Source organism: Rhinolophus sinicus, chromosome 12 (assembly GCF_057876585.1).
Source record: "Rhinolophus sinicus isolate RSI-liver-muscle chromosome 12, RSI-T2T, whole genome shotgun sequence".
Taxonomy (NCBI): Eukaryota; Metazoa; Chordata; class Mammalia; order Chiroptera; family Rhinolophidae; genus Rhinolophus; species Rhinolophus sinicus.
In genome coordinates, this window is record NC_142512.1 from 29033568 (window position 1) to 29321489 (window position 287922).

Genomic DNA, 287922 nt, shown 5'->3' on the forward strand with positions numbered 1-287922 from the left:
TTGGGAGAATTAATGAAATTTGAGTATGGACTATAGATTCAGGTTGTGTGCTTAATAAATATTTACTGAAATAAAAGAGCTTTCATTCCAAGAATCCACATCTAAGGAAATGCAAAGATACATATACCTGAGAAGAGAAACTGATAGGACTAATGTGCTGAAACAGTGTCTGGAGCACTGAAGATTAAAATGAACAAATTAACAATTCTGGGAATGTTCACAGAAACCATCACCACTCACCTTACTTCAAGAACAAACACATGGTCCACATGTGATTTTTCAATAAAGGCTTCAAGTTTCTAATATTGAACAGAAAACTGTTTAGCTGCCAAAGGAAATAACTGCAAAAGTGTTAGTCACCTATAAAAACATTAGATTCTTAGTTTTTACCAAAAAAAAAATAAATAAATCTAGAAACACACATTATACTGCCTTTTGAATTTTAATGACACTAATAGCTTTATTTAACAAACATTGAATGACTACTAAGTGCAAAGCACTGTGCTAGGTGCCATGAAAGATACAAAGATGAAAAAGACATCGTCCCTGCCCACAAGGAGCGTATAATCTAGTGGGGGAGACAAGTACACAAATAACTAGAATACAAGGCAGTAAACAACAGAGTGGGCAAGTGTTGAATGTGGCCTGAGTGTGATGCTAATTAGCCTCAAGGTTCCAGTTTGAGACACTGGTGATGTAGTGTTGGCTGCTTTGAAAATCCCATCTCAAGATTGGCATAATAGATGTTTAAGTGGTCCTACCCAAGCAGCTGGAGGCAAGAGAGTATGCCAGGTGGAGGGGCTGTTTGAAACACTGTCGTACCTACATACATGGTGCTGACACAAGTATGCAGGGACAGCTAAAAAAAGAACATATATATATATCATCTGTCCTTTGGTTAATGGCTATAGCTACTGTTTTAAACAATATACTTTTATATAAAAAGGAATTTGTATAATCCCAGAAAAATCAATTTAAGGATTAATATTAATTCAACAAAGAATCTTGCCATAGGCAATTTTCTTATTTACTAATTGATTAACTCTTTTCTCTAAATATCTATAAAGCTCTTTAGCAATTAAACAGTTAGACATCTAAGTATTGCTGAGTAACAACCTCTTATGTTCAGCCTTCTGAAGGAAATGGTCACATACCTGATAACCTGATATAATACTATTCTAATAGCAACAAGAAGGCCTTAAAGAGATTTAAGGAAAATAACTTTTAATGCGTCAATGCAAATGGAATACACATTGATTACATACAATTCAATGTCCTTTGAAAATATCTCAATGACAGCATTTGAAACCAGTTAAGGCCAGCAAAATTGAAGTGAGGAAAAAATGTCACATGTCCTGTCTTTCATTGGTTTCATACAATATTACCTACGACTATGGCAATCCAATCTTTCCTTTGAAAATTCCATTTATTAGTATTGACGAGCTTTGATTTACTTTTAGCTCGTATGCTAACGACAGCTGCTGACCACTTCCCTCTTGGTAGTGCTGACATAAATGGCAAAGTAGAAGCACACTTCCTGGCTGCTTTTCCTACTTCCTGAATTGGAGGGTTGACTGCTTAGCCTGTTTCCTTCAGTGTGTCACTGTGATCCTGGGACCTCTGCTGCTTTCTCTCAAGGAAACGAGCACGTGCATCTGATATGGATTTATCATCATTTCTTCTTTGCATTTTCTTTAGGACTTCTTTTGATATTCCATCTGAAAACATTACAAATTAATTCAGTAAAACTTTAGTTTTGAGATTCAGTACTAGAAATTTAAGTTAAAGAGAAAAAGATGCCCTGATTTTGTAATGTTATAGAGAAAAAAGAAAATTAAATTCTGTCCTTTCAAAAAAAAATGATGTATTCTATGGTTTAAAAACGGTCAGTTTTCTGAGTCCTAAGGAGTCAGAAAAATTGACCCTATTCAAGCATGTAGTGCAGTTACATCCTGCAACAAAACACATGTCTAATGTTTCTAAAATGACTGTTCTATGATCTTGAACAAAATTTCTCACCATTCTATTTCTCAGGGATATCAAGTAAGGATAATATATTTTGCTCCATCAATCAGCCTCCAAAAGCTTTACTGAGAAATAAGTTTTCTTATTTCTCAAATAAGAAATATGTGTGAACTGAGAAATAAGTTTTGTGTCCTAAATCTGTAGCACAACTGTTTCAGCCTCCCAACTAGGGACCTAACATTTTATGGAAAATAAAAGATCTTCTGAAGTAACGATTCACAAAATTTTATAAACCAAATAAAAATAGTAAAGTATACTGGGAAGCAGTATGGCATAATAGTTAAGAAAGAGTACAGGACAAAGAATCAGGTTTCTTGGATTCAGAATCCAGATGCACCAATTATTAGCTATGGGATTTTCAGCAAATTATTACACACTGCTAAATACTTCCTCTGTAAGTGGAGATACGTACTTATGTCATAGGGCTATTGTGAAAATTCAATGGGGGTAATACAAGCTTTTAGCACATGATAAAACCTCAGTACATACTGTTGTTAATAATGTTTTTGGATAGAGGGGTTAAGAAAAACAAGATTAACTGAAAGGAAAGAAGGAAGTCAAAATAACTAAGTCTGAGACTCATGACAACTCTTTCCTTTCTGAGTAGGTAGAGCCAGAATCTAAGCCGTGTAACAATATTTCTGTAATTATATGAGAATTTGGACATTTGTGTTCCCTGGACTAATATCACTAGAACAAGTGATACACTCACCCTTTAGATGTTTTACATTTTCCTTATTTGTCCATCTCCTTCTTGCATCTTCTCTTGCTTCACGTCGGGCCACACTGCTCAAATCATGTGCATTAAATTCATGCAACTTGGGTAACAAATCTCTCACCCACTCATAACGGATTGGACACACAATTCTTGCGTAGACTTTGGTGGTAACTAATACCTCATGAAAAATTATCCATTCAAGTTTGGTTTCCTGTTCATGAAGCTATACAAAAGAATTCATTTGAGGATGATAACTCAATAAACTGCCTTATTCCACATTAGACTAATCAAATACTAATAGCCCAAGCTCTTCTGAATTAATCCCTGTATTCTTCAAACAGTAGGTATGAGCTTACTCAACACCTTTTCAGTTTTATGTAATATAGACGTATGCTAAACTTAACCTCAAAGTGAAAAATAGAAGACATTTACATATTACTTATTCCTACACCTTTACAAAGTTCTTCTCTTTATTAAAAATAAGGTACTTACTGCTGAGGAAGGATGAATGTGAACTGGGCTTCCACGCCCATCCATTGTGCAAAACGTTCTCCCAACAGATCTAAAAACAACAAAAAAACAAAGGATAAAGACAATACTGTAAAACAAACAAGTAAAGCACTACGTCAAACAATGAACTATTATAATATGTTCTGTTACAAAAAACACTATAAACAGGTTTATTCAACTGTCACTATAATTTTTCTGCCAATTCATTTAAAATTAATGATACAACTTAAACAGTCATTTCAGTTAAGTATAAACATTTTTGGTTAATAAGTAGTGATAGTAACAATAATATTGTATTTGTGCTTTATAGTTTCCAAAATGTTTTCATAATAAAGGCTCAAAAGAACCTGTAAGTTTTGAGAGCCAGGCACTTTATGATCAAAACTGAGATTCAAAAAATTTAGCTAGCCTTCTCAATGTCACAGAGCTAATGTTTGGTGAAAGCAAGTCCCAAACATAAGTCTTCTAACTTAAACATAGTATTCTTTATATTATATTATGTTACATCTCTTTCTTAAGGTATGAGTTTCACCATTCTAAAATCTGACAATTAGAACATCTCATCTATCCTTTTTCTAATTCATGTTCTTCATATCAAATTCTTATCCTCTTCTATACTTCCCTACATAAATGTTATTCCAAAAACTTGTCAAAATAATAACCCTCATTCAATCATCACAACTGATTTCCTATAGAACTTATATATATTCCTATTATAACCCAGATCAGACTGCATTATAATTATTTGTTTATATATCTGTACAGTATATACAGAGGATGCCAAAAAATGTATACACATTTTGAGAAAGGAAAAAACTATTAAAATTGTAATACTCAATATATACCAATAACAAAAGACAAACTCAAGTCACGTGTATACATTTTTTTGGCATCCCGGTATTTGTATAGTATAAAAATCTTTATTTGAACCATTTGAGAGTTAATTCCCAACCTATGCCCCATCAGCCCCAAATACCTGAGTGTGCATTTCCTATAATCAAGGACATTTACCTACATAACCATGATACAACCAACAAAACTAGGGAATTAACACAATACATGACTAACATTTCTTCAGACCCCACTGAAATTCTACCAAATGTCTTAATATCCTGTATAGCAAAAGGATCCAATTCAGAATCATGTATTGCCTTTACTTTTCATATCCTCTTAGTCTCCTTCATTCTGGAATACTCCCCCAGTTTTTCATTGACCTTCATTATCTTGACACCTTTAAAGGTTAAGTGATATTGTAGTATGTCCCTCAATGTGAGTTTGTCTGTTTTAGGATGATTAGATTCAGGTTATGCATCTTTGGCAGGAATATCACAGAAGTGATGCTGTGTTTTCATTATATCCTATCAAGAAGAACACGATTTTGATTTGTTTCATAACTGATAATGTTCACTTTGATTGCTTGATTCAGTGGAGAAGCATCTGCCAGGCTTCACCACTGAAAAGTTACTTTTGCCCTGGTAATTAACAAGAATTTTGTGGCGAGATGCTCAACTATGTAAATAATTCCATTTGTCATTAAACTTTTAATTTACTCATTTATTAATTTATGATTACAGACCCATGATTTCACATTTTATGCAATGGATTGTATAATCCTTTACTATCATTATTTATTTTGATGCTCAAAATTTTCCATATTTGATCAATTGGGGCCTATTCAAACTGGCTCCTGTGTACATGACACGGCCTCAACCTTCACTGATCACTTCTTTGCTTGCTGGCAAAGTAAGATGTTCTGGGCTCATCTTGCTCTTTCCCAGTCCTATTTCTCCAAAGAGCCCTGTGTCCTTTATATGGCAGATGGTTTTTCCAAGTCAAGATCTGGGTACTGAGTATATTCATTGCTATAATGGTGTCATTGCTCGCAGTCCATTTCAGAGCTAGGGTATATGTGTATGTAAATATTTATAGACACACATATAGGTTATATATACACACAGTAATATCTATTTTTATCCCCATATCTATCTAACCATCCAACTATATTAAAAAAACATACGTTCACAATGATACCCTAAAATTCCATTCCAGGACCACAAAGCTCCTTCTTGTTGTCTCCCTTTCCATATTTCTAACTCCCTACGCCATTATCTTTAATATATTTAATTACGTGATCAATTCCTCTGTATCTAACGAATCTCCCATCACCCCCACTGTTACCCCTGTCCCTACAAAGATGCCTTCTCTCACTACACTCAAACTCTGACACTAAGTACTGAACAATTCCCATGTGAATGCTTTCCCCATCCTGCTCAAGCCCTGACATCCCACACCAACTTTCCCTTCCTCAGGGATGCCACCTCAACCTGTTTGGCTTTCATACTCCACAGAGCTATCCCTTTACAAGAAACCTTGTAATTTAACGTAGGCACTGATACCCCGTGCTGGACAGCTGTCCTACAGACCCCCTCATCGCCCCACTTGAACTCCAACATCCCGCTCTGAATCACTGCAGCTCCCCCTGCACAAGTTATGAAAAGGTTCACCGTAGCTGATGCCATCATAATCACAGAGCTTAAATCAAACCGTCAATCTTTAATATTAAATAGTTCAATAATACAGTCAAGCTCATATTGCTTACCTTCGGGCTACATTTTTGAAATAACCTGCACAGAGACATCTTCGTAGTACTTCATGTTTAGGGCCTTCAAAAGTCTCTCTTGGGAAATCACTTTGCTATTGAAAGAATATATATGTGGTGGTAAATCTCACAGAACAATTTAAAATAATCTTTTCTTTTGAAAAATCAGTATTTCTAAAGATTCCGTTTTTGGCCAATATGGAGTAAGAGGGACCAGATTTACCCTTCTGCTTGAAACAACCAAAAAATGGACAAAACATATGAAGTAATGATTTCCAAAATACTGTATATCATGCAATAAGGGTTAGTGATCTCTGAGAAATAAAAGGTGAGTATTGATCAGCATAGGAATGTGAGGAAACTACCCAAAGCCAGGAAAAGAATCTCCTACAAAGATAAGAGATTACAATGTTTGGTGCTCACACAGGGTTAGGAATGGTGCCTGTTCCGACAAGCCAGACTAGAATATCTCATAATTTATATGATTTTGGTACTCAGAGGGTCTTGCCAAAATGCTACTCAAGAAAAAAGCCATTATAACAATCACCTGTTTAAGCTTCCTGATTAGTTCTCGAAGTTGAGCTTCAACACGAAATGCAGAAAATAAGCACCTCCAATGAATCCAATGTTTTTGGCACCACGAAGCTGGAGCTCCACTGTAAAACAAAAGTACCGGTATCTCAAAAATATCTTCTATAAGTGAAAGTCTAACAATCTCATTTCTATTACAAAACCAGAATCCCATAAGCAACTGTCAGCCCTTTTATGAGACCTGTCCAATTACTGAAAAAAGCACTTTAAAGAATTTGAAAAAACAAATTAATGCAGGTATCTCTGAGTGAATTAAAAAATAATTTGCAAATGGGTATCTTTTTAATCACATGCTTTAACAAATATCCAATCATTTTCTCATCTGAGCTACTTATATAGAACCAAAATTCCATTAGGTCATTTTCTGGAAAGGTTTAGGGAGAGAAGAGAACTATTATATAATAAATGCCTACTGAGTTAACAGTCACCTGACATAGATAAATCTCACTAATGTTCATAAAAATACCAGTGAGGTCAATATCATCCTCACTGAACCGAATTTTCTACAGTCACCTATGATAGTAAGTACATATTGGAGCTATATTTCAAATTGACAATTTCCAGTACATAGAACTCACATACCTTGATTTGCACTGTTCAAAGATGACAGCTAAAGTTGCAAAGTCGTTAAAGCCTCCAGCTTTAGCTGCCAGTTCTCTATGTCTCTGTTCTGCCTCCTTCTGGTACTCTGGATCAACTAAAATGACAATTGGAGAGGCAATTTAGTTCTACTTTACATCAAGTGTTTACATTCACTTTGTTTATTCAAGATCATTAAAATCTGTCTAGCCCTCTGGGGTGGAATAAAGTGCAACTATATTAACTCTTCCGGGGGGGACTCTAATTCTCCCGTAATTTCTTTTTCTTCTTTTAACGACACTTCCTGAGATTTTACCAGAACAGTAACATTATTTCTCCCAATCCATTTGCCTTTAAAATAGTATTTGGAATTTTTTAAATTCATTTTTAGCATAAGAGTAACCCATGCTCACATGTTTAAAAATTGTGTCAAAGTTCAATGTTCTCCACTTTGTCACATTACCCATAAACCAATCCTCAAGGCTAACCACTGTTTAGTGTGTGTCCTTCAAGATATTTCCTATGTATATAATAAGCATATGTATATAGTGATTTATTTTTACATAAATGGGATATGTGTTCTGAAACTTCCTTTATTCACTTAATAATAGCTCATGTCAGTACATACAGAATTATTCCTTCTCAAAATAGCTATATCGTATTCCCCAGGGGTATAAAGAACATAACACAATTTAACCAAGTCCTTATTTATCCAATTCCTAATTATGGGTAATTAGGACAGCCATATAGGCAGAACTGAACTACTATGAACTTTTTAGTTTTCTTTTTTAACTTTATATTGAAGTATATAACATGCATACAGAAAACTACACAGGTCATAACTGTACAGCTCAATAAATATACCATACTAATGTACCCAACATGCAGATCAACAAATAGAGTATTATCAACATTCCAGAAGCCCTCTTTTTGCTCTCCTTCCAATAACTAACCTCCACAAGGGCAACTATTTCATGACTTCTAACCCCAAAGAAGGGTTTTGCCTGTTTCTAAACTTTGTATAAATGCACTTTATCTGTCTGGTTTCTTTTGCTCAACATTTTCTTTTTGAGATTATCTGTTATTGACTTTGACCCAATTCCACTCAGGACTGCCCAAGTTCACCACATAACACTTTACCCAGGCTAATCTTTCAGTCCCATTTTTCAAAATTTCCTAGGCCTCCTTCCTTCATTGCACCACATCATACCACAATTCCTATTCATTCAGTATACCCATCACAGCTAGATTTAGCAGAGGTATCACGTTGCCTGATTTCAGGGAGCAGTACTTATACAAACTACAATGGGAATCTGTAAAGCAACAGTTCCTGGTATTAGGAGGAAAGCAATCTGATTTTTAAAAAATACTCATAAAGATATAAAGACTTCCATCCCAGACTTTAAGTAGCTTCTACCTATGTTACCTGGGTAACACTGAAGGAAGCTGCTAGAGACAAAAGGAGAGAGACTACAGTAATGTTGAAGTTCATATCATACACAGTTCCTACAATCTCAGCAAGTTTATCCTCTGACTAAACAATAGTTTGACTATCCATCTTTAATTACTTTCCCAGTAGACTTGGCATTTTCTTTAACTTGTTATCTTTCCCCAGATAAAATTCTATTCAGTTTTACATCATGCAAATAGGTAAATGCTACTGAGGCAAAAACTATAAATAAAAGCTAAAGCAGCAAAACAAGGCTATATCAGCTAAACTCCCTTTGAGAAAATAATTCAATATTTCTCTATATAGTAATCAATCAGAAAACAAAACTTACACAGAAAGAGGTTCAATAACGGTTCTCAGAACTGAAGTGGCCGAATAAGGCTATACGTGTCTCATATCAATAAAGTACCCTTTATTTCTAAAAATATCACAGTTAAAATAATTAAAAGAAAAACTTTAAAACCAATCTAATGTTATTTTAAATTTTTTCTACTTTAAGGCAATGCTCTTCACCGCTTAAAAAATATTTATTTATCAGCCCTCACTTCACTGTCTGACTTCTAAAGCTATATCTATAATAACAGACATTCTGCACACAGTTTACTACAGCCAAAGAGGTTACTAAAAATGTTGACAAGATCATTTTGATGTTTAAAATCGAGATTCAATGTTATGTCTGAGAATACTAGCCAGTTTTACCAATAAGTATATAGTAAACTAAATTAGGTGATCTATAATGACTAAAACCCAAGCCAGAAGAGACCGCTTAACCTATAAAGACTGTAATTTAATTTTTGTTGTGTTTGAATTTTTAACTATATACATATATTGGGAATGGTGGTATGAAGAGGTAGGCAGAACCTCTCTCTGAGAGAGACATCTATTGAACTAGTCAAAAGTATCAAAGACAGTCATTCAAGGTCTCCGGAGAGTGACTGAATCTATCAAATTCCCTAAGAACAGTAGGAAGCATTGCCTTCAAATAGGAATGACACTCATCCCCCCAAAGCCTGTGTGAAGAACGATTATTCCAGAGGGCTTGGCAGCCTGAGAGTGGCACCCTTTTTTTTCACCCACAGCTCCTACTGTGTAGGGAGGAGCAAGGCTGAGCAGCTAAATGAATGGGAGAACAGTTAACGACAGTGCAAAATTTCTTTACAGCTCTACTGTAGAAGAGCTGTTTCCAGTGAGTTCAGCAGCTGAGGAGAATCTCCCACTACTACCAGTTTCCTAGAGCTATTCAGCTATTATTTTTTTGGCAGCCAGTGAATATCCACAGAGCCCATCTTGCCAAGCTTTGTGCTGAGGAAGACACATACTAGTCAGAGGTGGGAGCTCAAGTTCCCACCACCTTCTCACCTCTGCTCTATGGGGAGGACCCAGGAGGGGCAGCCAGTGAAGAGCAGGCTCCCAATCAAGCCCCAGTTAATGCTCCATAGCACAGGGATTCTTCCCAGAGCAGGGTGGGGACACACACTGTCAAAGACTGGCAATAGTTTGCCCCTGCAAAGGTGCTCAACTTCATTTGGATCAGACTATGGAGCAATTTATGCCCTAGGACATTGTCAAAAACAACAGAGCAATTAGTGGAGACTTAACAGTTTGGTATGGTACTAAACGTGGCAGAGCAGCCAAAAATTTAACAGATCAGAGAAACCTGCTAAAACTATAGTTGTCCAATGTTCTGGAAGACTGTGCAGATGCCCAAGGTTGTACTTTTGGAGGAGCAAAAGGAAAGGGAACATCTGAGCCTCTGGTTTTGGCTGAAGACAGGACAAACTCATAAATTCCCTGAACCGTGAAAACTGTCTCCAAACCACACAACACTGATCCAGTAGTAAAGGGTAAAAACATCACTGGCTTAAGGGGTCGAGGTACAACTCTAACTCTGGCTGTTAGAGTTGAAATGTACAATAAACAAAATGAAAACTTCACTCAGTGTGGTTCAACTGTAGATTTGGACAGGCAGAAGAGCGAATCATCAAAATATAGATCAAGGGAGATTGTGCAATCCAAACAACAGAAGAGGTAACAAAATGAAAAATGAGCAGTCTCAGAGAAATGTGGGGCACCATTAAGCACAGGGAGTGCCAAAGAGAGCAGAGAAAGGGGCAGAAAAATTTTTGAGGAAATAACAGCTGAAAGATTCCACAATTTAATTAAAAAAAACACACAACTACACATTCAAAGAGTTTAATGAACTCCAAGTAAGATAAAACCAAAGAGAGCCACAGATACATAATAGCCAAACTACTAAAAGCAGCAAAAGAATAATGATATTTTCACAATAGAACTCCAATAAAATTAACAACTGACTTCTCAATAGAAAGGATAACAGCCAGGAGATTAAGGGATGATATATTCATAGTGCTGAAAGAAAACGACCGTCAACTAAGAATCCTACATCCAGCAAAACTATATTTCAAAATGAAGGCAAAACAAAGACATTCCCATATAACAAAACCTGAGAGAATTTATCGCTAGCATACCTGCCTTGTAAGAAATAATAAAGGTTGGGGGGTGGGAGATGACGGTAAGGGGGATCAAATATATGGTGATGGAAGGAGAACTGACTCTGGGTGGTGAACACACAATGGGATTTATAGATGATGTAATACAGAATTGCACACCTGAAATCTATGTAATTTTACTAACAATTGTCACCCCAATAAATTAAAAAGAAATAATAAAAGGAAATTATTCAGACTGAAAGGAAGTGACACCAGATGGTAATTTGAGGGACACTAAAAAAACAGTACTGGTAAAAGTAAATATATATGAAAATAAGAAGGAGTATATGATTTTTTATTATATTCCCTTATGTGATTTAAAAAGAAACGACATGAAACATTATCTGTAAAATTGTACTGTTTGTCCTATAACATAGAAATGTAATATATTTGACAATAACAACACATATATTATCTATTTTTTTAAAAAGGGGCCTAGGTCTAAGGAAAATAAATCCAATCCTGAAACTAACATAACAATAGAAAAGGCTACTGCTTTATTTATAGTTATATTTTTGCTGTGTGGAATCTAGAAACACTGATAAATCTCTGAGCTACCTTAGTGCTTTGGGGGTAATTCATGTTTCATATTCATTAACATCACTGAGATCAAGTGCTTCACAAAGACAAGACTTAAAATTTCTCATCAAATCAAAGCACAGAATACAAAGACTGTATATATCTTGACAGGGGTTTGGGTTATGGGTGCAAGCATTTCACAAAATTAATTGAATCATATACCTAAGACTTACATTTTGCTACATGTAAATTTCTCTTTAAAAAGTGCAGTAAATATTGAACTCTAGTTATAAAGGGTTGCCTTTCACAGTGGTATAGCTTAACAATTCTGAAACTTTCGTATATTCTAGGGACAATGGACAACTTCAATACAAACTCTGGACTAGATAATAGTATTACATCAATGTTAAATTTTCCTAATTTTGATACATGTACTATGATTAAATAAGAGATTCCCCTTTTTCTTAGTAAATATTTTGTAGTAAAGGAGCACAATGTTTCCAATTTATTCTAAAATGATTCAGAGAAAAAAAATTTTTTTATAAATATATATGTATATATATACACATATAATTATACATATATACATATATATATAGAGAGAGAGAGAACAATTAAGCAAAATGTTAAAAACTGCTGAAACTAGATAAAAGGTATAAAGGAGTTCCTTTACTATCCTTTCAACAACTCTGTAAGTTTGAAATTGTATTTCAATAAAATGTGACCTCCCCCCCCCCCCAAAAAAAAGAGGCTAACACCAGACTGGTTTCATCTATTTAAATATTCCAACAAAGAAAAACATTTCCTTTTTCTGGCCTTATAACACTATTAGAATTGGATCACCTTAATCCAACTCACTGGTTTTACAAATGAAAAACAGTGGACATCCCTACCCCCCAACTAGAAGAAAGCAAAGCTGACATGTGACAAACTAAGTTGTGTCCCATACTGACACACCCAGAAAGGAAAGAAACAGAGGTTTAAAGATATGGAAACCTCAAATTCTCTAAGGGGACAAGGGCCAAACTACCATTTCCTTTGATTCTTAAAAAAAGGTTAATATATTACTAATGTACTATAACCGGGCAAGGTTCACCATACTATCTTTCCTTACCAGTGAAAGGAAATTAACTCTCAGCCAAGAACATTATATACTCCCTATTTCAAACAACTAAGTTAAAGGATAATGAAATGTAAAACCTGTTTGTCCTCAGTTTCATGTCCCACAGGACTAGGTATATAGTAATCAAAAAATGCTCAGTGAAATACTGAAGACCTAAATAAATGGAGATACTCTGTGTACATGGATAGGAAGACTCAATACTGTCAAGATGTCAGTTCTTTCCAACTTGATCTACAGATTCAACGATATTCCAAGTAAAGTCCCAGAAAGTTATTTTGCGGATATCCACAAACTGTTCTAAAGTTTATATAGAAAGGGAAAAGATCCAGAATAACCAAATCAGTGTTGAAGGGAAAGAGCAAAGTCGAAGATCTGACCCTACCCAACTTCAAAAGTTACTAAAAAGCTCCAATAATCAAGACAGTGCGGTACAGACAGAAGAATTGAAAAATAGACCAATAGAAGAGAATACAAGGCCCAGAAACAGACCCACACAAACAGAGGCAAATGATCTTTGACAAAGGAGCAAAGGCATTTCAATGGAGAAAGGATAGTCTTTTGAACAAGTGGGGCTGGAACAAATGGACATCCAACTCCTAGAAGATAACATAGGAGAAAATCTAGATGACCTTGGGTATGGTGATGACTTTTCAGATAAAACACAAAGGGCATGACCCATGAAAGAAATAATTGATAAGCTGAACTTCATTAAAATTAAAAACTTTTGGGGCCGGCCCGGTGGCTCAGGCAGTTGGAGCTCTGTGCTCCTAACTCCAAAGGCTGCTGGTTCGATTCCCACATGGGCCAGTGGGCTCTCAACCACAAGGTTGCCAGTTCAATTCCTCGACTTCTGCGAGGGATGGTGGGCAGGGCCCCCTGCAACTAAGATTGAACACGGCACCTTGAGCTGAGCTGCCGCTGAGCTCCCGGATGGCTCAGTTGGTTGGAGTGCGTCCTCTCAACCACAAGGTTGCCGGTTCGACTCCTGCAAGGGATGGTGGGCTGCGCCCCCTGCAACTAGCAACGGGTAACTGGACCTGGAGCTGAGCCGCACCCTGCACAACTAAGACTGAAAGGACAACAACTTGAAGCTGAACGGCACCCTCCACAACTAAGATTGAAAAGACAACAACTTGACTTGGAAAAATGTCCTGGAAGTACACACTGTTCCCCAATAAAGTCCTGTTCCCCTTCCCCAATAAAATCTCTAAAAAAAAAAATTTAAAAACTTTTGCTCTGCAAAAGACAATGTAAAGAGAATGGGAAGACAAGCCATAGACTGGGAGAAAATATTTGCAAAAGACATATCTGATAAAGGACTATTATCCAAAATACACAAAGAAATCTCAACAGTAAGAAAACAAATAACCCAATTTAAAAAGACCTGAACAGACACCAAAGAAGATATACAAATGGCAAATAAGCATATGAAAATAAGGTTAACATCATATATCATCAGGGAACTGAAAATTAAAACAACAAGATACCACTACATTACCTATTAGAATGGCCAAAATCCAAAACACTGACAATACCAAGTGCTAGTGAGGATGTGGAGCAACAGGAATTCTCAGACTCCTTGTTGGTAGGAATGCAAAATGGTGCAGACCTTTGGAAGGTTTGGAAGACAGTTTGGCAGTTTCTTACAAATCGAAACATATTCCTATCATACGATTCAGCAGAGCTGAAAAGCCATGTCCACACAAAAACCTGCACATAGATGTTTATAGCAGCTTTATTCATAACTGTCAAAACTTGAAAGCAACCAAGATGTCCTTCGATAGGTGAATGGATAAACAAATTCCAAACCAATGAAATATGACTGAGCAATAAAAAAAAAGCTATCATGCCACAAAAACACATGGAGGAAACTAAAATGTACATTGCTAAGTTAAAGAAGCCAATCTGAAAAGGTTACCTACTGTATGATTCCAACTATATGGAATTTTGGAAAAGGCAAAACTATGGAAACAGTAAAAAGATCAATGTCTGCTAGGGGTATAGGGAAGGGATGTAGAGATGAATAGGTGGATACCCTGTGGGGTATCTTTAGGGCAGTGCTATTCTGTATAATATTGTAATGATGGATATGTGTCATTAGAAATTTGTCAAAACCCATAGAATATACAACACAGTGATCCCTTTAATTAATAATGTGTCAATATTGGTTCATTAATTGTAAAAAATATACCATACTAATAAAAGACATTAATACTAGGGGAAATAGTGCATGTCTATACTTTCCTTCAATTTTTCTATAAACCTAAAACTGCTTTAGAAAATAAAGTCTATTAATTAAAAAATAAAGCTCATCAGTAAGCTTCTTACCAGGTCGAATGAAGACATTTTCCACAGACAACATTGCTGCTATTGGAAGTAATAGATCTTCACAGTCCAGAGAAGCAGCCTTTATTACTGCACATGTCAGATGTGGAGGGAGAGGGAATTCCACCATAGACAAACCCAGTCTGGTCACATGGCCGCTCCTTAATAGAAAGAAAAAGTTCTTAAGTCTTTCTACCTTAGGAGAGTACAAATGAAATGTTCATCATTCATAATAAATCAGACATAATTTAGATTACCTTAAATCACCTCCAGAAATTCAATTAAATACAGGAAACATGATACACTGTGGTCATTGATAAGAGAAATATAAAGATGATAAATTCCCTGCTGTTAAGGGCCAATACATCCAAAAAAAACTAAACAATGATGCAGAATAAAGTAGTATAATAAAAGACACAAAATGTTATAGAAACATAGAGTGTCCTTGAAGAAATGAAAGAATGATAATTACTAGATCTTTCCCCATTACACAATCATGAGAGACAAGGATTCTGGTTCTATCATTTTGATGCACCCAGCATAACACCTGGCACTGAAATGGTACTCAGAAATTACTTATCAAATAACACCAATATCAAACAAAAATAGTTTTATGGTATAATTTTTAAATTCAGAATCGAGGTGAAGAAAGACTGAAGACAACTTCGAATTTCAGCTAAAACAATCCTTTCAATTCAAAGAAATCATTTTCTACTTATACAGGAAAGTATTAAGAACCCATTTTAAAAAGAGATTAACATCTGCTGTGGTCAGGATTTGGGGGGTTTTGTTTGTTTTTACCTGTCAATAGCATCACACTGGTAAAGTTGCTTAAGAGCTTCCAAAATAAGTCTCTCATTAGGTGGATCCAAATAGGGAAACCTGTGTTAAATGAGATATAAAATGAGTTTCCATTCCTTGAACATGGTAAGATTTTATACTGACCTGGAAATTTCTTTAAAAGGTTTTATTTGTCCTATTTTTCTAGTTTTGTTTTTGTTTCGTTTTTTTTTTTTTTTAAGCATTCTATGATCATGATCAGCATTCAGCAAAGGAGGAAATAATTTTTTCTGAATTATACTCTTCTATTAATTCAAGAAGCAATTCTTTTGGCTCTCCCTTAGCTGGAATACTTTCATCATTCTTGTTTACTTACCTTAACCCTGCCCCATTCTTCATAGCCAGTGTCAACTCTGTTCTGTAGTCCATAATTTTTATTACAATTTTATAAAACAGTGGAGAAAAATTAATTGCAAGTGGACAAAAATTACAAATTGCTTAACAGTACTTCAAAATAGCGTCTGATAAAATGGTAAGTATATTCAATTAATTTTACCATATTTGCTTTATGTATGTATGTATATGTACTTATTTTCTCCTGAACTATCTGAAGGCAAGTTGAAAATATAATGCTAATTCACCCCCAAAATACTTCAGCATGAATCCCCTGAAAATAAGGGCATTCTCTTACATAACCACAATACCATTAATGAACATAGGACAATTAAAGCTATTCTTAAAGAGTAACGGAGCAGCATATAACCAAGCATGAATACATACACACATACACACACACACTTTTACACAAGAACAATTAATATTTTCTGCACTGTATTATTTTTTCCACCATAGGTCTTGCGATGATAAATCATCTGCTCCAATTTTGTACCTTGAAAAAGGTCCAACAAAGGACAAAAGGTCCGATATCTTATTTAAAAAAAGTCCATTCCAAGATTAACAGCTCTATTTAAAAACAAATAAACAAAAATCTCACAGACTGTTCCACAGTCAGCTTTCCTACAACTTGTACCAATAATTCCTGGTTTCTTCTAGAGCAAGAGTTGGAAAACACTTTCTGTAAAAGGCCAGATAGCAAATACTTTGGTTTTGCAGACCATATGGTCTCTGTCACAATTACTCAACTCTGCTGTTATAGCGAAAGAAGCCACATATGAATGGGCATGGCTATGTTCCAATAAAGTTTTATTTACAAAAATGGTCAGTGACCCTGAATCATAGTTTGTGACCCCTGCCCTACAGCAATACCAAACTAGTCAGCTTCCTCTTCAATGTAAGAGCCCCTTCAGGTATGTGAAAACTACAATTATTTTTCTCCCTTGGTTATACCAATTACCAATCTGCCAAGCACTCCTTGTATTATTTGGTCTCTAAGAGACCTGCCATACCTAATTATTACCTTTTAGAAAAACTCTAGTGTCAAATTGCTCATAAAACATAATAATATCCAAAATTGAACGCCAAATGTAGTGACCAACACAGAACAGGAATGCTACCATTCCCAGTCATCTGGACATTGCTGTCTATTAATATAACCAAAGTCTATGCCTATGGGATTTCTTAAATTGTTTTTCAAACAGAATAGTAATTGCAAACTCATATTAAGTTTGTGGTAAGCTGATAATTTCAGATTATTTTTCACATGAATTTCTTAATGTGCAACCAAAACACAAGATACAAAATGTATCCTTTCAGATCTTTACCTTGTTAATTTTTCCCAAGGTTCTGGCCTGTTGAGATCATTCTAGATCTTGGTTTTAATCATCTACCAATGAGATGTCCAGACATTTTTCCAGTAATCTGATAATCAGGGCTTCAATATCTTTATTTAATATTTTCATTCAAAATGCTTATTAGGAAAGAGAAAAGTTCAGCATACTACCAGTAAAACCTCCATCTCGGCTACACTAAGCAATTAATCAATACTTTCTGGATTTGGCTATTTGGCAAATATATACTATTCAGCAGTACTGTCACCTCCTTATTCACAAAGATGTCAGATGTCATCTTGTTAAATATTGTGCTGAAAACAAAAGACATTAGGGTATTATTCAACAAATTCTTGTAATGTACGCATTGTGTAGATGGTCCTGTTTTCAAACTGAAAAGGAAGTGGTTTATAATGACACATTCTTTGTGAACCATTTTGATTCACACTGATTATTATAAATCACCATGAAATTCTCTTAAACCATTTTCCAATAAACTATGCTAGAGTCTTCTAAGAATCAATGTCAAGCTTTCTGGGCAGTTGTTTCCAGAATCTGCCCTTTTCTTAAATGGAAAAATCAAGGCATTTGCATTTCTCACCATTTTCTACATAATTTCTCATGGACGACCCACAATACCTCTAACATGCAAATTCTTTTAGTACCATGAAAATAACGTTTAAAGCCTCAAGACAGACTCATTTATGGTCATTAGGTTTTCGCTTATTATTTTCTAATCCATCTTCATCATCAATTCCTCCTTATCTAGACTTGTTCTTATCTTTCCAGTTTTAAAATCATTTGTGATGGAAGAGAAAGGGGAAGCAAAATAACTGAAAAGCTCCATTTTCTTTCTGTCATCTATGAATAGAATACCATCTACTCCAAATACTGGTTCTATCTCACCTTATTCTACAAAAATCTTAAAAAGAAAGGGAGCGAAGTCTTTTTTTTCTTTCTTCTACTTTGGGGACTTTTAGTATATTCTAAGTCTTAAAACTTAAGATAGAAAAATAACTCAGTGCAGATGATATTAAGTAATTATTGTTCTTATTTTTCTAATATATTTTTTCTAATACATATTTATTCTTGGTCATATGCTGTTCCGCTATCCTTAGTGAATATTACATTTAAATCTGGGTTCATCTGAAAGCTGTTTGGCCATTTAAATTTCTTTAAATGCCTCTGCTTTCTCACTGGTATCATTTATAATTAAATTTCATGTATTACAAGCTTTCCTCTTTCTAAGGCCTATATTCTCATTTTAAAAATCTCTAGTCTCATGATAGTATCCAAAAAAAATTTTAATTGGCTTCCCAAGAGTATACAACACATATTTGGATGCATTTAGTAATTATTTCCCCTCTTATCGTGAATTTAAAGAATGTGTGGTCACCTTTTCCCAAGTTCTTGACACTTTACATTCCCAGACAACTAAGACCAAAATTAAGAACAAGACATTACTTTCTTTCATTACTTCCTCTACCATGTATAATATGAAATTTTAAGCCCCTACAGTAATATTCTATACTGTACCAATGAATTACATAGTTTAACATTTGACTAATTTAACAGTTGTTCTATTTTTTGCTTCGTGTGTCTGAATCTTATTTCCCAATATAACTTAAGCTTACTGAAAGTAAAAAACTACTACAGAGTATGACTCTGTCTCTCACAGTGTGTGGTACAATGCTGGCCAAACAAAAGATGCTATTAAAAAAAAAACTTTTGAGCTGGAATTAGGGTCACTATACATGTTTCATAATAGATAAACAGTGGTCACTAAATGATCCAAATAATAGAAGCATGAAGCACACCATTAAGCCAAAGTTAAAATATGGGCAAGAGATCAAATTCCAATAAAGCAACGCAAAGAAGCCTTTTATTAGGGTCTGACTGAACCTTGAGATGTAGGAATGTCTGGGTCAAATATTTCAAAAGAATTTCTGAGAAATAACCTGGCTCCACCGTGACAAACTTTCCTTTTTTTCTCTTTAAAGTTGTCTACATACCTTATAACATCGTGTATGGCAAGGCACTTTAAGGTCAGAACTACAGATGTCAAACTAGTTCTCTTAATCTCAGGGATCACGTGGTCAGGCATACACTGGTTCCAAAAATCTTTACTATAGATCCGAAAGCATTTTCCAGAGGAAGTCCTGCCAGCTCGGCCACTTCGCTGTAAGGCCTCACTCCTTTAGAAGAAAAAAAAAACCACAAGTTCCCAAAATGTTCTGCGGGTTTCCTAAGTAATTAACTTCCCATCCCCGAACCAACTAGAAATTATGTAATCCACTATTCTTTAAACAAAAAGGCTTGACATGAAGACTTACTTTGAAATTGGAACCACCTCCAGGATGTCCAACCCTAACCTGGGATTGTGATTTAACTGCTTCACAAAGCCACCATCTACCACATATCTAAGGAGAATGAAAACAGTTAAGTTTGTAGACAATAAGGAAAGACTTGTTAATTTTCAACTACTTTGGGTTCTCCTTTCCCACCAAACTAACAACTACATGATGATTTTTACATTAACTGTAAAACTTGAAAGTCAGGAAACTGGAGCCCTCACATTTCCTGGTGGAAATGTAAAATGGTTTAGCCAATGTGGAAAACGGTTTGGAGGTTCTTCAAAATAGTAAACATAAAATTACCATATGATCCGGAAATGCCATTCTTAAGTAAACAAACAAATGAAAAGAGTACTGAACAAATACTTGTAAACGTACGTTCATAATAGCACCACCAGCACTATGTGCACTAAGAGCCAAAAGGCAGAAACAACCTAAATGCTCATTACCCACTAAGGGATGAATGGATGAACAAATTATGGCATATGCATATAATGGAACATATACTATATTCTGAGTAACTGCTTAAAGGATACAGTAGGGTTTTATTTTGGGGTGATGAAAATATTTTAGGATACAGTAGGGTTTTATTTTGGGGTGATGAAAATATTTTAAAACTAGATAGAGGTGGTGGTTGTACAGTGTTGTAAATGTACTAAATACTACTTAGCTGTTAAATTTTCTCCTCTAAAAAAAAAAAAAAATCAAACTTGAAATTCATCTCTAGACCATTCTAACAGGTTCAGAATTTAATTCCAGCCAGTCTTTAACAATGCCATTTTAAGCCAATTAAATGGTGAACAAGTCAGGTAAAAAAACAAATTAGGAATAGCAATAAGTCTATCATTCTCTAAGGGAACATTCTGGAACACGCTATTTAATAATTTTTGATGGAAACAGAAATTTACTCAGGCAAGCTGTCCTCTAAGACTATAGTAAAACCATTATTTTTTAAAGAAAGGAGAATAGGAGCAGAAATTAAACTTCCTCTCAGATATAGGTGATCATTTTACCCAAAATACATAGGATTTGGGGGATTCAGCTCCAGCCTTCCAATGGCAGACAGATTTAGGTAAGGATATAAAATACATTGGGTAAAAGATAAATATCCAAAAAGGATGTGGTTCAAGAGTCTGAAAGAACTTCACATTAGCTATCAGTATAGATTTTAAATTTCCAAGTGTTTCTCGATTATATTCAAAAATTTTGTGGCATTGTTGATTACATTAAAAAATAAGAGACCTGCATCATTCATTTCACAAAAAGGCGAAAAGTGAAAAACAGTACTGCCCAATAAATACTTCAACATATAAGCTTACTCTACCAAGTGGAGCTACCAGGTGAGAAAAGGGCTATCAGATCATTGTAGGTATACGCTAGTAATGAGAGCACAGAAAAACAGATTTGGCTTCCTATTTAGTGAAACCCGTGAAGCATTATGTATAATCTTAAATTTGGGAAGAGAAAGCTACAAGTCACCAAGTACAAGTAGTTCAAAAGTGTGAACAAGAATATTATGTGCACATCCTACTCCATCTCCTATTCATAGCAATCAATAATTGCTAATAATTGCTATTCAAAAAACGATAGGTGATTACAAGTTAAGCAGGTGAGAAGGGAATTAGTAGAGGGCACAGAGAAGCAAACACAATATTTTATGATTCCCTAAGTGGCTTCCTTGGCTTTAAAAGAAATATTAAAAGTTGTACCTGATTCCATCTATTGTCAAAGATGTTGCAGAAATATTGGTGGATATGACACATTTTCTAATTCCAGGTGGAGGTGGCAAAAATATTCTCCTCTGTTGATCTAAAATACATGCAAAGAGAAAATACTTATAACATGCATTTGTAAAACTCATTTTGAAAAACTCATTTCTTTTCATTAAAAGTTGTATTTTCTTCACCTATTTAATTATCTTGTATTCAAAATATAATAGCAAAAACTATTTTTTCCTCACCGTTCACTGTTAAGATTTCTACATCCATGGAATGATTATTATTGCTAAAATAAACCCTACGCAGAGTCCTTTATGTAGGTCATAGCTCCTTTTGAGACTATTTTAAAACCGTGGACCTCTTCTCCATTAAAAGGCAGACATGTACCCTCAAAAAATTTTTTTTCAAACAATTTCAGGGAATTCAGGGACTCTCTGAAGCCCATCCATGGACTACAGATGAAGGACCTCTCTCTGCCTTAACGACTGATTAGCTAAGAGGTTTTTATTTTCTCTGTGTTTGCCTAATTCATGATTGATTACCTCTTTAAAGTAATCACTCATTTCCACTACCCACACGTTCTAAAGGCTGGAGCCCAACAGCAATGCTTGTAGTATGGTACCTTGCTCCTCTGGCCATAATTTATGGCACCAAAGATAAACATCTCCCCCAAACTGAGCCAATCGGATTCTCCAATGAATCTGGAATAAGGTCCAAGAGATGCTCAATTTTGATTAGGCTAGTCCCTTGCAAAGAGGAAAACTAAACCTGTGAACCATAGGGAAGTAAGTGACTAATGGACACGAAGGAGATAAAGCCAGTTTAAAGAAAGAAAAAAATGAATCGTTAATGAGAGTTGACGAGAGTATTTCTGGGTTTCTGGCACTTCTGGGTGTAAAACAAGTAGAAGGATGGACTTAACTAGACTTTCTTCTCTCCTGCCAGTTACACAGAGAACAGGACAAGGGAGTTAAGAATATTTGTAAGGAAATAATTACAGTATGGGCGCAAGGAGGTAATGAAGGCTGGTAAAGGACAAATCTCAGTGCATTTTGAAAATTGTTGAATTGGGAACAGTAGAGTGAGTTGGCAGAAACAGGAAGTAATCATTAGAAAGATGTTGAAAACTGAGACCAGAAATGATCGTAATGACAAAGTCTAAGATGTAAGCTTTTAAATGAGTGGCTGAAGTGGAATGAAGGAAAAGATCAAGTGAGCTAAAGAGGTCAAGGAACTTCCTTGGGTGAATCACCCATTTCCATGCTCTCCAAAAATTAGGAATAGTCATTCCAGAGAGTACACAAATCAATCGACTGGGGTATTAAAAGAAATTTTAGCATTTCTGTTTATATTTTTCATAACATCCTTTTCAACTATTTATTTTACATGTGTTTACTATTGTACATTACTTATTAGAACAGTAAGTACATATATATACTTTAAAAAGAAAAAATTTTAAATGTCTGGCTGCATTTGACTTCCACGAGATAGACCCATATTTGTGTAGAAAATTCACTTCTCTACTCGAGCAACCTCAAGTTGTTTTCTTTTCAGCAGCCAAGAAAATCTTAACAAAACTTGTTTTCAAATAAAGTACAAAGCATGCTTTCAAATAAAATCCTAGAAAGAGCCATGTATTCTCAATACACAAAACAGACAAAAGTTGAACCATTATGAGAGAGCAAAGGAGTGGCACAGATGAACAGCTTTAAAATCATGGAACTAGGCCAACCATCTCATTTTATAGGTGAGAAAACTAAAGCCTAGAGGTTAAATGGCTTGTCTATATAGACAGGAAAATTCCAAATCAAGTTGAAACTGTCACTGAAAAAAAAAAATTTTTTTTAAAAAGTTGAGTAATGCTGCTATTCTTCCACATCATTCCACAGTTAATTTCACAAATAAAAAAGTACTAAAAAGGCAGTTTATAAAAGATACGTGAAGAGAAGTTGTGATATAAATATAAAAACAATTCCAAAACGATCTATTTCTTTCAGGTTTGATTAATCTGGTAAAAAACATAAGTATTAAAAATTACTTAAGTAATTCTTAGGTTTAGGTAGCTCCTATCTTCTAGATGGTTCAAAGGAGTTACATACTACTTTGCAGTTCAAATTATGTTTTTATACATTTATTTATTGTCTATTTATTCTACTACAATGTAGCTCTATGAGAATAAAAACACTTTTTATATAAGACATTATTTCCAGTATCTAATGCCTGGACCATAGAAAGTGCTCAATAAACTTGAATAAACTGATAAACTGAAAATGCATTCTTAAAGATCTTTCTACTTTTAAAATCCTATATTACCCTAAAACTTTACATATGCTAGAAATGTCCTTTTTGAACATGTTTATCTGTAAATCAATTGTTTTTCAATCAACCCATTTCTAAAACTACCTAATTTGTTGTAGTCTTCGCTTTAAGCAAAATTTCTCTTTCACTTTCCATTTTGTTCACTATAATCAATTAAACAGTCCTGAAACTGCTGTTTTGACAGGACTCATGTTTGTTTCACATTTACATTTATCCATATACTTTAACAACATATTCCAAAAGTATAAGCAAATGCCAGTTATGTTTGTTTATAAAGGTTTGGAAAAAATTAAATCCATATTATCTTAAAGTACGTTCTCACTCTCTCTCTCCAAAAAGGAAAGGGGAAATTGAAAGCTTTCATTGAGATGTAGTAATTCTCCTGATGACTTCCATTCCCTTAATTTCCTACCTACGAAAGATTCTGATATACCTTACCCCATCTATCCCAGTACCTAATAAGATACTTGGATGTTATTAACAGGGGGTGGAAAATGGGCAAAGAGGCAGAAAGATGTTCCAAAATCTAGCAAGAAATCAGGACATTGAGGACAGACTACTCAACACTCTTAATGGAATAATGCTCCTAAGATATATGTATATGACATATTATATGTAAAAGCCAACTGAAACTTCTCATAGAATTTCTTGTCCCAAATTACACGCAAAAAGATCCCAAAGCAGAAATATGTCTGACAGAGAGAGAGAGAGAGAGAGAGAGAGAGAGAGAGAGAGAGAGAGAGAAATGAACATTACTTAAGGCAATAAACAGAAACTATCAATCAAAGAGGGAAAAGATGACAATTCTGGTGCAGAATAAAGAGGTAAAACGCTGCTCAGCTCAAACTCTACCCCTACCCCACAAGTCATTTTTGAGTGAGTCCAAAATATCTTAAGAATTCTCACTAACACAGCTGAAAATCAAATTCCTGACACAGAGAAAAGGTTTGAGATAATCAGTAAATGCAGTTGAAAAAAGATAAAATAACTAGAAGGAAGCTAAAAAATATGGAAGATAGGCAATCAACATAAGAATAATTGGTACCTCTGATATAGAGAAACCAATAAATAGACAAAAGTTATATTCAAAGACATAGCACAAGAAAATTTCACTGAAATAAAGAATTGAATTTGCAGATCAAAAGAGCACATCAAAAAAGTTCATCTTGTTTGTGGTTGTGTTTACACAGGCATGTACATTTGTCAAAACTCATTCAACTGTAATACTTAAAATAGGCATAGTTTATCGTATGTAAATTATACCTCAATAAAGTTGGTTGATATTTTTAAAAAGAGCACATCAAATTCCAGGAAACGTTAATGTAAAACACTCAACACCAAAAAATATCCTAATTAAAACTATTGAACTTTAAGGATAAAAATTGAAATTTTCAGGCAATCAGACAGAAAAAGCAAATCACTTACAAGGAGGGAAAAAAAATCAGGCTGGCCTCAGACTTCTCCGCAGCAACATTCAATGCCAGAAGACAACTGGACAACGTCTACCAAGTTCTAAGGAAAAGAAAGTGTGACCCAAGAACATAAAACCCAGCCAAGATGTAGTTCAAGTATAAAGGCAAAAGCCAGACATTCTCAAACATAAAAGAGCAACAAAAATAACACTCAAGAGCCCTTCTAAAAAAATAAGTTAAAATCCACCCTTATCTAAAATTAACCAAAAGTAACATAGGAATGGACAAACCATGGTTTAAAAACAAAAATGATGGTAAACACTGAATACATCTGAATAAAGATAACTAACAAAAATCAGGAGAGGATATATATAGAAGAGGAAAAGTACTTAAGTCCTCATCTTTCATTTCAGAGAGTCAACAGATAAGATCTCCAATCAAATATGGTCTAAAAAGAAGATATTCTTTTTAAACTTTAAAGCAATCTTTTATAAAATATTATCTCATGTGGTAAAGATTTACTTGAAGTTTAACAATTCCTTCAAGTAAAATTAAATACCTTTTAAAAAAGCAATAGTATAATCTCATTTTTAAAAAGCATTTCTATCAACCTACCTATTTACTTATCCTTCTATATGTACACATACACACACACACACACACACACACACACACACACACACACATACACACACACACCTCTGAATAATGGTTTCCTAACATTAATGATGGTATGTCTAGATGGAGGAATTTGAGGTGATTTCTTTACTTTTACCTTTGTAATTTGGTACACTGCCTGAATTCTTTAAAATGAAACTATCGTTCTTCCTCAATTGAGTAGTATTTCCTTGAAGAAAACTTGAGCAAAAACTAACAAGTGTGTTAATTCTGCACAGTGGGAAACTGACTGTTTTTTGGACTTTTCTGCACTTTTAAAATTCCCACAAAGGGCAAAAAAGCAAAACATAAAAGAGCATATATAACATAATCCCATTTTTATTTTAAAAAACTAAACAATACAAATATATTTAAATGTATGAAGTTCAGAATGATATACTTCAAAACATTAATAGTGATTATCACTTCACCATGTTGATGGGATCTGGGTTTATTTTCCTTACTTTGTTGATTTTATTTTTTTTTAAGTATGTATTTCTGTATAAGACAAAAAAAATTTTTTCCTGTTTTGGGGGACTCCACATAAAGCAAAAATTGTGATGTGAAGCTCACTAGCCTTATTTCCCCCACACCTTTAATCTTAACATTTAAAGAAACTATTGTAGACAAAGTCAAACTGTAGGTACTTGCCATATGTAATGTCTTTGCTTTGCAGGAAGAAGAAAGCAAACTATTTGGGAATTTATGCAATAATCTAAATGAGCAGTTTTTCCTCTTTTAAAATGTTGTACACTAATTCACGGTAAAACTCCTTTCCTTTTCTTCATGTATTCTGAAAACACATATACTGTTTTATCACCCACTACTGAATAAATAACCAATTACCAAATACAGATTTACCATGTGACCTCAGGAGCATCACTTAGCCTCTATCTGTAAAATAAAGAAGTCTGATTATGCAAAAACATATATGGGTATATGTGCTTTTCTAGAGAAAGACGACATGACGTTCATTACCTTTTTAAAAGACTCTGAGACTCTACCTTCCAAAAGAAGCTAAGAAGCACTGAACTAGATAATTGTTTTCTAAAATTGTCTAATTCCATGTGAATATTTGTCCCTTAAGTAGTAACAGGTATATTTCAGTTCATAAATTTTGTGGGGTTCAGCTTTTCCTATCTAGGAAAAACCTAAAGGACTGTAACACCTTGAGCCAAAGGAGGAAGTCCGAAAAGCAAAAAGGTTTGAGAGAAATAAGAATGAGCTTCTAGATACAGCGTTTGATGCAAGACATTAACAGAATGTCCAGCGGAAAGTAAAAAAATCTGGAACTCAGTTTAACAATTATTTCATCCGGACTTGTCAACATATTGTACTTGCCCTCAAGAAGGTCACAATTCATAGCGAGGATCAGACAACCATAACACGAGGTAGAATGTTGTAAGTGCCACAAGAAGTACAGCAAAACACAGTGAGGTTCAAATGAAGAAAAGATCAAAGCCAGTTGTGAGGAGGGAAATCGGGAAAGGTTTTTATGGAGTTGGTGAAAAAAAAATAGGATTTCAGCCAGTGAGAGGGAGAATAAAAGGGAAAGGAGGAGTCCAAGTTAAGGAAATAGCAAACACAGTTACAAAAAAAAGATGTGGGAGGAAAAGGAATAAAAAAAAATCACCAACATCTCAAGCTTGAAAGAAATGTTGATGACAAAGGGTGAGGGTTGAAGGAGTTCGGCCGGGGAGCAGGATCATATAACCTTGGCAGTAGAAAGGATACCACAGTACCTTTTCACATTTGACAGATGAGAATTTTTTGTAAATTAAGGACACATTTTAAGATGTCTCTTTAAAACAGTCACCCACCCTCATGACTAACCCCAAAATAAGAACAAATATAAAATGTCTACCTCCTAATTTTCACCTACTCACTAAGCCTAGATATGGGTCATTTGTGAACTCCCCTCACTACAGGCTACAAGCAGGAAACCCTTCTTCCCTCTCCTCATTCCCAGGTGCAAGTTTTCTGTACCTGAAGCATAACAGGAAATAAAGAAAATTACATTAAAATCGTGTCTCTACCCACCACCCAAAGTAGCAATAATAAAGTAAATGTTGTTTGTGTGAACCAGGTTTTAAAAAGAAAGCCTAAGGTCCCAGGAACCTGACACACTGCTTCACCCAATTCCACCTCACCCATGACTCAGGACCCCATCGGCTCCATCTGTATGCCTCTCTCTCTGCGCTGTTATAAACTGCTGCAATAAACATTATTATGCTCAGAATACATCACCAGTAGCTCACCCACACAGTGCCAGAAAGGAACTCAAATAAACAAAACCCTTCAGTAATGGCTCTACTCATTCCCAGTCCCACATCTTTCCTATTTACACATATGCGCCATCACAGAAAATCACATACACTGGGAGTTCAGGCTAAAAGAAGGCTGAAGTCATGCTGGAAGGATAATGAATGCCAAGTTATTAAGTTGGCATTTTAATTCAGTAGATAATAAGGAACAGCTAAAGGTACCCGACCAGGAGACTGACACAATCAGAGCTGGACTTTTGGAAGATTATGTAGAATGGTAAATGAAATCAGGGAAAACAGGTTAGCAGACTGTTAACAATTGAGGAAAGCAAACTGAGGATATCAAATCTAACAATGATAATGAAAAAAGAAAAAGAATGAATGACCTGGATAGGATGAGGGTAAAAGAAAACCTGTAAGAGTTGCCACTTGTTTGGATTGAGTTATCTAGGGTGATATGATTGATGCACACACCAGAAAGCCTTCTGAGGAGTCCCAGGAGGTCTAGATCACAAGAGTCTGAACTAAAGACGGCTTTCGGGAATCATCCACAGAGAAGTGACAGGTGAGTCCTAGGAGACAACTTCACCAAAAAAAGAGAATTCTAAGAAAACAGCAAGCTAAGAATGAAACCTTAGGAAAAAGTCACATTTAGAAGGGAACAAAGGCTGGGGAGGGTGGGAAGGCAGAAGCCTTAGAGAAAGATTGGTCAGGAGAACCAGATAATTAAATAGTATCCCAGAAGATGGCATTTCAAGAAGGAGACTTATCATTACCACAAAACCAAAATACAAACTAATGGATTAAAAAAGCCATGAGTTTTGAGAAATAGGTTACTAGTAACCTTTAATAGCATAAAAACTGGATTTCAGGATGTTAAACGAGAAGCAAAAGCACATACAACACATTCTTTTCAATGTGGCAGTAAGAAGAATGAAATTTTTACTTTATGTAGAAAAAATATATACCATGTTTCCCCAAAAATAAAACCGGATCTTATATTAATTTTTGCTCCATTAGGGCTTATTTTCAGGGGATGCCTTATTTTTTTCATGTACAACAATCTACATTTATTCAATTAGTCATGTCATCCTCTTCTGGAACATTGTCATAACATACCATAAATGTGTCCGTCTGGCTGAGATCTTAACTGGGGTTTATTTTCCAGGTAGATCTTATTTTGGGGGAAACATCATTCTTGAAAAGTAGACTGATGGGCGGTAACTACCGTGTTTCCCTGAAAATAAGACCTACCTGGAAAATAAGCCCTAGCATGATTTTTCAGGATGACATCCCCTGAATATAAGCCCTAATGCGTCTTTTGGAGCAAAAATTAATATAAGACCCAGCCTTATTTTGGGGGAAATACGGTAATTAATGGTTAATAATAAAGCAACCGTAAAGGTTTTGAATTACCTTATCAGTTACAAAGTAGATTATAAGAGTGGATCAAATCCGCCCCAAAAAATGAGAACCTTAAATAACTAAGAATTCCCTTTAAGATGTAAAAATCTAAAAATAGATTTCAATATTGAGAGCAAGGGCCTAATACGACAAAAGAGATATCCAAAATAGTATGTGGTCTATGGTTATTTAACCAACATATACATTCTTGAACTTTTTTTGTTAATATAAGGATAAGAACTCAACAAAACAAAAATATACATAAAATATAAAAACATTTAAATCTTTTTTACATTACATTAAATGTGAATCCCAGTCAAACTCTAAACAGGAAGCTACGGTTAATTTTCCCCTTAAGTTTTATAAATCCAAATCCATAATGAAATAGTTTTATAAAACAAACTCTAAACCTCATTAACAACATTTATTATGAACAAATATCAGAACAATAAGAATTTGTACATCTCTATGAATTTACAAAAGAATAGCGTCATTCTTGAAAAGTAGACTAATGGGTGGTCACTTAAAAAAAAAATCTACTGTGTTTAGTCTCAGATATACCTGAATATGTATGATTTCTAGAAATTCTGTGGTCATGGCAAATAATGTTTGACTTATGGTACTATCAAGAAATTACAGGGCCAGCCAGTTAGCTCAGTTGGTTAGAGCGCGGTGCTCATAACAACAACATTGCTGGTTCTATCCCCACATGGGCCACTGTGCGCTGCACCCTCCACAGCTAGATTGAAACACCTACTTGACTTGGAGCTGATAGGTCTTGGAAAAACACACTTTAAAAAAAAAAAAAATTACAGTCCTCATGTCAAAAAATTACCTTAATGTTCATTTTCTTAACCTTCTGTTTTGTGACCTGGGTGTCGGTTACGAAAGTGAGTTGTTTGTGAAAACCATTGACCTAAACACTTAGGATCTATGTACTTTTCTGTACATATGTGATTATTCAATAAAAGGTTTCTAAAATATCAAGTCAATTTTTCTATTCAAGTGAGGAATTACCTGTCGTCATAGATCCGTAACACGGCAATATTAACAAGCCATCTAGAGTGGTATCTTGAACATCATAATCATAATCAACAGACTCTGCCATCTGAAAAAGTAACTCACAACTTTTTTCGATTTCAAACTGACCTGAAGGGGGGTGAGGGGGGTGGAGATAACATCAGCAAAATTAATTTAAGAATGAAACAAAGCCTTCTAGATTAAAATCATTTTTGCATAACAGTTATTCTAAATCTCTCATTTGATCTAAAAGAGATGAACACGTAAGTTGTACCAAATCTCAACAACAAAAAATAGAAAAGCCAGTTTCCAAGGAATTTAAATCTCTACAGGAATAAAAACTGTTTATAATATTCAAGTCGTTCATCTTGTTCATATGGTATTTGAGGAAGACTCAGTAATCATGAACACAGCTCAGGAAATACTGTATTTAGGTGCATTTGAAAATATACTTAAGCTTTTGAAAATGCAGAGATTGTTACAATGTCTCACTTCTAACATTAGTACAAAGCAGAGTAGGAGGTGAGTGGTGAAATGACTCATTTCCATTAGTAGGATGCTGCTACTTGAAGAACCACATTAATTTAGGATTTAACTAATCTACTTTTGACCTCCAAAAAAAGGCTCGTTTATGAGACATGGATTCCACACCTTATGTACTATCATACAGTACCATCCCACCACTCAAAGAAGAAAGGAGCTGGTAGGATTTCTTTTGACATAGCGGAATTAATTACTCAGATCCAGAACTGTTTAGTGTGGTAACACATCTATGTAAGATAGACTAATAAAAATATTAACACTTTAACATTTACTATCGTTCTACTAAAAGGCCACTGTGTTTTACATGTTTACTAATGAGACCAACGTTTTTAATGGCAGTGCAGAAATATATTACATATGTTAGATTTTATATAACATATAAAAACTTTAGATTATCATAAAAAGCTAGAGCAACATAAGTAGAACCCAGATTTCCCAACAAAGACAATATTCTATCATGGTGCTACATCCCTTCTTATAAGCAGTAAATTTAAACCTGATACTGAATGCTCACCAGTCAAAAAAACCAAGATGTCTCCAGCCATTTCATTCAAATGGATATCCATGGTCACTTTCACAATCTAAAGCAAGAAACACAAGCACAATATGCTAGTAGAAATACAGTCCTCCCTCCCCACCTCCCCTTGTTCCACTGAAAAATTAAATTTGGTTCTCAAAAGTTCTAGGACCTATGAGGGCTGCCATTAAAATAATAGGGAACAAAAGAATTATCAAACTACTCAATCAATTAGAATCAGATATAAAAAAAGACAAAAATGGATGCCATATAATACCGCTTGAATATATGCAGTATTTTCTCTGTCCCGTGGCCCAATCAAATTGCAGAATTTTTCTCTGACTGGATAGAGCCTTCCAGGTATATCAAATATTGGACAATTTCCAAAGAATGCAGAGAGCTTGGCTAATTCCATAGTTGCTGACATCACCACGACCTTTAAATGTTCCTTCCTGTTAGGAGACTTCTCCTGAAATAGCTTCTTCAATAAACCAAATAAGATGTCCTGAAAGAAAAGTAAATTTCTAATAAGTCACAAGTGTACCTAAAAACAAAGTTATTTTAAATATTTTCCTTTCCTAACCAAAGATTCCTATTTCAATAGATTAAAATGTAAGAGGAGGCAATTCTCTATACAGTAACAAGTTACCCTAATATAAAGTCTAATAAATAACCAATATATTAAAATACTCACTGTAGTTAGAGTTCTCTCATGGGCTTCATCCAAAATAATGACGCTGAACTTGGTAAGATTTGGATCTCCCAGAATATGTTTCAATAAACATCCATCAGTCATATATTTGATTGCTGTTTCCTAATGTTCAAACAACAGTGTATCAACTTATATACATACATACAGTCTTACAGAAATTCACCCCTACTTCGCAAACTAAATTTTTCCCCAAAATGTACAGACATTAGGTGATCAAACTAATCTGACTCAATAAAATAGTACATAAAATAGTCTAATAACAAGGATGACATATTATGAAACATGTGATCTATACAGAGACAGGAATAAAGAACTAAGGTAGATGTTCTGAGCTAAAGCAAAAAAAGTGACCAATAAGGAAACACAATGAAGTCAGTGAAAAGTGGTAAGGTAATGCCATGGTTTCAGGTGAGTAAGTCGTGGAAAACAGCAATGAAATGGGTTCGTCGACCTATCTCAACCACTATTTTAGAGAACTCGGGAGAAAAGGTAGAGGAAATGGTTAACTACACAATTTCTTCTCATCTCTTCTTCCCTGCTCATTCTCCTATTAAAAAAATAGTGTCTGTCGACTAGCATTAAAATAAGATGAGAATAAGGTCCAAAGACTAGAAGTTAATAGTAGTGAAATCCATAAAACAACAGAAGGAAAAAAACCACAGCAGTGACCACTAGGAAGACAACGATAGTTTTTGGGGAGTCATTCTTACCAAATTGATGGCCATTGCTATTAGGGACCATATGTAAATCAGGGAACATTTTGTATCTGGTTTAAGATTAAGAAATCCTGAGATAATGTAAATTGTAACTATAAACTACTAAAAAAAAATAATTATAAACTTGTTAGTGCCACTAATATAGAAGATGCCCAATACATAATACTTTCTTATAGACTTTGTTAATTGAGTTGTCAGTTTTCCACTGACTTCAAGAATACAAACATACGACATGGATGAACCTTGAAAATATGCTAAGTGAAATAAGCCAAAGGACAAAATATTGTATGATTCCACTTATATAAGACAGGCAAATGCACAGAGACAGAAAGCAGAAGTTACCAGGGTCTCCGGAGAAGAGAGATTGGGGAGTTACTGTTTAACAGATACAGAGTTTGTTTGGGATGATGAAAACGTTTTGAAACTAGATAGTGGTAGTGGTTACACACATTGTGAGTGTACTTAATGCCACTGAATTGTACAGTTAAAATGGTAAATTTTCTGTTATGTATAGTTTACTACAATAAAAAAAGTTTAAAGAACTCAAATATAAGTTACATATAGAATCCTTACAGCTAAAAAAACATAAAATAAGAGAATCCTAAGAAAAATAAACATAACTGTCACTTATAAACCAATTGAGAAGGGAGAGAATGGGTTAAATATTAGACACGCCAGAGCTAAAGCATTAACTATGGGCAAGAAGAATTAATTCTAATCTGAGGCTTTGTGTTGTTAAAATATAAATAAAATTTCAAAGTTAAAATCTTTCATAATTTTCTCCACTCTTTCTATAAGTTTACAGTACTTAAACAAATACGAACAAAACTTTGGTACCTTAGAGCTGCAATCATCAAAACGAACTTGGTATCCTACTTTGGATCCCAAAGTGCATTTCATTTCTTCAGCAACTCTTTGAGCAACTGATATGGCAGCTACTTTTCGTGGTTGAGTCACACCGATCATACCATGCTGTGAAAACCCTACCAAAAGAGGTAAAAAATAAAATTAAAAAAAAAAAAAAAAAAAATCACAAAAATGTTAATAGCTGCTTCCTATTAGACCTAAATTGTATCTAGTTAATCAATACAAACTGTTTCATTGTTTCCAAAAGAAAATTGCAAATTACCAACATTCTGTGTTATATTTGTATCATGGATATTAAGTATTAATTAAAAAAAAGAATACATATTAATAACCATTCAAAACAATGTACATGTTTTAATTAGGTTTGGTTTTCTTTCCAAGTCCAGTCTAAAAATTTACTCTAAAGAGTATGCCAAGAATTTTTAATCATTAGGAATCCATAATATTCCACACACTTCCTAAAATACATTTAGTTTAGTCAAAGAAGTTTAAATATACTACCTTTCACAGATTCTATAGGCATTTTTTTTTTTTTTACCATTTTAAATATCTTTGAAAGGGCGATGCCTCTTACAATTGATGGCATTTTTTCTTTATTAATACTATATAAAATAGTGGTATGTCTTAATAGACGGCTTCTTAAGTTTGATGCATTAGAGTAAGTTAATATAAACCAAGAAATTTTTATTTTTAAATGAATAATATCCAATATAATTTTGTTCTATACCAACTACGATAAAAAGTTTTACTATAATGAAGCAAAGACTCTTTAAAGGTAATTTGTTAGCTGGCTAGGTGTTAGCAGAGTCAGGGAATAAATATTTACCTGATAACATTCTGGAGAAAGAACCAAGAAATAGTAATGTCAGCAACAGATATCAATATATCCCTTCCCTCTGAAAATTATTTCAATACCCAATGGTTAATAGTCTACAGCAAAACAACTTTATTTCATAGCAGAGAATCAACATCTACCTATAATTCTATTTTGAATTATTACGGTAACTAAAATGGGAAAAATGCCATCTCAACTAATTCTTGAATCTGAAATAAAACCACAAAAAAGCAGGGAAGATGTAGAGAGAGTATGACAAGAGAAGAATTAGGACTGTAAAACAAATAGTGGGCATTTGTGCAATACAGAAGTCCTACAGTCTTTAAGCGGATATTTTTTTAAATACTCCTAATATTATCCCAGAATAAAATTACCTGCTTCATATAGATATTTTGGAAGTTGAGTTGTTTTACCACTTCCTGTATTTCCAGTAACAATAAGGAATGAATTGTCCCTCACAGCTTGAATAAGCTTTTTTCTTTGTTTTTGAATAGGAAAAGTTGGAGTAGTTCCTCCTTCCTGTGATGTGCATCCTTTCTCTTCTGTAACAATAGAAAAACAATTGTGCAATTTAAAGGTCTGTAAAGACATCGCTGACTCAATTTTCCAGAACTGAAAAGAGAAATACAAAAGAATTTTAGGGCGGGAAGAGATCAATCCATGATTTCCCAATTAAATCACCTATGTCCAATTTTTAAGTGAGGGTTTACAAACCCAGAACAACTTTTTAGTGAAATCTAACAACTGGAGCATTTGCTCATGCGACTCAAATGTACTTAACAAAGTAAGCCTAGCACAAGGCAATGTATATGCAAGCATACCTATATAGCAGCACAAAACCCAATTTTATGAAACAATAGACCAGAAACTGCAACACGGCAGAAAACTCTCAGCTGAATTAAAAGCCACCTGTGTTTGCTTCTAATTCATGGTTCAAGTTAGGTCCCTGTTCAGAGTGACTGATATCCCAGAAGGCCAAGTGGTGCGTAACCATGGAAACTGGCTCCTGGAAACTGGCTCCCTCTATACCGTACCCAAAGGCAGGCTGGCGGCCCGACGAGGGAGGGAGGAGGAAGGATGGGTAGAGAACAAAGGCTTTAAGAGCCTGTTTAACAGCAGAGCGCGTCTCGACGTCGGGGTTCACTTTTCTGTCCCCCAATAGGGTTTTCCCCCAACTTGGGTCCGGGACCGCCCCCCTCTAGACCAAAGTGTTCATTGGACGCAAAGTTCGCCTCTGGCTTGGAGGACAAGGAGAACGCTCCGGCCTCTTTCGCACTCTTCTCTGCGTGCCCAAGACAGACTTTTATCCCCCCAAAACCTCCATGCCTTAACTCTCGCTGGCCTCCGTAGCGTCCCGCGGAACGCACCTCTATCAGCGATGGAAACAGCCGAAGGCCGCTCTTCCGGGGGGTCTCTTGACCGCTCACCGTCCTCCTGCCGCCTTGGCGCCCTGCCCGCGACGGCGGGAAACCGGGACATAGACCTGGCCCGGAGCGGAGGTGAGCACGTCCACCGATCCGGGGAGATGGGAGGGGAAAGGCGAAGACGCGTCCTGATGACGTAGAGGTATTTACTTCCGCGCGAGCGACTCAAAACGAGGGATGGGGGAGCTGTTTGATGACGCGTCACGTGGCGGCCGGAACGCTCCGCACCCTCGCTACGTGGCGGGACCAAGAGCCCAGGACCCACCCCCGGGGGTTTCTAGCCCTTTGCGGGTGTACGCTGAGCCTCAGTTGATGAAACCGTCCTCTGGGTCCGGAAGAACCTCCTCCTGTTTCTCCTCTTGTGCGCAAAAGAGCCATGCGACACGCCTTTTCTTAATCCACAGTGGTCACTGCACGCCTATTCTGCCTTCACACACCTAATGTAATGTGACCCTTTGCTAGGAGCTGGAACCTTCCAAGATGCGACGTTTCACAATACACTCTCACCTTGCTCATGCTGAAATAACCTGTTCAAGACACAGCTACGGAGTTGCAGAGCTTCTAGTTTTGTTCTGTCCAAAACTTAGGTCCCCTACGCTGTTCATTTCTTTCATTGGATCCTGTATTTTAATTTATTTCCATGCTTATTGTCTTCCCATTTCCCCCAACTAGTCACGAGGGTGGGAACTTTAGAAAACCATACACTCAGAGCCCAGCAAAGTCATTCAAAGTGGGCCGGCAATAGTTGTTGGATTTGCTGGATGGATGAATGAAGGATTGGGCTCCAGAGGAATTAAGATCTATTTCAATGGATGTGGATTCCTTGGAAACCACAGGAACTGAAAAGATAAATAGATACATGACAATCAGAGATGGGGCTACTTTTCAGAAAAGATATTTTGGGGAGCATATCTTTCTGTTATAGAACTTTGCGGTTTTGTAAATAGTGTCAATATAACAAAATCAGTGCAAGAAGATTGTTTCTTGGACATTTCTACTGTTAGAATTAAACAACACTGCCAAAGAAGACATCTCAAAATTGTCACTTCACCATTAACTAAAGGCCACTATTCTCCTGTCTGACCAGGCTTCAAAAGATGTCATTGGACCCCCAGATTTTTCTGTGCTCATTAAAAATGTACTTTAACCAACTCCTTTTAAAAGGGACTGATTATGTAATAACTATGTATGGTGTCAGATGGGTACTAGACTTATGAGGGGATCACTTTGTAAGTTACATAAATGTCTAACCAGTATGCTGCACATTTGAAACCAAAATAATGAATGCTAACTAGTTGATAAAAATAGTGGGTTTTTTCCTCTTCTTCCGCCTCCCCCACCACCCCCCTACTCTGGTTCAAGCCATTGTTTCTCAGTATAGTTATGTAGGACACAGCACCCTGGCCCATGCTGGTATTATGAGCCTTGCACTCCCCTCCAGCTGATGCAGTTGGTCGCTGGTCATGGGTTGGCTGCTCACGGCAGCTCTCGCCAGCTGCCGGCCGTTCACACTGGCTGCCGGCCACTCATGCTGGCTGCCAGCCACTCACGCTAGCCACCTGCCACTCCTGGCAGCACATAGTAGCCTACAGCAGCACACAGCAGCTCACACCCACTTCTGGCTGCTCATGCAGCCCAGGTCCAGGGAGCGCTGTTGTTCACAATCTTAGTTGTAGAGGGCGCAGCTCACTGGCCCATGTGGGAATCGAACCCGTGACCTTGGCATTAGGAGCATGTCACCCCAACCACCTGAGCCACTGAGCTGGCCCCCAAAATTTTTTTATTTTTATTAAAAAAATATTTATTTGCAAAAACATATATAAATGAGCTGGTGGATATTCCAACAAACGGTATTTACAAAAGTTTTTTTAAAATGTCTAATTAACATCTCCTAAAATGCAAGTTTGTCAGATTTTGAATGACACCCAGTGAAGTGCAACTTTCTAACAACATTATCTTCAAAACCTGGTGCTACAAGGATAAATCTGGTTATAGGAGAACATCCCAGATTTCTCTTATCCATTAAGGGAATCTCCCAACCTTCTGGATTCTGTTAGAAATTCAAAATATTACAAATCAGAAGAACAAACCAAAAAAAGCAAAAATACATTTGTAGTACAGGCAAAGTATTGGTGAGCGCAAAGCAAGGCATTTCAGTACAAGACAGCTATATCAGTGACATAATAAAGTCACTTTCTAAGAAAATGAGCAGAATCATTTCAGACCAATGATAGTTAACCATTTATTGAGCATTTGGTAGTCAAACATTTAATACACATTTTTTTCATTTATTCCTCACAATAACCCAGAGAGGTAGGTTGTTATCATCCCTAATTTTCACATGTGAGAATCAAGGCTCACATATTGCCCAAGACAACAAAACAAAGAGGTAATAGGACTACAATTCAAGCCCCACTAATCACCACTATACTGTAATGGGAGATGGAATTATCTTGGTGCCTGACATAGTATTTTCTTCCAATCTTTGTTTATCAGCTCTTGTGGAATGACTCCATTCTCGTTTGAGAACCACCTAATGAGAGTATCCAGAATAAAACCTGCAAATCAAGAATAAAGAAAAGTAAACATGAAAAACTTAAATGTTTTCTAACATTGTTGGTTTTAAAACCAAGGACATTTAAAGTATGTTACCATTAATAACTATGTGCTGGAGGACTATTCCAAGCCTGCAAGATCAACAATTATTTCCTGCCCAGTGGGTTTACAAATAACAAAGGCAAACAAGATACAAATATAGAGTGAAAACAGAAAATACATGAGCTGAATCTGAGAAGAAAGGTCAGTGGTTCCAACAACATTAAATCTATTTCCTGATTTTGGGTAACAACAACAACAACAAACCTGAAAGAAATTATATTGAAAGTGTGAGAAGTATGAATTGCACCCTGCTGTTATTGCTTCATACGCAGTCTTTCAAAATGTTCTTCAATCCAAATAATGTTTTTGAGCATCCAAAGCAATATTAAAGGTTTACAAAAATGGAAATGAAATTTTAAATCATCTTCAGGAAAGAAAGAAGAGCATAAAACCAGTTATAATTTAAGATAAATAACTGAAGTGACAGGAAAATTATCAAAGATTTTAATACAATAAAATCCAGAAAGTTAAAAATGTTAGACAAGTGGCGATATGTAGAAAGCTAATCATAACAGGAAGTCACGGAAAGAGAGTAATGCTATCAAAGTACATGGATTTTTTATTAATGAATTTGATCAAAACAATAGTTGTTTTGATAAAGAGAAGCAAATAGAAGCTAGATTGTAAGGGATGAGAAGAGAATTAGAAAGCAAATCAAAAATGTACTTAATGGCATTTGGAGATGTCTGGTTAGAATCAACTAAGGTAAATGAAAGGGAGAGAAAAGAATAGCCAGAAAAAGATGCTGCTGTTACAGTTTATGTATGATTTAAAAAAGACTTTGTCAAATGAAATTATTGGGGTACAATTAGAAGGTACGTTTAGGAGAGTTGAAACACAGAGGTACTGATGATGGAGAAAAAGCAAGTTAACATTTTGAGAAAGGATGCAGGACCGGAGGAGAGAGAACAAACTTTTAATCAATGTAGATATTATAAATCTACATTGGTGACAGATTTGTATTCCAAAATATGGATCTGGTTGTTTCTCTGTGTTTTCCTCCCTATTTCTGTCTTACCTGTAAACCAAGGGACTTTCTTCCACCCCTCACCAGAGCAGAAACAAAGATCCAAGAACACCGCTGATCTAAGCGCTAAGCCCAGTGTATGTTTGAAGAACTGGTTATTTCCTCTCTAAGATGGATAAGCCTGGGCTTAGAGAGGGCAGAGAGAAAGGAGAATGTAATGAGAAAGGAAGAACTGATAGAAGGAACAAAGGGCCCTCAACATAGGCAGGAGAAAGAGGATTTTTCATTAATAAGTTCTAATGGATTTCAAGACAATGAGCCATCCTCAAGTGCGGACCACTTCTTGAAAAATTAAAAAGCTAGAACCAATGACATTTGTCATGTAGGCCTGGATAGAGAGGAAAAGGAGCTTGTGCATTCTGGAGGGAATGGAAGCATGAAGAAGAACCTTATTCCCTAAACCAGGTATAACTAGAGAGAAACAACTGGGAATTTTCTCGGTGAAGTTTTGGACTCCATGCCACTGTTATATAGTCTATTATGCCTATGGGATGTTAGCAATTTGGAAATCTGGAGGAAAATAATTAAATGGTCATATAATAGAGCTTAGAGTTGTATCCACCTTTCAGTCCAAAAGTAAAAGATATCATTATCACTCTTCTTTCACTTTCTTTTTGATTTTATGTTTCAAGTGTCCAGATATTAAGATTTGAGTTAGTATTACAGGGCCAATCATCAAGCAGTCATTTAACTCATCAATGATATAATTTATTTGAGAGTTTAGTAAAGATTGCGACACTTCTAGCCATTGTCAATGAAATTGATACTTTACACATGCATATAATCAAATACATGTGTGGGATTCCTATTATTCTATTAGTAATATAGGGCCTCTTTCAAGTGAAGGCACATGATTACTCTAACTTCCTATTCATTCATTCATATATTCTCTCAGTATTAGAATGCACTACTCTTATATGCACCCTATTAAATAGCCATGCAGAGGCATAGAAATGCCTCTACATTATCACTACCTTTAAAGGCATTATATGTATTCAAGGAGATAAAATATTTAGAAGAGGAAAAACTAGCTAGAGTGGTCAGGGAAGGCTTGGAGTTAGTGGCATTGGAACTGAGCTTTGAAAGTTGGGAAGATTCCAATGAATGCCAGGGAAAGATCTTGGGTAGAGGAAATTTCACAAAGGCACTACTAGAGTGATCAAAATTTTGTTAATTATGGATTATTGAGAAATCTGCAAAATTAATGTTGTATCTCTGGTGATGGTCTCTGTAAATCTTTCACTTGCCTGAAGGTGGCAAGCTGGGTTTATGTGAGAAACTTCAGCATCAATATGATGTGAAAGAAAAATGAAACTTGTATGTCTCTGAAAAAAACAAACTTTCATTGACATTTAACTCAAAAATCAAAAAGTGAAAAAGATAAAAAAAAATTACGAACATGATCATTAAATACTGCACATATTTAGTATTATTCATTTTAAGGCACATAGATTTTACATTACAAATATTTTTCACTTTATATTTAAATTTTTATTGTCCTTACTGATTTCTCAGTTAATAACTGAGAAATCTTTCATTAGAGAAAAACAAGAAAAAAGGAGCTTATACTTTTAAGTATTATTGAAATCTGTGATAAATATTGTTTATAAGTCTTTTGGGGGGTGGTCAGGTTTATCAAGGCATAATTTCCAAATGATAAAACTCATCCGCTTTAGTGTATAGTTGTGAGTTTTATGAATTTTGACAAGTACATATGGTTTGTAACCACTACTATAATAAAGATACAAAACAGTTTTATCACGCTTAACAAATTCCCTTGTGCTACTTTATGGTCAACTCCTTACTTAACTTCTAGGCTCTGGAAACATTTGGTTTGTTTTCAGTCTATATAGTTTTTGCCTCTTCCAGAATGTCACGAATGCAATCATATAGTATGTACTCTTTTTTGGTCTGGCTTCTTTCATTCAGCATAATTACTTGAAGATTCATCTATAGTTGAATATAATTGTAGTGTGTATGAATAATTCAATTCTTTTTATTACTGAGTAGTATTCTACTGTATAAATGTACCACAATTTGTTTATCAATTCCTTAGCTAAGGGATATTTAGGTTGTTTTCAGTTTGGGGTGATTATGCATAAAGTCATATAAACATTCATGTACAGGATTTTAGATGACCATACATTTTCATTTCTCTTGGGTAAATACCTAGAAGTAGAATTGCTGGGTTGAATGATAAATGTATGTTTATAAGAAACTTGCCAAACTGTTTATCCAAGGAGGCTGGACCATTTTGTACTTCTACCAGCCATGTATGAGATTTCAGTTGCTCCACATCCTTGCTAGGGCTTGGTTGGTATTGTCTGTTTGTTTGTTTGACCCATTCTATTAGGTAGCAGTAGTATGCCATTACGGTTTTAATTTACATATTCCTATGACAATGATGTTAAATATCTTTTTAGGTATTTATTTGTAGTCCTTATATCTTTGGTGAGGTATCCGTTCAAATCTTTTGCTGACTTGTCTGTGGGAGAGAAGTGTTGCTTATTCTCTTATTATTAAGTTTGAGAGTTCCTTATAGATTCAAGTCCTTTATCAGATATGTGCTTTGCAAATATTTTGGCTAGTCTATGACTTATCTTTTCATTTTCTTAATTGTGTCTTTCAAACAGAAGAAATTCTCAATTTTGATAAAGTCCAATTTTATCAGTTTTTTCTTTCGATTTTGCTTTTGGTGCTAAGAAATTTTTGCCTAATCCAAGGTCAGAAAGATTTTCTCATATGTTTTCTTTAATAGTTTTAGGTTTTATATTTAGGTTTTAATCCATCTTGAGTAGATTATTTTGTATGAGTTAAGTGTTTTGTTTTGTTTTGTTTTTCAGGTAGATGTCCAGTTGTTCAAGCACCATTTCTTCATAGGAGAAAAATTTAGCAAAGGAAGTGACTTACACTTTTAAATTATACAGTTGAAATCTGTGATTGATCTTGTTTGAGAGTTTTTTCAACTTTTTAAAAAGATTTTTTTCACACAGCCAGATGGCTCAGTTGGTTAGAGCATGAACTCCTAACAACAGGGTTGCCTGTTCGATTCTCACATGGTCCAGTGAGCTACACCCAGTTAGAGCACAAGCTCTCAACAACAAGTTTGCTGGTTCAATTCCCACATGGGATGGTGGGCTGCACCCCTTGCAACTAAAGAATGAAAACGGCAACTGGATTTAGAGCTGAGCTGCGCCCTCTACAACTAGATTGAAGGACAACAACTTGGAGCTGATGGGCCTTGGAGAAACATACTGTCCCACAATATTCCCCAATAAAATTTATTTTAAAATAAAAAGATTGTTTTCACTTTATTTTCCAAATATTGCACCCCATTTTAAAAGAGCAATTTGTGTCTTGGTTCTCCTATCTCTCATTTTATTTCACTTCTCAGTGTTAGGATTTTGAGGCATTTTCAAAAGACACTATCTCTGCACTAACAAGAATTGTAGAAAGGTAAACTGTAGAGAGTGCCATTCCCCACTTTAGAGAGGAGAAAACTGAGACTTCAATATCTTCAGTGACTTACCCAAGTTCATATAGCTAGACAAAGGCAGAGTATATTTTTAAAATAATAACCTTAGACATTTAAAAATAAAAATATATAGTCCCTGACATTAAAAACTCAGTGGACAGTTCAAACAAATCAAGAGAAAATAATGAAGTTTCTACTTCAGACAGGCTTGAGGAAATCAACCACAATGTAGCACATAACTATGAAGAGATGGAAAATATGAAAGAGAAATTCAGAGGTATGGAAAATAGAAAGAGAAAGCCCAATCAATATATGCTTAAAAGGAGTTCCAGGGGCTGGCCTGATGGCTCAGGAGGTTGGAGCTCCGTGCTCCTAACTCCGAAGGCTGCCGGTTCGATTCCCACATGGGCCAATGGGCTCTCAACCACAAGGTTTCCAGTTCGATTCCTCGAGTCCCACAAGGGATGGCGGGTTACACCCCCTGCAACTAGCAACGGCAACTGGACCTGGAGCTGAGCTGCACCCTCCACAACTAAGACTGAAAGGACAACAACTTGAAGCTGAATGGCACCCTCCACAACTAAGATTGAAGGGACAACAACTTGACTTGGAAAAAAGTCCTGGAAGAACACACTGTTCCCCAATAAAGTCCTGTAAAAAAAAAAAAAAAAAGGAGTTCCAGAGTCATAGAATAGATAGAATAGGAAAGAAGCAATGTTTGAATAGATAATCACTGAACCCCACACAGTAAAAAAACAAAAATCATATACACTGAAACAAAAGAACACAACAGAAAGAGAAAATCTTAAAAGCAACAAGATACAAAAAGATTTCCTACAAAGGAACAATAATACATTTTTCAGCAGATTTCTCATCAACAAAGATTTAGGAAAAAGACAATAAAGATCTTGGGTCTACATTGATATCCAGAAACCCAGGGGTTTCCTCTTCCTCTGGGCTAGTGCTTACTTACCCTTTCCAACCAAATATTTACTTCTGAACTAATCGCAAGGGTTTTTTCTGACACTGTAAACTGAGAGCAGAAATAAATTATGCTATATTAGTAAAGTTGCAAAAGTATACTTACAGCATGATACATACAAATACAAATTTAAACACAAAAAATAATAATATTGCTTATGGATATATACCTATGTAGTAAAATTATAGAACATGGGATACATACCTACTAACTTCTGGATACTGGTTACCTGTAGTAAGCAGGGAAGAGAATGAGGGAGGGTTGCTTCAGCTATATTTGTACATTTTATTTCTTTTAAAAGAAACTGAAACAAATAATACAACATGTTAAGATTTGCTATTGGATACATAAATGTTTACCATGTTATATTCTATCGTTTTTGTATATTGGAATATGAACTCAACATTAAAAAACCCCAAAACATTATCTCACAGAAAAATCTCAGTGAATAAGCCTATTGTGCAAGTAAAAAATTAAATATTTATAAACAACTTCTCACTGGTTATGAAGACATTGAAGGAGACTGCAAAAATATCTTTTTGACATGAATTGTAAACACAGCTTATAGGGAAGGCAATACACCTACCATACCACATGCCTTCCCAATTATCTCTATGACTTGACTACCGCAGAGAAATTGAAAATAGAAGATCCTTGAATTCCAAGACTATATTTCTGTATATTATGATGCATCCAAAACAGTGCTTTCACCAATGTTTAGTATTCTTTAAAGGAAGGAAAGAAATGGAAGCATATAAAAGGTACACACTTCCTTTGATGTGTGTTTTGGTGCTTCAGTGGTTTTGTTTTTCTGGCTATTCATAGGTTCGAGGCAATGTAGTTCTTTTGTCATTGGGAGAATTAGATTAATCTTTTTCTGATGCCAAAGAAGACAGAAAAGAGAGGAAGGGGCCAAATTTAAAATAAATAAAAAAAATGGTATACAATCCTTCAAATAAGAATTAGAATGCACTCTTCCTTAATGTAACACATCTCAAGCTCCAAATAGGAATTTTGTGAAAGTCATTTTGAATTCTATTTTCATAAAAGGGTTAAATAATGAGCAGTTTAAAATATGAAATCATAAATTTAATTTTTCTCTCCTTGATAATCATAATTTTTTAACACTGTGGCAAATATAATTAGGGAACATTTACCAGGCTCCCTCAAAAAGAAACCAGAACAATATTTGAGGAAAATAAATAAGTATTGCGTAAACCCCCAGTTCCCAGTTGCCTTGCAAGGAAAGACTAGTAACCCTATCAGGATCCACTGCTAACAGTCTCTTTCATGGTACAGAAAAGTTGCCCTGTCTGCCGTTAAGATGGAGCCATACAGTGCGCACCTCCTTCTAGTGAAGCAAGAGGATAAAAAGAAAGCCTGTTAAGAAAGAGTGGAGGGTGAAGTGGGCCCTGAACGGGGCAGGGAAAGAGGAGTTAGACCTCTGTGTCTTGAGTGCTCTTCTCCAGGTCAACTTTCTAGAGAAGGAAGACACTCATCGTGTGTTAGAGAGCATAGCATGAAGAAAACGCTGAAAGTAAAAAAGGGCTCATGTCCTGCTTCTGTTTGACTTGGTGCAACGTCCAATACAGTGAACTGTTCAGCGGTGACAGAGAAGTGGGTGGATAGATTAGCTTGAAGCAGTGGCCCTGGTTCTTTTGTGGCCTACAGGGGGTCCTGGTGAAGGAGAACAGAAATGGGGAAGAGTCTAGTGGGAACTGTGAGGCTGTAGTGCGTAGAACAAATGGCCTAACCAACAGACTCAGTAATGATACCAGCAATCTGTCCAATAGCTAGGTAAGACCTGCCACCAATCCACAGAGATGCCATTCTGCCACAGGGACAAATTTCCATCTTGAGACCCCTACAGGGGGTCCTCTTCTCACCACCAAAAGGTCACGAATCCTTCCATACAGTTAGACATGATATAGAAGGGAAGCAAGGATAAGGGGGAGAAATGTGAAAAATTTTGCTCCTACCCAAAAGAAAATGTATTATTCAAAAGTGACTATTCATTTCAACTGAAAAAGGTTGTTAGCTTGAATTGACAAACTTAAAGTCTGTTTTGTTTCTGTTTTTGTTTTTTTCCTCCGTCTATAGAAGCTAGCAAGGAAAATTAGGTTCATCAAAGAAAATAAAGAGCAATATTTTCTTTGTATATTGGAATCATAATGTAGGTACATTTTTGACCCCACGATGCACATTTTTATAAGATTATGTTTCCAGGTTGTTTTTTTCTGCTGACGTGAATACCATTCTCAATTCACATGTATTACCCCTTTTGAAATAAAGTGTAGTCCCCGTTGTGGTGACTCCAAATGCAAATACCAGCTTTGTCTATTCTGGAATTGGCAGGTGTAAAGCATGAAGCAAGGGGCAGTAAGTTTACGAATAGACTCAGTTCAACAAAATTAATGCGATTTTACAACATGACAACAAAGAGTAGACTCTGTTCTTTGCAATCACAAGAAAATGCCCACCCAGCCGGTCTGCCCTTCTTTTTAATTTATTCCTTTCCCCAAGTCTAAATGCGCTTATAATTAGAACCATAGAAAGCCACGTGCACCACGACCATGGTTCCTCACCACTGTGACCATTCACAAGCCATTTCATAGGCCTGTCCCAGCATCTAATAACAAAAGAAAAACATATGGCAGATCATGATAATGATTTTGTGTCTTTCTGTAATGATGGAAAAAAAAAAAAAGCCTGATCCTGCATAATAATCGCTTTGTTATTCATGGAACTTAACCGACATTTCCTCATGAATTTTAATGTACCATCCATTTTCTCACGACTTATCCCCACAATTCTTTGTGCGCCTTTGCAGAATATTATTCTCTTATCTCTTTCTTTCTTTCAATGATGTAATTATTCTGTCTAAACCAAAGGCTTTAGGATGTTGCCTTTTTCCTGTATTGGTCAAAGAGCTGGCCTGGGATGACATTACATAACCTAGAAAGATCAAGTTGTGCACTTAACGATTTCTGCACTTTTTTTCCTATATGTATGTTACTTAATTTTTAAAAGTTTACTTTTAAATAATTTTCTGGAACATCAGGCAATCATAAATTTGTGCCTTTTTAAAGAAAATCATAATTAGTTGCATTCATGAATGTACGATTTTGTCCTGTATTTTAAAAGGGAATCATTTGCAATGTTTTTTTCTTCCTATTCCTCTTTTGAAGGCATAATTCATATCGAAATTCAGTCCTATATTATTTGTAGACAAGTAATCTCAAAATTCCATAAAACTAGGCTAGATTTTAAGTTATTTAAGGACACAAACTGTCTCACTGAATCTCTGTATTCTTATCTTTATATATTCAAGGACTTCCAAATAGAAGACCCTCATAAATATTTGCTTAATAAATAAAGAGTATCTTTTGCAGAAAACAAATCAGTGGTTGCCAGGTCTGGAGATGGAAGGATGAAATTGCCTGCAAAGGGGGTGTAAGGAAATTTTTACGGTGATGTTAATATTCTGTAAATTAATTATGGTGATAATTACACAACTGTATGCATTCTCAAAGGCTGTACACTGAAAAATGATTAATTTTATTGCAATATCTCAATAAACCTGAGTTTAAAAGAATCTTGTCATAATATCATGGTTTCCTTATAGGAAATAACTGATAACAAATGCTGTTAACAAATAATTAGAACATTCTTTACACAATCAAATAACCTGGTTTTAGATCAACCTTGAAATTTCCTAATTTCTTGATCAAATGATCAACAATTTATTAACTACTACCATGTGTTTTGTACTATACTAGATGATTTATGTTCTCTTTTAAATTCTTACAGCAACAAGTATTGTCAAATAAGAATTGTTATTTCTGTATGATATACACTGAGGCTCAAAGAGATTAGGTAAACTTGTCCAAGACCGGATATTTTATTTTTTTAAAATCAGTACATGCATAAACATAGTTTCAAAGAGACTAAACTGAACTCTTATTTGTGATTTAGGAATTTTAAAGTGTCAGATGATTTGATATAAAAAGTACCTATGGCAATAAAAATAAAATTTTAAATTCAGCAAATAATTATTTATTTACTTTGTGAGAGGCAGTATGCCAAATAGTTCAGAGAATGTAATGCTGAAAATATATGTACTTTGCTTTCATATTCCATATTACATGGATATGAGATGCATAAATAAATTGCAATAATACCATGCAAAGTGTGGGGCTAGAATACGATTAGAAACAATCTTGCATTGAAGAAGGAGGAAGTATCTTCTGCTTATACTGAGTAATTTAAAAAACACAACCAGCCACCAAGAGGAATTTAGAAGAGGTTCAGGTTTAGATGATTGTGAGATCAAAAAAGAAAAGCAAAAACTTTTCTCCTTCCCTTGCTCTATTTATTTATTCTCAGCTCAAAGCTCATCTAACAAACAACCTAGTAAGAGCATGCCTCGTTGGATGCTAATCTTTTTAGACTTTCACATGGATACCTCTCTTACTTCATTCAGCTTTCTGCTTTGGTTTCCTTTCCAGAGAGGCCTTTCCTGACCATGCTACCTAAAAGAGTATTTCCTCACTCTCTAGCTCTCACTTCCTCTTTATTTTTCTTCATATCATTTATTACCTTCAGACATTATATTAAACATGTCCATTTAATATAATGTATTTAAGCTCCTTGGGTAAGGACCCATTTGTCTTCTTCATTATTGTGTCTCCAGCACCTCAATTAGTGCTGTATACTCTTTGTTCAGTGAATGAATGAATGAATTTTAGACAGGTCTTTCTGACTACGAGAATTCATCTCCACATTTTTCAGTCTTCACTTGAAGTTCTTCCAATTTTTCACTTTATGGTTATTTGACATTTGCTAGATATTAATATCTTAATATTAATATTTTGAAGTGGAAATATACTTTTTTGCAGTAAAGCTATAACAGAAGAATTTGAACTGTAAGGTGTGTCTATGATTTAGTGTAAGGTTTCTGAGACTGAATTGTGCCAACTTCCGCCTCTACTCTATATCTTAGCCTGAGTTTTCTAGAAAACAAAGCCTGAGACAAAGCTCAGAGAGCTCATTTTTATTGTGCATAGGGAGGGGGGTGGGTGGTGAGGGGAGATGAATACATATCCAGGGAGGAAGGGGATGGGGCAAAGAGCCACAGCTTCTCAGAGAGACACAACTGGTTGCTTGGTCACATGCGACATCTCTGGAGAGGCTGTGAGTCTCAGAACTATCTGTTGGAGGGCAGAGAAGAAGGGCAAAAAACTCATCTCTCATGCATTTCTGAACGGAGTTATCTGGCTTCTCCAAGAAGCCCCTGGGGAAGCCAGAACCTTCATAGGTTCAGACAGGCGGAACCAGGTTCCCGAAACTGCTGTTGCAACCCAGTCCCCGCCTCACTTCATTCCCATTGTTATAAAGCCCTTGACTCTGCTATTATCTCCTGATACTTCTCTGCCAAGGAAGTAAGCCAAGTGTTTGAGCCCTGGGATGCAGGAGGAGCCAAGAAGATCAGGGATGATACACACTCCCAGAAATTATTCAGGGCAATTATTTTTAGCAACCAAGGTCCCAGATGCATGTGTGCTAGATAGCTATACCTAGCCAGCCTGTCTCCAAGTGCTCACTCCTCAGTGGTATTGCTCATCTAAATTCCATAATTCTGCACCTCATTTCTTCCATATGTCTACATTCTCTTCAAAAATAGTGGCTGCTTTTTTTTTAACTTTGAAAATTTTGTTCAGCAATTTAAAACGAAAAGAAATCACATTAATGCATCATATAGTTAATCTTGAATACTCTTTATTTTTTAGATTGGGCATCATGAATTCCATGAGCAGGTATTTGGATTTATTAAGCACCTGCTATGTGTTAAGCACTATTCTAAGCATTAGGACTACAGTAATGAATAAAATAGAAATTCCTGCTCATGGAGCATACATTTTAGGGAGGGGAAACAGACCATAAATCATGGGAACAAATAAAATATTTATTATGTTGGATGAAATTAATTGTTATGGAAAAATAAAGAAGGGAGGTTTTCTTTTTAACTCAATGATCTCTTGAATAGACAACTATGAAACCCTTCAGCGAGCCAGAAGAAGAAGATGTAAATGGGGCTAGGGAACAAAGAATTCTGTAGGATTGGAACTCTGGGTGAGGCCTGTGGCCAGGGAGTAAGGAAGCAGCCTGAGGATATAGAGCATCATGGTTTCTCTGTGCAACTCTGATAACAAGGAAGTTATAGGCAGGACACACTGCATGGAGCGTTGTATCACTGGGATAAACAATTGCTGTTAACTCAGCTTTACTCTACAAACAGATACCATGAAGTACACCCTACAGAAGCTGGCAATGTCTTCTATATATCTGAGATATAGCTGCCTGGTAACTTGAATTACAGTCTACCTTTGGGGGCTTGGTTCTAGGACCCCTAAGGATGCTCAAATCTCTTATATAAAATGGTGTAGTGTTTACATATAACCTACACACATCATCTCTAGATTACTTGTAATACCTAATGCAATGTAAATGCTATGTAAACAGTTGTCATACTGTGTTGTTCAGGTAATAATGACAAGACAAAAAAGTCTGTACATTTTTAATACAGACGCAACCGTCATAGGCCTAACTGCATAACACATGTCAATAATAATGTAATATTTTTTTCCCGAATATTTTTGATCCGTGGCTGGTTGAATCTGCAGATGTGGAACCTCAGATAGGGAGGGCTAACTGTACTCTTCATTCTTACAAGCAGTACACAAGCTACAGAACTGAATGAGATACAGAAAAGCAACCATTTATTCTCCAAGGAAATTTCAGAAAGTATATGCTGCACAGAGCTTTATGTTCCTTCTCTATGTCAGGGACAAATACTGGAAAGTGAGCCTTCATTTCCAAGTAGGATATTCGAACCGTCATTAACCAGGGGAAGAATTTGGAAAGTCTAAAGAAGGATCCTGGCCAAGAGAGCTCAGGGGGAGAATTCTCCTATGGTAAATATCGGAATGAAATTAGGTGGAGATGAAAGATCTTTCAGAGAATCAGACAGCAGATGTCAGTTATTGATGACTAGCTTGATATAGACATCTAAAAATGAAGATCTCTAAATAAGACTTCACTTAAGCTGGACAGGTATTTAATCCCAGAATCACAGAGCTAAATGGTCTCAACAAAGTTAGATGGTCAATGCTCATGACATCAAATGCAAAGTGTGGGTACCCAGAAATAGAAAAATACAAATATTAAAGTTTACGCTGTTAGACCACTGGGTAGACCACTCTTACTGAAGGGTTCATTCATTTCAATTAGTTACAAGCGCTCACAAATTATCTATGCCAGGTACTTGGCTAGATGTTAGAAATACAAACATGAGCAAAATGTGACCTGGGGCTTGCTCTCATAGAGTTTATAGTTACGACTATAACTAACATGAGCTAATAAGAAAAACTCATTTGCATAGACCTGGAGGACAGACATGGTCAGGGAAGTGAGGCTTGGGCTGAGAATTGCAGGCTAAGGGTGGAAAGATTGAGCAGGAGAGTGAGCATTCAAGGTTTTGTAGTCCCTGGAGGATTTTGATCTTCATTTGAAGATCACTTGGAAAACAATTGCAGGTTTTTAAGTTGGAGGTTTAAATATTGAAAAGACTGCTCGGGATTCTGATGGAGAACAGGTTGTAGATGGACAAGAGAAGCTTCAGAGATACCATTTAGGAGGCTATTGTAGCAAGTTCCAGGCAAGAGACAATAACTTTGATCCAGAAATTGTCCACTTACTCGCCTAAAAAGCTGCATTGCTTTTTTAAAATGAACTTTATAATAAGCCTTTTTCCTTAAGTTTCCATCTACTTTCCCCCCCACCCCCATCTCCTTTTAAAAACTTCATTTATAAGGACACCCAGCCTGTACAACTGTGAGGTCACAGCCCCCAAAACACAGATAACCAAATTTTTAAAAATGTCTTTGCCGCCCTTTTTACTGATTCCAACAGGTGATTTCTACAAGCATCCAAACATTCAATGAAGTCATCTCAGGCTAGTATGTGTCCCTTGACCATTATTTTTATTGCTTTAAATGGAATAATTGAGAAAATGTACCACAATATAAGAGATTTTCTATGAACTTAAATGGAAAGAGGTTTGTCCTTTTTTGAGCATTCTTTTTTAAAATCTCGCTTTATATTCAGTCATATACAGCACCAGCTAATAATGGATACTGTAAGAACTGGGGATGCAATGGTGAAAAATACATAGACCCTACTCTCACAGAGATTATATTCTAGAAGGGGAGGCAAGTGGAGTAAAGTGTAATAAGTACTATAACATAAGTAGCACAAAAGACTAAGAAGACATGAGAATGCAATACAGTATCTTAGACTGGATCGTGGAACAACAACAACAACAAAAGAACTTTAGAGGAAAAACTAATAAAATGCAAATGAAGTCTGTAGTTTAGTTAATAGTATGTATCACATCTAGGTTCACGTTTTAGTGTTGACAAATGTACCACAGTTATATAAAATGCTAAAATCAGAGGAAGCTGGGTGAAGCGTATACGGAAATTCTATACTATCCTTGCAGCTCTTCTGTTGATCTAAAATTATTCCAAAACAAAAAATTTGCTTAGAAGAAAGAGGACAGGAGGAGGAAGTGGAGAAGAAGGCGATCAGGGCGACACTCAACCTAATTTAGGGGTCAAGGAAGGCTTTCAGGGAAAATAATGTTTAAGCTGAGAACTGAAGGACAAACAGATGTTAACAAGATAGAGATATAGGAAGAGGTGTTCAGAAATGTTTGTAAAATGTTTAAAGGGCCAGAAGCAAGAGAAAGCATGACAAATTCTAGGATAAATAAAATTCAGTATGGCTGGAGCTTATAATAGAGTGGGGGAATGATAAGGAGAGGAGTGGTGGAAGATAAAGCTAGAATGGGAGGACACAAATGACCTTAAAAGTCACGTTGAGAAGTTTGTATTCTAGGGCAATTCCAAGAGGAAATTAAAATGAGTAATAAATATATTTTAACTTCTTTTACTAGCAGTCAAGTAAATGGAAATTAAGGTAATTGAAAAATATTTTAACTTATTTAATTACTAAATATTTTTAAATGATATTTTTTGCTGCTGAGCGTATAAACAGGGAGTTTCTTACCCTCTGCTGGTAATAGCAATCTTTCTGGAAAGATATTTGGCAATTTAAATACAAAGGTCCAGAAATGTTCATATCCCTTTATCCTTTCAGTTTTACTTCTGTGATGTTATTTTAAGCAACTAATTAGGAATACATTTAAAACACACAATACGAAAAGATGTTTCTCATCATTATTTGAAACAACACATAATTTTAAACAATCAGGTTGCATAAATAGGAACATAATTAAATAAGCAATTATGTTTCCAAGCATTATAAATAACATTTACAAAAAAATTTAGAATTTTAATGACACAGATTATAAATATAGATGTATATTATATATGTGTATGAATATAACATGTATATGTATATGTATATATAATCAGTATGTATGTGTGCATTAATATCTGTCGACAGAACCAGTTACATGATTTGCAGGGCCCCGTGCAAAATGAAAATGGAGGCCCTCTTGTTCAAAACTTATTAATAATTCCAAGACAAGAACAGTAGAGCCTTCTACCAAGCATTGGGCCCTTCTGAATATGAGTTAGTGTGACTAATCAGGTCCCATGCCCTTGAAATTGGCCCTGACTGTAGGAAAAAAACTGAAAGGATATATTCCAAAAATGCCAATTGTGACTATCTTTGAATTTTAGGATTAACGATGATTTTTATTTCATGCGTTTCATAAATTTTCACAAGAGGTATATACTACTTTTGTAATTAGTGAAAAAATTATAGTATGTCTTTTAAAAAGACCCGAATTATACTGAAAGCAGCACTACAATGAATTGCATTATATTTTGGCTTTAGGCTCTTTAAAATATCCATTTGGGGCCACTGGGAACAACAGATATTCTTTTTAAAGATTCTATACTATGTTTTAAAGTCACTGTAGAGAATATAGCAGCATATAAAAATGAAACCAGTTCTCTGCTAAGTCCAAAAAGCAAGCCAAGCTGAACCACAAAGATCACATTTCCATCTATTTTTGTCCCATATAGAATTAGCTTTGGTTGGACACTGAACACTTGCTTGAATGGTGGAATGCTGCAAATGTCTCCTCCAGTGTCCTTAGACCTACATTCATATAATTGACAGCCCACACTGGCAAGAGGATGGAAGATGTGCAGGAGGCCTATTGCATCTCGAGCACTTAATAGTTCAGTGAAGGATGTAGCAATACATTTTTTTTTTTTTAATTGGAGAAAGGTTGCATCTGGAAGACAATAGAAGACACCTGAAGTGAGAGAGCATTGAGTGAGTTAAAAATTATACAGAAGGTATCTGCAATGCATTCTTTTAGAAGTTACATAGAGAAGCCTGAACAAGTTGAGTCATTAAGTGACTTATAACGAGCCATTTTGGCACGAATGGAGTACAAAAGCCAAGGCAAATCACTTAATCCCTTTAGTTCTCTAGCAGACAATCTGTCTAGGTACAAAGAATTGTCTCTGCAGACCTCTTGGGTGCAGGCTTCATATTTTGGTGTTGTTCTCTACTGTACTGCACACTCAATTAATCCCCCCTTCCCTTGTGCAATTTCAAACAGAAGGAATATAAACAAAGAAACAGAACAATGATTAGTAATTTGCCATCCCTTTCTCTCTCCCATCTTCTGTTAATGGTGCATCCTGAGAAAAGCCTTTCTTCAGAGAACCTACTGAGGAGGTAGGGATGCAACTGAAGAAGCCAAAAAAGGGCCACTTGCTCTACTTTGGAAAGGGAAAGAGACATAAAGGGGACGATCTTGGAGAGAAAGAAGAGGAGGAGGAGAGGAATTACGAATGTCAAAGACAGGGAGGGAGGATGAAGAGATGTGAGGAAGAGAAAAGTGAAAAAAATGTGAGGCTGATGTTTGAGAAACTTTGGGGAGAGAGAAATTTTCCAGTAGGTATTTAAAAGGGGGGCTAGTGATGTGTTACATAACCACCTCTCTATTTCCCTTGAAACCTTCATTAAAAAATCACTACTCGCCAATATTGTTGCAGTGGGATTTCTGTTTGGATGTGATGACATTTGAGAGTGACCTCTGTGGGGAGTTAGAAAGGGCCAAAGAATGCCAGATATGTTCATGTTACAGGTTGGAGAGAGAAAAAGAAACTCCTTTCCTTCATGTGTATTTTTTAGAAGTGTAGGGGACGAAAAGGTTTTCCTCTTAGAGTTCCTGGCTGGGTCTGAAAATTAAACTAACAAAGACAGATTAACAGGACAAAAGCATACAAATTTATTTAAGCTTTATGTAACATGGGAGACTTCATAAGGAAATGAACAACCAAAGAAACAGTTAGACCTGAGTGAATTTATGTGAGGTTTGAGGAAGAGCGGGCAGTCGTATAGAAATATGATTAGTTAAGGAGTTTGATCTAAGTGTAGTAAATTGGTGAAACTTAGTAAGTAAGGCCTGTTTGTTTGAATTCTTCTTGGCATCCCTTCATCTTCAGATGTTATAAGAATGCTATTTTCCTCCTGGTATGAGGAGGGCACCTCTCGCCTGAGTGATGACTCGTTTCAGCCCCCAAGAGGGAGGTGAAGGTCAGAGTAAACTTATTGCTTCTGCTGTTTTCTCACACTTCATTAGCTTAAAATATTCCATATACCAAGGTGCCATCTTTTGAGGTAGCATGTCCTGAATTCCATCACAAGCAAAGAGGAGGATCACACTATTTTTTGTATCTAGTCTGTAAATGTGCACACATTTAAATTGTACTCATTCACTGATTACTTATTAATTTAACAAATATCACGGCAGCTCCTACTATTTGCCAGATACTGTGCTAATTGTTCTTGGGGATAAGCACCCAGTAATACAAACCTGCGCCCTATTCGAGCTCACAGCTTAATAGCTTATGGTCAAGTATAAGGAAAAGACCCAAAACAAGTTATGAACAAATAGAGCACGTAAAGGTACTATAAGATGGTATTTTTGTTTTTTTTTGTTTTTTGTTTTTTTTTTTAAAAAGCAAAACTTTTCAGACAATTTAATTAGAAGCACATTGTAGTTTTATTACAATCTGACTACAAGGGAAAGGCTTTTAGGAGACCAAAGATTGACTCTTGGAAGAAATATTTTATAAGAAATCATGGCGCCCACCTGCGTGGATTATATGTTGAAATAATATTATTTTGGGTATAATGGGTACATTATTAAAATTGAAAAAAAAAGAAATATTTTATAGGAAAATAGAAAAGTTAATTGTTTTTTTAGATTGCATATAAAATAATGCTTATTTAAGGTCACTCTAGTCAGTTAAATGGAGGGGGTGATTGGTTTTCCCAGGATAAATCCTAATCCAGTTAAATTTCAGAAAACTTCCCAAGCATTTTACCAGGAATGCTAATTTCTTCCCAGTCCAGGTTTGGGACAATTTTTCTCTTACAGTGTATTTTTAAAAGACATTTTCTCTGGGTGGTGAACACACAATGGGATTTATAGATGATGTAATACAGAATTGTACACCTGAAATCATGTAATTTTACTAACAATGGTCACCCCAATAAATTTTTTTAAAAAATTAAAAAAAAAAAGACATTTCAAAGTCTTTCTTTTCAACTTTTAGATGTAAATATATTCTATTTTCTTATGTAAGTCTATATTTAAAACATAGTGATCACTTCTTTTTGTTGTGAAATAAGCAGCTGAGATGGAGATCACAATGGGAGTCCTTGTTTAATAGAACTGGCAGGGAAGACATCTCTGAGGAGTTAATATTTAAGTTGAGGAAGTCAAGTTTTTGAGGTCTAAAGAAAGACAAAAATCTAGTCAAGTGAGATGAGAGGGAAAAGCATTCCATTTGGGGAAACAGCTTGTGTGAAGGCTCTGAGAAAGGAGAGTAACTCTGTAGATGGCATTACCTGAGGAAGGAAATGTAGAAGGTTTCCTTCTAATTCAATTCAGAAAGTTGAAAGATGGGCTCTGATTGGTTCTGAGCCATATGCCAACCCTGTGGGTAAGGTACTATAAATAATAAGGGAGGAACTAGGGTGAGATGCTAAGACCACAGGAAAGGAGATGGGAACCCAAGACTCAGGGTGACTCCTCTTCACGTTCCCACAGAAGAAAGACTTTTGTAGAAATTGATTCCCTAAGGGCACCATCATTTTCTGCACCATCAGGTAAGACTGACTTATATAATCAGTGACATCAGGGCAAGCCATTGGAAACAGGAGCACTGCACTGAAAAAGGGAATCCAGAGGCTTATACCATCAAATATGGTTGATATGCTCTCTGCTCTGCTGGTGACAGGGTTTATGAGGCAGGTCCTGAACCCAAGTACTGCTGACTGAGGGTGTGTCTTCCTTGCAGATCCAACTCTTAAAGATGGGTTGGAAGGATGAGATAAGAGAGGAATTAGGAGGAGCCCTAATTTAGCCTCAGGCTAAAGCAAGTTTCAATGCAATTTACACAGAACTGGTCCCTAGATCTGCTTCCCAAAGGTTTAAAAGTTGAAGAGTGAGATAGTGGAGAGGATAGCCCCCAGATCTCCAGCAGATTTTGGTTAGATATGTGATTGTCTTGAAATAGTGCTCTATTAGTCAGGACTCTTAATTATAAAGACAAAAATTCAACTCAGACTAGTTTAAGCAAAAAGCAATTTATTGCATCACATACTGGGAAGAACAGGAGTGTGTGTTAAATTAAAAGTTTCTGCCCCTCATTTCTCATCTCTTCTTGGTTTGATTTCATTCTCTGACTTCGCACCTTCATTCTTGGTGTTTTCAGCCTTACTCCACCACTTTGTGGGGAAGACAGCTCCACTATCCCCAGGCCTATAGCACAGCATAACAACCTCGCTTTTCTCTCCAAACTTGTATACATCAAATCCTAGGGAAGGTCTCTGGATGGCCATGCTTGGTCAGGTTCTAACCTCAGGACCAAACACACTACTCATAGGGAGGGGCTCAGATCCTGGTCATGGGTCCAGCCACTCAGGTCAAGGCTGTCAAGAGTTTTGTGACCCAAAGTCCTACGAAATGAGAGCAGTGCAAAAGAAGAGTAAAAATGACTACAATCTAGCCTGGCCTTCCTCTTCCAGCATTCAATTAAATTACTCTTCTTAAAGAGTAACTTTTTCATGAACTAAAATTCATAATTCTGAGAAAATGCAGCAGGACAAGAAATAATCTTGCTCTCCTCAGGCAGGTAGAGAAGGGAAAGAACTGGATGGAAGTGGGTTTCCCAGTGAGGTAAAGGAGGTATAAAGGGACAGAGAGAACTACAGATACTGGGCCTAGATTTACCTCCAGAAGGTACGGTAAGAGACAGCAGGCAACAATCCAAGAAAGCATGGGCCCAGCACAAAGTTGAAGTTCTCAGATGGTACATGTTGAATGCTTCCCTTCATAGATCTCCAAATACTGAGAGTCACCTATCTGTCAGGTAGGTATCTAGGCTGAGGTTATGGTGCATACCTTCAGTCCCTGGTATGATAAGAACAGGGACTGGTAAGAAGAAGGCAGGGCCCCCAGGTATAGAGACAGTTTCTAAGTTAGTGATTCAGGCACAGGGAACAGATGTCATTATGAGAACTGATTACCAGAAATTGTGGTCTTGGAGACAAGTCAGGAGCCCAGTTATTGGAGCAGGGGGTCAGAGCTGGTCTAGCAGTGAGTATGCTTTGTGTGCCAAGTCCCTGCATGACGAGTAAGAGAGTATCTTTTAGAGGTTAAGATTTATTTTAAGGACCAGATGGTTGGTATCTTTGGAGAGAAGGAGAATATAGAATTTGGGAGTCAGGCAGGTTCTGAAACAAACGATGAAAGATTATTAACTATGCAAGTTGAATAGAATGTGTCTTGATTAAATCAAGTCCCAGAGCTGCACTAAAGTACTTCAAGAGAGATTTTTTTTTTTTTTTTAAAGGAAGAGTCCACATCTGATTTGAAGCACCCATGGCTGTGAGAACATCATGACTAGTAAATATTAGGTACAATGTTGGACACATTTGGATAAGAATAATTTGAGATTTATATGCATGTCCAAGATGAGCCTCTCTGTGTGAAGTTGTGTGGATAAAAATGTGGCTTCAGTTTCAAAATGGAAACCTGGCACCATTTCCTTACAAACTAAAAATACAAGTGAATCATTTACACATCTAGAAACCAAGGATGTTATACCTCCAGTAATTTGGATAATGTTGTGGGTTGAATTTTGTTTTGTTTTTCCTTTTTAAAATACTAATTAAGCCATCCATCACTTCAAGGTGACAATTTTCTCAAGTATGCTCTTCTTAAAACTGTTGAATTTTGTTTAGTTTCCTATAGCAAGAAGAATTGTGACTCCCAGGGGAAACTCTCATGTAAGGGGCCATCTGTTACTATTTTAGGGGGTTGGGGGTGGAGGGAGCTGTGGAGGAGTCTTCTTCCGTCCTTTCCTTTTGAAAGCTATCACTCTCCCACTCCACAGGATTCTGACGGCCCTGTCAATTACATGGGCTTGTGAATCAGGCTGCCCAAGCAGAATATTTAATTCCCCTAGGCACACACTTGTCCGGGAAAGAGCAAGTGACATAATCTAAGTTCTTTCCAAAAAAATAATGAAAATGTTAGGGCATTTGGAATTGCTATCTGTGAAAATAATATAAGCCTGGGCTGTGGGTGGCTATCTTTGCTCCCATTGGAGAAATTCTGCCTGAAAGTGAAGCCACACAGAGGAAAACAAGAAAGAGGGAGAGATGTAAAGAGAAAAGTAGAAGGAGAGATTTAATGACATGATTTTCACTCTTAGATCCAGTTAAGTTTGAAGCAGGACCCATTCCTTGGACTTCCCATTTCCAAGAGCCCATGCATTCTCTTTGTTGCTTAAATTAGATTGAGTTAAGTTTTTATCATTTTATAATTGAAAGAGTCCGGACATTCAAAAATCAACAGTTCAGCCACATAGAGTTTGTGGCACTATCACTAGCCCTGGTCACTACATGAATACTGACCAGAGATAAGTGTTATTAGTTTTTACTTTATTGGACGGACATTTGAGAATCAATTTTTGTATTATGTCATTTTCACTGTTTGCCTCCATTTTCTATTTGTTGTTGCAATTGCACGCAGTGAGGGTACATAAAATAGACTGAATAGTTAATGGGTTCAATTTTAATTTAACACTAAGGAATTTTTATTAAGCCAATATCATTTTCTTTAAAGACTGTTCAAGAGTTTTATACCAGTCTAAGTGAAACGATCGCAAATTATGAAAGGAATTTTAGTTTTCAAGATTGTTACCTATATTAGGAGATGATGAATCATTTTCATCTTAAAGGTCAAACCCAGTGCGTCAGTTATAGCTACCAGGACTGCTGGGTTGAGCAGCATTTTGAGGTCCCATTCAGGGTCCATGGGAAGGGGACCCATGACCAAGTAGTGATTTTTGCCAAGGGGGGCAGGAAGAATTGGTGCCATCTCTCTGCCAGAAGCTGCTATCCATTTGAGAACTCACAGGCCCTACATTAGAACTTATAGATGGGAGAATAAAATAAAAGAAGGGAAAATTGTGCATGAGCTTAGAAAAGAAGCGTTTGGAGAGTAAAAAAGTAAGGAGCAATGAGAGGTAGAAAACTGACAAAAAGAAAAAGGGGTACGGTATTAATTTTGCTGTGTAAGGCTAGAAGAAAATTACAGGGGTTTTCAAAGTTTTCTAACCAGTGGAGTAGTTGGCAAAGGAGTATATTCTTAGGTACTATTATTTTAAAGGTATAATTCTTTCCTTTATCATAAAAGTGAATGAATATGTTCATTGTATATTTTCAGAAAATATAGAAAAAAATTTCTGACCTAAAACTCAGCCATTCTACAGGCAATTTGCATGAAAGTGTTTTTGAGAGGAAGTGGGCTGAAGCCAGTGAGGAAGCAGAGTAGTCAGATGGGGACAATAGCTGGTGGCTCCAGCATGCTAAAGCTTGCCAGTCAAAGGCCACCAACAATACAACTGTTGTCAAATATAGTTAGGTTTATAAGCTTGCTGCAAAGGGAAAATGCACACTCCAGGACCTGAGGGTGTCTAGGTTTAGAATCAGTTGGGAGAGTCTTATTAGGAGTTGGGCTTGTGCTGGTTGATTTGTGGGGGGAAGCAAGGGTTTGTCCTTGATTGAGTTCTGTCAAGAAGCAGGGGCAATTCAATGATTGGTTATCTTAATTTTTACCTAGCAGGCTAGAGTCACTCCTGTAGCTAGAACAGGGAAGTATTTGGTTACTTTCGTGGTGGTTTAATGTCCTTATTTCTGTCCATGTTCGGATATGATTATGGTGTGGTCCTGTTATTGTCTTGTTCTACTGTGGTCACAGAGTGACCTTGTGTAATTATTGTTACGCTGTGAAAACTATTTATCATCAATGGGGGACCAGGATGGTCAGCTATTACCTGCCAGCTATCAGCTGTCACAATGTTTGTTTGTTTTTTCTCCACTTTCTCATTCAGTTATTAATCTTGGATTCAGACTTGTACTCAAGTTTCCACATGGAACTCTATGAAACCCAGATGACAAAGTGTGACCAAGAGTGTGAAAGAGGGCTAGCCCCCTGTTTCGGTAGAGTTGCCATGCAGCACTTGGACAGTTTGCTGCTTCAGGGGCTCTCTTGTCCACTTGGGAGTATCCTCTCCAGGACTGGGGTCAGGGGTGAAAGAGAGCTGCTGCCCTCCAGTGGCTTTTCAGGTAAGTACGTCAGTGGCTGTACTCCAGCTCATGCAGCGACTTCCTGAAGATTTCCAGGGACAAACATCCCAGGCAGGGCAGGAGAAAAGGAGATTTGTTTGGGAACAAGAGACAACAAGAAGCAGTAAAATTGCATATATTACTGTTAATGTGACTGCATCAGTATTCTCAGCATGGTGAAACCTGGAAAAACAGGCTTTCAATGAGAACAATGAGATTTTATAATCAGAAGGTGTTTAAGATTGAATAAGAATTTAAACATAAAGGACCATGCAATGTATAAATGCAAAATAAAGATAAGGGGGTTAGAAAACTTTTTTATATCAAGGGTTATATAAATAAAGGTAAAATTTTACTTAAATTGAGGAGGTTGTTGAGAAAATGGAACCCTTGTGTATTGCCAGTGGGAAGGAAAAATGGTGCAGCTGCTGTGGAAGACTGTATGACAGTTCCTCAGAAAACTTAACTTAGAATTACCATATGATCCAGCAATTTCACATTTAGGTATCTACCCAAAAGAATCAAAAGCGGAGATCCAAATAGATCATTTTATACCCACATTCATAGCAGCATTATTCACAATTGCCAAAAAATAGAAACAATCCAAATGTCCATCAACAAATAAATGAATAAATACAATGTGGTATATACAAACAAAGGAATTCTTATTCAGTCTTAAAAAAGAAAGAAATACTGACACATGCTACAACATGGATGAACCTTGAGAACATTATGCTAAATGAAATAAGCCAGACGCTAAGGACAAATATTGTATGATACCATTTATAGGTAGTACCCAGAGTAGGCAAATTCATAGAGTTGGAAAGTATTAAAGAGGTGACCAGTGATGGGGGAAATGGGGAATGGGAAGTTATTGTTTAATGGGTATAGAATTTCTGTTTGGGATGATGAAAAAGTTCTGAAAATAGATAGTGGTGATGGTTATTCCACATTGTGAACATACTTAATATCTTTGAATTGTACATTTAAATACAGTTAAAATGGTAAATTTTACATCATGTATATTTTACCACAACAAAAAATTTTACCACAAAAAAATCTAGTAAAACGGACTCATTATTTTATCTAAAGAAATACGAAATATTTCTTTTGTTTGCTTTAAAATGTTTTTTTGAACCTTGTTGGCTGGTTTTTATTATGCAGTAAATACATTTAAAGGGTATTGCTTTTATATACTTTAAAATAGGGTTATAATTTAATGGCCTCAGGTATAAATTATTTGGATTTGTCCCATGGCCAGATGAAATTAAACTGAAGGCTGGAATTTTTCCACCCATCTTTTAGAGAAACAGCAATTTAAGGATTTTCTGCTTTTTTTTTATTTATTTACCAGGTAGTTTTTGGTATAGAGGGTAAACTTAAAGATACTGTAAGTCAGCTATTGCCAACTGAATTAATAGTTCATTTTGATTCCTGGTTACTATGTCCAACTTTGATTATAATTAGAGAAAATAAGATGATTCTAAATAGAAGTCTAAATAAAAGCATATTAAAAATTGGTTTCCAAAATCGCCCCAGAGTGGAAAATACTGTTTTACTGCTATTGAAGTTTGAAGTTTTTTCAAACACAAAGGGTGTGTTATAACAGGGGAAACTGATGCTTCCCAGAGTTCGAATCAGGAGCTCTGAACTCCAATTTACAGGGCTTTGTGTGAGTCTAACTGTGCCCAGTATGGTGCCTGGGACATGGTAGGTGGGCAGCAAATACGTGTGGAATGAGTGGATGATAAATTAATGTCACTTCCTCTCTCTCAACCTCAGTTTTGTCATCTGAATAAGGAGGCAGGTGGGTCTCAGTTCTGGGTGCACGTTACAATCTCCTGGGGGCCTTTTAAAACTACTGATGCTGCAGAGTGGAAAAGGAATGAATTTGGATACCTGTTACAACATGGGTGAAACTTGAAAACATTATGCTAAGTGAACTAAGCCAGACACATGGACAAATATTGTATGATACCACTTACATTCAGTCTTATAATAACTAAGTAGAAAAATCCTCTTTGGGCTTGAACAGAGACTATTTCAAGAAGGAGGCGATGGCTGCACCTGTCTTCCCCAACCTATGGCCTGTGAGACCTGCTTCTCTATCTATGTTCTCTCATTTTGATTCCCATGATCACATTTACTCCCAGCAAAGTGGCCAACAACCTTTTGCAGAATGCCAATGTCATTCATTCCTCTGTAACACACCACCAAGTCTTGTCTAAGGAAAATTTTAAATGAATTAATTTCAGTAAATAGAAATTGTGCATATACAATATTATAGCATAATAATATTATATGTAATATGCATGTATGCATATATAAATACCATGTAATTACCATATAAGTAATATATATTACATTTAATATAAATATGTAAAAACAATATAAACAATATAAAGACCAAGGCAATCTAAAACGCATCTCCTAAAATCTAAATTTCTTCACATGGCATTCCAGGATCTTCATAATCTGTCCCCCAACTTTCTCTCCAGCCTTGTCCTTTGCTATTTCCCTTTGTATCTTTTGTGCTCCAACGGTGTCTAATTGCTCTCAGCATCCTAAATAGGTCAGTGCTTGCTCAGACCTGCACACCTTGGAACATGAGTCCCCTTGCTGGGGGATGGAATGCCTCCTATCCTCATACCTCCTCTTCAGCTGTCACCTCCTTTCTGAAGCCATCCTTAACTCTTCCAGTCTGGGTAGACACCCCACCTTTGATCTCTCAAAGCATTTGGGCACATAAACTTTCCTGAATATAAGACTCAGCTGTGGTGTTTGTTAACTAATCCAGGATCTCAGCATTTCCATGGGAGAAGACTGGTAATCTGTATATTTAACAAGTCACCCACTTCCCATCTTCAGAAAAGTGTTGGAAACATCACTGTAACACTTCTCATGTTACCATTCTTTGAATTATCTGTCTTTCAATAGCCTCCGAATTGCATTTATTCATTACTGCATTCCCTGTCCCAAAATAGTGCCCAACTCATGGAAGGAAGCAAAATATGAATGGATAAAAAATCTAATGTATTTGTTTCTTATCATCAAAGTCTTAGAAACATTGGGAAAGCACTTTTCTGAGTTCTCTTATTCCACCATTACTATACTTTAGCCTTTGTTCAGTTGTTCTTAACTGGGTTTGTTCTTCCTTCCTAGCGCCTCAGCTAGTCACTTATTTCCCATTATTCTGATACTACACATCATCAAGGTCTTACTGATGCTATAATTAAGCCTCACTTTTCTCTGTATGAAGTGAGAATGTTAATAGTGCCTATCTCATAGGTTCTTGTGTGAGAAGTAAATGGAATAATATATGCAAAAAACTTAGCACAATGTCTAATATTAGGAAGTGTTAATAAATGAGGTAATAATAATGACAAAGACCAGTCAGACTCAGTAATTTTGGAGGTGTTATTGTCCTTGTGAAGCCCAAGTAAAAAAAAAAAAAAAAAGGAATTCACAATGTGATATTTTGAGCCGTTTCCTTGAAGGGTATACTTGAAGACTTAAAAAATCCTTTCTCCTATTGCCATATTTCAACATCCTTTCCAATTCAGCCTTTTCCCCCTTATCACTACAATAACCCACATTTCATGGCAAAAGATAGTATTATCAAGAGAGAGAAAAGGGTCGGCATACAAACTTTCTCCCAATTTGGGAGTTTATCCTTGGAGATTTTCTCTAAATATTTGTCTTTCAAGTTCTTAGCATCTTGTAATGTCTAATACCTGCCCATGAGCACTGATTTCTAAAGAACCAGGACGTTAGTCATCATGTTGGCACCCCCTCACTTGGAGATGTCCAGTATCAATACATCAATACCAAAATGTCATCCATTATGGGCAACTACAAAGGGTAAGATGATGGCCAAATATTCAGGATCCAAAGAAACTTGTTTATCATCTGTTGATTTTGTTTAAAAGACAAAGAAACAGAATGACAGAAGTCCATGTTGTTGTTTAATCATGAACAACAAAGGAGAAGTAATACTAACCCAAGAGATTTGGCTGCATGCCCAGGCTACTTAAGTGATAATCCAGAATAACTCTCCGACTGGTTGTCTCATCTCCCTTTAAACCTCCTCACTCAGTATATTTTTCCCCCTGCTAAAAGACCTATCTCCTTTAAAATATAATCTTTGCCTACTTTAAACCTACAAGATCCTTTAGGAGCTTCCTAGTTAACCTTTTGAGGTTAACACTTGGATCACAATGAATTTGCAGTTTTTTAAAGCCATGGCATTTGCTCTACCTAACTCTGTACCTAAAATTCAGATCAAGGCAATCTAGAGGAAGGTGCAGCTCTAGGGGGAGTGGTCTCACCAAACCTACCCATTTTAGGTCTATAGTAAAATGATACTTGAACTATAGAATCTACAATAAGAGCGAAGATACAAAAACAAAAACCAAAAAACAAAACCCCTCAAAACTATTACATTTTTATAGGAAGTAACCATACTACTAACCCTAATCTCAATGCATTATGGCCCTTATTCCATCTTGAGACACACTCGGATGCTTTTTGTTGGAAATGCAACCTACTAGCGACGTTTCTTTTTTTCTGACTCACTTCTCAAGTAAATGAAACCTCCGATGTCAAATGACTTATTTATCTGGAATAAATTTGCATGTCACTGTGTGGTCTGGTCCATGAGACATCTTCAGGTTTACAAAGTATTTATTGAATACCTACTGTGTGCTGGACATGGTTCTGGGTATATTCTCAAACATATTATTATCTATCTCTTTTTATGGATAAGGAAACAAAAACTTAGTGAGGTTAAAGCCCTTGCCAAATTTTCAACATAATTCAAAGTCTAGTGCTATACCATTACTTCCTGTACCAAATTATAAAAATGCAAGATATCATTGTACAAAGAGGAATTGAGAAATAAAAACTTTTTCTTGTTTTTTACAATTTTTCCATTCAAAAAAATATTTATTGAGGAATATTCATTGAGAACTTACCATACACTAGATACTAATGTAGGCACTAAGAATGCAGTAGTGAACAAAACAGAAATTTGCAGAGCTTACATTTAAATGGGAAGAGATAGAAAATAAATGTTAATTGATAATATGTAAGATAGCAGGTAGTGCTAAAAGGTCCACATTGCTCAATCCAATGATATATTTCCTGCCCTCATTTTTCTTGCCCCAATGATCAGCACGATTTGCATGTACCTTTTACACAGCGATCCCTTCCTCCTTAAAGCATTTTCTTCACTATATACAAAAGCAGCTACTTCAACAGCTGTTCCTTCTCCACCTTCTTTACTGGTTCCTCCTTATCTCTCTGACCTCTAAACATGGGAATGTTCCAGGACTCAGCCCTCATATCTCTTCTCTGTCTATATTCAGGTTTCATTCAGTCTCACAGCTTTAAACAACATCTATGCACCGATGACTCCCAAATTTTAGATACATGTATATCTCCTAGGCCTATATATATCTCTCCTAGGCCTCTCCCCTGAATGTCTTAGTGTCAGATCTTGGATATCTAATAGGCATCCCAGACTTAATAAAAAAGGACTGCCATTTTACCTGAAACTTTCAGTTGCTCAGGCCACTAACCTTAGAGTCATGTTTGGCTCCTCTCTTTCTCCTTCCCACATCCAATTTGTGAGGAAATTCTGTCTGCTCTACTTCTAAAATATATCCCATCTCTGTCCACTGCTTTCCATTTCCACTGCTACCACCCTGCCCTAGCCACCCTCACCTTTCACCTGGACTCCTGATTGGATTCCCTGCTTCTGCCCTTGCCCCCTGCATTCAACAACCAAATGAACTCTTTTAAAATATGTTAACCCATGTCATTTCTTTTCTTAAAACCCTCCAATGGATTCCCACCCTACATTAAATAAAACTGCCAAGTTCCAATGGCTGCCAAGGGCCTAGACGGTTTGAACCTGCTACTTTTCTGAGCTCACCTGCTACCCCCACTTCCTTGCTCAGCAGCACCCCACAGCTTTGGCCTCATTGCTCTGCAAGCAGACACCTGCCTCAGGGCATCTGACCTTGCAGTTCGCTCTTTCTGGAGCCCTCCTACTGCTTATCTCGTGGCTCACTCCCTCCTCATATCTTTGGCTTCTGCGCAAAGTCACATATCATTAAGGCCTTTCTTGAGTACCCTGTAAAACTTCCTTCCTCTTACCCAGCTTTATTTTTCCCCCCACAAAACTTATCGCTAACTGATAATGCGTCTACATATTGACTTTTTCCTTCTTCTTTTCTTCCCACAAGAATGTGAGTTCCAAATGTAAGTTGTAGGCCAACAGGGAGTTGCCTGTTTTATTCACTTCTATATACCCACTGGAACAATTGGCACACTGAAGGTACTTAACCCTGACTGAATGAATGAATGACTATCAGGAGTTATGTTCGAGTGACCCAGCACAAATGATCTAAAACCCAGCACAAATGATCTAAAAGAAGAAAGAGGGACGTATTGGCTTGCGGAACTAAAAAGTCCAGTAATATACTGGTTTCAGGCATATCTGGAGTCAAGGGCTTCAATGATGTTATCAGGACCACAGCTGTCTTGATGTCTCTGCTTTTCCTCCCTCTGTGCTGGCTTTGTTCTCAGGCATACTTTCATTTTACAGGAGGAAAATGGTGACCAGCAGTGGTGGGCTAATGTCCTTATAGTTCCAAGCAGAAAAAGAGAAGGCTTCTCATTCCCATCAATATAAAGTCCATTGGCCTGACATGCACGGTCTGGATGGGTCCCAAACCAATCACTGTGGCTGAGAATGCAACACTATGGTTACCTAGGTGCCAGTAGTCACACACAGCCCCTCCTGGAGCTGAGGGTGGAGCCAATTCCATGGAGGAAAATCATGATGCTGTTAGCTGACTAAAAGGCAGTGGATGCTGGGTCAGCAAATAATGACTATCCCTTATATTGCCCATTGCCTACATCGGGCAGTCCCTGAAATAGCCATACAGCAAACGCGTGGTGGTAGCAAGATTGTGGGAGAGACCCAGTCTAACTATAGGTGTGGCAATCCCTAAGAAAGTCGCCATCTGGCTTGGCTGACATGGATCAGCTACAATGTGTCTGCAGTGTTGGCAGTGCAGTCTAAGGGCGATGTGTCAGGATCCTCACCAGGTGACTCACAACTACATGAATACCTTCAATGTGAGGACAAAGACTGAATATCCAGGTTGTGGCTGTGGGTGGAAAAGGGGTGCTGTAATAAATCAGAAATTCCTAACTGGTCAGGTCATGGTGGATAGTCACGTCCCTAGCTTATAACTTCTTTAGTGAAAGGTTTTAAGCCAGGCCTGTCCATTATCTCAGTGAATCTAGGTTAACACACCTTTGAAATAAGCGTAACCACCCTCAAGAGAGCACATAACCTTGTTAATTACCCTGTAACCCAAACTTCGCCTTGCTTTCTCCCACCTTCATGTAATCTTCCCTAAATTCCCTCCTTAATCTCAAATGCATAAAAGAAACTGCAAAACTGTTATTCCCTGGAGCATTTTAGATCTTGCTTCCCAGCAACTGACATCAGTTTTAGCTTAAATAAAAATGTATAATCTTATAAAAATTCTCTCTACAGGTTGGGACGTTTCTTACTTCGATGGGGCTAATAAGTTATTGTTACTTTGAGCATAAAATAATTCCCAGCCTTAGTTTCCTTCTCAGTAAAATGCAAATAGTAATACCTACCTCATAGGGTTACTGTGAAGATTAAAGGAGGCATCCTAAGAAAATAGCTATTATAGTGCCTGGCAGAGAACAGTCACCTGATAAAAGTTAGTTTCCTTCCCTTGGATTTATGTATGCCACTAAACACCACTGTATTTTTATATAACATATGCCAGTCTTGTGTCTATGATATGCTAAGCAGCTAATAGTGACAGAGCACTCACTAATTACGGGACAATGGTCTAAATACTTTACATACAATAATTCATTGAAGCCTCCCCACAGCCCTTTGAGGAAGGACATACTATCCCTAGTGTAAGAGATGGAGCACAGAAAGGTCAAATAACTCACCCAAGATCCCACAGCTAGTTGTGGTAGAAGTAGGTATTGAACACAGGCATTCTGACTCCAGGGTTGATGCTCTAAACCACCATTGTGTACAGCCTCTTCCTCAGAACTTCTATTTCACCCACATGTAACTGTTTTATATCACCAACCAAAGGCTGCCACACAAATACTTCTAAATATGATGTGGTGACAGCCATGTAGCCCTTCCTATCTCCCTCCAAGAAAGAGCCTGCAGTTCAGCTACTAGGAGCATTTAGCTGAGAGCCTCCAGCTGCAGCACCTTCCTTCCGCTTTCGACCAGCTGTCTCTGGTAGCCCCCAGCCAATGTCAGCACAGCAGTGATGCTAGGGTCTGGTCATTTCTGCTCAATGCAGGTCCCCTTTCACAGGTAATCTTTGCTCTGGAGCTCTCTGTTGGCTTGGCTGAGTCTTTGTCGGGTCTGCACAGTGTTCTGACACTCTCCCTGCCCAATCTTCCTTCTTCACTTTTATCTTTCACAGATATTATCTGTTCCACCAATAGCATCACTTGCGTTCCTAACTCCTTCGCAGCATCTGCTTCCAGGAGTGGGCTGAGATAGCAGGTGGTAGGATGGGGTTTGAAGAGTGGACCGCAAACCACTTGGCTGGCAAAAGGGACCCCATCGAGGATGGTATGTGGGACATGGAGAGTTGGTGGCCCACAGTGGCAGCCCAGTTGCTAAAGCTTTCACTGGTGGTGACTTGGGAGAATGTTTCAGAGGAGGGAAATGCCCTGGCAGGTACAATAGTTCAGACTTTGAAAAGTATAGGAGGTTGGCTAGGGAGGAGAATGGGACAATACATACAAGGACAGTAAATTGCTTGGTTATTAGTAAGTTGCACTGATGTTCTATAGGATAATGAAAAACTGAGGACCATGAAGAAACAATTGAAAACTAAGTATGAAGGCTAGGGGGCCTCTTTGATAGCTTACAAAGAGGCCCTTATTCCTGAAGGGAGAGAGCAGAAAAAGCTGAAGACCAAACTCCAGATTTAATAATTAGAGTTGCAGAACTTCAAACATGATTGACTGCTTGGCTAGGTCAGTCTATTATGCCATGGTGAGGACCTGGGTATGTGAAACCTGGTCTACTGAGACTAGTAGAAATAACAGCAAAGGGCAAGTAAATTTAGAATGGATCATGGAGTAGGGAGAGAATGAGTACCAATTGTGGCCCCAAGACCAACTGCAGTGATGAGGACTGTAGTTTATCCCACTAACCTCCCCCTTCTAAGTTTCTCTGCAAGAAGAAAGGTCCACCGGAACCCTCAAGAAGCTGCTCCCCAAATGTGATGAGGATGTACAAGAGGGTGAACTGTGGCAGCCAGTAAGATGCACTGCTTGGATATCCCTTCAAGAAAGTACTTCCATCAAGCTCCAAGGAGAGCAATTAGCTGAGAGCCCCCAGCGGCAACATCTTCAGAATATCCTTCAGTTTTTCAGCTGAGGCCACACTTTTTCTGAATAACCCCTAGACCATAATTAAACATGGTTATTTAACTAGGGCCACGCTCTTTCTGCCCAACATGGATCTCCTCTCATTGGCCATCTTTGCTCTAGAGCTTCCCACTGAATTGCCAAAACTTTGTCAGATCTGCACTGTGTTCTGAGTCACTGCTTGTTCAATCCTGTTTCCTCCCCACTTTTCTTTCACAAGTGTCAGAGCCTCATCATGGTCCAAATGCTTTCCCTGTCCAACTCTGTTTCCTCCTCTTCTTTCACAGGCATTTTACAGCAATCAACTCCGTGTGCTCTTAACTCCATCTCAGTGTCTGCTTCCTGGAAGACACAGATGGTTACAAAAGATGATTTCCTCCCCGTGTGACTTTGGGCAAGTAACTTAAACTCTCTCAGCTTCAGTTTTCTCAGTATAAAATGAGGATATTATTTCCTCTCTTATGGAGTTGCTGGGAGGCTTAATATATAAAATACTTAAGATTTTTTAAATGAGAATTAAATGTGGGACTGCATATAAAATTTTAGCAGAAAACCTTGCACTTTTGGTAAACATTAGCTGTTATGCTAATGGAAGAGATAAGGTAAGCTATGAATGGAAATTCTTTTGCTTTCTTGAATCCTGGTGGGTATGTTCCTTTGTCTCGCAGTGGAGAATTATTATTTTCTCCCCATTACATTAATATCTTCATCTGCAATAAGGAAAGAAGCATTGATTATGCCAAATTAAGAAAGCAGAAAACACCCTCCACAACTAAGATTGAAAGGACAACAACTTGGGGGGAAAAAAAGGTCCTAGAAGTACACACTGTTCCCCAATAAAGTCCTGTTCCCCTTCCCCAATAAAATCTTAAAAAAAAAAAAAAAAAAGTAGAAAAAAACCCAAAGTACAAATAATAATAATGGTTTCTAGAAAGCTGATATATATATATATATATATATATATATATATATATATATATATATATATACATGTGACAATAAAAATTTGAGATGGAAATTGAACTGTGATTTTGTAACCAAATGTAAATCTACATGTTGAAACAAGAAAAACAGTAATTTTTCATGTCTAAAAACTCTATTACAAGGGTGGGTAATTAATTTATCCTCCTGCAACGAATTTCAAGGTAGCATGCACAGGTCTATTATCATGATACATTTCAGTTTTCCATAATATGTGGTTTCCTTTTTAAATCAAAATTTTTCTCATTCTCATGTATAAACATGCCCACATCTATTGGGGCTAAAATTTTCACGAATATGGAAAGAAGAATACCATCAGGAACTTTATTAAAAAGGTCAGAAGAATCTAACTCAGCAGAAACATAAAAAAATAAAATCAGCAGTCCAGTGGCTATAAACTACCTATGATGAGGTTTGTGCTGATTTTAAGTCACATCTGAACACAATTTATAGTACAAGACATTTATTAAAGTACTTATTATTTTCTCTGGTGAGTCCTTCAGCTAGTGGAATTTTAAAAGACATGTAATCACATAACATTTACTTAATTATATTCTCCTTTGGATTTTAAAGGAGAAACCAATCATTACAGTACACTAAGCCATTAGATTGAAATAACCATCCTTTAGGAGAGAAACTGACACCTTTTTATGTTTACGTTGGTAATTTTCTGACAGCCATGCCATTTTCTGCATCTGTTGCTTTTTAAATTAATTTTGAAGAAATTTCCTTACTATAAGTGGACAGTGTAAGGATGAAAAATTCCCATTCCATGAAAACATCCAGAGTACTTTATTTAACCTTTCCACCAAGAACTCACCCCCCAACTCAGATGAATTAGTTCACAAATTTCAATACACATGCTCTTTCCGGGAAAATTTTTAAAAAAATCTCTGCTGGTTTGTCAATTAGAACAAAAATGATTGCCTTTTCTGTGTCTTAGATATCATCCTAAATTTCTGTTTCAACCACAGTCTTAACAATCTCTTTGATGATTAGTTGAATATAAAATCATACAGACACACCTGGTCCAAAATAACAATTAAACACATTGCTCCCACCCTGCTCCTTTAAAAATACATTAAAGCTTCACATTATATAGTCTACACATTCCAGACCTAGTTATTAGTTGATATTTCACAAAACTAAAGCGACTGTCATGTCATGTAATGCTTCTTCCTCTTCCCCTGCTCCTTTCTGCAACCGTTTAGAAGCTCTTCCTATCCCTTTTATTTGCTTCCAACATTGCACACATTTTCTTCTCATGCTTAAAAATAAACGTCAAGTTCCTGATCTTTTGTTAAAGATTCATTGCCAAAGATGGCTTCACAGCAGGAAACTTTCTAGGGAGAGAGTTGGCTCACATTCCTGCTAAGAACGTAACTTGGGAATGATGGAAAAATAATTATAATCAATGTCAGAGAGCATATGGGTTTTTGAGATGCCTGCCAAATAGGGCCTGCATTAATCCTTTCCATCCACTATCAGTCGGTTGACTTTAGCTGACAAATTCCTCACATTTGGATAAATGAAAGCCCAAATCTTACACATATTTCTCCCACATCTGAGAGGTTTCTAAGAAAAATAGTAAATGCATTGCCTTTCTTAATCTTAGCTTCCATAAAATTAGTTATTGTGTTTTTGTATCTCTAAATGTGGTACTGCCTTATTTCTACTTTATCTGTTATCCTGACCCATTAAGGTTAGTCCACAGATAGTAAAAGAAATGAGACCATTTTAATATTATATACATTGGAGAGAAAAAAACACCCCACATTTTAAAAGTATTATGCTTTATGTTGATGTGTGTTTCAGCTTGATACACCCCAACAGTATGTGTCATTTCTAAAAGAATAATGCTGAACTGATTAAATGGAAGCAGAAACACCTGGTGCATATCGTGATGGAATAAGGTCCTGGGTGATTTAATTAAGGTCTTTCTTGTTACAAAGGGGCTTTCCAAGTATTTTTCCACTGAGCTTATATTTCACTTCACCATCCACCTGCTTTGCTTCTCTTGGAGTATGTGCCAGGTGGTATACAGTTCTTTTAATAGAGAACTTTCTGTCTGTGGAATCTCAGAATGCAGCAAAATCAGAAACAGATTTGAATTTTCTTTGAGGGCTTAGAGCAATTTGCCTTTTTTATACACAATGGAAGGATAAAAATCCAGCTTCTCTTAAACCGTCTTTCTAGTATTTTCTAAGCATAAATAAATCAATAAACGCAATAAACATATTGTATGCTTCTTATCACACAATGCAGAGAGTAGACAAAGGGGGACATTCTAATTAAATATTGGTAGTTCTTGTCTCCAATATTTAGAACATTTTAAACAAAGAGAAAAATGAATTGGAAGTGAGGTTGCTGTTTGCTACAATGGAGTTCCATTCAGAGATCTAGCACTTCATTAACAAAGATACATAAAATGGGCAGCTGCCTTTCTGTCCTAAAAACCCTGTATCCTATTGAGATACTCAATGTAGCTTGTCTGAGGATTCAAGTCATACTCTGAAATAAAGAGTTTTAGAGAGTAGTTGTATTAATAGTGTGATTCTCCCGGCCATGCAACCCAGCCCTAGCTCCTACTGTTACAGCTACAAAGATGAAATGGCTTTTTTGCTCCAAGCTGCATTATCAGCTTTTAGGAAGACTTGCATTTCACTTCTTATTTTACCCCAGCATACGTCTGTAGAACCTTACCCAAACTCCAAGATGACCAATATCCCTAAAATCAGCTGGCTGTAATTCTGTATGTGTAGAGTAAAATGAGTCAGAAATGGGCATTCGCACACAGCAACTGTTCAGAGCAGGAGGAAAACTGGAACTCAAAGACTTGAAGCCTTTTTGACTCAGGAAAAAAAAAAATCTAGCTGTATTTTCTCTTTAACTGGTTTGATAGAACTTAGAAATCTAATTTGACAAACACTGGTCTCATGTATTTTATGAGGATACTATGTATCATCAAAATGCTCCATAATTCAATTTATGAGGTGGTCAAATAAGATTATAGGAATTTTCTTTTCCTTAAGTAGGCCGTGCTGTGCTCATTAATAATAAAAACACCTCACCCACTCGTTCACTCCAACGCGCTAGTGAATTGTGTTCTCGGGTTTATTAGTAAGTTGTTTAGAAATCCAAATGGTTTTACTTTAGGCACAAGGGTATAAATGGTAGGTAAGTTCGAAACATAAATCCCAAATCTGATGGACCTCTGAGTCCTAGGAGCAAGTTCCATAGGAGCCTGAGTTTCAGCCGTTAGGAGTCACCATGTGTCCTGCTTACTCTCCTTTTATCAACTCCTCTGCGCTCTGGAAGGCGGGCTTCTTACAAAGAGATTTCATTCACCTGCAGTTGGCTTTAGCCAAGGAGGGGCATTGATCTAAGATAGGAGAGAGGATGAGGTATTTTGCTTCTGGCAGTGGCTGTGTCCTTCCAAGGCTACATCTCTAGCTGGGCAGCCCCTCCCCGACAGTGCCAGCTCTTACAGGGCTCAAGAGACACCACTCACTGCTCCTGGCCCTTAGTCTTAGGGGTATAACTGGCTCACTGCTCTTGCTGGTGTTTGGTATCTCAACATCCTGTGTTGGTTCTGTTAATCCTGCCCCTACATCCATTAATAAGCCCTTCATTAAATTTTGTCATTCGTACTGTGGGGACAGAACCCCAAAAAGCAGTTTCCAGGCTCTCGGCCTCACATAGACAGGTGCCTGGCTCAGGTAGTAAATGGCCATCAACTGTGATTGCATGGCCATCAGCTGTGGCTAGTTGGCTGTCAGCTGTAACCAGTGAGCCATTGGCCACTAATATAACTGCTGTGGCTACGCTAGCAGAGAAGAGAAGAGGAAAGAGAGAAAGAATGGGGGCTAGCAAGAAGATGGCGGCTGGGCTGGCAAGCGTGGATGGCGGTTTGCGGACAGTGTGGATCCAGCCTCCAGTGAGAGTATAGTGCTGCCAGAGAGAATATAGTGGTATGACTCCCCTACCTATGGCTCTGTGGGTGTTCCTTTTTGGCCTCACCATGTCCTGCATTCTTATGTGGGGAACGGGAGCAGAGACTCTGCATGACACCCTGCACGACAGTACCATCTAAGTGGAATTCCATCCATCCAGATCCTGAGAGAGTGAAGGAAGAAGAGGAAAAGAATTTCTTATTCCTTTCCAGCATGCAGAAGTCACTGGCAGAATTTCAGGCAGGATCATTCATGTATCTAACTATTAATTATGTTTCTCCTATATGCCACTCATTGTAAATAAACAGAGTTAATCCCTACCTTCAAGAAGTTTACTTTCCTAGTTGGGAAGACAAACTTAGTAAATACACAGATGCACAAACATAATTGTTATATGTTCTGGGAAGTATTAATGGGAAATAAACAGGGTGTACTGATAAAGTGTCATTGGTGCTGGAGAGCAATTTTGGGTAGGGTGGTCAGGGAAGGCCTCTAAGAAGGTGACATTTAACTAAGACCTCAAGGTTGAGAATGAAACAGTCACCATGCGAAGAGCTGGCAAAGGGCAAGTGTCATGCGAGGCGGCCTGCGGGGTCTCAGCTCCCTCTCCCCACATAAGAATTCAGGACATGGTGAGGCCAAAAAGGAACACCCATGGAGCCATAGATGGGGGAGTCATACCATTATGTTCTCGCTGGTGGCATCCGCCTCTTGCAATCTGCGCTTGCTAGCTCAGCCACCATCTTCTTGCTAGCCCCCATTTTTTGCTAGCATAGCCACAGCAGTTATATTAGTGGCCAATGGCTCACTGGTTACAGCTGATGGCCAACTAGCCACAGCTGATGACCATCCAATCACAGTTGATGGCCATTTACTACCTGAGCCAGCACCTTTCCATGTGAGGCTGAGAGCCTGGAAACGGCACTCCTGGCTCTGTCCCCACAACGAGGGTAATGTGTTTCAGGCAGAAGGAGCTGAAAGTGAAAAAGGTTTAGAGTTGGGAAAAGAGATTGGTGGGAAAACCAAGACCTATGGCAGCTGTTTGACTTGGAGGAAACGAAAGACAGATATTTGCAAGATGTACAGAGAGGTGAAAGAAGAAAAGTGTAACTGGAGTAGGGGCCAGGTGGAGAGTCGTGCGAGATGAGGCTGGGTAGGGCCCTCCAGGCCAGGGTGATGAGCATGGGTTTTATTCCGAGAATAACGGGAAGCCATGAAGAGTTTTAAAGAGCAAAGGGATATGAATTGATCTATCTTTTTCAAAGATCACTCTAGTTGATCTATGGAGAAGGGCTTCAGGGAAAAACAAGTGGAATCAGGGGAAAGAGTTAGAATGCTGTTAAAATAATCCAGGCACAAAATGGCTACATTTTCTTCTAAAGTGACAGGAGTGGAAATGAAGAGAAGCAGACCACTTGGAGTTTTTTGCCGAAGGGAGAGCTGACAGGATTAAACATGGGGGAGGAATGGGAAAGGGAAGAATCAAGGGTGACTCCCAGGTTTCCAGCTTGGGCCACTGATTAGGTGGTGGAGCTATTTATGGGACGAGGAAGACTCGATGGAAAGAGTGACAAGATGAAGATGTCTACGAATCATCCACAGGAAAAGGTCAAGCAGGCCGATGGCTATTAGCGCCGGAGGTTCAGGGGACAGATTTGAGCTGAAGGCTCTTTCTTCTAGTCTCTTAGTGGTCAAGCTGGTTTCTCAGGCCAACCTGGCTTAGGCTGAAAGGGATCTCCACGAGGCCTGCGTGTACTCACGAGAACTCTACCTAGGGTTCAGCTGTGAAGCTCCAGTTAGTGAAAAATATTTCTATACGTCACTTTGTCATTAGTGCACATATTTTCTTTGAAGACCTCAAAGAAAAAAATGGCTAGTTGAAAGCAGGATTTGCAAATTCCTAGGTCCCTGACTAAATACCATCATAATCTTGCTTCTAGAGTCCCAATTTCCACATGACTTAATGGTATATTTAAAGCACAGCCGCCAGGCGAGTCCAGTTTGGCTGGCATACAATAATGTCCTTATGGGGAGACTTATACCCATAGGAAGAGATAAGGTTCCAAGGCTTTTCATCTCAGTTGTCATGGCAACAGCAGCAGAGCTCTGGAGGTAGTAGGAAGGAGGCAGAGGGGGTAGAGAGGAGAAATCTGAAGCTGTGGTGGCTGTTAGTTTTTGGAAGATAATTAAAGACAGATATTTGCAAGCTGCATGAAGAACACACCCTGTCAATCCAGGGAAGTTATAAATACACAGTTTGTAAATGGACAATTTGTTCATTTTAAGACCAGAGATACACATGACAGCTTTATCAGACTTGGGCACTAGGTGCACGCCATGCATTTGTTCTATTCATTGTGCCCGTTGCACTATCTGGGGCTCCAGGTACTTGAATGAATGAACTAAGAAGGTCTCAAAAGAAGAATCACTACTCTACTTCTTTGATATGGGTTCCGAAGTTGCTAGGTAAACACATCCTTTTGGGGGAAAATTCTACTTTACATCCAAATCACATTCATATTGTGGTCAGGGATTACAGATGACAAACCTGAAAGGAAGACTCACCTCAAACCAAAAGACTTAAGTCAGGAAATCTCACTCTCTGAGGTTGATACTGACAATTACTCATGAACCATGGATGGGATGTTATACAACTATATACTTCCCATGAGGATACATTGTAATAATAGGCTTTGGGTTAGATACTTGAGGTGATTAAATATCCTCTACAAACTGAGGATACTTGATGTATTGAAAGTTGTGCAAGTGAGGAAAGGTGTATTAATAAATAGAAACCAACGGTCAGGGACTCTGTCAACCCCAAAACACGAGGAGACCTGGGAAATGGAAATTTGTTCAAGGGAGTGTAGTATATCTGGTTCTCATAAATATTCAGACATCCCAAAGGGAAAATCCCCAGTGATGTGGACCCTTCAGTAGCCTATGTAAAATATCCCTCCAGACCTTTTCATTTATCTTGGCTCTAATTCTATGCTCACCAAGCAGCCAATATATTAGTCACTAATTCTGTTTCCTTTCCATGCTGAAGAGAGTACCCTGGATAAGAAACATGTAAGTCTGATAACTGGAAAAGTATATTCCCCTTCCAAATTGCACCGGAAATCAAATTCAAACTCCTTACCAAAAATCCCTCAGCCCTCATGGTCTGGCCCCTGGTGATCTCTCTGACCTCAGGTCCTGTCACTCTCTGCCCTTGCTCTAGGCTGTAGTCAAACTGGCCTTCTTTTCATTCCAGGAACACCCCAAACTTTTTCCCATGTTACAATCTCCACAGTTCCAGTTTTACCTGCCAGCAATGCTCTTCCCCCAGACCTCTCCAGGGCTTGTTACTTGTTACCAGTCAGGTCTCAGCTGAAATGTCACCTCCCCACACAAGCCTTGCCCAATTTCTGTGCCTATTGTAGCAAGCCTTCTTTTTGTATGGAAACATTCTCCCCAGTCACTATATACCCCTTAGCCTGTTTTATCACTATCTAATAACTTATTTACTTGCTTATTATCTGCTCCCTAAATGGGAATAAAAATCTAGCACAGCTACAGCGCCAGCACTTATCACAGAGTCAATACTCAATATTTGTTAAATGAGTTGACTGTGGGGAAAATGAAGTATGAGTGGATCTAGACTCAAGAGAGGAGATACAAATAGGGAGAGCAGATATGAGGTAAGTGGAACCTTCCCTTATACCCACGCTGTTTGTCCTTCGAAGCACCATCACACTACCAGTCATTGCATATATTTCATTTTGGTTTTTGTATATTCCTTTGCCCCCACTTTAGACCATGAACAACTTGGGGACAAGGGCCTTGTTCCTGTTGGCATCCCCAATGTCCAAATAAAAGTTTATAGGATCCCTTAATACCCTGCTGATGGAAATGGGCAGCTCAGAGAAAAATGAGAGAGTTTCTGTTGGGTGAGCTTGGCTTAACTGGTTGGGTAACTGCCTGCCAGAATAAGCAGTTTTTACAAGAAAACAAAAAAAGTGTGTGTGGGTAGTGGCAGGGCCAAAACATGGCCTAGAGTGAGTCCTCCCTCCTCTGTAGTCTCCATCAGCACCCACAAGTAACCCCCAAAAAGATTCCAGGTAATTCCTCAACAAGATTGCTGCCCTAAGGTCTTCCTGCCTAGAAATGCTAGCACCACCTCTGGACATGGAAGTCAGAGGGAAGGAAACAGCTCCCACTTGACAAAAGTCCAAAAAGGGACTTGTGAAAACAGCCCCGCTCAAAGTAAGGGTGCACCAAGGAGGCACCAGTAAGGACCAGCGTTCAACAGGGAGTGACGGGAAAGAACTGTTTAATGTTTTAAACATTGCCAAGCTGAATAACATGAGACAGAACTTGTTATTTAGCTCAACTATATATAGTTTGCATCCTGGAATTTGCTCATACTATATATAGTAGAGTTGTATTTATGCACTCAAACTGGTTATGTGTGCTGGACCGAAGTGTTCCAGGCGTGTCAGAAGTGAAGAGGAAATGGAAATCTTCCACGGACCTATGGACATATTCTTTACGCCCACTGCCATTCTCACTAATCCGTGGTGGCGGCAGAAATCTAATTGAGACCAGCCACGGAATAAGAGTAGAACCTCTCCTGGAAAGAATGCCTCCTTTCAGTCTTTTCCTTGTGGAGTATTTATTTATTTAAACACTGGCTGTGGTCATGGTTCAGAAATAATACATATTAAAAGAGAGTTTAAAGCCCCAAATAATTATCTGGCTTTTTGACAAAAGAATGACACAAAAATAGTTTATTGTCTAACTCAAGAAAAACAGTTCTATTAAACTGCTCATCATTAAGTGGTTCATAAATTTCCGTCTTTGGGATATAAGCGGTTTTTATTTAACTTCTGCTCTTTCTTGACTCAAATAGCAATGTTTCTGACCTGCTTTGAAAAGAAAAACGTTCTCCTAGTAGCCTATTTCAGGCTGAGAAACTCATTTTGATTCAGGAGTCTCAAATCTCTTTTAAAAAGCTACTTTGGGTCATCTCCCCCAAACCTGAGATATCTAGAGCAAATGAGCACTAACAGTAAGATCCCTATGGGATAGGAGTGTCTTTCAGAGGAGGTAGTGTGGTAAATACTTAGTGTTTTTACTGTCCATTCAGCATTGAACATCCCTTCCTGACAATGTAAGTCCCAGTGTCACTTTGGGGGGGTCATTCCTCTTCTTCTCTCTACCCTAAGCACTTCAGATAAACCTCACTTGACTGCCTGTTCCCTCAGTGGAGTATGTGACCTAGGCTAAGCCAATGATGGCATGCTCTGTCTTTGGTTACAGTGATTGGTTGGGAGGTGAGCACATGATTCAAAACAGGCCAATAAAAACCCTTCAGACTTGATTCTGGGACTTTTATTGGAGCTAGTAGAGGAAAAGTGGGTCTTTCTTTTGTAACTGGTTGGTGTGGTGTTGATAGCCTGTAGCTGCCAGGGACCACTGGCAACTACAGAACAGAAGTAACTCTGAGGAAGTAGAGTGGAGGACTGGATCCCAGTGTTCTCTAATTTAATGCCTGAGTCAAACTGTTCCTGAAAGTCTGTGCCTGGACTTTTTGGCTTATCTCAATCAATTCTTTTTTTTTTTTTTCCCCCATAGGTCAGTTTGGGTTGGGTTTTCGGAAACCTACATCAAATGTAGGTAGAGCCTGCAGAAAATGCAGTACTTGAGCAAGACAGGGGAGCAAGTTTAGGATTTGTCAGGCTGGTGGAAGCAAGTAGAGAGAGGATCTACCTAGAAAGACTTAAAGATAACTTTACAGATCCCAACCTACTGACTGGGAATCCTGATCTGCCAAGTAATTTTTACTTTAATTTTGTATTTCATGATTCAAAAGTCAACACTAAATAAAAAGGTATACACAAATAGACTCTACTCCTTTCCTTGCCCTCACCCCCAGCTCTTTTACTTCATGGGAAACAATTTTTATTTTTTTGTTTGTTTACTCTTCCAGTGTTTCTTTATGCAAATATAATCAAATAGGAATATATATTTATTCTCCTTTTTTGTTACACAAAATATAGGATGCTTGGCTCTGTTCTACATGCATTTATTTCTTCAATCTATATTCATCTAAAGAGTGCCTGTCTTAGGAATTCTATAGTGCCTTTGCTTATTCCTGGTTGCTCTCCACATAATATTTGAAATGGCTCAGAGTCTTATTTAGTATATCCTATACTAAAGCAGACTTCTCTGCTTTGTTACCCTGGAGACATCTTGGTTGAATACTGGAGAATCCTATTTCACCAGAACAGGAGAATGCAAATCAAGGAGCTAAAATGAGGGTCCGACTCTAAAGAAACAAATCTGGAAAGTCTAATCTGAATACTGATAAGCAGAGACTATTGTAGAGAATAGCTATGAAAATAAAAATGCCAAGAAGTCTAAATTTTTAGGTGAAAAGGAAGTTAGCATTGACAGGTACATAGGTTAATACCCCAGAAAGAAAAGTGTATATTGCCACCAAACGATTCAGGGTTTTGAATAAATGTCAAACTCATCCTCAGGGTTGGGCAAAAATCTCTGATCAAAGTAACACACTGACCCATGTGCTCTTAACATTCACAGATATCTTACCAACTCTTTCAACAGACAGTGGCTCAAACAGAGCTTTGATGGAGGCCTGAGAGCTTCAAAACTCAGACCTGAAAACACGGGATAATTCACTTGGGGTGATGTGAAAGAGAACATTTTCAAACTGAGTCTATACAGTGGAGAACTAATACTAACTTTTTTCTAAAAAATTATATTTAGCCTTCACTATGAGAGAAAATGTCTAAAAAACATGGATTTTAAGGAAACAATGGGTTGAAAATGAAAGGCAACCTACAGATACATTTTTAATTTCACTACAAAAATATCTGCTAACTCACCCAATTCTATTACTCATCTGGCACTTGGAAAGACTGAGCACAGTGCTTGGCACATTCTGGCTGCTGAATAAATAACCCTGTGTGGGTAAGTGAACCAATGAACATCTCTGCACAATGTATCCATCATTGTTTTCCCCTAATACCGAGAGTCGAACCACCATGTGCAGATGTTAATTTAATTCATTTGAGTACTTATGCAAAGGTTTCTTAGCTGTATCTGGTGGGGAAAACTATTATGTAGAAAGATTACCACTGGATCTCCTTTATCACTGGAAAAGGTTTTGGGTTACTTTTTCTTTTCTTATATTACAAAACTGCATATTTACACACCCCGTGAGGACTGATGTTTTCTCCGGATTGGTTAGATTTTAAATGGGTTACATAAACACATTTTCATTTTTATGGTTTCATGCAGGTCTTAATTAGAAGTAAATGAGCCAGGCATTCTATTATTTTATGCCTTAAATAATTAACATTTATTGCTTACTTTTCTTTTGATCTTCTAAAATTCCAATTGGTGAATTAGAAGAGTCATGAGAAAATTTTTTTAAAAAATTTTTAGATAAATATATTGGCCATTTATGTCTTACCAAGCCACAAACCCCAAGGAATAAATTAAAATTCAAAGCTTATTTCACAAAGAAAATAAGCCTTATAACAATATACTATAGTTTCTGGAAAACATAGCCTTAATAATTAGGGGTTAAAGCTTCATTTTTCAGTCCTAAAAATGAAATATTTGTTTGCTGGTCAGGTGATGTTGTGAATGCATTTCCAGATGCTGCGATCTTAAAAAACAATCATTGAACACACTTTATTCTAAAATATGTGTTGTTATTAATTAAGGCAAATTTTTTACACTATTGCCAAATTTCAATTATTTTGTCTTAAGTGCCATAAAAGCAACCAAAGAACTTAGATACTGGAGCTAATGCTACTATTCTAAGAAAGCATATTTTATAAGAGCTAATTCAGCATTAAACTTATTCCAGTCATAAATTTTTAGACTCAGAATATGATTTAGTTCATAGATTTACACTTGTAAAATAAGCCAGGTTTCAATTAAAAGTCAATAGGTTATGCCTAAGCACCAATTAATTTTTGCCCTGGGGCACATGCTGTTTCTATATTAAATAGCCTAATAGAAAACACTTTATAGTTAAGATTTTATTTCTTCACTAACACACCATGTGTGTGAAAAATACATTCTTGGCACAATATATTGTACAATGGAGTTTGATTACTTACATATGTTTCTGACATTTACAAAACCTACATTGTCCTCACAAGGTAATACAGAGTATATGAGGCTACAGACTACAAACAGAAAAACAAGTTGGTTCACAACATGAATAGATTGGAATGTGTAACCAAGGGACAATGGGAACATTCCTTGTTTGTGGCTTTTCTAGAATGTGGTAAACTACCATCTTTTAAGGATGGGTCACCAACCAAAAACTGTAACAAAACAAAATCTTAAGGAAGCAGTGCAGAAGAGAAACTAGTACGTTAGATGATTAATCCAAAGGAAAAAAAAAATAAAGGAGACAATGAAATCCACAAGAAGATATAGCCATCAAGAAATCTGAACTTACATACATTTACCTAATACTAAGGGCTTTTGATTCTGTTATGATGCAGATCTAGAGATCAGTGCAATTAAAAACAAGAACAACTATAATAATTATAATCTTCCCCTGTTTTGCTTCATTCTCCTAACAGCTAGCTACCCTATTACAGACCTTCCACTTCACCATTCTTTGCTCATCAAGAACCTTTGATTCACTTTTACTCTTTATAAATTTAATTGACAATAATGCTGTTATAAATATCAAATTACTCTTCATGAAATTATCTACTTTATAAATGACTAAATGTCACCATTAAATTCTAAATCCACTTCCCCTATAAAAATGCCTTTATGGAATGAGTCACTTTTTTTTTTCTTGGTGTTTCTCAGAGCTGAGAACATCTTATCAGTCATAATTTAAAAAAATAGTATCAGGGCACAGATCTTCTAGGTCTCAAATTATTTTATTTGGCATTTAAGTCTAATACATTTGTGCCTCTGTTGCATTTGTGTCAGGGCTGTTGCTTGCACTGGACCTGTTTACGAATTAGTCTATGAGGGATTAAATTTAATTTAGGTCAGGCTGTTAGTCACTGGTTATCATAATGATACATTTTCTACTATGTACATGTTTCTATCTATTTCCAGAACATCATGGTTTTGCTGTTTACTTTGTAGAATTTGCAACTCCTTAAATTATCTGAGAGGTTTTTTTAATCCTTAAAAAAGACTAAATTGCTTACATTTAAAAAATATAATACATATGTTTAAAAATAAATATATACGTTATGCCACCTTTAGAGAAAGAGGGAATAATTCCAAACTAAACTCAAGGAAATGTGGAAATTTCTTTGCCCTGGATTAATTCACTTACAACAGAGAACACTTTGTCCAGTTCTGGTGGCAAAACAGAAGTTCTAATGATCAATATTCCACAGTTTTCTATCCAACAAGCCTGAGTTGAGTTGCTTTTTTAAAATATTGTTTGCATAGTCTAGGCAAAAAAGGGAAATGTCTGAAAAGGCGGTATGGGGAAGGAAATAAATTCCTGTGATGTTTACTTCATATACGTATACTCTTACCATTTAAACATTATTCAATACACGTGCTAGTCAGCTCAAGTTGCTAACTAAATATAGGTCCCAGGAGATTAATAAATGTACCTATCACCTTTGGAGAACTTTAGTTACAAGTCAACCACTTCCTCTTCCTGTCCCTGCCTCTCAATAAGTGACTTCTGTTTTGCATTATCCAGAGTAGCCAAGTCAAACTTAAGTAAAACATCATGGTTCTTAATGAGAAGGGTTTCAAATGCATCTTGCACTTACGGTTAGCTTTCAGTGAACAACCAGGGCTAAACAGCTGCTGTTAAGAGAGCTGTATTTTCTTTATAGCCAGTTCTTGCCCGGAGACTAAAACATGTTTGGTTAAGGATACTAAATTGAGACAGGCTCCTTCATAAAAAAAAAAAAAAAGAGAGAGAGAGAGAGAGAGAGAGAGAGAGAGAGAGAGAGAAAGAGAGAGAGAGGGAGAGAGAGAAGATTGAGAACAAGTTCTGCAATGTTTTAATAATAATTCAAACTGAAAGCAAATGAATGCTCCACTTTTTAGGCACACAAAAAAGAACAAGTGTATATTTCATTCTATTTATTTTTCAAGCTATTGCCAAGAAAATACAGTTCTTTAAATAACCTTATTTGGATTGAGTCTTAGAGGTAAAAAAAAAAAAAAAAAAAAAAATGGATTAAGTATTTGTCATGACAGAGATGAGGCTACAGACCCAAGAAGAGAGCACTGAGAGTGATTGGACAGAACTGTTAATTGCTCAGACTTGAAGGGACTGTCCCTAATCTGAGGTACTGTAGGTTATGTGGTATTTTAAAAATGGCTGTTTTAGTGGTGTTTACCTTTCATACTTTTCTTCTCTGAAACCTTGTACAACCAAATTAAATTATTTTTATTTTCACTCTTGAACAGATATTAGTGTCTCCCCCTACCCCCACCTTCCCTCCACTTCCCCTAATGTGTTCCCAGCTCTTTCTTTGTCTCCTTCTTTTACCCTCTCTTTGCTCTTACTTACCCTTCCTTCTGAAGACTATTTACTAAGCAGTGTTTACAGGCTGCCTGCCATATACCAAGCACTTTCCTCCTGATACTCTCAAGCTTTTCATCTCGTCATGAACAGCCCATGTACTTACTGCCAAGTCCTGTTATTCCTGAATCTCTCTTGTTCTAGTTGTCCCTTCTCAAGAGGTAGAGCAAGGAACTCTGATGCTGAGAACATATCCAACCAGAATGAAAATGAAAAGCAGCCAAAGCAAATGTCCCCATTTCCTTTTCTCATGTTTATGAGGAAATATATGATGTGGGTCTACATCTGTGATATCTCACTTAGTTTACACAGTCCGTGAGAGGAAGAGATTTGATTCCTGGCTCTGCCACTTAATTGTCTGGGTGATTTTGGACAAGTTACTTAACCAGATGCTTGAAGTCATTTCTGGAATAAGACAACGGTATAAATAAATAAATGATCTTGCTCAGCTTAATTTCCTAATTATAGAGGAAAGATAGCTTAGAGGTTAAAAGCACAGGCTTTGAACCTGGGTGAGAGTCTGGGACTTTCCACTGCCTTGATATAAGACCTTAGTTTCCTTATTTGTGAAATAGAGCCAATAATAATATCAACCTCATAAGGTTGTGGTGAGCACTGAATGAGATAATGCGTAGAAAGCTTTTACACAGTGCCTAGTACTCCATAAATGTTAGCTATTATTATCACTGATGCTGTTATTTTGAATAAAATAGCATCCTGACAATTAAAATCTTGGAGGCTGTATCATGAAGTTAAAAGTAAGATCCCTAAAACTTCTACAAGAAAACAGGCAGTAAGCTCCTTGACAATAGGTCTTGGTGATCATTTTTTGAATCTGACACCAAAAGCAGAAGCAACAAAAGTGAAAATAAACAAGTGGGATTACATCAGACAAAAGAGAGTCTGCACAACAAAGAAAACCATCAAAAAAATGAAAAGACAATTTACTGAATGGGAGAAAATATTTGCAAATCACGTATCGGAGAAGAGGATAATATACAAAATATACAAAGAATTCATACAACTCAATAGTAAAAAACCCAAATAATCTGATTTAAAAATGATCTAGATATATTTCCAAAGAGGACATACAGATGGCCAACAGATACATAAAAAGATGCTCAACATCATTAAATACCAAGGAAATACAAATCAAAACCACAGTGAGATATCACCTCACACTTGTTCAAATGGCAGTTATCAAAAAGACAAGAAATAATTGTTGGCAAGAATGTGGAGAAAAGGGAATACTTGTGCATTTTTGGTAGGATTGCAAATTGGTGCACCCGCTATGGAAAAATATATGGGTGTTCCTCAAAAATTTAAAAATAGAATTACCATATGATCCAGCAATTCTGAGTATTTCCAGAAATTCTGAGCAACTTCTGGGTATTAATCTGAAAAAACCAAAAACACTAATTTAAAAAGATATGTGCACCCCCATGTTTGTTGCAGTGTTATGTACAATAGCCAAGATATGGAAACAACCTAAGTGTTCATCAGTGGCTGAATGGATAAAGAAAAAATTTTTTTATACACACACACACACAAAGGGTGCCAAAAAAATGTATACACATTTTAAGAAAGGAAAAAAACTATTAAAATTGTAAACTCAATGTATACCGATAACAAAAGATGAATACAAGTCATGTTTGACTTCTGCGATGACAAGAGGTGCTCAAAGTGGTTACCATCAGCATCCTTCTGATTACAGCGGACTATTGCTTCAGCAACATTGACCAAAGTGTCCACTTCTATACATTTTTGGCACCCTCGATACATATATATATATATGCATACATATTTTAAGAAAGGAAAAAACTGTATTAAAATTGTAATACTCGGGCGGGCCCGGTGGCTCAGGCGGTTAGACTCCATGCTCCTAACTCCGAAGGCTGCCAGTTCGATTCCCACATGGGCCAGTGGGCTCTCAACCACAAGGTTGCCAGTTCAATTCCTCGAGTCCCGCAAGGGATGGTGGACTCTGCCCCCTGCAACTAAGATTGAACATGGCATCTTGAGCTGAGCTGCCTCCCAGATGGCTCAGTTGGTTGGAGCGCGTCCTCTCAACCACAAGGTTGCCGATTTCAACTCCCGCAAGGAATGGTGGCCTATGCCCCCTGCAACCAGCAACGGCAACTGGACCTGGAGCTGAGCTGCACCCTCCACAACTAAGACTGAAAGGACAACAACTTGAAGCTGAATGGCACCCTGCACAACTAAGATTAAAAGGACAACAACTTGACTTGGAAAAAAGTCCTGAAGTATACACTGTTCCCCAATAAAGTCCTGTTCCCCTTGCCCAATAAAATAAAATAAAAATTGTAATACTCAATATATACCAATCACAAAAGATGAATACAAGTCATGTGTATACATTTTTTTGGCACCCCGGTATATATATTATTCAGCCATAAAAAAGAATGAAATCTTGCCATTTTCAATAACATGAATCTTGAGGGCATTATGCTAAGTGAATAAGTCAGAAAAAGACAAATACCATATGATCTCTCTTATATGTGGAATCTAAAACAAAACAAAAACAACAACAAAAAAACAAGCTCATGGATTCAGACTAGATTGGTGGTTATAACAGGTGGGGGTAGGGGATGGTAGAAATGGGTGAACTGATTTAAATAAATTGAATTTAAAAAAATTTTTAAAGTGAGATACCATCTTATAGAAATAATAAGATACATACAGAGGGTACCAAAAAATGTATACACATTTTAAGAAAGGAAAACTGTATTAAAATAGCAATATTCAATATATACCAACACACACACACACACACACACACACACACACACACACAAGATATATATATATCTCTACCCCCAGTTCCAGGTACAAAGCTCCTAAAACCCTGTAAATAATGGCACTAAAAGAATCTTTTGTTGTAACATTTTGTCTTTGATCCAAGTTTCTGACACAGAGCTCCTAAGATCTTTATAATTTCCTGAATAATAGGAGCATCTGACACTGATCTCCCAAATCCTTTGGAATTTCCTGGGTGATAGGAATGTCATTTGTTCTAATGAGGTGTCTCTTGGTGGGCTCTTGGATGGAGGCTGGTCACCAGAGAGACTAAGCCATCATTAGAAGCTTGGAAGATTCCGCCTTCCCTTCAGTTCTCCAGAAAAGAGAGAGGAGCCAGACATAGAATTAGTGATTGATTATGCCTGTGTGATGAAACCTTCATAAAAATCCCAGTAATGTGGGGTTCAGAGAGCTTCTGGGTTAATGAACACATCTGCATGCCAGGAGGGTGGCATACCCAGTTCCCCAGGGACAGAAGCTCTTATGCTTAGGACACTTCTGGACCTTTCTATATGTGTCTCTGTATCAGGCTGTTCATTCATAGCTTTTAATATTTTCTTTATAATAAACCAGTAAATATAACAAAGTGTTTCCTTGAGTTCTGTGAGCCAGTCTAGCAAATTATCAAACCCAAGTAGAGGGGCATTGAAACTCTGATGTACGGCCTAAGTATTATAGATGTGTTTTGTAATGGGAAAAAAAAATGTACACACACACACACACACATATATGTATGTATACACACACAAACACGCACAAGATAAACATTATAAAATTGGTGGGTTTTTTTTTTGTTTTGTTTTTTTTAATGAAACCAAAATAAGCAAACACAATTTTTGAACTGGAGCCTAGGTTTACCTGGAGCATTTCTTTAAAATTCAAATTAATTTCCCTTAGGCCCACAGTCTCATCATATTGCTTAGGCAAAGAAGACATTAATCTTTCATTTCATTTAGCTCTACTCATTTCCAGCCTGAGAACAAAGCCCAAGCTCCAAATGTCAGTCTAGAAATGTACCCTAAGAGTACCAAACAGTGTTGCATAAAATAATAATTTTATTTATTTTTGTAGCAGTTTTGCCATGGAAAAACCTGGAATTTAATGCCAGTTTCCTTGATATTTACCTGCCCAGCCACTCTCATTGATATTTATGTACCCAAAAGAACAGAGTTCAGTGTTGCATATGGTAATTACTGAGTAAAAAGGCCTTTTCTTCAGAAAAGATGAAAAACCATGAAAAGAGTGTTTTAGTACCAACTCCAGTTAACCTGCAAAGGCATGAAGGGGATTGGAGGAAGGGGCGATTGGGATGTGGGACAGTCTGCTCTGCTTATGCCATGCCTGAATTTGAACCAACAAATTCCCTTAGACAATACAAGAACAGTGCCCAGCAGCTAGCAACAGTGCCTGAGCCAAATATTAATTGAAATAATTATGATGCTGTTTAAATAACAGATAGTGAAAATGGGATAAATAATATAAATATTTGCCTATTTGTTGTTATTGATTAGAAAATGCTAGAACTAGAAGGATTCTTAAAGGTGACATAAGCCTCTTTCTATACCTCAGTTCGTAAATGAAAATATGAACAGCCAAAGAGATTAATGACTTTTTTAGATACAACCTTCATGTTTTCAAAAAGTGAAAAACAATTTTATTATTTTGTATATTCTTAATTTTGGTTTTTATACTTGCCCAGTGTTTCAGTTACTATTCTGTAATAAATTGTCCCCCAAACTTAGTAAAAAACAACCATTTTATTTTGGTTGTGATTTTATGACTCAGGAACTTGAGGAGAGCTCTGGTGGGTACTTTTATCTTGGGATCTCTCACAAGTCTGCAATTAGATGTTGGCTGGGGCTAGAGTCATCTGAAAACACAACTGGGCCAGACGTCCAAGTTGGATCACTCATGTGGCTGGCAGTTGATGCTGGCAGTTGGCTTAGCACTCAGCTTGGGCTGTCTCCTGAATTGTTTACAAGTGGTCTCTCTAGCAGGTGGTCTCAGGATTGTCAGACTTCTGACAAGGTGGCTGACTTCCCACAGAGCCTGCATCCCAAGAGAACCGGGAAGAAGCTGCAGCACCTTTTATGACCCAGCCTCAGAAGTTATATACCATCACTTCTTCTGAACTTTACGGAACAGAGCAAGCACAAGTTCATCCAGATTCAAAAGGCAGAGACCTGGAGCCCACTGCTTAATGGGAAAAGTGTCAAAGAATTTTTGGGCCATGTCTTTAAAATCACCACAACCAGGTTGATAATTTTTGGCATAGTCAGCTTACCCTTTATAAGACTTTTAATTTGGCTTTGGGTGTAATTATCTCTAGGTTACATTTTTTGACTTTCTATGATAGAGAATTTCAAACAAATATAAAAGCAAACAGAATGGTATAATAAACTCCTGTGTGCCCATTACCCAGCTTCAAAATTTATCAACTCATGGCCAATTTTGTTCCCTCTATATCTTCACCTTCCTCCCCATCTTCAACTCCCATAATGTTCTAAAGTAAGTCTAAGATATTATATTGACTTATCTGCAATTATTTTCATATGTATCTAAAAATAAGAATTTTTAAAAACAGTCTGATCAACCCAAACTATCAACAATAATCACTTAGTACCATCAAATATTTAGTTGGCATTTAAATTTCCAATGTCTCATAAATGTCATAATTTCATTTAATATGTTTGAATCAGGATCCAAATAAGGACCACACATTGCAATTTGTCACTATGTCTTTATAAATTTTAAATTCCCCTGCCACCCCATTTTTTTCATCCTTAAAATTTATTAGTTGAATAAACTGGGATATTTGTCCTATAAAATGTCCCATAATATGAATTTTGCTGTCTCCACCCCGGCAGTACAATTTTAGTTTTTAAAAATCTGTATATCCTCTATATTGGTAGTTGGATATCAATGTTTAATCAGATTGATTTTTTTTTTAATTTTTTTTTGGCAACACACTTCATAGGTGGTATTGAGTTCTCTCATCAGGAGGCACATATCTGGTTGTCTTTCTTTATTTTGACATCAGCAATCATTGATGCTCAATGCCCAGATCCATTAATTTGCCAAGAATTACAAAATTGTGATGTTTTTGTTTCAAAGTTTCTTTTTTGACTTATCTGGAACTGTTCCATAAAGAGAAATTTTTCTTTATCTGCCATCTGGTTACCCAAGGATACAGTTTGAAGAAGAAAAGCAAAATGGCAGAATAAATGCTTGGTTCATTCCCTTCATTTTCCAGTTTTTAAATAGTGAGTTAGTAGATTACCTTTTAAAATTCAAGTAGGGATGTATTATGCAAGAAAGATAAACTTTAGAAGGTATAGTGTACAAGCATCAGTGGTTCCTTGCTTTGGTTTTTACATTTTAAAGACACACAAAAATAAACGGCTAGGAATTCCCAGATTGGCAGCTGTGTACAGCCCTAGAGAACATTCTGTCCAGACAGGAGCATAAAGGAAGATTCTGGGAGAGTTCTTGGAAAACTATAGAAATGGCATGTGTGACTCTTTGGGAGACATTGGTGATATGTAGATGACAGGAATATTGAAATGCTTGGGGAAAAATTGGATGGACAAATATACAAATGAAAAAAACATGGCAATTTCTAACACTGCAACAATGAAAACTGTACAAAAAAGGAAGTGTGGTTGAGAATACTACTTGGCTTCTCTCTCAACAATATTTGCTTGGCCATAATAATGTAAACATTGATTTGTGATATAACAAAGAGTTATATCATGGGATATGATTTTTGCAGGGAACATGGGAGAAAGGAAAATGGGCAAAGTGGTATTATGGACAAGTGAAACCCTCACTACTGGAATTGCCTCTGGGGAGTAGAACTGGGAGGTATATATGGATCAGGCAGGGGCTGTAGTCGTTTGAAGTCACAACTGGGCCAGATGTCCAAGTTGGCTCAGTCATGTGCCTGGCAGTTGATGCTGGCAGTTGGCTGAGAGCTCAGCTTGGGCTGTCTAATAAAGATTTTATTGGAAATCTTTGGACAATACTACCTTTTCATACTATTATATACATTAATTACAAGTATAAAAACAGAAATTAACCTAAAACTAAAGGTATGGATTGTCCATGCAATATGAAAAATTAGCAAAAAAGAGAGCTACGAAGTTTACTCTAAGGTCAGAAAAAACAACACACAGAAATGTTTCAGCTTATATTTTACCTGTAGCTTTAACAATGATCTCTTTCACCCACTTGCAGTGGCTTTCTACTGCCTTAAAAAAAGTAAAATAAAAACAGGATCAATATACAGAGGGTGCCAAAAAAAATGTATACACATTTTAAGAAAGGAAAAAACTGTATTAAAATTATGCTGATGTTAACTACTTTGAGCACCTCTTGTAATTGCAGAAGTCAAACGTGACTTGTATTCATGTTTTGTTATTGGTATATATTGAGTATTACAATTTTAATACTTTCTTAAAATGTGTATACAATTTTTCCTTTCTTAAAATGTGTATACATTTTTTTTGGCACCATCTTTATTTTTTTCTACTAGTACACTCTCAATCATAATCACTGGCTTCCACTTCAGTCCTTTGCAGATTATTCAGTCACTTTATCTTACCATTTCATTCCCAACTCTAAATCTGATTTCAAGCTAAAGTCTCTTCTGGAAATGACCTATCAATGGCATTGTTCTCACTGGACTACCCCAGTCATTTTGGAATAGTGGTTAAGGGCTTGGAGCTCAGGAATACAACAGACCAGTCTCCATCCCTGCTGGGCCACCTGGGACGTAGACAACCTTGAGGAAGTTGCTCTCTTTGCCTCAAGTTCTTCATCTATTCATGGTCACAGTAAAAGTACCAATCTCGCAGGTGCAAAGGGTAAAAGAGATAATATTTGTAAACAGGGTCCGTCTTCCAAATAAATGTGAGTTACTATTATTAAAGAGCAGGCAGGCATGCAGTTAGAGGATTCTCTGCTAACTCTTATCTAAAGAAACTAAATGCAGTGGTGTTCCTGAGTAGATGAACTGGGTAGTTCATTTATAGAATGTCTGTGAGAGACTAGCACATAGTAGACACTGGAAGTACAAGATAAATAAGACACATCCCCTGCCTTCAAGAGGCCTGAGATTAGAGGAGGAAGAAGCAGGCATATAATGTGGTAGGTGACAGAATAAAGGTAGAACAGGGAACATGTTTGCCATGACTCACTGAGTGGGGCCACCCTGTGTGGCAACACTTGTTTCGTGTACAGGTATTTAGAAGGAGACTGTGGACTCTTCCTCCAGTGCCACAAAGGAGAACTTTTCTATAAATCAGATTCCCTTCCCAGTAAATGGATACGAACATGGAATCTGCTAGCACAGTGGTAGAGATAGTGGTTGCAGGGGTGAATCTTGCAACGGGTAAGATTTAAGCTCACCATAGATTGTATCAAGTATCTCTTTAGCGTCTTTCCAAACTTCAATGGACACATGAATGGTGACAGCCCTGGACCGACCAGGAAAGAGAGGACCAAGAATACAGCCAAACAGGAGAAGGAAATAAAGCAGATGTGTAATGAAGAATTAACCTGACCCAAGAGAAGTCTGGCTTTTGCCCTCTGCTATGGCGAGGTGATCTCTAGGTCTCTGGAATGTCCTGCCTAACAGGAGTGTTTTCATATGCCTAAGAGCTTTGGTCATTGAACAGTCTAACAATGTGATTTATGACAGGGTCTGGGCCCCGCCATATCAGTTCCAACCTCCAGAAGGGGCTGGAGACTAAAGGTCAGCCATACATGCAGTACGTGATCAACCCCCAGTAAAAACTCTGGACACCAAAGGTTTGGGTACGCTTCCCTTGTTGGCAGTTCTACGAGCACATTGTCACACACACATTGTGGTCAGGACTCCATGAAGAGAATACAATGGGCCGTTCCACGTTTGGCGCCCTCCTGGACTCTGCCCCTGCATCTCTTCCCTGATTTTAATGTGTATTCTTTGGCTGTAAGAAAACTATAATCATAAGTATAGCACTTCCTGAGTTCTGTGAGTTGTTCTAGCAAATTATAGAACTTGAGGGTGGTCGTGGGAACCTTTGAATTGGCAGCCAATTGGTCTGAAGTGAGGGTGGTCCTGGGAACCCACAAATTCGTAGCTGGTATCTGATTGAGGGCGGTCTTGTGGGGACTGTTCACTCAAAATGTAGTTAGCTAAACTCATTGCAGTAGCTAAACACTGGGGAGTTGCCAGGACAGGAAAGACCATGTGAAACCTGAAGGTCTTTATTGGTGAGTATCAAATGCTGCTTAATTCTCTAGGCTGTGCTGTGACCCTCTCCCTACACCTATAAGCACTGGGGACCTACCTCAGGTTCAGTACCTCTTTCCCGCAGCCCCAGTTCTCAGAGACCAATCCTGACCCCAGATTGTAGGGATTTAAGAGCACTGACCCAATACTGGGACTCAACACCGTCTCACTGGCTGGGACTGGGGAGAAGCATGGCATAGGAATTAAAGGCAAAACCTCCTGCAATAGACAGATCTGGTGTAGCAGTCAGGGTCTCACTAGAAAGAAGATCATTTAAAGAAGGACTGATTATAAAGGGTTTCCTACAAAAGAGCGGATCCCAGACCACCACAAGGAATAGGGCAGTAGCCAAGAATAGCAACCCTGGACTCCAAGACACATGGGGAGGAAATGGAAGGAGAGAATTCTGTAGAGGCAGCCACTCTGAGGCAGAGCCAGCCAAAAGCGAGCTCTCCTTTCTTCCCCCTTATCTCTGGGTCTCTCCAGTAACAGACTCAGCTGGAGCTAGGGGACAAGGGAGGCTGTTGATGCAGCCCATGCAGGTCAGCCTCTGGGGTGGAGAAGAGCAGAAAGCAGACCTGGAGGGATAGATGGAAGGTGTCAGCACCTTGGTTCAAATCCTTGCTCTGTACCTACAGCTGTGTGATCTTCAACATGGCACCTAAGCTCAGTTTCTTCTTCGATCAAAGAGAGGGCTTTCGTAAGCAAGAACAGAAGGAGGCAATGCACATGAAGTGTTTGGTGTAGCACTCAGTTCATAGTAAGGGCTCACTTCCTGGCAGACAGTAGTCCTAAACAGGATCCTTGCTCTGCCTCTGCCTTTATGCTTCTGACTTGCTTTGGAGACCCAGTGGCCCCAGATTCCATTCTGATCATTGGATCCAGGTTATTTTCATCGTGCCAGAGGCCCTGTCTTGTAATTTGCTTTATGCTGGCGCCTCCTAGGAATGACACCTTGCTGCATGCTTGTAGGTAACCATGGAAACCTGCTGCCTTCATCAGGTGACTAAAGACAAGTTGGTAACAGCCTGATGATGGGGAGAGAGGCTGAGAACAAAGACTTTTAAGAGCAAGGTTAAGCAAAAGCCATGCTCCAGACTTTGGGGTTGAATATTTTGATCCCACAAGAGAGTTAGCACGCAGCTACTCTGGGAACGCCTTCTCATAAGCACAGTGCATATAGGACAGCGTGCCCTCATCGTACAAGACAAGGCTGGAGGTCCCCACGATACTCTGCCTGCTGACTTCCAATGAGCTCTGCATATCTTGCAAGCTCTGCAGAAGCCATTTTGATTGAAAAGCTTCTTCGTAGCTTCACCTCCTCTGAGACCTGGTTTAGGAAACCAGGACTAGGTTTGCCAGAAGCAGAATGGAACAGGTCTACAATTTTAGAGAAAGAGAGTATATGAGTTTCCAAGGGCCACTGTAACAAAGCACAAACTGGGTGGCTTCAACACAGAAATGTATTATCTCACTGTTCTGGAAGCTAGAAGTCTGAGACCATCGGGTCGGCACCGTTGATTCCTTCTGAGAGCTGTGAGGAAGATTCTGTTCCATGCCTCTCCCCCAGATTCTGGCGGTTTGTTGGCAATCTTTGGTATTCCTTGGCTTGTAGAAGCATCACCCTCATCTCTGCCTTTACCTTCACATGACATTTGCCCTCTGTGTGTCTGTGTCAAATTACCTTTTTTTAAAAGGACACCAGCCATATTGGATTAGGGACCACCCTAATGACCTCATCTTAACTAAATACATCTGCAAGGACTTTACTTCCAGATAAGATCATATTCTGAACTATTGGGGCTTAAGATTCCAATATATAAATTTTGTGGAGACACAATTCAACCCATAACAGGATGTATAAATGGGGAGAAGTCATCCCTTCTACCCAAATATTTTAAGTAGCTTTCCTGGCATGAGAAGGGAGGGAGTAACAGGTATCTTTTTCTTCCTCTCCAGGGAGAGGAAGAATTCTGTGGATTCCTGAGATTTCAACAGTGGGCTAGAACCAGGTCCTCTGAGTGCTAACAATTATCCTATACACTTCCAAACTTAGCGGCAAAATACCCACATGCTTTCAGACAGGGTCAGTAGCACCTGATTATTTTGGAAAGATAATTTCCTGCGATGAAAAGTGAACCACGTAAGCAGTCATTATGTGCATCCCCTCCTGCCCCTCCACACAAGCTAAAGTGGGATGTAATTGATTTTAGGAACTAAAATTCGAAATGTGACTTTCCTGTGTCGAGAAAAATAATCTGTCGGAAAGCACTTAGGAAAAGGCACAGCAGACAGATTAAATATGTTCAATGATCTGTCCTTGGCCCTCTTTTCTGTTTTTCTCGAGAAAGTCATTCAAACTCCAGCTGGTGATGGAGGTCACACCCTGCCTCTGGCTGTAGCCTTACAGTCTCGGGAGGGCTGCAGGGTTTCTCTGCCTCTAGAACCACTGGAAAATCCACCCACGGCATCCTGAAAGTGAGATCTGAGAGGGCAGTGGTCATTTCTGCTCTCTTCCAACTAACTCCAGCTCCTTACTTCTTGCCCTAAAGCCCCTTCTGAATGTTACTACTATTCTGCTGCTCATCTAAGCCTGAAACTGCTACGTCAGTGACTCTTGGGCCTTTTTTGAAGTCTCGTACACCTTTGAGATTGAATGACCGTTATCAACTCCCTCCCCAGAAAAAGAAACATGGCTAGACACACAAATATTTACTTAAAATTTCAGGGGGTCTTCAGCTCCCCCATGTAAGTAATCTTGACAGTCGCTCCCCGCTGTCAATAAAATGTGTCCACATTCCTTAGCCTAACGCTTAGAGCATACCAGGATCTGAATGCAGCCCATCTTTCTAAAATACATGAGTTAATACATGCAAAGAACCATACTTGGCACATTATGGTGATCACTATGGAAGTGTTAGCTACTATTATTATTATTGTCCCTTATTTCAGTCCAACCAGTTTCTCAGTTGTCCCTTTATCCTTGCAGGTCCTGTGTTTCACTTCCTCTGTGTCTTTTTATTTTCTCCCTGATAATCAAGTACCTTCTACCGACCCCATCTTCTAGCCTTCTCAGATCACAGTTTCCTTCACTTGAACCACCATCCCATAGGAAATTCAATCTCTTCTTCAGTATTTCTGAATCCACCCAGGGCTATTTTACCTTCTCCCAGTTGGGGCTTATGACCTCCTGCCCTGAACCCCTGTCCTGGTTTTCTCTCCATAGGCTCTGGCTATTGCACAGATGTCACCATAAACAGGGCCACCGCCCCTCTTCTCCATGTCCCCACTAACACCATGTTATTGCATATAACCCAGCATCCAGAGCAATCTTTTTAAAATGTAAGTCAGCTCTTGTCACTTGTCTAATCAAAACCCTTTAAGAGCTTCCCATTATACCTAGAAAATAATCTAAATCCCTCCCTTTGCCAACAAAGCCATACCAGGGACAGATTTAAGTTTCAAAGGGCCTGAAACTTATACAATTTATTTATTGGAAGGAGTAGACTCGTAAAGACAAAAATACAAAATTACAAATGAAAATTAAATTAAAAGTGCCTGATTAATATGTCCATTCACTCACATTACTGAAAAATAATGTGTATTTACTCATGATCCTAATAAAAAAGTTATTTTAGCCATACTTCATTATTACAAATTATTTTATGAAAAATAATATATAATTATTCTTACATGACAAATAAATAACTTATGCTAGATCTATATCACTTTAATCTGGACTTAAATGTTCTTGTTAATCCATTTTACATAACACATACAAAAAGTTCTTTTTTCTTTCAAAAAAATTAAATTGAAAATGAATTTATTTAGGATCTGAGAAGAAAACACAATAAATTTCAAATTTACAAAAGCTCACAAATATTACAAAATATTATCAAGTTCAGAAAAAAACAGAGTATAATATTTTTATGCATTAACTGCTTAACAACTATTATACTTTTTCCTACATTTTTTTTGTTACAGATTCTTTGTCTTTTCATATGATAACAATTTTTAATATCATTTTAAATTTAATTTTCTAAGGAGAGGATAAAAAGATAATTCATCTTCCTCTATCATTATGTAAAATTTTAGGACTGTTGTCATAATGGCCAAACTTCTATCACAGATGAGCTATAAGATTTCAGGGCATTTTACGTTTTCTTGTTAAAAATTAATCTTAAGTATTATTTTATTTGACAATAACCATTTAACTGGTTTGTTGTTGAGGTCCTTGTTTTAGTGGTAAATCTGAGTGTTATGTTACTTTCATCAACAACATTTCATGTCAAATCAACAAGAACTCAAATCTTTTTCTGATGGGTTCCCACAACTCCCTCATCTTCATTAACTGAGTTATAAAACAATCTAAGAGTTTATTATTTCTACTCAAGTTTTGTCTCTTCTTCTTAACACATTAGTACTTTCTATAGGATCTGAAAGTTTTGTTATTGTTTAATTCATTTCTCAATATCAGAGTATTTACTATTGAATTAATCACTAATCTTTATCACTTTTATTTCATAATCTATTAATTTTTAATCTGAATTTTTTTCAGTTTCTTAATAAATAAATGTAAAGATTTCAAAAGAAGGTACCATTCATATCCAAATGAGGAACCTATAACTTCTCACTTGTTTATTGAAATATTGCAAAATGTCATTCTGTGGTGGCTGGATGGTTCAGTTGGTTAGAACGGGAGCTCTCAACAAGGTTGCTGGTTCAATTCCCTCATGGGATGGTGGGCTGCACCCCTTGCAACTAAGATTGAAAACGTCGACTGGACTTGGAGCTGAGTTGCACTCTCCACAACTAGATTGAAGGACAATGACTTGGAGCTGACGGGCCCTGGAGAAACATACTGTTCCCCAATATTCCCCAATAAAATTTAAAAAATAATAATTAAAAAATTTTTCATTCCATTGGCTTGGCTTCACGGTAAGTCAACCTCTGACTACAGTGTGTGTTCCTCAGCCTCCCCCTCACTATGCTCCAGTCATTTGGCCATTTGGTTCTTTGAACAAGCCAATCCTGTTCCAGCCTCAGGACCTTTGCACTAGTTTTGCACTAGCTGAGTTCTCTCCCTAGGATGGTCTTTCCTCCAGTCTTCACTTGCCTGGTGCCTGGCTCCTGCTTGTCATTCAGACCTCAGCATCTCCTCAGAGACACCTTTGGCTCACCTGTGTTCAGTTGCCACCAACATTATCATATCCATCTGCATTAAAGCTTTACAAAGCAATTATTGATATTTAATCATTTACTTTTATCTGTTTTCCCCACTAGATTGCAAACCCACGAGAGCAGAAACCTGTCTTGTTCACCGTAGATACTTGTTGAATAATCAATAACTTGTACTGCAGTTTTGGAGATAATGGAGGTGTTTCATAGGCACTGCCATGGCTAAAGTTAGCTGGCCCCTCCTGCTATAGGGAATTTATTTACTGGCCATTTTTTCATGACCCACCACCTGCTGCCCTATTGCTGACTGCTCTCTTTTCATAGAATCTCATTACCTTCTTACTTTTTTGAGTTCTAAGCCCCTCAGAACTCCTGTCCTAGAGCCTATCCTGTGACCTGCCCAAAGGAAGTAAATATTATTTTATACTGGAACAACCTCTTTATCTCAGGAAGACACCAGTTTATCAAATTTTGCTGGGGAATTCAACTTCCTCTTGACTTCTACTTTCCCTCTTTGCCCTAGGCCTTGCTTTCCATAACCAAAAGGCCTATCACTGATTTTTTCCTAAAACAAAGAGGAAATCTGTAGCATTTCCCACGATGTGTAAATTGTTGCCATCATACTAATAGTAATTTTAAATACTAATAGTAATTTTCCTTTCGCATGAAACTCATTTCTGTATGTCTAATTTTCCCCCATCTTTTGAGGCCCAAGTATGAGGGCCAGTCTGAAGGTTACCTTTTCTACAAGGCCTTTCCTAACTTTCCCAGTCGGAAATAAATCTCTTCCTGAATTTCAATTGTATTTTTTCTGTATTTGTCTTATGATACTGTCTTAGTCCATTCAGGCTGTAATAACAAAAATACTGTAGTATGGGTGGCTGAGAAAACAGAAATTGATTTCTCACAATTCTAGAGGCTGGTCAGTCCAAGATCAAAGAGCCAGCAGATGTGGTGTCTGGTGAGAGCCTGCTTCCTGGTTCACAGACGGCCACCTTCTTGCTGTGTCCTCACATGGCAAAAGGGGCAAGAGAGCTCTCTGGGGTTCCTTCTCTAAGGGCACTGATCCCATTTATGAGGGCTCTACCCTCATGACCTAATCACCTCCCAAAGGCCCCACCTTCTCATACCAGCACTTTGGGGTTAGGATTTCAACATATGAATTTTACGGGGACACAAACATTTAGTCTATAATAGACATTTACTGCTTTCTATCTTGTTTTATATTTCTCTGTATACAACTTACATTTCTATCTTTTATATTTCTCTATATACATCTTATCTTCCCTATAGCACAATGATCTTCTCAGCTGACATAGTTTCTACTTACTGGAGAAACAAAACAGATGATCTTTGAAAACAGTTTTATGGTGAATGGACTAAGTGGTTTGAAACAAGTAAAACACTGTTGACTTAATGTTAAAGAACACAACACCCCTTAGAACTGGGATCAGCTATAGAGAAGACTACCTAGTGAAGATGCTTTTACAGTGACACTAAAATTTGTTAACAAAGAGGCCTCACTTTATTGTCAAATTACTATCAGAGGTGGGAACATCAGAAAAGGGATATTGGATGAGAACACCGTTAAATATTAAGCAAAACATCAATGTGCTGGAAAATAAACTAATAATGTGGATTATTAGAGCAGGAGTTGGAAAGTGAAAACACAGTATTTTTTCCGGTGCTCAGATAGGGAAACACAGAATAAGTAATAATGAGAAGGAAAAGAAGAAGAAGAAATATTATTTAGCAATTTGTATATGCTGAGAACTTCAGGTACATGATCTCATTAATCCAGTGAGGTAGGTAATATTATCTTAATTACACTGGTCACGAAATAGAGGTCACTGAGAGCATAAATTGTGGAGCTGGGATTCAAACCCAGTCCTGTCTGTTTCTAGAGCCCAAGTTTTTTTTTTTTTTTTATACAACAATAGAGATTTAAAAAGAAGGCAAGCAGAATCTTATAAAGGGTGAATATTTTATGATCAAGGCATTGTTTGTACTTTCTGGTGATCTGCTTAGAAAATTTTGCATGGATCAACTCTAAGTTTGGTTAAATACACATAAAACAATAATATGTGCAGTTTTCCATGAATATTCTCACGTAATCAACGATGAAATTTGGCAGACAGCATACCTTACGATTCTCTAACCTTCCCCAAACCCATTTCTATTCCAGAACTCCTAGGAATGGCTGAAATTTAGAACACTAATTCCCACCATTTAGTTATTGTAGTGGATTCTGTGGTATGCTGCCTACCTCAAATCCTCTTTCAGGACTGAGGCATTCATTTCCCCACTTGCTGGGAGAGGTGGCTGACAGCTCTCAAGTGAGTGTCTCCTCAAGAATTGCCCGCCCTTGGCTGAAGAAAGCCGCCTTTCTCAAGGTTGTGCTGCTTTCCTTGGTGGCAGGCTGGCAGCCACTTCTAATGACTGGCCAATGATGGGCGGCTGGGAGTGGGGGAAAGAGCCCAAGTTCTCAACTGCTCAGTGGGCAGACTGTGCTACAGATGAGTGGGCTCCAGGTTCCAAAGAAGCTAAAGATGCCAGGACCAGTCAAGCCCTCTCCCCACCAGTGGCACCACCGGAAGCTGCAGGCATTTCAGCTGCTTTGCTTAGCCTCTCCTAAACAAGACACTGTGACTGAGGATGTGGGAGCCTGGTGTGGGCGTCACCACCAAGCTTGAGAGGGAGGAAGAGGACCTCACTGACTTCACAGCATCAGGTGATGTTGGCTGGAGTTGTTTACCTTCACCTCTAGCTGGAAAAATAGAAACTGCAGGCAGAGATATTTTATGACATGTAGCTGGGTGCCAGGGACAGTACTACTGCGGTATTTAGGCATTGGAAGGCGAAACAGCACAGTTTTACAGGTTTTCTTTTCCTTGTGGCTTCCTTACGAACTACCAGACACCGTGCCACTGTTATACATGCATTATCTCATTTAATGTTTATAACAGCCCTTTGACACCAGGGTTGTAAAAAACTGAAGTTTACAGAGATGAAGGAATTGCTTCCGGGATCCACCCCTAGTATAAAACATCTATCAGTGGAAGCCAGGTCTATTAGGGATGTCAGTTTTGACTACTGCTCTCTGCTGACTCCCCATGGAGACGTAGCCCACCATAACCTTTCTCCAAAGAGCTCTTGTGACCAGCTTAAAAAGCTCCAGCTACCACCTCCCTGTCAGCAGTGCCTAGCACAGTGTTTTATACATAGAAACTGAATTGAATTAAGAGGTGCTGACAGATCTCTTTAATAATAGATGTCAACATGATAGACCACAGGCATAATACTGCAAAAGGTAGAGCTGACTTTTTATTTCACACTGTGGAAAAGAACTAAAGTCCCATCGTCATTCATCAGAGCCTTCTACTTCCCATTACAAAGCAGAACTCACAAAATTAGGATCCCAAAGTGATGTGTTTTTCTCTAAAAGTACAAATGAGTCAAATGCTGTCATTGCTGCTTGAGATAAGTGGTGAGGTAGGCACTGCGTGAACAGCCTCCTTCTGGACATTTTCCCTACTGTAAAGGCGGGGGGGGGGGGGGAGAGCTTCAGCTGCCTGCTTTGGCTCCTTGCTGTATCCCCAGCTGCTGACACAGTTGCTGGCACACAGGAGGCTCCGGGGAAATCTGTGCTGAAGGTCAATGCACTGTTCGGAGGGAAGTCTCAGGGTACTGGGACTGGGAAAGAGAATGAACCTTTATTGAACACCCACTGAGCATCAATACTGCGCTAAGCTCTGCAGGTACAAAGGTGGCTTCAGGACAGCTACAAATTCTGCAGGGCTCAGTGCAAGATCAAAATGACCTGCACCTTGTTCAAAAGGTAAGACTTTCAAGACAGTGACAGCAGAGCATTGATCCAAATGTGGGGCCCTTCTGAGTCTGGGGTCTTGTGTGACTGTACATGTTGCATGGCCAGGAAGCTGGTCCTGGGTCAGTTAGAATGTTTCTGTTATTAAAGGGCTCGCAGCTCAAGGGCAAGACAAAGGCCTACATGATGATGATTTTGTGTGATAAAGAGTGGGTGCTGGGGAGGGGAGTGTGGGGTGTGATGAGAGCAAAGACTCATTGAGACCTCACATATAGATATTATAATCTCCTTTTTTAACCTAAAATATTTTAATGTTTTACCTTTTTAGCTTTTTTGAGATTTATTCACATACCGTACAATTTGATTCACCCATTGGAAGTGTGCAATTCAAGTTTTTAGTATATTTATAAAGTTGTGCAACCATCACCATAATCAATTTTAGGACAATTTCATCATCCAAAAAGAAACCCCATTCTCAATAGCAGTCATTCCTCACTGTCCTCCATCCTTCCCAGCCCTAGGCAATTACTGATCTTCTTTCTATCTCTTTCCCATTTGCCTATTTCTAGAATTGGAATTGCTGGGTAACTGTATGTTACTAAATTTTTCAAATAACAACTTTATTGAGATATAATTCATATACCATAAAATTTACCCTCTTAAAATGTACAAGCCAGTGGTTTTTAGTATAGTCACAGAGTTGTGCAACCACTATTATCTAATTCTAGAACGTTTCATCAACCCAAAAAGAAATCCATAGCACTTAGAAGTCATTCCCCATTTCCCTTCCCTTCAGGCCCTGGCAACCACTAATCAGCTTTCTGTCTCTACGGATTTGCCCATGCCGGACACTTCATATAAGTAGAATCATTTATATACTGTGTGGCTTTTGTGTTTGGCTTCTTTCACTTAGCATAATGTTTTCAAAGTTCATCCACATTGAAGTATGTGGAGAATCTCCTTTTTACAGATGAGGAAACCAAGCTAAATGATTTGCACAAGGTCACGTACTAACCCATCTTACCACTGGTGAGATCTCTCCATGGTAAAGATAAATTTTCCCTTTGGAATTATTAATTGAGCATCAATTAATATGGAATGCTACTTTGAAACCATATGACTGTCATGTTCCCAAACATCCTTTCACTTAATGGCTTTAGCATCCATTAATGATGCTACCCTGAGTCAGTTATTAGATTGGCAGCTGCAAACTCTAATTCTATCATTTGTCTACTCATACATTTATTAGCTGGCATGCTTGCGAATCACTGAGAACTAATAAATTTTTTACATTTCATTTAATGTGTTATAAAATTCATTACAATCATTAACTTCTTTGAAGCTCAAATTGTCCTAAATTTGGCAACAGGGAGCTTTTAACATCTAAAATTTGAACAGTCTTTATAATAACCTAATATATATGTCACAAAATATGATGATTTTGGGGCCATGAAACTCTAGAATGTAGTCTATATTCATATATTTTTAAATACTTTCTGGGTAGTTTGTTGGAATAAAATGTTTTCCACCTAAAAAAAGTTCAGAAAGAATCTGTTGACAGTATATTAGAAGCTATACTGTAGAACATTTGCTTTGAACTTGATGTTGATATATTGTAATAGAACTTCTTCCTAAGAATACCAGTGAATTTTGATCTTTAGATAGTATTTGAGTTTGCAACAAAATTTTAAATGTCGTTAACCCAACTTTTTATAGTGGCAAACAAGAGTTGGAGAATTAATAAAACTGCATTGGAAATGCAGAAATTTTATTTCCTGAGCAATGTTGAGGAATGTGAGAATAGAAGGAAACTAAATAGCCCCAAATTAATAGGATTGTGTTGGGTTGCATGTAATAGAAAACCAGATAATAATGACTTTACCTCACAGGGACTAAATTTTTTCTCTTGTAATAAAAAAACGAAAGGTGGTTAGTCCAGGGCTAGTGGAACTATTCAAAGACATCCTCAAGTTTTCCTTTTTCTCTAGACTCTACCATCTTCAATCTGTTGCTCTTGTCCTCATGGTTACAAAATGCTACCGAACCTCTAAGATATTGCACCTGTGTTCTAGGCCAGGAAGAAGAGAGAAAGAATAAGACGTCACAATGAATCAGTCCCTATTAGGAAACATTCTTAGAAGTCCCAGGCAGATACTTGTGCTTATATTTTGCTGGCCAAAATTGGAACACGTGGTGCCCTTATTTGCAAGGGAGTCTATATTAGAAGAAAACAAAGGAGAAGGGGGCCACACATAGCTTTTGGTACCCAATACACAGTATCGACAGCCATGTAAATAGCTAGGCATCCTTAGTTGCTATTTCATGAAAGTTACATCTAAAGAAGTTAACATGGCCATAGTCTATGCCTTCCATTCATAAAGCAAAAAATTTTTGAGCATCTTCTATATACTATTACTTCATTGAGAATATAAAGATGAAAGTGATATATTGCTTTGTTTGTTCTCTTTAGAACATATTTTTGAGCGTTTCAAATACTAAGTCTTAGGACTCAGGAGACAAACAGGTGTACTCAGCTTTATGTTGCCTCTTCACAACAGTTTCAAATCCAATCGAAACAGGAACTGAATCACTCCATTGAGATAACTATCTCAGTCAAATATTTAATGTTTTCCTGTATAAATGGTTCCCTTTGTGAAATTACCCTAAATTAAATTTATATTCAGACCGCCTTGCAAAACTAACTTCCGTAGCTAGGTAGAACCGGTATTTTTTCCAATGTTTATAGTAACTTGTTTATGTTTACAGGATAGTTATGATATATTGTATTATACTAAATAATTATAGGGAGTTATTTTTGGTATCCTACTTACAAATATAACTTTAAAATCATAGTGATATCACCCTAATTCCTTGTCTTTATAAGCAAAGCATAAACATGTAGGTTTCCTTACAGAAAACTGTTGCATTTAGGCTGCAAGTTCTCATAGATCTTCTACACAAGGGGGGTGGCAAATGATGGCCCATTGGCCAAATCTGGTTTACTGTTTGTTGTAAGTAAGGTTTTATTGAAACACAGCCATACTCATTTGTTTATACATTGTCTAAGGCTGCTTTGCAACTACAATTGACAGAACCGAGTTGTTACAATCGAGACTGTATGGCCCTCAAAGCCTAAAATATTTACTATCTGGCCTTTTACAGAAAAATTTTATTTATCATTACTTAGCACCTATTAGATGCTCAATAATTGTTTCTGGATTCATTGAATGAGTGCATTCAAGGCTTTCCAGCTGGATATGAAAAATTGACAAATTAAAAAATCTAAACACAAAACATTTTACTTCCCCAATTTATCTGGTATTTGCTTATATGATGGTAGTTTGCTACCATTGACACATGCCTCAAAAGAATCATGTTAGTACTTTGAGATTCTAGAATGCAAATTGCTCTAGATCTAAGTCTTCAAAGAGTTAGCCTCTGGGCTAAATATGTCTCATTGATAAGTGTTGACCTTAAACCATCAGACACTAGATATTTCTCCAGCAAAATGGGTTTATTTGGGAACAACAAAAAATTGCAATTCAGGACATACTGTCTAATGGCAAACCACATGCGAGTCCAGAGAACAAAGGAGGGGAAAGTTCTTTTATAGAGGAAAGGGGGGGGGGGTTCAGAGGGGCTGTTGTAAACAAAGAGTCTATTGGAGGAAACTGGGAGTTCAAAATGTAATGGCTTTTCATTGGCTGAGTTATAACAGTCTTTTATTGGCCAGGCCCTCCCAACTCCAATTTAATTGAGGTTTCTATTTATTAACCTTCACACATATTTCATTTGATCCACACAATGTTACTGGGATATATATATATATATATATATATATATATATATATATATATATATATACTGTTGCTTGTTTTTAAAGCAGCATTAGCTGCCAACATTTAAAACTAGGAGACTTAAGAAAAGAAAATAAATTTAAAAATAAAAATAAGGAGACTTCACATAATAATCCAAATTTTCATCTTCTCTTGAAAATTTGAAGGATCAGGTAGTGTGTGTACACAATTTGGTTAGGGCCATAACCACCTGAGGCTGAATAGCTGTTGCCTCCTTAGATTGGATTGATGCTCTCCAGTTCATCACAGTTCCTACAACTCCCTACAGTCTTACCCCTGGTACCCCCACCCAGGTACCTTATCTACCGGGCCCTCCTGCAGACAGTTGCATTTAAGATCCTTACTTTAGAGAGTATCATTTGCCACACAGCCTCCTGAACCACAACAGCAGTTGATAGCCATATATTTGCTTCATTTTCCTGGCTTGAAAACAGACTGGTATATCTGAAGACAAAACAGGAAAGAATGACAATGCTATCAACACCATTACCTTCATTTCAAGTACTAGAATGCAACCTCATTCTCCCACCTCCCCCTCTTTCCTTTTTCAAATAAGCTTGAGGACTCAGCCTGCTTTCCTTTCAGCTATTTGGCTCCCTCCACCCACTCCATCTCCTGGAGTTGTTTACCTAAAACCCTGGCATACTGTCTCCCCAATTCCCTGCTGCCCTTGAAAACAAACACCTTGGCCCTTTTTGTTTTTAAGAGTTCTACTGCTAACCACTACAAGGAAACAGACAGGAAATAACAGTAAGGAGGAAATTACAAAGTTTACAAAAACCTTATAGTTCTTACAGTCATAGTCCCCAATTCCCTTAATGAGGTGGCACCTGGATGTATCCTATTTTTATTCTCCTCTGTTAGATGCTCATAGGGGATGGATTCTGTATAAAGGGGCTAAAAATTCTATCCTATGCAACTGGTGCTGAAGAATCACCTTGATGGAATAGGAACCATTAGGTGGCAGCACAGGGCATATCTTTTCTAGTCTTTCTACACTAGGCTGGCGGATGCAAGGCACCAAACTGTCTAGGAAGGGATAACTTAGTACCACAGCAGGGCAAGCACTTGGGCTGAGACCAGACAGAGGATAAGAGCCAGCCAAGAGGCTTCCAGTCACATTGTGCTGTCAAGTAGCCTGGTGTGGAATTCTTGTCTCCTTCTGTACCTTTCCCTGATATGTTGATTAGAAGCAGACTGTTAGGGCTGATAAGAATCTTACCATCTAACACCTTGATGTGACAGACAAATAAACGAAGTCTGAAGTCCGGACAGACTTGACTCATCCCCCTGTTAGCGCCATGCCACCAGTCCAGTCACATAGATGTCTTTGCAGAAATCTGCTTATTATACTTAAAGATTAATTTTTCTATTTTTGAAGGTGAAATTAAGAGGGTTGTCTTTTTTTTTTTTTTTTTTTTTTTTTTGCCTCTGACTGAGCAGGACTTTAGCGGGCAACAGTTACTGAACACAGGTAAACAAAAGTAAGCTTTATTTCTTTCCCCACCTACCTAACTTACCATGGAGAAAACTGAGGGCCTCTAATCCAGAAGAGGAGTTATGGCTCTCAGCACTCTATACGGGCTTGAGTGTGCTCCCATTTATGGCCCCAGCTAGTATTACTGTGGCTCTTATTAAGTAAGAATGGCCTAGGATGACAGGGCTGGGCCATGCACACTTAAGTAAGTTACCAATCCTCTCAAAGCACGTTAGTAAAACCACTCATATTTCTAGAATTGAAACACAAATTCAAACAATTGCACTATAACATAATCATGTCCACAGGCTTCAAATCGTTTAGAGAGTAGTCTAATGATCAAAGGGAAAAGTCATTATAGTGAGGTAGTATTTGTGGAAGGGGTCAGGCCTCAGAAGAGAAACTTCCCTGGGAACAGCTAGTAATATAAAGTCTTACTTGTTTATATCAAAGCATCATATGTGTTATGGGGCCTTGCTACTCAAATTGTGGTATTCCAACCAGCAGCAATATCTGACTGGTTGGTTAAGAATGCAGAATCTCAGGTCCAACCCGTTCCTACTGAATCAGCATCTCCATTTTAGCATGGTCCCCTGTTGATTCCTGTGCCCATTAAATTTTGAGAAGCACTGCTTTAGGGCACCCTGGAGAAAAGGCCAAAACCAACAACAAACAAACAACACGGCTTCCCCCAAACAGTTCCTACCTCAAGGAGCTTATAGACTGGTTTAGGAGCACAAACCACACATGTGAAAAATGTCATGAAAAGGACCATTAAGGAATGTGTAATTAATGTCATGCATGCTGCCCCAGGACAAATAGAACGTACATATTTTGAGAGAGTACAAAAGGATGATTACAGTTCAGAGGGATCAGTCTGGACATTCTTCCCACAGGTGGTGAGAATTTAATAAGCATGGCTAAACGGAGAGGGGAAGGACAGGGAAGAGCATTTCAAGTGGACAGGAAACAAGTTGTAAATTCCAGGCAGTGGCCTACAGATATTTTATTATCTTATGTACGTCCCCAGACTTTCATTGGATCCTTCCAATGCATCAGATGTTGCTGTGGCTGCAACATGCATATAACGTCATCTCATGCTACGTATTTTGATTTAGTCAGTGTTTCTCCTGGGAAGTCTTCAAACGTACTCACCAATATGCAAACTTTTTTCTTTCGATTCAAGCAGGTCCTCACCCTTCCCTTTCTTGTGCACTTGGCTGTGATTTCTAATTCTTTTATAATCAGGTGAAAAGAAATTCTTCACATGTGGACTCCCCTAAATTGCTAGAGCCTTTCTAATGTAGTACAAATCTTCTCTGTAAAGCTCTTAGTCAGATTTCATAAAAGCTTAGTCCAAATGTGTTTTCAGTTTCCAGATAAAGTTAATCATCCTTGAGGGCCAGGAATTAACATGAAAATGGGGAACTTGCTTGTTCCCTGTCTTTATGTCTAGATTTAGATTGCAAAACAAAAGTGATTGCACAGAAGATGAACCCCAGAGTTTCAGTGTTTATTTTCCAGATGAGCTGGTGAGATTGTAACCCTCTCCTCTGCATAAACATGTCTAATAACCGGAAGGGTTGTCCCACGATGTAGTGGGTATGAAATGGAGAGTGTAAGAGCGCCCCCACTGAATGCCTGAGGGACAGCACAGAAGGAGAGCCGGTCCCCCCAGCTTCCTGAAGCAGCACAAGTAAACTGGAGACTCCAGAAGAGAAATAAGATCATTTTGAGGAGATAATATCCTTTCTATAATTCTTTAGAATAGTTCCACCATAAGCTCAGGGAGTCTTCCCCTTCTCTGAGCCCTACCGCGCGGGTCGCTGAAATCAAGATGGAGCCCTGAGTGTTTCCAGGTGGTTATCTGTCCCTCGGTTTCAGGGCTGCCAATTCCTTTGCCCAGCAACACACTGGCAGGGAGGGCCTCGACTGCCCAGGAGCAGCTGACTGCTCATCTCTGTCAGAGCCTGTCAGCAAACAGCTTGTCACCAGCTGCCTAGTGCACCTGGAGAAAATGGTTCCTGAGTTCACAGAGATAATCTGGGTTGATAGGAATAGCATCAGGGAAAGACAATGGCATCACCAAATCAATACCTGAGCTTCACAAATTAATGTCTTGGCTCTGGATCTGAGTTTATATTCAGGAGGACCTTGCTCCCAAACGGAGACACTAAATGGAACAGACATTTTGTTCCCAACAACAGCAAATTCCCTTTTCTTAATGAGGAGTCAAGTAGAGACTTGATACGTTAAAGACAATTCATCAAGAACATTCATTAACTGTGAATTTTACAATGTTTATTGTGGCACGCCTCTAGGAAATAATGTGAAGAAGCCAAGAGAGAGAGGAACTGCATGCTTGGCATGAATGCCAGTTATAAGAATAAACCTTTCTATACCCATGTTCACAGCAGCATTTCTCACAATAGCTAAACCACAGAAGCAACTCAAGTGTCCACTGACAAACGAATGGTAAACAAAATGTGATACATATATGCATATATGAATATTACTCAGCTTTAGAAAAGGGAGGAAATTCTGATATGAGCTACAACATAGATGAAGACATTATGCTAACTGAAATAAGCCAGTCACAAAAGGACAAATACTGTACGATTCCACTTATGTGAAGTACCTAAAGTAGTCAAGTTCATAGAGACAGAAAGTAGAATGGTGCTTTCCAGAGTCTGTGGGGAGGAGGCGATGGGAGTTATTGTTTTATGGCTACAGAGTTTCAATTTGAGATGATGAAAATTTTCTGGAGAGGGATGGTAGTGATCGTTTCACAACAATGTGAATGTACTTACTGCTACTGAATTGTATAGTTGAAATTGGTTCAAATGGTAAATTTATGTTATGTATATTTTGCTACAATAGGAGAAAAGAAAAAGAATTTTTCATCCATCAGCCAGAGATCAAGCCCTTTATTTAAAGGGATCTCAACATCATTTGCTTCAAGGAGATTTCTTAGAAATACTCAGTAGGGTACAAAAGGTTTAACCCCTGATGGAGTTTACTTTTGTACATAAATTTATCATCATAGAGGCTGACAAACTGATTACATATCAATCAGTCATGATTGCAACATGGTGACATAAGATTTACCAGCTAAGCAGTTTTCCTATCTTGTAGATCAGGGCTTTTCAATCTTGAATGTGTATGGGAATCACTCAGGCATCTTGTTAAAAATAGCGATTCTGATTCAGTAGTTTTGGGGTGGGGCTTGAGCTTCTCTGTCTCTAACCAGCTCCCAGGTGTTGCTGATTACCAGTCCAGGGTTTCCATCTTAAGCGCCAAGAGTGTAGACCTCTCTTCAGTTGAAACTCCTGTCCACACCTTAGAAGTAAAAGCCTCCTCATTGAAACTGAATACAGGCATCTCTGGGTTTCAGTGGAAGGAGAGTCTCAGGGTGATATGAATTATTTCTGGGATCCTCTCACTTTGCTTCTTACTGCCATCAAAAGTCAGGTTTTAGGGATCTGCAATGCCTTCTTTTTCTCCAGCCCAAGCATGGACAAACCATAAATAAATCCCTCGTCCTTTAGGTATAGGCCAGATCAGACGCATTTTCCAAAGTCATGCTTACAAGCAAGAAGGAATGAAGGAAGGAATCGAGGGAGGGAGGGAGGGAAGGAGAGAGGGAAGGAAAAGGCAGGTAGTAAAAATAGAGAGAATGGGAAATAAGAGAAAAATCAAAAGCAAAAGACTTCTCTTGAATTCTTCTGTAAGAATCCGTCAGTGGCCATTGCTTCCAGGCTAAAAATTTAGACTCCATAGGGAATCCCTGGCCACCTCTCCCAGGTCATCTCTCGCCATTCCCCTCCTGGTCGGCCATAGTGAATTCTGTTCTTCCTTGCCTGTACAGTTGCTCTCCCCTTGATCTGGACCCACATCCTCTCATTGTTTCACCTGGATCAGGCATTGTCTCTTCTGGAAAGACTTCTCTAACCACGTTGCCACCCTCATTTCCTCCCCTCTGTATAACATTGTTCTTTGTTTTCAGTTGCACACAGGGCTTACCTCTAACATAGCACTTCACAGTATGTTTTAATTGTATCCCCTTGTTTATGTTTCCTACTAGAGTGTAAGCTCTTTGAGGATGAGACGATGTCTTTTGTCCCTACCACAGTGTCTAGAAAATATGAAGCGCTCAGACAATGCTTATTGAAAGAATGAGCAAATGCAAAATGTAAGTGAATGACATTTGAAGAAGACATCGCTTAGTTCCTAAAACACCATGAAGTTGTCCTCAGAATGACTTTTCTAAAGGTCAAATACATTGACGCCAATTTCTGTGTTCCAGCAACTGAACTCCTCCATTCTGATAAGCTGTATTTCCCCAGCTTCCTCGTTTTATAGGAACTTCCCTGTAAGACCCAATGCAAAGAAATACACAAGGCGATAACAGTAGTTTTTAAATAAAATTTAGCAGAAGACTAGAGTTTCTTTGAATATCAGTACGTTAGTTGTACTCTTCTTATTGTCAATTTGACCCTAAAATAAGTCTTTAAAGTTACAGGGGTTCCAAATTGGAGGTCTTGGGGTATTTAGCTGTTACTAGCAATCTCCACATTGGTTCATCTGTATGTGTATCTGAAGATTTTTACTTTATCATTTTTACATAAAGTAAAAATATTTACTGCCTGCTTTATGAAAACTAGTGGGCCAGGGCCTATGGGGATTATCAAACGCTCACTGTCAAAAGCTTTGCCCTTTAGTTGTCTGGTCTGTGCCATTTAATTCCATGACCTCAGTACCTACCTAACCCTGAGTCAATCTCTAGCCTCTATCTCTCTCAACAACTCTAGACAGATATTTCTAACAGCCAGTGGGGCTTGCCCACGTGAATGTCATACAAGCATCTTAAATGCAATATGTCATTATTTTTCCTCCCTAACCTGTTGTTCTATTTCCTACTGTAGTTAATGGAGCCCTTATTTCCTCAGCTGTGCAGGCTAGCGATTTCTTAGTCATTATTAAATTCTTCCTTTCCCACAGCTTCTCCCATCAGTCATCCAGTCTTGTTCATTCAATCTCTCAATTCTTCCTTGAGCCCATTCTGTTCCCTCTGTTTCAACTATCAAGACCTTATAACTTCTCACCCAGATTATTGAAATAACCTTCCTGTTGATTTCTTTGCCTCCAGTGCCTCTCTAGGATAATTGTGCCTTCAGACTGACTGCTGTCAGAATGTTTTTCTAAAGCTCAAACCCAATAGTGCTCCTCATTTACCTAAAGTCCTTCAACAAATCCAATTTATTTATACAATAAAGTCAAAGCCCATAGCAGGATCTACAAGACTCTGCGTGACATACCTTTTACCCCAGTTATCTTTTCAGCCTCCTCTTTGGACATTCTCCCTACATACCTTACCTCTACCATTTCCTCAGCACATCGTGCTGGCTCCTCCTTCAGCGACTTTTCAGATGCTGGAAATTTCAGCCTGGAAAAGTCCTATTTATCTCCAAACTCCACTCAAATGTCATCTCCCTTGTAAAGACTTCACCTCCAGGCACTCAGTGCATGCTTCTATTATAACATTTCTTATTTTCTAATCATCTTTGTATGCCTCCTTCCCTCCTGGACTGAGTTCCTAGAATGTGAGAACCATGTCTCCTCTGTTTTATATGTTGGCCTTTGGCTCTGTACTTGGTGCACCTCAAGCCTGCCATAAATGTTCAATGAGTGACTAACCGAATAATTGAATGAATAAATAATTGACAGTGATACAAGTGAAAATAAGAGCAGTAAGAAAAGTGCAAATAAACTGCTGCTGTAGGGTGTGGAGGGAACTGAGTCATATTTATTTGGGAGACCAAAAAAGACTCTGTAATTGATTAGTCTTTCAGTTTAACCCTATATATTTGCTCATGCTTTAATGCAAGATTCACTCAGATCCAGGCCTGGCCCACTCCTCCAGTTTCCACCCCAACATGAAATTAGTTTTGCTTCTGCCTCTGGTGTAATAGTAGTTCTTTAGTTCATTTTAGCTTTGCATGTACTAATTTGGTTTCTTGTAATAATTTACCTACTTGTAAATGAAGATCCTTTCGTTTTTCTAAAAAGGATTTAAGTGGCAGCCTTATAACTGATAATATGTTCCTGCTATACCTTCTTATATAGAAGGCACCCAATAAATGTTTATTGAATAAAGAAGTCAAGGATTTCTCAGGACCCACTGGTACTTTTGAGTTGCTTGGAAAGCACTCATACCTCTTGAGAACTAGCTGTGGTACTTAGCTGAAGCACTCTTCCTACCCTGCAGGTTTGACTGCATTTCTGTCCATTTTTAGTTCATTTTGTTATATCTTGTTTCACACAGGTCTTTGAACTTAGAACACTGACTGCCTGTGTATCTTCACAGCTCACAGCTTCTGTAGTGCTGATGTAGTGTGATTAATGTTTACCTCCTAAATCACTGGCTGAATGGCCTTAAGTCTGGAAGAATAACAAACACACACCAATAGACAGCTTGGGTTTGTTTAGTGACAGGTGCTTTGTGCATATCACCTTAGTGATCCTTTTAGTGTCCCTCTCAGGCACAGTGTTATCTCCTTTCCAAAAAGAGAAAAGAGACCACAGAGCTGGAAAATCCAACCCTAGGGTAGTTCCTGAGGGGCCCAATCAAGGAGCAAAGTCTATTCACCTCCAAAACTTTGGGCCTGTAGTATATAGGAGGCCTGCACAGAATTTGGAATCCGAATTTCTGGATTCCCAGGCCCGGGCCTGACTTACCAGGTGATAACAGGATGTCTGTGTTTTCTGCAGGTTGAATTGTTCCCTCAGAGCAGAATTCTCATCTCATTTATCATCGTTTCCCTCTATCATAGAAAGTTATCTGTTGCTGCCCTTCCCTCTTCCTAATAGATTCCCACATGGCTATGTGGGAAGGACCCAACTTTCCTCCATCCTGCTGAGGCCCCTGCATTTGAGGCATTCAGTGTATCCTGACACACTGAGCCCAATCATTGCTTCAGGGATGGCTTGTGACCTAAAATGCTCTCATCAGAGTGGACCTCAGGAGTTTGCAGGGAATGTTGGGACTTGGACACTTCTTAGCCTGGGCAATGGCACATGTTTTTGCCGCAGCCATAGTGGAAAGCTTGAAACAGCCAGGAGAGAGGAAGGGGTTGTATCATGTGGCGACAAAAGAATGAATCTACCCAGAGGAAGCAGAGCCAAGAAATGGATCTCTGTTGTTTGAGTCCTGGGTCACATTGTGTCTGGATCCCCCCATGAGCCAATATATTCTCCTTATTGCTTACACCTATTTGAGATTGTTTTATTTCACTTGGAACATTAAACTTTCTAACTGATACACCCTAGTGAGTGTGTGACAGCAGAGACTGTGTCTACCTTGATCACTATTGTATCTATCCCTTGGCACACAGTAGGCATTCAATAAATCTGTTCTCAATGGATACATTTCAGCTGGAAGGAACACCTTCTATAAACTCCTCTTTACTCATGTGACCATTGAGGAACCTGGTGTTCCGCAGGAAAGTATTGATGTGGATCGAGAGGCAGGATCTCACCCGAATATTAAGCTTTTTCTAACCACCAGGAAGCCTCCCAGGAAATATGTTGGGGTCTTTGAGGAGGCCCCAAAACAGCAGTCCCCCTTCTCTGTGAGTTTTCAATTGAATTAGAAGATAGCAGTAAGCTAGATGAGGACCAAAGATTACCTTTATTACTAATGAAGCTGATATTAAAGGATGTGGCTTATAGTATCAGGTTAATGAGCGTCCCAATATGCAACTTCAGAATTAGACTAGGCCAGAAGCCAGAATAGGCCTCCCTTCCCCACCCTGAAGGAGTAGAGTTGACTCCCAAGAAGAAAGGGAAGATGGTATGAGAAACAGTTTTTCCTTACAAACGTACCAATCATAGTAAACCTCTTCTCCTTCTCAGGGAAGAATGAGGGGGATGGAGAGAAGCCAGGAGTGTTATGATAATTGAGCTTCTTTCACAAGGAAGAAAACAACCAGAGTGAGAAGATGAGGTCTCCCGAACAGCATCAAGGGTAATTGGGTCAAGTCAGTTGATGCTGCTTTGTTTTCACTCAAAATGGGTTATTTTTCAACAGGGTAGAATTGGTTCGCTGTCTAAATTATCATTCTCTATGGAATAACTCACACACCACAGTAGTATCAATCTCCCAAAGGAGCTAGAGATCATTTAAAATCATGCGAAATTCAAAGGAAGAGACAAGGATTCACAATAAAATTACACAACCAGGGGCACTAGATGACTATAATCCTTGTGCTCCCATCAAAGGCATTTGGAGGGCACAGACATCTCACACACTTCCCACACCTGTCAGTTTCTTTCTGGATGATCTCAGAGCCACACTGTGCCTGTTAGTCACAATGAGAGCACAGCCAAAATTCAACTCCTTGGTGGCACAGGGGAAATGGCACTTCAAATTGGATTCCAGGAAATCTAGGGAAATACTAGACAGGAAGTCTGTTATAATATTCCCAATTTCCCCAATGTCAAGGCTGGGGCTGAGAACATGTTTCAAAACAAATGGTCAGTCTAGAATGTGACTGTCTGCCACATGCTTTCGGTTTTACTTATCAGAGAAATTTTTCCTGCTTCAGCTCTTTTTTTGTTTTTTTAATTTCTTTCTTTCTTTAAAGTAAACATTTACCATCCAGACTTCAAGAGGCTTTCCCAAAAAACCATTGTTTGTAAATCTGATATTTGTTTGACAAATGAATTACCAGATCAACTGGGCAAGAAAAAAAAAACCCCAGTTAGCCAACAAGACATTTAAAACTCAGTGGGTTTTCCTGAAAACTGTGGTGTTGGCCGTTGAATGTGACTCTAAGCACAGTGAGAACCAGGATGCCCTAAACCCAGCGTGGATCTCCTCTGGTCTGGCCGCTGTGCAGCTCCCTGGTGGACTTTTTGCTGGAGGTTTTTCTGGCCAGTCCTGGGAGAGAACCCAAGCTAACAATGGAAACCCACAACACAGCAGATTGAGACAATATGTACTCATCCTCTCTTCTCAAATGCAAGGCTATTTTCTCTCCTATTACCTGCCCCTATTTTTTTTTACCATCAGAAGTTCTCCGATGCCACTTTAGTTATCGATAATTGGCAATGAGTTTTCCAATAAAACTGCCCAGAATCCATTCCAAGAAGCTGCACAGAAACCACTTCCAAAAAAGTAGATTTGGGGATTACTCAGCTGCTTACCTATCTTCCAATCCTTTTCTTGCCCTACACGTCATCTGCTGGAAGAACCTGAAACTTGAACCATGTGTCTAAATGCCCAGTTGTGATTGATTGATGTGTACCGAGAGGAAGGGAATGGGCAGCTCCACAAGGAATTGTGTAATTCATAATGAAGAGCGATTTTCCTGCTGAATCATAAAATCCTTCCTAATTTCAAATCAAAGACCCCGGGGAAAGATTTGGGTAAGAAACTTGGCCTTAGGGACAAGCCACTGAAGCCTAATCTTTCCCAGAAGAGAAGTAATAGGGAATTGCTAACGAGATGGGCACACATCTCAGTCTTTGCTGGTTTATCTCACTCATCAAAAGTACCAACGAGGAGGCTTCTGGGAAGCTGATCTTCCCACCTCCCCCAACCCAATTGGTGAGGCTTTGGTTGGTTTCACAGCTTCTGTTTACACGAGGCATGGAGGAAGCCAGTCTTCTCACCATGACCTCTAAATGACACTTGCCAATCCTGAAGACTGTGGGACCTCCAATCACTTGAGAACTAGGAGGCATATATTTTTAGAGGCATTCTCTCATCTGGGCAGCCTGGAGTGGATGTTTTTTCTGTCTTTCCTCAGCTCCTAATCTTGTGGGTTTGGGGCAAGAAACCCTCCAAGGGCAGCAACCTTGGAGAAGTACTTGTTAATGTAAGAGGGAGGGTGGGGGAACAGCCAGCTGGAGCCTAGAGCTGCTCAATCTCCTGGAACCCTCAGCATGCTCCATAGAGATTTATGGGCCTGCCTTTCCTTCAGGATTCCATATTGCGCTTCTTTAAATCAGCGTCAGCCAAGCAGCTATCATGGGACCTGGTGTTTACAGCAGAGACCGAGATAAAAAGAATCATGGAGATGCTGCCCCTGTTTGTATCCTGACCCAATGGTCAGGGAATCATTCCCTGGGCCTGAAGGCAACTTTCGTTCTGTTTCCTCTGTGCAAAATGCCAGAATGCCTCTGCCTGGAAGAGGTCGAGTCTGTTGTCAGCTGTGGGAAAAAACAGCCAGAGTTGCTATTTACACTCTGAACTGCAAGCTGGGTAAAAATAGTGCTGGCAGCTTGGTCCAGCTTCAAACCCCACTGCAGAAAGAGATCATTTTTAGAAGAGAAGATTTTCCTCCCCACCTACAGATTTGCATACGGTCACTTCCCTAGAGGAGAAGAGGAGAGACAATCCCATGCAAAGGTGAAACCTATCCCCTTCTCCACCCCTCGGCCCAGGAAAGCACACCAAAACCCAGGTTAGAAATGCCTTCCCCTGACTGCCAGGTCAGGCTCCATCACAGACCTGCAGGTGACCTAGCTCAATGTACAATGGGAATTAACTAACTTTGACTACAGTGAGAGGAGGTGACTATCTCAACCTGGATGCTGCCATCATCCTATTTATTATTGCTGTTAAGCTATTTGTTGGCCTTTCAAGACAGGAAGAAAAAAGAATTGACCAAAAGAGTACATAAGACCCCAAAACAATAGCTTAGATTATCTACTGTCTGAGAGCTTGGAAATTACTCTCCAGCCCTCTTGGGATGAGCCATACTATGGCTATAAAATGATGAACAAATTCCCATAAGCCTGGCCTGGTCCCACCTCTGTATTTGGAGCCTCGTGACAGATAGAGGGGTTGAAACTCTTCCTTCATGTACTTGCTAGAGCTTAGAAACTGGTGTCTGGGGTCCTGGGATTGCTTTCAGGTTCAGGAAGTGACCCACGTGACCATCAATAAAAGGAAAGCCTCTTCTTTCTTTTCCATGAAAAGGTATTTTAGAAATACATGTATGTACGTAGATGATGATACCTGTGTCACTCTAAAGAGATATATACATATAGATATTTCCTATGATATGTGAAGAACAGTAGAGAAGAATACCAAATTAACAATGTTATTCAATTGTTCTATAGTCTGAAAGTGCCCAGGGCACCCAGAGCTGAGCCCAATAGGTGCTTAATAAATATTTTAAGAAAGAAAGGGGAAAATCTCCCAAATCTAATCTCCATCTGTACTTCCTTCGTCAAAGATCCAGGAACCAAAACGAATCTTCCAGTTTTAGGAAACATACCTAGGCCCACCTAACCGACTAAAAGAAAGATGAGAAGATGACAACCTATCACTCACCCAACTTCTCAGCACCTCCCATCAACACACACCGACCTTCATCACCCTGACCTCAGTGTGAGCACTGGAATAGCCACAGAGGAATGGACAACTGGGTCTCGGTAGAAGAAACGGTAAAGATGGGGGCATACCTCGGGTACAAAGACTTCTCATTGCAGCCTGGCTTTTCCTCTGGCCTCAGGCAGACCTAGGTTTTAGTTCTATCTTTGTCACCTACTAGCTGCATGACTGTCACTTCACCTTTTGAAATCTCACTTTTCCCTCCAGTTAGAGGGGTGATAACAGCCACCTGTGAGGGTTGGTGAGGACTAATAGAGAACATGTATTCAGTGGCTGGTACAGGGTAAGAGCTACTATGCACTCAGCATCCAGGAGCAGTTCTGTTTTCCCTCTGGCATACCTTGGGCCAGATTTTGGAATCTATCCTGCTTCTAGTTGCCAGACGATGGTAAGTCCACTGAACGGCTAAAGTCTTAACTCTGTGAGAAATGCATTACATTTACAAAACTTACTGAAAACTTTCTCCCAGATTATTAGGACTTTCTGCACTAGGGCCTCCGTTCGCTGTGGACCTTCACCTCTCTGCTTCCTCCCACTTCCCCAAGCCTTATCAAGATGCCAGAAATAGAGTCTTCCTACTCAGACATCACTGCCAACAGGAGCTGTGGCCAGCTAAGGGCTGGGTCAGCACTGGCTGGCTTCTCGGTTCGGGGAGGACACAGAAATGCAGCCCCAGCACGCTTTTCCAAGTTTCATTAACTGATGACATCATCAGGGAAGAGTTGCTGCTCTGCTGTGTCATAGCTATTTAAGCTATTTGTTCTCAGGGCTATGAGACTCCCTAAGGACCTGGGAAAGACGTCTATATATCCCTTCGATCAGGACTGCTTTGGGTTTCTATTTCCAAAGTTGAGAAATAAAGATAGCGCTGACTCCAGCCCAAGAACAGAATGAGCTCAGGTCTCCGTCTCCCTCACTGACCTCTTGCCGAGGATTATAGGCCAAGGGGGCCAGGTTCTGCTCTCCAGCCTAAGTCAGCTCCCTCCTGAGTCAGCTTTCTTCACCTTCCTATTATTAGCCACTGCTTTGGCTAGCTTCACTCACAGTATGATTACAGTTTAATAATACATCTCAAACAAGGAGGCAGCAAACTTCCTGGAGCTGGGTTTCCAAGGGCCTATAGAGCTCATGTTCCATCCAGAAGGCAGAGGCTGGGGCTCGTTTTCTGCAGAAGGAGCAATTGGATAGAGGAGTCACTGACCTCTGACATAAGTCACTGCTTTGGGGTTTCTCTCTTGCTGAGCTGCCCCTTGTTTAGGGCAGGAGACAAGCATGCAGGCTAACTTTTATTTTATTGGAGCTTTTATTCCCATAGATGTTCCTGTGCAGGGCTGAAAAACTGTGTTTTTTTGTTTCGTTTTGGTTTTTATCCAATAATGCAGATCTTTCAACTACCCGCTGGGCCAAGCTGGGGTTAGTCTTTACCAAGGTGACCTTTCCTCTGACACTACAGTAACAAGGTGGCCTACTCAGAGAGGCTTGAGTTGTCTGGATGGCACCGGGTTCCAACAGCTGATTGAACTCCAGCACACAAAAAATTTTCAGGCCACCTCCCCGTCTCTCCCAGTAAAAGCAGACATGCTAAACAATATTTGGGGTTAGATTTATACTGATAAGCAATGTATGGACTCACCCTGTAATTTGTTCCAGCATTCTTGTTCTTTGTGGGCCCTGGGTGGGAAGAACACTCAAGTTTAGGAACCAGACACCCTGGGTTCAAATTCTGACTCAGTCTGACTCACCTGAAATGGCTTAACAAATTTATTCTACTTTTCTGAACCTCCATCTTCTCATGTATATGAAATAAATGATAACCTCTCCTGAAATGGTCTTAATACAAATGAAAAGACACAGCTTTGGAAATATGTCTAGTACAATGCCTGGAATATAGTAGGTGATCAATAAACTGTCTTAATTTTCTTTCCAGAAAATGAAAGGCAGGGAAAAGGGCAAGCCAAGGCCATCCAAGCCCCTCATACTAGAAATGACCAGCATTTCTAAATGTGCAGACCCATGACATAAACGTCTCTGATATGAAGGCTCATGGGAACAAGAACTTTGTTTCCCTTCTCTAGATTCATTCCATTTAGAAGTCCCACAGAGAGGCCTAATCTGGATAGTGATATGTCTTGCTAAGGCCACAATGAGTCTTCTGGCTCCATTTACTGTCCCTAATGACATTTATCAGAGGTCTCAGTTCATAAACAAAGGAAGGCATCAAGAAGAGTGGGTAGGTGAAGGGTAGAGAAGGGTATCTGGCTGTTCCACCACTGTGTGCTTATCTACATTTCAAAGTCTCCTGAAATGTAGAACCAGGTTGACCTGACCTTAGGGTGAACCCTGCTATCAGCAAGGCGAAAGGAGAAACAAAATAGCATGCATGCCCTGTTTTTCAACCTGCTGAGAAATAATCGGTTCCCCAAACACCTGCTTATTAGATGGCAAATAACTGGGTCTCTTTAACCCAGTACAAGCTGGCTTCCTTCAGCTGACTACTTCAACTCTGGTTGGGGTGTTGGGAGAGGGTGGTGGGGTGGACTTTGTTCTTGCTACGGCTTGCTTCCTTCTTGGTTGCCAACAGCAGTCATATATCTGATGGGAGCCAGCCAGAGCTCCTGGCAGAACAAGTGGGGCAAGCCCCAGCATGACCTGCCCCCAGCTGGGCACTGACTGGGGGCCAGTTTGGGGGAGGAGAAAGCTGGGGCTAAATTGACTTAGGCTCATTTCTATTAAAGCAGCCCAGAATTCCCCTCACCTCAGCAGGCAAAGGAGCAGGACTTCCCGTGACACCTCTTGGGGAATGTCCTTATTTCTCTTGTGGACCTATTCTTAGTATTAACCCTAACATGATTTTATCTATATGCAAGTGTTGAGGGGGGGTGAGCACACTGTAATTTACGTACATGCCACAAAGACCACCCAATTTAAGGATCAGCCACCTGGACACCATTCACTCCATCAGTCACTCAACAAATAGTTTTTGAGCATTTACCTCACACCAGCCCTGTTCTAGGTTCTGAATACGCATTGGTGAATAAAACAAAGATGGTCTTTGCCCTAGGAGAGCCAGACAATGAATATGAAAATTAATGAATATGTAATTACATATTGTGAGAAATGCTACTGTGAGAGAAGTACTCAGGTACAACAGTAGAGAAAAGTGGTGGTGAGTGGAGTGTGTGAGTCTGATTTAGACAAGAAGGTCATGAAGGCCTTTCTGAAGATGTGATATTTAAGGACTTGGGGGGATTTCAGTGGCAATTGCCCATAAACGTTTCCTCTCTCTACTCAGCTAAGTTCCCTTCTCTCTTAATGCCAGCCTCTATGAACCCTGAGAATCTGCCAAGAAGGACTTCTCATGGTTTACTGGGCTCAAATTCATAACCAGAGTCTAGCGGCCATTGCTAACAGAAGTCTCTCACACCCTCTGCCACAGACTGAGATTTCAACTTCTTGTACTATGCTCCTGCCAGCTCAATCAACTATTATAAGGAAGTTCCTGTTTTCATCTTTCAACCAATGAAGTGAGACCTGCCCCGTCCAATCAGAACTGTACAATTATATTCTCATTTGCATCTAAAATGACCAATCAGAACTGCTCTATAATGACCAATCAGAATGCACAACACTGACCAGTACTGTACTAATTAGAAAACCTCATTTGCATAAAAGTAGACCAATCAGCAACCTGGGTGGGAACTTTCTCTATAGAAGGTGGCCTCCCCTTGGCTGCATTTCCTTGGTTTGCAAACTGTTCATCTGAATAAAGTTTTTCCTTTTTCATGCCTTGGATTGGGAATTTTTGTTGACAGCTCTAAGAAGGAAAGAGTACCTCAGCCAGGGATACAGTAAAGAATATTTTGGGAGAACAGAGGGGGCTACAAAACCCTCCTTCCAAGTTTCTTGCTGGAAGACTTCTCTTCCCTTTCTCCCCCAACCCCCACACCCCACTGTCCTCTGTCCAGGGCCTTTCTGGCACACTTGTTTCCTCACAAGTGTTTCCTTGTTCCTGTCCCCCAACATGTTCTCATCACTGTGAGGACATTGCCCTTCCTGGCTCAGCCTAGAGAAGCCCTTATGGGTTCATTGTCTTTGAAAACAGTTTTCTCCAAAGTCCCCACAATCCTGCGCTTGAATCTCCAGAAGCCAAATAGCTCTAACCTGCAGTAGATAAAACTCACCATTCCTGCTGGGCCGGCAGGCTAATTATAGAGTCTTCTTTCTATCACTCTTTATCTCAGGATTGTTTTCCTAAATTAGCATTAGTTAGATTGATATCAATGCCATCTAGCCCCTGCTCTAAGGAGTTGGCCTTCTAACTGTTTGGAACCAACCCAGACATTAGAGATAGACAGACCTGGGTTTGAATCCCAGCTCCCCCACCCCACCCCCACCCCTTATCAACTTTATGACCTTGGGCAAGTCAAGAGTCTTCTCTGGGCCTCAGGTTCCTTATGTGCAAGATGAGGAGGAGGATAATTTCTACTCTGTGGAAGTCTGTATAAGAATTAGCCAAGAGGTAGGCAAGATGGATGGAATGTAGTAGATGCCTTACAAATGGGAACCTTTGTTATTGTATCAGCTATAAAATAACCTGACTAGCATTTTGGCAGTGCCTCTTGGGAAAACGATTGATTGCACTGTTAAGGATGGTGGCCAGGTCTCCATTTCACCATCCATTTGGCTACAATAGCTCTTTAATCTGTATATTGCTAAGAACCAGGTGAAAGGAGGACACTTCAGGACATGGTAAAGGGCATGGATCCCAGAATCTCGGATTGGAAGGAATCCTGAGAAAACTCTAGTCCAAGTTTTTGCTATCGGGCAGGACTGCATTTAAATCTCAGACAGATGGAAATCTTCTCCAGTACATAGTTCAGCAGCCACCACCAATGCTGCCCCAGTGGTACTACTCCTGGGATCACGCACACTTCACTGTATTTACATCACTTATTCAATCATTACTTTAAAAAATATTTATGGAATACCTACTATGTGCTGAGTACTATTCAAGGCACCTGGGACATGGAGGCAAAAAGACAAAATTTTACCCTTTGTGAAGACCAGCTACAAGTAAAAATTTAAAAAGAAAGAAAGAAGGGTGGCAGGTTAGCTCAGTTGGTTAGAGCGCGGTGCTAATAACACCAAGGTTGCCGGTTCAATCCCTGCACTGCGAGCTGCGCCCTCCTTAAAAAAAAGAAAAAGAAAAGAGAGGAAAGAAGGGAGGGAGGGGAGATGGGGGAGAGAGAAAGAAACAAAGAAGAGTGATATAAGAAAATAAAACAAGGGAACAGTATAGAAATTGGTGGGGGGTAAAAGGGTTATGTGATATGGTGGCCAGAGAAGTCCTCGTCGAAGAGATGACATCTGAGCAGAGACCTGATGGGTGAGAAGGAGCCAGACATGAAAGGATCAGGGACAGAGCAGAGACCTCAGTGAAAAGTCTCCAGGAAGAAACAAGCTCGATGTGTTTGAAGGAACTGAAAGAATTTCCATGTGGTTGTGGGTAGTGAAAATGTAGGTGCCAGAGTATGTAGATCTTGAAAAGTTGAATTTTATTCTAATTGCAGCATTTTAAGCGGAGTCCCAGCAAGGTCTGATTTATGCTTTGAAACGATCCTTGCAGCTTTTCTTGGAAATGTGCTGTAAGTGGCATGAGTGAAAGTAGGGATTGTTGCAGGAGGGCAGGCAAGGGCAGATGGTGGCTTGAACCAGATTGTAGCATTGAAGATGGTGAAAATTGGCCAGATTTAAGATATATTTGGGGGGTGGAGCTAAAAGACTTGCCTGTGAGTTAGATGTGTGTGTGTGTTTGTGTGTGTGTGTGTGTGTGTGTGGTGATAGAAAAAGAGGGATCAAAGATAACTTCTAGAGTTTGAACCTAATAAACTAGGAGGATAGTAGAATTGTTCAATAAGATGGGATTGTTTGGGAGAAATTACTTATTCCACATCTTTCTCCTCCTCAAAATATAAGTTCCATGACAGCTAGCCCCCTAACTCTCATTCACTGCTATGTGCTCAGTGTCTGGTGCAACACCTGGATTGCAGAATAATAAAATAAAATACCAATAATTGAGTGTTTAATGCATGCCCGGCACTCTCCTTCATACTTTATATTCTTTCTCATTTAATCCTCACAAGAGACCTGTGAGGAGAGACTTGCTTGAATCCTCATTTTACAAACAGGGAATTGGGTTCAGAAAGGTTATATGACAGCCTCAAAATTGCATAGTTATTAAGTGGTAAAGCTTAATAAGCTTTAAGTTAAGTGGTGTGTCTGGCTCCAATTTCTATGCTCTTCACCACTTTACTACATGGTCAAATAGTCTGAATGGATAGATGGATGGATGGGTGGGTGTGTGGATAGGTGGCTCAAAGGATGGATGAATCGATGAATTGGCAGATGGCAACATCACATGCTAAAAATCACTGGTACCAAAATGTCTCTCTGAAAGTGGCAGATTTTCAAACTGGAAAGATCTTCTCCTGAAAAGAAAAAAAATAAAAGAGCCAAATGTAAATTCCCACTAGGGTTATTCCCAGGAATTCAAAGGAGATAGAATTCACTTGAGAGAAAAAAAATATATAGAAAGCTCTAAAAAGCTTTATTAAAAAAAACAAAACAAAAAAACACAAAAAACAGAAATTTGAAAAAAATTATCTTTTCAGGAAGCATTTCCTAGTATTTTTGTTTTCAATGATCTGGGATTACTTTAAGAGCCTCAGGAGCACATGAAATATGTTTGATGTTTGAAAAATATCTTTTGAGAACTTTGATCAGAACAAAGGCAGAAAATATTGCTGTGAGTCAGGCCGCCCAGAATTTGGAGCTACTCAGGAATGTCGTTTATTACTTCCACGGCTAAACAAGTCCATCCAATCTTTGTCATGGCCCATTAGGATCAGTTTCACAATGTTTTTAGTGGGTGCTCTATTAGACTGCAGCCTTCTTAAGGAAGGAACCCCGCTCCTAGTTCATATCGACAAGGTGACTCAGGTCAGAAAGCTGGGAACCAGCCTAGATCAATCCCCTTTTCTCACTAAAATGGCATAAATAGAACATCTGTTGAGCACTTACTGTGCTGGGCACTGTTCTAGGTGCATGGATCTCATTTGATCTGTACCACAACCCTATATCGTAAGTACTTATCATCCTCATTTTATATGAGGATGTTGAGGCCAAGCGTTCAAGTAACTCAGCCAAGTCACACTGCTAGTAAGTGTATGGAACCAACGCAGTCTGGAACCACAGCTTGTGTGGTTAATCACTTTACTGCCTCATGGGGAAACCAGCCTCAGATCCCAGGGATTCTGGCTTCTTAATCATACTCATCTGTCTCTTCTTCTTTATCCCCATGGACACAGTCCGAGGTTAGGCATTTCATCTTTTTTTCATCTGCAATATTGCTACATATTCCTTGTTACCTCCCTGTCCTCATCTAGCCTCTCTCTAATCTTCCTTCCCATAACTGGCCAAGTTAGAATTTGATGTCCATCTGACCATGTGAGGCTTCCGCTCAAAGTCCTTTATTGGTTGCCTGGGAGTTAAAACCCACACTCCCGACAAATCCCTTCAACCTGGCCCTGACCTCCTTGTGCAGCCTCATCCTCCTCTCCTGTTGTTTTCCTTGAGCCCTGTGTTCCAGGAATTACCAAATGTGCTCTCTCCGGTTTGAATGCTGGGGCTAGGCTGTGCCCAGAGAGCTTCTCCCTTTTCTCCTCTGTTCAAAACCCCCACCCCATATACATGAGCACACGTGCACATGCGCACACATACACGCAAGCATTTGCCTGCACCCTATCCATTCTGTGATTCCTCTTTATTCTTTGAGACTCAACTCTTAAGATGCCTCCTCTGTGAAGCCTTTTCTCACCTCGCACAATCAGATTTAGGCACCTCTTCCTCCTCTTTGGCATTGCCCCTTCATACTTCTGATGAAATGCATCATTTTTTAGTTATAATTTTCTCTTTACAGTCTCTCTTTAAGATTTTAAGGTCCATGAGGGGGGAACCATAGTTACTTTATTCCTGTTGTATCCCCAGCATCTGTACCTATTGATAAATCTCTGTTAAATTAATGATTTGTTGAAATTAATTTGTTTTTTGAAGTAGAGTTTGAAACCTAGAAATCATTTTGTCCTCACATTTTCCCACTGGTAGACTTATCTGCCTGGGGATTTTTGTTGCAATGGAGCTCTAGTTGTAGGTAGAATATACAGAGGGTGTCAAAAAAATGTATACACATTTTAAGAAAGGAAAACTGTATTGAAATTGTAATACTCAATATATACTGATAACAAAAGATGAATACAAGTCACGTTTGACTTCTGCAATTACAAGAGGTGCTCAAAGTGGTTACCATCAGCATCCAGACACTTCTGATAACGGCAAAGTACTGCCTGAGCAATGTTGACAAAAGTGTCCACTTGTATACATTTTTTTGGCACCCCTGGTATAGTGGTTCAGAATGAAGACTCCAGAGACACATTACTTTGGTTCAAAACTCGACTCTACCATCTAGTTAGGTGTGGACCCTTAGGAGTTGCCATCTCACTAAGCCTCTTTACTATGAAACAGGATTGGTAATAGGACCTACTTTCTAGGGTTAATCTGAAGGCTAATGAAAAAAAGAACAGGTGGAGCATTTGGTGGTTGGCACAGCGCCAGTGCTCAGTACATATGAGCTATTATTAGTACCTGTTTTCCTAACAGCTTCACTTGACCCCATTGTGTCACCATCACTTTTTGAATCAAATGTGGTTTTTGAACATGGATGTTCAGTTTCAGCAGGCCCTGCATTTGCCATGGTATTGGGTCACCCTGGATACAAGGCCTTGGGGAATATGGATGCAGATAGTGGCTGAAACCAGGGGTAGCCTTTTGCTTGTGAGTCATGATTTATTGTCTAGAAACCAAAAGTAGGCATTGCCAACCAGTCCTCAGATTACTTGAATTCTTCAAAATCTTCACATCTCTGACCCTTGTTCCCCTTTGTATTTGGTAAAAGAGAAGTGACTGGTATACAAATCTTGGATACAAGCAGCAATTTCTCCTTGGAGGAAAATAAATGGGACATACAGACTTTCCAGGTAAGCTGTGGAGTGTTTTGTTCCTTTTGTTGGCTGTGCAAAGGTGAACAAGAAGTAACCCTGGGTAAAGAGAGCCACCAGTGTGTGTTCCACAAACCACTGGAAGAAATGCCTTCCTTTCAATTCTCATGCACAAGGAGGGGTTTTAGTCTCTTTTTCATATCTGACTTTTCTAGATCTTTATCCAAGCAGCTTCTTTTCAAGGTCGCAATAGTCTCAAAAGAGCTTTGAACTAAATGGCCAAGACTATAAATTGCAAGATTATCCTGCAAATGTGTGTGCCAATGGAGTGAATGAGGAGTGACAAGCAAAAGAACAAGATGATTCCTCAAAAGGATTCAAAGACTCTTCATGTCAAATTACTTTCTAAAGAACTCTGAAATAACACAGTTTTGGGTCAAGGGTGATGTTTTCCTTTAAATGTGCAATTTTTTTATTATCATTTTGTATGTGGCTATTTTAACAATGCTATTATCCCAGCCATCTTTCTGCGAGAACTGGCATTTCTGGTTTAAAGGAAACTTGGTTGGAAAACAGGAGTTAACAAAAAATGGTTGTTTTTATCATCTATGCCAAGAGCAGAATGGGTTTTTCCAAATGGATTAATCAGAAAATTTAGCCAAAAGGTATATTTCCTACCTAAATGGATGGCAAAATCTAATCATTGGGAAGATTATGAGATCCCACACCTGGGTCCCTCTTCCAACACCTGCTCTTTTACTTCTTAGTTTTTTCATTCTCGTCTTTATGTTTTCTTATGAAACAAAAGATATTTTTTGCTTATTATGTAAAGTTTCTCTTAAATTCCCTGTCTTTTTATCTTGTTTGGTCAGATAGGATTTTCTGTGCATTTATCCCTAGGTAGGAATGTGGCAGTAGAAACCAGAAAGGAAAAATAATGAGTATCCACATCTATTAGAATGACTAAATTGACAGACAGACAGACAATTCCAAGTGCTGACAAGAATGTGGAGCAACTGGAACTCTCACACATCGCTGGTGGGAATGCAAAATGGTACAACTACTTTGGTCATGTGACCCAGCAATCTCACATCTAAAAACTTACCCAAGAGAAGTGAAAATATATACACAATATACACATAAACCCGTCCATAAATGTTTGTAGAAGCTTTTTCATGATAGCCAGACACTGGAAACAACACAAATGTCCACCAACTGGTGAACATATTGCAGTATATCCATACAGTGGAATATTATTCAGCAATAAAAACTAATGACCTACTGATCCATGCAACAACATGGGTGAATCTCTAAAGCATTATGTTAAAGCATTATGAAAGAAGCCAGACCCAAAAGGCGACATAACGTATGGCGTTCTGGAAAAGGCCAAACTACAGGAACAGAACACATATCAGTGATTGCTGAGGTCTGGGAATGAGAGCAGGGGGTTCATTATATAAGGGACACGAAGGAACTTTGTGAGATAATGAAAATATTGAATATCTTGATTATGGTGATGGTTAGTTACGTGACTGTATACATTTGTCAAAACTTACAGAGCGACATAACTGAATTTTGCTATCTGTAAATTATATCTAATTTGAAAATATTTGTTATTTCTTTGGGTTTGGAGTTTCAAATTCCTAGGCCATCAAGGGTAAGAAAAGAAGTCTCTAGGCAAGAACAAAGTATTTGGTAGAAAACATTATAAATGAATGCTATGCTTCTCCACCTCCATCTCTTACCTGAAAGGGATTCCCTAGACCGAAGAGTTTAGGAAAGAGAGAGGAAAAGAAAATGATCAGAGAGACCTATGGGGCCTGGAGATAAAAAGGCTGAACCAAAAATGGCCCCACAGAAAGGGTTAGAGTCCATGTTCACCAGTAGCCCAGCTTACAACTGAGTGAGCCTATACACTGCCTGCATCCAGGCCATACTGGTAAGACCTTTTCTTGGGCAGCAGATAGCACATCACTTTCTGATGAGCCAGATGAAATGACTTGTTTGTGCCACCCCAAGACTTTGCTCACCTCTCTGTCCAACATACCCCATGTAGGAAAATCCTCCTCCTTGTTAATACATGAGTGACTGCCAGGCACCCCGGGCTCCCCAGTACTTGTACTTAGGTTGGACTGAATAAAACCATTTGAGACCTGTTTAAGAGTCTGGGCCCCTGCCCTGAAAGGAGACCTAGGGAAGGAGACAGACAATATAACCTGGTAAGGACCATGGCAGAGGCCTGGTACATGTGCTATAGGGGCCCAGAGGAAGATGGGCAGCAAGGGACCCCTGGGAAGCCTTATCAGAATTATATTTTCGAGTCCAAACCAGTAACTCTGTGGTAACTCTGACTTTTGTGTGTGTGTGTGTGGGCAACTACCCACTCCCACTTTTTAAATAAGCACTCCCTGAAAGGCTTGAGAACTCTCCCTGAAGGCAGGAACTTTGTCTGTTTATCCCTAACATAATGCCTGGCTCATAAAGATTTTTTGAAAGAATGTGTAAGTTATTGTTTTGGAGAATATTTAATATTTGCCAAATTCCTTGGGAAGAAATATAAAACATGTTTAGAAAGTGCATGCCAAATTACAAGCCATCCTACTAATAATCCAGTAGGATTTGTCTAGGGAGTTGCATATATTTTTCAACTTTGAAAAACATACATCCATGCCTTGCCTTCACCACTCCTGAAGCAACAGCAATCCACATTTCTTCAGCTCTAGAGAGCCAGGCATTATCTCACTTACTGCTTACAACCCTCTTTTACAGATGAGTCAACTGAATCTCAGAAGGCTAACTGACCTACCCTAGGTCACAAGCTAACTAGAGCCTGGAGATCTGCTTTTTAAATTCCCACATGCCTGTTAGACTGTCCACAGGCAAAAAGGATCTTTACAGGCATTCTCAGGTTGAGTTCTCCTGCCTTATAGCACTGCTTTTTCAGGCAAGTCTCCCTTAGACTAAACCTAGGTCTACCCAAGGCAAGTTGAAATATCCGATGCACTGGATACAACAGGTGCAAACCAATGAACTCTGTGGTTATTCTGACCTTTTCTTTGCAGGATGAATACCCATTCCCCTTGTTAAACAGAAACTCCCAGAGGTCCCTCCTACAGCTAGGGCCCCAGAAGGTCAGTGGCGCTCCCTTTCCTCAATCTTCTTCCTTCAGATGGCTGACATTCTCACTGGTACTATTTCTTTGTAATATCATTGAGATTTAAAACATAAAATGAAATGTGAATCTTGGGTGGGTCTTGTCACCATGTAAACAACTTAAAGCTTGTGTGCCTCCAGGAGATGTGGATAGTTTCCCAAAGGCTATGGAAATAAGGGACTGGGGACTGGACAAAGCTAAAACAAACTCTTACTGGATTAGTGGCAGTTTGGGTAATAAACATGGCATGTTTAACAGAGGATTATGTTCATATTATGATCAGCAGCATTGTCAACCAATATTCTCAATTTTCAACATTGTACAGAACATGCCAGCCCAGTAAATGACAACTGAAATAATCCTACTTTTGTAAAGGGACATTTTAAACTTTATTAAGGTGGTTCAAAGAATGTGGTATGAAAAAAAAACATATGCAGTAATAAATTTCAAAAACATTCTGTAGATGCATTTTTGTTTCTGGGAACGGGACACCAAAATTTTCTCGAGATTCCATTATTAAAGCCATAAATAAAATATCCTTTTGCAACTGCTCGGTTGCTATGCTTACCTGGCATTGCTCTGGAGAAGTGGCTTGGAATTGGTGGCAAGCAGTCCAGGGGAGGCTAAGGAAGTGAGCAAATCTGAGGGCATTCCGCTTCCTCTCCCACATGTGGCCTGCCCATCAGACCAGGAAAGGTGCAAGGATAACGAGTAAATTTTGCTTTATTGAAGACCACCAAAGGTGGTTACGATAAAAATTTCAAAAACAGGGTCCTAAAATGTTTTTCTAGCTGATGCCGTTCCTCTCCCCCACCCCCCAATAAATGTACACATTCTCCTCTAGAAGTAAAAGCAAGCAGCATGGTGCAGAGACCACTGGCCTGATTGATGGCCTATGTGCTCGGGGTTCCTGTTCCAGTTCCAGTTCCACTACTTACCAGGCCCATGACCAAGCGTTGGCTTTCTAACCTCACTGGGTGTCAGTCTCCTTTGTGGAGGTAAATCAGAGGGGTGAATGTTGAATCTAAATATCCTATGTACTAGCAATGCCCATCACAGTGACTTCCAGTCACTAAAAAAAACACAACACACAAAAACAAACAAAAACAAAACAAGACAAGTGACACTTGCTAAAGCATCTTCGATCTGGGCAACGTGCTGGTCTACTTTATGGCTGTTCTGTGATCCTCACAATAACTTATATGTGGGTGCTGATATCCCCTCGATTTACAGACGAGGGGAACTAGTCCTGAGAATTACAGTGACTTCCTCAAAGTGACCAATGTATAAGCATGCAGTCAGGCTTCAAATCCCCATCTGTCCAACACCAGAGCCAACCTTCTTTCCACTTGACCCTGCTCATTTCTGAACTTGGGATAAATCAATTAACATATTTTAATTTAAAATACACACAAGAGTTTTGTCAGAGTTTTCAAATAACTTGCTAATACCTTGAAAAATCCAGTGTCTCTAGCCATTCTATCTCTCATTAACATGATCCCACATCACCTGGGAATTAGAAGTGTCTTCATGTGACATGAACTTTTAATCCTTGTCTTGTTCCTAGCTTTCCTGAAGAGTTAGTTCCAAATGGCCCCAGAGAGATGTTGTCATATGTTAGGATACTTTAGTTCTGCGTGGGCAAGTTTTGGGATGTTTGTCTTTTAAAGCCGTCTAAACAACTGAAGGCAACACTTTTTTCCCTGCAATCAACAGGCCTGATAGCCTGTAAAATAAAGGTATAACACGACTCCACTCTTTCTCAGTTCTAAGCTCTTGGCTCCCACTGGAAAAGCCAGGATTTCCATTTCATGAAAAAAGAATAAAACATAAGAGAACAAAATAGCCATGAAATTTTGGGTGTGTGCTTAGATCTGCTAGATAGTTTCCTATTTTGTAGTTATTCCTGTTTCCTGAGTGGCAAGCCGGGGCCACAGGTAGGGTGTAGGCTTCAGAATCAGAACAAGAGTTTAAAAAATCCCAGCTCTTCCATGGGCACGTTATTTACACTCTCTGAGCCTTAGTTTCTCCTCATAAACAGGGGATATTCGCTTTATAAGATTGTTGTGAAATTAAACAAATAACGTACGTAAAGAGCAAATACAATACTCCTCTTTATTCCACTCCCAATTAAAAGTAGACTTGAGCAGTCTGCAATAATAACAATTATTTCATTATTGACTTCTTACCTTTTTACTAAGGGACATAAGTATTTGAGACCAGGTGCTTTAACTTCAGAGTTTGCCCTGTGCCCTGCTCTAGGACATGAGCCATTTATTAAGTTCAGGTGAAAGAATTTGTGACCAATTGCCTTTGCAGGAAACAGCTGCCTGTGAGGGTCATGGCTGATGTGGCTGGCTATTTGGGCGACAGTAGGGAGGGTCATGAATAATCCTTTGTTCTCCCACTCTGCACAACTAGTACCACTGACTTTCTGTTCCCTGAGGTTAGTTTCCTGACTAGATTAGGCACATTATTAAGTAAAACAACAACAACACAAAAAACGCTTGTTGAATAAATAAACGCAAATAATAAAGTGATCACTCACAGTGTAATCATTTACTTCACGCCAGAAACATTTAATGCTAACCTCATCTCTATTCTCCTCTTAGGGACGCTAACACATTAAACAGATTTTTTAAAGCTGTTAATTCTCCACCATCCTCCACCATCACATTAATTCAATGTTCACCAAAGCATTTATTAAGTACCTACTATTAATCAAGGGGCCAAGGATTACATATGTTATCCATTACTGACAATTAAACAACAAAGCCCAGCTTATATTCAGCTATGGAATAGACAGTATTTTTCAGGTAGCACTGACTTTTGTGGCGTCAATTTTCTAATTTGCATTTCCTGAACGCTTACTTACATACTAGGCAGTCATGTGGGCAGACTGGGACAGTGTCCTGTGAAGCCACCCTAGAATTGACAAGGCTGGAGGAAGAGAGAGGATGACATTTGGAACACGGTACAGGGAAAGAGCACAGGCCTGTGAAGTCAGACAGGCCGGGTCTTGACTGTGTCACTGGTAAGGAAACCTTGCAAAACCTCAATTTCATCATCTATACAATGAGGATAGTCAGCATTTAACTGTGAATCAGCTTTTCCACAGGGTGGTGGGGATGCCTAGGACGATGTGAGAAAGTACCTCATTGCAAGGATCCTATGTAAAGTTACGCAACACAGGGTCTGGCACAAAGCAGGCCCTCAATGAACACTAATGTGCTCCCTTCTCTTTCTCCCAGCTTCATCTCCTAGACAGTCACAGTGGGGAGTAAGAGCTTGGAAGAGTGAGGACCCAAGGATTGCCGGTTTGAGACTGGTTATCTCCTGCACATGTTATGTTTTCTCTCTGCCCTATCTGCCAAAGGCAAACAAGAATGAAATGATAACAGGCACATCCACTGAAGCAAAACAGGTCACAGGAAGAAGATAACACACTCAAGGACAAAGAAAAGTCAACGGTAGCTGGGCCCAAATGGGTAGGTGAAAATTCATGGGAAGTAGAGAAAGGATTTCTATTTTATAGGAATAGGCTTTTAAAATATTATCACCAATATGAAAACACACAAACATATATACCCTTGTGTGGTTTTAATATTTTCTTTCTTTGCGATTTAGGTTGCCTTTACAAGGTGTGAACTCCGTAGGTTATGGAGGCAAGCTTTGGAAAAAGTTATTTAAAATATAGTATAAATTAATGATATTTAGGCAAAAATGTTTAGCCTGTTAAATGAAGGCACCAGAATACAAAGCTGTGCTTACAACAACTGGCTATTCAAGGCTGTGTGTGCATATGGACAAGACTGCAGAAAAGATACTAGGAAAACAAAAATAGCAGATTTATTAGGACGGTTGAATTGCCTCACCCTGTGCCTGGAATCTAACAGATGTTTAATAAATATTTGTTCAATGATTAATGAGAAGACTTGATTTTCCATATATTATAACTGTGAAAATTTATCTCCCTTTGTTAGGCAATTATTCAGAGATAATGCTGCCTCTTTTTGACATAATTTTTGCTGTTTTACTTTTTTCCCTTCACCTAATGCATTCCTAGCTCCGCGAAAGCAATTTGTGTAAGCAGAAAAGCTTGCAGACTCTAAGAAAAAGGGGCTTAGTAGACAGAAATGATAAAGGTCACTCACGTATTTCTGATATTTAAAGCCAGGAGAAGCATTTGTAGACAAGCAGGATATTGAGTTTTATTCATTAATTGGCCAACTATCCTTGGAAAAAATAACCCCTTAGGGTCTCAGTTGACAGATCTGTGAATGGGGTTAGACAGATGACTTCCTACAGGCCTTTCAGTTACTTAAATGTTAAATGTCAAGATAAAACTTGCTAGATCAATTAAGACAGATGTGCCCTGAGATTTAAGATTCTCCAGGGATCCAAGATGACGGAATAAACACCCGTGCCTGCTTCCTTCCATGAACAAATTAAAATTACAACTAGGGCAGCCAGTTGGCTCAGTGGTTAGAGTGCAGTGCTCATAACACCAAGATCACCAGTTCGATTCCTACATGGGCCAGTGAGCGGCACCCTCCACAACTAAATTGAAAACAGCGGCTTAACCTGGAGAAGATGGGTCCTGGAAAAACACACTGTTCCCCAATATTCCCCAATTAAAAAAAAGAAAAAGAAAGAACTAAGTCTTAAAAAAAAAAATTACAACTAAATTACGGAACAATCAACCTGGAGAACCATTAGAAGTTTTATAACTAAGGATAAGAAGAAGCCACATCAAGACTGGTAGGAGGGATGGAGACGCAAACCAAGTTGGTCCCAAACCTCAATGTGGCAGTTGAAAATACAGAGGGATACCTCGGCTGAGGAGGTGCACTCCTGGAGGAGCAAAGGACCCCAGCCCCACTCCAGGCTCCCCAGCCCAGAGTACTGGTGCCGGGAAGAGAAGCCCCCACAATATCTGGCTGTGAAAAACAGCAGGGATTGCAACCATCTGGCTGGGACGGAAGGCTGCAGGAGAAACCCAGACGTCCTCTTATTAAACAGCCTGCACACAGACTCACTCACTTGTAGGCACTCACCTTGGGCTCCAGCGGAGGGATGGTGACTTGGGGGTTGTCAGAGGCATACGCAGAGCAGAATGGGGTGTGAGGCTTCGAGGCCAGGGCTGAAGACAGTTGCCGTTTTCTTGTCCTACTCCTGTGCAGCTAGCTAGGCAGGCAGCTGCCATCTTTAATGTGTTGAGCCCTCCCCCTACGCTTACGGCCAAATGTGAATCTGATTGGTCTGGTGTGCTCTGGGGCTCCACCCTGCTGACTCACTGGGACCCCACCCCCCACAACTCCTCCAGCACCCGTAGCAAGTACTCAGGTGAGAAGCCAGCCCCGCCCACATTGAACTTTTCCTTGGAAAACTATAGGAGTCCACGGGATCCAGGTGGGCAACTATTGGCCTCAGTGGGCTCTGAGACTTTTTGTGAGTAGCTCTAGGCTCAGAACTTGCACAAAACCAGACTCTACATTAACCTGGTGAACACAACTCTTCCCACACTAGTGATTCTGAGACCCTGCCTCACCCAACTCACATACTGCATGAGGCTTTATCAGCGTTTGAACTTTAAGGGAGCCAGCAGGGGGCAGCAGGCCTCGGAGTGTCCTGGCTTTTTGCGGAGCTACCCCAGGCCCAGTATTGGTGGCAGACATCCTTAGTTTGCAGTGTGGCCTCTCCCACATGCCTCCAGATTTACCATAGGCAGTGAAAACTTGCCATTGCTTTGTAGATCCTACCAAGTAGTCCCCAGCTGGTCACAGGCAGTGGGTGACTTAGGCCTACACCAGAGCCCTTCCCAAAAGGACCCAGAACCAACATACATGGTGGTTGGCTTCAGACCACAGCAGAGCACCGCCCAATTTAGCCCCACAAGCAGCATACACAAAGGACAGTCTCAACAAGCACCAGAGCCCACTGGGGAAAATCCCACTCATTGGGGTAAACCCCACACACAGCAGCCTATAAGCTGTGGTCTTTACCAAACCCCACAACCAATTAGCCTGAGGGTCAATCCCACTCACTGATATGCCAATAGCAACCAAGGCTCAACTATAATAGGAGGGCACATACAACCCACACAAGGGACACTCCTGTAGCACCCAAAGCTCGTGACCAGGGAGAGTGCCAAATCCCTATAGGGCACAAACTACATAAGGCCACCTGGCCAAGACTGGGAGACAGAGCAGATCTACCTCATGCATAGAAACAAACACAGGGAAGCAGCCAAAATGAGGAAACAAAGAAATACATCCCAATTAAATGAACAGGAGAAAACCTCAGGAAAAGAACTAAATGAAATGGAGGCAAGCAATCTGTCAGAGACAGAGTTTAAAACAGTGGTTATAAGGATGCTCAAGGAACTTAGTGAGAAGTTCAACAAAGAGATAGCAAGCAGAAAGAAGAACATAGAAACCATTAAAAAAAAGAACCACTCAGAAATGAAGAATACAATAATTGAAATGAAGAATGCGCTAGAAGGAATCACCAGCAGACTAGATGAAGCAGAGGACTGAATCAATGATTTGGAAGACAAGGTAACAAAACAAAAAAAAAAACCCAACTGGAAGAGCAAAGAGAAAAAAGAATCCAAAAAAAATGAGGATTGTTTAAAAGACCTGTGAGACAACATCAAGCATAACAACATTTGCTCATAGGGGTACCAGAAGAAGAGCGAAAGCAAGGGATTGAGAACCTATTTGAAGAAATGATGACTGAAAACTTTCCTAACCTGGTGAAGGAAATAGATGTACAAGTCCAGGAAGTGCAGAGAGGTCCAAACAAGATGAACCCAAACAGGTCCATACCAAGACACATTATAATTAGAATGGCAAAGGTTAAAGACAAACAGAGAATCCTAAAAGCAGCAAGAGAAAGGCAACGTGTAACCTATAAGGGAGCTCCCTTAAGATTGTCAGCTGATTCTCAACTAAAACTTTGCAGGCCAGAAGGGATTGGCACAAAATGTTCAACTTAATGAACAGTAAGGACCTACAACCAAGATTACTCTACCCTTTTTTTCACTCACACCTCCAACCCCCTTCCCATCTGGCAACCATCAATATGTTCTCCATATCTATGAGAGTGCTACCCAGAAAAGCTATAATTTAGAATCAAAGGACAGCTAAAGAGACTCCCAGACAAGAAAAAGCTAAAGGAGTTCATCATCACCAAACCAGGAATGTTATAGGGCTTTAAGATGGAAAAAAAAAATCAAAATTATGAATAAAATGGCAATAGCTACATATCTATCAATAATTATTTTCAATGTAAATGGATTAAATGCTCCAATCAAAAGACATAGGAGGGATGAATGGATAAGAAAACAAAACCCTTACATATGCTGCCCACAACAGACCCACTTCAGATTGAAAGACACACACAGAGGGAAAGAGATGGAAAAAGGTATTTCATGGAAATGGAAACCAACAAAAAAGCTGGGGTAGCAATACTTACACCAGACAAAATAGACTTTAAAACAGGCTATAACAAGACACAAAGAAGGACCCAGTAATACCATTTCTGGGTATTTTCCAAAGAAACCCAAAATGCTACTTTGAGGTGACATGTGCATCCATATGTTCATTGCAGCACTGTTTACAATGGCCAAGATGTGGAGGCAGCCTGGGTGTCTGTCAATGGAAGAATGGATAAAGAGGTGGTGGTGTATATATACAATGGAATATTGCTCGGTCATGGAAGGAAATGGGTTCTTGTCATCCACAGTGGCATGAATAGATCTAGAAGGTATTAATATTGTGCTGAGTGGAGTATGTCAGACAGAGAAAGACAGAAGCAATGTGATTTCACTTATATGTGGAATCTAAAGAACAAAATAAACAGATCAAAAACACTCTCATAGATACAGAGAAGATATTGATGGTTGCCAGATGGGAAGGGGGTTAGGGGTGTGAGTGAAAAAAAGGGAAGGGATTAAGAAGTACAAATTGATTGTTACAAAGTAGTCATGAGGATGTAGGATATAGCATAAGGAATATAGTCAATAATATTGTAATAACTATGTGTGATGTCAGATGGGTACTAGATTTGTTGGGGTGATAGATGGGAGGGGGTAAGGGGGCAAGGCAAAAAAGGTGAAGGGATTAAGAAATACAAATTGGCAGTTACAAAATAGTCATGGGGGATGTAAAGTACAACATAGGAAATACAGTCAATAATATGGTAATAACTATGTATAGTGCTAGGTGGTTACTAGACTAGTCACGGGGATCACTTCTTAAATTATATAAATGTCTAACCACTAGGCTGTACTCCTGAAATTAATATAAAATAATATTGAATATCAACTGTCAGTGGAAAATTAAATTTTTTGCGGGAAACGAGTAAACTCGTCATATCGCTTCTAGTTGGAACTGGCAAAAATTTTGCAAAGTAAATAAATAGAGACCTCTTTTTAAACTAAAACACTGAAAGTTTCATAGAAAAATATCAAATAGATCGAAAGATATGAATATTTTACGGAAAGTCTAATTTTGGCGAGAAAATGTCAAAAAAGCCCCGCGTTACGACGCGATTTGGCGGGAAAATGCCCGCTTACAAAGTGTTAAAAAGGGGGTTAAGGTGAAGGGGAATAAGAGGTTCAAATTTCCAGGTATAAAACAAATAAGTCATGGGGATGTAATGTACAGCATGAGGAATATAGTCAATGTTGTTTTTTTCTTTTTTTTAAAGATTTTATTGGAGAAGGGGAACAGGACTTTATTGGGGAACAGTGTGTACTTGCGGGACTTTTTCCAAGTCAAGTTGTCCTTTCAATCTTAGTTGTGGAGGGCGCAGCTCAGCTCCAGATCCAGTTGCCTTTAGTTGTAGGGGGCGCAGCCCACCATCCCTTAGATCAAACCAGCAACCTTGTGGTTGAGAGGATGTGCTCCAACCAACTGAGCCATCTGGGAGCTCAAGGTGTCATGTTCAATCTTAGTTGCAGGGGGTGCAGCCCACCATCCCTTGTGGGAGTCAAGGAGTGGAACTGGCGTGGTTTGCACTCCAACCAACCGAGCCATCTGGCCACCTGGGAGCTGAGTGGCAGCTCATTGACTTCATTCTAGTTGTGGAGGGTTCAGCTGGCTGGCCCATGTGGGAATTGAACCAGCAGCCCATTGCGCCGAGTTCACATTCTAACCAACTGAGCCACCTGTCCACCCCTATAGTCAATAATATTGTGATAGTATAGTACGATGTCAGATGGTTGCTGGACTTATCATAGTGATCACTTCTTTAAGTGTATAATGTTGAACTATGGTGCACCCCTGAAACTCATGTAATATTGTATGTTAGCTTTTTGTTTTTAATAAAAATCTTTAAATAAATAAAAAATGAGCCCTCCAAAGAATTAATATTTGAAAACTTTATTTTCTCAAATGAGCACCAACACAGATTGGAAATAGGAGAGAAACAATGCACTTTTTTCTAATACTGAGTCACTATGTACAAATACAGGAAAAGGTGAAGACAAATTATTTGAAAATAATTATCTTTGTTATTGAAGCAAAGTGACCTGAAAAATGCCACCAACAACAAAAAGACAAACAATAGAAAGTAACAAAACCCAAACCCAACAAATACACTTTGTAAACACAAGCATAAATTCTGTATTGAAAGATAGTCTCTGCAGGTTGGAAAAGGGAACTAACTCTCACTTTCACCAAAATGTTATACAAAAACATATGGGCAGATAGAATTTGGTAAAATGAGAATAACTTGTCTCACCTTGGCTTTGCCTTTCATTACTGGCAGATTTCATGGTTGTATTTTAATTTTAAAAATTAATCATCTCTTTCCTCTACCTAGAACACTAGCATGGTTTCTCATTTGAGGTGGATTCTTTTTTAAAATATATAAGTTGATTGTGTTCAACATTTGATTTCTCAGCCTCTTACTGAACCTGAGGCAGTTTGACCTTAAAAAAAGAAATAGCTGTTTACCAATAAAGTATGTATATTATTTGATTTATGTTCTCTTGACCCAAGCCAGTCCGTGTTTTACATGATGTGGCTTCTACAACAACTGGCGCCCTGGCATATGTGATGAGTACACCACACACATCTCAGAAACACAGATTTGACTCTGCTTGATCTTTACAAACAACAGTTTTCCTTTACAGTCTGTAGAAGTTGATCACACAAAGAAAGAAGAACAAGCTGGCAACAGCTCCATGCTCAGGAAAACAAAATCCTCGTGGTTTGTGCTGTTGGTCCACTCAGAAACAAAACCACTACCAGAGAAAAAGTGAAGAAAAACCTATGTGACCAAGGTGTAAACTGTAGGTGTAGTGTCCCCAATAAAAAAGAAAACAGGAGGCACAATCCAAAGTGCTTTTTGCACACGCACACACTCTCTCTCTTGTTTATTTTCTTTTCTAGCAAGTACTGGTGCAAGAAAACATTTCAGTTCTCAACCTGGTAATGAGTCTGCTCCTTTGGGAAAAATACAGAGGCATTGCTCTATTGCCTCCATCCAGACAAAAGTGAGGAAATCTATTTTTAAAAAAGAGTTCATTGGTGATCACTGTTTCCCTTAAAATATACTTCAAGAAATGCAGAGGAAACCATAGAATTTAAAAATGAAAATAAAAAGTGCTCTCAGGGGATCTGAGAAAACAGCACCAAATATATTATTTAAAAAATTAAATATTATTTACAAAAGTATATTTCACAAGCAACTGTTTCTTTTATATATATCCACTTGAAAATCTTTTTATAAAGGGGACACTTCTTTTTCACCGATCCACCAGTAAAGTTTCATTCTATCCTATTTCCATGATCTTACTGTCACAGGAGTTGGGGCAGTTCTCGGTCAGGTCCAGCTGACAGTCTGTGAGCATCAACTTTGGCTGTATTTGATTCATGTCAAATCAGCCCATCAGCAGCCTGAGACCAATACCAAGGGTGGGATGGGGGATGGGGTGTAATCCAGAGCCACCAAGGCCACACGACATTGGGTGGCACAGGGGAGATGGAACTAGAGAGCCTGCGGCTGGACTTCAGTGGAAAATGAAGACAGCTGCTGGCTGAGGTATAAACTCCATGCCTTTCTCACTTCTCCCTTTCCCCTTTCCTATTCCCTGTACCTCGCCTAAGTTTTACATCAAATTCCAATTCCCTGAACCTACGGAGGGTAAATGGATGAGGTCTTTGGTTATGCTCTGAGTCAATAATTTGGTGAGGAAATTAAAAAATGAACTGACTGAGGCCATAAGTTGATGCATCTCCATTGCTCAGTTGTGGTCTCTCCAATACTACTAGACATTAGATAGACAAGCCATGAATGGAGTTAAAAGTTGTAAGAAGCACTTTTGGTTTCATTGACACAAAGGGAAATCTAATGAGTTGGGTTTTTTCCCCCTGTAGTTATGGTAAAACCGATATTTTACTCAGATCTCTCGCATCAAGTATGGCACCACGCACCCACTGGATGCTCAATGGATAGTAACTGAAAAAAAAATCCAAAATCAGGGTCTCATTGGAGCCTGCTCTGGTCCGTGCAACAGAGACCCCATCCCCAAGGGACACATCGGTCCCTTCTGCCCACTGAAAATCCTAGGGCACCCCATGTCTGGTTTCTAGGTCACCACATTCCATTTTTAGACAGAACACCTACCTGTGTTTAATAATCCCCATTTTCTTTTTATGGAAAGGAGTATCAATAGCCAGGACAGTCCCTGAGCAAAGGGGCTAATCAAAATCCATAAACAAAGGCCACTACCCTCAGGAGGGATAGAGAGGGAAACCTATGACTTCTGTGCTGGCAAGCCAGCTTAGGAATGTGAAAGTTGAAAACATTTTTTATTTAGATCTTGGGCCTGGGAGTGCCTGGGAGCCAGAGGAGCTGTTTCTCTGGGAGCAGAAATGAAATACTTTTTCTGAACCTCAGTCTACTTTTTAGTTATATGGGGAGAAAAACTTAATTTCCCAGGACTACCTAGTAAAGCACCGAAAGATGTGGGCAAGAAGCCTTTGGGAACGCAATTCAACTTCTAAGAATCCTTCCGTTTTACAGAGGCAGTCTACTGCTGAATCTGGAGCTACCCTGCCTCCTGTCAGTGCTGCTATCCACCACTCCACTGCCAGGCCAGGACCATGCCCATCTCAGGTCCCCCAGTCTGCAATCAGCACACAGAGACACAAAAAGACATCTCCACATGGACTCATTCCCTATGGGAATTTGGTTCAATTCTGAAAATGTCCTGGGTTGGCTGCTTGAATCGTGGTTAATCAATTTTACAGATTCTTATCTCCAAGACTTTTGTGACTTTTAAGGTGAATATTCCTCTAGGGTCAGCCTACTTGGAGAGTGAGATACTGAGAATTACCTTACATAACCTACTCATATCTGAACAATAATATTTTCCGTCTCAGCAATGAAATTAACTCACTTAGATGAGTTTCGGTCGTGCACCGCGTACTGGCTGAATCGCTGTAGAACAGGCTTCACAGTGTTGATTAAATGTAACGAACTCTTCTCTCTCATGAGCCTTACAAGGGTTTGTTCTCCACTTCCCCAAATATAACAAACTTTGGGTCGGGAAGTGGGGATTCCAGGGGTAATATTAGAATTTGTAACTTGAGGTGTGACATCAAATTAAGCCCTCCCCACTGCTGGACCACTCGGATCGTTTTTCCCCTCCATGCATAACATTCAAGTCCAAGGAAAACAGCGAGGGGCATGAGGAAGCTACCAGCCAACCTCGGGACTTTGTCTTCCACAATCTACAATGATAGAACTGGAGAAAAACACCCAAAACTCTACGTACAAATAATTGCTGATCTCACTGAAGCTATTGCATACCAAAGAGGAACGATGCAACTAACCTGTAATGGTTCAAATCTAAACTACTCCTGCCATTCCCCCACCCCCACCCCTACCTTGCCACAATGCTCATTTCTTAGTGAGGGTCAGGGGGAAAGGTCAGACAGTCAGAAACGCTAACTGGTTCTACTTGTTTTCTTCTGGCCCAATATTGGAGCCATTTCTGCAGGAGCTCCCAAACTGCAGCCCCCTTTGTTCCCTTTCTCCCCAATTACTGATTTTACTTGGTTCCTAGTCAAAGCCTTTGGGGTGTTTGGATCTTGCACTCATTGCAAACGGCAGTCCCCTCTCCTCTCACCTACAGGGGCTGAACAGACAAAGAAGGTGATGAGAGGAGCAGTGAGGCATCAGAGTCATCAAAACCCATCTGGGCTCTTCCCCAAGTTACTCACTGCTGCCAAGATAAGCCCCCAACTCAGCCCAGGAGAACCAGGCTACTGCCCTGCCAGCTAGAATTAGGGCCACTTCTTGTGCTCACATGCTAGCCTGGCACATTTGGTGTCAGGAACAGAGAAGCTTCTGATCAGAGAGAATGCAGTCATGAGGTATTTTTTTTCTCTTTGTCCTTTTAGACAAGTTGGTTATTTCAAGCCTAAAGTTCCCAGGTCTTCCAGGAGCAGCACAATTTTGTTCCTACCTCTACCCTCCCATCCCCTGCCCACCCCCAGCACCCTCGAGGTCCCCCCCTTTCCCTCTTCCTCACACCCCTGTGCTGTGCCACTGCTCTCCTGACAAGAGGCCATCAGGCAGCTCTTGCTCATCAAGGTGGGCTGCCGCCATGCGGTGAGTCGTCTGTTCTTTTTGTTGTTTTCTTTCCAGCCAACACTAGAACAGAGAGAGAAGCCAGGATCAACTCACAAACAGATACAAAGCAAAGAGACAGAGGGACAGCGATTTAGAGGCCGGTCACCAGAGAGACGGCGTCAGGGTGGGAGAATGCCCCAGATGGCAAGGCCCCTAAATGGATGGAACCAAGTGTTCAGTCACTCTCTCACGCTTGGGTAGAATGTTCAGTTGGATGGCATTCACGTGGACACTGGGTTGGGTGGCTATTCTCCGATCAGTCCCAGCCATTGTCCTTGATCATGTGTGCTAGCTCAATGATGTATTTTCCTTCTTTATATTTCTGGCTGCTTTCAAAGGCATGTTCCTAGGAAACACAAGGAAGAGAGAAGACACTGAATGACCAAAAAACAAGCAGGTGACTTTGGTAGCAAATGAGCAAAAGTGGGGCCAATGACAGGCACCAGGACCACGGAAGCACTGAGAGAATTCCCACCACACAAGCACACGCTGTCCCTTTCAATTCACTATAGCACTCAGGCAACACTAGAACTTTCTCAGTATGTACAGAATTTAAGTATTGTGAATTTAAATATTCTAAACATTTTCTCAATATTTCCAGTAGAGTTTCTTTAGGGTCTTTGCTCATTCAAGTCTTTGTCCAAATGTCACTATCTCAGTGAAGTCTTTCCCAATTACTCTACTTAAAATCATAACTGCAGCAATCCCTCTCCCCTTTTCCTGCTTTGTCTCCACAGCACTTACAGCTTTCAGACATACAATATAACTTGGTTATCTATTTTGTGTACTGTGTCTCCCACTACTACAGTATAAATTTCATGGAAGGCAGAGATTTTCATTTGTTTTGCTCATTGCGGTATCCCTAATGCCTAGAAGACCACTTGGCACAAAATAGGTCTTCAACTGCTGAAAGAATGAATGCACATATATAGCTTTTGTCCTAGGGGAACTCGGTTTCTGACACTTACCAGAAATCTGTCCTATGGTGTATCCATAAAATCTCTGAGTCATAATTTTAAACTGTACTTTGGTAAGTTTAGAGAAAAAGACACTCAGGGAGCAAAAGTACTGTGGTGCCCGACAGGTCTTCTTTTAATTTCTTATCTTGCTGTTTCTCTGTCAAATGTGTGAAGTCTGTTTTTCCTTCACTGCCTTTCTCTAGGGAGGCAGGAGCTATTTGCACTCCAGGCTGAAGAATCTGGCAGCCCTCGAGCCCCAGCCCGCTGCCAGGCCTCCAGAGGGAAAGCTCAATACAAAGCACCTGGCAGGTGACCATCCTAAACTTGCATTGTGGGGGACCTTCCCAGCTTATAATGAGCTTCACAGAAAGAAGTCCTGTGTAGGTGTAGGATAAAAGGGCTATTTTACTAGCAGACAGATACATCAAAACATCTTGGTGCATTATCAGAATCATTAGATGGCTAAGCTGGTTGTACAGAAGCAGTGGACATCAGCTCTTCCTCCTGAGTCCCCATATAAGTAACTAAATCCTATAGTCGATAGGTTCTGGGCAGCATTTATATGAACTATATCTTCTGTACTAGAGCTCAGGGGCTTTGGGTTTCAGAACAGGAGTTCAGATTTGAGTCTCTTGTTGAGAGAAGAATCGTTACACACGATGGAGTTACACACAGTGGAGAAGGGAGCGGCAGGCACCAAAGAGAGAATGAGCAAATACACACCAGACACACACGAGCTGAGGACTCAGCAGTAATTTCCCTGACACTTCATTATTCCCCAGTGAGTGGGTGTTGTATGTGTGTATAAGAGGTGTGTATACAGCAGAGAATGTGGGTCAGGAATAAGACCCACTGTTCCATAGTAGTTGTGCTCAGGGTAGGAGAGAGGAAATAAAAACAAAACTAAGAAAGTGAGACTGTATCTCTATTCAACAACAAAAAGAAGAAAAGAAAACAAAAGAAAAAAATCAACAGCCCTCAAGCCACAGGGCATTTGCAAAACGTCACAACTGGACTCCAGTGGACAGAGTACTACCATCTGGAGTTTACAACACCCCAGAGTGAATCCCACTTCTGCTTCCTAGTATCAGAAGCATCACTTAACCATTTACAATTTACAAAATTATAAACTTTCCAAATTGGGTTAATTATAGACACTTCGCAGGCTTATTGTGAGGGTCAGAAGAAATCATGCAATGAAAGATCTGAGCACTGGGCGTGGCCCATAAGAGGTGAGCAATAAATAAACATTTGGGGAGATAGATGTCTCTCCATTGTCCCATTATTATCACTATACTTGTCAAACTGTTTTGTCTGTTTACCTGTGTCTTTTCCTCCTTGGTGTCATGACTGTACACACCCTGAGGGCAAGGACTGGATCTCTTCGCTTTTGTATCCAGCACAAAGGCTTTCAATAAAGCTTTGTCAAAGGAATGAATTATTTTAAGGAGTAAAACCAATCAACTCAGATTTATCTTCTGTCTGTAATCCAACACATCCTCAAAGGAGTAAGATAACCAAGAGGTTAGGAAACAGAAGGGGCAGGACATTTCTGGATCATCAACACCAGAACTGTGGCCCCCAGATCACCCAGAGGGGACCAGTGGCCGTACAGAAGGAACAGAATGGCCAAGGCCAGTTTCTCCCACGAGGAACAGCCAAGGCCGCCACAGGGAGCGCTGGCTAAACCACGCTCGCATCATGAATCACAATGTCTAGGTTTTTCTTCTTTCTCATCCTGAACACGTCAAGGGAGACGTACAAGATGGACTCTAAAGGCAGTGCTGCTGCTCCACTGCAGACTCCACCTGCGGCAGTTTTTCAGATCTGCACTATTTTGAACTTTATTTAAATGGAAGCATATTTTTATGCCTGGCTTCCATTGCTCAACATCATTTTAAAAATAGATTTCATATTTTTAGAGCAGTTTTAGATCACATCAAAAAGGAGCAGAAGGCACAGAGGTTTCCCCTACACTCCCTGCTCCCACATAAACAACCTCCCCCACTATCAAAGTCCTGCAGAATGGTGCATTTGTGACAGTCAACAAACCTACACTGACACAGCATTATCACTCCGCCAGCAGTTTCGACTACTCCTTCAGGCTCCTTCTGAAGCGAACTAATGCAGGTCTATATGAGCCAGCCCCACACTGACCCTAGGCAACTGACAGGACAGGGAATTTGAGGCTCTCTAAAATATTTCTTTTATATTGGGGAAGGGGAACAGGACTTTATTGGGGAACAGTGTGTACTTCCAGGACTTTTTCCAAGTCAAGTTGTTGTCCTTTCAATCTTAGTTGTGGAGGGCGCAGCTCAGCTCCAGGTCCAGTTTCCGTTGTTAGTGGCAGGGGGCGGAGCCCACCATCCCTTGCGGGAATCGAGGAGTCCAACCGGCAACCTTGGGGTTGAGAGCCCACTGGCCCATGTGGGAATCGAACCAGCAGCCTTCGGTGTTAGGAGCACGGAGCTCTAACCGCCTGAGCCACTGGGCCGGCCGTGAGGCTTTTTATATGAAATAAAATGCCCTCCCAGAGACGGGAAGGTTCATTTTTCAATATCCCCATAATGACAGAGAGGGCAAAGACAAGCACTGTGGAAAGAGCTTCCAATAATAATAACAGCAGTAACAATAGTACGAGTTTATTTTCAGTGAACATGTATACCTCCTCCTACCCTGGCAGAGGACGCACTCTCCTAGGTACCAAGATGTGATAAATATTTGTTGAGCTAAGCAATGAAGGTATGACCGTCCAGTTGGGAAAGTCCAGCCATGACTATGTCTGACAGTGGACAGTAATTAACAATGTTTGAGGACGCCTAGCACAGTGCCAGGGACCTGAAATGTTCTGGGGACATTTATGGGAGCATTACAGGGCATGGGCTCTGCAGCCAGACCATTCCCTGGACTCTATCCTGGTTTGGCCACATAATGGCTAGATAGCATTAGACATACTACCATGTTTCCCCGAAAATAAGACTGTTCTTATACTGTATTTCCCCGAAAATAAGACCAGGTCTTATATTAATTTTTGCTTCAAAAGACGCATTAGGGCGTATTTTCAGGGGATGTCTGATTTTTTCATGTATAACAATCTACATTTATTCCAATACAGTCATGTCATCTTCTTCTGGAACATCATCATAACGTACTAAATGTGTCTGTCTGGCTGATGATCTTCACTGGGACTTATTTTCGGGGTAGGTCTTATTTTCGGGGAAACATGGTATTAACCTCCCTAATCCTCAATTTCCTCATCCATAAAATAAGGATTAAAATATGACCGATTCTCTAGGGATGCCGTGAAGAGCAAATAAAATAACGCATGTCTAGAATATGGTAAGCTGTCAGGAAATGCTATGTGCTATTACTATGATTTACTACATTAAAAGGTAAAAAGGGTATGTATCTCAGGGGCGGGTGTGAAGGAATGAGTAGGAAGAGGGAACTATCGGTGAAAGGGGAAGAATGAGTGTGGCAAACAGAGTGTGCCAGGAAGTGCCCTTTGAGCTCAGTTTTCCCGTCCTGGTCTAAGACAATCCCCCCAGGCCACAGAAAGCTTTCTTCTACTGTGAGGCTCTCAGCTGTCCCCTTCGTGGCCTTCTCTCCATCAACCAGATTCCTCAGTACTTACATATTTCCAGCCCAGAGTGGTTTTGCAGTTTTCACAGTAAATGTCTGCGACTGCATGCAGTCCTGTTAGCAACACTCGCTCTTCTGCAGGCCCGCAGCCCACATTAACTCTATGCCAAGGGACAGAGAGAGAGAGAGAGAGAGAGTAGTTAGTCACATGTTCATCAGTTGTTCAAGCTGAGCTTCCAGCAGAAAATTAACCGAGCATGGCTGCCTCAAGGGAAGCCAACACCGAGGAGGGCATCCTCTACCACTGAAATCAGTTACAATCCCCAAAAGGTGGGAAATCTCTACTGAAGTGAATTTCAGGTCTGATTCAATGAGTCTACTAAACATAGTCGTTATGGTTGAGACTCTGGTTGGAATTTTTCTAAAAAATGCTTTTAAGCTTGTGATATAAGGGAACAAACTGACAACCACACTGTGAAGTCCAGCCACGAGCCCATCCAGCCTCAGAGCTTACTGAAGACTGGATGCCGCCGGAGATGGCAAACATGGCGGGCCAGGCTCGTCCTGATCAAGGCTGAGTGAGCCCTGGGTATCAAATACACTATCCTCCTCCACAGAGCAGGCACTGTCTCAAGCCAAATGTGCCAGATTGTTATTTTCACAGGTCATCAGGCTTGTGTGAGCTTCACCTTCCTTTCCCAGAGAAGAGGCTATACATGATGTGCCCACGTAACGACTGAGGGCTGTGGTAGCATGTGCGTCTGCAGGAAGGGATGAAGACTCTCCCCTTACTGGGCCTTCCCTCCAGCCTTAGCTCCTTCAGCAGATGTTGGTATCTTCTGTTCACCCGCTGTCTCTATCCCAACAACATATTGCACACCTGGTTAGAAGACCTCATGTTTGGCTCTCAGAAGCACGTCAGCCTCTTCCCTATGAGACCACAGCCCTCTGATATACCTACTGGGGGTAATGAATATATTAATTTTGAGCCAAAGATGCTTCCAAAAAAAAAAAAAAAAAATTCCCCAAAGGTAACCAGCTACCATTTGTACAGAGTAATGCTCTATGCTTTTTTTTTTTTTTTTTTTTTTTTTATTTCTTGTGGCACAGAGGACAGGGTCCATTGTTGAATTATCTTTGAGGGTTATTTTTTCCCCCACCCCTTAATATTTGCACCAAACAGTGGATGTACTATTCAGAGACACTCACACTGAGTTAAAGAGGTATGCTCGTCCTTGACTTCCTTGGAACGACTGAAATGCAAGAAAACAAATCGATAGTTAGATGTCCATTTCACTCACCCACTCGGGAAACCAGCCCCAAATCACAACAATCATGATCTTCCAGGACTGACACAACAAAAAGAAAACAGTAAGCCAGTTAATAGTCCAGCTGGCAGATGGCATAGCGGGAGGAGAAGGCAGAATAAACAGAGCTACAGCGTCAGGGCCAGCCCACACTTGGGACTGTTTTCACCAGCCCAGGTGAGAAGATATGAAAAGCCCAAACCCCACAGTATCATTAAAAATTTCTTCCCTCCTTACATGGTCTGATATAATGAATCCACCTGAGATCATTAATCCACATTGGCCTTTCCTAGACCCACTTGATTTCAGTTATCTGTGCTGGCCATAGCTTTCCTTGAGTTGTCTAAGGTATAGAAACCACTGCCAGCACCTTGGCTTGCCCTGCAGGGTCCAATCCTGCAGAAGACAGCAAAGAATCCCCGAGGTAAGAATAAACCACCAAACCCACCTTCTCACTTGTCTTGCCTTGTAGATCTTAACTGCCATGACAGTTACAACCCTCCTAAATGGGAGCTCTCCTTTTGAGGTGTAAGCAACTTGATCGCTAGATCACAGGAATGCTCATTAAGCAGCAATCCCATTTTAACTTCAAGCTTAAATATGAGCTTCTTTCTTCCGGCTGGAGGGTGGCAGGGAAGAGGAGAAACAGGAGCCAGAGCTTGCCATGCAATTTGGCATCTACTTCCATTAACACAGCCCCTATCCGTGGTTTCCTCCTCTGGTTACACTGAAATGTCTGGCTGACATGAGCCAGCCGTGTTCTGCATTGCTGCCTGCATTTTTAATGTGATCTGACAATTGTACCCTGAATGAAAAATCCTAGTCTGCTCTGAAAACCACTCTGAAAAACAAACAAACAAATAAAGGGCTCTCCCATGACCTCTGTTATTCAATAGCTGGAGAAATCCGGGGGTGATTGGTTAACAGATAACCAGAGGGTAGGAGAGAACCAGACAGGACACAGATCACTGCACACAAGACAGTCATTGTCAGAAGCACAGGACTTTAGGTATCAGTGTCACCAGCCGAAGAGAAAGGCAAAATTCTTGGCTTGAGGAAAAACTGCCTTTGGGGCAGCTAGAATGTCGGTTGCCTCCAACATACATATGCACCAGAAGCCTTCGCGCCAGGTGTGGCTCCAGATGTTCCCCAGTTGCTGCTCAATCCTAAACCAGAGCTTTCTCTTTCCCTTTGGGTCTTGAAACATCCCTCGGGAACATGGGAGCTCCCAGACTAAAATTGAGCATGAATACGAGTGTCACAGCTTCAAAACTTGGGACCTGGAAGTCCCTGCCAAGTGTTTGGATAAGACAATGTCCCAGCGACGCAAATCATAGATTTGGCCAACCTGACAGCTCAACCTGGGAGCACAGACACCCAAGCACTGCCAGTGTAGCAGAAGCTTCACCATCTGGCCCCACCAACCTCTGCAGTCTCTTTTCTTGCTACTTTCCCACTGTGTCCTTTGCTCTAGTCAGGCCAAACCACATGCAGTTCCTGCATTTCACCAACTTTGCCCACTATGTTCACTCAGATGGGGAGGCTCTTTCACTGGACCAATCCTAAGTCTCAGCTCAGCTTCTTCTCCATCGTAAGGCTTTCCCTGACCTTCCCAGGAAGGGGTACCCATTGGCACTTGGGTTCTGGACTCCTCTCGCTCCCTGTCTGTTCATTTCTGTTCTTTGATTTTAAGAAGGAATTTGGACCAGCTGACTTCCAAGTCCCCTTCCAGCTCCAAAACTATATTCTCTTCTGATTCCATGGTCCTAAATTATGGCTAATTGGGAGTGTCATCCTGTAAGAAACTTTTATCAAGACCTTTAAATTCAGAGCTTAGAAGAAGGTGGCTATGGGAAAACAAATTCTAGAAGAAAGTGGACAGGAAAATGACAACATAAAGCAACCCACTTATTTCTCAGATACTCACAGGCCATCTATTATCTGCTAGGCACAACTGCGAATGCAGGGAGAGAGGCAGCACTGGAAGATTTTCCAGGGCAGCAGTATCCCCAGAAGATAAACAAGGCAATCCTCCAGGGTAGGAAAAAAATACTAGAAATTTTGTCTAACAGTCATACTACATGGACTGCCACTGGGATCTTTCCTGAGCTAGTCTGTGTCATGTGTGTACAGGTATCTAGAAGGAAGTATGGGGTCCTCACTGTGTGTGTGGGGGGGGACCCTTCTGTCTTTGCTTTTAGCACATCATGTATCCTGTTGTTTCTATGCTATAGGATGTCAGTAATGACACTGATCTTATAAAAACAGGATCTTTAAACAGTAGGATCCTTGTAGTTGTTTGTATTGGGATCAAGTACCACAAAGAGGTTCACTTACATCAAAGTACTTAAAGATGGCAAGATAAATTATGCATTTGTCTTTTGCAAAAAGATGAGCAATCTCAAGTAGCTGGCCTTTGTGGTAAAAAGTAGCAGATAGCAGGCTACTTTGCAGTATTTTCCAATAAATAAATAAAACATACTAAATCTGTCCCTTCAAAGTAAAGATGACACTTTAACAGGGAATGGGAATATAATTCCTTTTCAAAAGAAACTTATGCTGTGGAGAGAACTGGAATTTGGTATTATTTTCATTTTATATGATCTTTGCAGTTTAAAATGGATATGCCTGTACAAAAATTAATTCAAAATAGATGACAGAAGAAAATGCAGGATAAAAATCTTTGTGACCTTATATTAGAAAAGATTTCTTAAAAACACTAATTCGAAAAAATATATGTACCCCTATGTTTATTGCAGCATTATTCACAATGGAAACAACCGAAATGCCCATCAGTAGACGACTGGATAAACAAAGTGTGGTACATTTACACAATGGAGTATTACTCTGCCATAAAAAAGAATGAAATCTTACCATTTGCAATGATATGGATGGACCTAGAGAACATTATGCTAAGCGAAATAAGTCAGATTGTGAAAGACAAATACCATGCGATCTCATTATATGTGGAATCTAAAGAACAGAATAAATGAGCAAACAAAACAGAAACAGTCTCAGAGATGCAGAGAAAAAACTGATGGTTGCTAGATAGGAGGGGGTTTGGGGGATGGGGGAGGAAAAAAAAAAGATTTCTTAGACACAGGCCCATGAAAAGATGCTTAATATTGCTAGTCATTAGAGGAAATGCAAATCAAAAACACAATAAGATAGCGCTAAACACGTATTAGAATCATTAATTTTTTTTCTTTTAACTGACAAAACTAAGTGCTATCAAGAATGCGTAGCAACTGGAATTCTCCGACATTACAGAACAGCACAGCCACTTTGGACAAGAGTTTGGCGGTTTCATTTTGCCAAGGGAAATGAAAACAAAAATTTATGTTTACACAAAACCTGTATGAGAATGTTTTTTAGCAGCTTTAGTCATAATTGTCCAAAACTGGAAACAACCTAAATGTTTCTCAATTGGTGACTGGATAAATAAACTGGTACATCCATATAGCAGTACTCTGTAATAAAAATGAACAAACTATCAATACACATAACAACATGGATGAGTCTGAATGAAATGCATGAAGCTAACAAGATCAGTGGTTGCCACAGGTTATGGGTGTGGGGGGAATTTGACTACAAAGGGGTAACAGGGGCAATAGAACTGTTCCCTTATCTTGATTGAAGGGGTGGTTGCAAGACCAGGTATTTGTCAAAACTCACAGGACCCTATACCAAAGAGTGAATTTTACTGTGTAAAATTAGAAATGATTTTTTTTTAAATCCAATAAAATTTTTAAAAATAAGCCATCTCTAAAATTTCCCATGTCTGTACACTGTACCCCTATATTTGTACAATTAGTTGTAAATAATTTCCTAATCTATTTAAAAGAATTCCAAACAAAGAGTTTCAGGGGGATTTGAAGTCTTGTTAAAAACCACTTTTCTGAAAAATTTGCAAGAGCAACTGCAAAATTCAGCAAAAACCTTTGTGTAACTGGAGGAAGGGGTGGAAAATGGGGAGTCATGATTTTTGTAAGCACAAAGATGCTCATGTCCCGTCTGAACCGACCTTTTCTTGTAAGGAGGTTTTCAGAAAAGGAAACGGTTATAACGAAGGACTGAAATGCACTTTCTTTGGGGCACACCTTTGAATTACTCTATGAGAAAGTGATAAGCAAGGTTTGTGGGTTTTTGTTTTTTTTAAAAAGAACATATTCGTATACCTTCAATAAAATAAGACTAAAAACAAATTTATTAATTGTTTTATTTTTCTTCCATCCTTAAAAATTACATCAATCATGAAATGTTTCTTATCTATGTTTATAATGTACATATTACATAGCAGCACACGTATACTATTTATAAGTATACATATATTAGGAGTATATAATATGCTCAAACGTTTTACTGATTTTGAAAGTTTGGAGGCCACTGCTTTGGGGGTTCCAGAGTAGGGCCTATGAGTAATTTTCTCTAGCTTGACGGATTAGAATTCCTAGAGAGTGGGGGTAGGGGAGGACAGACGGCAGAGACGAGCAACGCCAGCCAGGCCCAGAGGCGCCTCACGGAGCCACCGGGGTTCCTCCAGGCCTGTTCTCCGACAGTGTGCTGGCAGAGGTCCACACTCTGCAAAGGCTGCCGAACCCAAGCAAGGCCGTCTTAGTGGCAGCATCTATGCAGGAACCCCTGAGCAACAGTGTCTATGAACCTATTTGCTCAGCCTGGCACTCAGGGACAGCTGAATATCCTGGGGCAGGACTCTGGAAGCTCTTCCCCCATGGCTTTCACACTGGGCTCCTGCCAAGTCAACAGTTATGATGGGAAAAACAGCGACTGAGAACAACAGGCATCTTGCAAATAGACACAGACACGAATAGCCCCGGCTGGGTCACTGTATCCTGTGGGGCCCAGCCCAGCCTGGCACAACCAGGCACGGCCTGACTCCCTTGAGTGAGAATGGTACCAAAGGTGGGGAGACTGAAAGGAGGTTAAGGAACCCATTAGCACGAAGCAAACAGAACCTCAGCCCAGGAGATCCCAAACAGACGGTCAGACACATTTGTTTGCTGTCATTACTGCCAAGTAACAAAGCAGCTCTTTTCCGTGTTGTGTGTTAACCAAGGCTGGTGTTCAGGTCTCCAGGAAAAGGTTTTTGTTATTTTTTAAATTACACAAAACTTTTCTTCTGTCCTTTTAAAGGAAAGTAATCATTTCAGGCCCAGCCCTTCCAGCCAGCTCAAAGGAACGGAAAGGGCTTTGAGTTTCCTGTTTAGTAACCAAAACCACTGATTTCTGGCCCCTCTGAAAGTCTGGATGACAGCAATTCCTTTTAAAAGTAGGAGGGCCATTGAAAAATGAATACTTTTGGGGGGAGGTGGCAACAGAGCAAACATGTAGGTTCATTCCCCTTGGTGACAGGCACAGGTCTTCGCCCTGGAGACCTATTCTTTGAAAGACACAGGCATGAAATCCTTCAGGCATGAAGCACAACCCCTCAAACACAGGCCCCTTCCTCTCACTGGGAAGGTCAGCCATTATCAACATAGTATGTGCCTCAGGAGGTGCACAGAGAGATGAGGGAAACAGATGTCCACCTGCCTACACAGCTGTAATATGATAAGAGGACCTAGTCCTGGCACCAGAAATTCAGGATCAGGTTCTGGTTTTATAACTTCAACTTACTAGCTACTTGACCTTGGGAGAATTATTGGGCTTCTCTCAGCTTCCACATCTTTTATATCTGTAGATGGAAACCATGCCTGTATCTCACGGGGTTGTTGAGAATAGTACGTAAAACAAGGCAAGTGAAGTGCCGATTTAAAAGGTCAGCTCCCTATCTTTCCTCTTTGACCTGTTCGGGAGCCTGGAGAAGAGAGATGAAAAGGCTGATTCTATTATAATTTACTCGGTTCGTCAACGTCCTTTTCTTCGGTGATGCTGTTCTCCCCTTTCTCTACTATTATGACAAAAGGCAAGTCTTCCACTCTTTGTAACTCAATGTCCTATAAAAATGGAGGAATAGGATTGATCCCTTCCAGTTATAATATTCTGTGACTCCTTTAAAGTACTTGGTGCTTGTTTCTACAACCTACAATCCACACAATTTTAATCACATGGGCTTCAAAAAGGCAGACTGCCAGAGTTTGAGTCCTGGTTTTGCCATATACTAGCTATGTTACTAATTTGAGCAAGCACTGAACTTCTCTAAGGCTCAATTTCCTAATCTGTAAAGTGGGCACAATAAAATAGTATTCACACTCACACCAGATTTGTATACGAAATAGATGAGATAATGTGTATAAAAGAAAGTGCTTCCTAAACTTCAAGACATTATATAAATGTTGTTGTTGTTGTTGTTGTTAGAACTTGTTTTATTATATAGCTATAAAATAACTTGGTACAAACAGCAAGTTGAGGTTTTTTTTCATTGACATGTAATTCACAGTACTATAAAAGTCACCCTTTTAAAGTATACAATTCAGTGGCTCTTGGTTTATTCACAAGGTTGTGCAACCATCACCACTATCTAATTCTAGAACATTTTCATACCCCAAAGAAATCTCACATCATTACTAGTCACCTTCCATTTCCTCTGCCCCTAAATCCTGGCAACCACACATCTACTTTCTACGTGTCGATTTGCTCAAGGCACGATATACTATACTACATATCATCTCAGTGAAAGGCTGCAGAAGTATTAGGTAGAGAGACACAAAGGAGGGTTAGTAAAACCCCTGCCCTTGGGGTGTCGGCTAAACACTCCCTCCTCAGCAGAACTGACATTAGGCTGGGGAGGGTCAGGCCAGTCCTTTTTCCTTTCTCATTCTTTTCTCCATGGTTAGACATGGTAGAGTTTCCTATTTAGGGCAAAGTAAGCTACAGGCTCCATTCCCAAGAGCTGAAACACAAGCAAAATAATACTGGACCCTGTTTGTATTTCACCCTGAGGAAGCATATGGAGAAAGCGGAAAGAGTGATAATAAAGAACAACGAAAATTATGAAAACTTCCAGGATTAGAACCCGAGGGCAACTTGAAAAGGAAACTGAACATTTAGCTAAGAGGAAAGATGAATAAAGGGGATTTCTTCCATCTTCTTTGCAATAAGGGCAAGAGGAAATGGACTTAGATGGAAATAGGAGACTTGGGTTAATTATAAGGGAAGAATTTCCTGACTCTGTATGACTTCCACACTAGGACACAGGTCACCAGGAAAGACTAGAAAAGGACAAAGCCATCTGTATGTGTTTATGGTTTATGCAAAGCTTTCAGGAATCTGTCTAGAAACTGAATGGGGTAAAAAGCCATGTGTGCTGCCTGGGGCAGAAGTATGGCCGGGCCTCCTACAGTCCTCTTCCCATGGCTTTGAACTTTGGTAGGTCTCAATTCACCCTCACATTCCCTAAAACAGATGGAGGGAGGGGCAGGGAAGAGACTGGCTCTAAAGGAGGAAATATCTGCTGTGCGGAGTCATAAAATTCCAAGGGCATGGGAACATACACGTTATAAGGAATGGAACGTCCAAAACAAAGTGTGTGAGGGGCATGAGAGCCACATTTTATTGCTGAAAGGGGGAGATTCTCAGATCTAAGTTATTTATTGATCAGACCTTTTAAATTTACCTTCCTTATTGGCCTACATGACTACTTTCAGGGACGGACCTAGAACAGAGAAATGAAATAGAGAAAGATCCTGCAAGGTCTCCTCCCTCGTGGTTTCACGCCTGCCTGATGTTTAGTGGAAAGGATGAGGGCTTTGGAGCTAGGGAGGCCTTGGATCCAGCCCTTGCTAGTTGTGTAACCTTGGGCAAGTTACTTCGTCTTTCTGGGCCTCAGGGTCCCACCTACAAAAGGGAGAAACATAATGCCTATTCCATAATGCCCTCCTCCAAAGGGATATTGTGATTGTTAAATGAGTGCCTGAACACAAAGCACAGTACCTGGCTCATCAAAAGCATTTAATAAATGTTTGTTTCCTTTGACACCACCACAGGCTTTCAGGATTTAAAATGGGAATTGCATGACTAGCCTGGAAGGGCTGGGTTGTCTGACTAGAGCTTCCCCTGACTCTCTTCCAAACCCGCCCCTCTAGCTACAGACCTCCACAGCTCCTCTCCCACACCTCTCCCAGCTGTCCAAGGGCCTCAGATGTGGCTTGGGGCTGTGTGGTTGGTCTCTGATGAACCAAGAGTAGATAAGGCTCTCTAGTCTGTGGCAAATGGTCAGGACAGTAAGTGCCAACGTAAACATGCAGCTAGTGGGAAAACAGATGCTGCCAGCTCTCAACATCCTGCATTCCCTCCTTGCTCTCCATAGAAAAGGCATGGAAAACATGCCTCTTGAGAAGGATAAAGAGCAGGGGATTCCCACAATCATACAAGCCCCATACTCTGGAGAAGAAAGCCCTACATGTCACCCTCTGTATAGGGAGACTGGTTTCTGAGTTAGAGAGCAGAGGTGGTAGAATCAGGATGTAATGGCGACCAGCTGTCATTAGCTGGGCCCTTTCTGTTTAATTCAAATATAAAACTAAAACTTTAAGAGGGCTGAAATAATAGAGCTCAAATTTCTCTCAAAGCCATGAGGCCTTTAAAAACAATTCGTTATGAGCTGCTGAGGTTAAAAAGATAGTGCAAGCTAATATACCTAGGAAGGACAATTGCCAATTTATGAGATTTATGTTTTAATCTACATTTCTGTTTATAAAATCAACTGGGCATTGGCAAATGAAAATGTCCTTACACTACAAAAGATGCCTGTGAAATCAGTGGGCAAAACCTACAGACTCTCAAAGTAAGTTTTCCCTGCAACCAATCCAGGCAAAAAGGCCAGAAAAGGCAGGCTTCCCTCCAAGACTAAGCTATGGAAAAGATTGCTTTTAAAATGTTTTCTAACAAGCAATGCCTACAGTGAAATTGGAGAGCGTTTATAGATGAGATTGAGGTGGCTTATTAAATTGGAAATTGTGGGGGGAAAAAACCGTAATGGCTCACATTTATATAGTGCTTACTAAATGCCAGGCAGGATTCAAATCGTTTTATATAAGCCAAGTCATTTAATCCTCTCAACAATCTAATGAGGTAGGTGCAATCATCTTCCCCATTTTACAGATGAGAAAAGTAAGGCAGAGAGAGGTTAAGACATGTGTCCAGGGTCAAACAACCAATATATGACAGAGACCTAGGCAGTCTGGCCCCAAAGTCTAGGGGAGAATGAAGATGGGATAACAAGGGTGTTTGTTGTCTAAGTGACTTCCTAAAAGAAAGGAGCCTAACAGAGTTAGACTAATACCGACACATATGTAGTACCCCAAAATGTACATGACACTTTCACATACAGAGGGTGACCAAAAAAAATGTATACACATTTTAAGAAAGGAAAAAAACTGTATTAAAATTGTAATACTCAACATACACCGACAACAAAAGATGACTATAAGTCATGTGTATGCATTCTTTTCGGCACCCCTGGTATATTAACTGAATCAACCTCCAAAACAACAGAGGAGGAAACTGAAGCCCAGGGTGGCTCAAATGACTTGCTTGCTCACTTTTACACAGCTTGTAAGTAAAAGTCAAGGCCAGAATTTAAACCTATGGGTTTTAACTCCAAGTCCCAAGATTTTTCTAGAGTGTGTTCACGTGGAAAATCTGTCTCTTTGATGAAGAAGGATGGATCAAGCCATCAGAACTGATGAAAATCTCTTAGGCTGGTCAACTTCCTTTACTCTGATTCTATATTTACTTAGCAACTGCCTAAATCTAATTCTCTCGCTCAAGTGGGTTTACCTTCAAGGAAGATAACATACAGTCCCAGCTTTCAGAATTATCTGTTCCACTGTAAATTAATGAATTAGAATTCTGGTCTACGAATTAGCTTCCTGTGAGTTGTTAGGGGAATCACTTCACCAGAGCTTGGTTACTCTTGAGTGACAGGATAAAATTAAATTTGTAAACCTACAATGTTTAAGGCTGACTGAGGACCACCAAGGGATGTTCTCCATATCCCAGCCTAAAAACAGCTTTTCTAGCTCATTACTGAATGAATGATTCTCATTTCACAACCCATGGGGAAAAAATATTAAAAGCAAAGAAGCCCCTTAAAATCCTTTCTGTCCTTGGCACCACCTGAAATTTATGACCGAGACTGAGTAGAGAACCCAGAAGAATGCTTGGGGAGTTTGTAAAAAGAGAAATACTTAACTAATTGCAGTCTGCAAGACTATCATACAGTAGAGTGTAGTGGAGGATCTCAAAATAAAATATGCACATGACTATCCAGTTTTAATTCCATAGGCCACAGGCATTTGAAGGAGCCCCAAAGGCCAACCACTCACCTGATACATGGCTTGTGTCCACATTTCTACCAAACCTCTGCTTAAATACTTTCAGGGATAGGAAACCACTACCTCCGGAGGAAGCCCATTCCACTGCCAGTTGTTCTGACAGTAGCAAAATTCCTTACATGAGCTGAATGAACTTTGTCTCCTGAGAGCTCCCTGAATGCTCCCTCTTTACATCCTTTGATGCCAAATAACACCTCAGGTTACAGCTTTAATGCTGTTATCATGTCCACATCAAAGTTTCCTTCTGTGGGCTAAACTTCTCCCAGTTTAGTAGCATGGTATAATGAAAGAACTATGCAGTTGGATGAAATGGATTCAATTCCCAGTTCTGGCTCTTTCTCTACTGTGTGTTCTTGGATATGTCCACCTCTTTGGTCTCAAGTTCCTCATCTGCCAAATGGGATAATGCCCACTTCACAGAAAGTACAGTGCCTGGAATCTAATGGGCCCTCAGTAAATGGTAGTACCCTTTCTTCTACCAGTTCCTTCAAATTTTCCATATATGGCATGGCTTTACCCTCACCAAGTTCACCACTGTCTTCTAAACCTGGTTTTTCATTTCATACTAGGTTTTCCCTAAACACTTTCCTCTCATGGAAATGCTCATCAAAGCATAAGGCCTTACTTAAACAATTGAGCTTGAGGTTGCACATACAAACTAAAGTAGGTTGATTACTGTGTTTTCCCTTCTGTGGCAGTTGTCCAGCATCAGGCTTTCCTCCCAAGAGCATATTAGCATATATTTACATTTAACCTCTGTATTCACAAATCCCTAGGGACTGGGTTTAGGAGCAGAGTTATGAAGGGAGAGATGATGTTACCTAAAAGGGTCACAGTAGTAAGGGTCGTGGTGGGGCTTGAAGAAATCACAGCCAAAGAGCGCTTATGAAAGAGACATGAGCTTGTAAATGTTAGAAAGATTTGAGCACAGAGTACTTGCCAAAGCGTCAAAGCTGGGCACTGGTGATGGTCGGTACTCCCTCTAGAAACAGAATATGACTGGGTCAGAATAACCAGCCTGAACACTCCCAGCCCTGCCAGGCGAGGCTAGATCATCTGCCTCCAACTAGTATGACGTCCTTGGGCAGATCCCTGATCTTCTCAGCCGGGAGTTGCATCATCTGTGAAATGAGGGGGTTGAGGAAGGTCTCTTAACAAGGGTGAACATTTTGTGAGTCCATATTCTCAAGAGAGAATAACGCCTCGCATATTAAACAAACATTTCTGACTCAGAGGTAGACCTCTTCCCTTGTGTTTTTAAACTTCCTGTTAATCTGCATAAAGGGTCTTTTCTACTCATCAGCTGATCTATCTTCTGCTAATTTCTCACTGAGACTCTCATCCTCAAGACATAGAGACTTAATTCCCTTTCACATACTCTGGTGCTCAACCTTCTCCCCTGGCCAGTGTAAAAGTCTCAGGCACATTGTGAAATATCAGGCCCTGGAAAAATCATTTCCCAGAGAAAAAAGTTTTGTGTCACATTAAAATAGTCTATGATACCAAAAGATTGAGGGGGGTGATCTAATGGCCAATAGAGAGGGTATGGCTCAGAATCGTGTGATGTGGTCATACGAGTATAAAGGAATCTGGTGCCTCCATAATTATAAATCAAGGAATATTTAATGAGCAGCTCTGTCCCAGACTTAGCTGGGCACCTTGGAGAATACTGCAAGTTAGCCCTGCCTAGGAGGTGCTTACAATCTAGCCAACTAGAAAACGAGACTACAATACATAAAAGACGTACAAAACAATGTATGTTGCTATAATACCTTATGGATGTTAGAAGAATTTTGAGAACATGGATGGGACTGGAGAGGAGAGCACTCTAGGTGGGCACTGGGTGACAGAGCAGGGGTCTCTCCTTGGGCAGGAAGTGAGGTTGAAGAAGCTTGAGGACTCAGCCCAGCCTGTGCATAGCCTCATCTCCTTCCTAGGGGAGGATAATAGCTCAATGAAAAGTTAGCAGTCCCTAGACGTTTGCTACGTATAATAATAGAAACAATGGTATCTTGTATCTTCCATAGTTCGATGCCGTCTCAAGGCATTGTCTCAAGTAGTATCGTGCTTTATAAGTGAGAAAAGGCAACAGCCAATGGGGATAGAGCCATTCCTAGAAGCCAATCTCAAGCAGCCCCTGCCCCTTTTGGACATCTACTTTGTTTAAGAGAATGTGAGCATTGTCTATTGTGCACACGTCTAAACACAGGGCACTCTTATTACTCCCCTATCCACTAATCTTTCCTTACTGATGGGGGTGGAGAGGGTGTGGGATCCTTAACAGCACTGGACAGCAAATTTGAAAGCATAACTTGTTCGTTTTTAAACAAGGACCAGCCAGTTGGACCACAGAGTGGGTGTTTCCATGCAAATTCCAGCACTTTCAAGTTGCTCCATGAACTAAGCCCAGCCAGGACAGCGAGCCATGGATTTTAAAATTTATTTTCTTTTTTTTTTTTTCAGCCAGCTCTTTGATTAGGTCTAGAGAGGGACTCAATTAGCATCATGGAAACACAGAGCAGATTTCAGAAAGGAAAGGTCAGCTGCAAGCCCTAGCGTTTGCTATCAGCCATCTGCCAAGCAGGAAGTGCTACTCAGATCTATTTTTAATCATCATTCCTACGCAAGGGCTCCTGGGAGAATGCAGAGGCCAGCCTTATTCCAAGACAAACATTTAATCGCTACCTTTATGTACACATTTTAAAATAGCCTCTGGACACTCGAGACATATATTCTGGGTACCAGCCTATACACAGAGGCCTGGTTCTGTCACTTTGCCACCATCTACAGAGTTATCTTTGGAGGCCGTGGCTGGGGACCTCTTCTTGGGGAAATTACCTGAGATTGTTTGGAATATCGACTAACTGCACCCACACAACATAATAATCCCTATAACCAGGTTCCTAGTGTTTGCTTTGGTTGCAAGTGGCAGGAAAGAGAGGAGAAGAAGAAGAAATTCGTTCCCCAAAGCAGTGAGACTGGCAGAGCTAACTGTACAAACTTCCTGGTCACTCCCATTTTTATTTTAAGCACTTATACAATTCAGAAAGGTAAATTAAAACCAGTTCATCCAGCAGTAAATTGGTTACTCAAAATATGGATTGGCTAAAGAAAGGAGAAAGGGTTCACCTCGCTGTGCAGGGGCCCAGCCTGGGCTGTGGCTGGTCCACCCAGGCGCGAGAACACTGTGTCCACTGGTTCCTTCCCCCTCCTGACTCACAGCAGCACTCACGTCTCATTTCCCCCCAGCCCAAGGAATGAAACATCCCTGCGAAGTCTGGACAGGGAGTCTGGCATAGCCATGGCAGATTATGCAGAAACAGAGCCTGGCTCAGGAGCCCCTGCATTCTCCCAGCCCACACGCTGAATACAGAGTTTCCTTGTCTCTTGACACTTGCAAACTCCAATTTCTACCCTAAGGTAAAGCCTAAGCGTATGTCCAATTGTGGCTCACCGCCAAGTGGAGTTCCACCTGCCAATCAAGGACTGGGGCCAGGCAGCTAGCCACCATCCCAGTCAAACGCAATGCTGGGGAGCTGTAGGACCCACTGTGCCCCATGACAAAGGGATAAAGGGGTCTGCTCCAGGTTTTACCCACCTCTCTACCCTCCCTCTTCCCTCTTCTTAGAAGCTTATCTGTCAGTGAGCAGGGATGGGAAAGCTAAGCTGAAAGGGCACCTTGGCTATGGGCTCTTTGCCTGAGGATGTGAAATAAGAGACTGGGTATTTGGGGCAACTTAACACCAGCAGGAGCCCCGCCAGAGGGCCAGGGAGGAAGGGACTGAATAGTCAGACATGTGCTTCACAGGAGCTCTAACTCCCCTCTGGGGGAGGGGGAGACCTGGAATCTCGCCCTCAGTGCGCGGAACTCTGCTCTAGTCAGCTGGGCACACATATCTATTAAAAAAAAAGGCCACTGCACAGGGTCACTCCTCCTGACCCAGTTGGACCACAAATTAATTAGGGTTCTGAGCCCTGCTGACTCTTCTTTCTGGTTTTAGGAGCAAAGGGAGTTAATCAGTAAACATCTTAAGAAAGAATAACTTTTCTTCTGCCCCTGCTGAGGGTCACCTGTGCTCTTCTTCCATTCCATCTCATTTGCCATGGCTCTATGGGTCAGGAAATGCTACTTTAAAAAAACAAAAAAACCCTACAGATCCAGAGGAAATCTGGGGTTCCATGTTTGGTCCAAGTGCAAAACCCCAGGAACAGGGAGTCACACAGAGATTTAGGAGCCAGGCAGACAGCCTGGGAAGGACCAGGAAAGGGGACTGGGCTGGGTTCCTCTGCTAATTCAGAGCAAGAACTAGACCGTGTGGTAGAATACTTAGGGGTTCTAACCAAAATTCTCTCTGGGTTGGTATGAGGCAAAAGATGTGAGTCAAATTTTAAAAAAGTACCCAGTACAGTGCCTGGCATTTAGTAAATGTTTGGTAAAATGATAACTATTGTCATCATTATTAGAAGAATGTCTCCAAAGAACTGTTTCCTTTTTCAAACAAATGTTAGTCAAAACCAGCCTTTGGGCCTCCAGGGAGTGGAAAGGGCTAGATGGTTGATAGTGGATGGTAGGGACAGCATGTGTAGCTATTTTCCAAGTACTGAGAACATTTGTCCTAGAGCAGTGGCTCTCAATATTAGTATTAGCTGCATCAGAGTCTCAGGGGGAGAGGAGGGATGCTTGTTAAAAACACAGATCTCGGGCCGGCCCGGTGGCTCAGGCGGTTAGAGCTCCATGTGCCTGACTCCAAAGGCTGACGGTTCGATTCCCACATGGCCCAGTGGGCTCTCAACCACAAGGTTGCCAGTTCAATTCCTCAAGTCCCGCAAGGGATGGTGGGCCCGCCCCCTGCAACTAAGATTGAACATGGTACCTTGAGCTGAGCTGCCACTGAGCTCCCAGATGGCTCAGTTGGTTGGAGCACATCCTCTCAGCCACAGGGTTGCCGGTTCGACTCCCGCACGGGATGGTGGGCTGCGCCCCCTGCAACTAACAACAGCAACTGGACCTGGAGCTGAGCTGCACCCTCCACAACTGAGATTGAAAGGACAACAACTTGAAGCTGAATGGCACCCTCCACAACTAAGATTGAAAGGACAGCAACTTGACTTGGAAAAAAGTCCTGGAAGTACACACTGCTCCCCTTCCCCAATAAAATCTTTAAAAAAAAACAAACAAACAGATCTCCAGTAGGGCTGGGATTAGGGTGAGGCCAGCCAGAAAGCTAGAACACAACATTTAAGGAGGCACTCACTCTGAGGTGCTGCCTTTGCACTTGCACATTCCTAAGAGTGCGTGCCTCCTTAAATCTTATGTCCTAGGTGACTTGTTTCATTCATCTAGTCAGGGCCCTAATTCCTAGTCACACTCAGACCTACCAATAGGAATCCGTGTGGGTAGGACCTGGGGATCAGCCTTTTCATCCCAGGTTATTTTGAAGTGCTGTTAGATTTGGGAATCACTGCCCAAGAAGCCCCATCTTCTAATGCCAGTTTCAGTTATTCTCAGGCAGGCTCTAAAATACATGAAGACTGCAGAAGCCACTTATTCCCCACCGCCCTTCACTGTGCCCTGTCCCAAACCTCAAAGCTACATACACCAAAAGCCATCTAAATTCTGCAACTCAGTTCTCCCTTTATTGTGAAGAAAAACCCGTACATGTGGAGTTGCAACTGCCAGCTAATGATGACTCAGTGAGCCTCAAGAAGCCAGGAGGGTCACACGAGAGGGAGTAACTGGCCCAGCAAACCAGGGGACCCAGGTCCTGGGGAACTCTGAAAGGCCCTCTTCTCAGAACTAAGGGTGCTTGGTGGAGAGATCAATGATTTATCTGGTTGCTGTTTAGCTGAAGTCTTCACCAGCAAGGGACTGGTTATTAATTACAGCCACTGGCTTAATTATCATGCTTATTAACTTTATACATTATCAACATTCCTTTTCACACAAAGCTCGTGGATATACAGTTTATAGAAGCTGGAGAGAAGCTGAGTCCAATCTGAATCAAATGCTTAACCCCTTGCTTAAGCCTTTTAATGGCTCCCCATAGCACACAGAATTAAGTCTGAACTCCTCACCTGGGACTCTGCACCCACTCTCCACACCCCCACACTGCCGCATCCACCCCGACCTCCGATTCCCTCTCACATGCCCTTTCCATCTCTTACCTGTGGCTCCCTAGGTTTGATCTCCTCTAGAATGTTTCTCTGCCACTATGAGGAATGCACTTCCCTTTCTTATTCACTTAGTAGTAGACACCCATCCTGCTCTTTGCCCCCACAGCATCCTGAACAATCACCTGCTCAAAGCCTGTGTTTCACTACATCTTATGTGTCTTCCCTGCTAGATCATAAGCTACTTAAGGCCAAGAATTTTGCTGCATCTATTTCTATATCCCCAGTGCTTCATATAGTACTCAATATATGCTGAATAGTCAGAGAGGTTCAGTGACATACCCAGTGCTACAGGGAACAGTGAATGGCAGAGCCAGACCTACCCTGTTTCCCCGAAAATAAGACCTAGCCGGACAATCAGCTCTAATGTGTCTTTTGGAGCAAAAATTAATATAAGACCCGGTCTTATATTATATATTAATTATATCATATAAGAACTGGTCTTATATTATAGTAAAATAAGACCGGGTCTTATATTAATTTTTGCTCCAAAAGACGCATTAGAGTTGACTGTCCGGTTAGGTCTTATTTTCAGGGAAACAGGGTAGAGCAGAGGTAGCTTATATCTTCATTCAGGGCTTTAAAAATGGTACCGCTGACTCTCCATCAGCAGGGCCCCACATTGTTTCCCCATTAGAGTGCTAAGACTGTATGAAACTATACGCACTGTTTGGCTTGGTCACCTTGTAACCTTTGGTGGGAACCTGTGGGTGCTAAATGGCTAGGGATGAAGTTTGGCCTATGGAGTGGAATTTTTGTAGCTCTATTGACACCAGACTGTCAATTACACCTAGTCAGTGATCATAGTGCATCAACTCCTACGCCATTCATACCTGTTGATTTGGGATTCCTCCTAGAATTGCACAAAACCCATTTCTCCAACACTCATTCTAACTATCTAGCCTCAGGGTCAGCAAATAATACACAAGGGGCAAATTGGGCTTCTTGCCTGTTTTGTAAATAAAGTTTTACTGGAACACAGCCATGCTCATTTGTTTATGCATTCTCTATGGCTGCAGAATTGACTGATTGAGACCATATGGCCAGAAAAGACTAAAATATTTACTATCTGGCCTTTGCAGAAAAGTTTTGCCGACTCCTGATCTAGCTGAAGGAACCAGGGAAATTAAGACTTCAAACAGTGCCTTCATCTACCAAGAGACTGGCTGCCCCCACTCTGGAAGTTAGTGCACCAACTGGCTTTTGCATGATGTCATTTTTTATTTTTTTTTAGCACTAGTTATAGGCCAGGGATCCAGGAGGAGATTTGGCTTGAGGGAGACACACAAGGGCCTAAAACACCTAGCACAGGGCCTGGAATATAATGCTGATCAAGAAATATTTATTGAATAAACAAACAAACAAAAGCATGGGAAATTGGCCAGTTTGTGCCCAGAACAAAAGTCCACCCTCTCTCCTGTCAGTTTCAAGGTGACCAGTTGCACAGGTGCCTAGCAGCAGCCTGGTGACCTAGATTTGTCAGACCATATCTTATCAGCTTTCCTTCCTGGTGTATTTACTCAGCACCTGCCCCCACAGTGCCCCGGGCAGACTGGCCTGTAGTTTTTACAGAGGAGACAGACAGGGAGGAGTTCTCCTCCCCCATAAATATACAGGGACTTACAGCTTAAGGAGCTGCAGGAAGTCTGGTTTCTCTTGCTTCCTCTCTCCTCAGGTTTCCTGGGTAAATTTTTCCAGGGTGAACCTTGAAAGACTCTTCAGAGCCCTACTTGTCATTTGGAACAATTGGCATTAAAAAGGGAGGAGCCAGCTAAGGAAGTAAACAAAGCAGCCACCACTCAAGGGTGCGAGGCCTGGTCCTGAGAACAGACATTCCTCCAAAGACAATCAGAGAACAGCGGGTTTCATTCACTGGCCACCTTGAACTGCAAGCGACCAGCTGGCAGTTTTACTAGGCGGGGCTAGCCCAGGTTGACATGACAGGAGAGGACAGGGAGAGTCAGGGAAAAAGCTGTACACATTTGGGTGTCTCATGAAAATCAGGCAAATAGGATGGAAAGCAATATGGAAATGATGGCTTCTCAACTGCCTCAAATGACCCTGGGTACCAGGCTCAGGATGGAGAGCTCCACTTCTACTGCCACCAGCTGCTCCTTCACACAGTGGGCTTTCCAGTAACCAAAGGGTACTGGGTACAAGCTGGGTGAGAGTAAGGCATACATCTGTTTGCCACTGTATCCCCAATACCTAACTTATAAGAAGAGCTGGCTAAATGTAGAACAAATGATAGAACTTAGTGCAGGAGGGTTCACTCTGGGAACTTTTGTGTTGGCAAGGAAATGCTTTTCTGTCCCCTCCTTTATCAGCTGGCGAGTTGAAGTTACAGTGAAATGTTCTTAATGGAACCAGCCCTACCTGGGAAGAAAGAGTTCCTTGGCCCCAAAAGATAGATAATTTAACTTTTGACAATTGTTAGTAGCCCCTTCAAAGACCCAAAGGTGCTGGGAAGGAGGGGGCGGGGAGCACAGGGCCACCTGCTCTGCTTCTTGACATCACTGTGGTCTGGAGGGAGGGAGTTTGTGGACTGATTAGATGTTGTTTTTAGCAGCAGCTGGCGGAGCTGTCTCCTCCTCTCCTCCCCCTCCTTCCCTGAGTCACTGTCCAGCCACCAGAACAGGGGAAACAGAGCACTAAAGCTCTCTAAGGCCTGGCAACCCTGACCTGAGACAATACTCTGGGTCACCAGGTCAAACCCTCCCCTCAGCAACAGGTTCAGTGCTTTGGAAACAATGGCATTGGAGATTCTTTTCTGGTTCTGTTTTTTTTTAAAGATAAGGAAAATGGCTTCTTTCAAAGGAAGCTCACCCCACCCCCACCGTGAACCATCAGAGTGAACCAAACTGACAAACAGCTCTTAGCTACTGCTCCAATACTCAGGCCAGGAATTCTCTTCCAGCTGCCTGGACTGCTGTTGTCACAGTACTTTGAGGTCTCTGTAACCAGTTGATGTGTGGTCAGAGGCAAAATAACCACCTGACAGAATAGAAGGGAAGGGGGCAGGGGCAGATTTTTCCATTTAAATTCTAGAGAGGCTTCATACCTGCTTTCAGGCAAGGCCCCAAGAGAGCGAGGTGGAGGCTGCTGCTGTGATTTAATTACCTCCGGAGACCAGCCGGTCCTTTTGGAATCATAAGGAACAAACAAGAGACTCAAGATCACAGAGGCCTCAGAAGACCAGCTATAGAGCTAAAGGGCAAAAGCTGAGTGTCTCCAAAAGGACAGAAGGAGCAAATATACCAGGACAGTTAATGGGTGCCAGGACCTAGTTATGTTTGGGTGTCGATTTCTGTTTTATTTTGCTTCATGAATAGTCATAGATAACAATGGCTACCAGCATTTATTGAATACTTACTATATGTCGGATACTGTAATAAGAACTTTATATTGATTACAGCATTTAATTGCCACAAAAATCCTTTCGAGTATCTATCTAATTATTAATACTAGTCTCATTTTCCCAATAAGCATGTTAAGACACAGAGGGGTTACTTAACTTACATGACTACTAAGTGAAGAAGCCAGGATTTGAACCCAGTGAATGTTCTGACTCATAGGTTATAGTTCACCTCTAAGTTACGGTGCCTCAGATCACCTTTTGCTGCTATATTAGAATCAGAAAATGAGGGAGGTGATGGAACTTTTAAGGTCAGTTTAATCTAATGCCTCATTTGGAAGGATGAAGAGAAAGGAGAGCAAGAGAGAACAGTCTTGCCCAAGATCACACAGCTTGCTACTTTCATTCTCCCAGCTGTCAGCCCTCTCCCCCAGGGCTGCCTCCAGCATTTACAAGCACCCGCTATGTGCAAGGCTCTTATGTGCAAGGCTGTAGGCGGTGTGGCAGGGAGGAGGTGGCAAAGTACAAAGTCAAGAGGCAGTCAGTTTCTCTGGGCCTTGGTTTCCTGATCTGTAAACCAAGGCGTCAACTAGAAAACCCAGGTTCAAAGGCCCCTCCAGCTCTAATGTTCTGAGAGCCTGTGACTCCAGGTTATTAGAATCTTGTTAGGAAACAAGACAATTATACATAAAAAGTGCATGTAACCACAATAACACAGACCATATTATTACAAGACAGTCATTATCCAGGCAATGAGTTCTACAGACGTTCCATGGAGGGAGAGAATTCTATAGTCCAGAAGATACCCTAGAAAAAACTTAAGCTGGTCTTCAAGAATGGGTAGAAACTGAACAGAGAAAGAAAGAAGGATCCTCCAGGCAAAGGAAATGATTGGAGGGAAGACAGGTAGGATTTATCACCACTATTACTGAGAGAGACCAGAAAATAGTCGAGGCCAAGAGGAGCTACCTCGGTCAAGCTGTGTAAAGAGGGCACAGACCTATCTAAAGCTGTATCCCGTATGACTTCTTGGTAACCTATGGCCTTAGACAAGTTGCTTCATCCCCACCTTGAAAGGATATTATAAATTAAGTGATGGGGTAAGGAAAATGTCTAAAGAAGTTTCTAGCACATAGTAAATGTTCAATAAATAGTAGTTAATAGCAGCAATGTAGATTTTCATACTTTGTTAAATGATGGCACCAATACAACCTCATCTGTACCATTCTTCTTCCCTCCACTGTGAGCCGTTCATTCCCATGTACCCCAAAGATGCAGGAATCATGCTGGCTTCATCTTCCTATCCCTAGCCCCAGACTAGGGCCTAGCATGTTGTTTGAAACACACACACACACACATTATTGAACTGAACAATCAGTGTATGACAGTGGATTCTGCTCAGGCCCCAAAATACAAGCAGCCAAACCAGTAATGGTGCAACTTTACCACTCTAGAGATGGAGGGGGTACCAATGCTCAACCAGAAACACAAGGGAAGAGGTCCTATACCCACTTCTTGCTTCCCAGAGAGAACACCCTTTTGAAAAGAGTTTCTTTGGAATTTGACTAGGGACACAAGCTTCCATCACTAGCGTCCTTACTGAATGCTGAGACACTAATGTACAAACCAATCTTATGACAGGAACCTTACAGGCCTTTGCAAACCTCAGAGTTAAATTTTCAGGGTACACTTCATAGCTCAAGTCAACATTTCCTTTTGGTATTTAAAGCAACCACATAGAAATGATCACATTTGAGCAGATCCGTGTACTCCAGCTGCCTACTGTCTTCAGCAAAAAAAACAGACAATTCACCAGGCTCGGTCCCCGGCAGCTCCTTTGATAATAAATTAGTGAGCAATTCTACTTGTGCCCAGATTAATTTCCACAGGGAACAAGCATTACTGTCGAATAAGTCTGCCTCCCATCCAAAGAGTATGACTTCCTGAATTCAGTTCCTCTTGTTCATGGCTATACATGAGAGAATTTTTCTTTTAAATCCCAGAATGCTTGTGTTTCTTTTCTAAGCGGTAGTCAGTAAGTATTCACTGCAGGATCACCACACATGCCCGGACACCTTCAGACCACTGCAATGTGTATGCACTAGTTTCTCCATTTCCAGTCTCTTCTGCAGTCTAACTACCACCCCACAACAACATTCACCGTCTCAAAGCAAAGCTCTCATCATGTCGTTAGGTACTCAAAGGTCTTCAGTAGCACCCAACAGCCAGCAGGAAAAAGTCCAAACTTCTATTCTTCCAACAACCTGGCTTCAACCTATCCTTTCAATCTGTTGGCACACAGTTCCTCAATATCTAACCCCAAAGAACGGCTGCTCTTTGCACACTTCCTGCCTCTACTTCGCTGTTGACGCTGCCCTATCTACTGGCCCCACTCCATCCATGTTTACCTGTCTAGGTTCTTGCTTCAAGACACATCTCAATGTCACTTCTACCAAGTCTTCCCAGATCTTCAGTTTCTAGACAGATAGATCTTAAAGGTTTTTTTTAATTATTATTATTAAAGTTTATTGTGGTGACAATTGTTAGTAAAGTTACATAGATTTCAGGAATATAATGCTGTATTACATCATCTATAAATCCCATAGTGTGTTCACCACCCAAAGTCAGTTCTCCTTCCATCACCATATATTTGATCCCTTAAAGGTTTTTTTGACCAACAACCCTTCTGAGAACCTGATGAAAGCTGGGGAACCCTCCCTAGAAAAATATACACACATACAGATTAAACATACAATTTCAGGGATCCCTTAAAGCCAGTCCATGGACTCCAGATTAAGACCCCCCTGCGATCTGTCTCTGTCTTCGAGTACTAAGTCATTCACTCAGATATTCACTGAAAATCTACCAGTCTCTAGGAGCTGTGCCAGGTGCTAGAGACACAAAGAAGTACCACAAGCATCTCCTCAGGAAGTTCACATGCATCATTAGATATGCATCATTACACAGTGATAACTGCTTTCAGATAAATATATGGTGAAGTACAAAGGGATGAGTTCAAGGGATGAGTTATGAACCTATGAACTCTGCAACTAGAATCAAAGTTCCTTGAGGAAAAAAATCCTTAAGGGTGGTATCAAAGTATCTAGTACAGTGCTATACACACACGCAGAATATGTGGTTAGTTTCTGCACAATTATAGGATAGAACCAGTGAGACAAAAGAGCAAGTATATAGGCCCACTGCCACCACCCACATATCCCACAGGCCTCTGAGATCCAGTTATGGCCGTCTCATCGTGGAAGAATAATGCCATACAAATTATCCCAGCCTAATTTATGGCTGATCTCTGCCTGAAGTAATTCAATCTCTGTCCCTACAGGGGTCATGCCGTAAGATATTATATTTTATAAGCTCCAGATGGTTTCTTTTCACACACACACACACACACTGTAATCTAATGACATCCCTCTGTCTGGAGATTTTCTGTACAGACTTCGTTCACCTGTCACCCCTTCCTGGGTGGTCAACAGATAGCTCTTTTGCACTCCAGAATTAATATTTTGTTGATAGGAGATTAGGACTTTCAAAGGCCAAATAGTTGTGGAAAAGTAGTAAGTAATGTTAGGTTAGATATGTGATTTTTATTTACAGAAGCAAAATTGATTGAATGTGTTTTTAAACTGGCTTATTGACTTATGTTGGAACTCTTCCACAATTTATCACTTCTGCCTTTTCTGTACCTCAGAAATGCTCTTTAGGAAAACACTGACAAACATTCAACAATGGTTTACAAACATGGCAAAAGCAACAAAGACACCTACTGTGTTGCTGAAAGCTCATCAATCACTGTGGTCAAAGCCCGGGTCCCACTATTTCGAAAACAAAACGTTCACTTTTTATGATCGACATTTATAGATGTATATGCAACCTGGTTTCTCTCGTCTTACTGGGATAGCAGTACTAATTTTATTCAATTACAGTTTTTGTAAAAATCATTGGCATATATCCATTGAATAACAAAAATCCTTCAATAAAATTAGAATTCAAAATATAATTTTCAAGTTAGAGAAGCTCACAGAATGATCTAAGTCACACATCTTATTGTACATGTACTTGATGACTTATTCTGTTTGATGTGACCTAGCAGTCACTAACACTACTGATATAATCCAAAGCTCACTATAACAAGAAGAAATGAGTAGATTTTTAAAACTTCTATTCCTGTATTTATGTTTTACACAAAATTCGCAGGACCTAAATAATTGCATTAATAATCTGGAGTTGTTTTTACATGGTTTTTTAATTTTTTAATTTTTTTTTTTTAAGGAGGGCGCAGCTCACAGTGACCCATGCGGGGATTGAACCGGTAACCTTGGTGCTACCAGCACCGCACTCTAACAAACTGAGCTAACCGGCCACCCCGAGAGTTGGTTTTATTGTACATTAAAGACAAGGTGGTTCGTGGTAGAAACAAATCCCTGACAGGTAGAGTAGACAGGATGGGACAGATCTCTGTACTTCCATACTGGCACCCCCTCCATGTCCACTACCTCTACGCTACTGTGTTGGGGGTACAAGTCTTGATGCAAATCGCTGGTGTAGAACACTAGTGCTCAGAAGCAGAGGTAGGAAACGCTGGGCAGAATGGGCCTCTCAGCAGCTACTAGATCAATACAGGGCTTCAGAACATTTTCTTCCCTGCCATTTTTCTCAAAGCAATGCTTCATCTAATGTGTAGGCAAGAAGGGAAAACCAAAATGCCACCACTGTAAACCCAATGGAACCCCACAAATAAAAGAACCTACCTCCTAAAACCGTCCCACCTGAGAAGGAGGCCCAAGTCTTGAAAACAAGACAAACCAGAGCTCTTCACACAAAACGCAGTTGAGGGGTGTGAAGCAGAGATGCCTGGCTCTGAGGCTGTCACCTCAGGCTGATCGTTGAGTTGCCCATGGCCTGTTTCCTCAGGAATAGGGGCTGGGCGAGATGATCTGCAATTCTGGGAATTCTATTATTTGTCCACACACGATAATCTGACCTGAAGGTTTGACATAGTAGTAAACAGTTTTGTTTTTTGTGGGGGGCGAGTAAAAGATTTCTTTCTGTCACCTTCACTGGACTCCCACTCTACAGACTCCTATAAACACCTTCCTTCCAAGAACCCAGCACACTAGAGCAACCTGTCTTGGAGTGGAGCCACTATCCCTAAAGTGGGATCGTGATAGATTAATGCAATTCACCAATCCCAAATGGGCTCCTCCAAGATGCCATCAAAAAGTCAGCAGGCGGGAGGGCAGGTAAGAATGACAGACAGGAATTTTCATGGAAATGCTTTGTGAAGATGTAGGTTTCTGTAATAGGATCCACTGAAATGAGCATTTAGCTTGTTCTCACTCAGGGCAACTGTTCCAATTGAAACTACCATTATTTTACAAAACTAAGGTATATTTTTATCCTGGGGCTTGCACCATTGGGTAAGAAACAACAGTATGAGCAATTCCTCATGCCAACACAAAATACCTCTGCCTGAAAACACTCCAGTACTGAGACCATAACTCCCCCAAGAAGAAATCGGAGGAGACTCAACACATTCCCTAGATAGTTCTGTCATCAATTCAAAGAGTTCCTCACCTCCCCCCCACCCCCATCCTACAGAGCAAGTGCTGTCACGCTTCTGCAGACATGTACAACTTTCCTGTCGATTTCTTCTACTGCCTTTGTCTCTTACAGTCAACTCCTATGTTCCAGGTTCTAAAGTGAAACTTTTTGGCCTAAACTAAATTTGCTTGGCTAAACTAAATCCCCTCCACCTCAACCCCTGCCTTTTCTTTTCTTTTTTTTTTCTTTCTTTCTTTTTTGGACAGCAAGGCCAAGAGAAGCAAAGAGACTACTTTATACTCACATATAGCTTTGATTTGCAAACCACCCACATATCTATGATCTCATCCAGCCTCATAACAACCCAATGAGGTAAACCTGCTCCCCTCCCCCCGCCAAATAAGGTACACCTACCGCATAGGGCTGTTATGGGGATGGCATATAGTAAGCACACAAGTGCTGGCTGCTAGGCATTAGACACAGCAAATATTATTGCACTGATTTTATTTAGCTAGAAACTGAGAATCAGAGGTTGGACAGTTGATTCCCAGCAACCAGGCCTCTAGGAAATCTAGAGCACGTTGAGAAGGTGGAATGCTTAGTGCAGGATTCTTTCCACCACCATTTCAATACAGACCCTAATTGTTTTAAGTCTTCACAATCACACATTTCCATGTGGGCTTAGCACTCTGATAGGAAGGGAGCCTGAAATCCTGATTCTATCCTCCAGTTCTCTGCTAGCCACATACTCAGAGCTTCAGTTCTCTGGACCTTTGTGTTGCCTTCCTTCTCCATTAAGGAAGGCAGACTCGGGGTTTTTTTTTTTTTTTTTTTTTTTTTTTTTGGAGGGGGGTTGGTTTTTTTCTGTTAGACCAAACAATGGAATGTCAAGCTTCCAGATGAAAGGCTCTATTACAAGTACAAAGTATCATTTAATTACACTGCTGCTCCAGTTATCTGCTTCCCAGCTCCTAACTCCCACTGGGCGGATTCTGAAACCACATAGGAGATTATGTCAAGAGGGAAGAACAGGAGAAACATTCTCTCCCTGAACTTTCTTAAATGGAAGAGAGAAACAAAATGAAAAGAAAGGCCCATTTTCCAAGGAGGGGGCTGTGGCAATGATCTTTCCGTTAAGTAGACCTGCATAAGAATCTATAGATTTCATGCCGGGGGTGGCTTTGGAGTGAAATAAAAGAATCTTTGTACAATGCCAGCCATAGTTCCCTCAGTCTTTCCCCACAGCCAGGCATTTAACCCAACTCTTTAAATCATCGAGCTCTAATGCACCCCATCTGTGCACCGGTTGTAGCCAATGAAATTGAAGCCTGTGTTGACTTTGGCCTGGATTTGTGACTAAGCCTTTCTGCCCCAAAGGGGGCAGGAAGGAGGACATGAAGCCAACAAAGTCTTTTTTGCTCATCATTTGTCTTCTCCCAAGGCTCACGCTCCATCCATCCGTTTATTTGACCACTTACTGAGCTCTTGCCATGGGTCAGGTTCTGAGCCAGAGATACAAAGCTAGTAGGAAAAGGCCCCAGGTGGAAAAAAGGATGTGTAAGAGCTCCTGGGAAAGAGGAAGAAGGTGAAGAAAGAGGGCTGCTCTTGGCTGAGGCACAGAGGCCTGAAATTCCCCTATCTGTATATTCAGGGAATACTGCTTAGTTCCAAGTGGTTGAAATATAAAGCAAGGGAACTGACAGGAGACTTACCGTGTTTCCCCAAAAATAAGACCTAATCAGAAAATAAGCCCTAGCATGATTTTTCAGGATGACATCCCCTGAACAGAAGCCCCAATGCTTTTTTTTGGAGCAAAAATTAATATAAGACCCGGTCTTATTTTCGGGGAAACACTGTAACTAAAAAAAACGGCTCTGTCAGATCACCAAGACCCTGTACACCAAGCCAAAGAGAGAAGACACAGTACTTTCAAAGGTCATTACCATCTTCTTATATTCACTTCGACCCATCTTACAAGGCCAAGCTCAAATACCACCTCTTCCAGAAATCCTTCTTGAACATGCTCAAAGTAATTGCTCTCTCTCCTTTGAGCCTCTGACTTGAGTTCTTGGATATCTTTTATGAGTCTCAATTTCTCTATCCATATAAAAAATGACTAACATCGCCTACCTTAAAGGTTTATGAGGGTTAAGTGAGATAACAGCTGTAAAGTGTCAAGTAGCAGAGTTCTTAGTATAGAGAAGGTGCTAAAATACATTTTATTAGTACCTCAATTTCTTATGATACATAGCACACTTCTTTCTGATACTAAAAAAAATGTCTTGGCTTCTACTTTCTCTGGAGACTTTCAGAAATAGGACAACTCACATTTTCCCTCCAAGCTTGCAGGCACCCTTCCAAAGCAAAGAGGACTAACTCCCGTCTTCCCTCACTGACGGAGCCTCTCCACTTCCAAACTTGCAGACTCAAGGGGTTCTCAAAAGATCCAAGGAATCTGAGACAAGATGAGTTAGGTGATAGAGAAGGAAGCTATAGGCTGGCTGGAACATAAATAGCACAAAGGAGAGTAACAGAGGGGAACGTGGGCCAGATGCCAGGACTCTGAGGGCTCCAGGGTTCAAGCTCTATGGTAACCTGAGACCCTGGAAGCAGAGTAAAAGGAGGAGGTCCATCCTCAGTCCTGGTTTAAGAATCCCCAGTACCACAGATGTGGTGGTTCAGGCAGCCTTCCTCACTTCCTGTCAAAGCAGCCAGCTGGATGGGGCTGTTCTGTAACTGTGGATCCTGCATTCTTCTCTGGCTGCGGCTACCAAGCCAGAGGCAGGGAAAGTGATGCCACCTTTTCTAGCAGTTCTTGTAAAGGGATCAAGAACACTCTTTTTCCTTTTTTTTTCTTTTTTTTTTTAAACTTAGTCTGGGTCTGCATAAAGGTTTGACTGTTTCTTTTTTTTACCTTGAATGGCAGGTAGCACAGGTTCTGAGGAAGCAGGCTTTTTAAAGGGAAAAGTCCCCCATGATCTTTCTCCTTTTCATGAAGCCTAGTAAAACCTGTTTCTCCTCTCCTGGGAATTTAGGGCCAGGAAGGCGATAGCTCCCCTGAGACTGCTCCCTAAGGAGCCAGTTCCTGGATTGCATAACTGGGATGTTGGGTTTATTTCTTCTTCTTTTTTTTTAAATAATTCCCCTGCCCCAACTTCAGGAAGCAGTTGCCAAGGCTCCTCCGGGAAAATAGGGTTCCATTTTTTCTTGATTGTGATCAAATGTCTTGCTATTTTAGAAGCCCTAGAGGTCCTCACAAGCCAGTGAATGAGGTCTTCACCAAGCCACTTTTGGTCCTCGCCAAGGGCCGCCCATTTTAGTAATTCAACAGTCTCATAACCTTCTCTAGGGCTTGGAAGGCAATACCCTCCTTATCTCAGCTAAAAACCCCTGCTACAAGACATCTTGGCCCCATCATCTTTCTGAAAACTCACTTTTCAGGTAGGCAGTACTCTCCACAGTGTTCACCTGCCAACCTAAGCCAAGCAAGCCAACCTAAGCCTCCAATCCCTCCTCAACGCCTCTCCTTTCCGGCCTGCGAGCCGCTATCCCACAGCCTCCGACAGGATGACGTCTAATTTCCAAAATAACAAAGAGAACTAGTACAATCTCTCTCCAACTCAAGAGCTGTTTCTCGGTTGAATGAGACAGCCCTGTGGGTCAGCCCTCCCTGTACAGAAGATGGAGTACAGATATCCCCGGCTCTCTGGGAGAGCTTGTGCACCTCTGCAACCTTAGGGGCAGGCCATGCCCTCCCCCATGGTAGGCAAGGAAGACCTGCAAGGAACCTGTACCTTCGAAATGAGTTCATCATGATTGGCCAAGTGGGCTCTGCAGTGAATGCAGCTGTAGGTCCGGTGGCAGGAGGGCAGATAGGCCTGGAAAGTCTTGGATCTTGTCATCTTCACCATTGGCGCTGTTGAGCGTGGAGTGAACTCTGGGGCAGCCCACGAGGCACTCCCACAGGATGGGTCGCACGGGAAACACCGGAAGACACAGGTAAAGGCCGTGGTTTGGCAGGGGGTGGGTGTGGGGCAGGCTCCACACACTGGTGATGTCTTCGGAGGAAGGAGCCTCAAGCAGAGGTCTAGGGCTGGTTCTCAGCAGCCTGCAGTGCCAAGATAAGGGGAGTAGCATTAGCTGACGGAGCTGGGCTTCCTACAAAGCAAGTAGAGTCCAGCTGCCACCAAGAGGGCAACACGTCCAGGATAAAATGACCCCCTTTTCCTGCACTGTGTCAAGATGCCCAATGAAGAAGAAACCACTAGAGGTACCAGTATTGCTACTTCTCTAGAGTTGGAGGTTCAATATCAACTCAGGGCTCTCAGCAGTCCCTAGGTACCCTTCACCAACATCCAGCAAACGGGCACGATCACCATTCCTTGGGAGTTCTAGAAATGGCCAGATTAAAGATGTGCTAACTATAGCCCCCACGAGAGGACTCCTAAACCCCCGCTACTCTCCTGAGCCAACTAAGATAAACGGCTAAAGGAAAAGAAATTCGGCCTCTAGAGAGTCACTACATCAACAGCCACATACGGAGTTCTCATCCATTTCCAGATGCCGGCAATCCTCCAAAACTTGAAATCCCCACCTGCAGAGACAATAAACCCCACACCATCCTTTACCACCCTTTACTTGTAGATTAAGCATGGGATACAAAGGATCAAGTTCCCAACCAGCAGGGTCCCTTGTGGCTCTTTCGGGAGAAGTGGTTCCAATACTTTGTCCAGAAGTAGACGCTCTGTATTTGTTTGTTTGTGTGTGTGTTTGTTTTGTTGAAAAATCAAGTGAATGAATGAAACCAATGGCATAATCAGACTCCCATATCTAAAATTCACTAGGAGAGTGAATTTTACCAGAATTTCTCCTCAACCCTCAAACTTCCCATTAATCATCCGACAGTACCAAACAGTTCTCCTACCAGAACCTCAGCTCTTTTATTCTATCGGGAACCAAGGACACTGAGAAAGTGAGGTAACTCTCGGGATATGTCCAAGTAAAGGTCTGACGGCAAAGCCCCAAGATCTACGACTCACTCTGCTTCTCAGAGTCAACTACCTGAGGCTTCTGGACCCGCCTATTCCCTGGCCTTCACTAGCGGGGTGGTGTTTCCACTTGCCTACCTCCGAGGAGAGCCAGACTGTTAATTAACACCTGCTGTGCTGTGAAGATAAAATTATTTAGAGAGATGGGGGAGGAACACAAACAAAACCAACCTTCCTTGCTGGATTATGTCTGGGATCCATATGGATGTCTAGAGAAAGCCCGCAAATCACAGTTCTCTTTTCCTTCTAAACCTCACGGGAACCAAATCTTCCAAAGGGAAGCTGCCCTTATCCCTCACTTCCTTCCCCCACAGCAATCACTGCAGGCCACTCTACCCCTGGGACTCTATCTATCTTCCTGAGCGGCCCACACCACTGCCCAGCACCAGGCTGAAGGACAACAGCGTTCACTGCCCCTTATCCTTCATGTCCCTTTTGCAGCCCTGAGCCAAGCAGGCTCCACATCAGGGGGGACCAATTCTACATGAGACGTCCAACTGTTGGAGAAATTCAGACTTCCAGGGGCATAATGTCTTCCCTGCTCAGTCTATTTTTAAAGATGTAAAATCAGGTTAAACTGAACATTACAGAAATACTTCCATATGGAGGTGAGAATTAATTTCCCCAGCTTTGCCTTGGAGTTAGGCCTGGCCATAAAGATACATGATCCCTTGGATCCAGAGACCTTTCATCTCACCCCGGGGATATTCTGGGAGTGGGTAAGGTGAGTGGTCAAAACAAAAGCCCACAGGAGACCAATGCTGTTGGGTATTGCAGCATTACAGGTGGTAGAAAGAGCCATGTACCCAACTTGGGCTTTTCTGTACTTTCCAATACTCCTGCTGTTGCACTCTCAGGAAAAACAGTATCTGCAGGAAAGGAAGGGGTGGTAGGTCAGGGTAAGGAATCGAAAAGACAGGCAGAGGAAGCAAGCAGGGAGGCCGGCCGCTTCTGAAGTCCACAACTTTAGCTGCCCAGTGGGGAGCACCAGGAGCACCGGCCCCTTCAGTCTTATATAAACACTGAGGGAAGAAAAGGAAACAATGAGCCCTGGCTGCCAGTCTGGGTTTACAGAGCAGCCACAGAGTCTGTTTTCTTATACATGCAGCCGGCTTCTAAATTATGCATTTCCCCAGAGCAGAATTATTTCTTCTCTCACTTCTCTTCTGTAGGAAACCCAAAAAAAAGTTTGCAGGCAGGGGTTTCTGGTTATGCTCAGCTTCAAATCTGAATCCCGAAACTTATACAAAGCTACCTTCTGAGCAATAAGCATTTATAGTCTGTATTAAATGTGAGTATGTCACATACAAACACATACCCATGCACCCACATTCATTGCACACCATAGCTCTGAACTTAAAAAAACAAGAGAAAAATCGACCACATAAACAATATGCCTGGTGCTAGAAAAACTCTGGAGAGCCTCGACAGAAGGCATTACTTTTTGCTGCTCCAGTCACTCTGCCTTCTTGCTTTCATAGGAATTCACAAGCGTCCAAAAGCTGACTCCTTCCCCAAGAAGGAAAGGAAAAGTGGCTTGCTGAAATATGAATCTTGTTCAACTGGTACAGGGCAAACAAGAGGGAATGAGAGGGAGTGAGTTGAAAGCAAGGTGAAGTAGGCTCAGGAAAGGGTCCTTGTGCCTGAGAAGAAAGAAGAGAGTAGGCTGAGTGAGAAAAAAATGAGAAGTAGGGACCAAAAAATAATCACCTGTTACTGGCTTCTTCCCTCTTGTGGGAAAATTTTAAAAACTGCTTCTGTGAATTGGGTTTGTAGGAAAGAAGACAAAATAGAAGAATTTTTTTTTTTTTAAAGAAATTGAGGGTATGGGGCCGCAGGCTCCATGGGGCTTCATAAGTTCACCAACTCATTGCACATATTGTGAAGTCCAAATTGATTTCCAATAATAATCAAATGAGCTCAATATTTAAAAGCCTCAGGGCACATGCACAAATTAAACACCATTTTAAGTGAAGTGATAATCCATCACAGTAGAAATTAAAGAAAGATTTGCTACCATCCCCAGCCACCTCCCGCTGACCAGAATGGAAAGAAAAGATGTGAACTATTATGATTAAAAATAAAGACCTTAAATACACCACTCTGAGAGTCAGATGCATGGGAGCACTCTCCAAACCTGCCAGCCCACCTGACAGGCCTACTTTCCAAGGAGCCACAACAGCATCTGGGACTCAAAACAGAACTTTTTGAGTGTCCCCAGGATGGAGGGGTAAGAGATATGAATTCTTCAGGTAAGCCATGAAGGAACTCAATGAATAATGTGGGAAGCAAGACTGTACTGCCACACACAGAGCCACAGAAACTGAGAAGGTGGAACCCACTCGGGGGAAGTAACACCTCCAGCCACAGCATGGGACCAACCTTAGGTGGGCCTCTGTTTTTGGGGGGTGTTTTGGTAGAGGATAGGCAGAGACTGCCTAGAAAAGAAGTGGGCTCTGGAATCACAAACCAGTTCTATTCCTTTCTAGCTGAGTGATTTTTGGCAAATTATTCAACCACTCTGACCCTCAGCTTCCCTAACTTTAACAACAACAACCTACATAGGATTATGAGGATTAGATGAGATGATGTAAGGGCATACACAGGGCTGGCACACAGCCCTGGCAGGCCCCTAAGCCCCTGTCCTACCCTCTGCATTTCAGCCCGTATTGTCTATTTAAAAAGCAGATTTGACCACGTCACCATTCTCATTGCCTTCGGAAAGGCAATATGGGGTAGCAGTTAAAATGACAGGCTCTGTGACCAGACTCAGGGATTTTGAATCCCAGTTCTATCATTTACTAGCTGTGTGACCTTGGACAAGTTACTTAACCTCTCTGGATCTCGCTTTCCTCATTAAAAAATAGGAATAATATCTTCCTCGTGGGACTCTTGTGCAGATTAACTACTACATATAAAGTACTCAACACATGCGTCTGGCTGGCATGTAGTAAATATACAACAAATTCTAAGTGTGTATTACTGAAAACCATCGACCCCCATAAATGAAAACTGACACCTATAAATGGCTTCAGATTCATCTCTACCACCTCATGCTCTGTACTCTCCTTATTGAACTGACATTTAAGGGTCAACCATGTGTCAAGAACTCTCTTAAGTGCTCAGATTTGGCAACCAAACTCTTTGTAGTCCCTCCTAATACACCACATGTATTTCCACCCTTGCAAGATTTCGTGGATGCCATTCCCTCAGCCTGACACACCCTTCCCACCACTGCTCACCATGCCCTGGCGTCTCTTAAGACTCAGCTCAAATGTCACCTCAGCACCTGGGCTTATTGGCGCCTCCTCTGCGCTCACCTCTGTCTTAACACTTACCCTGCTGAAATTGAAATTATCCTTTCCTGCCTCTACTAGAGGTAAGCTTCAAGAGTAGGGACTGCGTTTTAATAACTTTTGCACCCCCTGAACTCAGCAGCACAGGACACACCGTAGAGGCCGTCACTTACCTGAACTCCCACTGCTTCGCATCTGGCTGATGACTAGACTGGTCCACCCATTGTGTGGGTGGCAGGCATGACTGGGGCCCCTCCCTTCTCCCAGTAATGAGGCAGGAGGCAACGTTACTCTGGGTCTTCAGGCCCAGACCCTTCTCCACTCAGACCCTGTGCTGAGATGCCCAGAACTATGGTTCATCTGGGCTATGGGTGAATTTTTAAGTCCTGGGTATTAATTAAAGGCCTGTCATTGGCACTGATGCCCATTCTTTGCATTTGCAGGGTCTAGGTTAAATATGTGAATAGCTGTGGGGGTAACAACTGAACACACTTCCAACTTTTCCATCATTTACTTATTGTAGGAACTCTTAGAAAGCCTAAAGAAGGCTGTATGCTAGCTTTAAGGACAGGAGAGGAGGAACATGATGGAGTAGCCCTGCTCTATCCCATCATGGGTGAGGAAAGAGAAAAGCCCTTACTGGAGGCAATAAATAGGGGGATAGACCAGCCATTTCAGGAACTGGGAGACAGAATTAGGAGAGAGAGAGTGAATGGCTGTGGGAGGCCTTCATCCCAGGAGGACTGACCTCCTTCCCCATTGCTAATCTCACCAGAATCCTTGAACCCTGGCCAGGGAGCAGAGAGAACCCCTTTCCCGGGCTTCCAAATAAGAGAAGTGGGAGGCAGCATAGCCCACGGTTGAGGGGTACAGGATCTAGAGGCAGATGCGCTTGGATTCAGTCTTGGTTCTTCTCACGAGCTGCATCACCATTATGCAAGTTGCCTAACAGGGAATGACAACAGTGCCTACCTCACGGAGGAGACAAAAGAACCAATGACATAATGCAAGTGAAGCATTCAGCACATGGTTAGTACTCAATAACCTCGATTAGCTATAATCACCCTTACCAGCAAGCGTGAAAAAGCACAGGAACTGTTTATTCACAACACCCAAACAAAGCAATGTTCCTGTCCTCCTAGGCTGACTCATGGTGGTTAGAGGGTTAGGACCTAAATTAATCCACTTAAAGGTACACTGTGGTTTAAGTAGGTTTTTGTGGCTTAACTGGGGATCTGACATTACTGATATGTCATTCCAAACAACAGGCCATTCCATCCTTTAATGCAGAGGAAAAGTTACCTCTGTGGTCTGCACTGATGCGACTAATCCCAGGATGGGGCCACGGGTGTAAACTTGACTGAAATGCCCGGATTCAAACTGCCAAGCAACTAATGTGCAAGACACACCGGAAACTGAATGTCATCATTTCATCACTACCCAGTGTAAAGCAGTGGACCCAGGTGTACTGCAAATCCAACCAGTTGATAATAATGAAAACTAGCTTGGATATCAAGTAACTACCTTCTGGTAAACAAAACCAACCATTCATCTCTATCCTGGATACAGGGCCTAGTCTTGATTTCAGGGGGATTATCTGTCAGATGATAATCCTACATGATCTCTAGGATTCCTTCAGTTTTTAAAGTCCTGATTCTACCATGTTTCCCCCAAAATAAGACCTAGCTGGACCATCTGCTCTAATGCATCTTTTGGAGCAAAAATTAATATAAGACCCAATCTTATTTCAATATAAGACCAGGTCTTATATAATGTAATATAATATAATATAATACAACATAATATAATACTGGGTCTTACATTAAATTTTGCTCCAAAAGACGCATTAGAGCTGATGGTCCGGCTCGGTCTTATTTTCGGGGAAACACAGTATATTGTAATGATGTCTGCCAGCTGAATTCTGCCCTAGAGCAGAGTACGTATCCATCCATCAACCAGATTCTGTTAAGACCTTGATTTCCGTGAGGTCACAGAAAATGCCAGTCTCACAGAGTCCACTCAGAGATGGCTGCTAGACTATGCCTTCGAAACATCTGTTAGCACAGCAGTGTATTTACCATATGGCCCTTCATTCAGCACTTTGCCTGGGGAGGCCCCCAAGTGAGGCTTGCATCTGTTAGAACATCTACATAGAGAAGAGGCAGTTTCCCTTGAAAATCCTGAAACTTGCATGTAATTTACTAAATATTAGATAGAAGTAACTGTTGCTAGCTGGCTACGAAGACATCATATCTTTTGGGTTGTTTCTACAATTTTAATCAAAAATAATGTGAAAAACCCGTCTGAAGAGAGGTTACCAAACACATTTGCCTACAGTTCATTCATGGCTTCCTTCTTTTTCTTATACAACTCCCAGTCCAAAAAGAACTTAAGGTAGCTTACAAAAATATAAACAATACAATACCATTATAAAATAGGTTAACAAATTTGGGTAAGAAAAAAGGAGAGTTTGGGGCATAGAAATGCATGCTGCTAAGTTGCTAAATATTTACTGGATTTTAATTGCAAATTTGGCTTTGAGTTTCCCAGTAACCAAGGCAGAAAAAAAAATGTCAGCAGTTATGAAGTTTATATTTCCTATAAAATAAAAGAACCTGGGTTGTTCCGGATACAGATTTTCTGAGAGACATTTCTTTTCTGGGTAGTCATAGAGGAGACAATGGGTAACCTAGCAGACAAGAGCCCCAACACACCCCAACAGTTCCTACCCTGTAACCCTCTTGCAAGACTGTTTTTGAGAAATCCCTCCATGAAAACGGACAGCCTAACAAACACCAAAGGGCAATGCAGTGAAAGGGATTCCACATGGGATCAAATCAGGAAAGAACATGGCTTTCTGATGGTCTGGCTGGATCCAGTGTTACAGACTCTCGGGAGAAATGGAAGAGCTACAGAACTTTCTGGCAATGCTCCATGAATGTCATTTATCACAACCAGGCTTTTGAGGAACAAAAACATGGGCAGCCTCCAACATGCCAGGTCCAAACACTAATATTTCTTTTTCTTTCTTTCTTTTTTTTCTTTTTTTTAAAGGAGGGCGCAGTTCAAAGTAGCCCATGCGGGGATCGAACTGGCAACCTTGGTGCTGCATAGCAGAAATGCACTCTAATCAACTGAGCTAACCGGCTGCCCTAAACACTAATAGTTTTGAATGCTAATGCTATTTGGCCCAGTTGCTCAAACAGAAAACACCCTTTATTCTCCCTTCCTTCTGTGTCGTACTTCATCTGTCCCCTAGACAGTTGGTTCTGGCTCTGAAACTCAGCCTCCCATGGCCATCGTCACAGTCCCGGCCAGCAGCACTGTCTTCTCTCATCCTGAACAGCCATGACAGCTTCCTAACTGGACTCACTGACTCAGCTCTTACCTCTCCAGCCCATCTAGAATTCTATTTATACAACAAAATCTGATCACATCTCTGTTTCAAAACCTCCAGTGGTTTCCTGGCAACATATAGAACTAGGTCCAACCCCTCTAGGAACCAATAAGGCACCAAGAACCTGGTGGCTTATCTTCTCATCCCCTTTCCACCTCACTCCAAACCCGTTTCCCCAGCAGACCAAGTTCCCTCGATACCTTTTCTCAAGTTGCTTCAGCCCCTGCAGTTGCCTCAACCCATCTTCTCCGCCTGGTAAATGCCTGCTCACCCCATAATACCTAGCTTAAATGAGACCCTACGCAGAGCCGGTGGCCTCCTTCCAGCATGCAGAAAACCATTTTTTTCTCTGGAATGGCCTTTAGCACATTGTGTGCCTGTCTCTCTACTAGACTGGGAACTTCCTACAGTCAGAAGTCCAGTCTTTACCCATGATGTTTTCCCCAGGGCTCCTGGTGTCCACAACATTGGAGATTCTTGCTAAGTGTTAATATCAAGACCATGACCATCAGTGAAACAGAGCTGCGCTGTACGCAGTTATTTTTATAATTTCCTTATTTTGCCATACCCACTACATTTAAAATACCTAATTCTGAGCATTACATGGGACTCACACGCCATTCATGCTCCACAAAGTTAAAAAGGCAGCAAACTCTTGTAACATCAGCTCAGTTGGGCTAGCAGGAGTCTAATAAAACTCAGTACCATGGAGCCATATTTCCAATAAGCCACACCACACGACCCTCCAATGGTTTTACCTGGCTGTTGTCTGATGGCAGAAACATTTCCCATTCCGTCTCCCTGGCCCTTCACACCGTCTCAAGGAACCCTTCCCAGGCTGGCATTGACTTCTGGACCCACTGCCAACCCAGGAACCTTCTTTTTCCCAAGGTGGTCCCCACAAAACCCCAGCGCAGTCTGAGCTACTACTCTAGGTGAGACCGAAATAGAGAAAACTGAAGTGTCAGACTTGGTTCAGGCCAAGAAGAAAAGCGGTCCCTCAACCCTGCCTCTGCTCCACATGGGAAAGAGGGCCAGCTCTGCCCCTGTCCTCCAGCCACCAGAGACTGCCATCTAAGCATCAGTTCTCTGCTTTGTATTTGGCAATGCCCAGAGATGATAATCCCGGTTAAAACAAAACAAACACATTTTCCCCACGATCGGGGACCTAGAGAGGGCTCGGTCCATTCCTCTGCCTTCAGACAAGACCGTACTCAAACTATAATGTAAAACAGCCATTTAGAAGATCTATCAAAAAAACAACATTTTGGAAAACAGGGTAAGAGATGTGGCCAATCTTCAAAAGTTACTTCACCAGGGAACCCTCCCCTTAACCTCCTGCAACCTCTACTACGTCATGGGTAGGGGTTGGAGGTCCTCTATACGTCAGGTCCTCTATTCTACATGTGTAGCACTTTTCAGTTGTAGTTTTGCTTCTATTGAGGTAATTATTTGATTGCCGTCTGTGTCCCACACTCAAATATCAAATATTATTTACTGAATAAATGACTGTCTTTTGGCACTGTGTGACCTTGATTTCTCTTAACTGCTGCTCCCCCAGGGCACAGCTGGGGCCCCAATTAGTTACAAACCATCCATCCCAAATCTGCCAATACAATTTCATTGTTCAGCTGTCAGCATGCCTTTGGCTTTCTCACTTTAATCTCTCAATTCAAATAAATCCAAAACTCTAGACTCTGACATCTGTGGCTGGGCTCCCTGCCTTTCCACAATTGGAATTTGGAAATTAAACTTAAAACTCAAGAGAAAGAAAGGGCAGAGGCGCTTTCAAAAGGATGCCTGTACGTCTAAAGTCTCTGCCTTCACCAGCCCAAAGAAGGATTATTTTGTTCTAAGAATTATTAAACTGTCATCTAGGGTTGCCATTTATTGAAAGAAAGGAAAAGGAGTAGGATGGGAGAGAGAGACTGATTCTAGAGCAAATTTCTGGGTTTCTCCTTTTATGCGAGTGGCAGATGGATTTTAACAAGAATTACGGCCTCTTTTCCTTTCAGGCCTGGCACATCAGGGGAGCCATGCACGTTGCCAGTGCAGCTTTTTCATATAATTTAAGAAACCTCCACAAAGCTAGCTGTTTATGGGTCAGTCTTCCCACTAGATTGTGAGCCATTCCTGGCCAGAGACCAGGACTGGTTAATCAACCCTCATACCTAGCCCAAAGCCTGGCTGGCAGTAAGCTCAAAAAGCCTTGGTTGAAAGAGGGGGAGGAGGGGCAGAGGTAAGGAGGAGTCATCTGAGGCCCTGCAGGAACTGTCAGTAAACCTCCAGGACGCTATAGTTTATTAATTTCCTATTGGGGGTCCAGGAGGGGCCAGGTACTTAATATGCATTATCTCAATCAATCCTCACAACAACGCAGGGAGGCAGGCATTATTATGACTACCTGTTTGAAAGGACCAGAGACAACATTTGAATCCTGGGACCCCATCGCCCACCCCCCATGGATCCTGCAACCCAGACAAGCAAGAGGGGTTCTGAAGATGCTCATCCTTGGTCCTAGAGTCCTCTAGAGCAACAAATAGAATATCTCCCAGAGGGAGAGTCTAAATCAACTAATAATAACGCAAAACAAAGATGTCAAGTTCTCTTAAAACATCTTCAGACTCCGGGTTGGCTCAGAGATTCAACTTTTAATTGCAGAAACCTGAGAAAACAAGTGAGGAAAGGGGAGAACCTGAACCAGAAGGTGGATCAACAGATTAGGCACAAGAAAAAGCTGGTTTTCGGTTCTTGTATTCCTGCCAATGGGATATTTAGCTTTAAGGCTACAGTCTGTGTGGGCATACTTTACCCTCAAATCCCAAAGTAAACAAATTAAGAGTCATGTAAACAAAACTAACCAAAAGCCCTATCTAATTTATGTTTACATAATATACATGTTTATACCATTAATGCAGCAAATACTGAAAGAGAACTCATTTTTACCTTATGGTCCAATGGCACTGGCTCAATTTAGGGAGGGATCCCTGACAGACAGAGACAAAAGTGGTAAAAGAGATAAAGGGAGGCAAATATAATGGATGACACACAGGAGATAAGGAAGTGGCAAAAAGGGTTAGTTTAGGAAAGGAGGCCAAAGGTCAAGGATGCTAAGTGGCTGGTTCCTGCCAGGGAGACCAACCACCGCAGCGATTTCCAGATCTCAGGCATGTGTGGAGTGGGCAGCATTAGAAAAACCTGGGAAATGTTTCTTTTGATTATTATTTGCCTGCTTTAATAGATTCCCCATTCTGAACATTCTGATTTATGGGCCTTTGGTTGGTCTAGGAATTCTTAGGGCAGCCAGGATGGAGAATCCCTAGGGATAGTCTCACTTTTGAGGATGCCTATCATCTAGGTCAACTAGCCATTGTTCACAGGGCTTCATCCTCAAGGGTTCCACTATGAATGGAAGTCACAGTCCACTTCCATGGGGTTACTCTAAACTGCAGCAGTGGTAGCCCACGCAACCCCATGTTCCCTTCCCACACCTCACGAGCCTACTGAACATTCCTCATACACCACCTCTTATGTCCATACCTCTGGCTTTGCACGCACTGTTTGCCCGGAGTGTTTCCGCATGTTTAAATCCTCTTCATTCTTCACAGTCCCATCTTCAAAATGCCTCCCCTTCGTTCTGTATCTCTGTAATGACTTTAAACTCTACCTTGTACTCTGGTTATTAACTAATGCATATGTCTTAATTGCTCCTATTGGAGCATATGCTCTTAGGGGCAGGGGCCATATCTTAATGTATCCTTATCTCTCAGAGGTCTTATTACCTATTTAATGATTATTACCCAGGAAAAAACAAAACAAAACCAAGGTTGAGTTTCAGGCCAAGGCCAGAGAGAGGTTCCTTTTCTCTCGCTCAAAATAGAAATCAAAAAATTTTCCTGACTCTGGCAGGATGTGTTCCAAGCCCACGCTCTCTTGCCCCAGGTACTCCCAACCAGAGCACCACGGGAAAACAAAAATGAAACAAATCATTAGGAAGATCAATATTTCCTATAACTAAATTTCATATCAGATAAAATAAAGCTACTTTCTTCAGGCCAACCAAACTCAGCCACTGTTCACACGCAGAAGACGCTGTCTGAGCCTCAGTGGCACCCATCTGTCGTCAAGCCTTCCTTCCTGGATATCAAGAAACAGATAAGGGAACTCCAGACACTAGAGGCTATTTTCTTTCTGAGCTGGCAATCTGGGTTTCAGATCAGAGCCACTAAATCTGGACTCACCACATTCCCAAGACCACAGAGGAAGGCTGACTGCCCTGTAGCTCAGGAGACAGGAGGGCACAATGCTGCTGACTCAGCCAGGAGGCAGGGACGTGGGTGGTAGTGTCCCACCTGACTGGCAGCACGCCCCATTGCCCCATCACTAAGAGGAAGTAGGCCCTGCCTAGTATTGAGACATTACAGATTATTTGGGGTTTTAGTCAGGGATTGGTATTATTCCAGAATGCATAGGAGTAGAAAGAGCCCTGGGCCTAGGAAATAAAAGGTATGGTTTCTAGTCAGTGCTTTGCCCTAATTAAATCTGTGTCTTAAGCAAATCCTTTTTGCCTGTTTGAGCCTCAATGTTTATACCCCTAAAATGCAATACTGAAAGTAGATTTTCATACCCACTCCAGCATATAGCGAATTAATAAGAAGTTATAAATCACTAACTTGAAATTAGAGAAAATAAAAATTACAAGGTTAACACCACAAAAAAATTAAGATGTAGGGCCCTCCAGTTACTAAGTTCAGTCACAAATTTGGGTCTGTGCTTCCTGGTAGCCAAAGCAAAAAGAGAGAAAGAGGATCGGTTATAAATTTCCAATTGTCCACAAAGAAAAACCATACCAGTTCCTCAAAAGAGGCAAAGCTTTCCCTGGCACTTGATTCTGAAAGAAGTGTCTCCAATTAACTTCTTAAAAGGGATATTCAGTGACATTGGAGCTTAAATTTTCAACAATATAAACCCTTAAATATAGTAGCAAGTTATACATGGCTATCTCAGACAGTGTACCTCGAAGTGGAGGAGCTGAGATAGATGGCCCAAGTGTACAGCTTTCAGTGGCCCCACCTTAATCCAAGGATGAAACTATGAATGGCCAAAGGAACAGATAGACAACATGCCCTTCCAAAAGCTTCTATAAATATTACTTCATTGGATGTTTATTAAGACTTGCACATTTCTAAATTCCATTCCAGTTCTGATAGATCCAAGCAACATTTTTTGGCCTTCATTTACTTACACGAATTTAAGATTTTGTGGACGTAAAAGGAGTTCTAAGCAACCTCACAGGATGATCTGATCATAAATTCCTAACTGGGCAGATCATGGTGGGTAGTTATGCCCCAGGCATATAACTTTTTTAGTAAAAGGTTTATCTTTGCCTAAAGCAAGCCCTGTCCATTATTCTTGGGCATCCAGGTTAACATACCTTTGAAATAAGTGTAATCACCCTCAAGAGAGCACATAATCTTGTTATTTACCCTGTAATCCAATCCCTGCCTTGCTTTCTCCTACTGTCGCGTACTCTTCCTTAAATTGGTTCAAATAAAACTCAATAGAAATTCTTTACAGGTTTGGACTTCTTAGGTCAACAGTCAATCACATTGGTAGTTTTCGCCTCTTACTGTCCATTCCCAAGTCAATGGAATTAGGAATTCCTGCCAGTCAGCGAGAAGGAGAATCTAACTATTAATATTTATATTGTTTTTAATGCTACCTCCAAGTGCTTACTCATGTGGCGAGCTCTGTGCCTGGTTTCTGTGCATTTGCTCATTTAATCCTCCCATCAATCCTATGCGATAGTAACTACAGAGGGGGCCAAAAAAATGTGTACACATTTTAAGAAAGGAAAAAACTGTATTAAAATTGTAATACTCAATACAGACCGATAACAAAAGATGAATACAAGTCATGTGTTTACATTTTTTTGGAACCCCCAGTATTAGTCCCATTTTATAGTAAGGAACAGAGATTTAGAAAATTTTAGCCAACTGCCCAAGGTCACAGAGCCAATTATCCAGATCTTTCTGGTTCTAAAACCCAGCCTCTTAACTCTTACAGTGCCTCCAAGTATTAATGAAATGTGATTACTGGTAGAAATGCTTCCGTGTGTCAGAACAATGAGCCCTAGAATAAGAATACCGCGGGAAGAAAGAGTTGTTCATTAACAACAAAATAACAATAGAGTTTTTAAGAGACTTTGGCAACCTATAAAAAGAACAAAACAATGAAAAATATGGTGAAAAGCAGAAATCCCAAAGGAACACTACCCCATCCCAGGAAAAGATGGATTCTTCTCTTGAAAATAAAGTAATATTTCCTACTCTTAAGAGACTCTGAACCTTGGCTCTCTTTAGTGGTTCATTCATTCATTCCAACAACAGATAGATTTCTTATCCAGTGCTACTCCATGCCAGGCACTGTCAGAGCAAGACAAAGGCTCTCAAGCTTCCAATCTGGCCATCAAGTAGACAATGTATCTCCAGATGGTATTAGAGAGATTTGAAAAAAATAGAGTTAAAGGGATTAAGAGAGGCTGAGGGGCAGGGAGAGGACGAGCTCTTCTAGATAACTGGTCATGGAGGGGCTCTCTGAGACCCATGTGAGAGAAGCCAGTCATGCAAAGATGTGGAGAAAAGGCAATCTGGAAAAAAGAGACTACCAGTAGAAAAGACCCAATGACTAAAACAAACCTTCCACATTTTAGAAATCTCAGGATGGCTGGTGCAGTAGGAGCAGAATGAAGCAGTGTGGACCAGGTAAGAACTGGTAGGGGATGAGGTGTGAAAAGTTGGGAGAGGGCAAGCCCTGCTTGGAAAGGAGCTGGATTATGTTTGAAGGGCAATGGGAAGCCACTGGAAAGTCGTAAGCAGGGGAGTAGCATAATCCAATTTACTTTTAAACCCTCCAGGGCTCCCTTCACAGCTCCCAGGGAAATTCAGGTAGGATGAAAGTAAAGTCCTTTAGGATGAAAGTAAAGTACAATCACCTTTTGTTAAGGACAATGTCACTGAAAACTCTTACAAAATACCTTTAGCCTGAAGGCCCTGGCTTTCCATCACTGGAGAGTAAACATCAAAAAGATGCTTGTTTTCCAGAGTTTAATATCCCTTTCAAGCTAAGGGAATGTAATTGTCAGATAACCTAGTGGTTTGGTCAACAGACCCTAAGGAAATGCCAAGATAACACACAAAGGAAAGTGATACTGGTCCTCCATTTTAATCCCACCTGAACATTTCTTCCCTCTGCTTTTCCTATCCTAGGATATCCTATCCGTTGCTATCCTTTTGTCCTTTTCTTTTTTTCCACAGGCTCAAAACTAAACATTCTAAATGGGTGCTGCTGGACCAAACTGAGCAGTATTAAAGTTAATTTCAACAAACCTACAGTTAGTGTTCCCATATAAGGCATACCTTTGACAGGAAGGACAATGGTTGAATTTGAATAATTTAGAGTTCTTTTGAAGCTAAATTGAAGCTTTGATTAACTAAGGGAATTTCTTTTACCAACATGTTTGGACACAATAACTAAAAAACATCCCACATGTGGATGCATTCGATGTGTGTATGTTTGTGTTTAAATGTAGAGATGGAGGTAACAGCATCAGAAACTGGATGACTAACGAGATCTAACTACACACAAGAGCAGAGCTGTCACCACAGGAAGAACCAGAGCTGAGGTAGGCCATGAGGTAGGGGACCTTGTGCCTCTTCTCATTAACAACTGTTGATAGACAAGCCTTGACAATGCCCCATCACCACCCTCAAACAAAAATAAAATCACCTACCTGCCTTTCCCCCAGGCTACACAGCCTGGAATACCCACACATTAAACAAAATCAACCTTTTCTGTTGACCAGTTGTTACTATCCCAGGCACGATGACTGTGCTGAAAATTCAAGTCTCTGTGAATAGTACACTAACTCCTCAGCACTACTCACAACCCCAACCCCATGCATCTAGAAACATCCAGTGGCACAGAACAGTGGTCAGCAGCCCTCAGATTGGAGTGGTGTAGGGAGGGAGGGGGATCTCTCTCTTACGGCCAAGGCTTCACAGCAGCTGAAAGCCAACACTATATACTGTTAGACTTTTCAAAGCCTAAGCTAGTGTGACTAGCAGATGAGTGATCTTGGGTTTGCACAGACTGTGGGTCACACACCTAAGGCTTCACATCCGAGTGAAAGCTTTTCATTGTTCGTTGCCCCCAAGACCCACTAGATGAGGGTTTCTTTTCAACCACCTGCATCACAATCTCATGGTCCACTTATTACAAATATGCCCCACTGAAAATAAACATCTCCAGAGTGGACTGACAAACTGCATTTTTAAACACTACCCAGGTCATCTTCATGCACATTAAGTTTAAGGACCTCTGCCCTAGAGCAACGTTTCTTAAACTGTAGGCCATGAGCCGTTTGGTCAAGAAATCAAATTAATGGGTCATGACCAGCAGTTGGTATTTTTTAATTAAGTAGAAAAAAAAATTATAAACAAAGTACACTGCAGGTAGTAAGGGCAATTGTTTCCTGGAACTTAACGCAGTTCTTATTCTGCACAGCGATGTCAAGTGTGTTCCTGACTGTGGATCCCACTCAAAGTTTGAAAACCACGCTCCTAGAGGGAAGGAAAACAGTATTCCTGGGTGTGGTGTTTAACTTTCTATTTTCCACCCCTAATTCTAAGCTTCTTGATTTTAGTTCAAGCACAAGATATCAAGACAGATCCCAGAAGTGCTGTTATCAAATCTTAAACTAGTAAGGCAAAGTCAAACTGAGGAGGGTAATGAGCCCAAGGCCTTCACTCCTTTTACTGGACACACTTATGGAGCTGGGGACAAGGGACAGTGTCAAAGGGAAGTTTGCACAACTCTCCTCAGGCTGGAACTGTTCCTTGATAAAAAACTTGTAGCCACTCATACCACAGTTCAGAAGAATTAAAATATACATCAGGGCAAGACTCAGCCTCAGTATTAAGTGCTAAGGAAAAGGGGGGAAGGATGGAGGATGGACAGAACTCAGTTTCAGGTTTGGTCCACATGTGCAGTCCCCGTGGCAGTGATTAAGTCAAAGGAAAGCCAGTGAAGATTGAGTCCAAGCCCACTGATCACAAAGCCAAGTTCTCAGAACCCAGACAGCACTGGAGAGCAACAAGCATGTGAGGTCAAGTCCCAGCCCAAGTCAGTGACATGAGTAACCCTAGGTAAGTCGCTTAACTTCTCAACCCCTAGGTTCTTTGCACCACTAATGTTCTCTGAGCAAGAGGGGTACAGGGTAGCAGACAGTGTCCCTTCTTGGCCAGTACTCTAGGACAGGGAGCCCCATTTTGCATATCCTGCTGGACCAGAAGAGAGGAACGAGGGAGGAAAGGCAAGGGAAAAGGATGAGTGGCGAGCTGTCTTGTTATCCGTTAGACTCACCAGAAACAAAGACTCACTGAGGAGAGCCTCAAGACTTCAGGAGAGCAAACTGACCAGGAGGCCAGAAAGCAAAAACCCCAGCAAAGCCCAGGAGCAGTTTCGTGTGCCATTCACAGCTTCAAGGCTGTGGGAGGTCAGCTACATGCAGAACAGAGAAAAACGGACGACACTCACTCACATGGCTTTTTAACAGCTTATAAAGTGAGGGTGAAGTCAGAGATGGCAGTCTCCTGGGCTGGGTAAAAAACACGTGGTTCTCCCCATCCCCCCCACGGGAAAAAAGCCACCACTTGGATAAAGACACCTCGAAGAGGTCAGCGGCCAAGGAGGATGAACTTGAAGCAGGGAAAGGCGGGGGCTGCCCCTCAGCGTCAGTTACCGAGAGGTACTCGCAGGAGAGGCCCCGACAATTCCGTCGGGCAGGAGAGTACTCGTGCCCACCCCCTTGGCAAGGACACTGAGGCGGCGCCGGGAAGCGGCCAGGCAGGAACTCGGCTGTGGTCACCTCGGCCCACGGCCGGCCGAGCACTCCGGGGAGTTTCGAGAGCAGCCAGTCTCCCACAGGCGGGGGCCCCCGAGGGCGGCGCACCCGGACCCAGTGTGTCCAGCAGACACCCAGCGTCACCAGGGACAGAAAACTTCCGCAGCCACCACCCTGCCCCCCGGAGTCCAAACCCGCGGGAACTATGCTAAGGAAGAAGCAGTTACCCAAGGTCCCCTCCGCCAAATCGCGCACCCCACACTTGCCTGACACCCCCAACAGGTTCCCGCCCCGGACTCGGGGATCCACTGCACCTCGGCTCCCTCCGCTGCCCGCCGCCGGGCCCCGGCTGTGTTTGTAAACAAACCGGTCACGTGGCCCCGGCGGCCCGCTCCCCGCCCCCTGAGCCCGCAGCCCCCATGGGGACCCCACGCTCGATCCCGCCTGGGTTTCGTCCAGCACAGGGCGCCGCGCTCCAAGGGGTTGAGCCCGAGGGGCCACAGGACCGGTGCCCAGTACCGGGTGCCTGGCACCCGCACTGACAGCGCGCCCCACGCCCACGCGCGCCCTACCCGCGCGCGCTCGGGGTTTGCTTACCTGGCAGCAGGCTGCCCTGTCCAGCCAGCGCCGGGCTCGGCTCCGCGGGGGTGCGCAGCAGCAAAGGACCGCCCGGCTGGATCCCGAGCTCCGGGCGCGCTCTTAAAGCCACAGTCTCCGCCACCGCCGCCGCCACCACTCCGCATCCCTCCGGGTCGGGGCCGGGGGCTGCCCTGTGACGGACGCTCCCCCGCGCCTATCCCCTCGGCTCAGCACATAGCAACACGCCGCGGGTTGGCTCGGCACGGCCGCAGCCCATCCGCCCCGAGCCAATCAGCGAAGGACGGAACTCCGCCCCCTGCTTCCCCTACCTCCCACCCCCCACCCCTCTGCCCTGGCCGGGCTTGGGTGCGGGTAGTGCAGTGAGTGACGGGTCTGGCCCCGCTAGGCTCAGCCAGCGAAGCCTGGCTAAGCAGGGCGACTGCCGGAGGAACAGGGAGAAAGGGTGATGAGCATGGGTAGGCTCTCAGCGTCTGTGAGGGAACTGTTTATTTGGGTTTGGGGTTTGTCCCCAGGTCAAGACTGGGATTCCCAGAACCTGGGGTAGAGAGGGAGGAGGCTTTATATTGCTTCTTCTTAGAGGGCCAAGATGGTAACTTCCTCCTTACACCTTAGCCATCCCTAACCCAGAGCCGAAGTTACCTGAGGAGGCCCTCAGGACCTGGGGCAGTTGAATTTAATAAAATAGTGCCAGCCCGATCTGGCCCAGCCAGGCCCTACTCAAAAGCAAGGCATTTCCCCGCTTTGCTCTGCTAGTAATTTCAGCGAGTTAAGAGGAAAGAGGCCCTAGGGAAATTGGACGGCGCTCAGCTCCCTATTACTGCTGATTTTCCAAGGCATTCAGAGGGAGATGAGGATGGTAAGCCCAGGAGAGTAGGTTGGTCAGGGACCAGAGTGGAGGAGCCCACGTTCGGGGTCAGTGGGGTGGCGCTTTTCAAGGAACAGAAGGTTGAAAAATAAGCCCTTGGCCGTCAGGAAATTCAGGGAGGCACCAGGTGGGTGGAGTGGGGCATTCTCCCAGCAGGAAAACAGGTCGTTTGAGAAAGAATGCTGGCAGGGGTCAGGGGAAGAGAGCAGCCTAGCCTTTTCCCTTGGTCACTGAGGTTCCTGCAATTCCTCAGAGACCAGAAAGAGAATGGTACTGGGATGCATTCCTCCGCCAGGTGGCTTAAACTACACCCACCCCGTACTGGCAATTCCACCCTATTGTCTTTTCAAATATATTTGATTCAGTTAATATACATTGCATGGTTGGATGTGAATCCAGTCCCAATCCAGTTAGTAAAATGTTAGCAAAAAATCCCAAATTACCTCAAATACATCGGTATTGTATATATGTATCAGTCTCAAATTTGGTGTTTCGGTGAAAGCAGGAACACCATGTCACTGTTCAGAATTGACAAACTTGAAGTCCAAAACAGAAAAAAAAAAAAAAAGGGCTGTTGAGATAAGAAAGAATCATGAACAAGAAAGATTTAACACTTAATCCATAATCTAAAATGTGATAGATTCTTTAGATTATCCAGAGCTTGATTTCTAGCCTTTGATTTGCCTCTTGGGCAAATGTCTTTGTATCTCTGGGCATTGGTTTTCACAGTTTAAAAGAAAGAAAACTGAAATAGGGTGATCTCTAAAGTCCCTTCCAGCTCCAAAATTCTAAGTTCTAGGGCCAGAAAGTCAAATCTATTACAACATTTCTGTAATATTCTCCTAGTGAATATTTGTGTTGACAGATTACCACGCCCCAACAGCAGGTACTACATTAGTTTAACACCCTAGGATATTGGTATATTATGTAACAAGATTGGTGGCTACTGTTTCTGTTTAAATAAAAGATGTTAGCTAAGGAGGACAAGCCTGGTGCGGAGGTTCAGAGGGAGATTGAGGACCCCTGCAGGCGTGGTGTGTGTATGCAGGGGACTGGAAGAGGCAATCAGACGGTAGGACCGGAAGACAATAGAATGAGCCCGCCAGCCACCAAAAAAAAAAAAAAAAAAATATTTCATAAGCCTAATCATGCCTCTTCCCAGGCAAAAGAACCAAGTGTTGCGAGTTGTTAATCCAGAAGGTAGAAGTGAAACAAAGTAGTAAAAATGACTTCTCTTCCTCTTTGAAAGCTAGCACCTCTAATTGCCCCTCCTTCTCAGGGCCTCTAATGTGCAAAATTTCCTGCTTGACTTGGATGATGGTACACATACTAAAGAATCTACTGAGAAGAGAAAAGCTGAGGCCAATGGAGAGTGTGTGACTATAGATAGATATGTATCTTGTCCGGAAAAAAAAAAAGAGAGAGAGATGGAGAGATGTAAACAAATTTGTTCAAATTTAGCCACAGGGCTCTTTTTTTAAAACCCTTGGCAGTAAAATTTAGAGATTCCTGGCCTCACAGTCAGATTATCAGCCTGGCTTTGTCAATGGCCCAGTAGCTTTGTCTCCTCTGTGGAAGGCCAGATACATTCATTCCAAAGCATTCACAGCCATTCTTTTCCAGCATCCTCTCTATTCAATCTCATATTCCCACTGTTCCCACATAGATGTCACTTTTACCATGAATAAGGTCACTTTTATGTGCTTATTTCATTCGACCTCTCATAACATTCTATATGATTACATCTTCCTTTCCCTCATTCCTACACCAATCCATCAGCAGGTCCTATCAGATATATATATATATCTATCCTGAACGCGTCTGTCTCTGTTACGACCTCCCTGGTTGGAGACCAACATCTCTTGCCTAGAGTAAGCAACAGCCTTCCCACTGATCTCCCTGCTTCCAATCCATTCTCTACACAGCAGCCAGATGGTACTTCTTCTAAACAACCTCCTTATGATGGCCACAGGGCCCTGCTAACCAGGTCTGCCCCTGTCTGCTCTTCCCCCATCACTCCTTTGTTCACACTGTTCCAGTCAAGATGGCTGCCTTACTATTCCTGAAACACACGGGGCCGAGTCCTGTTACAGCGTTTGTATTTGCTGTTCCCTCCACCTGAGACACTTTGCCCCAAGAAGGCTGCCTTCTCAACACTTGGTTCTCAGGTCAAATGCCCCCTCCAGAGAACACCCCCCTGACGACCCAATCTTACATATCCCCCCCCCCCACCAGGGTACTCTCTATCTTACCTTCTCCCAACTTACTTTCTTCACAACACATATCACTCTCTGAAATTACCTTGTTTACTTATTTATTTGTTTTCAGTCCTATCCAGCTCTAAAGTGTAAACTCCATGAGAGCATCAGGAGCTTTGTCTATCTTGCTTCCTGTTTTATCCCCAGCACTAAAAATAGTGTCCGACACTCAACCAATATCTGTTTGTTGAATAAATAGCTGAACAAATGAATGAATATGCCTATTGCCTCATACCTTTGTCCCTGCAGTTTCTTTCACTTGGAATGTTATTTTCTCCTTTATTCCCCCTTCCCCCCGCCTCTCTGCTCTTTCCTCATTCCTTCTCAGAGCCTTTTGCTTGATGAGTCATTCCAAAGATCAGATCAAATGCCACTTCTTTGGAGGAGTTTCCCCTAACCTAGAAAAATGAATTCTTCTCTTCTCAGTACCCTCCATAGCACTTATTCATAGCTCTGTTACATCACTCAACACTCTGCACTCCCTATTAGGAGTTATCAGTTATCCATCCTCTCTGCCAGCCCCTCCTGGGATGGAAACTTATCAGATCGTCTTTGTATTTTCAGCACCTGGCACATGGTAGGCTCTCCAAGGTTTATATCTCAGTAGAATCCAGTAGGCATTTAAGCAGAAATGGATAGGGTCTGTCCTCAGGGTATACTGATCAACCGATAGCAGTCTTACTTTGTAGTATGACATTAAACCTAAAGCTTCAGGATATTCTACAATAAAGGGGGAAACCTACATTTTAAAACCACAGTACAATGGAAACTTCCTGAAGGCTAAAGGCTACAGGCTCTCACACTACAATACCACCTGGGAAAACTTTCCCCTCTGCCTGTGTGGGGAGGAGGAGTTGCTCCTGGAAGGCCTCACTGTACCCCCTCCATCCGTCCATCACCTCCCCCCCACAAGTAGAGTCCCATGACATTACATCACAGCAGAGGGCCTGGTGCTGTCTTCCTGCAGACAGATCATGGTAACGGTGCTTTGTTTCTTGGTGTACAATAAGTGCTTTCTCTGATGGTTGTCCAAGTCCCGCTTTTTCAGTCACTGAAAGTGGCTGATTATATGCTTTTCAACTGTAAATGGCTAAGGGTTGTCCCTCAGCCCTCCTGAACATACCCTAACAAAACAGTCGCTATCATTTATTGAGCACAAATTGTGTACAGAGCAGTTTCTCTTCTATTTAGTTATATTTAATTCTCAAAACAATCTGCAAGATAGGTATTTTTCCTTTTTTTTTTTTAAAGAGGCTGATCCTATGGAATTTGAGCCCTGATCTATCTGGCTTCAAAGCCCATTCCTTCTCTTTCTTCTACACCATCAAAGAGTGAAAATGCTTCTCTCCTCTTCAAATATCCCAGTTACCTTTACAAAGAAACTCATTTGAACATCAAACCACCCCACAAAGCAAAACTCTACCGCCAAGCTAACAGTCCCCGGAAACAAGAGTTTAAGGGCTTAGGACTTCCATCCTAAAACAACAACAGTAATATTTACTGGTACTTGGTGCTTCCTATGTTCCAGGAGCTGGTCCAGACACTTTACATGCATTGCTTCATTTAATCCAAGCTTCACAACAACCTTGTGGTCCAGAGAGAAGGTGCCCCAGAGTCTAGGGGGTTTCATCCTGCTTCACTGGTCACGCCTACAGAAAGACTGAATGAATCCAGCTGATACCATCTTTTAAGATCGCCCAACTCACTTCTTAATTATAGCCTTGATTTTCAAGTACAATTTATGGTTCAAATGTGGCTCCCCATGCTGTTACCTTTCTTACTGGTAGGGAATGTGCCATCCGGTGTCTGGTCATTGCATAATTCAGTATTGGACTCTTGTGAGCTTGATTCCTGTGGGTCCATCCCCAAGGGACTGCTCACCTCTGAGTGTTATGAAAAACGTAAGTTCCTGGATTTGTCAAGGTAATGCCCAGACCCTAGAGACAGGGACCCTCAGTTTCCCCAGATGTCTTCTCCATCTCGGTACTCTCTCCTGGCAGTGCTATAACCTACATTCTTCCACTGAAGACCCTGAGAGGCAATACATGTAGAAACCTGGGCCTTGTGTCTAAAATAAGGGAGTTTATAGCTCTCAATTGTATTAATTCTGTAGCACACCTAATATTATTCTTGCTCGACAGTCATTTCTTCTCTGGCCTCAGTTTTTGAACAGTGTTTATTCACTAACTTGTAAGCTGATTGTTGCTTTGGTCTGCCGGACACCAACCTCTAGGCTCTCGACAAAGGCTGAAGGACAACACGACAGCCAAGCTACACTGACCTGCAGAGCCGAGTTTACGAAGGTTCAGAGCAGCCTCTCCGCTATCCTGGCCTGCTACTGTGGCAAAGTGCTGAATAATTACATAGCTGCCCTCTGTACCATTTTCCCGAAAATAAGACCTAGCTGGACAATAAGCTCTAATGCATCTTTGGGAGCAAAAATTAAGATAAGACTCGGTCTTATTTTACTATACTATAAGACCAGGTATAATAAAATATAATATAATATAATACAATATAATATATACTGGGTCTTAATTTTCGCTCCAAAAGATGCATTAGAGCTAATTGTCCAACTAGGTCTTATTTTCGGGGAAACACGGTAGCATTCACCCTCCCATGACTGGACTCTTCCTTCTTTGAATAAAACTGAAATAGATCCATTTTCTTTAGTCAAATGACAGTATCATCAGCTGTCCTAGCAGCTTGGTTGACCAGACGTTTTCTTTAAGCCTCATTGCCTGATGGCAATGTTCCAACTCCAGCAATTTCTAGGCGTGAAGAGCTGCCTATGCAGGAAGGGTATGGTGGGCCCCATGGAATTGGGCTGACTTTAGATCCCTTAGGACGGCTGTTCTCAGCCTTAGCTGCATATTAGAATCATCTGGAGAGCTTTTTAAACATAGCAATTCCTGTGCCCCACTCCTAGCAATTGTGATTTAATTGGCTTGGGGTGGAACCTGGGCATGGATGCCTTTAAAAGTTCCCAGGTGATAAGTGCAGCCAGTGATGAAGCCCACAGACTTGGCATCTTCTGCTCAAAGGGAGGATTTGAAGCTGGCACAATTCTAAGCCTTCTGGTCTGAAGCTCCCCTCCAACATCTCCACACATACCATTTTGCAATTAGCTCCCAGACATATTTACAAAAAGCTGCAAAAGTAAAAATGTGTTAATGATACAATGCCATGCTTCACAGGTGGCAAGACATTTTCTCATATATTCTTTCATTTGACTCTTAAAATAACCCAGTGAGGTAAGCAGGACAGGTATTATTATCCACCATTTTCTGGAAAGGAAATTAATATCCTGAGGACCCAGACTCCTGGTTTTTGTTCAGCACTCTTCTAATTACATAATACATACTCTACAGTGACAGTGAATAATTTCGGCTGTCACATATAGGGAGGAAATACTGCACAGGAATTAAAAGCAAAGATTTTAAAATCAGACATAAAAATTTGAATTGTAGTTTTTCCACTTATTAGTTCTATGATCTTAGGCACATATATCATCTTTTTGAGATTAATTTTCCTTGTGTGAATATAAAACTAAAATATAGCACCATCTTCAAAGGGGTATCAATGAGAGATAATAGTTAATATTCTCATCATATAATCATGCCACATTTACCTACTTGTTAGAATGAAATAATCTCTAAGAATCATTTGAAGTGGTTGGACTCCTTTATTCCATTAAAAGTTTTCTTTGCCAGCAATCTTTGGTAATTTTCTTACCGGATACTGCTGCATAAAGGGGCTTGATTGGTCCGTGATGGTGGCATTTCTCGTTACACTCACCAAATGATTTCATTTCGATCAGAAATCAGAATCCTAGTAAATCCACCATTTTGAAATCTTCTTTGTTTTTTTTACCAAGGCAGTGCTTGATCAGATGCTTTTTAAAAAATTAATAGACAATTTTTAGAGCAATTTTAGATATATAGAAAAATTAAGCAGAATAGAGTTCTCTATAATCCTGTCCCTGCACACAGTTTCTCCTATTCACATTTTATATTAATATGGTACGTTTGTTATAATTGATGAACCAATATTGATACTTTCTTATTAAGCCCATAGTTATACCTACGGACTTTCATCTAACATCCTTTTTCTGTTCCAGAATCTCATCCAGGATACCACTTTAAATTTAGTTGTCAACTCTCCAAGCTCCTCTTGGCTGTGGCAGTTTCTCAGACTTTCCTTGTTTTTAATGACCTTGACAGTTTTCAGGAGTTCTGGTCAGGTATTTGTAGGATGCCCTTCTCTCCTGGAATTTTTCTGATGTTTTTTGTCATGATTAGACTGGGGTTATAGGGTTTTGGGAGGAGGATCACAGAGGTAAAATGGCATTTTCATCACATCATATCAAGGGTAAATGCTATCTATATGATTTATTAGTGTTGATGTTGACGTTGATCACCTGGCTCAGGTGTCTCCACTTTCCATATTGTACTTTTTGGGGGGTAAGTCACTATGAATAGCCCACATTCTGGGGAGTTATGGTCCTCTCCTTTAGAGTAGAATATCTAGATAATTTATTTGGAATTATTGTACACTGGAAATGGATCATACGCTTTTGTTTGTAAACCTTTTGCTGTCACCTCCCACCAAGTCACGACAATCTATTTGGTGGTGGCCATAGACCTGTATTTTCCAGATTACAACCATAATGGGGTCTAGGGAGACCTCTTGTGGTTAAATGAGGGCATTACCAGCCAGCTACAGGTTTTTACTTTATGCCCCTGACATTGCCTTCAATCTAATGGTTCTCAAACAGACATGAGTTTGCCCCCCAGCCCCAGAGACTATCTGGCAACATCTGGAGGCATCTTCATTTGTCACACTGTGGGGAGGCGATGCTACTGACATCTGGTAAGAAGAGGCCAGGGATGCTGTTCAACATCCTACAATGCCCAGGACACATAACAACAAAAGGATTCTCTGAACTGACCTGTCAGTCATGCTGAGGTTGAGAAGCCCTGTGGCCAACAGCTATATACACGTGTCTAAAGGTTACAGCCATGCTCAAAAGCATACTGTTATAATGGGGTGAGGGGGAAGGACCTGTTTTGTGAGAAAAAGAGGACAACTTCTTCGATAGAATGTGCAGCTCTACACTACTGATCACAGCAGAGATGGAAGAAATGGTAAAGTAACTTCTGTAAATGTGCAGTTTCTGTTTGCGCCAACCTTGGGCACACAGATACGAATGGCAAGAGCTCATGCTGTGGAGCCGCACACAAGCAAATGGTCAATGGGAATTGTTCTCAGCAGAAGAGGTGCAAGTAGACAAAGGAACTAAACCAGGGCCAGTGTTTTGAGGAGAGGATTATGTAATAAAATTGTTCATTTCAGATAATTTTTTTAAACTAAGAAGAATTGGGGGGAGGGGAGGATTGCACCCAGGGCTGTTACGACTACATTCCACAACTACTTTGAAAATTGCATTCCTATGCATACATATTTTTATGTTGTTGCAATCAGTGAATACGAGTATAACTACTTCATATTCTGCTTTTTTCAATGATGTTGTATCTGAAATGTGTTCTTCGTATTCCTAGAGTCCCCATTATCTTTTTAAATGACTATATGATATTCCATAATGTAGGTTGACCCTACTATAGCCATTCTTCTGTTGGTAAACAATTATATTGTTTCAATCTTTTTTCTAACTAACATTGCAATACAGTGTTTTTCTTTAGTTACAGAATTTTTTTAGGATACCTTTCTAGGAGGCAGATTCTACAGTCAAAGAGTACGAACAGTTATAATAACAAGCAGAGAGGATAGGAACACAGAATTTGGAATTAAACAACCTGGGTTCAAAACTCCGTTCTGCCCATTATTACCCATGACTTGAGTGATTTGCTTAAGCTCCCGATGCTCTGGGGATTGTGGTGATGATTAAGTGAGATTGTGTATGCCAAGTACGTGATATAGATTCTGGCAAGTAGACAAATTACCATTTCTGCTATTCTTATTCTCTTCCTTGTTTTCCTTAAGGCTACTGATACTTATTGTCATGTTGCCTTCCCAAAAGATCGTACCAATTTACAGAACCACAGGCAATACAAAAGCTGGCCTTTACTACCGTACAACCCACAACTTGTTTAAAATTTTGCTTATTTATTAGGAATAAGTTGGTATTAGCTTATGTTGCTTTCATGGATGAATTATCTTCCTAAAAGTACACATCTGTAGGTAAATAACATTTTGAGATCACTTGAACTAGGATAGGGAGTGTGTGTGTGTGTGTGTGTGTGTGTGTGTGTGTGTGTATAGAGAGAGAGAGATGCAGTGAGGGGAAGGAATGTATCTAACATCCATGTAGTTATGCAGAGCCTTTAGCTGCATGACATTGGCCTTGGATTACATCTTGCTTTCCTGCTAGTGTCCATGACACTTGCAGCTATGGCACCACATCCTTCCTCCTATAAACACTTCCGTTTGGGCCCTTCTTGTCTTTCCTGTAGCTCTGTGAGGATTCACTCCCTCCTGGGGACTTGGAGTCACATGGAAATTGGTAATCCTTAAATATAACTGACTACTTCAAGCAAGAAAGAATATCCTCTGGCTCTCATTAGATTCTTCTAAGTGCTTTCTCTTAGGCTGTGTAGGTTATAACATAAAGAAAAGAAAATACAAGAGTCAAATTGATAGCCTCTACCTTAGGTTCTGTACGAGGGGACAAAGGTTTGGACCTGAATTAAGTCTTTGCCACCTTCTGCTCCAGAAGTGGGCTGCATTTTAAAGGTAAAGTAAGTCCCAGCTGTGTGGGGAAATAGTATAAGTTTTCTATTGTGTAATGTGTATGTGTAATTCCTTTTCTTGTCTCTGCATTTTTGTCCCTGAGATTATCATATTTATATACACTGTCTCTTTTTTCTTTCTGACATTTCTAACATCTATACTTTGCTATGACAACTATAGAAAACTATAGAAAAGAAATCTAACCACTGTTAAATTATTTAGAGTATTTACCACCAGCTTTTTTTTCTATATATAATTTATGATTTTTTAAATGAAGTTTGAATCATATGGTATTATATAGTGTTATTTCCTGCCTTTTCTCACTATTATATTGTGAAACATTTACCCAGATTTTCAAAAATATGATGATTGTTATTAGTATTATTTTACCTTATAATATATTTCACTTAATGATTCCACAATTGTTATACATTGCGGTCATTTCTAAATTTTCATAATTATAAATAATCCAATGATGAGTATCCTTAAACATACATCTTTATTTATATCAATTACTCCCCAAGGATAATGTATTAGTTTTCTAGCCCTGACATAACAAGCTACTACAAACTGGGTGACTTACTATAATACAACAGAAATGTATTGTCTCACAGCTCTGGAGACCACAAGGTAGAAATCAAGGTGTTGTCAGAGACATGCTCCCTCTGAAACCTGGAGGGGAAAATCCTTCCTTCCCTCTTTTATTTTATCTCCTGTTGTTTCCTGGCAATCCTTGATATTCCTTGGCTTGTAGATATGTCTCGTACTCTTTTCTTATAAGGGCACTAATCATATTGAATTAATAACCCTCCCTATTCCAGTATGACATCATCGTGACTAATTATATCTGCAATGAACCCTATTTCCAAATAAGGTTACAATCTGAGTTACAGGGGGTTAGGACATCAACATACCTCCTGGATGGGAACAATTCAAACCATAAAAAATAGAATCACAGGATCAACACATAGGAACATTTTTCAAGACTCAATACATTTGCCAAAATTTTCTTCAGACGATCATAACAAATTTATTCTGCATGTGAGGGTGCCTGTCTTATGGTACATTTGTCAGCATTAAATATTCTATTTTTTAATCCTAACCAATTTATCAGATAAAAATGTTATCTCACTGGTTTAATTGACCAGCATTTGATTAGTGAGACTGAACATTTTATTCACATGCTTATAGCTATTAGCTATTTGTATTTTCGACTGTAAATTGTTTATGTATTTGCCTGTTTTCTATGTTGTTCTGATTTATAAAAGTTGATGTAAAATTATATTCACCTGTCATCTAGCCCATTTGTTTGATCTATTTCCAAGTTTTTTTCTTTTTAATTTCAACTTTTATTGCTACATTAAAGTTTATTATTTCTTTTTCATTTTATATTTAGATAGTCATCCATTTTTAGAATTAATCAAATATCCATCTATGTTTTCTTCTAAATATTTTATACTTTCATTTTTTAGATATATTTCTTCAAGTTCTACAATTTATTTTCAGTGTATGGTATGAGGTAAAGCCCCAGTGAGGCATTTTTATACAATTTTCCACACACAATTGATGATATACTTTCTTACCTACTGTGACATATACTTTATAAAATATTAACTTACTTAATCTCTTAAAACTCCTATGAGATAGCTAACTATTATTATCCACATTTTACACCTAAGGAAATAGGCACAGAGAGGTTCAGTAAGGTGTCCAAGGTTACACAGCTAATAAATGGCAGAGATGGAATCTGACACAGGTAGACTGGCATCAGAGACCCATTCTTAATTAAATTAGTTAAATTGTAAATGAGTTAATATTTGTAAAGAATCCAAAACAGTGTTTGGCCCACAGTAATCTTTGCATAAATGTTTGTTTAGTAAATGCAATGAAAATGTCGTGGATTTATCTATCCTAAGATCTGTTTCAAGATCTGTCTTGGATTTTTCTGTTCTATTTTTGATGATTAAAACAGCATTTTAAATTCTGTTAGGGCAAGCCAATACCCACACACACTATGCTTTTGTAGCACTTTCCTTATTGGTCTTGCCTGCTCATTCTTCCTAACAGACTTTTTCACCCATAATTAATTATGAAAATTTCAAATATAAAGAAAAGTTAAAAGAACTATATAGTGAACACCCTAGATAAACTTTCAAATAATGTATTTCAAAACTCAAATGAAAACAAAACAAATCCACAAAATCTGCTTTTGAGGATTCGACGGAAACTAATCCACACTACGGGTTGATTTGATAACATCAATATTAGTATGAATTAGTATTCTCCTTCAGAAATGTGGTCTATTTCTCCACCTATTCAGGTATTTCTTTGTGTTTCTTAGTAATTTATTTTTGTTTTGTCACTCAAATTTCTTGTTAATATTAATGAGTGATTTTTTTCTTTTGATTGCCTTGGTGAAAAGGGCATAGAGGAAGGTCTCCTTGTGACATTTTCACTTGTTATTGTCAGGCATTGGGGATATAAATTAATATAAAAAAAAGTATCATCTAGTGGAGAGATGTACGAGAATTATAGAAGAATTGTTAATTCATTCACTTATCTCAACATCTAGTGAGCATATGTGGTATGACAGGCTCTGAAGACACATGGACGAATGTGTCCGTTTCTTTGTCCTTGGGGAGTTGATTCTTGGGAAAGATGAATAGATGGTCTAAATAATATAAAGCAAGGGAATAAAATGCCACAAGGAAGGTCAATAAGGCTGCACCAAGGAGATAATATTTGGCACACAATGCCAGGTAAACAAAAGTTCACCAGGAAAAGAAAGGAGAAAGTGGAGAAAGAATTCATGTGAAGGTATGGGAAGTTGGGGCATTTCTGTGGGAAAGGCTGAGGGAAGGCAAATGGGGGTTGCTAGGGACGTGCTCAAGAGCATTGTCTTCGGAGAGAACCGTGCCTTTGTTTGGTGTAGCTGAAGTTTGCGGTATTTGAAATGGGAGTGGATTCTGGAAAGCTAGGGAGAGGTATATAATATGTAAGGAATTTGAATTTGATCATCAAAGTAATACGGTAAGGAAAGGTTTTGAAGCAGGAGTTTTGATTAGAATTACTTTTTGACGAAAATCGTTCCTTCTGGCACCAAGGATAGCTTGGAAATAGGAAGAAAGGCTGGAAAGATGCTGGGAGTCAGACTGAAAAGCATGGCATGCCATAAAGGAGCTAAACCTGCCGTTTGGACCTTAACTTGCAGATAACAGTGATGTGATCAAATAAGTAATCAAGTAGTAAAATAAGCCATGACAATGAGTGGCACAGACAATAACTGTAGGTATTCAGGGGAGGGAGTTATCACCACATTAATCTCGTCCTAGGCAGGAATCCCAGCTCTTTCTCTCATAATCTGTGAACAAATTTTATAACCTCAATTTCCTGATCTCTAATAAAACGCTGAGGCCAATAATACCTACCTAAACACCTGTTGCGAGGACTAAATGAGAAAAGCGTATTAAATACCAAATACATAGTAGGTACTCAACCTTATTTCCAACCATGCCAGCTCCTCCCACCTTGACTGAGTTTATAGTTGAGAAATTTGCATTTTTACTTATCACTGTTTTCAGGTTCCTGTACTTCTCAAAATCCTCTATCCATTTCCCTTTTTCATGTCTACATTCTTGCACTTAAATGCTACCTTAAGACAAATTTATTTTTCTTGTATATTCCTTATCCTATCCTGTTTTTCACCTTTCAAATCACCAAGAGCATTCTAGATCTGAAGGGACCAACTCCCCCCCCCCCCCCGCCCTGTCCATTTCACTATATCACATTTCTTAAGATTTGCTTTGCTCATTCTTTCTATCTGATTCCAGGGTCAAAGATCTTGACTGATAGCACAAGCATTTAGCTTAGGGAGACAATGTCTTATTCATTTCCCTCTTCCGGCTTCTGAGAAAATAATACTGCACAACTCAAACATCTTGGGAGAGTGAGAAATATGAACCGACATCACCCACTCTTCTGCCTTCTTAGGTTTGGGCCCAGAAGTCAACCAAATAATGTCTTTGTCAGTAAAATCCCAGTGCCTGCAACTCAACCCAAAGATTGACATCATTGTCCCCAGACCCATTTTGCAATCTGCAATCAGTTTTTCACTGTAAAAAAACAAAACAAAACAAAAACTGCATTATGTAAATTTGTCATAGTGCGGATTATCAGGGAAGAGGAGTATCTTGTGTCCTGGATAAATATTGATTTGTAAGCATATCCAGAGCTGAAGCTGCAGTATTCATTTATTTAACAAATCTTTATTGCGATCTCTGTGCCAAGCATTGTTCTGAGCTCTGAGATAGAGCAGTAAGCAAAGTCCTCGCTCTCGTGGAGCTTACATTTTAGTGGGAGAGACAGATAATAAATAAGCAAGTGCATTAATATATAAAAATATGCTAGTTGGTGATGTGTACTATGGATGAAAATAAAACAGAAGAAGAGGGAGAGGTGAAGAGAAGGTAGCACAGACTATTTTAGATACGTGCATTTGTTTTGTTTCATTTTTCTTTTTTTAATTATGAAGGTATAACATACATGCTGTAGAGTATGTGAAGTGTACAACTGTGTACAACTTGAATTTTTACATACACTCATGTGACCACTGCCCAGGCCAAGAAATAGAACATTTACAGTGTCCCAGAGGGTTCCCTAGTGCCCCCTCCCTGTCAGCTGCCTCTGAAAGAAAATGGATGCATATTTTGACTTCTATTACCATCGATGAGTTTTACCTGCTCTTGAACTTCAAATAAATGGAATCCTAAAGTATGTATCCATTTGTGTCTGGCTTCTTCCACTCAACATAATGTCTGTGAGATTAATCCATACTGTTGCATGTAAAGGCAGTTGTTCTCTTTATTGCTTTGTACTATTCCATTTCATGATTAGATCACAGTTTATCTGTCCGCCTGTTGATAACATTCGGATCATTTCCAATTTGAGGCTATCATGAATAAAACCGCTGTGTTCTTGTATGTCGAGGAGTAGAATTACTGGGTCATGGAATAGGTAGGTGTATGTGTAGTTTTAGTAATTAATGACAAACAGCAATTGAACCGGTTTACATTCCTGCCAGCCAAGTATGAGAGTTCAGTTCCTGCACATAGCACTTCATTGCGTCCATCTTTTTCATTTTAGCCATTCTACGAATATGTGTTTATAAAACGACTTTCAAGCAGAGACCTGAAGGATGTGTGCTCTGCTTGGAACACTTGGCCTCTGGAAGAGAAGCAGGAAGGCCTCAGGCAGAAGTGTGTTGTCAGAGAAGCAAAGAGACCAGTGGGGCTGGAACAGAATAAGCAATGGGGAGAGTAACAGGAGATGAGGTAAGGGAAGCAGGAGCTGGGGTGAGGACAAAATAAGCCATCGTAAGGTTTTTATGCTGGGATAGAGAAGAAATCATTGGAGGGTTTTGAGCCGAGGATAGACATGATCTAAGTTTTTAACTGGACCCCTTTAGCTGCTCTGCTGAGAAAAGACGGAAGAAGAGCAAGGGAAGAAGCAGGGAGAGCTTCTGCCGTAATCTAGCAGAGAGATGGTTTGGGCTTGGGTCAGGGTTGCGGCATTTTAGGAAGAAGTAAGAAGGCATCTGATTCTGGATATGTTTTGAAGGTAGACCTGACAGGGTTCTCTGATAGGTTTGGGGTACAAGAAAAAGCAAGTTTTAACATCAAGCATAACTCCAGGTTTTCAAGCTTGGGTAGGATGGGATTGAACCTAGGTTTTCTGTACAAACTTTTTGGTAGAATTGATCACACAGAGAATCCGGCAGGGGTCACTCCTTCAAACCTCATTATAATAACATCACGTTTAGGCAATAGTCCCTGAGACAGCTTTGCTGGAACAGCCTTGAACCTACTTGTACCTGTAATCAAAAAATCATTTCTACTGGAGGGATGTCAGTCAGTTTACAATTATACCTGACAAAGAGCAGCTTTGTTTATAAATCTCTTCCAAGGGATTTGTGATTTGCACTTCACAAATCCCCCATGGCCAGTTGCTTCACCTCAAAAACAAAGCCATTTAAAAAGCAGAGACGCAAGAGGTGTGGAAGAGGCAAGGGAATCTAGGTCGGGAAAAGTAATGCCTTCTCGTAAGAAAATAGCACAAAGCTATCCGTAATGCTTAGTTAAGGTAAACAGAGCTCTGGGTCTTACAAAAGTGCACAGAAATGACCTCAAGAGGAAACAAAAGTACTCCTCTTCTTTCCCAGTGCAAAGCACACCTAAGGGAATTGAATAAAATGATCCTGGTCAAGCAAAAGTACAAGAGGAATATTAAATATGCACAACACAGCTGTTTTGCCTTCTCAGAGAATTATCCAAAATGCTTACGAGTCCGTTTTCTTACCTGACGACGACAAAAACCCATAGATTTTTGCCTTTACTGCCTTCATAAAGGGGGTGAGAAGAGCACACAACAATTTGTGTCACCCTATTCTGAAAAAATGGAATTAAAAAACTTTCAAGTGACAGAAAATGTGTGACTAATCATCAGTAAGCTGTTCTATAATAGAAATGAAAGCACGAGGAAGTGGCATCTTTCACTGGCTTCCCCTGGTGACAACAAAGGGCCTGCATATTCAACTCATATTCAAAACCTTAGGGTGGAATTTGAGATTGCAACAGGTTCACCAGTGGGAAGCTGATGTGATCACTCACATGAAAGTCAAACCCGCAGCCGTGGCCTGATCACCGGGTCCTAATTAACTGAACTAACCAGTCCTTTACGGCAAGCTGTGACTCATGGCCCACAGGCTAAGCATAGTTTTTACATTTTTGGGTGGTTAAAAAAGACTCAAAAGAAGAATAACATTATGTGATATGTGAAAATTATATGAAATGCAAATTTCAATATCTATAAATAAATTTTTATTGGCACATACCCCACTTATCCACTTACGTAGCAGCTATGGTTGCTGTTACATTGTAATGGCAGGGATGAGTAGTTGTGACAGACCCTAGAGTTTGCAAAACCTAAAATAGTTACTATCTAATCTTTTACAGATAAAGTTTGCCAACTTCCTGTTCAATATCTGATGCACAAAGGTAGAAAATATCTGATGTACACTGATGTACAAAGATAGAAAAAACAGTTGAGGAATTTGTATTTCCAACATGCAATTGAGGGCACATCCTGGAAATGGAAAAGCACAGAAACAAAACTGGTTAATATTGCATGTCTATAGCTTTCACCTGCAGCCCTTGGCATTCATTCTTTCCAGGCAATAAAAAAGAGAGTGATCACTTTTCCAAGAAAGGAAAGGGATACTAATCCATTTAATCGGCTAGAATCAGATACTATTCATGCTTTCTGCTCTTAGATTGTCCTTTTCCATGGTGAGTTGGTAAAAGAGAAAAGGGTGCTTAGCGTCAGATAATACACAATGGTGGTTTAGTCAGCCTGCACACAGTTGGCTTAAAACTTTCAGAACAGATTTTCAGAGCAGAGACCTTGCTTGCCTTTTCTATTCCTATATCCCTAGAACCTCCATATTGTGAGCACCCAAAGAGTTGTTGAATGAACACATAATAATAAACTCTGTGCACACACTTATAAAGAAAGTTGGCTACTGTATCTCACGTTTTCTTCAAGCTGTGGTGTTGAACAAAATGAACCATTTTGTCCTTGGCCTCTCATTGCTTTGGGGAAACTGCAGCAGCAACACTTGAGATCTCTGCTCAATCTCAGGACTGGAGCATTCCAGAACAGAGTGGCCCCTAGTCCCCTCTCTGAGCTTAGGTTAAAGGGCAAGTATTCAGTGAAGGCCCCTCAGGAAGATTCATTTCTGATTCCAGCTTACTGGGTTGGCCAAGATCAGATAGGCCTCAGGCCAGTATGAGCAGAGTCCTGTTTACAACTTTGCTCAACCTCCTTATCGCCTCTTCCTGCAGTCTGGACTCCAGTCCTCCTCCTCGAAGTGTTTTTCAAAGACTGCTGACTATGTGACAAGAAAATACCAAGCAAACCCCAAACAGGAATGTTCTTATTTACACAAAGGAAGCTATTTTATCTTCATTCATTAAATTCTGAAAGAAGTTCATAGATCCCTAGCTTTCTCCCCCCTCACTGCAAATATTAGATTCACTAAATTATCTGCAAATTAACTCTGAAGAATGTTGTTGTTGTCCACCCAAATACAGAGTTTCCGTAATTCGGTTTCTCTTTTCCTGCTCTTTTCAACTTGAAGTTTTAATGAGGATCTACCATGTACCTCATGTGGGAAAGAGGGAAATAGCAGAGGTGAATAAGATGAGCGTCCTGCACTCCAGAAGCTCAGTGTAATAAAAGTTCGTTTTGTTGTACATGACTGCAACACCCAAGGAAAAGTGAAATTTATATACCTACACTACACATTGCAGACAGAAAGAAAAATGTAAGAAATCTTGGCTGCCCTGGACAGTTTTACTTTTTTTTTTTTTTGTAAGATTTTATTGGGGAAGGGAAACAGGACTTTATTGGGGAACAATGTGTACTTCCAGGCCTTTTTCCAAGTCAAGTTGTTGTCCTTTCAATCTTGTTGTGGAGGGTGCCATTCAGATTCAAGTTGTTGTCCTTTTCAGTCTTAGTTGTGGAGGGCGCAGCTCAGCTCCAGGTCCAGTTGCCGTTGCTAGTTGCAGAGGGCACAGCCCACCATCCCTTGTGGGAGTCGAAACCGGCAACCTTGTGGTTGAGAGGACGCGCTCCAACCAACTGAGCCATCTGGGAGGCAGCTCAGCTCAAGGTGCTGTGTTCAATCTTAGTTGTAGGGGGCGGAGCCCACCATCCCTTGTGGAACTCGAGGAATTGAACTGGCAACCTTGTGGTTGAGAGCCCACTGGCCCATGTGGGAATCGAACTGGCAGCCTTCGGAGTTAGGAGCATGGAGCTCTAATCGCCTGAGCCACCGGGCTGGTCCAACAGTATTTACTTTTTATGATGACAACAAAAATTCCAACAAGAGCATTTTGGAGTCTATGCTATTGTTTATGATCTTTTAAAGAATGTTGCCTAAATAGTCTCAAGACATAAAGAGCCAGAACCCTACTGGTTCTCCAAAATATTAAACACAAAAGCACTACCAGCTAAGAATGAAAATTTCCTGTGCCTACCATAAAAAAGTAAGGAACCACAGAGGAGTAAGTCAGATCTCCAGGTTCTCTCCAAGTTCAGATTATAAATATTAATCCTCATGCTGTATATCATGAGTTTTGCTATCAGAAAATCTCGGTTTGGATACTCTGCAATTTATTGGTCATCAACCTTGAGCAATTCTCAGAATTCTCTGAGCCTGCTTCTTTATGACTACCTCAAAGGACTTCTACAAGAATCAAGGAAGGTAATATATATAAAAATGCCTTAGAAATAATTCCCCACCAATCCCTTCAGAAAGACTGCATCTTATTCCTTATTAAATCTCCAACATCTAGGACAGTGCCTGGCACATAGAAGACACTGTCGCGGCTGCTCACCTAATTCATGAGGCAGGTAGAAATTCAGAAGGAAGATTTATAAAGAGGAGGGTCAGCTGGGCAGAGTCTGCTGGAGACTATTGCCTTGAGTCCTAGTTTCATCAGAAGTTGGCAGGAGGGGAGGGAGGCAAAGAAAACTTTCAAAAAGTCCCAAACTAAATTACACTTGTTAAATTGAATCATACCAGAGGTCCAAATCTCAAAATAGAAGATTTAGTGCCACCATTACAATCCCCTTGTCTTATCATACCTTACTGTATATATTCTTTTGAGATACTTTTCTATGGAGAGATAAATAAATACATGCATTTTTACCAAAATGAGATTTTATATACATGTTGCCTTACAATCTGCTTCAATTTAATGATCTCTACTTAGTTCAATAACTTTTCATCTCATTTAACACCCACGTACAAATTTCACCAATCTGAAAATGGCCTTTACAGCTGGTTTATCAAAACCAGGATTTAATCCAGAACCATGCATCTGGGGATTACGTACTATAAATCCCTCAATCTTGAAGTGGTAACACAGTGGAGATCTTTACTTGTGAAGGAAAGTTATTGGGGCTCCTCCTTCGGTCCTTGAGATTTTGCTCCTAGAGTGAACAATAACGTTTCCACTTTGAATTTGAATGACTATATGTCAGGAATGTCACTGAAGGCATTTCTACCACACCTGGCAGAATCTCAGACTTTACCCTAAACCAAATGCCAGTTGCACAGGAAAGTAGACGTCAGGTAGCAAAATATGAACAACATTTCAAACAGAATGTAGAAGGAAGAACACGGAGCAAGTGCCCTCTACCTGATCCTGCAGGAAGATGTAATGAATGTCCGCAGAAAACAAGGTACTGGCAAGGTTACAGGATTTCTGTTGCTCAGGGATTTTTCAGGAATTAGTGCTAATAATTAGTTTCAAGAACCCAAAAGAATGACACCAGAAAATCAAAATACAGTAACGTTCATTAACTTTTATGTTTTCCTACAGGAGCTCTTCAAAAGCAATTTTCCAGGTTTTAAGTTTGTTTTACCAGAGCTCAGGTTTAGATATTATTCTAATCAAATCCTTGGTTTGTAAGAAAGTGTTCACAATTGAATGGGGGAGCAATAAGACAAAGCAGTATCATGAAAATCCTTTGCAGTCCATTGTTGTAGCCTACACTATGTTTTCACTAATGCCTGAAAATGTCCTATGAATAGAAAGACGACTTTGGCATAACTAAATCAACACAGACTAGATGGCAAAATTAGAAAAGTAAGCTATAGAACAATATAAATAGTATGATGTTATTTGTGATAAAATGGAATAGTTTGTTCTTGAAAATACTCTGAACACATGGCAGACAACTGTCATCTTTGGGATGTGGAACTGGCTGAAGAATGAGAGATCCATTTTTTACTCTACACATGTCTATAATTTTTGGATTTTAAGAACAACATCTTTACCCTCTGATGTTTCCGGTAGACCAGAAAATGTACTGAAAAAGTAGTATAACACAGACACTAAAAGCATACTCATTAATAAAAGGTAATCATTTTAATGGTGGTATCAGGATAGGACTCTAGTGCAACAAGATGACTATTTTATCAGGATTTTCTTGTAGATTAGAGGTGGACAAAGCAGCACAGCCTATGGAATTTAAGTTGCAAACCAAAGTGGGCATCAAGGAGCTGAAATGGGTTGCTCTCCATGGTTATGAGAGCTCCCAATCACAGAAAGAGCACGATTAGAAAATAAATGCTCTTCTATCAGAGATAGAACTATTCCTTTTTGGGTAAGTTTAGAACAGATGATCAATAAATGCTAACATTCTAAAAATATTAAAAATCTAAAATATTTTCATTAACCCAAATTCTATCTAAAGACAGGTGAAATAAACATTTATCTTCCCATATTGTTAAAGTCCTATTATAGTCTTCTAAAACACAAAAATAATTTTTTAAAAATACACATAACATAAAATTTACCATCTTAAAAACTTTAAAAAAAACAACAACTTTTTAAAAAAGTTTTGAGTGGACTTTTAATAAAATGTCAGTTGGCCAATTTTATACACAAGCTTTTTTCATGTTTTGTTTTCAAATAAGTAATTTCTGCTTTGGCAGTACAGGTTCTCCTGGTAACCTCTGTGGATGACTCTATAGGCGGAAAACCCTAATTATCTACCACCCCAAAATTATCAAATTTATTTTGAGCTTATTTTTTAACCACATTTTTTATTGAATCCATCTTAACCATTTTAAAGTGTATAGTTCAGTGGCATTAAAAATATTCACATTGTTGTTTATCCACCAGTACCATCTATTTCCAGAACTCTTTTCATCTTGCAGAACTGAAACTCTAGGGCCGGCCCAGTGGCTCAGGTGGTTGGAGTTCCGTGCTCCTAACGCGGAAGGCTGCCGATTCGATTCCCACATGAGCCAGTGGGCTCTCAACCACAAGGTTGCCAGTTCAATTCCTCAAGTCCCACAGGGATGGTGGGTTCCGTCCCCTGCAACTAAGATTGAACACAGCACCTTGAGCTGAACTGCCGCTGAGCTCCCGGATGGCTCAGTTGGTTGGAGCCTGTCCTCTCAACCACAAGGTTGCCGGTTTGACTCCTGCAAGGGATGGTGGGCTGCGACCCCTGCAACTAGCAACGGCAACCGGACCTGGAGCTGAGCTGCGCCCTCCACAACTAGGACTGAAAGGACAACAACTTGAAGCTGAACGGCACCCTCCACAACTAAGATTGAAAGGACAACAGCTTGACTTGGAAAAAAAAGTCCTGGAAGTACACACTGTTCCCCAACAAAATCTTTAAAAAAACAAACAAAAAATAAACAGAAACTCTATCCATTAAACAAAAGCTCTCCATTCCCCCCATCCTACTCCCTGGCAACCACCATTCTACTCTCTGTCTTTATGAATTTGATGACTCTCGGTACCACATATAAATGGAATCATACATTATTTGTATTTCTGTGTCTGGCTTCTTTCACTTAACATAATGTCCTCAAGGTTTATCCATGTTGCAGCATATGTCAGAATTTCCTTCCTTTTTAAAGGTGAATAATATTCTACTGTATGTACACCACCTTTTGTTTATCCGTTCATCTGTCAGTAGACTCTTGGGTTGCTTCCACCTCTTGACTATTGTGAATAATGCTATGAACATGGTGTACAAATATCTTGGCAAGTCCCTGCTTTCAATTCTTTCGTATATGCACCCAGAAGTGGAATTACTGGATCATACGGTGATTCTGTTTTTAATTTTTTGAAGAATCACCCTACTATTTTTCCATAGCAACCATTCCATTTTACATTCCCACCAAGAGTGCACAAGGATTCCTATATCTCTACAACCTTGCCAACACTTGTTATTCTGGGGATTCTTTTTATGGTAGCCATTCTAATGATTGTGAAGTGGTTCTAATAACTTTTTAAAACAAGTCATTTGGGTGACGTTATCCCAGAAGCTGATGAATTTAGCAAAAGACAACTTTTTTCCTGAGAAAAATGTTGCCATAATTCTCAGCATTTCCAACCTGAACCAAGAGGTATTTTTCTCCTAAGATGGTATCATTTATCTAAGTTTTTGACAGGGTAAATTCGGATTGCTGCTGGTAATTAATAGGACTGGATGTACCCTGTTACATTTTGCAAAGCCACATCAATATTTCTTATTTCAGAATCACATGATTTAAACATGATGACTGCAAAAAATATACCCAAGAAAAAGGGAAGTGAATTAGCTACAGAGGAGAAGGCACTGGGAAAGAACCTGTAAAAAAGTTATATAGTTCATCTGAACTTTTACTTAAGTACACAGAACTATATAGCTTCATCATTGGTAAGCTTTAATATTTGACTTCAAACATCACAGAAGACAGAAAAGATGAAACTCCGGATTTTTTAAAAGTCAAATTTCTTTATTTTATAATATAGTTAAAATGGTTAGAATGAGGAACTGAAAAACAAATCCTCCGTGTAACCCTATACAACAGATGGAAGAGGCCTAGCACTGATGTATATTAAACACTAATTTGTTTAAACAAAAGTCTTACTTGGAAGAGGAAGGAAAATACATGAGCTAATTTGATTCCTTTTAACACACTCTTCCCATGATCATATTTAAGGTCAGTGACAAAGGTTATGGAGAAAGAACTAGCCTGTGAACAGCAGTGTTGTGCAGTGAAAACAGTTTTGAACTTGGTTTCTGAAGAACTAGGTTTGTCACCTTACTAGCTGTGCAATCTGTGTGAGTCACTCAACCCATCAGAGTTTCAGTTTCCTCATCTATATATCAGAGATAATATCACTTACTTCATAGGACTCTGGTAAATGCTAAATAAGATAATAGGCGTGCTACCAAGTAGGGTCAGAGTACCTAGTTATTTTGTAGAGATTAAAGCATACATCCTAGGGTTTTGGAGAGGGTTTCTCAAGGAGTGACTTCAATCAGAATTTTTCATATTCCCTCCAGAAATATATTTCTTTCCCATCTCAGTAAATTGCCCATCATCCAACTACCCAGTTGGATAAGCCAAACCTACCAAATTAACCTAGAGATTTTCCCCCTTTTTTCACCCACCAAATCCATTGGTTCTACTTCTAAAATATATCTCAAATCCAGCCATTTTCTTGGTCTCCACTCCCACTGCCATATCTGTTCCCATCTTGCCCTTATTTCTACTCAGCAGCAAGAATAATCTTTAAAAATATACTACAGGGCCGGCCCGGTGGCTCAGGTGGTTAAGCTCCATGCTTCTAACTCCGAAGGCTGCCGGTTCGATTCCCACATGGGCCAGTGGGCTCTCAACCACAAGGTCGCCAGTTCAATTCCTCCAGTCCCGCAAGGGATGGTGGGCAGCGTCCCCTGCAACTAAAATTGAACACAGCACCTTGAGCTGAGCTGCCACTGAGCTCCCAGATGGCTCAGTTGTTTGGAGCATGGGCTCTCAACCACAAGGTTGCCAGTATGACTCCCGCAAGGGATGATGGGCTGTGCCCCCTGCAACTAGAAACGCAACTGGACCTGGAGCTGAGCTGCGCCCTCCACAACTAATACTGAAAGGACAACAACTTGAAGCTGAACGGCACCCTCCACAACTAAGATTGAAAGGACAACAACTTGACTTGGAAAAAAGTCCTGGAAGTACACACTGTTCCCCAATAAAGTCCTGTTTCCCTTCCCCAATAAAATCTTTAAAAAAAAAATAATAAAGCTGTTAAAAAAAAAATTATATATATATATATATATATATATATATATATATATATGTTAAAAAAAAATTATATATATATATATATATATATATATATATATATATATACACATACATACATACACACACACACTACATCTCTCGTCTGCTTAAAGCCCTTTAATGGCTCTTCTTTGCACTTAGAATAAAATGTGCATTCTTTACCACGGCCTGCTGAAAAGGCCCTGCATGATCTGACCTGCCTAGCTCTTTAGCCTTATAGTACACCTCCAATTTACTTTGCTCCAAGCACTCTGGTTTCCTTACTGATCCTTGGAAAGGCCCAGCGCTTTCCCACCATTTGCACGTGCAGTTTCTTCTGCCTCAAACACTCTTCCTTCAGGTTTTATCTCATACTTCAGGCTGAAATGTCACATCCTCAGAGAAGCCTTCCCTGACCACTAAATCTAAAGTTGCCCCCTGCCCCCTTAACCCTCTATCACATTATAATTAGCCATAATTAAGTTGTTTATTGGTTGTCTTCTCCCAAAGGTAGGAACTGTGTCTTGTTACCACTGTATCCATAAGCACCTTGCCCAGTGCCTGCCACGTGGGGCACTCAAATATTTGTTGAATTAATGAATAACTAAGTAAATTAATGAAAAGAAAGGCGAGAGAAAGTCTCAAAAATCTGTATTTGGGCTAGCTTCCCAGGTGAATCACTAAGGGAAAAGCAGGAAACAGATGCACACTCAAATTATAATAATTTGAGTATTGTTTAATAAGAGATCATTTACAAAGGTATGAGGAAACCACACGGATAATAAAATGCCCCAGGACTAGTAATAGCAGAGCTCTTACCACCCATAGGCCAGAATGGAGAAAAGTTGGAAGCTGTTACTGGAACCAAGAGGGAGAAGGTCCTGGAGACAGAACCACCATGAAATAAGCTTGCCCTTCAGTCAAGGGACTCAGCCAGCCCAAAGTGATTTTATAGAGAGGGACCTGAGAGAATCAATGCCAGCCACCCTCTCCTCCGTTTCTCTGATTTCATGCTAGGAATCCCCACTGGCCAAATAGGAAGGAGAATAGGACTAGAGATAGGGTTCAGATACCATTTTTTCTGTAAGGTTTTATTTCTTCCATTAGAAAAAACTAATACATATATATACTGAGGGTGCCAAAAAAATGTATACACATTTTAAGAAAGGAAAAAAACTGTATTAAAATTGTAATACTCAATATATACCGATAACAAAAGATGAATACAAGTCATGTGTATACATTTTTTTGGTACCCCGGTATATGTAACTCTGGATCAGGTTTTACATTGTTAAGCAATTACTGTTCTCTTGGGTACTGAACTCTTTCCTTGAGGCTCTAGATTGGACATTGCATGTGACTTTTTATGTAGCAATTGACATATGCCAGAACAATGATGGATTGGAATCCACTCCAAATCGAAGCATAATGAGTAAATTTTGCTTATATACTTACCATGTTTCCCTGAAAATAAGACCTAGCCGGACAATCAGCTCTATTGCATCTTTGGAGCAAAAATTAATATAAGACCTGGCATTATGTTACGTTATGTTATATCATATCATATATCACATCATATCATATCATATCATATCATATCATATCATCATACCAGGTCTTATGTTATAGTAAAATAAGACTGAGTCTTGTATTAATTTTTGCTCCAAAAGATGCATTAGAGCTGATTGTCCAGCTACGTCTTATCTTCGGGGAAACACGGTATCAGTTATTCCTATTCAAGAGCGCCAGATACATTTAGCTAAACTAATTCTAAAGAGTGGAAGTACACTGACCCTCAACTAACTTCAAAATGCTTTTTATTTTTGCATATGTTGAACACTTTTTACAATAAAAAAAAAGGTATGTTTTGAAGGTAAAACTGACAAATCTTAAAACAGAAAAGGCAAATAGTGAAGGAGCCAAAACTGTAAATCGGGTATTTGGAAAATGAAGCCTGGAAGCTTACTTACATTAAATTCAGAAAAACTTTTATACTTTTTCTGCATATACTTTAAAAAAACACACAAAAAAACTATGAATCCGAATAGCCACATTTGGAACACTTAGCTATCGTTCAATATTTTTAGATTGAACCTGCTCTTATTGTGGGCTTGATTCTGGAAAGTAAATCTTTTCACAACTGCCTCTATGCACAGAAACCTTTTTAAAAATAGACACTCCCTCAAGTCTTTTGTTCGCATGGTCACACACTGAAGCTTAGATGTTCCAAAATCTAATATGGCCACAGTAGACTTGATAACTCAAGTCATTTTTTTCCATCTTTAGAAACTTACACAAGAACACCAACAGATCTCCAGCTCCTGTGTGTGTGAACTGAACATTCCCTTTTGTTTCATACCTGGATGCTGTACATCTGTTTTGGATTGTGTATTGTGTTTGTGCACTTATGCTTTGATTCATAGTAACTTCTTGTGTTATGCAATTGATTTGCATTGAACACAAACTGTAAATAAAAAGAAATGGCTGAAAGAGTAAAAGGAGGAGGAGGAGGAGGAGAAAGAGAAGAACCAACCACACCAGTTCTAACCAGGGAAACTTGTAAATTCCCTCATTTCCGTTTCATCTAAAAAATGGGAATGTGATATCAACTTATTGTAAGAGACACATGAGAATGTATGTAAAAGTGAATAAAATCTAAATATTTATATAAATGTGACATTATTTTTCAGCAATATTCAAACTTTCGAACTCACTGTTACTTGAAGCTTAATCTGAATTTAAACATTTGAAAGGTTTTTTGTTTTTGTGCTGTTCTTCTCTAGCAATCTACGGGCTTGCTTAGCATAAGCTGTCTGTAAATCTCCAAGTAGGTAACTTAGGAAACTAAGAAACAAACACACATCAGCTTCTTTCTGACAATTCCTGGCCACAGCAGACTTCCTCCCATGTGAGCCCTTCCATGGTCAGCTACTAGCACTTCCTTCTCCAACTCTGTCAGGTTTCCTCACTTTACCCTTCCCGTCTCCACCTCTGCCACTTTGACCCCCATCCCCACCTATTATGAACTGTGCCCCCCCACCCCAAATTCATAAGTTGAAGCCCTAACCCTCAATGTGACTTATTTGGAGATAGAGCCTTTAGGGAAGTAATTAAGGTTAAGTGAGGTCATAAGGGTAGGGTTCTGTTTCCATAGTACTAATGTTATTATAAAAAAAGGAATAATACCAGATCTTTCTCTCTCCCTCTCTCTCTCTGTCTGTCTCTGTCTCTGTCTGTCTCTCTCTCTGTCTGTCTCTCTGTCTCTGTCTCTCTCTCTCTTGTTCTGTCTCTATCTCCCTCTCTCTTCTCTACATACAGACAGAAGGCCATGTGAGCAAGAAGGTGCCGTCTGTCAGCCAGGAAGAGAGGTCTCACCAGACACCATCCCTGATGGCACCCTGATTTGGAATGCCAGCCTCCAGAACTGAGAAAATTAATTTGTGGTTTAAGCCACCCGTCTGTGGTATTTTGCTATGGCATCCTGAGTGGATTAATACACTTGAGTTCTTCTATCCTCTCTCAAGTGCAAAACATCCCAGTTTTTCATACTCCCATTCTGCCCTGGAGTATAAGAAAAAAGATACTGCTTTCTTCTCTTCTCTCAACTCCTGATTACCTTCCAACGAGACCAAAAGCCCCAAGGAGGACAGGAATTGTTCTGTACGTTTCACAGCTGTAACCCAGGTGCCAGGCATGGCAGGCATTCGTAAATATTTGTTGAATAAATCACAACCCATTCCGTCTTGAAAGAGACCTTTGCTCACATGTCCTCTCTCTCCAGTATCTCCAATCTGTCTCCACTACCTCCTTCTCATTTTCACACATTTATAAGCCTCCCCATTTAGAACACAACTCACTTGATACTGCTGCCTTTTCAAATGTCCTGGTTCTCCAGTTTCTTTGAATAAGTGGCTGATTTTTACTAGCCTCATTTAGTACCATTCAGTCCTCTTCATCCCTTTGCAATCTGGTATCAGTTCCATCAACTAGAGAGATGAATGAACCTCAGTTAAGGAGACCTCCTTTTATACCAAATGCAATCATCCTATCCCAATGTCCTATTGATCTCAATGTCCTATTTTGGACACTGCTGATAACCACTTTCTTTCTTCAATTCTCTACTTTGGTGGGGTTGAAGACACTGTATTTCCCTATGTCTACTTCTCAGACCGTACCTTCTCTGTCTCCTTTGGGCATATTCTAAGGATTAACTCTGCTCACTCTTTTTCCTCACTCACTTCCTTCAAGAGTTTTTATTCTCTTAAATTACCAACTCTTTTGTTGATGACTCTTGATTGGGTTAATTGGTTTCATTTTAAATACAGAATCTCAGGCCTCAAATTAGCCCTCAGAACAGCCCAGTACCCCCACTATGTTTCTCCAATAGATTCACATTCCCACTCCCTAAGATGACTCTGACAAGCCTTCTCTTTCCTCAAGCCTTCATACCCCTTTCTCCATTCCAAGTTTTAGCAAAGACCTTGGTTCACCTGTCATTGAGAAATTAGAAACGTTCAGATGAAAACTCTCTAACCTTCCCACCACCAAAGCCACAAAACCCTGCTTTTGTATGCCATGATTCTTTTCATTTACAACAGAGAAACAGTGGTCCTTCCCATCAAAGGTCATTTCTTCACTTACGTTCTACCCCTCTCTTCTTTTTATTCTGTGTCACCAAGCTGTCCTGCCTCAAGGTCTTTGCACGAGCTCTTCCATCTACATAGAGCCCTGTTCCTTCTATTCTTTGCGTAGTTCATTCTTCTTGTTTTAGATCTCTGTGTAAATGCCACCTCCTCAAAGAGGCCTAATTTGACCATTTTACCTAACATTAGTTTGACTTATTTATCTCAGTCCCTTGTGTCTTTTGTATTTATTTCATGTTTGTTCACTCTTTTAGTCTTTATTCTCAAACTGAATGTAAGATCCATGAGACCACACATCATGTCTATCTTGCTTACCATTATACCTCCAGATCTAATCAGTGACTGACCTATAGGAGGTGCTCAATAAATATTTACTGCATAAATGAGTGATAATACTGATTTCCTATTTCTTCCAGAGAGGGAACTTGGTAATTGGAGGATAGCAGTGGGAAAGAGAAATTTCACTCTATACCCTTTTGTACTCTGAACCAGTGAATATATTACCCATTCAAAGACAAATTACATTAAAATTAGAAAAAAGAAGGCAGTTATATTATATCACTGTAGAGATGATGGTGGCTTGTACTGGGATGGTGGTAATGGGGTTGGAAAGAAATAAATAGAGTCGATATCTAGGATTTCATGATTGGGTATGAGGGAGTAAGTTATATACATAAGAAGTTCATCACAGCATTAATTATAATAATAATTAAAAACAACTTAAATTTCCAATGTTACAGAAATAGGTAAATCATGGCACACGTACTTGATTAAATAACTTCCCATCTTTTTAAAAGAATTTATAACATGGAAAACTGTTTATGTTATATTAAGTGGAAAAAATTGTAAAAGTATATATACAGTATGATCATGACCATGTAAAACCCCCCAAAAACTTTGATTTCACTGATATGTGGTATATAAACCCAAAACAACGAAAGAACAAGACAAACAAGTGAGAAACAGAAACTCATAGACACAGACAATAGTTTAGTGGTTACCAGAGGGTAAGGGGGGTGGGGGGTGGGAGATGAGGGTAAGGGGGATCAAATATATGGTGATGGAAGGAGAACTGACTCTGGGTGGTGAACACACAATGGGATTTATAGATGATGTAATACAGAATTGTACACTTGAAATCTATGTAATTTTACTAACAATTATCACCCCAATAAATTTAAAAAATAAATTAAAAAAAACAAACCCAAAACTATGCACTGTAAAAAAAAAAAAAAAAGAAAATGGAGCAAAATATTAATAACAAGTAAATGTCTTTGAGTTGTGGCATGATGAATTCTTAAAAAAGGTCCAGATCAATTTCTGGATCACATTCAAAGCAAAACCATAATTCCTCTTTCCTGATTTGTTGGAAAGGAGTGGCTAAGCTGGAAATCTGGACTCTTTGGTCAACTCCAAGTTGGCAGTTAAAAGTTTCTCTCCTCAAGAAAGAAACCAAAATTTGGAGAAGAGACACCTGATAAGGCCCTGGACAGCAAACAATTCTATAGTAGCTAGAAAGGCCTTTATTTTAAAATTAATTTGTAAAAGCATTTATTTCTGTTAATTGCAGAAAAATTAGAAGAACGTAAACAATGAAAAATAAGTCACTCATAATTCCATCATCATAAAAAGAATCCCACAATTAATACTTTGGTACATATCATTTCACTTTTAAAATAAATATGTATAAATATTTTTGTTTACACAGTATACAGTTTTATGCCTTAGTCTTTTCACTTAATATCTCACGTCAGTAGATAAAAAAGAGTAGTATTTTAATGATATCATTATATGGACCTATCATAACTTATTTAACCAGTCCCTTAATGTTGCGTATTTAGGTTTTTTACAAATTTTCACTCTGCATATGTATCTTTGGGCACTCATCCTATGACTTTCTTAGGATATTATTCCTATCCTAATTAAAGGATGTATTCAAATTGATCCTCAAAGTGTTTTGCCAATTTATATTCCCTCCAACAGTTCATGAATGCCTGTTTTCTCCATGCCTCTCAACACTTTCACTCTTGCCCATCTGAGTTGGAAATTGGTATCTCACTTAATTTTTTTAATGTATAAATTTTTTGATTACTAGGGAGGATAAACATTTTTTTTCTTGTTAACTGTTTACATTTGTGGATTACTTGTTCTTATCTTATGCTCCTCCCCCAACCATTGATCGTACCTGAAAAGTTTTTGACCAGAAAGAAGGACCACAAACCCTTGAAGAACTGATTGAATGCAAAAGGCTTAGAGTGAGTTAGGAAAGGAGGGATGAAGGAAGGGAGGAGGAGACACATCAAAGATTATAAAAGCAAAATAATTTTTTTTTGGTAGAAAACTATTTTAAATCAAACTTTATGGAATTGATATATTAAACAGAAAAAAAGTGGAGCAGTTCTGGTCAAATTGGGAATGGGTAACCTGCTCAATCTGCTGTTGGCTTTATGAATTGTCTTCTGATCTCCTCTTTAACTCTCGAATCTGACTGCTTTAGTTCTGATCTTGTTTTGATGCCTGATCTCAGACTGCTATTTACATTTTCCTTTTGGTTCTAAAATTATTACATCATGTTATTGCCTAGCAGTTTTAATTCTTGTTTTTAATGTCTCAAGTTTAGCCACCTACTTAAGACATAAAACTTTTAATTATCCCCACTCACCCAGCAGAAGCTGTCTATACCCTGTCTTGTTATTGTAGGGCTTCAAGAAACTAAATTTAAAACTACTGGACAAACAAGACCAATGTATTTGAGTTCTTTTCATGAACGATACAATGAGTTAAATTACAGCTGTTTTGGTAGAGTTCTCTGCTTTTCAAAGAAAAAGGCCTAAATGAATGGGAAAGTATATTATCATTCAATTTGACCATGGTATGAACTATACTAGTCACAACATAGGCATTTGGTGGCAGAGCAACCTATTCAAATTGCAAGTAGAATACCGTACACAGAAGGAACTAACATCACCCCTAAAGGGCTAGCTTTGCAAAGTCATACCTACAAAGTATATACAAAACTCCTAAATTTATTCTTCCAGAACCATCCTTTCATCCAAGGGCTAGTATACCCAAAGCATAGCCCCTCAAATGTCTATCATTTCAAAGAGCACCCATACTTACCATTTTTACAACCAAACTGGTTCTCCTCTCCAAGTTCCCCATTTTATGGCCTCTTTGGAGTTAGCAGTGACTTTCCCTTCCCCTTTTAAGCTGTAGTCACCAACTCTTATTAATTCTTCCCTTACAGAGACACAGAGTCAAATGTTTCTCTACTTACACTGCCACTACTTTCATCTGGACCCTTATTACTTCATGTCTGGATTGCTGCAAGTCTCCCATCCTATAGGCTATTGCCAAAGTAATTTTTATACAAGCTAATGTCATTTGGCTCTGTTTAGCCTTCTGACCTAGTTTCTGGACTGTTTTCTGGTCTAGGTTTTCATCTTTATTTCAGAGTAGAGTGTGGGGGAGGAAGAAAGCTTCCTTTAACCTTAACGTTCTTTCAGCTGGTGTAATAATTAAGTCTACATGAGACAGACTGCCAAGAGAAAATAATCAAATTTAATACACACACATGTATGGGAAGCCCACCTACATGAGTCAGAGACCCCACATACATGGCAGGTTCAGGGACAGAAAGTTAAAATGAGGTATATATGGCATTCTGAACTAAGGATGAGGTAAGTCACCTTGGGACTTCAGCGTATCCCTGCAGGACGGTAAGAAGAGCAGATATTCAGGAATGAATAGTTTGCCCTGTCACATAGATAGGTCAAAAAAGGTTATCTTTGATAATATTATGGGCCTCCAATTCAAATTCTTCTAGGTAGTTGTAGGGGCACAGTTTCTCTTGAGCCTATAGGGTCTCAGGTGCCTTTAGCTCAAAATAATCCTCATACCACAGAGGCAAGTCTTGGGGTGACTCATTCTGAACCCCAACAATAGGATGATCCAACTTTCCAAACATTAGTTTGTCACAGTGCTACACAAAAGAGGCAGAAAAGCTAAACATCACTAGTTGGTTTTTGAATTGTCTTCTGATCTCCTCTTTAACTCTCGAATCTGACTGCTTTAGTTCTGATCTTGTTTTGATGCCTGATCTCAGACTGCTATTTACATTTTCCTTTTGGTACTAAAATGATTACATCATGTTATTGCCTAGCAGTTTTGATTCTTGTTTTTAATGTCTCAAGTTTAGCCACCTACTTAAGACATAAAACTTTTAGTCCAGAACACTCTTCAACCTGGTGCTCTTCAATTGGCACTCTTATCTGCTGCAGATTCTGTTGATTTTTTTTTTAAATGCACCTTCCCAGGGCTACCATGGTGCACAACTCTAAGCAGAATCATTCACACTGTATTCTACGTTAATGGTTTCCCATACATATTATAATTTATGTTTTATGTTCTCTTATCCCAACTCAACAGCAGCTATTCTTTCTTTACAGCTGTGGCCACTAGATGCCCACCTACTGTCAGGGCCCTACCCCAATTTCTAGAATCAGCCCTGGCCAGAAATGACAGGTTTAATGGGACTCAGTACCAACTTACCCTTATTAATTATAGCCCAGTGCTATTACTCAGTTTTTCAGTTCTAGTGAGCTTCTTTCCAAGAGCTGGGTCCTAGTTCTGGTTGATATCTTGTGTCCTGTTTTGCCTTGGTAACATGTCAACGCTACAGAGAAGCTCTTACTATACTTCAGTGTCAAAACTCCCTCATGCCAATTGCTTGCTGAAATGCTTGCCAACTATAGTCCAATTGCCATGTACTTGGGATACTACTGGCATGCTGGACTAGACCTATAGCTGGTTCTGTCAAATCTAGGGCCAGGCTCATCCCAGCAGAAAGGTCTAATCACATCTTTTGACCACTTCTCTACCCTTACCCACCATATCTAGCTCAAAATGAAAGGATAGTTAACCTCTTATAAAATGTGATGCCTGAATCAGAAAAGCAGTATTCAGATGTTTTCTGATAATATCTACTCTCTTGTTATAGATACTATACCTTTATTAAGTGAATTTAAGTTACCTTGACTATAAAATTATCACACTTTTTAAACATCTTTACCATACTGGGTACTTTATTTTCTATTGGATGACACAAAATATATGCTGGCCCTATAATATGAACTGCTCTGAATCATAACAAAGCAAAATTTGGAAAGAAGAAATAACAAAAAGAATTATATCAAACATGATCAAAATGATCTCTAGTAACCATAACCATAAATTATAATAAGTAAAAGTGAAAATGACTGATTTAATAGATTACCTACCGAAGTTATTTGTTCAAATGTCAAGAAGCAACTTCTTTACCATAAAAGAGTTTCCATATTTTCTTTTATTTTCCTTACTCTAGAGAGAAATCTCAGGTGCATTTACTCATCAATTCATCAACTCAGCAAATTCTGCAAAAAAGTATCTATAAAGCATATGTGAAATTACAACTGCAAAAAAAAGAAAAAACAATGAAGAACCCTTATTTTGTTCTAGGAAAATTTTATTTCAGTTTAAACAAAAAAGCAAATGTTACTTATGTCATCCAAGGACAGGTGGGAGTATGATCATCATTCATAGCTGTAAACTGGCAAACTCCAAGTGAGAGATGTGATCTAGGTTAAAAGACATTTATTAGTCCAGATTATATTTACCTCCCAAAGAGATTGCGAAAATTAGTCAAAAAGATTACAAACAGATTTACATGAAATCACATCAGAAAAGCTGAGATAGTGAAGGCTAATGGTTTGGGAAATTCTGTTTCCACTTAGTACTCAAAAGAATAAAATTCTTAAAGATGAGGAACAGGTGGTTTATACTATAAGTATTAAAACCAATGATATGTACTTTTATCAGTTTCATATGATTATTAGGATTCAAGATGTTATTTAAAATCTAGATGTAGGCCCAAACACTTAGTCATTGACAAAAATGGAAAATTTACATTTCTTTACAGGAAACATAAAAATATGACTATTTGGTTCATCTTAATTTACAGTTGATAAGCCCAATTCTAATATTTATATATATTTAAAAAAAAGACATGGTAGCATTGTCACGCACCTGAAGATTCCAAATAGAATGTCCCCATTAACAACAGAAACCAAGAAATATAACTCAGTCTACAGATTTTATTTCTGATTAAGTAATAAACTTTCAGTTATTTCTTTGAGTCTGTCTTCTGTTAACAATGTACTCAGATAACATCATTGATTTCTGAGCTCTCCTTCCACTATATTTTTCCCTTTTAACTAAGATGTATGTAGAAATAACAAGACAACTCAGGATAGCTGTAATGGCCTTCAGTAATTTTGTTTTACTAATTAGTTGACTTATTCCGGTGAAGGCTAATATCAAATTATCCAGTAGTCTTTGATTTCAGAATTACTTATAACAGAATCATAAACAGAAATCTTAATCAATAATCTTCTACTTACATCTTATAACCAGTTATCTTTCTAAACAAACTATTTACAGATGCAAAATATGCAACATTGTTTAAAATAAATATACAATATATAGTTTCTAGATTCTCAAACAGGCTTAAAAATGAGGTAATAAAAACTTAATTGATTAAACTTTTTACCATTCTGGAAATGGCTTAGGAAAATGATGGTGAAAATTCTTTTTCTTAGGTCTTTTCATGTTTTCTTTGAATGCTTCTAAGTACTTCCTTTTCTATGCTGAAAAATTGTGTAAAAAATCCTTAAGCTTTGTTGGATAGTCTGTCATCACCCCAGTTGCTCCCAAATCAAAAGCTCTTTTGTATTCTTGTTCTTCATTTAATACCCAAATATACACCTAAAAATTAGAAGCATGAGAAGTATGAGAAGAAATGTTAGGATAGAAAATTATTTTTATAATAGCATTTATCCACTACAATCTCAGCACACTTAGAAATAATCTTTTATACTTGAAATTTTAAGAAATAATTGAACCCTTTAAAATATGCCATTTTGCTCATTAAATATGCACTGTCCCACCCCTGTGTCTTCAGCTATTCTCAATTACACATACGAGGTATGACAATTAAGTTCGCAAACTCATCCTAGAAAAACTGTTACATACCTCATTGCTGAATACCACTATAGTCACCTTCGAAGCACTCCCCTTGGGAAGCTATACACTGACACCAGCACCAAGTCCACCATTCAAAGTAATTTTGGAACTCTTTTCTGGAACGGCCATCAGAACTGTTGTCGTATTACCCTTGATGTCCTGAATGTCATCAAAATGTCTTCTTTCAATATTTCCTTTATCTTCAGGTAAAGAAAGAAGTCATTGGGGGCCATATCAGGTGAATAGGGAGGGTGTTCCAATACCGTTATATGTTTACTGGCTAAAAACTCCCTTACAGACAGTGCCATGTGAGCTGGGCACTCTTGTATCACATTGTTGTGATACAAGAGCTATGAATTGGTGAAAAATTCAGGTTGTTTTCATCTTAACATTTTCACGCAGCCTTTTCAGCAATTCCAAATAGTAAACTTGGTTAACTGTTTGTCCAGTTGGTACAAATTCATAATGAATAATCCCTCTGATATCAAAAAAGGTTAGCAACATCATTGCAACAAGTTCGCAAACTTAATTGTCAGACCTCAGTAAGTGGACTCTAGTTACTGAAATGCCACTGCTTTCTTGTCAACTATAAGGAAGAGATTAAGGTCTTCGTATGTGAACCAGTAAAGCAGAATCATCAGAGTTGGGACCAAATTAAGTCAGTTAAAAGTTCTTGCCCATTATGTTTGGGTTCAACTGGTAAACTATGCTGTTTCCAAAATGCATTATTCCAGAAATTTACCTGAATGCCTCGGGCAGTGAGGTGGTCAAACAAAGCTTTTCTCATTAGTAAACTAAAAAAGAAAAGCAGAACAGATCTTAGTACTTCTTAGCCCTACAAAGGACTAAAATTAGTCCTTAGTACTAATTTAGTCAATTTAGAATTTATAACTCCTGGTTGAATTTAATCCCAATGCTTCAGCAATACAAGCAATGGCTTCAAAGAATAATAGCTGCTGTGGATGCATTTATATCATAACTGCTGGATCTCTTTTCATTGCTGGCTGCTTGCTGGTGAACAACCAGAACCTTTTTTCTACTCCTTGCTGCCACTAGATCCTCAAGAGACCTTTTACTGAAGCAGCCCAATGGCTTCCTCATTCTCTCTGCTGGAGCCATAATGAGAGTGAGAAAGAGCGGAGAAGTCTGTGTTCCTAAGTTTGCAAGTTAAAATGAGGCAGTGAACTTGAGTCAAGTTCTATAACATCATAGTTCATTTACAGAATGAATTAGTCTTTTGTGAGCTATCTTAGAACCTAATGTTGTTTAATTACACTATCCTATATGTATAGGAGAAAAGCATTTTTTTTAGCTCCAAAAAACCAACTTCAAAGTGAATTTTTTAGAAAACAAATCACTTGAGCAAGATGGGAACTAACTGTACTAGAAACTTATGTATAGAATTCCTAGTCTGTTTATGTTTATTAGAATGATTAAGTAACAGAAACTGAAAAATCACATGCATTTAACATCAGTTAAAAATGTGTCCTTGAAAACTAGAAATTAAATCAGGAATAAAGCAAATAAACCCCAATAAACCCCCAGGCACAGAAAAAGATGAAACTGGTTTTCTATCTCTTTGAAAGAGGAGTTAAGTTAAAAATGTTGTAACTAAGGACTATTAATTAAGCATTCAAGGGTGGAAAGTGGGGGAGATCCAAGACAGGGGAGTAGATATATACTGTGCCTGCTTCCTTTTGTGAACAAATTAAAATTACAACTAAATTATAGAACAGTCAACCTAGAGAACCATCTGAAATCTAGTTGAACAGAAGTTTTATAACTAAGGATATAAAGAAGCAGCCACGTTGAGACTGGTAGGAGGGGCAGAGATCCAGAACTGGCTAACTCCAAACCTCCATGTGGCACTCGAAAACAGGGAGGGATAGCTCGGCTGCAGAGGTTCTCCCCAAGAGGAGTGAGGGACTCTAGCCCCACACCAGCCTCCCCAGCCCAGAGAATTGGTGCTGGGAAGAGGAGCCCCACAATATCTGGCTGTGAAAAACAGTGGGGAGGGGATTCCAACCATGTGGGTGGGATGGAAGTTGGCAGGAAACCCAGGTGTCCTCTTAAGGGCCCGAGCACAGACTCGATCACTCCCAGGCACTCACCTTGGGCTCCAGTGGAAGGAGAATAACTCAGGGGGTGTCAGAAACATACGAGGGGTAGATTGAGTTGTGTAGGTTCGGGAGAAGGGCTGGAGGACAGTCGGCATTTTCCCTGTGAGGGGGTCCTTCTCTCGTGCAGATGATAGGCTTGTGCCATCTTTCCTGTGTTGAGCCCTCCCACTATGCTTCTGGCCAAATATGAATCTGATTCATCTAGTGAGCTCCACAGCTCCACCCTGCTGACTCACTGGGACCCTACCCACCCTATACCCCCAACACTGGAGATACTTTCTCCAAGAGCAGCCAGCCCCAGCTGCATTGCACTCTTTCTTGGAAAACTGTCAGAGTCCAATAAACTCGACAGGTGGTGACTGGCCTCGTGCTGAGACTTTTGCTGAGTTGCTGCAAGCTCAGCATTGGCACCAAACCAGAATTTACTTTAACCTGGTGACTACAATTCTTCCCACTCTAGTGTTTCCCTGAGACCTTGCCTCACCCAACTGGGATACTGCACAAGGCTTTATCAGTGGCTGAACCTTAAGGGAGCTGACAGGTGGCCATAGGCCTTGGGTTTTCCTGGCATTATGTGTAGCTACCCTAGGCCTAGTACTAATGGCAGATATCCTCAGTTTGCAGCGTGGCCTCTCCTATGCGCCTCCAGGGTTAGCACAGGCAGCAAACAACTGCGGATCACTTTGTAGCTCTTATCAGGTAGTCCCTGATTGGTCACTGGCAATGGGTGACCTGGGCCTGTACTGGAGACCCTCGCAAGAGGCACCAGAACCAACATACTTGGAGTTTTTCTTCAGACCACAGCAGAGCACCGCCTAATTAGCCCCACAAGCGGCATACACACAGGGCGGTCTTAACAAGCACCAGAGCCCACTGGGACAAATCTCACTCAGTGAGGAAGCCCCCCACAGAGCAGCCCATAAGCTGTGGATGAGGCAAAACCCCACAGCCACTTAGCCTGAGGGTCAATCCCACTCACTGATATGCCAATAGCAACCAAGGCTCAACTCTAACAGGAGGGTATACACAAACCACACAGGGGACACTCCTAGAGCCGGTGACCAGGAAGACTGTGCCACTGGGCCCCACAGGTCACCTACTGCATAAGGCCACCTCGCCAAGACTGAGGGGGATAGCAGATCCACCTAATACATAGAAGCAAAGACAGAGGCAGCCAAAGTGAGGAAACAAAGAAATATGTCCCGAATAAAAAAAAACAGGAGAAAACCCCAGAAAAAGAAATAAATGAAATGGAAGCAAGCAAACTACCAGATACAGAGTTCAGAACAATGGATATAAGAATGCTCAAGGGAAAAAAAAAATAAAAAGACTGCTCAAGGAACTCAATGAGAACGTCAACAGAGAGACAGCAAGCAGAAAAAAGGACATAGAAAACTTAAAAGAGAACCACTCCGAAATGAAGAATACAATAACTGAAATGAAGAATGCACTAGAAGGAATCACCAGCAGACTACATAAAGCAGAGGACTGAATCAATGATTTAGAAGACAAGGTAACAACAACAACAACAAAAACCCAACTAGAAGAGCAAAAAGAAAAAAGAATCCAAAAAAAAGAGGATAGTTTAAGAAACCTCTGAGACAACATCAAGCATAACTACATTTGCATCATAGGGGTACCAGAAGAAGAGAGAAAGCAAGGGATTGAGAACCTATTTGAAGAAATAATGACTGAAAACTTTCCTAACCTGGTGAAGGAAATAGACATACAAGTCCAGGAAGTGCAGAGCGGCCCAAACACAATGAACTCAAACAGGCCCACACCAAGACACATTATAATTAGAATGGCAAAGGTTAAAGACAAAGAGAGAATCCTAAAAGCAGCAAGAGAAAGGCAACTACTAACTTACAAGGGAGCTCCCATAAGACTATCAGCTGATTTCTCAACAGAAACTGCAGGCCAGAAGGAATTGGCACAAAATATTCAATGTAATGAACAGCAAGGACCTACAACCAAGATTATTCTACCCAGCAAAGCTATCATTTAGAATCAAAGGACAGCTAAAGAGACTCCCAGACAAGAAAAAGCTGATGGAGGTCATCATCACCAAACCAGGAATGTTAGAGGGATTTCTTTAAGATGGAAAAAAAAAATCAAAATTATGAATAATAAAATGGTAATGGCCACATATCTAGCAACAATTACTTTCAATGTAAATGGATTAAATGCTCCACTCAAAAGACACAGCTGAATGGATAAGAAAACAAGACCCTTACATATGCTGCCTACAAGAGACCCACTTCAGTTTGAAAGACATACACAGACTGAAAGTAAAAGGATGGAAAACAGTATTTCATGAAAATGGAAGTGAAAAAAACAAAAAATCTGGGGTAGCAATACTTATACCAGACAAAAATAGACTTTAAAACAAAGGCTATAACGAGACAAAGAAGGACCTAGTAATCCCACTTCAGGGTATTTATCTGAAGAAACCCAAACACTACTTCGAGGGGATGTGTGCATCCATATGTTCATTGCAGCATTGTTTACAATGGCCAAGATTGGGGGCAGCCTGGGTGTCTGTCAATGGAAGAATGGATAAAGAGGACGTGGTGTATATATACAATGGAATATTGCTCAACCAGGGAAGGGAATGGGTTCTTGCCATCTGCAGTGGCATGGATAGACCTGAAGGGTGTTGTGCTGAGTGGAGTGTCAAACAGAGAAAGACAGATGCAATGAGATTTTGCTTATATTTGGAATCTAAAGAACAAAATAAACAAAACAGAAACAAACTTATATATACAGAGAACATTTTGATGATTGACAGATGGGAGGGGAGTTGGGGATAAAAGAAAAAGGGGAAGGGATTAAGAAGTACAAATTGGTTCTTATACAGTAATCATGGGGATGTAGGGTATAGTATAAGGAATATAGTCAATAATGTAATAATTATGTATGGTGTCAGATGGGTACTAGATTTGTTGGGGTGACAGATGGGGGTGTTGGGAGGCAGGGTGTAAAAGGTGAAGAGAGTAAGAAGTACAAACTGATAGTTACAAAATAGTCATGGGGACGTAAAGTAAATCATAGGGAATACAGTCAATGATATGGCAATAACTATGTATAGTGCCAGGTGAGTACTAGACTAGTCAGGGGATCACTTCTTAAACTATATAAACGTCTAACCACTATGCTGTACACCTGAAATTAATATAAAATAATATTGAATGTCAACTGTAATTGAAAGATTAAAAAGAGGGGGGATGGTGAAGGGGAATAAAAGGTTCAAATCTCTAGGTATATAACAAATAAGTCACAGGGATACAATATATAGCATAGGGAATATAGTCAATAATATTGTGATAGCGTGGTACAGTGTCAGATGGTTGCTGGACTTATCATGGTGATCATTTTTTTAGGCATATAATTGTTGAATAACCATGGTGTACCCCTGAAACTAATATAAGGTTGTATGTTAGCTATATTTTAATAAAAATCTTTTTAAAAATTAAGTATTCAAGGTTCTATTTTTAAGCAAAAACAGCCCAGTAACTTTGTGGTTTTTACCTAAAAATAAACTCAACATATCTTAGAAATTAAGGTATTTTCTTCAAAGTACATGCCCACCCCATAGATAGAACTTCTTTTCTGCTGCTAAGCCTTGGTGCAGATTTTACTGAGAAATGTGCCATTAGTCAATATATATTTTACATATACTATATTGCTATACACACTTCTTTTCATCATGTTTTTGACTGCAGGCTATTGGAAACAGCAAATAAGTAGAAGGGAATGGTTATATATACCAGCTCTGTTACTAACTAGCTAGATAACCCCATGTAACTTTGAGTCGGTTGGTGCTTAGTTTTCTCCTGAAGCTAAATGAGATCATCTCCCCAGATTTTTCCTAAGGCCTGGTAATTAAGCTGGTTTCAAATGATTCATACACATCCATTTGTATGGTAGGTATTCCACACATCCTTATTACAAATTACATGTAGAAAGCTTGCACTAAATCATAAGCACAGTATTTGATATAGCTAAAACAATAACTTGTATATCAGGAAACTAAAATTCTTACATATCAGAAAGCCAGATGAGAAACTTTTGACTTCTGGACATGGTGTGTGGTTCTTTTAGCCTGAGGCAAAATAAAATTTAAATCATAAATTAGAAACAAAGAAATAGATCAGTGTGATAAAATAAAACAAGTTCAAAATAAAAAGTGTCTTGCATTTGGTACGTGCTCAAAAATATTTGTAAAAGGACAAAAATAAATTAAAATAAAGCCTGTGTGGGTTCTCCATTTTCATTGATTCTGGGCTAACTTTTTGCTACCACTATTCAAAGGTTAAAAAAAAAAAAAAGGTTATCTTTCCAGGGACCCTGAGTGCCCAGGGCTCATGTCTCTTTTTTGGTGAAGCTTCTTTCTCTTGCTTTGTCTGCTATAATTTAGTATACAGTAGGCTTAAACATACAACCAAACTTTATTATGCATTAAGATACTTGGGGTAAAAATGAGACTAAAAAATAATCTAAAAGCATATTTTTCTTCCCCTTTCAATATTTAGTTTTCTTTTTTTTTAATTAAAGTTTATTGGGGTGACAGTTGTTAGTAAAGTTACATAGATTTCAGCTGTACAATTCTGTATTACATCATCTATAAATACCATTGTGTGTTCACCACCGAGAGTAAGTTCTCCTTCCATCACCATATATTTGATCCCCTTTACCCTCATCTACCACCCCTCGCCCTTTTCAATATTTAAAGACCTAAGCCCTGTACTTGTTGTCTTGTCTATTAGAAGAGGATACTTGACTTTTGGACCTACGTTGAGTTCCTTCTTCAATCTCTTTGACGCCTAGAGCAGCACAATTATGGGTGTCATTTACTGTAGGTTGTGTGTGTAGGAAATCTCTGATTAGCCTCTCTACTATGACGATTTCTCAGCTTCTTTCTAAGTTTACACACAGTGATTTTCAATCTCCCCAGATCTTCATTTCTTGTTTTCTTTCAAACACTACCTATCTATACTCTTAATATAATTCTGAGCCTCCACACTTAAATTCATTTTTTATTAGAAACTCTCTCTAAATAAAATCCTTTTTCCCTAACTTTAGCGAAGGTGGAAAGTCCCGGCTGCAATTTCAGGAATCTCGGGGATTTAGTATCTCAAATAGCTAATTACTTCATTAAACACAAATTATATGTTGTCTTAGGAAGTACCCATTGTTTTCCACTTAAAAAAAAAATCAAAACACGTACATTATATTCTCTACCTGACTTAATCCATAACCACTTTTTATAGAAAAGATTAATTCTGTGAAGTTTGCTCATATGTCTATATTTCAATCATACCTGCTTCTAAAAGGAACACATAAAGATAATCTAGAGAGCATAACAGTCCATTCCAGGCCAGAGGAAAGCTAATTACTTTAGGAATACTGTGTTTCCCCGAAAATAACACCTAATCAGAAAATAAGCCCTAGATGATTTTTCAGGATGACATCCCCTGAACATAAGCCCTAATGCATCTTTTGGAGCAAAATTAATATAAGACCCGGTCTTATTTTTGGGGAAACACAATAAATGGTTAGGAATCATTTTAATCTAGCAAATGAAAATGATTTCTTTGTAAAACAAGAAGTGATTTCTGTTCCTTTGTCTGCAAAACACAAAGACTGCTAATAAATATAATTGGGAATAGTTAAAAATGCTCATCTCTAAGAAACTCAAATTGGAAAACAAGCATGAAACATAGATGTCGAGTACAAGGGTACTGACCAAATTGCTTTTCTTACCAATAGTTTCTAATGATAATTTTTCTAGTATTAAGCTTGACTTTTTAAAGTTCTGTTTGGGGATGAAAAAGTTTCATGCAGGTGAATTCACATTTAAATGACATCCCCAAGGCTCCAAATTCCTTTGTGATGACTCAGTTATTAGAAATTTACAGCTAGCTGGAAATCATCTTCTAAGGCTGTAGGATCGTGAGATTAAGCTATCTTTCTTTAATAATAATGATAAAGATAATTTAATAAAAATTATTAAAATTTTAAATTTTTATTAAATTATCTATAAAGGCTTTCAATAAACAATGAAAGCTATCATTTATTGAGTATTTTTTGTTTGCCAGGCAATGCTAAGTGTTTTATATATTTTTATCTTTATAGTAAATTAGTGTGTAAAAAGCAAGGCTTTGTATCCTGTAGAGAAGTTATATAAATATAAAAGTATCTTATATAAACTAATTATATTGTTGTCTTTATCCCAGAGGGTTTTTTTGGGTCATTGTTGTGGTGGCAGTTGTTTTCTTCCTAAATGTATTAATACTAGTGGTGAATTTGGAGTTTAATGGAATTTCAGCTATGTATAGTTGTCAATGAAGTAGAAAAAAGGGCAGTTGGAGGGCAATCGCTATTAGATATTAGAATAAAATAATTACTAAGCTTCAACAATTAAGTTTAATTCTTTTACCTGACTTCTGAGTACACAAGCATAGAAATCCACTATTACCTGAGATGGGCCCAGATTAAAAACTTATAAACCTTTTGTTATTATTCATTTTAGAGAATGTGTTAATATAGGTCAGCTAAACAAACATGGAATCGATTCTACAGCAATCGATTTTTTATCAATTGATATTGATATTAACGAGCTTTATCTTAGTCCTCCTTGATAACTGATAAAAACAGGTAGCCACTTACTTCAATATGATGGAAGGCATTGGGATTTCAAAAAACTGTTCTCGAATGGGCACAAAGGGCAAGAGACCAGTGAAGAAGAGGCCAAGAATGAGCAGAACACGTTGTAGACTGAAGAGTACAGGAATATCTGAATTCTAAAACACACAAACAATATTACATGTTACTCTATAACTGCTCAAATAACCAGGATTATTTCACAACCCTGAAAATTTTCCAAGACTGTTATCTTGACATCTGTTAAAAGTACTCCCTGAATTATTCATTTCCAAACACACCACACTTAAAAATGGCTAGTCCTTGACAAATGGGTCAGGATCTGTCTTGGGGCCCTATAATGTTAACTGATGATACTAAAGTTTCTCTATTCTCTACTCTCTACTTTTGGAACACCACTTCTGTCTATTTGTGATAGTGCTTATCAGATAAAGAAGGGAAGATATGAAATACTTAGTAACCTTACTCCCATTTAGAATAGGTAACTATATCTAGTATCTATATATAGTTATACATTTTTAAATAGGATATGATGTAAATATGAATATCGACATATACAGATATATATTAATACTGTTGCAAATATGTCATCTTTCAGCTACAGTATAGCTCAAATATAAATAGGATTTTGTAAGCTAGTCAAAGAATCTAACCACCATTTTAAGTTTCTATTGGAAAATGTGTTCAAGATCCCAAAACGCTTAGCATGCAAGCTTCATGTATACTGGGGGTGCCAAAAAAATGTATAAGTGGACACTCTGGTCAACGTTGCTCAAGCAGTAGTTCGCCATAATCAGAAGTATCTGGATGCTGATGGTAACCACTTTGAGTACCTCTTGTAATTGCAGAAATCAAACGTGACTTGTATTCATCTTTTGTTATCGGTATGTATTATTATAATTTTAATAGTTTTTTTCCTTTCTTAAAATGTGTGTATATTTTTTTGGCACCCTCTGTATACGAACTCTTTTCATCTTGCAAAACTGAAACTCTACACCCTTTAAACAACTCACCATAACCTCTCTCCCTGCACTATTTGTATTGCACTATTACTTGTATTCTGAAAGAGAGTCTTCAATGCCTAAGATTTTCTAACATTTTGAATTTCAAATTCTCTTAGCTGATTATATAGCTAAAGTTTCTTACAGAGGCTTAGCATACCATTTCAAAATATAGCAAAATTAATGTTTATAGATGTATTTTCTTCAATCAGATAAAATTTCAGTGGGTAGATAGCTCACTGAAATCATATATATATATATATATATATATATATACACACACACACACACACACACACACACACACACAGTGTTTCACCAAAAATAAGACCTAGCTGGACAATCAGCTCTAATATGCCTTTTGGAGCAAAAATTAATATAAGACCCGGTCTTATATTATATAAGACCGGGTCTTATAGTAAAATAAGACCCAGTATTTATATTATATTATATTATATTATATTATATTATATTATATTATATTATATTATATTATATTAATTATATTATATTATATTATATTATATTATATTATATTATATTAATTATATTATATTATATTCCCGGTCTTATAGCAAAATAAGACCGGGTCTTATATTAATTTTTGCTCCGAAAGACTCATTAGAGCTGATTGTGGGGCTAGGTCTTATTTTTGGGGAAACACAGTCGATGTGTGTGTGTGATATATATATATATATATATATATATATATATATATATATATATCTTGATAATTATGTTCCAGGATTAATTTGATTAATTCTAGTTTGGAGGTAGGGTAAAGAAAAGCTTGAGATACAGAATCGAAGGACTAAATACTTCTTCTTTAATTCCAAATTACACAGATATTTCAGGGTTGGCCGGTTAACTCAGTTGGTTAGAGCGTGATGCTCATAACACCAAGGTTGCCGGTTCGATCCCCGCATGGGCCACTGTGAGCTGCGCCCTCCACAACTAGATTGAAACAACTACTTGACTTGGAGCTGATGGGTCCTAGAAAAACACACTTAAAATAAATAAAAGGTGTTTTTCTTTTTTAATTTCAATTACCTAACAAAAAAACAGAAATTAAAAGATGGGAATCATATTTTGTTTCATTATGTACATAATAAAATGTTGGTAAACAATATTAGCATGTAAAAATAATAATGTAAGCCAGTCCAATTATATTGAACTTTAATTGCATGGTTCATTATCTCTATTAAATCTATTACCTATAAATCCATTATCTCTATTAGTAAAATTCTGATCAGTTGCCCCCATCCAGTACCATCTGTCTTTGGATCAACGCTACGAAATAAGATAATTTTTAAAAATTATTACTGTAATAATTTACCATTTATCGATATACAACCACAATAACAACAAAGATAGATCATTCTGTATCATTTTTGAAGCTTACCTCTTTGTAGCACTTTTCTACAATTTCATAACTGGCATTACCCCACACTGTTAGGTGTTCTCGTCTGTACTGCTTCACTAACTCTGAAACCTACAAAGGAAAATTCAAACTTTTATGCATGTGCCTATTTGTAAATCTGCTTACATCATTTCACATAAAAAAATGGGTTACAATTGACTATCTGCCAGTGAATAGTATAAAATTCTGGAAGAAGGGATGCATACATTCAGATTATGTACAAAGATATACAGAATTACTTACATTTTACCATTATATGATTTATCTAACAGACTATAACTCTTTAGTAATTTGGCATAAGCTAACTACAAATGAAGCGAATTAATGGAGAAGTAGTTAAATATGTAAATGCAGAACTTTTGGTTCACAGGAGCTCACTTTTATCCATGACTGAGACAGGACAACTCACTCAGAAAACAGGCTTTTCTGCAGTAAAGTGATCTCTCCTACTAGGGAGGGCATTATTTAAAACAATACTGATCCCGAGAGTATCACATTTCCTTGAACAGTATCGACCTATGCAGCCACCTACTCTAGCCTTATTTAGTTTGTGAAATCGGATGCAACACACTCAGAGGAGGCAATGCCTTAAGTACCTTCTTAATCAGCACATTGTTGTTGACTTTGATATCGATGTTAATGGGAGTGTTAGGGAAGGCCTCAAAAACTTCCTTCAGTAATGGAATTCGGTTATCTTTTCCTTCGCATTGGCATGCTGAGAAAGCAAGATTTTTAAATGTATTTTTAAAAGATGATGTTTACTTTTTTGATTATTAGAAAAGTTAAAAGCACGCAGTCATAATAGGACATTTACACAATGATAAAAAGTATAAAGAAGAAAAAGAAAAGCAACAACTTAGATATAACCATCGGGACCCTCTGTACCTTCTCTACCCTTTTTTTTCCTATGCATAATTCAAGGGCGTTATGGTGTACCTACAGATTTTAACCTGATTTTTTTACACAAAAATAAATATTGCATGTTAATACACTGTATTTATAATTATGATTTAAAAGTTTTTCATTAAACCTCTAAAGATAACTCTTAAATTCACATGAAGTTGTCAGAAATGATACATGGAGATCCGTGCACCCTTGACCCAGATTCTCCAATGGTAACCTCTTGAAAAATTATAATATAATACAATATCATAACCATGATATTGACATTGATATCATCTACTGATTTTATTCTTTAATTATTATTTTTAAAGTTTTTAAAATACTCCATCGAGTAGCGATACAACAATTTAATTATTTTAATTTAAACATTCCCCTTGAAGGGTACCACTCTAAATGCCACTTTGGCACAAGGATTATTTTGAACTGAAAGCAATTGAGAAGAAGCAGATACAAAAAAGTTCTCTGCCCTCCCCCTATTTGCCTATACACAAGAGTTAAATTGTACAAAAATCAATCACCAACAACCCTAGACCCTTATCAGCACCAGAAGACTACATAACTACTGACTAGCCTTTATTTTCCATTATTCCCCCATATATTACCTTCCCACAATTTGCCACCCTAGAAACTCACTCCTTTGTCTTGTCACTTCTCTGAACATTTATTGGTTTTGTTGTTAAGATGCTATATAAACTCAGGTTCCAGCCATCCCTGAATTTCCCCCATGATACATACATATTAATAAACTTCTGTTTGTTTTTGTCTTGTTAATCTCTCTTTTGTTACAGAACCCCAGCTGGGACTCTGTACCCTACTAGTGGATACTAAGATTGTTCCTAAAGTTTTGCTCTGATATCATCATTGAATTTTTCAGAAATTGAGAAAAATATTCAAGCAAGAGAAATACATGCTAATTCAGTGATGTGTTGAAGAATTATATTAATGCAATTCAAGTCAAAGAAAATTGAGTCATAAAATTAGAATAGGATTTTAATCATTCTTTGTTTCCTGAGGATTATTTCCTTTGTTCTTTCCCTAGTCCCTCTTGCCTCTAATCACTTATATCACTTACTATACATACTATATAACTATCATAAAATTTCCTCTTCCATCTAAAACTTCAATTCTACTAATCTGTGAATAACAAAATGGTGAAAGATCCTTCATTTCATCTTTAGTGTACAGCAAATCAAAACAAAGCAGCATATCAAAAAAGTAAATTAAATCCATGTTAGAACATTAATTATAATAAAGGCCCATGTGAAAAGCCACCTGTGAATGAAAAAAAAAAAAAGAAGTATCTGTTAGTGTTTTGTCTGTTTGGTATTCTATTTCTATTGCCTTTTTCCTACTCCTTGTAATTCAAACAGGGCTCTGATGGGACTGTCAATCATTTGGCTGTCTCCCCTGACACAGAGAGAGGAGCACATGACCCTTTAAGCACAACAATATGGATACTAGGAGAGGGCTCCTGAAATCCTCAGCAAAATTGATAATGCATTTTTGATGTTCTTAGAGGTCCATCTTTATGTGGAGAAGGTGTGCCTAAGAACAAAGCTAACATAAATGAAAGTGGAATGAAGAAATGGAGATAGAGACCAATTATGGCATGAGCAACTGGAATCAGTCATGTCTGAAGGCATATAACTTCTAGACTTTTTAGTTATGATAATCAATAAATTCTTTAAGAATGTTTTTTGGACTATCTTGAGATGGATTACTAGCATTTATAAATGAAAGAGTTTAGACTTATCATAGACTACAAAACTGAACTACAAAAATTAATTATGTTAATATATTGGGCTGTAAAAAACAAGACCCGCTCCCCATTCACTCTCATGGTAGGCATATGACCTAGGTCTGGCCAATCATAATTGCTTATCTCTTTGTCCACGGTAAATATTTCAAGATGGACACGTGATCCAAGCAAGGCCCATCAGTGTCTTTCTCTAGAACTTTTCCCTTGAAGCTCACTGGGTGATTGCCTTTTTCCCTGGGGTCACAGCGCAGGCAGGATGTGAATTTATAGTTGTCAGTGAACATGATCCCTGCCACATGGACAAGATCCATCTACAGCGGAAGAGGATAAGACCCAAGAGAAGCAGAACCATGGAAGGAAGGAAAAAAAGTCCTTTTTAGACCCCTAGATCCAATAATGTTTAATGTCAGATCCACCATCATCCTAGACAGTTAACGATAAAATAAATCTCTATTTTTTCCCACTTACGCTAGTGTAAACTGGTTTCTGTTACTTATAACCTAAAAAGTCTGAACATGATGCTCTAATACTGCACAGTTCAATGTGGTAGCTACTAGCTGCATTAGGGTTATTTCAATTCAAATGAAATAAAATTAAAAACTCAGTTCCTCAGGCGCACTAGCCACATTTCAAGTGCTCAATAGTCACATGTGGCTTTTGGATATTCTATTGGACAGTGTAAAAAAAAAAAATTGTATCACTACTGGAAGTTCTGTTTAGATAGTGCTATTCTAATTAACTGAAAATTTTGTTAGCTTGTTAAGTGTGGAAAAATTAATTTAGCAGTCAAAAGAGTTGCCATGGGTAACAGCTCTTCACACCCAAGTAAGATATATGGAAGGGCCAATTTAGAAAAGGGTCAAACAGACAAAACTAACTTTGGAACAGCAAAATGACACATTGCACAAGAACAATATTGCATCGAATACTGGGGAAAACAAGGAAATTAAACTGTGCTAAGAAAAAAGTGTGCTAATGTGCTGTGAAGATATTTAAATTAGATGCCTCAGCCAGCACAGAATGTAGAAGAGTTGAAGAAGTTTGTCCCCAGTATTGTTCCAGGTAGAGTATAACCGGCTGGGAAATACTACAAAAAGGGAAAGAGAAAACTAACAGGAAAACAAGAATGCTAGAAACTAATGTAATATTGAATGTCAACTGTAATTGAAAAATAAAATGAATAAAAGAATGCTAGGCAAGAGTATACCCTAGGATGTTGAGTGAAGTTGCCTCTATAGCATGCTAGTTTAAAACTGATTATTACAGTCAACTCCAGATTATCCAAATTATTATTTGCATGAAAAAAGACTACTTTCAATAAGCAGGATAAATAATAACAAACCCTTTGGTTAATATACTTTTCTGTTCTTTCTTTTTAATGTAACCTGTGGCACATTCAAAGCACCTTTAAAAGAAAACAACGCTTCTCCAGTACTTTTGTGAACCACAGAGAAAACCACAGGCCTGGTATGTATATTGTTCTGAGAGTTGATAGTTTCTCTTTCTCTCTAGTATTTAAAGAAAAGCAAGCAAGAGTTCTGAGCAGGGGACGAGGATAGAAAAAAACTGAGTCAAGTTTTTACAGTACTAGGTATTAGTCTGTTTCAAATACTGTAAACTTCACATTTGAGGCACAGTCTTAAATACAGTATGAATTGAATGCAATATAAACTAAAGTTAATTATTCTTTACAGTTGTCTGAAACTTGAGAGTACATGGCATTGCTATTAATAAGGCATTGAAGAGACTCTTCAAATGGAGAGGCAATATGGTGAATGCTGAATACAGATCTGAATACTGGCCTGGGTAAGGAGGAGACCTAGTTTCAAGTCCTAGCCAGGTCATTGACTTGTAGTGACTAACTTGACTGACCTTAATCAAGTTAATTTACATCTTTAGACCTGTTTCCTTATATATCACATGAGGAAAAAGAATTGAATGGTCTCAAAGTTCTCTTCACGTTCAAAAGTTTCATGACTTTATGAGGGGGGTATAAAAACCATAAAAAAAAAAAAAAACATTTTTTTCTCAAAAGATCTTTTAATCTTTGTGAAGCTTTGGCTTTGCTCTACAAAGGGAAAAACAGGAAAAACTTCACTTATGAAATTTTCTTAACCTTTACAAGTCCACAACTGACACAAATATTAAAATAACTTGGCAAGTATAATCCTATTAATTACAAGAATGAAAAAAGTGTTTCCTCAAACCAACACAGCTTAATGATACTTACCTGGAAGGCAAAATCAACAAATTATCAAATTTTAATATCCCTTAGAGATAGCTAAGTTAAACAATTTTCTGATTTTTATTTGCCTTTCTCAGATTTCCCAATCAAGGTGAAATTATACTTGCCAATTTAAAATCTAGCTCACAGAGCAGTAACAGTTCTTTCTGAAAATTAGTATCAATAGGTCCTTGACATTTAACCAAGGTTATAACTACATGCAAGCCATATGAAGGACCATAACATGTAGCACCTTGTGGTTTTAATGAGTTACATTCGAATCATTCAAAACATGAAGCTAAATTGTGATAGTGAGGGAGTCTATACCTGCTCAGCAACCTGTATCTCAAGGTGGTTTATTTTCCACTCAAACATGTTCCATTTTCTGACTAACAAATTGGGCCAAGGGACATATTTTGTTGTGAGAAATGTTCCCTTAAAAGAAAGAAACAGCTATGCTGGTGACTAAACAGTAAAGATGAATAGGAAATGGATGGTTTACTGGAATATTAGAATTCTTTTTAATAATTAATAATATGGAGCAGCTAAAAGACAGAATCAAATGTGATAGAATCAGTAAGGATCTGAAAGGGTCATTTTAATGTCTTTTCGTTTATTGATTTAATTTATGATTACTACAAGTTATAGTAATATTCTAGAATTGAAGCTTTAGAAGTACAAAATGTCCCTAATAATATCTGGGTTTCTTGTCATTAGTATTCAGGTTTAAATTACCTGTATATAAATTGAAACAGAATGAGCCACTTAAATCTCTGGACTTCGTCATTTCAGGGTCAAGAGTAAAGATTTGTAGGCCTGACAGAATAAGTTTTGAGGGCTGTACTTTTAGCTGGAACTTACTATGACAAGAGAACATGCATGAATATCTAATTATCAGCATAAATGAATATACTTTAATGTAAAGGGTTAAGGTGCAAATGGGAAATATTACCTCTTTGAAATGTGACATCCAGTTTGCCAAGGTAAGGTGGGAGTTCCTTTGAAAGATATGATTGCAAACAAGTTAGCTCTCAAAAACTTAAAACTATATTAATGTCTTACATTAAGACATAAAGATTTGCTTCTTCAAAAAAATAAAAGAACAAAACACTACATGTGTTTACATAGGGCACCCATTAGAACATCCCCAACAGTAAATTAATCATATAATTACTTCATTTCACAACCTACAAGAAATTTGTACTACTTAATATGAACCTTTTCTCAAAAATAAATATACAAACATCTCAGTAGACAAATGTCAAGAATAGATAATTCAAAGAGAAAAACAAAAATGACTAAAAATCATATAGAAAATCTTTAATCTCACAATCAATCAAGTGCAGATTAAAATTTAATCCAGCAAATTAGGAAATATTTGGTATAGTTTTATAATGCCCAATAATGATAAGGGTATGGCAAAGTGGGCAGTATTCTAATATCAGATTTTAGAACTCTTTTGAACAATTTAAAAAGCAAGTTAGGAAAAGCAACTTTCAATATATATTAAGACACTATAATAGTCCTAATATTTTACCCAATAAATTCCTTGTTGAGAGTTTAGTTAGGGAAATAATTTTAAATATAGAGATAACTTTTTATTTATATAAATACTTTTAATAAATACAAACATCTTTATAAATATATATTTATATCTCTTAAAAAACTTTATATAAGCACATAAATATACAGAAAACTTTATCGTTATGTACAAAGGTGTTCAATGCAGTGTTATCTTTAACGGTGAAAACTTAAGACTTAATTTAAATGTCCAACAATAGAGGACTATTTAAAAAAATAATTATACATCCACTCAATGGAATAACTACAGTCATTGAAATGTTTATGAAAAATAAGCATGGAATTTGAAAAGACTAAATATTGTACAATTCTCACTATATGACATTCTAAAAAAGGCAAAACTATGAAGACAGCAAAAAGATCAGTGGTTGTCAGACATTAAGGGGGCAGGAAGGATGAATAGGTGGAACACAGAGGATTTTTAAGGCAGTGCAACTATTCTGTAACAGTGGGTACGTGTCATTGTACATGTGTTAAAACCTATGGTAGGTACACCACCGAGTGTGAACCCTAATGTAAACTATGGACTTTGGGTGATGAGGACCTATCAGTGTAGGTTCATCAACTGTAATAAATGCACCCCTCTGGTGGGGGGTGTGGCTAGGGGGAGAGGCTGTGCCTGTGTGGGGTCAAAGGATATGTGGGCAGTCTCTGTACTTTCTTGCTCAATTTTGCTGTAAACCTATAACTGCTCTAAAAACTAAAGTCTATTAAAAAAAGAAAAAGCACAGAAAACTATGTATTATGCAAAAATGTTAAAAGTGTTTTAAAATAACATATACATGATATACAGTGGGATCACAACTATGTAAAAAACATACAGGATATACATACAGGTAGTATCCTGTTAACATAAGTTTTCTTCAGATGGTAAAATTGAGCATTTTCCTTCCATTTATTAGTATTTACTATAATGAGCATTGTAAACTATTAAAATCAGATTTTTAAGGCTCCTTTCTATACTTGAAGACTAAAACTAATTCATATATTTAATCTGAATCAAATAAATTATAGAGTACTTCGAGCAAGTTGAACTCTAGTAGGTTTAAATTTGAAAACTTTGGTAATTTTGTTAAAATACTTATAAAAATAAGTCTCCATATATGTATGAAGTAAGTACATCCTCACTGAAACTCAGAATAGTTTTTTAAATTTTCTTTCAGATTCATTATTTAACTACTGTCATTTATTTTTTTAATTATTTACTGAAGCACTATCTGGCATTCACTGTTTTTAAAAATCTTACAGGCCCTAATATCTATTAGATATTAGTTTGTCATGCATTTTTACTTACACAGTACTTGAGATCGGAGATGTTTACATTGACCCCAGTTGATCTCTTTAGATTCTCATCGTGTGACACAACGACTTGTTCATCTTTTGTGATGTGGCAGTCTAATTCCAGCATATCAGTTCCAATTGTAACTGCACTGAAGAAATACAAAGAATAATGGCATTTTGAAACTTACAGAAACATTTAGGTTACATGCATCAGATGTAAAAATTGGGAATTGTAATCAAACAGAAAAAAAAAAAAATCCCATAATACTAAAAGTTCTCAACACTGTCATCTACTATGATTTATTGATGTGAAAATATTCCAAATGAACTTAGACTAAAAGAATCACGTTGTCTCCTTTCCATAACCAGTTACCCTTATTTCTGTCAGCCCAATATAATGGAAAGAACACTGCACCAGAACTTAAGAGATCTGGGTGTCAGTTTCTGCTTTGCTATGAACTTGCTGTATAACATTGGGCAAGTAAATGCCCCTTCTGGGCCTCCATTTCCACATCTACAAAATGAAAGGAGTAAAAACAAGAAACGGATGTTAGCTTTTGCCACGGTAATTGAACATAGGATTAGAAATTCTAGCCAGAGCAATTAAGCAAGGGGAAAAAAGGGTGGGGGGGTATCCAAGCCGGAAAGAAAATCATGAAACAATTCCATTTACAATAGCATCAAAAAGAATAAAAACAACAATGAGTATAGGCAGAGTAAATGTAGCATAAGTCTTTGGGGCCCTAGGAATTTTGGAATGGTAAATGAGCATTGGCTTCAGCTTAGAGTCACCAGCTGTATTAGTCCCTAACAAGAGAGTCGGCCTGTCCTTTGAAGCTTTGAAGCCAGGCATTGACTTCTCCTCTCTAGCTGTGAAAGTCCTAAATGGCATCTTTTCCTAATATGAAGCTGTTTTGTCTACATCGAAAATCTGTTGTTTAGTGTAGCCACCTTCATTAATTATCTTAGCTGAATCTTTAGGAGAACTTGCTTCAGCTTCTCCATCAGCACTTACTGCTTCACCTTACACTTTTATGTTATAGAGATGGCTTCTTTCCTTAAACCTCAGGAACCAACCTCTGCTGGCTTCAAACTTTTCATGTGCAGCTTCCTAAGCTCTCTCAGCCTTAATAGAATTAAAGAGAGTTAGGACCTTGCTCTGAATTAGGCTTTGGCTTAGGGAATGTTGTGGCTGGTTTGATCCTTCCAGAGCACGTCCCCACCCCCTTTTTCTGCCTCCCCTCACACTTTGGTTCAAGCTGTTGTTTCTCAGTCTAGTTGTGTAGGACACAGCTCCCTAGCCCATGCTGGTATTATGAGCCTTGTGCTCCACCCGGGCTGAGGCAGTCGGTCGTCGGTCACTCACAGCGGCTCACGGCAGCTCATGATGGCTGCCGGCTACCAGCACTCAGCAGCTTACACCAACCTCCAGCTGCTCACCACAGCCCAGCTCCAGGGAGAGCTGTTGTTCACAATCTTAGCTGTAGAGGGCGCAGCTCACTGGCCCATGTGGGAATCGAACTGGTGACCTCCGCGTTAGGAGCACGAACTTCCAACCACCTGAGCCACTAGGCCCGCCCTGGAGCAGCACTTTTAATTTTCTTCAAAAACTTTTCCTTTGCATTCACAACTTGGCTAACTGTTTGGAGCAAAAAGGCCTAGCTTTTGTCCTGCCTCAGCTTTCAACATGCCTTCCTCACTAAGCTTAATCATTTCTAGCTTTTGATTTAAAGTGAGAGATGTGTGACTCTTCCTTTCACTTGAACACTTAGAGGCCATTGCAGAGTTATTAATTGGCCTAATATCAATATTGCTGTGTCTCAGGGGATAGGGAGGCCCAAGGAAAGGGGAAGAGACTGGGAACAGCTGGTGGGTGGAGCAGTCAGAGCACACACATTTTTCAATTAAGTTCACTGTCTTATATGGGTGTGGTTCATGGCACCCCCAAAACAATTAATAGTAACATCAAAGATCACTGATCATAGGTCACCATGAGAAATATAACACTAATGAAAAAGTCTGAAATATTCCAAGTATTACTACTAAAATGTGACACAGAAACACAAAATGAGAAAATGCTGTTGGAAAAATGGGGCTGTCTTGCTCAACACAGGGTTGCCACAAATCTTCAATTTGTAAAAAATGCAGTATCTGTGAAGTGCGATAAACCAAAGCACAATAAGATGAGGTATGCTTATATAAGCTTTTATAATGAAAAAGTACGAATAATTACATTATGAATATACTTTATCTAAAAGACAATATTTTTGACACCAATTTATCCACCTTCAACACAATGAATAACAGCAGGAATTTAATCTAAGAAAAACTGAACATCCTTTTAAAAAAGTAAGCATTCATGATTCCTATTTTGCCTATGAATCTCCTAAAGGGGAGGGATGTATCTTCTGTTTTATACTTAAACCTAAAACACATCACATTAAAATATTATATAACAATTAGAGAATAAAGTTTTAACAATTAAGCAAAAGTTTCTTAATGTTTCTCAAAAATGTGTGGTAACTCTTTGGTTAATAAAGAGAGAATGAGGTTATGGGATATACAAGCATGCAATTATGGGTGTTGGATTAGATGATTTTTAAGATCCTTGGCTATCACAGATCTAACGATTTTAAAATTATGAAGCTGGCAACATTTGCCTTTGGAGACAACCATTTCCCCATCTTCTTTTACTTCGCCCACTCCCATCAGCGTCCCATTCCAAAAGACCCAATGGCCACTTGCTGTCTTGTACCAAAGTTTCATGCTTTTTCCTTCTCCTCCTTAAGGAACCCTCCCCACTTCAGTGTCCTGATTACCACCAGTTGTTAGATGAAACAAATAATCCTAGCTCCTTAATGTAAAGATGCAAATAATTAAGTTGTTAACTTTGTGTCCTCTTCTAAAGGATACCAACCTTTTTTTTCTTAATTAAAGTTTATTGGGGTGACAATTGTTAGTAAAGTTACATAGATTTCAGGTGCACAATTCTGTAATACATCATCTATATATTGCGCTGTGTGTTCAAAACCCAGAATCAGTTCTTGTTCCATCACCATTGATTTGATCCCTTTAACCCTCATCTACCAGCCCCTTCCCCCCTTACCCTCTGGTAACCACTAAACTGTTGTCTGTGTCTATGAGTTTTGGTTTCTTCATCTGTTTGTCTTGGTCCTTGGCTGTTTTCAGTTTTATATACCACGTACCAGTGAAGATACATGGTTCTCGACTTTTCCTGTCTGACTTATTTCGCTTAGCCTAATAATCTCAAGATCCATCCATGTTGTCGCAAATTGTGTTATTTCATCTTTTCTTATGGCAGAATAGTATTCTATTGTGTATATATACCACATGTTCTTTAAAGGATACCCACTTTTAAAAGAGAAGACTTGGTTGTCAATTGTATGTTTGCTAGAACCACAAAGAAATAAGCAAACAAAAACAGATTTCAGGTTGGTAGAATTATTTTTCAGTATTTTTTAATTTCCTTAAATATTGTTGCTATATTGTGTTTAATTTTTTTAAAGAATAAAAATGTAGAAACTGTAAGTAACATATATAGCCAACAGTTTTGAAATAAAATTCTAAGATCCTTTATATAGCTAAAAAAAGTAGTACTACTGAATTTGATCACATACATGTCTCATTTCTTTTTTTGTTTTGTATAAGTATGTGAGGGAGAGTAAAAGCAGGCATTATCTGTATTTTCCTGTATTAAATAAATATGTATATACATATTACCTGAGAAATCTTTGTAAGTATAAACTTTGCCTTTAGCCGAAATGTTGTTTATTTTTAGAAATGTCCAATAATTATATGCAAAACATACTCTATTTATTGAATGCATACCTCTTGTTAACAAACTAATAAATGAAAATTTAGAGCAACAGAAAGCGCATCTAGGATGATTTGTAAATTGTACTAATAAGACTATCTCAAATTTGATACATAGCTAAAACATAGCAAGAAAAGAAAATTTTTTTAAATCACTTTGGCCTTCAAAATTTTCCATAAATAACAATAGGCATCTACTTCAACTGAAACACTAGATATTTTTTATCTGAATTTCTGACAAACTGAAACACAGAAAAAAGTTAGGCAAGCCAGTACTTCAACATTTCCAGAAAAATAAATTAAAACTCTAGCACTAAAAGAAGATGTGAAAATTATGTGAAACTCCACAGAAACAAACGATGCGTACCACTTACAACAGACCCCATGTTAAGGAATTTATTTGAATCTGATTTACTTCAAAAAACATTGAGGTTTTATTATTATTCCCACTTCATTGATGAGATAATTAGTATTATAATAGTTACATATTCTAAAAAATGTATCATTGAGAATCAGGTCACTAATTAATTACTTTGGCTGTCTGCCAACTTATTCTTCCAGCTATTGCTAATACAATTTGTTTCTTTTTCTTACCATTCATGTTAATACCACAGGGATCAAATTGTCCTATGGGTATTTAAAAGACGGCCTGGTTTAATAACCTAGTTTTATTAGCTCTTGAGAACCAGATTTTACATATTCAAGGGCTTAGTGACTGTGTGTGTGTGTGTGTGTGTGTGTGTGTGTGTGTGTGTGTATGTGTGCAGTATAATTCTTTAGTTTTTGGTTCTATGTGTATTATAGATAAGGTTCTGTCTCCTTCATCTGTCATCTGCTAATATTCTGCTTTGTACTTGAGTGCCCCATTCCATATCTCATTCTGTAAGCAACTAGTAAGAGCCTGTTAGCACCCCAGAGCTAGATGTTAGGCACTGAGAGATCAATAAAGAAAGATTTTACTCTCAAGAAATCATGAAAGAGCCATATTCATAACGTAAGGTGTTCTTGAAAGCATTTTATAAATGAAATTGTGAGATGCAATTATTTCTCTTTATCAGTCCTGATTACCTCAGGAGGTAAGATAACAAAGTAATTTAAATTATTCTGTTTCACACAGTCTGTGGCAGGAGGAAAGATTTTACGTTTTAAACTGTAAGAGACTATTGAGATTATAGCCAAAAGGCTTCATATTATAGAATAGGAAGAGAAAGCCATGACAAATCCAGGGGATAGGATTTAGACGAAACTAGAATATGGAGAAGCAGCACTTTTGGACCTGATAATAGGAAAAATAATCTCTAAAATGTCTTTGATAAGAAATAGAACAAGAACTTAAATTCACCTGATTTCTTAGCTCCACTTATGTACATAAAATGGCTCAAACATTATATAAGAAAATCAATATGGATAGGTAACATCTTACATGGAGTTTAACTTTTCACATTCCTTGTTTTAGATCAGATTACAGTTTCAGATCTGTACAAAAAATTACTGGGTAGACACATAATCCTATTCATAAACAGCAGTCAGTGTTAACAGTTGTTTCATTTTCTCCTTTTCTCTTTCTCTCCAAGACTAATTAGCATTACACAACACAGTATGTTCCTTGTTACAAATGTCTTCTTTCAGCTTTGGAACTATAGTATCTTTTGATTACCCAAAACTCTGATCTAGTTTTTTTCAGTTATGCAGAAGCCAAACACTATTTGTAACACTTCAGACTAACTACATAAGAAAGAAATTTTGATATAATAGAAACAACTGTCACAAGTGATGCTACATGTATACTATCTTCACTTTGTGACTCAACATCACTTTAAAGATAAACTTTAAAAGAAAAGAATACCCTTTTATATACTTACTGCTGAAAGGCTGCCATTGTATTCTCCAAATTTTCTCCAGCACCTGTGAAAACATTAAATTCAAACTTCATTTACTCAGCTACTTTGAACTTTTTTGAATTTTTCCATAAATTCATTTTAATAAGATACATCGAGTGAATCTTGACGTTTAGATATTATGTAGACATTACAAGTGTTTTAAAGAGTATAATGTTATTTTGAATTGTTTTTTAGCTGCATTTGGAAGAATCAAAGATCAAAAGAGCCACAGCAATGCAGGAGGGGTAGAACCTAAACATGATTTTTAAGTTATAATATCTGCGGTCACAGGAAAGACAGAAGAGGACTTGGTACACATACACCTCCTCAGATAGAGTTAAACCATCTCTCCTTTGTATCCCCATAGCCTCTTATGCATCTCTCTACTAAGGCATTTATCATATGATAACATAAATTCTTTACCTATTTCTTGCCTTCCTTTCCCATGATTACCTAAAATAAATGACTGTGTTTTAATCACTTTAACTGAAGGCAGTATAGTGTAGTACTTGAGTGCGACTCTGGAGTTAGGATCTCTGCTCGAAAATCTGTTTGATGTTTGTGTGGACTTGGGAAAGTTGCCTGACTGCTCTGTTAAGCTGAGCTTCTTTATCTCTAAGAATAAGGATAACAATGGCACCTATCTCATAGGATTGGTATAATTAAATGAATTATCGTGTCAAGTGCCATATGTCATTGACTGGAAAAATGACAGCTTTTCACTTTTTAGTATTTCTGAAGTTAGGGTGCATTTTACAGTGGATGGTAAGTTTATCGGCAAATTTTCTCTTCGTACATAAAATTTCTGCATCTTATAACTAACTAATGGCATTAGAGTCAATGAAATAGTGAATATTCAGTGAAAGTAAAGAATTATTGCTATTATTATTACTATTGCCATTATTACAGTAACTGGTGTTTGGTGAATGTCTATTGACTTAAGTCATGACATGCCATGTGCCTGGAACATTCTCTTCCCCAAAGCCTCCCAATTTTTCTTAACCTTAATTCCAGAACGAATTCACTTCTCCCTAATTCACTTCTCTAAGCTCAAATTTCATGGAAGTGCCTCCATGAAACTACTTCCTTCTCATTTCAGATGACAATGATTCTTATTACAGACAAGACTTAATTAAACTGGCAATTCCCAATCATTTTGGTGTCAAGACATTTACTGGGTATCTGAAAGAGCTTTTGATTATGTGGATTATATCCATTCATAATTACATTTTAGAAATTGACTTCTAAAGTGTATTAACTTGAAAATAACAATAAACCCATTTCATAATATAACATTTCATGAAAAAATAACTATCTTCCCCCAAAAAATTTCATGAGAAGAGTAGCACTGTTTTACATTTTTGCAAATCTCTTTAGTGTCTGGTTTAATATGAGGCAGCTAGATTCTCATATCTGCTTCATACATATATATTAACCTTTATACAGGTCCATATGTTGTTGGGAAAGAAAGATTCTTCTTTGATACTGCACTGCACCACAAACGGTAGTTTTTTAAAAGCGAGCTGTAACGTAGAATTTAAACCATATCAATGACCTTTTCACACTCTGTTATATGAAAATCCATTGGTCCATCACAAACTTTGAATGGATCTTTCAGTGCATGGTTTTATAATACCATGCACTGCTCTTTTGGTCATCACTGAATTATGATGACCTTCTAAATGTCGACACATTATACAATATTTTTAAAAATCACGTTTGTTAATATCTGATCTCATCAGGAAAATCTTTAAGAATGGGAAAGCTATCAAGCTCATATTGGAAGATACAAGGATACAAGTTTTTTAAAAATTCTAATTTTGAGCTTAAAAGCTCAAATTTAATCATTGCCACTGCCTTCATAGAAGAAAACTAGATTATTTTTCTTCTACTGAGACTCACTTTATTCATTTTCAAGATATATCTGTCAGATATTCAAGTCTGAATAACCAGTTAGTCAGTTTTTTAAAATAAAAATGGTGTTCTGTGGGACAAAAAAATGGTTAAGTCAGCTCAAAACTCAAATGACTGCACAAATACTTTTTCTCAAGACATACTGTGATATGCAGCAAGTGTTTTGAGTGTGCTTCCAATTTTGTCACACAGAATATTAAAAGTTGTGAGTACTCAAGGGTTGAAATTTTTAAAAATTAATAATTTTTACTAACATCAAAGGTATTGCTAAGTGAAACTGCTTTTTTTTTTTTAAACTGTGAGTACATGATGGTGAAGAATATAATGGCCACTAGTACACTTGGTACCACTGCTTTCATTCATGGTGAAGAGACAGCAGTTTTACCCACTACAGCTTTTGCACCATCAATGCAAATGTCAACAAAGTGAAAAAGGTAAATAATGTTTTATGAAAATAGTTTTGACCTTGGAGACCCATGAAAGGGTTTCAGGGACTCCCATGAGCCCATTGACCACACTTTGAAAACCACTGTCTTAAATAATCAATGATAATAAAGTCATAGGAGTGGTTACCTCTGGGGATGGAAGAAGGAAACAAAGGAATCTTATATGATTCTAAAAATGTTCTGTATTTTGACCTAAGTAGTGGTTACCTGGAGGTGTACATATATCTATTTTTAATTAAGTTGTACGCTAAAGGTTAGTGCTGCTACCTATATGCCACATCTAATTTTTTTTTAATGACTTTAGTTCTAAGTCTTATGATTTTTGTACTCTGGTATATTCAACTAAATCCTAAAAAGGCTTGTTGAAGACAACCTTTGAGCGTAACATCTCCCAACTACCTGTTTCTACCTAGTGGAGGAAAATTCCCCTCTAGTCCCCAAGAAGGGAAAAGAATAAAAGAAACACTTTTTTTTTTAATTGCACTTAGCTTTATTGTGTTTCAAAGATGTCGTAAGGAACACTTTTAACCCTTTATTCTCTCATATACTCATCTCTATGGGAACAGAGGTCACTTAGGAGAAAGAGCTCTCTGTCCACCTGTGACAGACCTTTTAATTTACAGCAGCCCACCCTCAGAAGGAACAAAATTTCTGCTCATCTATACAGAAGGTTTGCCAGGGTAGGCCCTGCCAATGTAAGGAAAAGGCCTTCAGTTTTAGTGTAAAGTTCAATTTAGAGAGGGCTTTATAGAGTCCAAATTCAGCTCGAATAGTAATAAAGTTAATACTTTCACTTCCATCTCTCTGACGCTGGCATTTTATTTCTAAATTAGTTCCAAACTTGCAAAGGGAAAGTAAGCAGTGTGATTCATTAGGCTTCTCAAATTCCAATAAGCAAGGGAGTTGTAATATACATCTTTTAGAATATTTCATAAAGTAGTGCTCAATAAATATTTATTGTATTTGAAATATGATATCTGAAATTTGTTTCAAAATAATCTGGGAAGGAAGAATTGGCAAGGATACAGATGAAACAAGATTGGGCATGAGATGATAATTGTATCTGGGTGATGGGTTCTTAAAGTTTTACTACTTTTGTATATGTTTAAAATGTGTTATCACAAAGAGTTCAAAAGATACTTATTGTTTGATCTTTTGGTTTGGGGGAAAGGAGTTAGGAAAAAGAATATAGAGTTGGTATTCTGAAAAAGTTAATATAATTTTTACTACTATTTAAATTCAAAGTCTGGGGCCGGCCCAGTGCCTCAGGCCGTTGGCACTCCACGCTCCTAATACGGGTTGGATTCCCACATGGGCCAGTGGGCTCTCAACCACAAGGTTGCCAGTACAACTCCTCAAGTCCCACAAGGGATGGTGGGCTCCACCCCCTGCAAGTAAGATTGAACACAGCATCTTGAGCTGAGCTGCCTCCCGGATGACTCAGTTGGTTGGAGCATGGGGCTCTCAATCATAAGGTTGCCGGTTCGATTCCTCGACTCCTGCAAGGGATGGTGGCTGTGCCCCCTGCAACTAGCAATGGCAACTGGACCTGGAGCTGAGCTGTGCCCTCCACAACTAAGACTGAAAGGACAACAACTTGAACCTGAATGGCATCCTCCACAACTAAGACTAAAAGAACAACTTGATTTGGGAAAAAGTCCTGGAAGTACACACTGTTCCCCAGTAAAGTCCTGTTCCCCTTCCCCAATAAAATCTTTAAAAAAAGAAAAATTCAAAGTCTGTCTGTCTGTCTTTTACGTCTGCTTTCCATATTAATTTTAATTTTAATTAATTTAAACTTAAGTATGTGAACATTACTTAAGCTCTTGAATCTATTTTATTTGTCTATGAAATTATACAGCCAGAACTAAATAAAATATTGAGAAAGTGGTCAAGATAGTAATAATTCACAGAAGCTAGATACTGTGCTTAGTACTTTATATATTTTATTTAAAAACCCACAACCGTGGTATTACTATCTCCAGGAAAAAAACAATGGGTAAGGTCACACAGCCAACAAGAGGAACCAGGATTTGAGCATAAGCAGTATGATTTCAGATCCCACTCTTTTTGTCATGAACTATTCTGCAGCTTCTATGCTGGCATCCATATAACAATTTTGTTTCAGTTTTACTGATGAGCTACTCATATCGGTCCCTATTCCCACACTCTTGCATTTGTCCCTAAAGCTTGAAGATAAATTCCACAACGACAACACTCGCAAATTACTTATTGGATTCATATGGTGAAAACCTGGAGCATAACTAAGGGACTAATTAAGAAGTACACCACCCATTTCCAAGGAATTATCTGGTGTTAGCTCTTCTATTGTGAAATGGTTTCGATTCCTTTTCTTTCCAAGTATCATCACATCATTCAGAGAAGCATGCTTGCCACTAACTTTCCTTTTGCCTCAAAAAGCAGCTTAAACACTGCCTGGCTTTTCAAATAACCATTCTACATATAAACAAAAGTTTAATTTTAATTAGTTATGAAGTTAATTATGAAATATGGAAGAGAATGAGTATCCCAGACTTTGCATGCTGTCCTAATACAAGTTGTCCAGAATTCCTTTATGTTTTACTGCTTCCCTCTTCACCAGTTCCTATTTTTCACCTGAGAAAACTTTCACTGAAAATTCCCAATTCACTTTATTTACAGCTTTGACATATACTTCCCAATTTTTCATTCAATATTAACTTTACCTCTCATATAGTGCTTCATAATTACTTTGTGATTGGTTAATTTTTGATAGGACAGGAAAAGTAAAGGAAACATTCTCTTTTGTATCTTTAATTAGAGTTAAATACTGTGAAGGACAGAAACGTCTGTTCAGTTTTCTTTTTACCTCCCAAATGTTTTATATACCCATAAACATTCAATAAACATTGTAAACTTGTTTTACAGTTATGCTGCAACCACCACTGTCATTTACATCTTTGTATACATGATATATATGTGTGTGATGTTTATAAACCAGTGATAAATGTGACAATGTGTATCAGCCACAAGAGAACAACCCTCAAAATTATATATTTTCTGATATTGGAAAAGAAGGTTAATGCAAATAAAACATATCCTAATGTTTAAAGATATAATCCTATCTCAATTCAAAATGGAATTATTCAGTAAATCAAGCAACAAAGTAAGTCCCTTCCTCACTTTTAAATTCATTTGTTTTTCAACATTTATAATGAGCCCTGGAAGCAGTATATATGATTTAAATAAGGGCATAAAGAGTTTGTAAGGAATAGAGATGGTATGTACAAAAGAGCATTTCTCAATATAGGCTCCCTGGAGTACTGCAGAAATGTTTCTATATTTCAAGGGGAAAAAACTTGTGAAATTTATATTTGTATAAATAATAAAAAAATTAAACACATCAATAGCACAGAAGCACAGAAAGATGATATTCAAATTGTATTTTGATACATGAGCAGCATTTACCAATTAACCACCACGTGTATACTCTCTTCAATGATAAATGGTTTTTGTTATGTATCTTGTGATAATTTCAATAATCTTTCTATAACAGTATTTATTTTTTCTAAATTTGTATAGTTTAAGAGATATGAAGGTGTATATGTGTATATATATGTATATGTGTATATATGTACAGACATATACACACATATATACCTATATTTTGCTTCATTTACTGAATAACAGACATGTGTATAGATCTATAGATATACAGATCTATATAAATATAAACTCCATTGCTGAAAATAGATACATTTGAGTTTGCTTTAAGTAGGTAAGTACCATTAAATAAATGATAAATGACTATACTGCTAATAAGGTATCAGTAGGAATGAGCAAGACAAGTGAGGAAGAGTTCCCTGAAAACAGGAATGAGGGAATAAGAGCTGAAGAGAAAGAATCCATACCCTGACACAGAACATGTTTCAGGGTGCAACTGCAGAATGCTACTTCCTGTGACTTTGTGAGACTCATACTAATGCTTCAATTTTCTCCTTGAACAACCAGTTAAAGTCTAGGACCCAGAGGCAGCCAGTGTTCAAGAGGGATCTTTACCCTCAAACTTATCACCTATCAAATCAATCTGTGGCAGGATGTGCAGATTGTGACTGTACTCTGCCTTGACTCCAAGGGTGAAAGATTAGGAGGGAAGGTTAATATTTGATAAGTTGGTGATTTTTTAAAAAATTCTTTGGCCACTAAACCCTAATAAGTAGACCTCTTTCTAAAAAGCCTGCTGCTTAATTCAATTGGCCCATAGAGACAGATTAGGGAGTATTTAAGTTATTTCCCTGCTATCCTATCTCTAGCTAACGCAGTGAGCATCTGAAATAAATGTCTATATAGTATAATTCTAAATGTAGGACAATATGTACTTAAAGGATATACATCGAAATGTTAACAGAGATTATGTTCAGAGAGTAAAGTTTAAGAACTATTTTTTAATTTTTCAATTCAATATTTTCCAAATTTTCTACAATGAACATGAGTTACTTATGCAATTGGAAAAACACTAATTCATAATTTCATAGAGAAATTAAGAAAATGTCCTTTGGGAGTATTACTTGCTCTCCATTTAATTCAAAGGGTATCTATATCTTTGATCCTGCTGGTGTTTCATTAATACATTGTAGTTATAAAAAGTATTCTTGGTCAAATAAATTTGGGAAACACATGGAAAGTATCTAGCATGCAGTAGGTAATTAGCAGACAATAAACTATTTTTTTTAATTATATGTTAGGATCTGTATAAGAGGCTAGAGATTCATGAATTAATAAAATCTAAAACCTAGCCTTGAGGAACTCAGTCTAGTAATGGAAGCAGATGTAGTCATATATCCTATTATTAATACAATATTATGCAATATAATGTATGCTTTACAGAGGTTAAGAACAAAGCAAGCCTACAGCATTTAATTTTTGAAACACTATTTTCCTCTTTCAAGGACAATCAATCTTAGAAAAGGCAAAAGTGTTCATGAAAATTTTGAAAACATAAGTATAGGGTGATCTCATCCTCAGTCAATTCAAAGTTCTATTGCAAAAAACAAATGTGTATCCCCTGTATCCAAGCTTATATGCGTATTTCCAAGCAATTTTGCAATTTTCAAAGTGCTTTTTATACACCTCATCCTCCCAACAATCCAAAGAGAAGCAAGGCAAACATTCTCCATTTATAGATAAGGAAACTCAGGGTTATCCTCAAGGCTAACTAGTGGTAGGTCCAGAAACTGACACAGGTAATAAACCTTTTATAGCAGACATAATATAGTAGTACACATTAAGAGTTTCAAGTTATAGCAATTCAGGTGTATAGACTTTAAACACATATAACAATCAAGGTTTCTGGCTTACATGAAATATCGGTATTTGCAGTTAGAGCGCTAGAGAATAAACCCAAATGTTAGTGATATGCACAGAGACTAGTGATTGTTATTGGTGTCCAAGAAAAAAATTAAAAGCAAGCAAAGCGGTGACTCCTTCCTAGTCTATTATTTTCCCGAAACTTGGTATCTTGAGTTACAAAGTGTTTTTTAACTACCTCCTTTATCACTCTAGATGACTCAACTGTATTATTGGGTGCACGTACTCAACAAAAGTGTATTAAGCACTAACACGTAGAAACTTACTATAGGGCTTTAGTCCATCATAACAAGTAAATAGATTTTGAGTCTGCAGGTATTTAACAAGATTATTTCTCCTAAAATGAAATTTAGATCATCCATAATGACAGTTTAGATAGTTTTTTTGAAGATCGTGTTTTGCTTTGGTTTGGGTTTTTAGTAAGCACCCTTTTCTTTTTTAAAATCAGTAAACACAACTGCATTGTGTATTGCCTATCTCCAAAATAGGGCTACCACCACTGAAAATTGCTTCTACAGCAACAACTTAAACACCAAAAGTTGGTTTAATGGTTGAAGGCTCATTCGTAGTCAAATGTCATCCTGCAGTTTAACTGCGTATCTATTAATATATGGATAAAACAAATAAGAAATAGCATGGCATTTAGCTGGTGAGCCCTTAAAACCTTTGATCCTTTTCATGAATGGGAGACTAGCATAACCATTGAAGTCACTTTTTAGTACTGTTTAACTGATAAAATTATACAGATTATATAGAATAATGCTAAGGTATTTCTGTGATATTTAAAACCTTATTTCTGGCCAATTCTTTTTCGAAAAGGAGTTATGGTACCAAATCAAGCGTTAGACTGTGAATTTCAAGCAATCTTAACCTAGTTTAACATTTGTCTCTAAAGAAGAGTTAAAACTGATTGAAATAATCCAATTGCACAACATTTCATACATCATGCTTGAAATGAAATAGACACTTATTACTCAATAATGAAGAGGCAAAGATTTGGCGTGCTGTCTGGGAAATCAGAGTGGACTATCTAGGCTCTTATTAGTAAGACATTTTCCCAAAAGAAACTTCTTTGTTTGTCTTTAAACAATACTATCCTGTCATAAACTGATACATTTTTTTGTCTTGACATGGAAATTCCCGTGTCATTGCTGGGGTGCAGGACTGGGCTAAAAAAAAAAAAAAAAGAAAGAAAGAAAGAAAAAAACCAAACAGGTGCAAGCTTTTGCAGCCTTGGGAACCAGGATGCTCCAGTTTCTGCCCCAGTCCAGCCCAAGCTCTAATTGTCTAATTGTGACCTTGGGAAGTGTATCCGGCCCAGGCACTCAGTTTCCCTGTCTTCTCAATTGTCATGCTCAGGGTGGGGGGTTGGCGTGGGACTGGCCCCCAGGGACTGCAGACAGCTGGGCTGCAGCACGTTCCAGGTTCACGCAGTTCCTCAGCCCAGGAAGACCACAGCCCAGGTTCCCCCCATAAGCTCAACCCCCGGCTCGCTGGGAGCAGTCTGTTCTCGGTTACCCTGGCAGGGTACCCCCGGCTCTGCCCGGTGCTCCCTCTCCCTGTGACTCGCTGCTAGGTAGGGACCTTGCGATTACCCGTCCGTCCGCCGAGAAACGTTCCATCTACCCTTCATTCTCACCCTCGTCCTTCTCTTCCTGAGAATCCCTGACACCGCGGCACTCAAGAGATTCACACCTTGGCTGTCTGAGACCCCTTCCTTCCCGTAAGAGACCTCCCCTTCACATCGTCTTCATCTCCGGGGGAGCCCCCTAATCACACATCCCCAGTCCCCCTTCAAACTCTCACGTATTTCCACTCGCCAGCCTTCTGCGGAGCTCCAAAGGACCAAAAAACTAAATAAAGCCACCCCCATCTCCGCCATCGGGTTCTAGGGACCCCTCTCACCTCCGCGGTGAGAGATGTGTTTACTGAGGAATCGCTGCTTCTTTCTCTGGTGCAGCAAGGTCGGGTATTTGAGCAACAAGAATGAGGTCACCAAGTACCCTCCCAGGGTGGAGAGAAGGTAAAAAGCCGCAGTGGACGACATCTCAGCCTCCGTACGTGAAGTCTCCCACCTCCGGGCCCTCTGAACTCCGCTGCGGCGGTCGCAACGGCTACAGCGGCAGCAGCTGCTCCGAGTCTGTTCGCCCCCAGCCGGTGCCGGCGGTGCAGCGCACTTGTTCGCGCCTGCCCAGCACGCAGGCGCGGCCGGACCCTGGCGCCCCGGCAACAAAAGAGCCCCCGCACGCAGGCGCGCTCCGCTGCCGAGCAGGAGCCACCTAAGCTTTGTGGTCGTTCCCGCAGCGCTTCGAAGAACCTCCAAGCTGAGGCGAAAGCATGGCAACCTGCCAGTGCCTTCGCCATCAGTCGGGCAGAAAAGGCTATTCAAGGACAGCCTTCAGGAAGGTCCGACTTAATTAGAAACTCACATCGAAAAGGAAAGATTCCAGCCCAGAGTCTTAGCCGCTACTCATAGGAAATGCAAACCTGTTACCAATAGAGGAGGTAGAGCTTGCTAAAACAAATAAAGCCATCACCCATTTGTCTAGCCAAGAGATAACTTTCCCTATTGTCACACCTAACCATAAAAGGTACTACTAGTTTATCCGTCAGCTATTTGAGGGACGGACTCCTCTCTCATTTCATTCTTAAAATACAATCCAGGGCCTGCCCTTGACTCAGGCGGTTAGAGCTCCATGCTCCTAACTCCGAAGGCTGCCGGTTGGATTCCCACATGGGCTAGTGGGCTCTCAACCACAAGGTTGCCGGTTCAATTCCCACAAGGGATGGTGGGCAGTGCCCCCTGCAACTAGAAGACGGCAACTGGACCTGGAGCTGAGCTGCGCCCTCCACAACTAAGACTGAAAGGACAAGACTTGGGGTGGGGGGGAAAGTCCTGGAAGTACACACTGTTCCCCAATAAAGTCCTGTTCCCCTTCCCCAATAAAAAAATAAAAAAATAAAAAAATAAAAAATTAAAATAAAAAATTAAAATACAATCCCCAGGCCCTGTACATGATAGCAGTCAAAAAATATTTGTGGACTTAAAATCCATTTAAAATAAGGAAACGTTGACAAGGCTACAGGTTATCGCTTAAAAGTCATAGGAAGACAGCAAAATAAATTCCAGAAGGACCAACTATTAGGTTGGTGCAAAAGTAATCGCGGTTTAAAAGGTTAAACATAATTGCAAAAACCGCAATTACTTTTGCACCAACCTAATAGTTTCCCTTTCATCCCACACTATCTATCCAAACTACTAAAACTTATGTAAGAGCCACATTTAAAATGCAAAAGAATTAACCCTGGATGGAGGGAGAAAATTAGGCAGGAGCTTTTCTCCCACGGAAGTAGAATGCAGTGGTTATTTAAAATCTTATGGTTCTTGACTCTGACCTTAAGCAAATTACTCTGTATTTCTTTATCTGTAAAATGAGGAATGTTTTACTAAGTGATAAACTTCAACTCTCACATTCTATTAATGACCTTGGTTCCCTAAAATTCTAGCTTCCTTTAAGAGGAGTAAATAAAATTTAGAAGATTCTTGAGAACAACGGCCTTCATTAGATTCTAAAAAGTAGCTGCAAAAAATTTTTGCATCAGTTTACCATCGTAATAGGCTATTTCTTGATCTAACACCAAAATACCCAAAGATATGGTAAAGCCTTTGTAGAGGAAAAAAAATAAGTATAAGAGCTTCTATAAATACAACTGTAGGGGTGCAGAACAAGTCTTACAACTCGTGAACTAAGAGGGAAAGGGGAAAGTTTCCCTATCCTTGGCACAACCAAACTTTTAAAATTAAAACATTTTGAGGGAACTCACAAGTTGAAAAGTATTGCCTTGTTCTGTTTAGTCCTCTCAAATTGTTTTATAGGTCAGCTGACGCACATGGTTCTGTTTTCCTTTTCCAAAATCTCACCTGATAGCAACTTTTTAAATTTTATGACCACTATTTATGATGAGTACAGACAGATGTATATGATAAATATTACCTGAAAAAAAAAATCTATGTAACTAAGAATATTTATCCTTCAAATATAGAGGCATCTATGGCTTAGCAAATAGAGCTCTGAGCTTAGAACCCATAGACATAGCTATACCATTTACAAGCTGAATGACTGGCATATCACTTAGTTTAAGCCCCAGTTTCCACATCTGTAAAATGGAGATAATAGTATCTAAACTCATAGGGGTATTTTGAGGATCTAATGAAGTAAAATGAAAGCATTAAAAGTATCCTACATAAGTAAGCATTATGTCAGAAGATAGAATTGTTTCTTTCTCTATCATTAACAGATTTGCGAAAAGTATACAGAATTATTCAAGATAAGTAACCAAGCAGAAGCCTATATGTGTATACCTTATCGGAGGCCCAAGAAAATGAACACTAATGAAAGTACAGGCGAGCTATAATAGTACAACAGCGTATTTTTAAAAATTGTACCTCCCTCCTTAAAAAAAAAAAAAAGGGTGTGTCAGCCAGCTCAGTTGTTTAGAGCGTGATAACACCACGGTTGCCAGTTCGATCCCTGCATTGGCCACTGTGAGCTGTGCCCTCCTTAAAATAATAATATAAAAATTTTACCAATATAACCAGAGATGTTTTCCAAGATGAAGGAGGTCACATTTTGAGGAAAATTTACAAGAGGCTCCAAAGTTAGTAAGACATTATCTAAACCGAGAACGGAAATTAGTATAAGCAGTCAATTATCATGGGAGGAAAATGCTGAAAAAGAAAGAGTATCAGAAATCATTGGCCTAACTGTTTCATTGTAAAGAGAAAACTGATGTCTGGAGAGGAAAAGTAGTTTGCTCAAGACTGTACAACTAGTGGCCAATGTTATAACAAAGTCACCAATCTTAATTCAGTCAAGGGCTTGGGAAAGATAATATTGATTTTCTGAACAATAAAAGATTTGGGGAAAAAATAGTCTTGCTCTTTATAGAAGAGAGCATTACGGAAATTCCTACTTAAAAACTGTCCTTTGACATGTATTAGAAGTAGCAGATTCAGGATGCAATACAGTGAAAAGAACACTGAACTCTAGTCCAATAATTCCTTAATTTGTCATTTCAACTGCATCTACAATTGCTTTGCCCCAAATTATTAGTGCCGTAGATAGCAGATACAGTTGACTAGGAACATATGTCATTGGGACCAGAAAGTATTTACCCAAGAGTTCTGAAGGAACCCACAAATTAAATTGTGATACTATTCAAAATAAGAAAACTGCAGTAATGAACAGCTAGTGTGCTGACAGATTGGCAGACTGCCATCAGTATTCCCAACTACGACAATGGGAATCCATTAGTGGGTTAGAGCATGGTTCAACTCTCTGTAAGGCAATTTAAAAATATGTATCAAAATGTAAAATGTGTGTATCCCTTGACTTATCAATCCCAGGTATAAGAGTTTATTCTGCAAAGAAAATTTCACAAGTGTTAATAAAAGATATATATGCACCATGGTGTTCCACCATTGTTTGTAGGAGCCCTAAACTGGAAAGAATCTAGATATCAAACAATAAAAGACAGATTAGGTAAATCACGAATCAGGAAAAATGATGCAGCCATTAAAAACAGACTCATTTATTGACAGGAAAAATGTCTATCGTGTATTGTTGAGTGATGGAAAGTAGATACAAAACAAGATGCATTCTAATTGCAATTATGTAAAATTGAATACGTATCTACTTATGCATGTATGCACACAGATGTCTAGAAGGATGTTTACTAAAACGTTGCAAATGCTTAGTAAAGCACTAGCAGAACAGTGGAATTTCATGTTAACTTACTATTCTTTGTTTTAAAAAAATTCTTTAAAAATAACAGATACAATGACTACATGTTAGTTTTACAAAAACAACAAAGGTATGTTCAAAAATAAAAACACTCTTTTAAGTTAGGTTATAAACTAGGTAGCCTTACATTTATATTGAGAGAACAGCTAAGATAAAATATAGGGTAAAAATCACCAGATACTGAAGTACATATAACTTAGTAGGAGAAAAGAAGTATAATGAACTGATGTAATATGATCCTCTAAGAGTTTTTGGAATACAAAGGAACCAGGGAAATAGTTTACACTAGAAATTTTTCTTATACCTATTCAAATAGAAAAATTATTTTTATTATTATACCTATGGGCAGGATTTTTCAGTACAGAAAGGTTTGGGGCAAATATTTAAATTGTATTTAGAAGATGATCAGATCTGAGCTATCAGTTACAAACAAACAAGAAATCATAATTATCCCTTATATTTATAAAACAATTTAGAGTTTGTAAAGGAATTCAATTAACATGATTTTCACGTTTGAATCAGTGATCCTTTGAGGTAGATAAGGGAGTTAATATCCCCATTTTACTAATTAATCAGCCAAAGTTTTAGATGGGATCCAATATTAGGAGTGCAATAAACTATTCCCTCAATACACCAACCCAATGAGCTGCTGTGCCAACTTAGGCCAATAAACATCAACAGTATTGAAAATTAAACATATCAGATGATTACTGGACTTACAGTGATCACTTCTTTAGTGTTGAATAACTATTGTGTACACCTGAAACTAATATAATATTGTCTGTTACTTTATTTTAATATAAATCTTTAAAAAAGAAAATTAAACATAAACTATTAGCTGGCCTTTGTGGAAAGTTATGCAGCATTACGAAAACTGAGTGCAGAGGCGGCTGGATGGCTCAGTTGGTTAGAGAATGAACTCTTAACAAGGTCGCCGGTTCAATTCCCACATGGGATGGTGGGCTGCGCCCCATGCAACTAAGATTGAAAATGGTGATTGGACTTGGAGCTGAGCTGCGCCCTCCACAACTAGATTGAAGGACAACGAGAAACACACTATTCCTCAATATTCCCCAACAAAATTAAAAAAAAAAAACAAGAAACCTTCCCTCTAAAAAAAAAAAAAGAAAAAGAACTGAGTACAGTTTTATATGCCATATCTTAGGATAGGCATAAAATTGTGGGACAGAACAGAAAAAGAGCAATTAAATGGCCAAGAGATTTGAGAGGTTGTTTAACATGGAGCATAAATAAACTAACAAAAACTAGACCCAGTTTGAAAAGACCACAGGAAGATACAGAGGAAAGGTATCAAGTCTACAAAACTATATCTCATGGTGCTTACCACAGTGTTTTGCATGTATTGTTTACCTGGTTATAAAAAGTCAGACTAAAATTGAACCAAGATTTATTCATCATCTTCCAAACTATTAGAATTACAGGACTCTTTTAAAAATAAATTTCAAATAATAATAATTACCAAGAATTTATGTACACCTCTATTAGGAGCTTTATATATATATATACTCCTTTAATCCTCACAACCACCCCTGTGATAAAGGAATTATCATTACCATTTTAGAGAAAATAATACTTCAGGATTAATTGTCCAAGTTTCTTAAATGGTAGAATCAATTTTTTGTTTTGCTCCAGTCTACTATAGTACTATTTTATACAGAAGAAAATATAAAACAAGAGAGGATATAAGAATATAAAGATTCACTACTGTTTTAGAGAATCAAGATTCAGTTTTAAAAAACACTAAGATCTTTTGGGGGTATCATACCTAATGTTTCTGACATCCAAAACGCCTCCATTCATGTCATTTTCTAAGATGGCAGAACATAGGAAGAGTACAACCTGGAAATCAGAGTCCTCAATTTAAATTCTAACTTTGCTACTCCCTAGTAGCTATGTGATGTTAAGACAAATTATTTAACCACTTCAAGCTTTAATTTCCTGATCGATAAATAGGGATAATATCTATTTTGCAGTGTTTTAAGGATTAGAGGCAATGTATGCAAAATGCTTAGTAAAGTACCTACCAAGTGGATATGCATGAAATAGCTATTATTATTGTGTGCCACTCAATAAAGAGTAGTTATTGTTACCTTTAAGCATCAGGTTTCCCTAGTCCCATTTTCTACTTCTCTGTTTCATGTTTCTTTGAAACTCTTTTTTTGTCTTTTACTTTTCTTTCTTTATTTTTTACTAAGATATAGATTCCCTGTTTAAGCGAATACAGGGGAATCTAACTTTAAGTAAATCAATATGTGAAACCATTTTTAAAACTAGAATAATGTAATTTATTTTACAAAAGATTTATATTAATCCTTTAAATAGTAAGCACTCCTCAAATAAGATGATTTACTTTCTATTTTAATTCTTTACTTTTCATAAACACATCAAAAGACAGGCCAAAGGATGATGTCCTGTGAAGTCCCTTCTGACCCAGGGATTCTTAAAAAAGAATCAATTTGAAACATCTGCTTATATCTCAATTTAAAAAAAAGAAATGCTAAGTAAAGGACAATGCAAATGCTGCTACAAAACAAATATAATTTCTTTAATAAAATCGTCACTTTTGAAATTTGCTGAAGTAAATTTTATATGATTAAAGAAAAAAACAGTACACAGTACAAATGCACAGCCCACATTTCTCTAACACAACATGTAAACCTATTATTTATGGATAAAAACAAACATCAAGTACTGAGATCGTCTTTTAAGCAGGTTATAAATACAAATAGCATAAAAATATGTATTTAAGAACTCTACAGAAATTCAAATTAGGGTGGCTTCTGTAACCAAAAATAATTAAGGAAAATCATTTACTAATTTATGCATGTAAAGTTGTTCCATATGGAATGCTATTAAAAAGGAAACAAAGAAAAAAAGACACAGGTTTGCTCTTCTGACACCTATTTGTTCTCAACCTGCTATTCAAGTCTTAGAGGCTATTGAAAAGTCCAAACAACTATTAGTACATGCCCTACAGAGCAATCTAGCTATATTTCCCAAATGCAGTGTGCTATTTAATAAAACCAACCAAAAATTATGCTTAGTACAAAAGTAATTGTGATTTCTTTTTAAAATAATTTTTATCTTTTTTCAGTTACAGTGGAGCAATTGTGATTTTTTTAAAAATTGATATAAAAGGAATGAAAAATATAAAAAGATGAAAAATAAGGACAGAATTAAAGAAGAATGTAGACTAATTTTCACATTGGCTCACATTCTCCTTTCCCTAATCAAATTGTAGTAAATGGGCATAAAAATACATGTAATTAAATTACAGTTCCAAATTGGCTGTCAATCACGTTTCTCCCTATACATTTTATTTTTTTTAATTTCTAATTTAAAAAAATTTTTCAATTTTAGTTTCTGGTGTAGAACATAGTGATTAGACATTTATATAATTTCCAAATGATCACCCTGATAAGTCTAGTACCCATCTGACACCATTGTTGTTATATTATTGTCTATATTCCCTATGCTGTACTTTACATCCCTGTGACTATTTTTATAACTGCCAATATGTGCTTCTCAATCAAAACCTAAATAACTGCTTTAAGCTAGTAGTAAGATGTATTATACAAATACTACATTTCATACATATTGAGACTAAAATCTCCAACTCTGTTTGCCCAGCCTTATGAAATCAATGTGTCTAGGAAAATATAATCAATTACATTAAATTTTGGTATGTTATTTTGCACATTTATCTAATTGGTGATATGTCAGTGTCACCATGTTGACGCTAGTGAAAGTTATCATAGATTAATAAGTTTTGTATCACTTAGCAAATTGCTTCACAGTATAGGAATTTTTAAAGCATAGAGTATGTATTAATATTTTGGGTTAAAAAGCAGTAGTTCAGATAGCATTCATTTAAAATATGGTATCTTATCAGTCCAAGAATAAAATGGTATGAAAAAAAAATCTAACTCAGGTACCGGGATTGTGGGCCAAACAATAGGGCTTTTTTTTGCAATTAAGTCCTCAGAGCATTACCAGATAACTTACTGGATCATCTTGTTTTGAAGATAATTTCAAGAGCAGCATCTTAAGGAAAATCCCAGCTAAAATAGAATTTTAGCAAAAACAAAGTTTTGGCTCAACGTGATTATGCAACATTCAGTTATGGTAGAAACAAGTTTTATTATGGACAGCGAAACAGAAATAAGAAAAATAAGAGGTATCACCATGTATTTTATGTCTTTTCCAGAATAACCAATGTTTATTAGGAAGTTGTAGCCCTATTTACAATAAATATCAACAATATCATGAAATAGTAGAACAATTATTGTCCAAACACTGAACTCCTGTAAACCAAAACACATTTTAGGTTCAAGAAAACACAGTATACAAATACCAAATAAAACACTCCATACACACCAAAAACAAAAACCAGTTCAAGTTTAGGATTGAACTGGCTGGGAAACACTTATTGTGTTACTGCTTTAAGAACCCCTCGGAGTACCTTGTAACTCATTAACTGCACATTTTCCTTTGGAGGGAAACAAGGTCCTCTCTCTGTCACATATGCATAAGGAAATCTCAAAACCCAGAGACCATCTGGTGGGAGAGTGATCTCTTGTTTTTCTGGGTAGAATACTGGACATGGTGGTGGGCCTGGTTGAACCTGAAAAACATAAGTAATATAATTATTTTCAGTAAGAAACACCAGAAAAATAAATGCCTAAACAAATAATAGGTTTGTAGGTAATGGGTACACTCCTAACTCTAATCATATCCAATACTCTATATTATATAGTCTCAGATATTATCCTGCTTTTCTACAGATTTTTAACTTTAAGTTCTGATTCTGAACCAATTGATGTGAACTCATGGTGTGAACTGATTAAGACATTCACAATTAATTTTTCAAGAAAAAGAATATTAGGTATAAAAGGTATTTAAAATTAAGACTCATTTAATGAAATAACCACTTTGATATTATCCTATACTTTTAAGAAACAATCAAAACAAGCATCAGCAGTTTTTGTTTCCGAAGACAGAAAGGGTTGTATTTCTTACCTGAGGCATTAGTATTATCTGCAAAGGAGCATCAGGAACCACAACAAAAAGCCTCATAAGTTGAGCATAATGTGGTTTTAGCCCTCTACCTTGAGATGATGACAGAATATATAAGGGCATGTCACTATTCAGGGCTTTTAAAGCTGATTCCTTTGGACCACTTCCCATTACTTTCATTATTTTGTCAGGTCCTGAGCACATAAACCTCCGACCTCGAGAGTCTTCATATTCAAAGCCCACAAATGCTCGAGCTATGTCATCTCGCCGTCTTCCTCTTCCCATTACAACTGCACTTCTCTTCCCAGGAATAGCTTTATTTGGAGCAGGCCAAGAATTGGTGTCTAAGTCTCCTTCATCTTCAGCTCTAGTCCTGATGACAATGTCCCAAGGCATAAGATAGTTTGTTCCTGGAATGAAACCCTGTTGGTCTAAACCTGTATGAAAGTTGTAAGATTTAGCAGGGCCTAGTTTAACCAAAGACCAGCTGGAGAATTTGGGTAGGAGACCTTTAGGGCAATTTGAATGCAGCATGCCTGGGAGATATTCAACTGTGGATGCCTGTCGATCAATCAAGTTTGGTCTCTTCTCAGTTTTTACTTCTCCTTGACCATGAACTTCTGGATTATCTCCTCCTGCTTGTGGATCAGCAGGATAGGTACCTAAACTATCTGTGGATTGGCCTAAACTCAAAGCTAAACTCAGGCTTGTGCTCTCTCCTTGGGTTTGAGGTTCTTTTTCTTTAAGTTTATCAGCATCTGCATCTGGTAGGGCAGGAGAAGATTCATTTTTGGCAGGAGCAGGATCTGGAGTACTTGGTTCAAATACCGGGAAATTGATATGATCCAATTTTCCACAACATTTTTCTTCCAAAAGCTATAGAGGAAGAAGAAGAAAAAAAAATACCCTGTGAACTTTCCATTTAAAATAACACATTCTTCACTCTAAAAAGCAAGATCAACAATTAATGGGTAAGCAAGTAAGTATATATAAAGAACTTTCCCTTGTCTACATATCACATTGTAGGGCCATTTACTTTTGTAGATATTTTCCTTCTGAAAAAATACGTATTTTTACTCAGTTAGCTTACTCAGTTAACAAAAAAAAGAAAGAGAAGGAGAGAAGGAGAGAGAGAGAGAGAGAGAGAGAGAGAGAGAGAGAGAGAGAGATGAGGAAAAAGAAAAATTCAGAGTCTACCTGATAAAAGTCATAGTTAGCTGCCTTGATATCAAAGGGGTCATCTCGAGGTGCTTGTTTCCTTCCACAGTTACAGGCACCAGTGGACCGAGCTCGGCTATTGTGATATAGCACAGGAGGATTTCTATCAGCCTCTGGTTTTTCTCCTGGAAAATATAACAGTCACTATTAATTTCACATACACAACACAGAGTGAAATTTAATTTGCACTCTATAGCATCTAAACCCCAAATTTCTCCAAATAGTACTTTGGAAAAAAACACCATCACCACCAAATCTTGCCTAAATACACGTAACAGAAGAAACAAGTGAAAATACGTAAAATTATATTTTCAATCTAAAGTTTTTGGATTTTCTAAGGTTTGTAGGTTTTTGTCATCATCATGGTGACTTTACATTTCATTATACTCATTTTAGTTCAACAAACACTCCAAGATAAAAACGTTAATATAAAATTTCTGAAACTTTGTACTATTTAACAGTTCTCATTTCCTAATCCCCTAGAGCTCATTGTTTAAATACAAGAAAATAACTAGTAGTCATAGCTGATATTTTTTTACAGCAGGAGGGAAAATTTAAATCTGATGCACCTAAATTTAAAAAGAACCCTATAGAACATCAATACATCGTGAACAAACACTCTTAAAACAAAAATAATAACAGCTTAAAGTTTTGATTTCAAAATGCTGAGAAAATTTTAGCTACCTGATTTAGGTAATGAGTGAAATTTATGTACACAGTGTTGATCAGTTAAACTTCTCTCCTCACAGAGCTGATGGCCATTGCTCCAAAACTTGTAGCAGTCCTCGTGTAACTGCATGGCGTATTTGTGAAAGGCTGGACCCCTAGCATGTTGACTGTACACTCGAAGAGCCTGGGCAAGCTGATTCTTATGGACAGTCATTGTGTAATTATGAGGCAAATTTGACTGATAAGCACTATGGGCCATGGGTAAAGCTTTTTGGCACCGATTTTCTGAGAATTTGGTGTCAATATCCAAAAACCCTTCCAAGACTTTAATACTGCTTAAAATCTTGGATGTTAGCTCCCCAGTGGGTGACCCCAGGTCCTCCTCTTTCCCATCAATAGCTACTTCATACAGTTTTGAAGCTGCTGAGATCCACTTCTGATAAGTGGGAAGTTCAAAATGGGAAGGCTGTGGGTTCCTGCCCACACTGTCATCAAAACCTTTCTTGCTTAGGACTAGCTCCACATGCTGCCATAGGAATTCCCGAAGAGTGAAATCCACTAGCTGCCCTGAAGAACTGGAACTGCTGCTGTCAACATGGAAAGAAAGTTGTTGTCGGTTGTGTTGCCTCATCACCTGGTATCGCCTGGGCCCAGAAAGGGGTGCAGGTACCAGCAAAGATTCCGGGTCCTTGACAGTACAATGACTCCTAAGTTGGTCCAGCAACATGCCTACTGGGTCCTCCTCCTGACTTCCTGGAACTATGTACACAAAAGCTTGGTTGGCAGGCACAGTAAAGAGGCAGTTAATACTCTGATTAGTCAAGACACGACTCTTCCGGAAAATTCTATAGATCTGGTCCTCCAGGGCATGCTGCAGTCTCCTTTTGGGAGAATGTTTCTTGGGCTTGTCTGGATGAGCTGGGTCTTGGTTCCGAGGGGGTTCCACTTTGAGGGCTCCATTGAGTTGAAATAGGAAAAGGAGTCTAGGTGGGCAAGGTCGGCAGTTTAGTTTCCAGTCTTTGCCAACTGGACAATCCTTAATGGCTGTCTTGAGAAGAGGCAGTACTTTCTGTCTCAGTCCATCCAAGGCTCTGAACACTCGATCGTAAGTGATGTCAAAGGAACAAGTGGGATGGACCAGAAGCAGGATGTGACAGACGGAGAAAAGGTAAAGCAGACTGAGGCACTGCAGCTTCTCCTGATGCTTCCAGAACTCGTGCGTTTCTGCATGAGGTAAGGAGAGGCCGCCTCCAGCTTCCCCGCTCTGAAGGGCTCGACAAGCCCGCAGAAGCTGGTAATTGTCACAGATGGAAGTGAGAAGAAGATACAGAACCTTGCTTTCCTGATTGTAATAGGCCTGCAGAAGGCTGTAGTCCTGGGAACCTGGCTCAGTTTGGTTACCTTCCGCGGCAGCTTCACCTCCCGGAACTGGATCCGCGGCCCCGGCCCCGGCCCCGGCCCCGGGCGCGGCCCCGGGCGCGGGCGCGGCCGCGGTCCCGGCCCCGGCCCCGGCCCCAGCCCCAGCGTCTCCGGCTCCACCAGCCTCCCCGACAGTGCCTGCCTCGGTCCTGATTCCAGGCTCTGGGTCCCCCGGATCTTGGTGGTGAAAGAGGGGAAAGACCTGTCGGTCGCACACCGTGTTCACAAGTGAGAACTTCTCGGAATTCAGTCGCAGAGCCGTCTTGCCGAAGATTCCCACCACGCAAATCTCATCCTCTCGCCAAGGAGGCTCCGGTCCGCCAGGCGCGCTCCCTCCGCCCTCAGTAGGAGACCCCTCGGGACTTTCAGGGCTGGTCCAGGCTGAAGCTCCCATTAGAAGCTCTCGCAAGCTGACAGGACCCGCCATGGTGCAGCGACTTCTCTAGAATGCTTCCGGTCCTCCCTGTAAAACCAACCGGCTTTCGTTCAGTTTTGAAATCCCTCCTCTGCTTCTTCAGTTCCTGCTGTCCTCTCACTTTAGGTTCCGCCTTCCACACCTCCTCTCCTCCTACGTACGAAGTAGTTTTCGCCGGTTTTCCATAGTCCTACAAGACAGCCGGTTTAAGATTTTCCTCATTTCGGAAGGCTGTAAGAATCGAGGTATCAGAAAGACAATCGGAAGCATTTCAAGGAATACAAAACACTGCGAAAGAAAAGTGGCAAGTGACCACAAAAGAAGAAAAGTAGTTCAGTGTAAGCTCCAGAACCTTGCTACACAAGGTGTAGTCTGCATTTCTAAGAGGAAGTTTGTTAGAAATGTAGAATCTCTGGCCACAACCCACCCTACTGAATCAGAACATGCATGTTGTTTAATTTCTAGTGATTTGTCTGATTGAAATCCTAACTTCCTAGGGTGGTCTTGGGTGTCTGGGTGCCCCAATGCTGGTACCATGCACTGGCTCCACGTCTCAATAACGTGTGATCTTAAACAAGTCCCTTAACTTCTCCAGGTTTCCTTTCCTTTCATTGTCTAAATGGTGATTAGGGAACATTTGAGATCTTGCTCTCTGGCCTGCGTCATCAATGTGGTTCAAATTAACTCCTATAAAAAAAATTAAATAGGGATTTTTTTAAAAAACGAAAAACTTGCTTTTATCTATCCCACAGGGTACTTTTGAAGACCAAATGATGTAGATACTATGAAAGTGCTTTGTAAATTGCTGTGGAAATGGCAAGATCCTTAACACATCGAGGGCGTCACTCATTTATCACATGCCCAGCCCTATGTTCCCTTAGTAATAACCGGCTAGCACCCAGTAGGTGGTGTGTGTTTGCATTCAATAAATAAATTCCAAAATGAATAAAAACAAAAAATATTTAAAATCTTAGCGATTTGTACACACTGTACAGTTTGAGAAACGCCGCTCTAGAAATAGCCTGCAAAGTGAACAAATTTCCTTTTTCTATCCTATTCGTAAAGAAATATAATTCACTCACTTCAGTGGAAAAGAAAGCCAGTGATTTGGAAAGTTCTATGGAGTACAAGCTTTTAAAAAATTTCTCAAGCTCAGAAGATTATATACCAAAAAATACACCAAAATGTTTAAAACATGTTGGAATTTGTTTAACTGTTTCTCTTTACTCTCCTTTTTTTGTTTGTTTGTTTTTTAATAATAGACTTTACTTTTAAAAGTAGTTTTAGGTTCATAGCAAAATTAAGCACAAAGTACAGATAGTTCCTGTATACTCTGCCCCAACGCTGGCACAACATCTCCCAGTATTAATACCCCCTCCAGTGGTACACTTGTTATAATCTGTGAACTTACATGGATACATTATTATCACACCCAAATCCACAGTTTACATTAGGGTTTATTCTTAATGTTGTACATTCTATGGATTTACATTCTATGGACATACAGGTTTAAAATAGTTTTACTGCTCTAAAATTACTCTGTGCTCTGCCTATTCATTCTTTCCTTCCCCCTAAGCTCTGGCAACCATTGATCTTTTAAATGGCTCCTTCGTTTTGCTTTTTCCAAAATGCCATATAGTTGGAATTATAAAATACATAGTCTTTTCAGATTGGCTTCTTTCACTTAGCAATATGCCTTTAAGGTTCCTCCATGTCTTTTCATGATTTGATAACTCATTTCTTTTTAGTGTTAAATAACGTTTCATTATCTGGATGTACCACAATTTATTTATTTATTCATTCACCTACTAAAGGACATTTTGGTTGCTTCAAAGTTTTGGAAATTATACATAAAGCTACTTCAACATCCTTTTTTATTTTTATATCTCTATTTTCTAATTTTTCTACAATAATTTTTTTTTTTTTCAATTTGTAATGTTAAAAAAAATTCTTCCTTGAAGAAATGTGGAAAGCCTTAACTTAATATTTGATTTAGTTGACTGGAACTTTGAAATGTTAGATTGTTTTTTGAAATACTCTTGGCTTTAAAGAAGAAATGGAATTAGATCATTTGTGTTGAATGAGTTGTCATTGGGATGTCAAATAATGACAATAAAATAATAAACATAGATTACTTAGTGTGTTTGTGCTAAATCCTTATCAAGAACCATCTCATTTATGTATGATCTTACTTAAATGGGAATCTAAAAATACCTACTCATAGAAACAGAGAAGAGATGGGGGGAGGGATGGGTGAAGGTGACCAAAAGGTACATACTTCCAGTTATAAGATAAAAAGTTCTGAGGATGTAACGTACAGCATGGTGACTAGTGTTAACAACACTATTGTATTTTTGAAAAGGAGTACATCTTAAAAGTTCTCATCACAAGAAAAAAATTGTAACTATGAATTGATGGATATTAATTAAATTGATTGTGGAAATCATTTGGCAATATATACATATATCAAATCATTATGTTATGCTTTAAACTACTTACAGTGTTATAGGTCAATTATATCTCAATATCACTGGGGGGAAAATAATTATCTCATTTAATTCTCAAAGGAAAGGTGGAGCCCCAGGTCATGGGCTGGTTTTTTAATATATTAAGCTATACTGGTCTTCCATTAATTCTTCTCAACCAACTCTTATTTACTAACAAGAATTTAGAAAGGAGTAGGGGTGGGTTTTTAAGTGTATTTTCTACAATTTTGTCTATTTGATTTTTACTTCTTCTCTACTTCTACAGGTCCAGATTTTATGTCTCTTTGAAAAGCCAACTAAAATAAAATATTCTACATGTTCATCCACATAAATTATATTGTGGTCCTCACCATGTAGATTATTTGCAATGTTCAGTAAGTGACTTGCTGATGCAAGATTATTTTAACAATTCTTTGACATATAAATCCAGGGAAAGTAGTGTATATTAAATACACACGTTGTACAGATTTCTCAAGTAAGCAAAAATATTGAAAAACCAAATAGAAAAGACTCGCTTGAAGAAAATAGGAACAACAAGATACTTTGCTGAAGGGACCACGGATTGGTATAATCACTTAGAAAAACAGTTTGACGCTAGAGTAACTCTTGTACATATATACTTTTCAAGAATGTTAAGGGCATGCGTGTTTTATAGGTAATAGCCAAAAAACTAGAAACAACCCTAATGTCTATTAACAATTGAATGAATTACTAACTATAGTCACATATCAAAAATAATCTATAGCAATGCACAATAACATGGTTGAATCTTAAAAATAAATGTTGATTGAAAGAAGCCAGAAACAAAAGAATATATATGATTTTGTTTATATACAGAGAATTCAGAAGCAAGCAAAATAAACCATAGCATTTGGGGATGCATACTTATATTTAAAGGGTAAAAGCAAGGAAATATATATTGTAAGAAGCAAATCAGTAATTACTTTGAAAGGAAAGGGATTATGATAGGGAAGGGAGTTGGTCAGGGT

At 39.2% G+C, this 287922-nt stretch overlaps 4 protein-coding genes and 1 long non-coding RNA gene across 12 annotated transcripts; all 5 read right to left on the reverse strand.

The window, feature by feature from the left end:
• Window positions 1-429: 429 nt before the first annotated feature.
• DHX40 (DEAH-box helicase 40) lies at window positions 430-36356 on the reverse strand. Its single transcript, XM_019736385.3, has 18 exons — window positions 36162-36356; window positions 35169-35336; window positions 33930-34075; window positions 32359-32478; window positions 31942-32169; window positions 31662-31728; window positions 30602-30733; window positions 21520-21619; window positions 19790-19876; window positions 19469-19651; window positions 15751-15831; window positions 14953-15110; window positions 7026-7140; window positions 6400-6508; window positions 5853-5947; window positions 3236-3305; window positions 2738-2966; window positions 430-1718 (listed from the first exon to the last, which is right to left on the reverse strand). Exons 1-18 carry the CDS (start codon window positions 36271-36273, stop codon window positions 1579-1581), a joined length of 2340 nt encoding a protein of 779 aa, XP_019591944.2. The 5' UTR covers window positions 36274-36356; the 3' UTR covers window positions 430-1578.
• A 1722-nt stretch (window positions 36357-38078) lies between these two features.
• LOC109449750 (uncharacterized) lies at window positions 38079-116369 on the reverse strand. 3 transcript variants are annotated; one of them, XR_016022871.1, is made up of 4 exons: window positions 115886-116369; window positions 44565-44589; window positions 44352-44411; window positions 38079-38776 (listed from the first exon to the last, which is right to left on the reverse strand). It is a non-coding gene; the product is annotated as an uncharacterized LOC109449750 (long non-coding RNA). The 3 variants fall into 3 exon arrangements; XR_002137749.3 differs by lacking the exon at window positions 115886-116369 and adding an exon at window positions 70131-71934; XR_016022870.1 differs by lacking the exon at window positions 115886-116369 and having other exon boundaries at window positions 38080-38776; window positions 44565-44711.
• A 27124-nt stretch (window positions 116370-143493) lies between these two features.
• Window positions 143494-201450, reverse strand: YPEL2 (yippee like 2). 3 transcript variants are annotated; one of them, XR_012492313.2, is made up of 6 exons: window positions 201247-201450; window positions 182799-183112; window positions 165692-165852; window positions 153524-153567; window positions 152367-152475; window positions 143494-148119 (listed from the first exon to the last, which is right to left on the reverse strand). XR_012492313.2 is itself a non-coding variant. In XM_019736355.3 (5 exons), exons 2-5 carry the CDS (start codon window positions 182913-182915, stop codon window positions 148030-148032), a joined length of 360 nt encoding a protein of 119 aa, XP_019591914.1. In that variant the 5' UTR covers window positions 182916-183112; window positions 201247-201448; the 3' UTR covers window positions 143494-148029. The 3 variants fall into 3 exon arrangements, 2 of the variants coding, with proteins under 2 accessions (XP_019591914.1, XP_074176573.1); XM_019736355.3 differs by lacking the exon at window positions 165692-165852 and having other exon boundaries at window positions 201247-201448; XM_074320472.2 differs by lacking the exons at window positions 165692-165852; window positions 201247-201450 and adding an exon at window positions 200916-201050.
• Window positions 201451-235517: 34067 nt separating this feature from the next.
• Window positions 235518-272748, reverse strand: GDPD1 (glycerophosphodiester phosphodiesterase domain containing 1). 4 transcript variants are annotated; one of them, XM_074319714.2, is made up of 11 exons: window positions 271791-272087; window positions 262162-262204; window positions 256479-256614; window positions 254556-254601; window positions 249314-249432; window positions 248700-248789; window positions 246303-246436; window positions 243676-243735; window positions 238253-238304; window positions 237038-237252; window positions 235518-236066 (listed from the first exon to the last, which is right to left on the reverse strand). In XM_074319714.2, exons 1-10 carry the CDS (start codon window positions 271930-271932, stop codon window positions 237130-237132), a joined length of 945 nt encoding a protein of 314 aa, XP_074175815.1. In that variant the 5' UTR covers window positions 271933-272087; the 3' UTR covers window positions 235518-236066; window positions 237038-237129. The 4 variants fall into 4 exon arrangements, with proteins under 4 accessions (XP_074175815.1, XP_088658240.1, XP_019591972.1 ...); XM_088802114.1 differs by having other exon boundaries at window positions 235518-237252; window positions 271791-272748; XM_019736413.3 differs by lacking the exon at window positions 243676-243735 and having other exon boundaries at window positions 235518-237252; window positions 271791-272092.
• A 7152-nt stretch (window positions 272749-279900) lies between these two features.
• Window positions 279901-284503, reverse strand: SMG8 (SMG8 nonsense mediated mRNA decay factor). The gene is made up of 4 exons (XM_074319677.2): window positions 282629-284503; window positions 281924-282069; window positions 280730-281602; window positions 279901-280334 (listed from the first exon to the last, which is right to left on the reverse strand). Exons 1-4 carry the CDS (start codon window positions 284457-284459, stop codon window positions 280137-280139), a joined length of 3048 nt encoding a protein of 1015 aa, XP_074175778.2. The 5' UTR covers window positions 284460-284503; the 3' UTR covers window positions 279901-280136.
• Window positions 284504-287922: the final 3419 nt, after the last annotated feature.

What these genes read in the sequence shown, in the direction of transcription:
- DHX40 (XM_019736385.3), bottom strand. Translation starts at nt 36,273, where the DNA reads ATGTCCCGGTTTCCCGCCGTCGCGGGCAGGGCGCCAAGGCGGCAGGAG. An exon ending in CATCTTGGTTTTTTTGACTG is followed by an intron (nt 30,734 to 31,661) that starts GTGAGCATTCAG and finishes ACCCCCCTTCAG; the next exon opens with GTCAGTTTGAAATCGAAAAA. An exon ending in AAATGTCTTCATTCGACCTG is followed by an intron (nt 7,141 to 14,952) that starts GTAAGAAGCTTA and finishes TTGTCATTTTAG; the next exon opens with TTGATCCAGAGTACCAGAAG.
- YPEL2 (XM_019736355.3), bottom strand. Translation starts at nt 182,915, where the DNA reads ATGGTGAAGATGACAAGATCCAAGACTTTCCAGGCCTATCTGCCCTCC. An exon ending in ATGATGAACTCATTTCGAAG is followed by an intron (nt 153,568 to 182,798) that starts GTACAGGTTCCT and finishes CTTGCATTTCAG; the next exon opens with TCGTTCCAAGGAAGTCAAGG. An exon ending in GCATACCTCTTTAACTCAGT is followed by an intron (nt 152,476 to 153,523) that starts GTGAGTGTCTCT and finishes CCCTTGGCATAG; the next exon opens with AGTTAATGTGGGCTGCGGGC.
- GDPD1 (XM_088802114.1), bottom strand. Translation starts at nt 271,932, where the DNA reads ATGTCGTCCACTGCGGCTTTTTACCTTCTCTCCACCCTGGGAGGGTAC. An exon ending in GGATGTCACATTTCAAAGAG is followed by an intron (nt 249,433 to 254,555) that starts GTAATATTTCCC and finishes TTGCTTTCTCAG; the next exon opens with CATGCCAATGCGAAGGAAAA. An exon ending in ACAATGTGCTGATTAAGAAG is followed by an intron (nt 248,790 to 249,313) that starts GTACTTAAGGCA and finishes TTTCCTTTGTAG; the next exon opens with GTTTCAGAGTTAGTGAAGCA.
- SMG8 (XM_074319677.2), bottom strand. Translation starts at nt 284,459, where the DNA reads ATGGCGGGTCCTGTCAGCTTGCGAGAGCTTCTAATGGGAGCTTCAGCC. An exon ending in TCACTCATTACCTAAATCAG is followed by an intron (nt 282,070 to 282,628) that starts GTAGCTAAAATT and finishes TATATTTTCCAG; the next exon opens with GAGAAAAACCAGAGGCTGAT. An exon ending in AGATAATACTAATGCCTCAG is followed by an intron (nt 280,335 to 280,729) that starts GTAAGAAATACA and finishes TATGTTTTTCAG; the next exon opens with GTTCAACCAGGCCCACCACC.